Source organism: Lynx canadensis, chromosome A2 (assembly GCF_007474595.2).
Source record: "Lynx canadensis isolate LIC74 chromosome A2, mLynCan4.pri.v2, whole genome shotgun sequence".
NCBI classification, from domain to species: domain Eukaryota; kingdom Metazoa; phylum Chordata; class Mammalia; order Carnivora; family Felidae; genus Lynx; species Lynx canadensis.
In genome coordinates, this window is record NC_044304.2 from 64,376,894 (window position 1) to 64,665,251 (window position 288,358).

General features: G+C 42.3%; 4 protein-coding genes and 1 pseudogene across 5 annotated transcripts in view; 4 read left to right on the plus strand and 1 right to left on the minus strand.

Annotated features, from left to right (window-relative positions):
- VWC2 (von Willebrand factor C domain containing 2) overlaps positions 1–21,792 on the plus strand; it is a 79,461-nt gene extending 57,669 nt beyond the window's left edge. The window contains exons 7-8 of the mRNA XM_030294551.1: positions 5,178–5,198; positions 21,268–21,792. Of these exons, the coding sequence (XP_030150411.1) occupies positions 5,178–5,198; positions 21,268–21,431 (185 nt within the window). The 3' untranslated portion in view covers positions 21,432–21,792. The remainder of the gene's footprint in view (positions 1–5,177; positions 5,199–21,267) is intronic.
- A 29,762-nt stretch (positions 21,793–51,554) lies between these two features.
- LOC115508690 (zona pellucida binding protein) lies at positions 51,555–174,489 on the minus strand. Of its 2 annotated transcripts, XM_030307643.1 has the most exons (9): positions 174,324–174,450; positions 172,516–172,596; positions 163,210–163,335; positions 159,869–159,871; positions 154,145–154,294; positions 135,437–135,655; positions 114,981–115,057; positions 89,336–89,513; positions 51,555–51,649 (listed from the first exon to the last, which is right to left on the minus strand). In XM_030307643.1, exons 1-9 carry the CDS (start codon positions 174,448–174,450, stop codon positions 51,555–51,557), a joined length of 1,056 nt encoding a protein of 351 aa, XP_030163503.1. The 2 variants fall into 2 exon arrangements, with proteins under 2 accessions (XP_030163503.1, XP_030163501.1); XM_030307641.1 differs by lacking the exon at positions 159,869–159,871 and having other exon boundaries at positions 174,324–174,489.
- On the plus strand, positions 111,906–114,160 carry LOC115508689 (60 kDa heat shock protein, mitochondrial-like). Its single transcript, XM_032592368.1, is given in 2 exon segments — positions 111,906–113,349; positions 113,352–114,160. Coding segments are annotated over 2 exon segments (1,764 nt in total). The 5' UTR covers positions 111,906–111,920; the 3' UTR covers positions 113,687–114,160.
- A 3,366-nt stretch (positions 174,490–177,855) lies between the features above and the next one.
- SPATA48 (spermatogenesis associated 48) lies at positions 177,856–226,480 on the plus strand. The gene is made up of 9 exons (XM_030307644.1): positions 177,856–178,408; positions 185,208–185,305; positions 203,850–203,926; positions 209,654–209,792; positions 211,967–212,034; positions 215,677–215,718; positions 216,936–217,043; positions 225,985–226,092; positions 226,330–226,480. Exons 1-9 carry the CDS (start codon positions 177,856–177,858, stop codon positions 226,478–226,480), a joined length of 1,344 nt encoding a protein of 447 aa, XP_030163504.1.
- On the plus strand, positions 200,814–201,758 carry LOC115527273 (annotated as a pseudogene).
- Positions 226,481–288,358: the final 61,878 nt, after the last annotated feature.

Here is a 288,358-nt window from a genome sequence, read left to right on the forward strand (position 1 = left end):
ATTTTTAGTAATTTAGTTTAGCACTATTACAGCCCTATAGTTGAATTTATGGATATATTTATAAGCAATGAACACCCATTAAAATAAAAATGTTTATTATTCACTATAGTCAATCTCTGAGTAAAGTTTTGCTATTCTTTGTTTAAAGTAGTCCTGAGAATAAATTATGTTTTTACATCATTTTATATGCCTAAGAGCAAATGAACACAGCTTCTCGATAAGCATCCAAGCACCACCTGCTTGCTTAACTGTTGCACACAGATTGTTTTTCCCATTTTAAAAATTATTCAAAACAGAAGATGATTGTGCCTAAATATTTAAGAATGGATTTACACATGCCGTAAAACTTAACAAACTGGAGGTATCATTAATATTCATTCCCCTTCCTGACGGGGAATTTGTCGAACGCTTTCAAACGGGAGTAGGATCATCGACTCCTGAATATTTCTCTCTGTTCCGCAAAGCCTGCCCCCTGGCTCCCCACCTCATCTTGTAACATTGCGGCAATAAGGAGCAGATTAGAAAAAGAGAGAGGAAAACATTATTTTTCCATATCAATGAACTGCCACTGTGTTTATCACCCTGTTCTCTTTTATTCTTTAACCGTGTACATCGTGTAGTTCAGATTTCCACTCTAATGGTTGGATACAACTGTGTAAGGTGGGTAGGAAAAGAGGGTGGGGGGGGGGGGGGAGGGAGAGCAACAGACAGACAGACCCAAGCGTTGTGCTGCCACACTGATGTTTGCCTTCCCCACCCCCAGATTTCAGATGGAGAGATTAATGTGGAACGCTTGGAAATGTCACGTTCAGCATGGGAAAAGAACTTATCGTAACGGAATCGGATTCTCTGCTCTAATTCCTAAAAAGGGAATTAAGGCAATTTTTAAGAAGCAATTATGTATTTTTCTTGGCTGAATTCTGTTGCACCTCATCCCTGCTTACTGAAGCAGCAGCCAGCCCAAGGCTCAGTCCGCCCTTCGACAGGACTGGCAGGGATCCACGTGTCCTCTGGCCTGTCCCCCGCTGCTCTGTCGCCCAGGGTTTCTCTGCCCCAGTGCGCCAGGCTGTCCCTCTGAGACAGAGAAACTAAGACAAGATCAGAGATTGGCACTCAGAGGCGTCTGGGTGGCTCAGTCGGTTAAGCTACTGACTTCGGCTCAGGTCATGATCTCGCAGTTTGTGGATTCAGGCCCTACATTGGGCTCTCCAGCTTAGAACCTGGAGCCTGCTTCGGATTCTGTGTCTCTTTCTCTCTCTATCCCTCCGCTGCTTGTACTCTGTCATTCTCTCTTGAAATAAATAAAAACATTGAAAGAAAAAAAAAGAAAGAAATTGATACTTAGAAAACAAACTCTTTGACCAAACCAAAGATAAAGGTCTAACTTCTAACAAGTCAGATAAAAAGAAGAAAAACATTAATTTATAAAATTAGGAGAAAAATACAAGCTATGAGTTGTGGGGCTGAATTTGTATTACTGAGGAATCCATTGTACAATTGTAAGTTTTAATACATAGATGATTATTGAATAAAATATTAAAATCTCAAAGAAGTTAAAAAATAAATAAATAAATATATAAATAAAATCTCAAAGAAGTGGGATACTTCTGGGCTTACTAAAAATGTCCCAAAAGCAGAAGTAGAAAACTAGAATGGTCTTAAAAGCTTGTAAGAAATTGAAGTAATTGTTAATTTAGTTTCAGAAAAGTTCTCATGGTGACTTTTTGCAAGTTTTCAAGAAGCAAATAATAGGTATCTAGTTAAAATTAACACATAAAAGGAGAGAAAGTGTCTCGATAAATTTAATAAAATTAGGATCATTACACCACAGCCAAATTAAAAAGAAAATTGCTCTGACAAACTGCAGAAAAATCCCATGTTTCGATAGAGATATGACAGTGAACTAAATATAAGCAAAATATATTCTGAAATGTAATAGCTCCCGAAATAAATCGGATTTTTTCTAAAAACTTTTTTTTTTAACTACAAGAAATGTCTGTTTCTACTCAGCCTAACGCTAAGAGTGAAACGCCAAGATACGCTTTTTAAGAAAATAATACCTGTTCTCCTTTTATCTGTTACAACACTGGGGGCAAAATGGATGCTTGTAGAGTAACCTAAATTATTCAATTACACAGCCCCCAAAATAATGGGAAGCTAACATAATACATAATAGAATTCGGTTGTTTCTTTGGATCCAAGATACACTATACAAAGTGGAATTTTAGGGAAGGGAAGGAAAGATACGCGTCCAGCAAAGGAAAGAAATGCTGTGCAGCTGCTGTGGGCCAGGCACGCGTCCGGACGGGGGTGCGGCGTGAACGCGGTACACAGGAACTGCCGAGGTGCCTTTCTCCTGGGGACAGATGGGAAGGGGGGGCGGGAGGACCCTCTCCTGGGGACAGATGGGAAGGGGGGCAGGAGGCAGGCAGCACAGAGGAGGGATGGACTGGCTGGCTGCTGGCTGCATCCCTCTGCCCTTCTCACCTGCAAGGACAGGGGCGGGGCCAGCGGGAAGCCCAGGGTGGCCCAGGGGGAGCCCAGAGGCCCTGAGGCTTGGAGTACTGGGACCCCGGGAGGCCTTGGAGGTTGTGGGGAGTCAGTGGTCATCCCACGCTTTGCAGGGTAAAGCAGGTGGGGGTGCTGGTGCTTGGGGGCGGCATCTGAGAAAGAGACAGGAGTCCAAGATGCCTCTGGGTTCAGCTCTGTGCAACCAGAGGCTCCCGCCAAAGGGAGAGCTGCAGAATAAGGAAGTTTGGGGAAGATCAGAGTTAAATTTCTGATGCAAATTCGAAAAGGCCCCAGGGGTGTCCGAGGGGACCATGACAGGTTGGAGCCCAGAGGCTGGGGAGCCGCAGGGGATGGAGGGCGGGGAGCTGGGTGGTGTCTGAAGCTACCAGTCTGGGTGAATGCCAAGTACATCCCGGGCACCACCGTGTGGTGATGGGAGAAGAAACCCCGGCAAACTGGGCTTGAGTCTGCGCGGCTCTGAGTCACTTTTCGTAAAAGCCCTGGAGAATTCAGACATAAAGAATGTTCGTGCTTGAAGGTGTGGGTTCGCCGTTTTAGCCTGACCTCTGCAACAATAATGGCGTTTCCTGTAGCCATAAACCCTTGAGTTAAAATGCCTCGTGTTATAGAGGCAATTTAAACTGATGTGACTGTACTTTCTGATTTGATTTTCCAAATGGGTATTTCTTCAAGTATTTCACGGGCATGCTTTGGTATGCGTAAAGGCTAAAATGTTCTTTCTTCATTCATTTCTATTATAAGATTTCCCTCTTCATTTCTCCGTATAATATGATGAATTGCTTTCTGTAGGAATGAGGTATTGCTTAAAATTAAATCTATTTAGATTTTCTGATGGTCGATTTGTATTTATGTTCCCTGCCGGCCACCCTTTGGTTCTCTTCTTTTGGTTTTTCTTCCTTGCTTTTAACTAAAAAGATTCAGCTTTAGTAGACACAGAGATCTCATCTTAACGACTGTGGGACCCCATGAGACTTTGCTGCTTTATGTTTATGGGTCTTTTTTTAGGTTAGTTTTTGTGGGTTTTGTTCAGTTTTGTTTTACTTTGCTTTCAAACATGTTTTGTTTGCTTTTATCCTTTCAGTGATTTTAAAAAGTCATCTGATTTTGGTTCCCTTTGGAGTTTCACCTCAATTTCAGGACTATTCTGTGTCCATGGCAGAGTCTGTCTGCAGGTGCATTGTTTTAAAAAAAAAATTAATGTTTATTTTTGAGAGAGAGAGAGACACGGAGAGTGAGCAGGGAGAAACAGAGGGAGGGAGACACAGAATCCAAAGCAGGCTCCAGGCTCTGAGCCGTCATCACAGAGCCTGACCCCGGGGCTTGAACTCACGAACTGTGAAGTCAGATGCTCAACTGAGCTACCAGGCACCCCTCCAAAATTGAGATCCTGTTCAGATAACAATTTAGGTGTGGTATCAGGCTATAAAGTTACGGTTCTGGTATGTGCTATTCTGTTAGGACTATAGTGGGTTTTTTTTTTTTTTTTCCTATTTCACAACATTATGATTGATCCCAGGCTTGATGCTCAGATTTGGTGAAGTCCCTCAGCCTTTGTGCGGGCTCGGTGGGGAGCATCCGCAGTGGGGAGGGAGGGATGCACCGCTGGGACTTTGAAGGCCAGGTTGAAGCTGGGAGCCCTGTCTCAGTGCAGCCCCGGTCCCAGGGGGTGGGCAGAATTCTGAACACACAAGGGCATCCCTGCGGACCTGGAACTCCTCCTCGGGGATCCCACACGTGGCTTTTGACGTTGACCACTGAACCTTTACTGGAAGGAAAAGTGCAAATTGGAAAGGAATGACAGACTCAATCAACATGGCTTGTAAATAGCCCACTGAATTCCCGAAGCCTCTGAGGGTCTTCAGCAACAGCCCACCCATGTCCCTGTGTGTCACCATCACTCATTCTTACTTGAGATTTTGAAACAGGGAGGCTATCTGGCACGGTAGGTAGATGGCCTCCAGAAAACTCCAGAGACAAGTATACATTTTGCAAAAGAAAGTCTAATATCTAACCTCAGCTCTACTCTCTTGATATTTCTGGGTTTCCTTTCTCTGGCCTATACGATGGTAACATCTTACCGGCCTCTGCAGGTGAACGTGCCCCCTTCCCGGGCTACCTATGATCTGTTCCTTTCTCCTTTGAGAATGGTGAGTCAGATACACATGGACAACAAAATTCTAAACCCGTGCTCTGTTCTTAGCCATGATGAAACAGGGTGTATGCAGAAAAGTCCCACTGAGGTCAGCTCTAAGGCTGGATTGAGTATACACACATTTAAAACAAAAACAAAACAGGGGTGCCTGGGTAGCTCAGTCGGATAAGCATCCGACTCCAAAGCATTCCCAGACTCCTGAGCCACACATGTGCAAGGCCAGGCCAGCAGAACCCAAGCAGAAAGCAGCGGCGGGTGCCTGGGACTTGGGCAGAGGTCTTTCTGGGGATCGCAGGGCTGAGGACGGGGACGGCATCGAGGGCCCTCCAAGGCAGAGGAGCCCCCACAGACATCAGTGGCTTTCAACTGAGACATCCCCAGGGTAGTGACGGGGAGACCAGCAGACCAGCCCCAACAATGCCGACAGTCTGCTGTCAGCTGGATCAAGGCACCACTCCCGTCCCCTGCCACCCGTGCCAAAGGCATCGCCCACAGCCTTCACAATGTTGCCCTAACATCTAATAAAAAATGGCCAGGCAGGCCAAGAAAAAAGACCAAATGACCCAGATGAAGAACACCACAGAATAGGAAATAAGAAACAGACTCACAGTTTATCAAGAAATATTAAATATCACACGGGGTTTTTGAAGAACTCTGTTAATGCTCAAGGAGACAGAGGAAAAGCTGGAGAATGTCCCTGAGAACCGGATCGCATTGAAAAAGTTGTAAAATTGAAAAATGCAAAAAGAAACTCCGAATTCAGTAGAAGGTTACTAAAAGAGGAGGCAGATGCAGAGAGCAGGTGCTCTAGAACGTGCATCCGTCGGGGCACCTGGGTGGCTCAGCTGGTTAAGTAAGTGTCTTGACTTTGGCTCCAGTCAGGATCTCGTGGTTTGTGAGTTTGAGCCCTGAATCAGGCTGTGTGCAGACAGCACCATGGAACCTGCTTGGGATTTTCTGTCTCTCTCTGACCCCTCTCCCCGTAAAAATAAACATTGAAGAAAAGAAAGAGAGAGAAGAAAGAAAGAAGAAGAAAGAAAGAGAAGAAAATAAATAAAGAAAAAAAAGGAGAGAGAGGAAAGAAAGAAAGAAGAAAAGAAAGAAAGTCCAACCATAGAAATACCCAGATGAGGTAGACAGAGGAAAGAGAGTGGGGACAAAAGTAATGTAAAGGGTTCATAGAAAGACAGAAGGTCTGACGTACTACTGTTTTCATCGCAGAAGGAATAAAGGGACAGAATGGAATGGGGGGGGGGGAAAGCAACCCTGAAAAAAAGCTGGTCAAGGAAGTCCAACAGAAGTCACAAGTCCAGAAACTTTACTCACCTGGAGTAGAATAAACCCAGAGAAATCCAGCAGCAACACAAAGAGTAAAAACCCACCGAAAACCAAAGAGCCCAGAAGTCTTGGGAGCGAACTGAAGGAGGGACATTTTATCTTTGAGGGAACAAAGCCCTATCCAGCACCAATGGCTCAGCGAGGGTTCTAGAGGGCAGGGAAGTGTAGCAGGGGCTTGAAGTACGAAAATAATTTACACCTAGAACTCCACGAGCCACAGAAGTATCCTCCGGAAATGAAGGCTCCACAAAAATACTTCTAGTCCTCCTGAAAACACAACAGAAGAGAAATCGTGGGGTGTGGCCAGCGGGCCCCACACGACAGAGGCTACTCGAAGGAGCATTTCAGGCAGAAAAATATCCAAGCTAAGAGAGGAGATCAAAGGGAAGAGAAGTGTGGGATTAATCCCCAAGAAGACAACAGAGGAAGAAAAAGCAATCAAAACAGATGGGACAAATGAAAGTAAGTCCCAAGGCCATACGTTTCAGCCCAAATGTATTCAGCATTGTGTCAAATAAAAATTCAGTATGATTAAAAGATAAAGATTTTCACAGAGGTGTTTTTTTTTTCTTTTAACTCTATCTTCTGCTTTCAAAAGATGTTTTAACTATAAGACAAAAAAAAAAATGTTGGGGCACCTGAGTAGCTCAGTCAGTTAAGTGTCTAACTCATGATTTTGGCTCAGGTCATGATCTCACAGTTGCGAGTTCAAGCCTTTGGGCTCTTCACTGACAGTGTAGAGCTTGCTTAGGACTCTCTCTCTGTCTACCCCTCTCCTGTCCATGCTGTCTCTCTCTCTCTCTCTCTCTCAAAATAAATAAACTTAAAAATTTTTTGAATGTTGAATGTAGACGGACCCTGTAAGCTAACCAGTGGAAGCAGTTGGTGCTACGTTGATGTCTGATAATGTATCATTTTTTAAAAACTTTATTTATTTTTGAGAAAGGGAGATAGCGTGCATGCATGAGCGAGGGAGGGGCAAAGAGATAGGGAGAGAGAGAGAATCCCAAGCAGGCACCACACTGTCAGCTTGGAGCCCGATGCAGGGCTCAATCCCACGAACTGTGAGATGATGACCGAGCCGAAATCAGGAGTGGGATGCTTAACTGACTGAGCCACGCAGGTGCCCCTGACTTAGATTTTAAGGCAAGATCCGTCACGAGAGACCAGCGCTAAAAGGATCACTATAATAAGAACACGTCACGAATCTAAATGTATATGTACCTAATTGCATACCCTTAAAGTATGTGAAGCAAAATTTGGAAGAGCCAAAAGCAAAGACAGCAATTTCATAATTATAACTGGAAATCTGACTCGCAGTCACATATCAGACAAAGGACCCTCCCGTGGGATGTGAAGATCTCTTACAAATGAAGAAGAAAATCTTGACAACCCAGTGGACACTAATGACAAAAGATTTGGATGGCGCACTTCGAAAGGGAAGATCGAAGTCATCCGTGATCAGGGAAATGCAAATTAAAACCACAATCTAATATTATGACACATCCACCAGACCTGATCAAATAGAATAAAAACTAACAGTAAAAGATGTTGCCAAGAATCCGGATGAACGGGAATTACCACGTGCTGATTCTGGGAGTCTGAATGGCACAGGTGCTTTGGGAAAATGTGTATGTATGCATTTCTGCTACGACTGAAAGGTCACATACCTGACCACCCCACTCCTGAGGTGGGAGCACTACCAACATCATGTCTAAGAATGTTGACAGCAGGGGCGCCTGGGTGGCTCAGTCGGTTAAGTGTCCGACTTCAGCTCAGGTCATGATCACATGGTTTGTGGGGTCAAGCCCCGTGTCAGGCTCTGTGCTGACAGCACGGATCCTGCTTGAGATTCTCTCTCTCTCTCTCTCTCTCTCTCTCTCTCTCTCTCTCTCAAAATAAATAAACTTAAAATAAAGTAAAATAGTTTAAAAAGAAAAAAGAATGTTTACACCAGCTTATAGTCCCATGACAGCTACCACTATGCTACTCTAGCCTCTACTATTGACACAAATTTGGAAGGCAAACACCTATCAATAATAGAAAGGATAAATGAACTATAGAATATTCACAAAATGGAACACGGTACAATGGACGGGGTGGCTCAGACAGTTGAGCCTCCGACCCTTGATTTCTGCTCAGTTCATGATCTCACCATCACCGGATGGAGCCCCGAGTCGGGCCCCATGCTGAGCACAGAGCCTGCTTTAGATTCTCTCTCTCCCCTTCTCTGTCTGCCCCCCTCCCACTCGTGCTCTCTCTCTCAAAAATAAAAAATAAAAAAACCAGAATGAACTAAATACAGCCGCATGCAGCAGCCTGGGTGAATCACGTGAGCATTGCACTGGGGACAGCATGCTCTGGACGGGTGTGCACGCAATGATTCTGAGCCTACCACGTGCAGACACGGACACCCTTACGACTTCTGCTGAGCCTCGAGGCCCCGGGCACCAGGGGCTTCTCAGGTCCCAGCAGTGTCCTGTCCTGATCCTTGGTTGGCGTGGCAGGTTCAGGGTGTGTTGACTTGTGTTCGCTACAACTAAGTGTTTGTGCATTTTTCTGGACAATGAAAAGTATGTAAAAAGGTCAACAAGACAGTACCTTCCGGAGCTTACCAGGTGAGGGTCCAGCAAGCTTCTCACACAACAGTGGGTCTGTATCGATGTTCAACAAGTAATGGTTACCTGCTGTCGTCTGTGTGTGTGTTGGGGACACGTTTTTCTTCACAGGCATGTAGAGTGTTCTTTTCACTGCAATCGGCGTTTTATTAGGGGCACCTGGGTGGCTCAGTCGGTAAAGCGTCAGACTTCAGCTCAGGTCATGATTTCACAGTTTATGGGTTCGAGCCCTGCGTTGGGCTCTGTGCTGACAGCTCAGAGCCTGGAGCCTGCTTTGGAGCCTGGAACCTGCTTTGGGTTCTGTGACTCCCTCTCTCGCTGCCCCTTCCCTGCTCACATTCTGTTTCTCAAAAATGGATAATAAAACATTAAAAAAAAATTAATCAGCGTTTTACTGCTTGCTGGATCGCTGGTGCACGGGCTCTGTCCCTCCCTCTCCTGCTTGTGCACCCGCCGTGTATGATTTCGCTGAGGCCTTTCCTCTGCCGGTCCTCCTCCAGCATGCACCGTAGACTGTCCCCCTCACACGCTCACCAGCGACAGGACATTCCCAATCTCTTGCTTTTTTTAAAAAATATTTTTTAATGTTTATTTATTTTTGACAGAGAGAGAGGTAGAGCATGAGTGGGGGAGGGGCAGAGAGAGAGGGAGTCACAGAATCTGAAGCAGGGTCCAGGCTCCGAGCTGTCAGCACAGAGCCCGACGCGGGGCTCAAACCCACAGACTGCTAGATCATGACCTGAACCAAAGTGGGACGCTTAACCGACTGAGCCACCCAGGCGCCCCCCAATCTCTTGCTTTTAACACAGCCTTAAACACATGTCCAGTACTGAGGTCAACTGTTTTCTTCTCCTGGTTTTAATGGATTCTTACCAGTTGCTAATGCGATTTATAATTCTGTAACTAAGTTCAGTAAAAATGTGTTAGAGACATTTGGGGCGGTGTGGGCTGGGAGATGGGCCTGTGGGGGGCATCCTTATGGGTACATTGTCCTGTGGTGCCCCCCAGTGTCCACCTGGGGGCTCTGCATGCACCATGCGAAGGGATCAGCCATCCTTTCCACACGTATTTTATTGCCTCCTGTTCCAGACACCGATCTGCAGAATAGAAATGGCCATCATGGTATTAATAACTGTGCATAAAGGCCTTCATGGTTAAGTGAGTTTAGAACAGGCACACGCAAGCCCTTCCTCCGAGCTTATCAGCACCTATTAGCAGAGTGAAGCCTCCGGAAAGATCTTCAGGAGAGGAACCCCATCTGAGTTGTTTAATGAAACCTGACCCCACTTTATTTAACAGTGGGGACTTTTTTTAAACAGCAAACCTTTCGCCATTTCTCAGAACTTTGGAAGATACTTCTCTCGTTCCTTCGAGCCTGCCGTATTATTTCCCCCAAAGCGTTTTCTGAGAACTTTTGCTTCACTTAAAAATGAAGGAATGGGGCACCTGGGTGGCTCAGTTGGTTGAGTGTCTGACTCATGATTTCAGCTCAGGTCATGATCCCAGGGTCGTGGGATCGAGCCCCACGTCCAGGTCTGTGCTGAGCGTGGAGACTGCTTGGGATTCTCTCTCTCCCTCTGCCGCTCCCCTGAAGTCCCCTCCCCCGATTGTGTGCTCGCTTGCTCTCTCTCTCAAAAAAAAAAAAAAAAATTGAAGAACTATTTTGTTTCTTGAATTTCAATGCAGAGTGGGTGGTATATGATAAATTGGATCCACTTGGAAGAACAGGAGAAAGATGACCCAGCAGTTATCCCCTAAGGTCCGGGAATCAGAATAAGGGCGGGTTCCCAGGAAGCCGAAAGGAAGCATAAACTGTGTGGAACATTGTGTGTCCTCACAGCATGCGCCCAGAGCCACCCCGAGGGCAGGATATTAATTTTCCAGAACTGTTTCTTTTGAAGAAGAAGGTTTTCTACAGAGACCAAGTCTGTTTAGTTTTCATGCATAATTTAGTGCCATTTAAATTTTTTCCTTGTTTTAATTGCTCTTTTTTTCCCCACTTTCTGGTTAAAAAATGATTTTGTACTAGACCCTTCCCAGAAGAGCATGCATGTGCCCGTGATCATGTATGCACACACAAACACGTGAACATATACTTGGTTATTTCATTTGACTTGGCGGGGAGATGAAAATGCATGTTAGGAAAACGGTATTTCCTGGCTTTTTGAGACCAATGCCCTACGAATCTAACATACACCAGGTATATGAGAGGGAAATTGAAATGCGTTAGATGTTGCTTCCTCTGTGCAAATAACAGCGGGAGATTTCATCTTCAGAAGTCAGATTTGTGGGGTAGGGAACACGATTTACAACAGGGTAGGGAAGACGTAGCTGTTTCAAGATGGGAAACTGATGTGGAGTTCGGTATACTTGGGAATTAATCTTATTTTAATGCATGGCTCCAAAGGAAAGAATGCCAATAGTCTAGTGCCTGAAATAAAATGAGCTGCCTTGAGCCAGTGCTGGCCCCGCTGGGCTCCTACACCGCATGGATTTCTGCTCCGTTGCCCTGTCATTCTTGTGTGCTGGGCTGTTCCTCAATGTTTGGTCTTTGATGGAAGAGAAGGAGATATGCCTCCAGGCACCTGTGGAGACCTTTCTTCATTAATTCCATGTCTAATTGCTGCTTTCCATTGCTTGCTGTCAAAATCTGAAGCATATTGGCAACTTACCCATCCGCAGGGCTGTATTAGTTTTATTTTAGTCATGTCCATTCATTATTGAATTCTAAAACTGTAACCTGATTGTGTATTTCCTGAGCTCCAGCCCTGTGCTGCCTAAAGTCCTTGACCCTGGGATGAAATGGCAGCTTAGTTGTGGCTCCTGTCCCCAGGGGCTCCCAGCCCATCGCTGGGCACTGAGGCTGTCACTGGGGAAGGTGGTTCTGTGGGAGACCCAGGAGTAGCCAGGAGGGATCCTTCATATGACAAATGTCCCAGCAGGTTCAAGCTTGATTTAGAATTTGTGAGCTTCAGCCTAAAGTATCGTGAGTTCGGTACACCCTAAATGAACACCCGTCATGGGCTAATTGTGCTGGTAACCAGGGTAAAACGGGGAACTCAACACAGACTGCACTTGAAGAGATGGAGTGTGGAGGCCCTGAAGGGAATGAGACGCTCCTTCCCATGGACGGCCCTCCATGAGCAGGCACCATGCCCGTTGGCTCTGAGCTATTCTGATTCTGTGCATCAGCCACAGAGAAGGGGGTGCACCTGTTCATGGCGTCCAGATGGTATAAACAACAGCTTTCACAATTGCAAATCCTTTGCCCTGACATCAAATTAACACAGAGAGGTTGAGTTTATCAATGTCTATCTAACAATGTCTGTTAACTTAAATGGCTGTCCCAGATGTAAGAAAAGCATTATGTACTGTGTTCATTATGAAATTAGCCATCTTTAGCCAGCGGCCTCTAATAACAACCAGGCCAGGTGAACATAATGTAATGTATCAGTAATTAACATGAGCCATGTAACTTGACTCATACTTGGTCTAAATCTTGTTTTCCATGTTTGTGAAATTTTTCAGTGTGCTTCATGTTTCTGTTAAAGTAGCATATAAATATGAAAGTTAAATTTATAAATAGATTAATTGATAAAGATTAAAAACTGTTTCTCTCTATCCCCCTAGTTACTAAGGAGGTACACTATATGGAGGTTTATTTGCCCGTGAATGATGATAGTGGCCAGAATCTATTTTTAGTCATCAGGATTCTCTGCAGTAATTTGTATTTTAGTGTACCAACTTATCATGAGCATTTTTCCCCCTCAAGATCCTTAATAGTTCTTGAGTTACAAGTCTGTAAAATTAAATGTCTCATGAAAATAAAAATACAACCCATCCACACCTGCAAGACACCAGCTGAAGCAGTTCTGGAAGGAAAACTTATCAAACTAAATGCTGATTTTAAAAAAGAGGAAAATTCTTGGGGCGCCTGGGTGGCGCAGTTGGTTAAGCGTCCAACTTCAGCCAGGTCACGATCTCGCGGTCCGTGAGTTCGAGCCCCGCATCAGGCTCTGGGCTGATGGCTCAGAGCCTGGAGCCTGTTTCCGATTCTGTGTCTCCCTCTCTCTCTGCCCCTCCCCCGTTCATGCTCTGTCTCTCTCTGTCCCAAAAATACATAAACGTTGAAAAAAAAATTAAAAAAACAAAAAAGAGGAAAATTCTCAAGTCAATTAAGTCACTTCAAGAAGCTAGGAAAAGAAAGGCAAAATAAACCGAAAGTAGTAGAAAGAAAAAATAATGAAGATGAGAACAAAAATCAATAAAATTGAAAACAGAAAATCACTAGAGAAAAATCAGTGAAACAAAAACTGATTCCTTGAAAAGATTCACAAAATTGATAAACGCCTCCAGCAAAACAAAAGATTTTAGGGGTGGAGAAAAGACAAATTACTCATAAAAGAAAGAAAACAAGAGATTCCACTCTACACTCAACAGACATTAAAAGGAATACTGTCAGTAGCTCTACGTACATGAATTTCACAAATTAAAAGGTATGAACCAATTCCTTGAAAAATAAAAACTACCCCAAATCATCTGAATAGGAAATTGATAACTTATATGAAAACTATTCAGGAAATTGAATTCATCATTTTTTTTTCAACGTTTATTTATTTTTGGGACAGAGAGAGACAGACCATGAACGGGCAAGGGGCAGAGAGAGAGGGAGACACAGAATCGGAAACAGGCTCCAGGCTCTGAGCCATCAGCCCAGAGCCCGACGCGGGGCTCAAACTCACGGACCGCGAGATCGTGACCTGGCTGAAGTCGGACGCTTAACCGACTGCGCCACCCAGGCGCCCCTGAATTCATCATTTTTAAAACTCCCCTCAAAACCACTTATGTGGTTTCATTGGAGAATAATACCAAATATTTAAAAAATTGATACCACCTCAACACAATGTCTTCCAACAATAGAGGAGGGAACACTTTCGAACCCATTCAATGAAGTCCGTGTTATATCCCGCATAAATATAAACAAAATTGCTTACTACAATATTAAACAAAATACTCTAATATATATAAAGAAGTTTACACTGTGACCAAGTGAGATTTATTCCAGGTATGTAAAACTGGTTCAGTCTTCAAAAATCAATCATTGCTGTTTCCAGGTGCCTTTCTATCCTAAAAACGTAAAAAGTTCAACAAACTGAAAAGTCAGTAACTCTTCTTAGACCCGCCAGAGATCTGAGGTCACAGCCTGTAACTGACAAATTGCTGGAGGTTCAGTGTGGATGAGTCTGACAGTCAAAAATGCCAGCAGGACCCGGTCCTGGGAGAGGGTTCCCATAATTTTATGCACTCTGATGTCTTATGGAAGGTAGAGGGACCAAGTATCCATTTTGAAATCTTTCAGGTCATTCTATTCTTTTTAACAAGGTCTGCCGTCCAGGGAAAATATTTGACCAGAGCCAGCTTAACCCTCTGGAGTTTTATCAGGACATAACTGACCCAGAGTAAGGGAAATACCCAACTCCTCACTTCAGCCTTCCACATGGGAGAAGGGAAGCACCCAAGTGCAGCCCATTCTAGCCATCCTGGACAACCAAAGTGGGGGTGGGGACTAAGAAGCACTTGTAAAGTTCACAGTTCAGAGGCAAAGGCTCATGGAAAGACCGAGACCTGGTCATAGGATACAGAATGCTTCCCCTCCCTCCACCCCTTACCTTACCATCATCTTACTAAAGTTCTATTTACAGCACTTCCTTTTACCCAATATACTATGTATTTAACTGTCAAAAAAAAAAAAAATTACAAGGCATACTCAAAGGTCAAAAACACAGAGATGAGCAACCCTCAGAATCCAAGTCAGGCATGGCATGTTAGAATTATCAAACCAGGATTTTAAAATAACTGTGATTAGTATGCTAAGGGTTCTAATGGAAATAGCAGACAATGCGCAAGAATGGATGGGTAATGTAAGTTGAGTGATGGAAGCTCTAAAAATCAAAAAGAAATGCCAGGATGCTAGAAGAATGCTAGAGATCAAAAACAGTAACATAAATGAAGAATTCCTTTGATGGGCTCATAAGCAGAATATCCAAGATCCATAGACCATCTACATAAGGTGTAATACATGCATGACGGGGACATCAGAAGGGGAAGATGCCTAAAAAAAAACAGAAGCAAAATTTGAGACAATGACTAAGAATTTCCCCCAAATTAATGTTACACACCAAGCACAGATCCAGGAAGCCTAGAGAATACCATGCAGAATAAATACCAGAAAACCGCCTACACCTAGGCATACCATATTCAAACTTCAGAATATCAAAGATAAGCAAAGAATCTTGAAAGAATTCAGAGGTAAAAGCACCTTTCCTACAGAGGAGCAAATACAGGGACTGCATTCGACTTCTCCTAGGAAACCATCCAAGCAAGTAGAGAAAAATAGTTGGTGTTGAGAGAATTCTGCGCCCTGCAAAATTATCCTTGACAAGTGAAAGAGAAATAAAGACTTCCTCCGGCAAACAAAAATTAAGGGGCCTTTCTGCCAAGGGACCTCCCTGGCAAGAAATGTTAAAAGAAGCTCTTTAGAGAGAAGGGAAATGCAGAAACTTGGATCTACATAAAGGAAGAGCACCAGAGAATGAATAAGTAAAGGCAAAACAAAAACTTCTATTTTTCATATTCTTAAATGATCTACTAGATAATAGTCCATTCCAAATGATTCAGGAGGCAATGTGTTTGGTTATGTATGCTGATGTATGTAGTTGGATAGCTACCTTTATTTATGTTTATGGAGAAGTGAAATGAATAATAGTGATGCAGTGGCTGGGAGCGAGGAATTAGGATTATTTGTTATTATTTGTCATTATTCACACCACTCTGGAGACACAATAGCGTTATTTGAAAGCAGACTTGGATCATTTGTAAATGTATAGTGCAAACTCTAGGATTAACAGTTAAAAAAAAAGTTTAAAAAAATACAAAAGAAGTATAAAATGTGTTTAAAAAAGAGAGAAAATGTAATCATAATAAATGCTCAGTTAAATCCAGAAAAGGCAAGAAGATAAGGAAACAAGAGTAAGAACAAAGAATAAGGGGAACAGAAAACAACAAATCTGGTAGATAGAAATCTAATTATATCAATAAACACTTTAATTTTATTTTTCAGAGAGACAGCATGCACAAGCAGAGGAGAGGAACAGAGAGAGAGAGAGAGAGAGAGAGAGAGAGAATCTCAAGCAGGCTGCACACACAGTACAGAGCCAGATGCAGGCCTCAATCCCATGACTGTGAGATTATGATCTGAACCAAAATCAAGAATAAGATGCTCAACCAACTGAGCCACCCAGGCACCCCTCAGTGACCACTTTAAATATTAATGGCCTAAAAGATAGAAGTAGAGTGAATCAGAACTTTAAGACCCAGCTATCTATTGTTCATGAGAAACCCAATTTAAACATAAAACACATATATATTTAAAGGAAGTGGATGGAGAAAAATATATTATTTTAACACTAATTAAAAGAAAGCAGGAGTAGCTATATTAATTTCAAAGTAGACTTCAGAACAAAGAAAGATATCACAGATAAAGAAGGTCTGGGGTGCCTGGGTGGCTCAGTCGGTTGGTTGTCCAACTTCAGTTCAAGTCATGATCTTGCAGTTCATGGGTTCGAGCCCTGCATCAGGCTCTATGCTGACATCTCAGAACCTGGAGCCTGCTTTGGATTCTGTGTCTCCCTCTCTTTCTGCCCCTCTCCCGCTCATGCTCTGTCTCTCTCTCTCTCAAAAATAAATAACCATGAATTTTTTTCTTAAAAAAAGAAGGTAATTAACATAAAGATAAACAGGTCAGTTCTCCAAGAAGACATAATAATCCTACATGTGATATTCACCAGCAACAGAGTGTCAGAATACACGAGGGAAAATAACCAATAGAAATGCAAGAAGAAACACATGAATTCACTATTACGTTGGAGACTTCAACATCTGCTATTAGAAGTGGACAGATCCAGCAGACAGAAAATCAGTAAGGACATAGTTGAACTCAGTACCTTCAATCAACTGGTTACAACTGACATCTATTGAGTATTTTATCCAACAGTGGCACAATACACATTCTTCTCAAGTTCACATGGATTATTTGCCAAGATAAACCACAGTCTAGTCCACAAAACACACTGTGATACATTTAAAAGAATAGAAATCCTATGGTGTCTGCCCTCAGACCACAGTGGAATTAAAGCAGGAATCAGCAACAGAAAGATGCCTGGAAAATCCAGATACTTGGCAATGGACAACAGACTTCTAAATAACACCTGGATCAAAAAAGAAGTCCCAAGAGAAATTTGAAAACTGAATTTTGAACTTCATTAAAATGAAAACACAACTTAATCAGAATTTGTGGGGTGCAGCAAAAGCAGTGCTTAGAGGAGTACTTATGGCATTGAATGCATATATTAGAAAATAAGAAAGTACTAAAATCAGTCTAAACTTCATCTGAGGAAACTAGAAAGAGACGAGCTAATTAAATCCAAATAAGCAGAAGGAAAAAAATTAATAAAAATTTGAGGAGAAATCAATTAAATTGAAAATGGGAAATTAACAGAGAAAGTCAAAGAAATCAGGATTTGGTTCTTTGAAAAAAGTCAATACAGTTGAGAAGCCTCTAGCCAGGCTAACTAAAGAGAAAAGAGAGAGGACACAAATTAGTAATATTGTGAAATAGGAGACCTCACTCCAGACCCCACAGATATTAAAAAGATAATAAAGGGATACAATGAACAATTCTGTGCCTACAAATTAGACAATCTACATGAACTGACAGTGTGGTATGATGACTAGATCAATAAACAGAATTGGGAACCCAGAAATAAACCTGCACACATATAGTGACCCGATCTTTGACAAAGGAGTCAACACAGGACAATGAAGATTATCTTTTTAATAAATGGCGGTAGAACTATTAGGCATCCATATGCAAAAATATATAACCATACAGTATTTGTCTTTCTCTGAATGACTTATTTCACTTAGAATTAATACTTTTTAGGTCCATCCAGGTGGCTGCGAATAGCAAGATCTCATTCTTTTTGATGGCTGAGTAGTATTCCATTGTGTATATATTCCACATCTTTTTTTATCCATTCACCTATCAATGGACTTTCAGAGAGCTTCCATATCTTGGTGATTAGAAATAATGGTACAACAACATAGGGGTTCACATATCTTTTTTTTAAATGTTCATTTAGTTTTTGAGAGAGAGAGACAGAGACAGAGACAGAGCATGAGTTGGGGAGGGAGAGAGAGAGAGGCAGACACAGAATCTGAACTGGGCTCCAGGCTCTGAGCTGTCAGCACAGAGCCCGATGTGGGGCTCAAAGTCATGGACCACAAGATCATGACCTGAGCCGAAGTTGGATGCTTAACCAACTGAGCCACCCAGGTGCCCCTGCACATATCTTTTCAAATTAGTGTTTTTGTTTTTTTGGGTGAATACCCAGTAGCAGAATACCCAGGACAGTAGTTCTATTTTTAATTTTCTGAGGAATCTCTATACTGTTTTCCACAGTGGTTGCACCAATTTGCATTCCCACCAATAGTGCACAAGGGTCCCATTTCTCTACATCTTTGCCAACATTTGTTATTTCTTGTCTTTTTGATTTTGGCCATTCTGAGAGGTGTGAGGTGATATCTCATTGTGGTTTTGATATGCACTGATGATGGTTGATGTTGAGGATCTTTGTATGTGTCTGTTGTCTTCATTAGAAGTATCTATATAGGTCTTCTGCCCATCTGTAATTCAGGCTATTAAAGCTCAAAACAACTATATTGCTTATTCCAAGATCACATAACTATCAAGCAGTGGTATCAGACTTTGAATCCAGATTTTTCTGGAGTAGAGACCTGTAAATACCTATACCTATGAGTACGGGTTTTCTGGGCAATTATGGTGTGTCTTCTATGTGCAAAGCACACTGACAGAGTTTAGGGCAAATTAGGAGATGGTGTCCTTAAATTAAACTCTGCAAAGGAGACAAATGGAAAGAAAGCATGCCAAAGAGAGTGAGAATATAAGATTCATGGGTGTTTCACTTGCCGAGTAGGGCAGGTATTGACAAAGTGAGTCCTTCCCAGAGCATGGCCATGGCACTAGCCGGCTCTGACCTCACAGAGCTGAGGAAGCCATCCCTTCCTGAGGAGCTTGGAAGGCAGCCCTGAGTGGGTTTAGTGGGAATGTGCAGAGACAAAGGACCTCATGTTGGCCTACTGGGTGGGCAAGGGTATGTATGTGTTTAAAATATTGCAGTTTGGGGCACCTGGGTGGCTCAGTTGGTTAAGCGTCCAACTCTTGATCTCAGCTCAGGTCACGAGCTCACAGTTTGTGAGATCATCATCGGGTTCTGCACTGACAGTGCAGAGCCTGCTTGGGATTCTCTCTCTCCCCCTCTCTCTGCCCTTCCCCACTCATGTTCTATCTCTCTTTCTCTCAAAATAAATAAGTAAACTTTAAAAATAAAGAAACAGAGGGGCACCTGGGTGGCTCAGTCGGTTGGGCGTCTGGCTTCGGCTCAGGTCATGATCTCGCGGTTCATGAGTTCGGGCCCCACATCAAGCTCTCTGCTGACAGCTCAGAGCCTGGAGCCTGCTTCAGATTCTGTGTCTCCCTCTCTCTCTGCCCTTCCCCTGTTCATCCTCTCTCTCTCTCTCAAAAATAAATAAACACTAAAAAAATTTTTAAAAATAAAAATAAAGTAAAATATGGCAGTTCACCATAGCTGACAGAGGGGAGGGACTTGACCACCCCTGGCAAGACTGAAGCACCAGCAGGCTGGAGACACAGGACCAGCGCTCAGCAGAGAGAGGGTTGGAGCTGCAACACGGCTTCCTCCCCAGATGGATTATTGCTAACATTTCAAGGTCTCCAAGGGAGAAAAAATGAAGTCAAGAGATGAATCCTAGGACTGGGTGGGGAGGCTGAGGGCAAGAAGAGAGCAGAGTCCCTGGAGGGAGAAGGGGTTGTGTGCACTGGGACACGGGTTCCAGTGTGTGACAGTTAGGAGCTAGTACACTTTGCAGCTTGGCTAATGTGAAAAACAGTAGCCATAAAAACATGAGTTTTTCTGCCTAGAATTATTCTGTTGTGTGTTTTTTTTACAACTTTCTTTTTCTTTTTTTTAAGTTTATTTATTTTTTTTTTATTTAAAAATTTTTTTTTTCAACGTGTATTTATTTTTGGGACAGAGAGAGACAGAGCATGAACGGGGGAGGGGCAGAGAGAGAGGGAGACACAGTATCAGAAACAGGCTCCAGGCTCTGAGCCATCAGCCCAGAGCCCCACGCGGGGCTCGAACTCACGGACCGCGAGATCGTGACCTGGCTGAAGTCGGACGCTTAACCGACTGCGCCACCCAGGCGCCCCTAAGTTTATTTGTTTTAAGAGAGAGAGAAGGGAGAGAGTCCCAAGCAGGCTCTACACCATCAACAGGGAGCCTGACGTGGGGCTTGAACTCACGAACCATGAAGTCATGACCTGAGCTGAAATCAACAGCCACTTAACTGAGCCACCCAGGAACCCCTAGAATTATTCTGTTTTCATCGTGGAGCTTGTTTGGATTAGTTTATTTTTACAAATGGTGTCGGTGAATGAATGTCTTTCGTCTCTTTTATGACTTCACACATCACAGTTCAGCCTACTTTCGTAGTGGGCATATTATCAAAGACCGTGGAAGCAAAGGAAGGGAGAATGAGAATGTGACTCGCTGCTGAAGTTCAGTGCTGGGAGCCCTTGTTGAGGCCATGGTAACTCCTGACATTTCCACTCTGGTGGGAGGTTTGGAGGCAGCTGTTCAGATCCGGATCAGCTGCGTGAACCATAACATAAAAACAGTTCGTGTCAACTCACGTTGGCAACCATTCCTTCATATCCCTGACCTTCCATAGAGCATGATGCAGGTGGCAGAGAAGCTTACGGCTGACGCTGAGATTTGTAGGGATCTTTGGCCCGCGTGGAAGCCTGGGGAAGACGCACAGGCTGGTAAACGCTAAGACGGTGCTTTTCAAAAGCGTGGGCCCCAGACCACCATTCGTGGCAGCAGCACCTGAGAACTTGTCATCAAAGCAGATCCTCTGGCCCCATCCCACACTTCGTGAGTCAGACACTCTGGGGGTGGGACCAGCAGCCAATGTTTCAGGAGCCCCTCAGGTCATTGATTCGTATGGTGACATCTAGAAACCTGCCGCTTGCTTATTTAAGCTCTCTCTTGTAAAGGTGCCTTGGAGAATCAGACTCAGCCTGGCTCTTTGAAAGTTACATTTCACTAACTTTTTCCTGTGATTACTTAGAATTAAATCAAATGGTGTGATTACATATAATACATATATTACAAAATATTACAAAAATTACATCCATTACAAAATATATGTAAGCCGGTGTGACTTACATATAAGGCCCCAAAATGGAACCTTTCGTGAAAATCACAGTATTGCCACTCGTAAAAACATGTAAATAATGCCAGTTTCATTTCACACACAAAAAAGGTGGGGGTACTTCATATTATTTAAAGCATAGCTTTCCCACTGTCACCCGTGGGACAGTGAACACAACATATCCTGTGAAGCTGACTGCCGAATCAAATACATTATAGATTAACGCTCGCTGCGAGTATAACACGTTTTTCTGCATTCCAGGTCCAAACTGCTTTGCAGAAACTGCTGTCATCCCAGCTGGAAGAGAAGTGAAGACGGACGAGTGTACCATATGTCACTGTACTTACGAGGAAGGGACGTGGAGAATTGAAAGACAGGCCATGTGCACGAGGCACGAATGCCGGCAGGTGTAGACACGGGGCCATAAAAAACAGACGTTTTTCTAGAATATTTTACAGACGTGAACACTCTAGATGACTCTGGGGAATGTCATCCAAAAGGAGAAGACTTTTGATGAGGAGTGTGCAAAGTTGTGCGTACCTTTTGCGCTTCTTGGTAACCGTTTCCTGCAGAAGAAGGAAATGGGTCTATTTCAAAACGTCCACAAGAACTTTGGGCACAAAACCCCCTCTCTAAATAAATGTGCTATTTTCACAGTAAGTACACCGAAGTACACTATTATATATTAAATGTATTTCTATAATCCCTCTATTAGAGAGCTTATATAAATGTTTTCTATAGATACAGATTAAAAATGCTGTGTTGTCAACCGCCTTCACTGCGTACCTGCATATCTGCTTCCTTTCTGATTCCATCACACGAGGTTGTTTGTGGTGGCTGATTCGGCCTCACCTCTCGGAACACTGCACCCGTCGATGGCCCATACGATGATGAAATCCGGAAATCCTGCCCCCATTCTGTTTCATCACAGAGATCGATCTAGTGTCCTTAGGAGATCCAGTCTACTTCACATAAATATATTTCCTTCTTCTGATGACTTAAAGGTTTTACCACCTCCGTTTTCAGTCACTGATGAATCATTATACCAAGACAACAGGCATGCACTTTTCCTATGTTTTCGATGCCTCCGCGTTGGGGACCGTACTTGGACACACACATACGGTTCATCCTCTGTTCATTACTTTCTCTTCTGAGCGTGCCCTTTAGTCATCTCATAACTTAAGCAACAGGGTAGGCTGGACAGTTTGCATTGTTCTGTAAAGCTGAAGCATGCAGGGAGAGAGGGGGATTTCTTGATTGGGGCAGAGTGGAGGAAAACAGACCCCAGACAAGTCTACACCTGGTGCAGGGATCCCAGCTCTCCACTAGATGGACACATGTTTCTCACTGGAATGATCAGCTACCCTCCATACAAGACAGAGTAAAATCAGAAGATAGCCCTGTATTTCGAAAGCAGAGTGAAGGGAGTCCCATCCAGGATGTGAAAACAAACAGTGCTAAAGGCTATGTCCACTCTGTGACTTTTGTGTTGTTAACATGTAATTCAAAACCAATTTGATTTCTCTTCAATTGCCGCCGCAAATCCTGACCCTTGTGCAGGGCCTATTAGAGAATACTTCTGCCATTAGCATTGACACTTGGCACACTAGTGAAAAGGTTGTCAGTCTGAAAAGGTGTAAGGTGAAAAAGGAAAATTATAATCACGATTTGAAATCTGTAAAGTTTTCCCCCCATACTTTTATTTACCCCCAGAGCTTGAATTAAGCACATATTAATAGTATAAATTATTTGATGACAAAAACAGGAAATAAAGCATGGCTTCTCGCCTTCCTGGGCTTTTGGCCCTTGGCATGACATGAGTAAGAAATTATACTGCATTGTGGCAGGAGCCCAGTTAGAGGTCAGCAAAGGGAGGTTGGAAAGCTTTCCCAAAATGAGCAGAGAATACCAAAATATCATCCAGTATCTTAAGAAATCATTCAATCATTAAAGGTTGAATAATCAAGAAAAATTGATATATTTGTCATTAGTGAAAACGTGAGCCACTGTGTACCTTAATAAATGCAAAGCCAGCCCTAAATGAAGCCTCAAGAACTTTCTGTATGCTTACACTTAATTTTAATCTTGTCTATCAAGAACATCGTGGGCCATATGGGCTCCACACACATAGATTTTCAAGAAAATACTCAGGGGAAGTATTAGCTAGTTGCTTTCCAAAACTTAACCTTTGCCACTAAAGCCTACTAGGCATTGGCCATCAGCATTCTATTATCCAAAGGTAGATTTTTTTTTTTTTTTGAGACAGGGTCCTACAAGTGATGGTTTTGCCAACAATGGGCACCAGTCCCCATGAGGAGGTGGGTCATTAGCTATCGCTAACGCTACACAAACAGCCTCTTCTCTCCCCATCAGGCATGCAGCCGTTAGAGACTCAGTGGATGAGGCGCAGAGCCTCCCTGCCTCCTTTGGTGATGCAGCCCCTACCCGGATGGCTGGTGAGCTCTGAAGTGATGGCAAGGGGACCTTGAGTGCTATGAGAATTTCAGGAAACCTGGTACTTTGTTGCAGAGAGAGTGAACGGGAGACCATCTTGGGAAACTGGCTCTCACTTGCTGTAAAGGCATGTGACCCACCCTTGTCCCCGGCACAGTTGGGAGAGCTGGAGGGCAGTGGCTGTTGTTAGAGTAACTCTGTCTCTGGTTTCAACCCCACGGTCCTTTTTCCACGTAAGAACAATATGGAAACCAAACATGGCAGAACCTGGGTTGACGACACTGAATATCCTTAATATGGAATGATATGATTTGCATTTTTGTCTAAGAGAAGCTTATTACGCTTAGGTTATTTCTTGCCATTAGCATAGACTTCCACATCTATAAAGCTATAGCAGGTCAAAATTTTATTTTCCTCTTCTTTTTTCCCATAGAACATTTTACAGAGATTTTAACAATGAAACTATTCAATGAGTTTAATAACCTTAATACGTGCATTATAAAGAGGGAAATACAAGTCCAAGTTATCTGATTGCAAAATATTCTGGTTTGGACATAGTCCTGAACAAGGAGCCTCCAAGCTCAAGTGCAGATGTTTTTGGAGAGCCGTCATTCTTAGTATTCCAATCAGCCTGCCCCACGAGTCCCGTTAATTGTTAGGGGACTTATTCACGTTGAAAGAAGAAACTGTGCTTAAAATGTATTACATGAATTTGTTCCAAATTACCCAACTTGCGTGTCTGCAAAAGGGAAGTGACCTATGTAAACAACGGGACGATTCTGGAAGTGATCTAATCTGACTTTCTGTTGAGATTCATTCTTTCAGTCACAGAATCCCTCCTGTGCCGTTGATGGATGTCAGTATTTCCACATTCCACAGAAGCTTGCGTAATTTTAAAACCTTGCCTTTTATTCTTGCACACAGCACACTTTAGATGCATCTGTACTGGGCCAGAGGCTAGAGCAAATGTGGAGGCGAGAGCATCCTTGACCTCAAGGGGTTGATATGCCTCAAAACTATCTTTTGGTTCAGTATTTTTCTTTCGACTTTTTGAGACTTTCAATTTCTTCATCTCCTTTGTGTGGTCGAACATGTTTAAGAGACGACTTCTTACCCATTTTAAAATTTGTAGCATCATGAACATGTTTAAGAAAATCTCCTTTTGGGGCACCTGGGTGGCTCAGTCGGTTAAGCTCTGACTCTTGACTTCAGCTCAGGTCATGATCTCACGGTTCATGAAATCGAGCCCCTCGTTGGGCTTTGCGCTGACAGTGTGGGCCTGCTTGGGATTCTCTCTCTCCCTCTCTCTCTGCCCCTCCCCTGCTTGCACACTCTCTCTCTCAAAATAAAAATAAACTTAAATGAATGAATGAATAAATAAATACATAAATAAATAAATAGAAACTCTCTAGTCCCCTAATACAAACATTATATGTATATACAATGTTTAAAAAATCCAAAAATTTCAGGGAATTCAGGTGTTTTCATATTTTGGGTTTTGTTTTGATTTTGAGCAGTGAACTGCGTTTAATGTGTCCATTATTTGGAATGTGCACAATGCACACAACAGCCGAGACTTGTTGAAAACTATGCCTGTTAGTTTAAAATATAGTTTAACTATATAGAAAACAGAATTAAAGACACAAGCTATTTTTTAAAAATGTCTTGTCAAGTTAGTAACATACAGTGTAGTCTTGGTGTCAGGAGCAGATTAACGTGACTCATCACTTACATACAACACCCAGTGCTCATCCCCACAAGTGCCCTCCTCAATGCCCATCACCCACCTCCCACCCCTCAAACTCCCACCCCTCATAAACCCTCAGTTTGTTCTCTGTATTCAAGAGTCTTTTATGGTTTGCCTCCCTCTCTGTTTGTAACTTATTTTTCCTTCCCTTCCCCTCTGTTCATCTGTTAAGTTTCTCAAATTCACATAGGAGTGAAATCATATGATATTTGTCTTTCTCTGACTTATTTCACTTAGCATAATACACTCCAGCTCTATCCACATTGTTACAAATGGCAAGATTTCATTCTTTTTCATCGCCGAGTAGTATTCCATTGTATATATAAACCACATCTTCTCTATCCGTTCATCAGTTGATGGCCATTTGGGCTCTTTCCATAATTTGACTATTGTTGATAGCACTGCTGTAAACATTGTGGTACATGTGGCCTTATGAATCAGCATTCCTGTAGCCTTTGGATAATTTCCCAGAAGTGCTAGGCTGGGTTGTAGGGTAGTTCTATTTTTAATTTTTTGAGGAACCTCCACACTGTTTTCCAGAGTGGCTGCACCAGTTTGCATTCCCACCAACAGTGCAAGAGGGTTCCCCTTTCTCCACATCCTTGACAACATCTATTGTTTCCTGAGTTGTTACTTTTAGCCACTCTGACTGGTGTGATGTGGTATCTCAGAGTGGTTTTGATTTATATTTCCCTGATATTGAGCAATGCTGAGCATCTTTTCATGTGTCTCTTAGCCATCTGGATGTCTTCTTTGGAAAAGTGTCTATTCATGTCTTCTGCCCATTTCTTCACTGGATTTTTTGTTTTTGAGTGTTGAGTTTGGTAAGTTCTTTATAGATTTTTTATACTAACCCTTTATCCTCTATGCCATTTGCAAATACCATCTCCCATTCCGTTGGTTGCCTTTTAGTTTTGTTGATTGTTTGGTGTGCAGAAGCTTTTTATCTTGATGAGGTCCCAGTAGTTCATTTTTGCTTTTATTTCCCTTGCCTTCGGGGACATGTCAAGTATGAAGTTGCTGCAGCTGAGGCACATCTGGGTGTCTCAGTCAGTTAAGCATCTGACTTCGGCTCAGGTCATGATCTCGCGGTCCATGAGTTTGAGCCCCACATCGGGGCATGTGCTGACAGCTCAGAGCCTGGAGCCTGCTTCGGATTCTGTGTCTCCCTCTCTCTCTGCCCCTCTCCCACTCATGCTCTGTCTCAAAAATGAATAAATGTTAAAAAAAAAATTTAAAGAAGTTGCTGCATCTAAGGTCAAAGAGTTTACTGCCTGTTTTCTCCTGTAGGATTTTGATGGTTTCCTGTATCACATTTAGGTCTTTCATCTATTTTGAATTTGTTTTTGTGTGTGGTGTAAGAAAACTGTTCTGTTTCATCCTTCTGCATGCTTCTGTCCCATTCTTTCAGCATCATTTTCTAAAGAGGCTGTCTTTTTTTCCATTGGATACTCTTTCCTGCCTTGTCGAAGATTAGTTGGCCATATATTTGTGGGTCTATTTCTCCTTTCTCTATTCTGTTCCATTGGTCTGTGTGTCTGTTTTTGTGCCAATACCATGCTATCTTGATGATGACTGCTTTTTCATACAGGCTAAAAGTCCAGGATTGTGATGCCTCCAGCTTTGGTTTTTCTTTTTCAACATTACTTTGGCTATTCAGGGTCTTTTGTGGTTGCATACAAACTTTAGGATTGTTTGTTCTAGCTCTGTGAAGAATGCTGGTGCTATTTTGATTGGGATTGCATCGAATACGTAGAGTGCTTTGGGTAGTATCGGCATTTTAACAATATTCTTCCAATACATGAGCGTGGAATGGTTTTCCACTTCTTTGGGTATTCTTCAGTTTCTTTCATGAGCTTTCTATAGTTTTCAGCATACAGATCTTTTACTCTTTGGTTAGGTTTATTCCTAGGTATTTTATGGTTCTTGGTACAATTGTAAATGGGATCAATTCCTTAATATCTCTTTCTGTTGCTTCATTACTGGTATATAGAAATGCAACTGATTTCTGTACATTGATTTTATATTAGAGAATACTATGAAAAAATATATGCCAACAAACTGGGCAATCTGGAAGAAATGGACAAATTCCTAGATGCCCACACACTACCGAAACTCAGAAGGGAAGAAATAGAAAATTTGAACAGACCCATAACCAGCAAAGAAATTGAATCTGTTACCAAAAATCTCTCAACAAATAAGAGTCCAGGACCAGAGGGTTTCCCTGGGGAATTCTACCAGACATTTAAAGTAGAGATAATACCTATCATTCTCAAGCTGTTCCAAAAAATAGAAAGGGGAGAAAAACTTCCAGACTCATTCTATGAAGCCAGCATTACACCTTGATTCCCAAACCAGACAGAGACCCCAGGAAAAAAGAGAATTACAGGCCAATGTCCCTGATGAACCTGGATGCAGAAATTCTCAACAAGATACCAGCAAATCGAATTCAACAGTATATTAAAAGAACTATTCACCATGATCAAGTGGGATTCATTCTTGGGCTGCAGGGCTGGTTCAGTATTCTCAAATCAATCAACGTGATACATCACACGAATAGAAGAAAGGATAAGAACCATATGATCCTGTCAATAGATGCAGAAAAAGCATTTGACAAAGCAACCTTTCCTAATAAAAACCCTCAAGAAAGTCAGGATAGAAGGAACATACCTTAACATCATGAAAGCCATATATGAAGGGCCCACAGCTAGTATCATCCACCGTGGGGAAAAACTGAGAACATTCCCCCTGAGATCAGGAACACGACAGGGATGTCCACTCTCACTGCTGTTGTTTAACGTAGTGTAGGAAGTCCAAGCGTCAGCAGACAACAAAATGAAAGAAAAGGCATCCAAATTGGCAAAGAAGTCAAACTTTCACTCTTCACAGATGACATGATGCTCTTCACGGAAAACCCAAGAGTCCACCCAAAAAATGCTAGAACTGATATGTGACACAAGCCAAATTTAACAAATATTAACAATGTACCATATTTGCTTTAATAGGCAAGAGATCAAGTCTACTTCCATTAATTGTTAAAAAATCAGACGGTCTTCTCCAACGCAAGGTAATAAGGAGAGGTGAGGGGGCACCCAGCTGGCTTGGTCAGTAGAGCATGTGACTCTTGATCTCAGGTCGTGAGTTCGAGCCCCACATTGGGGTTATAGTTCACTTAAAAACAATAAGGAAAGGTGACGGAAGCTCCCTGTAATCTGAGTAAGGAGGCCGTTGCAGAGATACCAGTCAGGGGCACCTATGGCACCAGCATATGGGCTTCACTGGCCAGTATAACTTGCAACATAATGTTCTTACTAGGCTTACCCACCCACTCTGTTCCCACTGGTAGCCGCTGTGGGTGGCTGGGTTAGTCACTTCTGAAGACTCATATTCAGAGACAGCAATTCGCTCCTTCCATAATAAATGGGAGTTCACAGCCCATATGTTTTCCATGCCAGGGGCCACTTCTCACTGTCCCACATACAGCTGGTTCATCCTTCCCATTCCAAACCAGACTCCCCAGTCTCCCAGTTGAGTTTCCTAAACACAGATGCCATCTTTGACTGAATTTCGCCACTTGCACCCAGAGTTACAGCCAAACTCAGTGTATGGACTGGAATCTTCACTGTGAGGTCACAGCCCACACCCTGCCCCTGTCTACCACTGGCCGTTAGAGCCTTAGGCTTTGGGTGCCTCCAACCATGCTCGAACATGGCCGCTACATCCCAAGTCCCTGCCTTGTCAGCATTTTGAGGTATTAGCCATTTTCCAATATCCAATTTAAGGGCCGTCACTGCTGAGAAGAATTCTTTGCTCTTAATCGGACTGTCTATGCCCCTGCCATACTGTTCATTTAGCATTTTTACCTTTGCATAATGTAGAGATCATATCACACTTTTGCATCACAATTTATTTTTTTCCGTATGCTCTACTATTTATGCTAAGCTCTCTTTATTTCAGGCTATGGAACATTCGGTCCCCAGAATATCATCTAGTATACCTTTATGTTAAAGGCTTGTTGACTTGTTTTCAATATATTAACTCAAGAGTTTTTTGCTGTCCTTACTTAAGGCCAATGAACATCTTGAAGAGCAACTCAAAGCTCCCATAACTGTTTGCCTGCCCTGTTGTCTCCTGGTTTCTCGGTTGAGTTGCAAACCTGAATGTCCGGGTTGCAGCATCCTGAGACATACGAATGCCCACTGTTGCAGGGTTTATGGTGAACAGCAATTACACGGCCACTGGCCAGTTCTGATGCAGGTCAGGAAACAAATGGTTTCTGGTGTAAAATTTGTCATGTTGAACATCATTTCTTATACCGAGGAGACACTGGTGCTTAGTGACGATAAAACAGGTCAAGTTTAACAGTTTTGTTATTTGCAGCGTTCATTTACTTTGTTCCAACTTTTAGAATATAAGTTTCTTGTCTTAGACTTTCACAGTCCAGTATTTATATGCATATTTGAATCTTCTTACATAACATAATTAAACACCTCGATAGGTATCTAATAAAATCATAAACCAGTGAACTGAGTCATTTCTGCAAAGCACAGATTTCCACAAGCAGTTGGAGACATGTTAGAAAGTGGTGGTTGTCTGAACTCCACCACAGAATTCCCTCTGAGCTTTGCAAAGCACCTGCTGTTTTAACTTTAACACAAAAATGTAGAAATTAAGCCCAAACACCTAATTTTTATTTTATTTTTTTTATGTTTTTAATTCTAATTAGTTACATGCTATATTAGTTTCAGGTATACAATATAATAATTCAACACTTCCATAAATCACCTGGTGTTCATCACAAGTGCCCTCCTTAACCCCATCACCTCCCACCCCCCACCCACCTCTCCTCTGGTAACCATCAATTTGTTCTCTCTAGTTAAGGGTCTGTTTCTTGGATTCCCTATTTTTCCTTTTGATCATTTGTTTTGTTTCTTAAATTCCACATATAAGCAAAATCATATTTTACTGACTTACTTGGCTTAGCATAATACTCTCTAGCTCTATGCAAGTCATTGCAAATGGCAGGGTTTCGTTTTTTATGGCTGAGTATATATACGATGGAATATATATATATGTATATGCTATGTCAATGGAATATATATATGTATATGCTATGTCAAAGATTAATTTTGACCATATAGTTGTGGGTTTATCTCTGGGTTTTCTATTCTGTTCTGTTGATCTATGTGTCTATATTTGTGCCAGTATCATATTGCTTTGATTACTAAACTTTTCAACACTTGGGCTGCTTCCATAACTTACCTATTGTAGATAATACTGCTATAAACATCAAGGCGCATGGATCCCTTGGAATTAGAGTTCTTGTATTCTTTGGGTAAATACTCAGTAGTGCCATTGCTGAATCATAAAGTAGTTCTCTTTTAACTTTTTGAGAAACCTCCACCTGTTTTCCACCCTGGCTATGCCAGTTTGCATTCCCACCAATAGCAAGACAGTTTGCATTCCCACCAATAGCAAGACAGTTCGTCTTTCTCCACATCCTCACCAACCCTTGTTTCTTATGTTTTGTTTTTTGGGTTTTTTTTAGCCATTCAGACAGGAATGAGGTGGTATCTCACTGCAGTTTTGATTTGCATTTCCCTGGTGATGAGTGATGTTGACCATCTTTGCGTGTATTTGTTGGCCATCTGGCTGTCTTCTTAGATAAATGTCTATTCATGTCTTCTGCCCATTTTATATTGGATTATTTGTTGTTTGGGTGTTGAGTTTGATAAGTTCTTTATATATTTTGGATACTAACCCTTTATCAGATATGTCATTTGCAAATATCTTCTCCCATTCCATAGGTTGTCTTTTATTTTGTTGATTGTTTCTTTCATTGTGAAAAAGCTTTTTATTTTATTCTGATTTTGGTGTTGTTTGTTTATTTGTTTGTTTCCCTTGCCTCAGGAGACATATCTAGAGAGAAGTTGCTATGGCCACTGTCAAAGAAGTTACTGTGTGTGTTCTCTTCTGGATTTTTATGGTTTCAGGTCTCTCATTTAGGTCTTTAATCCATTTTAAAATTATATTTGTGTGAAGTGTAAGCAAGCGGTCCAGTTTCATTCTTTTGCGTGTTGCTGTCCAGTTTTCCCAACACCATTTGTTGGTGAGATTGTCTTTTTCCATTGGATATTCTTTCCTGCTATGTCAAAGATTAATTTTGACCATATATCTCTGGGTTTTCTATTCTGTTCTCCTGATCTATGTGTCTATATTTGTGCCAGTATCATACTGCTTTTATCACTAAAGGTTTGCAATATAACTTGAGGTCCAAAATTGTGATGCCTCCAGCTTTGCTTTTCTTTTTCAAGATTGCTTTGGTTATGTGGGGTCTTTTGTGGTTCTGTACAAATTTTAGGATTGTTTGTTCTGTGAAAAACACTGTTGGTGTTTTGATAGGGATTGCATTAAATGTGTAGATTGCTTTGGGTAATATAGACATTTCAACAATACTTGTTCTTCCAATCCATGAGCATGGGATGTCTTACCATTCCTTTGTGTCGTCTTCAGTTTCTTTCATCAGTGTCTTCTAGTTTTCAGAGTACAAGTCTTTCACCCCTTTGGTTGGGTTTATTCCTAGGTATCCTATTATTTTGGGTGCCAAATGCCTCATTTTTAAAGGAATAAATACCGTTGAACATTAAGTGATGTTGACATTCATGCTAGGCGTGTTCACCCAAACGGTCAATCAGATTAGGAAGGTTTAACAGAAAATGCACTCTGCTTGGCACATGGACGTTTGATGGCCCAAGAGATGTGTATTGTTTAACTCCTTCCTGTGAGTTCAGAGAAGCACACAAAGCCTATGACTTACGCATTATACAGGCTCAGAATTCCCAACAGCAATCAAAGGATATAAATGAAGTCACGTTAGGACATCATTGACACAGTCTGATGAGTCAAAGCAATTGTAAGTATTGCCGCCTTAGTTTAAATTCAATTTTCAGGAAATGTAAACATTTCTCAACCTCATTTAAACTTTAGTAATATTTAATGATTATTTTTCTATTTCAAAAATTCCTGCAATTGAAATCTTAGGCAGAACTGTTTTCAAATACACTTTATGGAGCTATTCCTTTTCCCATTTTCCTTTATATATTATATTTATGTTATCAAGTCAATACATTCTATTTTTGATTTCAGGCATTATTCCCTTCCTAAGCATGTATTTCTCGCAAATTAGAGTTTTAAAAGTGAAAACTATCCAGTAAGTAATGCTTTTCTATGAAACTATTAATGTTATATATATGTGTGTGTGTGTGTATATATATATATACACACACACACATATATATATACATATATATATAGCAAAATAGGTTATTAAATCGTTTTTAAAAACCCGCTGTTAGACAATTGATAAACATAAACTCTAAGCCAAGAATTATGCTAGGTGCTTTAATTTATTACCTCACTTAGCCTCACAGGTTAATATTCTCCCCTTTTTTGCAGAGAAGTATATGTGGGCTTGGGGAAGTTGGAAAATAAGTTTACATTTCAGGCTAGTGAATGATGGGGTTAAGAACCAAACTCTGCGTTACACTAGTCCTGGGATTTGAAGTCTTATCATTCACTTTTAGAACATGGGCCTCTATGACCAGATTTTCAAAATGCTCTTGTACAGTACTCCCCACAGATACAAGGAATGGGTGGCCCCCTAACCCCGTCATTCAGCTCTGGTGATCTTGACGCTCAATGAAGTGAAGGGTAGATCCTCACAAAAATATCATGACCTCCCTTGTCTAAACGTTGGTCATATATTTTGATTCCTAACCGAATGATATCTAGATTTCTGGTTAAAATTGTATTCAAGCATCAAAGGTGTTTTATATATCTTTTTTGTAGGTATGGTCCTTCCACTGAGATTTACAAAATATGACCAGATATTATGACCCAGTCTTCCTGAAGCCATGTGAAACAAACTGCCATTTATTGCATGCCAGTTACAGGACAAACACTACAATAGGCCCTTCAAATTCTTTCCTTTGGTTTCCTCCTTTTGTCACCTGAGCTGTGTATTGATGAGTAAATTAACGCGTGGTAGGTAACCTGTTCAGATGTCAGGGAGAGAACTGGGGCCAGCTCCCCCTGGTCCCATTATCCTGCATGGGGCATGGTCAGGGCTGGGGTGGATCGGACTACCTGCATCAAATACTCTTCTGCCACAGTAGCTGTTGACCTCACTTGACCATTTCTATCATTCTACAGATATGTTCTGGGTGTATGCTGTGTGTTAAGGATGGTTTAGGCCTCGCTGACTAGGAAAGATATAGTCCTGAGGTCCATGGAGCTCTTAGTCAAGTACACCAACGGAGGCGCTTAAATCAGTCTACACAGGGGGGCATCTCGGCCATTTTGAACTTTGGTCTTAAATTCATTAACTTGAATCAGTAACACCTTTTATAACTGAAAAAAAAGTTTTGCTACCTCCTGGTGCGTGTTAGCTAGTGACCGAATGATGAGGCTCATGTTGTATGGAACCAATGTCTTTAAAACAATCAAGTGCCTTTTCGGGTTAGTTATGCTCTCTCCACAAGATAGTCTGCACACAGTTTCCATTATAGCCTCGCAAACTCCAGTTTAATAGGAATTAATTATAAAGTAAACTCTGCTCATGTTACATAATGTTAAATCAGTGATTTCAAAGCACATGCTATTTCTGAAAACGATCCTGGAGATGGGGGAAGTGGTTGTTGCAAGAGCAACAGGGCCCTCCGGCCGCCAGCTGCAGACCACTGGCCAGGCTGATCCGTCTGCTCCCCCTGCCCTCCCTTGCATTTTCCTCTAGAAGAAAACATTCCCGCTTAAAAATAGGCATTATTGCAAAAAATAAAATAAAAAAAAACAGGGCACCTGGGTGGCTCAGTTGGTCAAGCGTTCGACTCTTGATATCAGCTCAGGTCCTGATCCCAGGGTCCTGGGATGGAGCCTGCTTGGGATTCTCTCTCTCTCTCTCTCTCTCTCTTTCTCTCTCTTTCTGCCCCCCCTCCCTTGCTCGTACTCTCTTTCTCTAAAAATAAAATAAAATAAAATAATAAAATAAAATAAGGCATCCTTGTAATAAAGGGGCTTGATATAAAAATATTTTCCATCTGTCTTTTTGTATGCTGTAGGTTAATTATGGCATTGATACTATAAAAAATAGAGATCTTATAAACAGCAACACTGAAATGAGAATAAAAATGTGTCCTTTGCAAAAAACAAAATGTCTTTAAAAGAAACACTATGGGCTTTTTTAGTACAATGAATAGATACCTACACTTGAAAGGACAAATAATGTTATATAGTAATTGGGGGAATATAAAGGGAGTGGTTAATTTGGATATGGGACCCAAAATGGAAGACTCAAAATTTAGAGTAATATTAGAGTAATATAAATTTTAAAAGACGTTTTAGAAACCTTTAAAATACTGAGAAGCATTTCCTAAAAACTCAAAAATACATAATGAACCCCTTTCTTAAGGCAACAAAGAAAATAATAAAACAAAAGTGGTCGATGAGCGAGATAATTTTTCCTCAATTTATTCTTCAAAAGTATCTCAATTTTCCAGTTGGAAGCTTTCCTTCTATATATGCATGCATTTATACAAATGGGTAAAATTACCTTCTGAATTCACCATGGTCTAAAATATACATACAAGCAGGGGATGTTTAAAAGGAAACAAACAAAAGACAAAAGAAGCAAGGCATCATTGGCTAGACATTCCTTTTAAGTCAGATATCAAAGAAAGCTGGATATAAGCAGTAACAAGTGCACTGGAGTAGACAGAGAAAGACTCTCTTCAGCCAATTTTGCCATTCAAATTTATCTATGTAAATACAGCTTCATGAAGCCTGTAACTATGTGTACATAGCTATAAATATAAGCACGTGTATACACACATATGTATTTAATAGCATTATTTACTACTTATAGTTTGAATTTATTTTCTTGCAGAATTTTAAATACTTATCCCACGGAACCAGTATTTGAAAGTGAAAAAAAGCAAAGATCTTAAATGGCATCATTTACAAATATATGGGATGCTTTACAAGGACCCAGATATATAGAAGACTGTATCATTGTGTTTTCATTTTTAACAGGCTGTTGTAGGAAAAGATATACTAAAATACTACATTGATGAATTACAGACAGTTTTGTATAGACTTAGAACAATGATATATTTTTATAAGTCCTTTCGTGAAAGTGAGTCTGCCAGTAAGTGATCATGCCCTGGGTCCAACAACATCAGTTTTATCTACCAAGTGTAACAATGAAGGGCCCTTCAGCCACCATTTTTCTTGCTTATCTGACATGTGGAGACTTTATGCTCAGTGTTGAAACTACCAAGAGAAATTCCAGGTGGGGGGAAAGAGAAGGCGTTGATCCAGAGCGCACACCCATGATGCTTTAGGGAACAAGGGCTAGCACATGCTGGTTGGAGGGGATGGCTCTGGCAGCAGCAGACAATGGCGGGAGTTAGAAGGCGTAGGCAAGTGGTTTCCATCCCTGGCATGGGCCTTACTCCACAGGTCTAGGACCACAATGGCTGACGACCAAGGCCAAAACATCCTTTTAACATTCGTGCCGTAAATATCCTCGATAAAAAAATAAATATTTGCAATTTCTTTGCTTTATGTAACTTAGCAGTAAAGACTTTGGCCATTGGACGTCTGGTTCTAAACCCAGTCCTACCAACCTACTGACTGTTGATCAGGTACATGATACCTACCTCTGTACTGCAGATTGCTCTTTGGTGAAGTGGTACCAACCCCTAAGATCATTGAAGGAGTTAATATTTGGAAACCACATGGACTAGAATAGATAACATTGATAAAGCACAAGTTCCATATAAAAGTGTTTATTACTTCACACATTGGAAATGTGAGAATATTGAAGTTAAAACATTTGGAAGATTCTAAATCAGTGCAAGTGAATGTCTCACTTTAGGACTCATTTTTTTCCTTTGTTTAAATTTAAAACATATAACTTATATCATATCGTAGCTTTTATCCCATTTATATATAATACCTGCCAGAAAATGTTTTGTAATAACCTTAATATTTTGTGGAGCTGAATTTAATGATTAGGCCCAATCTGTATATGTTGTCGCATGGGTATGTATGTTGGACTGGTTTATAAAATAAACTATTTATTAAACTGGGTTTTGCACTTGTAGATAGAATCACGTGTAAGAGAATACCTTTGAAGTATTTCGGCCTTTTAAACTAGATTAAACAAGAATAAAATGTGTATCATTAAAACACTCAAAATTTGACAATTATTTTGAGTTATTTAAGTATAATCCTTGAAGGCTATTCAAATATATATTCTGACTTCCACTCCTGTTACTTAAGTGAAGGATTTCACTGCTTTACACTGAAGTAATATCTATCATATAACCGTGCCCACAGCATGGGTGTGATGATGGTACATTTTTATTTTGTCATTTCTAAAAGTAAATGCAATGCTCCTTAAATCAAATACCTGGAAATATAGACTAACCGTAAATAAATATCTTGAATTCAAGTACTTCTTATGGACCCTCACTAGTTTCCTTTGCTTCGTGTGGCCTGAAGGAAAGGCTTCTTTAAAAATAAATTAAAAAAAAAAAAAGTCTTTTTAAAACTAAGAACTTCACTCACATTCCTGAGTTGGCAGATTAGGTAATGTAGAAAAATCTTCCTGCCCAAGTTGATAAAACAAACTGGACAGAATATATAATCCCTTTTGAAGTGATTGGTGACCTAAAGACCTAGGAAAAACTATCAGACTGAGAGCTGGAAAGGCACAAGTGCAGAGTGTAGCCTGGCATTCTGAGCACTTTTGCCGAGTACAACTCCTATTTGGGATAGTATACTGAGACACTGACGAGCAATTTTGATATCTTGTGGGTTGAGTAATCAGGGAAAAATTTGGAGTCTGGGTGCACCAAAGATCGGGGGCCTTGGTCATCTCCCCACACTTCAGTTTGTGACCCCAGTGGGCTGCCTGCAAGGTGCACAGGTGATCTGCGGGTGAACCAGGTGCTATCTTAACCGCAGCCCATCTCTGAATCATTGGATTCCTCCAGAAAATCACAACTGCTGAAACTGGGTTAAAGTGATCCTAGGTGGCTGCTGTCTCTGGTTCCTCTCTGGAAGTATATAACACTTGGGCTCTAAATTATGATTACAAATATTTTAAAAACATGAAGCATATTGCCAAAGCTAGAGAGGCACACAGGGCTGAGACAGCATCAACACAGGGAGCAGAAATTAAGGACAACAGGTGCAGAATCGCAGGTTCTGTCATGACGCAGTAATGAGATCCAGAATATAAAGAGACATGCTGCACTCAAGCAGGTACAGGACAAAATTGAGAACTTCAGCAGAGGATTAAAAACCTAAACTGACTGAGCAAAATTGAAAAAAAAAAAAAAAAAAGAAAAGTAAGAATTTTGGACCTCAAAATGATAAAGATTCAGTTGAATAGGTTTCACAGAATATTAGAATAGTATAAGAATAATGAATTGGAAGACAGAACAAAAGAAAACAAGCACAGATAGGAAATGCATAAGGAAGCATAAGAGAGTGAAGGATGTAGTGAATATTTAAAGCTACAGAAGGAGGAAGACAAAAGGATAGAAACACCTATTGTTATGATTGCTTTAATTTTGCTTATTTTAAATTTACTAAGTCTTTACTAATTTTTCAGTCACCATTCAGCTATATCTCCATATTTGCCATTTCAGTGGCTTTTACTCCTTCCTTCATCTTTCATTGAAAGAAATACTTTTTCTTCTGTCTGAAAAACACTCTTTGGCATTTCTTTTAGTGAATTTCTACTGGTGATACTTTTTTTTTTTCCAGTTTTCGTTTGAGAATATCTTTATAGCAACTGCATTCTTAAAAGATAAGCATATAAAATGGTAAGAGGACCATATAAATATTAGATCTTGATAAGGATACATATAGTATAATCTACAGGGTAATATTGTTATATGTAACTGATGGAATAAACAGGAGACATAAAAGATAACAGAAGGACCTAGACAACAAAATTGATAAAACTGATGTACTGGGCATGCACATGATTCTTCCTAAAAAAATTTGCAGAATACATGTTTTTAAAAGCACACGTGGAAAATTTACACACAATGACTTTAAACTGAGCCATGAAGTCTCGACATATTGTAATCTGACATCATAAAGATTATAAATCTTGACAACAGTTTAAACTGTAAATCAATAAGAAAAATTAAAACAAAAGCTCTCCCTATGTTGTAGATCAAGAAACAGAATTTCAAATATCCCACAGGACAAAGGAGATGTCACAAGAGAAATAATAAATCTGATGTGACTGAGCAAAAAGAAAAAGAAAAAGAAGGCATAAAGAATCAATTTCAGGAACGGAAAAGGCAAAATCGCGACAGATTCTGAAGATACTAAGATCGTGAAATCATATTACAGGGGACTTGTGGTCCTGCCAAAACAAAGCATCCCCATTTCTCCAAGATTCTCCCTCTTCTAAAATCCTTGACACAACAAGCTTAAGAAACCTTGGAAAGTTGGAAAGGAGGAGGGGGGAGGAGGCTGCCTAAGAACTTAAGGAGTTGAAGAAATCCACTGCAGGAGTGCCCCGGTTTCCTTACTGCCTCCCATACATCCCAGGACCACCAACAAACACAGAAAATGCTCCAAGAAAAGCAAGAGGATGGGAAAAAGATGACCTAACATTAGAAGACCTTTCTGGCTGTAAACACACCCTAATCCAGGCAACACAAGGGAAGCCTGTACCTCCACCCTTGGTTTTAGTGGTCCCATTGGGAGCTGTCCTCTCACCCACCTTCCACCCTGCAGAAGAAGATGGCACTCCCATGCCCCTGCTGGGTGGTGTCGGGCCCACTGCTGCCCCTCCTACATCGTGAAGCGGTCCAAACCTTGGCTGGATACTCTTCTGTGCAGAATCCCATGCCTGGGTGTCAGGCCTTTTGTCAGCCTGGGCAGTGGTGCTGTATATATAGTGGGGAGGTACACATCCTTGCAAGCACTGAGCCACTGGAAAGAGCTGGATGTCATCAGTTTGCTACCACATGGATGGCTAGTGTCCTTGAGGAATAGTGCCCTATCAGGGACCCACTAGTGGTCTCTGTTTGGGATAGGTTTGACATTCAGAGTTGACATTAGCTAGAAGAGCTGGGGAAGTGGGAGTCCATGCTATTGGGCCCATATATAGCCCCGCCACCCTATTCTGGCCATTCTATTTATGTGTCCATATGGAGCGCTAGTGCAGCTGATGATTAAATCTGGCAAATATCACCTGGCTGAGACATTTTATCACTGGGCCATTCAGTACCTCTTCTAAGGGTCACATGCCTTTTGATGGATGCTAATGTGTGTTTAAAAGCCTTCGCATTTTGGAGCACCCAGGTGGCTTAGCTGATTAAGTGTCCGACTCGTGATTTCAGCTCAGGTCACGAGCTCACAGTCGGGAGATTGAGCCGTGTTGGGCTCCATACGGAGCATGGAGCCTGCTTAAGATTCTCTCCCTCTCCCTCTGCCCCTTTCCTGCTCTCTCTCAAAAAAAAAAAAAAAAAAAAGTCTTTGTACCTAAGGCTATATGTCCACCCATAGTACTCTGCCCCAGATCTTCTCTCCAGTCTTCAGTCTTTTTCCTTCTAGGACCCTGGTTACAGCCAGGCTATTTCCACTGCCTAGGAACCGTCTATCATTTACCCTCTCCAGTCTTGCAGGGCCACCTCTGAAATGAGATAACCACTCTCAAATTCTGGCTTGCAACCACAGAGAGCCAATCCACTCGCAAGTCAAGCTTGGGATTTCCTCATCCTTGGGATTTTTCCTTATCCTTCAGCTGGTTGAATTGATGTCAGCTTAGAGCAGAGTAATGGTACGCTTGCTGTTGGTGATATGGGGGGTCTGGATTACCAGTTAATATAGCTTCCTTGGCCCACCTGGTCTTACCTGGACTCAGTTCTCAGTGTACCATTTCCATCTAACGATGGATTGCTGCTGGGTCAGTGCAGACACAACATAACCATCATAATGGAAAGTTCTGGGCTCATGGTCACTTGGTGCCCCACAGTTAGGCGTTCCGTAAGACTTTACTTGTATTGCTCTGGCTACCTCTCCTCCCATTACAGGAAACCCACAAATGCTCAGACCAGCACATCCCACATGGCCCCATGAATGGTGTGTCCTTGAAGTCTCTTGTGGAACATAATGCTGTGTTGGTTTCTTCTAGCCTCACATAATTTATCAATCCCAGCATTCCTTCCTCTACCATCTCCTGAGGTAGCTCTGGCATTTCTGCTTTGCTCAGGGTGGCCCACCCCCTTTTCCAGACATCAAAAAACCCTCCTAGCAGTAAGTTTCCCCATAACCTGGAGTACTTTGCCAGAGGGTTAAATAGCACCTCCCTTGAAAAGTGTCCTAGTCGATGAATTCTCTCACAGTTGCACATCCCAGTTCCTTTGATCAAATACCCTCAAACTCCAACCCCCTGGTTCCAGGCAGTATAAGTAACAGGGTCTTTCTGTATGCTACCAAAGAGGGCTTTGGCTTTCACACATGGTCTTATACTGTTTGTTAAAGGCCCTCCACTTCACATAATTTCTTTTCAAAGCATCAATCTGTTAACCTGTTGACATCACCGTCCCCTTATATTTCAAAGACCTAAATCATCAGAACTTGCAAGGATATGCCATTCAGTGGAGCACTCCCTCTGCCCACGGGGTCATCAGAGAACATTTACTGAAGCCCCATCTTCCTGCCTCATATTTTCAGACCAGCTCCTGGCCTAACTGGGGTTAGTCTGTATCTTCTAGGAAACAGTCACAAACGCAGGTTTAGTTATGTAAGAGATTAATTTGGGAAAGTGTCTATGAGAGAAAAAGGAGAGGAAGAGGGGAGAGGCAGAGAGAGCCTTCATGTAATGATGCAGGTTGGACCCCATGAGGAGAGCAGATAGGCAGGGCTTAGGCAGAGTTGTAGACTGCAGTACAGTCTTAAGAAGGAGCTGGCTGGGCTGGTGAGCAGTCCTCTAACCCCAGCTGCCCATCAGGAAGCTCCCACAGACCTAGATAATGGGCCTGCATCACGACCCCATGCTCGGTCACTGGTGGCAGCAGTCTGTGGGAAGCATAGCATCATGCAAGCAGGGGGGACTCAGAAGGCAGCCGTGGGGCCATCAGTTGGTTATTCCTTCCGGTAGAAGGCTGTCATGGCTGTCACACTTGTGCCACCACCAGCCCCACCTAGACTGGGTGCTACGGTCTTCAATTCACTTTTACCACAGGACCAGGGAGTACTCGGACATGTGATGGAGAATCTCTCGCACTCCTTCCTGCTCCTTTGTGTTATGGCAACCCAATTCCCCCTGGATGACCAGGTCGATCCATCCAAACCAGTACAGTCACCAACTTTTTACCAGTTGGTTCAAGAGCACGAGGTGGAAGTTTCAGCTTACAATTTAATAGAAGTATTCTCCCCTTGGCAAATAATCCCTCTAAACTAGCAGAATCCAAAACTGCAGAGACAAGAAGCAAATGTTTTGCTAGTGAATAGACAGGGTGATCATGAGAAGCCATTCCCATCACCTACCCCAACACACACACAATTCTGAGACCCAGGAGTCTTAACTATAGAAGTGACAACATGGTATATTAGTGTCATACGGTAGTGACAGTTCTAGGGCCTCCCACCATGCCCATCTTACAAGAAGTACTGTAATTCCACAGGCACAAAATCAATGAGGGCAATGCAGCTACTTGCTAATAGTTGGTGAGTGGGAGCATAAATCATCACCCCCAGGAAGACAATTACTCTAGCCTCAGTAAGTGATGTCACTCGGCTGACACCGTAAAAGTCTTCAACTTTAGTCCAGATGGCTTCAAGGTGATGGGGCACATGGTAATGCCAGTGAATTACATGAGCATGAGCCCATGGCCACACTTCAGTTCCCACAAAACGAGTTCCCTGATCAGCAGCAATGCTGTGAGGAGTATAATGACAGCAATAAAGGCATTTGGTAAATCCACAGATGGTGGTTTGGGCAGAGATGTGGTATGCAGGGAAGGCAAATCTATACCAGTTCCAGTGCGAACTAAGGGCTGCACCTTTCATAATAACCTTGGTCCAGTGTAACCAACCTACTCTTTGGGTGGCTGGCTGGCCGTCTCTCAGGTAAATATTGCCACACTGGGGGCTCACTGTTGGACTCTGCTGCTGAAGGGACAGGCACTCAGAAGTGGCTGTGGCCAGACTGTGCCTTCGTAGCAAACCCTCCCATCTTTGTCACTATGGCCACTTTGTTCATGAGCCTACTGGCAAGGAAGGGAGAAGCTGACCATTATCCATGGATGCCCGCTGGATTATGAAGGTTCCCCTCTGCTGAGTTTCTCTTTAGTGTTCATTCCTTCAACTCTGTGCTCATTTGGAGAGATCATACACATTTTTTTTTAACACTTTGTCACCAAATTTCCAATCTCATTCCTTCCAAGTCTCTGATCAGTGAGCCAAACTGCTGACTTACTACTGCTTAAAACCCATATAGACCTGTACTTCTAGTCATCTCTCGTTCCTGGCACTATAGAAAATTTGAGCACTGCTCGAAGTTCTACCTGTGGCGAAGATTCCCTTTTGCCACTCCCCTTCAGGACCACCCCGGTGAGTATCACTGGTGCACAACTAATTAGGATCAAACCTTTTCTCCCCCAGTAAGTTTGTCATGGAGAATACCACATTGAGGTCACAGATGGAGGATGAAGTAAGGACGCAGGACTAGGAACCATGAGAGTCTGAGCCAGTCCTTGTGCAACTTACCGTGCTCTTCGGACCCTGCCTGAGCCCAGTTCACACTCATAGTACCACTGGCTGACAGTGCTGCTGTGCACGCCCAATGCCACAGCTCCGTGTGTTAGAGCACAACCATTTTGCTGGCAGCCAACTCTAGAACACAGAGACAATCCAGAAGCCGTTTCTCAAAAGGAGAAGAGTTAATGTGAAGAGGACAGCGTGGCCTTCTCTCACAACCCAAATGTTCGCACTGTGATTCACCTCACCTCTACAAACCTGCCCAAGATTCCACACTATACCTTATCTGCTGCGACATTTCCCGTGTGCTTGGATTGCCGAGGTCACGTTGTCCACCTGGAGTGCAGCTTGTGCAGTGGCTGGGACGGTTGCAGGGACGTCTCCTGCTCTGAGCCTCATTCAAAGCTGGTGGCCTTTCACGTTACTTAGTAAATGCGCAGAAATGACACACTCAGTTGAAATAAATGCGGACGTCAAAACCACAAGAACTCCGCTCTTAGACAATGCACATTTTGATTTGTGGAAGAAGTAAGATAAAGAAAGTTGTCCATGATCATAGAAGGATAACAACATACCCCAGATCACAGGATCCCTAGAATTTTTACCAAGGTGGCAGGCTCCTGAATTTTTGTGGGGCTTATATCCAATGCTCTGACATGAAGGATTTGATAATTCCCCTGTGCCGGAAACAATCATAGTGGTGCCTTTAATGTAGTAGATGAGGGTGGTGTACCACAAAATGGGAAAGTGGCAAAATTGCCTGAAGACAAGATTATGGCAGAGGCTAGAATACAACACAGCCCTGCAGTGGGACAGCCAGCTGAAAACAATCTGCTTCTGGTGGTCTCTACCTAAAAGCATAGAAAAGAAAGTATTCACCAGGTCCTCAGCTGCATTCCATAGACTGGGGACTATTTTAATGTATTCTAGTAAGTAGTATCTGTGCTGGGCCCCACAGAATGCTGGACGGTCATTCTCCGAGATCCATCTATCTGGCACAGGCCAAAGAGACGAGATGTATAATGATGTGGAAGGAATCACTGTCTCTCCATCCTTCTATCCTTTGGAAATGGCATTAATCTCTGCAATGCCTCCAAAAATGGCAGTACTGCTTTGGCTTGTTGTTGTGGTAGGTAGGGACTGTTCTAGGGGCTTCCACCAGGCCTTTTGTATAATTGCCGTTAACTCCATAGTTCATGGAACCAGAAAGAGGAATATGTCCGGCTGCTCTTAGACCAACTATGTATTCTGGAACTTGCAGCAGGCCAGGGGACCACTGGGAGGTAAGCCTGACCCTAAACTCCTTCATTAGTCTGTACCTGAGCATAGAGGTATTTTGGTTCCCAGGAGGAGCATCAGGTAAGAGCCAAAGGCGAGTAATCTCCAAAATATTTGCTGGTTTTCATGACCCTTTTAGGCAGTGCCCCTATCCGGTGGCCATCGGTCTCTTTAGGGAAGGCCAGAAAGCCTTGCAGCATAAATATTTGGCAGAATAGTGGGTCCTTCCTCAAGAGTCGCTGTGAACTGACTCTGCCCTACTCTGTTCAAGGTGTAAACACCTCTCTGGGTCTGTGATTCAGTTCTGACAATTAGCTAAGAAGTCATCGCCCAACTGTTGTGACTTAAGTCAGTCTTCTTTGAAACAGGCCTGGAGCTCTAACAAATAAACCTAGATTCTAATGGTGGACCGAACTGCCATCCATTTCTTTCAGCCCTAGGACACTGTGAACATCAGACCCATGCCAAAGATCCCAGTGGATCACATCTTTCTGATCACTGCTCCAGCCTTGTTGGCCACCTGTCTTTCACCTCCTATTGGCACAACTACTAGAAGCCATCTGTCCATCATCCCCATTTATGGAGCCCCTTTCAGTGACAGCACCCCAGCTCTCATTACTGGAACACAGAGAACTTCCATTACAGAGATTCCAAGAAAGCCACCACTCCATTCACCAACAACTCCTCCAAGCTCTGGTGACAGGAGTGTCTAGACCTATCGGGGGTTGGAAATAGGGGAGTGGGTAGGCAGATGTTATACAGAAAAAATCCACTTCAGCATTCCAGTCTCCCCAGCCTTCAGACACCGTACTCAGCATGCCAAGTAGTTCCAGCCTTGTCAATTCCATTCAGCATCATCCACTGCTGGATTCAGGTTGATTCACTGACTCCCACGTCACTCAGACGAGCAAACTTTTAGTGCTGTTCTCAGCTGCTCAAGCTAATGCATTGAATCCGGAATCTCTGATAATTATATCCATCTCAATAAATTCAGTCCAATCCTACACTCCTTCCATCCTGAGTCTACTTGGGATCTACTCCCGTATGTATCAGTTATAAGTCTTCTATCGCTGCGTAACAAATTACCACAAAATTTGTGACCTGAAACAACACCCATTTATTATCTCAGTTTTCTGTGGAGCGGGGGGTTCTGAGCATGGCTCAGCTGGGTCCTCTGTGCGGGACTCGGCTTTAGCCAAGGTGTTAGCTGGGCTGGGCTCCATTCTGGAGTATGGAGTCCTCATCTTAGCTCACATGGCTGTTGGCAGAGTTCAATTCCTTGCAGTTGTACAATTGTGCTAGCTGATAGCAGAGGCTGCTCTCACTGTCCACGGCCCACAGCAGGTGCTTGCCTGTTGCTTCTCTCACAGGCCATCAGGGCACAGCAGCTCACTTCTCCAGGGCCAGCTGGAGAATCTGTTGCTCCAGTCAGATGGTAGAAAGTCTTACATAAGGTAATCATGCAAGTGACCACCCCACCTTTGACATCTTCTATTGTCTAAATTTGACTCATGGGTACTTCCCACACTCAAGACAGGAATATACAAGATGTAACAACTCATTGGGGGCAGGGCCCCCTAGGGTATGTGTCTGTCACAGCATATGTATATCCCAGATATCTCCTGATATAAACTGGCTAGCTATTGAAATTCTTTTGCTATGAATGGTAGGTAACACTTGGTACCCAAACAAGCCTGGGCATTGTCAGGATTCAAGTTTAGGTATAGGTTCAGAAGCAATGAAAAATGATGATGGTTTTGGGAAGGAGGCAAGACAACTATTTTAGGAGAGACAATAGGTTCTTCAGACAAGAGAAAGACTAACCTTCTCAAGGGCAAAGGGCCCCTTGCATCAACAAAAGCAGCCCAGTACAATGTTGGCTTTGATGTGCCCAGCTTCAGCGGGATCTTCCATAGGACCTCAGCTCCATTTTGAGGATCCTACTCTCCTTCCCAGTCAATGTCTTATCTCTAACCTGAGAAACACTTTTAGGTTGTGAATTCAAGCTCCTTGGTAATCCAGCCCACCATCTGATTAGAACTTGTCAGAAGTCTGTGTACCCGCAGGAAAAAGAGCTGCTTTCATGGCATAGATTTCTGGTTCTCCAAAGCCCTAAACTCATCATTTTTTCACCCAGTCTTTACACTTCATTGTCTTCATTAAAATGCATTATTTCCCCTGCTGCTTGGATGCCAAAGCCCTGTCTTCTACAGGCACTTGACCCTGGGTATAACAGATGTTGATTTAAATGATATTCTGCTACCGAAAACCATGAATTGCCACCAGCAACAGAGTCAATATTATCTCTACATCCGCAAGAAGACAGGTCTGTGGGAAGTGAGATGTCCGGGAAGCCTCCTCCTATGAACACTGAGCACTGGGTGGCATGCCTGAGGTCACCGGTGGCCTGCAGAACAGGCAATGCCAGGGTGAGATGCATGCAGGGCAGAAGAGAGTGGGGACAAGCTGAGCCATGGAGGCCTCTCTGCATTTTTTGTCATCACACTGGACCGTGATGACAGAACCCAACAGAACTCAACACAACGGCCCCGTGGATATCAAAATCTGACCCGTGTCAGCCTGTGTGTTCTGGGCCCCTGACTGCTAGGAGAGAGTGAACTGAAATCAGAAAGCGGAATATAACGGACAAGAAAGATAACCACAGGTTAGAACCAGATTCTAATCAAAGAACTTACACCAGTTTGAAGGTGGGAAGATCTCACTGTATCTTGTCCACTTGAATGGGTGACTAGGATGTGTTTCTCTTTTCTCTCTTTTCTGAATGGATATTTTAAACTAATTACTCACTTCCTTCTCACCCACTTTATATCGGGTAGGTTGGAGGCAAATGAACAGTCTACACCACAGGGGCCCTGGACCGCATGTAACCTTCTGTACATCTCCCCTGAGTCTGAATTTCAACCTGGATACGGTCACTGGCTGAGAGTTGGAGGCTGTACTACTGGAGGAAAGATGAACATTTCATTGGAACCAGTCATGTGAAGGGAGTGTACTGATACAGACTAGTTAAAGAGGTGCTCTGTGCGAGATAAAGACTCTGACTCACTAACACCCATTCCAAGTATATGTCTTATATTCCTTTTCCTCTATTACTGAGAATAAAAGGTGAATGGATCTATTTTCCACTCCTTTATAGTGTCAGGGCCTTGTGACATTACCCCATTCAATATAACATAGAAGTCTTTAGAGGGTTTTCACTTTCCCCTTTCACTTCTGAATTGAAGGTCAATCAATGCCTAGAAGCACAACCCTGAGGGTACTAGGGAAGGTGGGGCAGAGAAAAGACAAGAGGCCTGAGGCCTGAGGGGAGGATGTCACCGTGGGGCCACTGCACCAGCTCTAAACCAACCTTGCCTGATGTGAGAAAGGAAACCTCCAGACCAGGACTCTGTAACTCGCAGCAGAACCAAAACAAAACTGGCACACATCTTCCCACCTACCAGCTGTGTGAACTGGGAGAGTTACGTAACTGCTGTGACTCCTTTTTCTTGTCGATAAAAAGAGAATAATAAACAGTCACAGAGCTGGGCAAAGTAAATGTGAAAATCTATATGAAGGATTTCAGACAACACCTTTTACATAGTAAGTTGCAGATAAATAGCCATCGTCAGCAATGGCAGCGGCACTGATAGATGAGAAAAGTACTCACCAGTACTCAGAATATGGGAAACTATTCCATATATCAAAATAATTTAAAAAGTGATGTCGGGGGGGTGTGGTGAAGTAGGTCCTCAGATAGATTACTGGTGGGACTGTAGATTGGTACATTTCTTTAGGAAATTGGCAAATGGTCCAGAGGATTAGACATCTCCAAACCCAGTATTCTACTTCTGGGTACGCAGCCTACAGAAGACTTCAAAATACCACAGAGCAGTAAGAAAGAAGACGTTAGCTCTAATGCTCTATAGAACAGTGCAACTTTGGAAAGCAATAGAAATGTCCACAAATTAGAAATACTTAACCACAGTAATTTCGCTAAAATGTATCAAATATTAATTAAAATTATGTTAATGAGGTGAATAAAATACTATGCAAAATACACCATAATTGTAAGGGAAATATGAGTATCTACAGCATGAATAAAAAAATCACACAGAAATAAGAGATTTGCCACAACGTTAACAACACTGCTGATATCTGGGTTATGAAACTGTAAGTGGTATTTCCCCCTCCTGTAATGAATACTCTATCAGTTAGGATATTTTCAACTGCGAGGTTACAGAAAATCTAACTTGCTTCGTTCGACACAAGGCGCCTTCTTCTCTCACACAACTGCGCAAGTCTAGGGCAGCCTGGGGTTCAGACACAAGGGCAGTGATTCGACATCATTGTGGGCACCTCCGCCCTATCCTCAGTGTGGGCTTTGTCCTGGAGCATGGGGTTTTCAACACAGCAGTTGCCCTAAAGAAGCCGTGTGCTGACGGGTTCAAAAAAGGCTTGTTCTCTGGGCTAAACAAGCCTGGCGCTCTGTTGGGAAGATGGGCAGAAGTGAGTGGATATCAGAGAGGTGGGCAATAATGCCTTCTTCCAACCGCTACTGTTTTAATTTTTCAAAGTGTGTCTGTTGCTTCCAAGATTTCGAAACTAATTTGTCTCACTGTAGAACATTTGGAAAAGAGGGTACCAAAAAAACCTGCTGACATGATCCTATTACAGAAGACAACTGTTAACATTGGGTTTGTTTGAAAATTTGAAACAACACTACCTGACGTTCTCTCCTATGGAACTAGCATAATTTATTCAACCACTTCTCTTGATGTTAACTTCATCGGTGGTAATTCCATTTTCATTCATATACAGAATGTGGATATTAACACCACTGGGCGTAATATTCCACCTGATTTCTAATTTACTTTCTTAAGATAGTTTCCTTTAAAGGTAAAATTACTGCACCCAACTTGTTATAAGGCTCTTTTTACATGTTGCCAAACGAACACACAATTACACATTTACGGTAAGAAAAAAATCCGACGGATAAACTACAAAACGGGAATCGCATTTTCCCTAACTTCACAGATGGGTGTAAACATCACATTGCATTAATATGAAAAAATGTTTTATTAAAATTAAGGCATTATGTAAGTGGAAGATATTATTCTGATGCCAACAAAAATAAGGAACACTTGAAATTGGCCTCTCTCAGGGATCAGTTCGTCATTTTTACTGTACGCGTTGTCATCGCTGAAAACAACTTCCAACACTGTGTTGTATGTTAATAGATACAATGGTTCTGTTAAGTACGGAAATATTTATTCTCATAGGATGATTCCAGGACTCACACTCACTATTCTCCTATTGTCTACTCTTATCCCAGATCACCTTCTCTTCCTGACTGGATTCTGACCTCCAGTAAGAGCACCACCATTATAATTATGGCTCTGCTCTGCTTCCCCAGGCTGACTAGCTACTGAGCTGGTATCGTTCATCCCTACGAAAATGTGTCAGAAGTTAAATTCCTCAGCAGTTTTCAATCCTAGGGAAAAAAAAATAACCCAAACTTAGGGAGTACAAGAGAAAATGTATTTCAGTTCATCTTACTACACGATTAAGAAATCTGGAAAGCTTTAGGGAGCCGCGCTGCTTTTAGAGATGGTGAGTGAGGAGGTCTTTTACTAGGTACAAAAAACAGGTACTTTAACACGCATAACCTCCTCAACAGTGTAAAGGCAAATATGTGACTTACTATACGAAAGAAGGCTTTAAAAAAAACAAAAACAAAGGGGTGCCTGGGTGGCTCGGTCGGTTGAGCGTCCAACTTCGGCTCAGGTCATGATCTCATGGTCTGTGGGTTCGAGCCCCGCGTCAGGCTCTGTGCCGACAGCTCAGAGCCTGGAGCCTGCTTCTGATCCTGTGTCTCCCTCACTCTCTACCCCTCCCCCACTCTCACTTGTCTCACTCTCTCAAAAATAAATAAACGTAAAAAAATTAAAAAAAAAACTCTAAAAAAAAAAACTCTAAAAACCATATGCAAACAATGATGTCATGACTATCAAAGTTACAAGGAATTAAAAAAAAATCACCAAGGCTAACAAAGAAATGTCATATGAATTCACTTCCCTTTGCACTGATGTGAGAATTCCAGGGTGCTGATTTGTCCAGGGGATGAGCAAACGAGAGACTGTCTAAGTGGTCAATTTTACAGTCAGGTAGAGCCCAGGTGTGAGAGACCTTTTCCCCGTCGATGTGCTGCCCGGCTGTGCCTACATCCAACCTGTGTGTTTGCCATTTACAAATGTTTATGTCTTTAGGAAGGAAGTATGAAGGAAAAGAACGGCATGTCTAAGAGCATAGACAGTGTTACAAATATAAATGGAACAATAATTAAAAAATTGAGAAACTACTAATTTCGTACGTTACTCATGTAACGTACTGGTACTTAAATCTTTAAATTTTGGGTAATATTCCAAATTCAAATACAGCACCCCAGAGTGAGACAGGGTATGATGGTGTGGGGAGAAGTATCTGTGACAAAATAACTGTAATAATAAAGGAAATGAAATAAAAGATGTGATGACTGTTTGATACTTTTGCCTAGAGGTGTCCTCAGGGCAAGAACCTAGAGGTTCTCTTTCCACACTGTGAAAAGTTCAAAGGTTAATGTAGGCACATACGAGATGATTATTCCATTCTAAAATGTCAAAAAGGTAATTTAAAGGCCTTTATACTGAAAAGCTGAAGATCGCCACACTGAACTTTATTAAAAACTCATGGTGTCATTGGGACCTGGCCTTACACTACAGCAGTTAAAGTTTGCAATAATAAGATGCACAGGCCTTTTAAAAAGTGACCCTGAACTATGAAAGTTCAAACTAGAAGAAGGAACAGCTCACGAATTTAAATGTTCAAAGGAACGAAACGAGCTGGAACCAAACGATTATGGAAGAACATGGTGGCCTGAGATTAGTCAACATACAGTAAGTGCAGAATGGGCGATTTTAAAATAATCCTGAAGTGTCTTTTGGGGTAACACCAATATAGCATATTTGGAACTATTTTTAAAAAGCAGCGATCCAAGAAACACTCTGAAGTCGTGTGTGGGATCGGCACCGATGGCTAAGGATCAGTGGGTGCTCCATTCATAGAGCATCTGGACATAGGCTGTTTCAATGACAATGATGACACCAGATTTTGTAAAATTTAATATATTTAATTTTGGCATAATAGTGATTTATTATGTATTAATACTTCAAAAATATACTTTTGTGTTTAATAAACCACCAAAGAACTCAGAACAATGGCCCTATAAGCACGCTTTAGCTCCATACACCAGGCTGCTGTTGCACTGAAGGCAGTGAGTTCCATCACGGGGGTTATAAGATCCAGGACTGCAGATCACTGTGAATAAAGAATAAGTCAATAGGTAACAGTTTCCTCAAATGCCACATAAATTAATTTTACATGGAGGATACATTTTCAAAAAAGATTCTTTATTCCTTTTTATAACTCATGCTGCTTTGTAACTGTGGCAAAATACACATAAGGCAAAATTTACCATTTTAACCGTTCTTAGGTGTCCACTTCGATAGCGTGAAGTATATTCACCTTGTCGTACAACTTATTTCCGGAACTTTTTCATCTGGGAGGAACTGCAACTCTATCTCCATTAAGTATCTCTCCATCCCCCTTCCCACCAATAATCTCTGACAGCAACCATCTACTAGCTGTTTCTATTCAGACCACTCTAAATGCCTTCTACGAAAAGTTGTAACTTTTCACTGTGATCCTGACTTAGACTAAGACTACGAGCTCACACAATCTTACTCCTCACATAATGCTGAGTTCAGAAAGCCGGCGGGGTCATCTTGTGTGTGCTTCACCAGAAGCCAGGGAGGTGAAGACGGTCCATATGCCGACACATAAAGACAGCCCTGAACACGGCAAGGACCTGCAGCTTATTTCTAATAATCTCGTGACCTCAACTCCTATTTGTCACTTGCTAAATGTTTAATCTGGGAAAAGTCACTAGCTTAACGTGGTTCGATCATCCCTGTATATAATGAATATGTTGCCACAGCTGTCTCTGCGCGGCAGGAAGTAAAGAATCTAATGGCAGAAAGAATCTAATGGCAAATACACTCTCTGTTATGGACTCTGGGATTCTGGGTAAGCAGTCGATTCCTAGTTCTCGCTTCTTCATTTGTAAAACAGGCACAGTGACAACCAAGTCTATGCTGTGATGTGAGGACTGAAATCACATGACATAGATGAAAAAGCATCCAGAACACCGCAAGCCTTCAATAAATGCTCTGCCCTCGGTGGGACCGGTGCTTTTCCCTACACTTCCATTTGAGGCAGGGGCATGAAGGTCATGTGATGCCAAGGACTCTCGTTGGGCTGGGGTCTTTGATTATCCTGTTCCTCCTTTTCCTATTGCAAATGTAGTCAGCCAAGGATTCACAAAGATGTTAACTGCACATCTAAAGTGAGGCGCCTGGGGGGCTCAGTCAGCTGAGCGTCCGACCGGCTCAGGTCGTGATCTCGCAGCTCATGGGTTTGAGCCCCACGTCGGGATCTGTGCTGACAGCTCAGAGCCTGGAGCCTGCTTCGGATTCTGTGTCTCCCCCTCTCTCTGTCCCTCTACCCCTCGCGTGCTCTCTCTCCTTCAAAAATAAATAAACGTTAAAAAAAATTTTTTAAAAATTGCATGTCTAAGGCATGGCTGTTATGGGCCATCAAAGAAGATTCTGTTTCTAGCACCATGATTCAGTAATGCAGATCACTGTCTGGATCTGGGTCATATTACATTATTTAACTTTGTATCTTTCTTTCAAATAATATTCTTTCACTGGGAAATATCTTAACTGTTACTCAGATGAAGTATTTTTCATTCTAGGTTCAGCAGATTTCCTCAAGTCTGAATCGATCTTTTATGTAAAAAATACTGGTTAGACCAAGTGAAATCGATTTTTGCTGTGGTCATAACAACAGTGTTTAAAGTGGTGATGTATAGGGTAAAACTGTAATGATGTGATGTTTTCCAAAGATGTGTGATCGCAGTACACTTTCTTCCAAAATGCATATTAATATTTCTTGACGCACAATATGGACATGCTGAGAAAAGGTATCAGTGTTAAGTCATTACACAGGGAGCAGAGAAAAGTGAATCTGCGGGCAGTCTTTACATACACTTTACACACAGGGTCACCAGCAGAGCAGACACTGGCATGAAATTGTCTAAACCCCAGTTTGAATACATATGATCTTCTAATAAATGTTCTCAGAATTAACAGATCTTCATGATGCCGTATGTGCTGTAATACCTCGGAGAACTTGTCTGCAGCCCTCTCTCCTAAGGTCTATCCTAAAATGTCATGTTCCCTTTTATGTGGAATTCAGGAAAAATGCTAAAATGCTAGTTACATTTAAAGGAGAAGATTAGCAAAATTGTCTTCTAGCTTTTAGTCTCACTGAACAGAGTATTTCCTGGCTACAGGCATGAGAGCGACCTGATGAGATCCTGATTGTGTCACGAAGCAGGGTGGAGCATTGGTGACTAATCAGTACCAACGTGCAAAGAGATGAGAGGTGGGGGACAAAACCTTCAGGGAATACTTCCTTAAGAAGGGAAATAACCAACCAGAATACAAAAGTATGCTACACGTGGTATCAAAATTAAGAACTTAATTACAAAAATCATAGAAGTAATGAGCCAAATAACAAAACTGGGGGCACAGTTGTAGATAAATAACCAATAGAATACTATTCAGAATATACAAAGAATTTGTATAAATCAATGAGGAAAGGACAGAAAACCAATTTAAAAATAGGAAAAAAAGAGAAAATATACATGTCAATTTGACTGAGCCACCAAAAAAAAGCTCTCAAAGAAAGTAAGAATTTGGGAAATGTGGGGCGCCTGGCTGGTTCAGTCAGTACAGCATCTGACCCTTGATCTCAGGGTCGTGAGTTCGAGCCCCATGGTTGGGCGTGGAGCCTACTTCATTCAAACAAAAGAAAGAATTTGGGAAATGTGAATAAGCATCAAACTAATATACTGAGAGTGACTTCAGCAAGATGACAGCTCAAGTGACTTCAGCAAGATGACGGCTCCAGGCCCCCAGGCTCCCAAGGAAATGCTAAACAAACAAGAAGAGACTGGCTAAAACAACCTTGTAGCAGCTTTGGAAAGTAGTCAGAGACCAACAGCAACCAGATGAACATCCCATCAAGAAGGCAGGCTCAACACGGTGGAAAATTTGTGGCACTCCTGCTCGCCCTTGCCCCAGAGCTCCTCCCCATGCAGACTCACAGGGGAGGCCAGGCTGCCTCCAGGGGAGCAGCAGCCAGTGCTCCCTTCCAGCCCACAAACCAGAGGGCAGGGCAGACCGGACTGGCCACCTGTCTGACGGCCACCCGAGGGACTGGTCTCAGCGCTGCTTGTTTCAGACGTAGGGCAAATCTCTGGCCGGGAACAGCCCTGGGCACATTCTGAGAACCACAAAGTGATTACAGACCCACAGACACCTGGGACAAGAGACTGGTGACTGAGGACTACACAGAGAACACCCAAGGGCCACAGGAGGAGCGGGGTGCAGACTCTTAGGGAAATGAAGATGTTTAAAAATAGAAAGGTATAATAAGAAAGGGAAGAAAGAAAGAAAGAAAGAAAGAAAGAAAAGTTAAATAAATAAATAAATAAATAAATGCAGCCAAGTATACAGAAGAATCAGAAGAAAGCACATAGGACCAAACATGAAAAAGTGTTCAATCTTTTCAATAACTGTTAGAGAAATGCCAGTCAAAACAAGAATATGGTATCACTTCATTCATACCCATCAGAATGGACACTATCAAAAAAAAAAAAAAAACAAAACAGGGAGGAGGAGGAGGAGAAGAAGAAGAAGAAGAAAAGAACAAGTGGTGGCAAAGGTGGGAAGCCACCGGAGGCCTCGTACCATTGGTGGGAATGTGAGAAGTCACCGCTGCGATGGGAGGGGATGTCCTACGCCTTTGTTCGCTGCAGTATTACCACAGCCAAGAGGTGAACACAATCTACGCGTCCCTCATTGGCTAGATGGAGAAAGAAAATGTGGCATACACACACACTGGAATATTACTCAGCTTAAAAAACATAAATCCTGTGATGTGCTACAATATGGATGAATCCTGAGAATACTATGCTAAGTGAAATGAAGCCAGTTACAAAAAGACAGTGCATAATCCCACATACAAGAAGTATTTTTTTTAAGTTTATTTATTGAGAGAGAGAGAGAGAGAGAGAGCGAGAGCACACAAGCTGGGGAGGGGCACAGAGAGGGAGAGACAGAATCCCAAGCAGTCTCCACGCTGTCAGCACAGAGCCCGATGTGGGGCTTGAACTCACCAACTGTGAGATCGTGACCTGAGCCGAGCTCAAGAGTCAGACGCTTAACCAACTGAGCCGCCCGGGTGCCCCAAGAAGTATTTAAAAATATCAAACTCCAGAAACAAAAAGAGCTGTGGTTTCCAGGAGCTGAGGGGAGGAAGAAACAGAAGTTGTTCAAAAGGTATGCACTTCCAGCTGATGAAAAAGTTCTAGACATCTGTTGCACAACGATGTAAAGTTAAGACCACTGAACGGTATACTTAAAAATGGCTAAAGTAGTTGATTTTATGTTATGTGCTTTTTAACCAGAATTAAAAAATAAAAAAATACAACAAAACATAAGAAAAAAAAATCTCCAAGCAAATTAGAGGCCAAGTCCCCATGCCTTCACAGGTGAATTCTACCAAATTCTAAATAAATAAATAAATAAATAAATAAAACACAACATGAACCCCAATCTTTCTCAAATGCTTCCAGAAAACTGAAGAGGAGGAACAACATCTAAACTCATTCTGTAAGGCCAGAATTGCCATCTCGCTAAAGCCAAAGACGGTACGTGAGAACAAACGAAAGGCCAATATGCCTTATGAATACGGATGGAAGTCCTCAACAAAATAATAAACCAAATTTAACAGCATATTAAAAGGATTATATTATATGTCATGGTCACTTAGGACTTACTCCTAAAATGTAATGACAGTTCAATATGTGAAAACCAATGTAATACATCACATTAACAGACTGATAAGGGGAAAACCCCATACAATCATCTCAACTGATGCACACAAAGCATTTGGCAAAATCCACCATCACGTTATGGTGAAAACTCTAAGCAAATTTCAATTATGTAGTGGAGAGTTATCAGCCATAGTTACTACGTGATATGTTAGATCCTTAGACTTTATCCATCTTCTAGCTGAAGGTTTGATCCTAAGAAAGTAGGACTTAAATGCTCTCCCCAAAACTAAATAAAATAAAATAAAAGATAACTATGTGAGGTGATGGGGGTGCCAGTTAACTAGATGGGGGAAATCCTCTCAAATGCATACCAAACCATCACAGGGTACACCGTGAGCATCTTACAGTTTTGTCCATTCTACCTCAACAGGGAAGACAGATGCCACAGGAACATACGTGAAGGAACAGAAGGCAAAGTTGCCAAATAAAAAGGAGTTCTGCAGTGAGTCAAATTTGGTTTCAAATTCGAATTTTTCACTTAATATCTTTATGAATGCATGCAAGTACCCTAAGATTGCCAGGATTCAAATTCCTTGATTACAAAATTAGGATACTTCCTACATCAAAGGGATGTATGATGCTTAAGAAAACAGTGGCCAGACTCAGCAAAGCTTCAGCTATTATCATGAAGAAATCAATGAAATATGTATTTCTGTGACTGTGCCTGAAACACAGTCAACACTCAGTATCATATGCACAGAACTCAGTCTTGTGTTCTTTTCATTCCTGAGCACTGGGAGCAAATCTGTATCATCCGTCTGGCCCTCACCACGTTCAGTCATTGTTACTTATATTTTCATATGTTCAGATTTATACCCAATTAGAGGATACATTCCTTAAAAGCTAAAATTGTGTTGTGTTCTCGATTAATTCCCTCTCACATCATGAGAGGGTGGTGGTGAATAGGAGAATAGTAGAATAGAATAGTAGAATAGTAGAATAGTTTGGCGGTGGGTAGAATAGATACTTATGTAATGGTTTTTTTTTAAAAAAAAGAGGAATAAAATGGATTTTCCTCAACCCGATAAAGGGCCTTCATGAAAACCCACAGCCAATATCATAATCATAAAAGACTATGAGCTTTTCCCCTAAGATCAGGAAAAAGATAAGAAGGACTACTATCTCTCCTTCTTTTAATACAATATTGGAAGTCTTACCCAGAGCAGGAAAAAAAAAAAAAAAAAAAAAAAAAAAAAGAAAATTCAAATTGGAAAGAGGAAGTAACGTTAGCCTGTCCACAGACAGTATGATCTTATATGCAAAAGAAATCTAAAGAATCCACCAACTCCCCCCCCAATTTACCTGATAAACAAATTCACCCAAGTTATGAGAGACAAAATTGACATGCAAAAATCAGTTGTGTTTCTTTTTTTTTTTTTAATTTTTTTTTTCAACGTTTATTTATTTTGGGGACAGAGAGAGACAGAGCATGAACGGGGGAGGGGCAGAGAGAGAGGGAGACACAGAATCGGAAACAGGCTCCAGGCTCTGAGCCATCAGCCCAGAGCCTGACGCGGGGCTCGAACTCCCAGACCGCGAGATCGTGACCTGGCTGAAGTCGGACGCTTAACCGACTGCGCCACCCAGGCGCCCCTCAGTTGTGTTTCTAACAATGAACAATCCAAAAAGGAAATAAAGAAAACAGTCCTGTTCACAATAAAAATAAAATAAAAATATAATATTTAGGAATAAACTGAACTGACAAAGCATAATGCTTGTATACCAAAAACTACTAAAAGTTACTTAAAGAAATCAAAAAGAGACAAATAAATGACAAGACACCCCCTGTTCATGGGCAGGAACATTTACTATTGTTAAGCTGTCAATACTACTGCAAACCATTCATGGATTCTATGCAAATTCTATTGAACTCCCAGTGACAATGTTTTCAGAAAAAGAAAAATCCATCCTAAAATTCACTGAAACCTCAAGGGAGCAAGAATAGCCAAAAAGATTTTGAAAAAAAGAAGAACAAAGTTGGAAATCTCACACTTGCAGATTTTAATCCTACGATAATAAAAATGGTGTGGTCCTGGCATAAAGACAGAGCGAGAGACAATAAAGTAGAGAGCCAAGAAAAAAACTCTCAAATGATTTGGACAAGGGTACCAAGATCATTCAAATGAGGAAAGAACAGTCATTTCAACCAAGGGTAGCAGGTAAGCCCATATCCATATGCAAATGAAGGAGGCTGGACTCTGACCTTACATAAAAGTTAGCTTAAAAAGATCAAAGATCTAAAAAGAAGAGATGAAACTGTAAACCTCTTGGAAGAACACGCAGGAAAAAAGCTTCATGACATTACGTTTTTCAATGATTTGTTTATATAACACCAAAAGCAAGTATGTACAAAAGAAAAACAGATAAATTATTTGCAAAGTATATATCAGACAAGGAGGCTAATACCCCAATAATAAAAACAAAGAACTCCTATAACTCAACCACAAAAATTAACCCAATTAAAAAATGGGCAAAAGCTTTGAGGAGCCATCTCTCCCAACAAGACACACAAATAACTAACGAATACATGAAAAGATGCTCAACATCACTAACCACCAAGGAAATGCAAATTAACACCACAATGACACACCACTTCACACACATGAGGATGGCGAGTTATTAGACAAAACAAAAAGGTAAAATAACAAATGTTGGCCAAGAGGTAGAGAAACTGTAAGCCTTGCGCTTTGTTGGTGGGAATGTAAAATGGTGTAGTCTCTGTGTAAAACAATATGGCAGTTCCTCCAAAAATTAAAAACCAATGATCCAGTGATTCCACTTCTGGGTATAAGTACGTGGAATGAAGGTGTGTGCCTCTCTTGAAACGTATATGTTGAGACCCAACTCCCAGTGTCGCTCTATTTAGAGATGGGGCCTCTAAAGGAAGTAATTAAGCTTAAATGAGGTCGCAAGAGTGGGACCCTGATCTGACAGTTAGTGTCCTTATAAGAAGAAGACAGCAGAGTGCTTGCTCACTCTTTCTGCACACATGACATAATGAGAAGGTGGCATGTTATGCCATCTGCAAGCCACCAAGAAAGCACTCACCAGAAATGGAATCAGCCAAAAGGTTACATTTGGTCTTCTAGACTCGAAAATTGTGTGTGTGTGTGTGTGTGTGTGTGTGTGTGTGTGTGTGTGAAAAATGTACCGTTTAAGCCATCCAGTCTATGGGATTTCATTACAGAAGCCCAAACTAACATAGAACTAACTAACGTATCCAAAAGAACTCAAAGCAGGATCTCAAAGAGTTATCTGTACATGCATGGTTCACTACAGCATTATTCACAAGAGTCTAGAGGTGGAAACAACCGAAATTTCCATTGACAGATGAGTGGATAAAGAAAATGTGGTTACATACATATGGATACAGAAGATGTGGTGTAAGTCATGGGAACAAAAGGCACAGCACAGGGAATACAGTCAATGATACTGTGATAGCTTTGTGAAGGGACAGACAGTAGCTACACTCGTGGTAAACACAGCATAGTGCATAAACTTGCAGAACCACTATGTTGTACAGCTGAAACTAATGTCACATTGTGTGTCTGCTATGCTGAAATAAAAAAAATTGTAGAATTAAATAAAAAAAAAAAAAGATGTGGTACATAAGTGTTAGGTGAACTAACATGAACCAACGTGGGAACGTGAAACCATGAAAAGTAACGTGGAAGGGGATGGGGTTGTGTCCTGGTCACCTACCACACATTTTAGGGAATGGGAATGTGGTCCATGGTACCATGGAATCCTGTTCAGTCTTAAAGAGAAAGGAAATTCTGACATATGCTTCAACACAGAAGCTAAGTGAAACATGCCAATCACAAAAGGACAAATACTTGTATAATCCCATTTATACGAGGTACCCATTGTAGACAAATTTATAGAGACAGAAAGCAGAATGGTGACTGTCAGGGACTAAAGGAAGAAGGGAATGGGGACTTATCATTTAATAGGTACACAATTTCAGATGAAGAAGATTAAAAAAGTTCTAAAGATGGATGGTGCTGATAGTTATACAACAATGTAAACGTACCTAGTGCCACTAAATTGTACATTTAAATATGCTTAAAAGATTAAATTATTTTATGTATATTCTACCACAATTTAAAAAAATGTGACACAAGACATAAGGGTCATCAGATTGCAAATATTTAAAGTGTGATTATGCCAAGAACTGCACACAGGATTTGTCCCACACTGCTGTTGTAAAAGTGTTAATTAACACACCAAATTTGGAAAAGACACAGATATATTTTAACGAATTGCATATCTATTGATCCAGTATTAGGTAAACACTTTGAAAAATCTTGGATACTAGGCTATATACACAAAGCTATTCATAACCACATTGTTCTTCATGGCAAGAAAACTCAGAAGTATGAACCCATTTTAAACAATAAAACAGATATATACACCTTTTTATATTCACATAATAGAATATTATATGGAAATAAAAAAATTTTAAGTAGTGTTATAACCACAAAAAATATGGATGAATCTCACAAACACAGTCTACAAAATGTGAATCAGTTAAAACAGGTTACCATTAGAGAGATTCCCAGGCTGGATTTTTAAAAATCCTATCTTATGCTACTAAAGCAAAAATATAAATATTAACCAAATTAATTTATATCAGCTGTAACTCAAAACCTCAACCACAATTTTATTTTATTTAACTTGACAATTTAAAACTGGTAGCATTTATAAAGAATAAATCAAGTGGTTTGTCCTCTCTAGACATCAAGACGTTTAATAGGAATTACAGCAGATTGGTACAACACAAGAGAGAACCCTTTAAAAGACATGTATAAGGCATGTACCCTTATTTTTAGATCTGAGGGTAAAGAAAAAACTTTGACATTAATGAAATAAATTATTAGAAAAATAATTTTACCATGACTGTGAAAAAGATATCGAGAAAATAAGCAATGAGACTTAGACTATGTTAGACAAAAAACATGCACCAAAAACAATGTCCACAATGTTAAAAAAAACAGGTGGTTAGAATTCCAAATCTAGACTGTACTAAATTCACACATCTGCAGTAAGAGTTGATAAAGTCTGGAAAAAGCAGCACACTATTGGACAGCCCTGAAGAGGTGGCAAAGGCGGGCAGATACCGAAGGCACGCTAACTCCTGAAAGAAGAGAACTGTACCGCGTAAAGCTGTTCTAGATTTCTGCGGCGGGCAGTTGTCAGTCCATGCGGCCCACGGGTAGATAAAACTGAAGCAGCAGTCCAGTCTTAACTGGTTTCAAAAAGTAAAAGGACAGGCTTTTAGGCCACTAGAAGACATGGAAAGTAATGGGAGAAATTCAGTGAACAGCGTCAGGGGCTCTAAAATCTGCATGTAAACTCCACCCAGATAACTGGCTAATGTATGACCTTCACATGTATCCATGATATTGCACGCTCAGCAAAAGCAAGAGTCGGAAGGCTGAACAAACCACGAAGATGATGCCTACGGTGGGGGAGAGAGTTTAGATTTTGAATCTGGCATATCGCTTAAACACAAATCAACAATCTTCAGAAGAAAAATAAATCAGAAGACTCTATACAGCACTATCCATCAAGTTTAGTGTATCATAAACATTATTAGATTTTCAAAGACCTGGAAAACTGTGACTCATCGTCAAGAGGAAAAAGATCAGTAGAAACAGATCCAAAATAACACAGATGTGGTAATCAGACATGAAGACTTCAAAGCAGCTAGCACAGATGTATTCACGGACATAAAGGAATACACTGTCATAATAAGTGAGCAGACTGGAAAACTGCATCAGAGAAATGGAAGCTCTAAAGCATATAAAAGAAAATTCTAGATCCCCAAACTGAAATACTAACAAAACAAAACAAAACAAACCTGGATATGTTTAACAGCAAAATAACAACAAAAGTAGAATATGTCAGTAAATACGAAGACATACCAACAGGAACTGCCCATTCTATAGAATAAAGAGACACAAAAGTTTCAAAAAATGAATACAGTGACATCAGCAAAAATACAGGTAGCCCCAAAAGGTTGTCCCAACCAAAAAGACCTGAAAAAAAATCAAACAAAAACTCTCAGAGTTAATGTTGAAAGAACTCTGGAAAACAATCAACATACTGGAAACAGTAAGTAATATGGCAGAAATAAATCTTTTCCTGTCAGTAATTACTTTCAATGTAAATGGATTATATTCCACTATCAGAAGACTGAGATTGACAGAATGAATAAATAAAACATGATATACCTTTATGCAATCTGGAGAAGACTCACTTTAGATCAAAAGAAACAAACAGGTTGAAAGTAAAAGGATGGAAAAAGATATTCCATGAAAATAGTAATGAGAAGAGAGCTGCATGGCTATACTAGTATCACACTAAATAGAAGACTCAAAACCTGTTATAAGAGAAAAAGAAGGAAACTATATACTTATAAAAGGGTCAATTCTCCAAGATATAACAATTATAAAAATATATACGACAAACAATAGGCACACAAAATATATAAAGCAAACAAAGAATTAAGGGAGAAGTTGACAGCTCTACGGTTTAATAATTAGAGATTTCATTACCTCACTTCAAATAATGGATAGAGTTTTTAGACAGAAGATCAGCAGAGGGCTTATAGCACAATAAGCCAATTAAACCTAATGGATATACAAAAACACTCCACTCACAGTGATAGAATACCCATTTTTCTCAAGTGCACATGGAATATTTTCTAGCATAGAGAATATTTTAGCCCATAACACAGACCTTAAAAGACTGGCATACAAATCATCTTATTACAATCGCAACAGAATGAGGCCAGAAATCTGTAACATGAAGAAAAGTGGAAAGTTCGCACACACATATGTGGAAATTAACACCCTATTAATAGACCAATGGGATAAAGAATACATCGAAAGGGACACTGGAAATGCAAGGTTGTTTCAACATTAGGAGATCAATCAATGCAAACTGCTATACTCGCGTAAGAAAGGAAAAAAAAAAAACATGATTATTTCAAAGGCTGCAGATAAAATATAGGACAAAATTCACTAACGACTCATGATCAAGACTTCAGCAAACTAAGAATGGTGGGGGACTGCTTCAAACTGACAACAAGCATCCAAGAAAATCCAACTGCTAATATCATACTTAAAAGTAAAAAGTTATTTATCTCTAATATTGGAAAAAACCCGTTTTTATTTCTATTCCACACCGTATTGGAGGATCTAGTCACTGTAATAAAGCTAGCAAGATAAAAGGTATAATCATAAGAAGTAAAACTGATGTTACTTGCAGAGGATAGGTTTACTCATGTAAAACTACACAGAGCATACATAATTACAAGATCCAATCAGTGAATTAAATAGGGTCACATGACCCAGGTAAGAATTTACAAATCCACTGCACCTGTGGGCACCACCGAGTAAGCATCCTCAGAGTCTCCCCTCCGACCGCCATCACGTCTAAGTCAAAGTCTAAGAGATCAAAGGGCCGTGAAGCTCTTCATCAGAGGTTTCATACTTGAACCAGCCGAGGGGAGGCTGAGGGGTCACTGCGAGGCCGGGGCACGTTCATGAACGGAGCAGTAACGAGAGATCCAAACACCAAGTGTTCCACAGCTTTCATCTGTCATGTCGGCCACTGCGGAGGAGGTGGGTGCAGCCATGAAGGCAAGGCCACACAAGGTGGATGGGAGAGGCTGTCTCAAGAGGAGGTTCTCAAAGATCCGGGCCCCACTTCACTGTGAAAAAGAGTTTGTTGGTGCCATTGAAGAAGACACTGAAGAATGTCATCTAAGAGAGTATGTGGAACAGTAAGGGGAAACTGAAGTGACTGAAATCCTGACTGCCTGAGGCAGTGGCAAGAAGAGAGGCTTTGCTTTTGTTAACATTAGATGACTCTGACTTCAGGAACAGCATGCTGTGGAGTGCCTGGGGGGCTTAGTTGGCTCAGGTCGTGATCTCACGGTTCAGGAGACAAGCTTATCATTCGATGTGAATGGCCACAACTGTGAAGTAAAGGAAAGTCCTAAGTAAAAGATGCCAGATGGATGTGGCTCTGGAAACTTTGGTGGTGGTCACAGAGGAAACTGCAGTAAGCGTGGTGGCCGTCCAGGTGGTGGTGGATATGGAAGCAGTGGGGGTGGCGTGAATGGACACGGTGATGATGGAAGCAATTCTGGAGATGAGGGAAACTACAGTGGTGTCAACTACAACAATCAATCTTCTAATTGTGGACCCAAGAAATGAGGGAATTTTGGAGGCAGAGGCCCTGGCCCCTATGGTGGTCGAGGCCGGTATTGTGCCAAACCACGAAGCCAAGGTGGCTGTGGTGGTTCCAGCAGGAACTGTAGCTATGACAGTGGCAGAAGATTTTAATTCATGTCAGAAAATAAAGCTGAGCAGGAGAGGAGAGACAGAAGCGACAGGGAAGTCACAGGTTACATGATATGTGTGAACTCAGTCACGCACAGTGGTGGCGGGGCCCAGCTGCTACAAAGAAGACATGTTTTAGACAATACTCACATGCATGGACAAAAGTCTCGAGGGCTGTATTTGCAACTAATTGTACAACAGGTTATTTTAGTTTCTTAAACCAATTTTTTGTTCATGTTTGTTTATTTTTGAGAGAGAGAGAAAGAGCATGAGAAGGAAGGAGAGACAGAATCCGGAGCAGGCTCCAGGCTCTGAGCTGTCAGCACAGAGCCTGATGTGGGGCTCGAACCTAGGAACCATGAGATCATGACCGGAGCTGAATGAAGTCGGACGCTTAACCAACTGAGGCACCGAGGCACCCCTTTAGTTTCTGTTCTATGGAGGGTGTAAAGCATTCCAACAGAGGGGTTTCAGTGTAGATTTTTTTTTTTGCACCCACGTTGTCGATTGTTAAATGTAATAGTCTGATCATGATGCTGAATGAGTGTGTCTTTTTAAAAATGTGCTGTATAAACTTAGTCTACTCTGAAGCCATTTTGGTAAACTATCCCAACAATGTGAAGTTAGAATTCCTTCAAGGTCATTCTAGGTTCCATTCAAAATTTATTTACCACCTGCTCAGGCACAGAAGCCATGGTCTCCAGAAACTTTGGTACAGGTGAGCTGACATTTACTGTTGTGACCTGCAGTTCACTATTAAAAGAATCATCCAAGCGCAGTCACAGAATTTACTTGGTTGTTTTTGGCATATCCTATCTCATATATCTGAATTGAATGATGGTATCAGATAAAATTATAAATGGGAATGAAGCCTGTGCATCGTATATCATGTGTAATCAGTAAATGCCTTAATATCCTCTTAAAAAAATCAACTGCACTCTTATAAGCTAACTGGAAAATAAGTCATTAAAAAAATTCCATTTACAGTAGAGCAAGAACACCCTTTAACATCCTTAAGAATAAATCTGAGAAAGAACTGAAAACTACAAAACATCCTTGAGACAAATTTAAAATAATTTACATAGATGGAGAATAACTGTGTTCACTGTCAGGAAGACTGAGTATGTTTGAGATGATTAATTATTATCAGTTTTGTCTCCAGAATAAATACAATCTATTCAGACTACAGCAGGCTTGTTTGCAGAAACTGGCATGCTAATTCTAAAATGTACACAGTAATTCACAAAACAGAATAACCAAAGAAATGTTTAAAATGTAATATAATAGTTACTATGAAAGTACAGCCACCGACACTTTGGTATTGGTGAAATAATAGATGTGTGGATGAGCGGAGCAAAACTGAGCCTATACGAGCATCGTCAGTTGAATTTTGATAGAGGCGCCAAGGACATTTTAATGGAGGAAGAAAAGTCTTCAGTAAATGGTGCTGGATCACCAGGATGGGATGAATGATCATCAACCTTTACCTCATACTAAACACAAAAATGAACTCAAAATGGACCATGGACCTAGATGTACAACCCAAAGTACGAAACAAAAAGCCCAGGAGAAAATCTTCGTGGTCTTTGAATATGAAAAGCTTTATTAAGACACATGAGCCATACGATAAAAATGAGTTAGTTGGACTTCAACATTTTTCTTTGAAAACGGAAATGCAGGCCAGTCTGGGACGACACATTCGTGGCACATACAGGTTCCCCTCTATCTGAAAGCAGGGCATTCCTATGAAACATTCTGGAATGCCGTAAATGGTGTCAAGCAAAGAAGCAACTACCACTTCTTAGAAGTGGAAATCCCCTCAAGTTTCTTCAGTTAGTGAAAACGGTTTCTAAGGTAGGTCGTTACTAAAAACCAAGTGGCATAAAGTGAAGTTTCAGATAGCGAAGAAAACCTGTATATTGGAACATGACTTTTGTCTATACTGTATTAAGAACTCTTACAACTCAGTAAGACAGGAACCAGCTTAAAAAATGGGAAAGGTAATATTTGAGCAGACACTGTACAAACAAAATACCAATATCCAATGGGAACTTGAAAGTATCTTTTTAAAAGGAATCTGAAAATTAAAACCACAATGAGATACCACTACACACACATGCACACACACACGCACATGCACATGCACACACCCATACTGGAATTGCTAAAATTAAAAAGAGTAACCATACTCTGCTTTGGAAGGATTTAGAATAACTGGAACTCCCCAACTTTGCTGGTAGAACATGAAATTGTAGAGCCACTTAAGAAAATAATTTGGCTTTTTTTTTTATAAAGTTAAACATACACTTACCATGACCCAGCAATCGCAGTCATATGTATTTTCCCAGGAGAACTGAAAACATATGTCCACACAAAGACTTGTACAGGAATTTTCATAGCAGCTTTATTTGTAATGGCCTAAAACTGGAAACAACCCAAATGTCCATCATCAGGTGAATGGATAAACAAAATGTGGTATATCCATACAAGGGACACTACTCAGCAATAAAGAACAAACCATTAAGACATGCAGTAATACTACTGATGAATCTCAAAATCGTTATGCTGAGTGAAAAGTATTCTGACAAACATTATATACTGCACGATTCCATTTATAGAAAGCTATAAAAATGCATGCTAATTAATACACAGTGACACAAGGCATATCAGTGTTTGTTTCAGAATGAATGTTGAAGCAGTCTCAATTACAAAAAGGCAGAAGCAGAATTCAGGGTTATGGCGAAAACCTTTTTCTGGACTGTAGTGATAGTTTCATGGATGCATGCATGTCCAAGTTATTAAATTGTATGATTTCAAAATGAGAAGTTAATTCTAAGTCAATGTTGAGCTCAAACAAAACAAGTCACAGAGGTTAAGGTAAGACAACGTGTATTTCGTGATTACCATGCAAACCAATAGTATCTATGGTTACTGATTACCTCAATAAATAAAGTGAAAAGTAAAACATCCTGAAGTGGGATAAAAAATACCAGATTCTGAGAACAGATATATCAAGGCAGAAAGGAAAGACGATGGACTATGGAGGCCTCGTTTATAGGAGAATTCAGCTGTTTCATATTTAAATTGCTTCAAATCTTAGAATATGAAATAAGCGACAGTATAAAACCTGTTTTGAGTAGATTTACTTGTTTACTTGTTGCAATGATACATGTGCGTACTTGTTTGCAGTATCATTTTATAGGCTTCTATATGTTTGAAATACACCATTATATCATTATAAGAAAAAGATCTGTTTCCAAACAGCCATAATAATTCTCTGCCCCCCCAAAGCAAAACCAAACAAATAAAAATAAACCTCCGGGTACAGATAGCTTCAATGAAGAATTACACATTTGAAGAGAAAATGACATAAATTTTACAAACTATTTAGACAAAGCAAGAAGAGGAAATGATTGCAACTCATTTTTAAAACCCGCAGTGCCCTACTACTAAACTTTTACGAGTATTTACAAAACTACAGACCAAAGTCCCTCATGAATATAGATACAAATATCCCTAACAGTAAGCATATAAAACCCAGAGATAACCAGAAATGGTAAATGATGATCACATATAGTTTACATTAGGTGAGCTTATGCAAGGTCAGTTCAACATCTATGTATCCATCGTTTCATCATAAAATATGATAACAGATAAAAACCATATGATTATCTCAACAGTGTGTATAAAAATCGTGACAAAATTCAATCTCATTCATAATCAAAATTGAAATAAACAGGGAATGGAAGAGAATTTCCTTCATCCAGCCATGGCACCTCTGAAAAACCTCTAACTAGTATCCCACTGAACTGGGAAAGCCTGTGGACTGTGACAAGGGAAGAGGAAAAAGATGCCAACTCTCACCACTTCTGTTGCGCGCTTTTCCAAACCTGCCAGCCGGACTAACGGGGCAATACAAACAGAGGGGGTGGGAACTGTAAATAAAAAGTGAAAGTGTCTTTATTCCCATGTGACATGATCAGGTATGAAAAAAATCCTCAAAAATAAAAAACAAACTCTTAGCACAGTAGCAGTGTTTGGCAAGGCCACACTATATGAAGTCAATACTCCTACAAGAAAATAGGAAAAACTCTTCATGAAATTGGGGTAAGCAGAAACTTCTTGAACACAATTATCTTTGGGCCATTAAGAAAAATGCTGAGAAACTTAGTTTTGTCAAAATTAAAACTTCTGGTATTTGAAAGACACCGGTAAGAAAGTCCAAAGAGAAAACACATGGACGTATTTCCAGAATATATGAATAAACCTTCATCAGCCAATGTTCACTAGAAAAATAACTTGACAAAAGGGTAGAGGAAAATATTTGAACAACAACTCACAAAAGAATATTCCTGCGTGCTCAAACAGAACACGAGAAGGTACTTGGTATCAGCTGTATGGTAACCGTATATTGTACTACAAATGGCAGAGTACTATACTCTGGTTGAGACGGTTAAAATTTTTAAAATGGACAATATCAAGACAGCAAGAATGTGAAACAAGCAGAAATCTCATACATTGCTGGCGGATGTGAAAATCATCCAACCAATACTCTTTAAACTTTGGGAGTTGCTTAACGGGTTAAACGTACCTTACCATATCCCCCTACACCTTAACTCTTACATGTTCACCCAAGAGAGATGAAAATGTAGCTCCACACAAAAACTCACACAGAGATGTGCTTACAAGTTTTATTCACAATAGCCAAAACTAGAAACAACCCAAATGCCTATGAAAAGTTGAATGGATAAATAGTTATCTTTAACAAGTAGGTGTGAGTGGTTATGAAGTGGCATTAAGGGAACAATTTGGGGCAACAGAACTTTCTGTATCCTCCGAGTGGCACTGGTTAAATGGATGAAAACACTTACCAGAACTCACTGAACTGTATAATTCGTATGTCTGCATTTAAAATTAAAACGTGTGCATTAATGACACTTTCATAAAGTTGATTAAAGAAATATTTTCCCACAAATAAAGCTCCTAGCCCAAATGGTTTCCTTGGTGAATTCAATAAAATACTTAAGGGAAAAAAATACTATTATTACATACATACACATGAACATATGTATCATACACATATACATAATACCCATACATGGATTTTTTTAAATACAGCAGAAGAAAGAACATAGCCAACTTGTTTTTTCATGGCTGGAATATTCATGATCCTAAAACTGAGAAAGAAATTATAATAAAATGCATAATATAAATAACACCATTCCTTAAAATATGAGCATGTTAAATCCGACAATATATAATGATGATGTGGAGTCTGTCCAAAGAACGTAAGGCTCAATAAATATTTTTAAAGATTAAGTATAATTTTGTTTTAGTTTAATAAATGCAGAAAAGCAGTAGACAAAATCCAACTCTCATCCGTAATAAAATATCTCATAAACTAAGAATAAATAGGAATTTCTTGGTCCGATAAAGGATGTATAAAAACAAACACAGCTAGCATTATACTTCAAGGTGAAACATGGCATGTTTTCCCCTTAAGATTAGAAAAAAGATAAGCATATTTTTTCTCATAATTTATATTAAATATTTACTTAAGGCCCCTGCAACAGCAAAGAAGAAATACGGGGCACAAAGATTGAAAGGAATAAGTGATACTTTATTTGCTAAACCATATGATTATTTACATAACAAACCTGAGGGGTCTACAAATATAACTATGTTTCGTAGGTTATGGGAAATAAATCGCACATACAAATTAGTATTTGTATTTTAACAGTCAGCAATTGAAAATTCAATAAAAAACATCCAATTTAAAATAGAGTCAAAAATGTGTAAGACATTCTCACTGAAAATGACAGAATACTCATGAGAGTACTTCCAGAAGCCAAAGAAAGATACCTCCATGCTGTTTTCCATAAGAGCTACAGCAGTTTGCATTCCCACCAACAGTGTACAAGGGTTCTCTTTCCTCCATATGCTCGCCAACACTTGTCACCTAAGGTCTCTTTGTCTTACTGATAATAACATGATGAGATCTCATTGTGGTTTTGATTTTCACTTCCCTGGTGATTAGTGATTTTGAGTACCTTTTCATACACCTGTTGGCCATTTGTATGTCTTCTGAGAAATATCTATTCAGGTCATTTGCCTGTGTTTTAATTGGATTATTTGTTTTTATGCTATTGAGTTGTAGGAGTTCCTTATATATTTTGGAGATTAACCCCTTATCAGACACATGGTTTACAAATAGTCAAAATATGGAAATAACCTAAATGCCCATCGACGAATAAAAGAGTAAAGAACATACGATTTATATATAAAATGGAATATTATTCAGTCTTAAAAAAGAAGGAAATTTTGCCATTTGTGTCAACATGGATGAACCTGGGAGACATTACGCTAAGTGAAATAAACCAAACACAGGAAGACAAATACTGCTTGGTCTCTCTCACATGCAGAATCTAAAACAGTCAAACTCAAAGGAGCAGAGAGTAGGATAGTGGGTTGCCAAGGGCTGGTAGGAAGGAGAAATAAGGAGATATTATAGTTTCAGTTATGCAGGATGAATTAAGTTCTAGAGCTCAAAACATAGCGATGTAACTATAATTAATAATATTGTACAGCATACTTGAAATTCACGAATGGGGTAGATATTAAGTGATCTCACCATGCACACGTACACAAATGGTACCTATATGAGGTATGGGAGGTGATGGATTATGTTAATTAGCTTGATTGTGGTGATTATTTCACAATGTATGCATATATCAAAACGTCAAGTTGTACATCTTATGTAGAATGTTGTCAATTATCCCACAATAATGATGAAAAAAATGAAATAGCTCATGAATACAAAGCCACATTCTGTCTAAATCATAATTCTATCAGGCTTACTGCAAATGGAATAGACCAGCTGACTCTAAAATGTATATGGAAATACAAAGGACTTTTCCAGAGATGACAAACACAATGTATCCCATCCTACACATTCTTCAATTGTGACTTTGTTGAGCAGTAGAGTCTGTGTTACCTCCTTATGAAATTGCATAGACCTTTGTGAGTATGGCAAAAGTGAAGCGAGGTGACTTCTGAGGCTAGTCATAAAACACATAGCTTTCCACTGTTTTCTTAGGAGATGAGCTTTTAGGTTCTATTGCCATACTATAATGTAACAGTACCCAGTGCTCATACAGGGTGGTTTTAGTGCATATTACTATATTTAGTTAGTATGGAAACCCTCAAGAATGATAGGCATATGGCCACAGTCAACAGAAAATTCTCACAATAGTAGGGAGTAATCAGCCTAGACTAAACTCTGGTTCAGCCTAATAAACCTTAAAAGCAAGATCAGAAGTGGTCAAACTGTCTCCCAACAACTTATCAGTGTGTCCCAGAACAAAACTCACTAATATAAAAACACAGAAATACAAAAATAGTCAACAACAAACAACAAAACACGCATAATGTATATAGCATTCAGTAAAAAGTTAACTGGTACCTGAGGCAAAAAAGTATGATTCATAATAAAAAGACAAATAAATGAATTGCAAGCTACTGTGAACAAACATGTAAGAACTAGTAGAAGAGACCATTAAAACAATTAATATAACAATATTCCGTAAGTTCAAAACTTAAGACATGGAAGATATAAAAAGTGTTTAAGTTATCTGGAAGTCAAAACCTAAGAATTTGTGAGATGAAAAACTACACAGGGTACGCTTCATGGTCGATTTGATGTCGCAAAAGAAAAGATTAGTAAAGTGTGAAGATGAAACAATAGAAACTCCAAAATAAACACACAGAAGACTTTTTCTGTGAAGAGATCAACAAAAAGCTGTGAGAAACTGTCAGGCTCCCGTGCTTTTAAGTGGAATCTCTAAAGGAGAAGGGGGTTATAGTTATTTAAATAAATAAAGCTGAACAATTTTCCGAATTCAAAGAGCACAGAGTGTCCACAGATCCAATAAACTCAAAGACAAACTCCAAGGGCAAGAATCACAAAGAAAAAACTACATGGAGGTGACTCCCATGTATGTTCCTCACAAGCAGTGATAAAGAGAGACTCTTAGAAGGATCCTCGGAAAGAAAGACACCTACTGTACCGAGGAACAAAGAGGTGACAGAGGGCTGCACATTGGAAGCAATTCAAGTTAGAAGACAAGGGGCAGGCCACACTGGAAAAATGTATAAAGAACAGAAAAACTATCAACCTAGATTTCTATATCTAGTAAACAAAGTAGCTCAGAAATGAAGAAAAAGAAAGACTCTTCTCAGAAATTAGAAAGATGAAGTATTTTCAATAGCAGAGTCACACCAAAAGAAATAAATAAAATCCTCCAGGCCATTGAAAACAACTGCGGATGGATGTGGGTCTCCATGAGAAATCAACACTGCTGGGTATGGTAATTACATGGGTAAATACATGATATCTGCTTATTATTTATGTCCTGCTAAAAGATATCAGCTAATAAAAATAGTAACAATGTAGTGTGAGAGTTGTGATACATACAAAACTAAAATGGATGTCAAGACTAGCACAAAGGTCAAGGGAGGAGAAATGGAAACATACCACGTAAGATGCTTAGCGCTTACGTGAAAGGGTAGAATATTACTTACAGGCAGATGGCACTAAATTAATGATATACATCGTAAGCCTAAAGCAACCAGGAAAATAAAAGTACACAGACTTGTACTTAATAAACAGCAAGATTAATGGAATCTTAAGTTATATTCAATTGATTTAATCGACTGAAGAAAAAAATAGATAAAAAAGGAACAAAAAATAAGAGGGAAATAGAAAACAGTGAGACGATACTCTTAAACATAACAATATGAATTGTCACATTACAATGGGTTTAAAGATTCCAATTAAAAGGTAGAGATTGTCAGATTAGATTTTTTTAAAAGCAGAATCAAATTATACATTGCTGAAATAAATACATCTTAAATAACAAAAACACATTTAAAGTAAGGAAATAGTAAACGGTACAGCATAGCATGTGTACTGGTCAGTTTTACGTGTCAACCTGGCTATAAGCACTACTGGCTAGTTACTCAGTCAAACGCTAATCTAGGCATTGCTGTGAAGGTACTATGTGGATGTGGCTAACATTTACAGTCAATTGACTCTATTAAAGGAGATAATATTCTGGGGGGGGGGGGGGGGGGGGAGAGGGAACTGATCTACTCCACTAAAAGGCCTAAGAGCAGAACTGAGGCTCCCTTGAGTTGGAAGAAATTCTGCTTGTGAACTTCAGCTGCCGGCTGGGGGCCATGCACATTTTGCATAACTTCCTTGAGGGCCAGCCCTATGGGCTTTAAATTAATTAACTAGCTATCAAAATCACATAAGCCAATTTCTTGCAATAAATCTCTAAATATCCTTGTATCTTATTGATTCTATTTCTCTGGTGGAACCCTGACTGATAAACCCTATTAACATTAATAAAGAGAAATCTCACTTATTTGGCAATATTAACATTAGGCGAAGTACAAGCCAGAGGAAAGACCATTACAAGGAATAAAGGACTCTTCATAATGATAAGGGTGTTATCATAAATAGAAGGATATGATAACGTTAACCATTTATGCTCCAAAGAGCAGAACTTCAAAAGAAATGAAAAAAAAAAAAAACAAAAAACAAAAAACCACTAATGGAACTATAGACAACTCAATCACTTTAGTAAGAAAGGTAAATAAATACCCCTCTCTAAATAATAGAATAAAATAGACAGAAATAAAATAGACAGAAAATCAGGGGCAATATAGGAGATTCAAATAATATCAACAAACTGATCTGATACTTACAGAAGAACATTCTACCGAGTGAGGGAAAAATACACACTCTCTTGAAGTACAAATGGAACATTTACCAAGATATACCATTTGCTGGGTCATAAAACATTTCAATAAAGTGTTCAAGTCATGTAAAGTATGTTCTTTGACAACAACTGAATTAAACTAGGTTTCAATAAAAGAAACACATATGGAAATCCCCTTAACATGTAGAAATTAAATGTCACACTTATAAATAACTGATAGCTTAAAGTAGAATCAAGAGAAATGAGCATTTTGAAGTGAATGAAAATGAAAATGCAACACGTGAAAATCTGTTCAGCGCTACTAAAGCAATACTAGGGTACTGAAGGATACAAATTACCCAAATGTTGCCAAGAAAAAAAAATGACCTGAACAGCCATATGTATTTCAAAAACTGAACTTTTAGCAAAAAACGAAAGACAAAAAAAAAAAAAAAAAAAAAAAAAAAAAAAATCCCAACAAAGAAAAATCAAAGGTGTACTCTGGCTTTGCCTTGCTGTTTATAGTAAAATGCAGGAGGAAGCAGAGAAACTGAGGACTGCACTGTTCGGCAAAAAGAACCAGCATGTGATCATTTGAAAGGCTCTTGGCCTACCCACATTGCAAAAGACGCTGAAATAGGGATATTCGCTAGCAGAAAAGCAAGCTGTGGGGACAATGATGGTATGGCCAGATAAACTTTTGCTACTGAAATTAGGTATGTGACTCATAGATCCACTCAACCACCCCAAAACCTGGAATTGATATTCACAGTTTTCAGAAAAGATCTGTGCCTCCACAAGATTTTTGATTAATGGTGTGAGCGTCCAAGACACAAACAGAACACCCGCAAGGTTTCTGAGAATGTTTTACAGCAGAAACACTGCTCACGTGGACTAAAGGGGACAGACAGGATAAAATTAAAGAGGGCTGTTAGAGTTCCAAAATTTTACAAGCAGGCAATGGGCTGGTATTATTATCTGCAAACATATGTTCCCCTCTGAGGAAAAAGGGAGGAATGACTGGCAGGAGAGCATCCCAGGCCCAGAGGCTGACCAAGTGAGAGCCACGGGCCTGGAACCTGCAGCCATGGACTCCGTGGACCCATTAATCCGTGCCTCTGTGGGTCCCCCGGGAAGAGGCCTGAGATACAAAGGACTATGGTGAAGCCCTGAAATTTAAAGGAATTTTCCCTCCTGAGTTTCAAACTTGTTGACTCCTTTCTTTCTGGCAATTTCTTATGCCTATCCCAGTTTATTTTAGAAGCAGGTAATTTTTTTCCTAAGTTCAAATGTCCACAGACAGAGAGGAATTTTGCCCCAAGATGGATCACCAGTGGAGTCGCAACCACACACAATGTGGAGGACTTAAATAATGGGGATTTGGAATTTCTGAACCGATATTTGAGTGAGATTTTAGACTCAGAGGTGAAGTTATAATGGGATGAAATTTTAGAGGATGCTGGGATGGGGGAATGGATTTTTGAAAGCGGTACAGTCAAGAATATTTGAGGGCTAAGGGCAGACTGCAGTGTGTTGAATTACGTCCCTCAAAAAGACAGATCTAAGTCTTAACTCCTAATACCTTTGCAACTGATCAAAGCACTATACTTAAGTGAATAATATAGCATACTACAGTATACTTAAATCCAAACCATAGATTAAATATAAAAGGATTAAAAATCCAATTAAAAGACATTGTCAAAATGGATGAAAACTTGAAGGTTCATCTATAAGGCTGACACACATTAATTACTTTCAAAAAATGAAAAGGTTAGAAAACATCACACAAAAATCTGGAGTGGTTTTACTAATATCAAAAAATTAATTTTAAAAACAGTCATATTTGAGAATTTTGACCATTTTTTTCCTGGCAAGTGACAAAACTGAATAGAACAAAGAGCCACAGAAGTAGATCAAAAATCCCATTTGAATATAGGTTATGTTAACAAACATGCATTATCAAGTACATGAACAAAACTGAGACTTACAGACCAATACACTCAACAACTACAGGATTCACATTGTTTTCAATAAAATAACTATAAATATATGGATTAAATTAACACAGTATTTTCATTCACCACAGTAGATTAAATCAGAACTCAATATCAAATTACATTTTGAAAATCTCCAAATATTCAAGATGCATATATTTTTTTTGAGGAGGAAAAAAGAAAAAAAACAAAAGGGAAAAGTGTCCTTTGGCAGTTGGGTAGTGACATGGAAAAGGAACAAATGGGTAAAAATTAAGATTTTTAACAAATAAAACAAAGAACTACAGCAACAGCTGTCCCGCCAGGGTGACCCTGTTTTCTGAACGCCTCCCCCTGCCACCCCATGACCCACCTCACTCTGCCTGCCCCTGTGTGGAGAACCCCAGAACCCCTCGCCCACACCCTACCAGGGCACCCCCTGCACAGAATGTCCTAGGACAGCCACTTCAGTTTCAGCTGTCCTCCCAGGGTTCCCTTCGTACAGACAGCCCTAGGACCACTGGCTTCCATACACTTCAGCTGTCTTGACAGGGTAATTACTCTCTGCTTGGTGAGCACTGGGACCACCTGGTCCACACCAACTTCAACTCTGGTCATCCCTCCAGAGCACCCCCAGCCATGCCAGCCACAGCTACAGCCAGCCAACCAAAGTCACCAGGAACACACAGTCTACCGAGAGAAGGACCATATGCAAGACCATTCCTTCAAGTTTACAAGAAGCTGTCCATTCCACCTAACTCCCAGAAACACAAAAAGTCAATCAAAACGAGGAGATGGGAATATACTCAAAAAAGAAAGGAAAATACAAAACCTCAGAAAAAGAACCAAATGAAACAGAGACAAGCAGTATGCCTGATAAAAAATTTAAAATAATGATTGTACAGATGCTCACTAGGTTGGAGAAAAGGGCATAAGAACTCAGTGAAAACTTCAAGAAAGGGAGAGAATGTATAATAAAGAACCTATCAGAATTGCAGAATACAAGAACTGAAATAGAGGACATAGAGAGAGAGAGAAAGAGAGAAAGAAATCTTTTTTTTTTATTTTTAAAAAAATTTTTTTTTCAACGTTTTTAATTTATTTTTGGGACAGAGAGAGACAGAGCATGAACGGGGGAGGGGCAGAGAGAGAGGGAGACACAGAATCGGAAACAGGCTCCAGGCTCTGAGCTATCAGCCTAGAGCCCGACGCGGGGCTCGAACTCACGGACCGCGAGATCGTGACCTGGCTGAAGTCGGACGCTTAACCGACTGCGCCACCCAGGCGCCCCAAGAGAGAAAGAAATCTTAAAAAAAAAACTGAAATGAAAAATAGGAATGAAGCAGTGAATCAGAAGATAGAAAAATTGAAATTATCAAGTCTAAGTTACAGAAAGAAAAATGAAGACTTGTGGGACATCTGCAGGTGGAAATTATGGGAATCCCAGAAGGAGAAGGGAAAGGCAATGAAATAAAGGTCAAAAACTTGAATGCATGAATTTATAAATAGAAGGAGTTAACAAATCCAAGTAGGATAAACTCAGAGATGCACAGCAACACACATTAAAACCAAACTGTTGAAAGGCAAAAGTACAGAAAAATACTGAAAGAAGCAAGACATAAGCAACTCATCACGTACGTGAGATCCTATGCAAGACTATCACCCAATTTCTCAGCAGAAATCTTGTAGGCCATAAAGAAGTAGCACTGTATACCTAAAGTACTGAAAGAAAAAAAGGGTCACCTGAAAATTCTACATCTGGCAATAATGCCTGCCCTTCAAAAACAAGGGGGAAATTAAGCTATTCTCAGATAAAGAAAAGCTGAGGGAGTTCATTACCAAACCACCTGCCCTACAAGAAATGCTAAAGGAAGTCATTCAGGTAGAAATAAAGAATGCTAGACAGTAACTCAAAGCCAGGAGGCAATATAAAGATCTCTGGTAAAAGTAAATACATGAGGAGTATAAATGTGGGTATTATTATTTCAATTTGTAACCACTTTTTTATTTTCAAAATGATTTACAAGACAAATGCAGAAAAATAATTACACATCTCTGTTTTGGGGCACACAATATTAAAGATACAATTTGTGACACAAACAAAGGGGGTGTAGAGCTTTTATATTTGAATGAACTTAAATTGCTAAAATTAAAGTCAGGTTGTTTTATGTCATCCCCATTGTATAGCTCTACTATAGATACAAAGGAAATGAGAAGGGAATCAAAAAAGTGTCACTATTAAAAAAATCAACTCAACAGAAAAGGACATCAATGGAAGAAATTAGGAAAAAGAAAGTTTTAAGAAATACAGAAAACAAATATCAAAAAAACTGACATCCTTCCTTTTAAGCAGTAACTTTAAATGTAAGTGGATTAACTTCTTTAATCAAGAGACAGATACTGGCAGAGCAGATAATAAAAAATGATGCAATTACGTTATCCACAAGAGACCCAATTAGGCCTGAGATGCAAATAGGCTGTAAGTAAAAAAACAGAAAAAAGTTATTACATGCAAACTATAACCAAAGAAAGCTGGAGTGGCTATCCTAATATAGACAAAATAGATTTTCAGAGAAAAACTTAACAACAACAACACAAAAAGATGGGAAGTACATACTGATGAAGGACAATTTAGGTCATCATGAAGATACAACAATTATAAACATACATGTGCCGCACCTAACAACAGAGTCCCAAAACATATAAAGCAAACTGACAGAACTGAAGGGAAAAAGAGTTATACAAAATAGTGACTTGAATACTCCACTTTTAATAATAACAAGCAGACAAAAGATCATTACAGGCCTTGAACAAAACTATAAACCAAAAGGACTTAAGAGACACACACAGAAGCCTCCACCAGAATAACTAAATACATATTTTTATCAAGTGCACATGGGACATTCTCCAGTACAGACCATGTGTTGGATCACAAAAAAAATAAGTCTTAATCAATTTTAAAAGATTAAAATCAATGAAGTATCCTTTCTGATCCCAAAAGAATGAAGCTAGAAATCAGTATATTAAGAATACTGGAAAATTCGCAAATACTTAGAAATCAAACAATATAAACAATCAATGAATCAGTTAATAAACACAAAGGAAATAAATATCATAAGACAAATAAAAACGAGAACACTATATACCAAACCTTAAGGGATGCAGCAAAATAAGTACTAAGAGTGTTATTTATGACTAAATATATACATCAAAAAAGAAGAAAGATCTGAAATTAATAAACTGACTTAATTTAAGGAACTAGGAAAAGTGAAACAAACTGAGCACAAAGCCAGCAGAATGAAGGAAATAATAAAGATTAAAGGTGAGGTTAATATATATATTTTATATATTACATATAATATATATAATAGAAAAAATCGACAAAGCCCAAACAAAAAAAAAATGGACCGCTTCAGCTAGTTTGAGTAAGATTAAATGAGAGAAGATTCAAAATACTAAAATCACAGTATCAGTGAACATAGGAACATTACTGATTTTACACAAACAAAAACGTAGGAATAGTATTACTGATTTTGAGAATATAAAACTATACTATTAATAATCATATACCAACAAACTGAATAACCTAGATGAAATGGAAAAAATTCTAGAAACACATAATCTACTAAAATGACCCATAAAGAAGTAAAAAATCCAAATGGACCTGTAACTGGTAAGATAATGAATCAGTTATCAAAAACCTCCCCAGAAGGAACAGCCCAGGATCACATGGCTTCACCAATGAATTCTACCAAAATTTAAACAATAAGTAACACAAATTCTGTTCTCAAACTCATCCAAAAATTTGCAAATGAGGGAAAACCTCCTAATTCTACAAGGCTAGCACTTCTCCGGTACCAAAGCCAGACGAAGACACTGTAAGAAAAATACAGTCCAATAACCCTTAAAATACTGATGTAAAAATCCTCAACAGAATACAAAGAAACCAAATTCAGCAACCAAGTGGGTTTTTATTCCCAGAATGCAAGGATGGTTCAACATATGAAAACTTGATCAATGTAATATACCACATTAACAGAATAAAAGGAGAAAAATCCAACACGTGCTCATCTCAATGAATGCAAAAAAACCATTTTCCCAATGTCAATACTCATTCAGGATAAAAATAACAAACTATGAGGGGAAGAAAACTTTCTAAACATGGTGAAGGCCAAAAATGAAACACTCATAGCAACATCATATTCAACAATAAAAGACTGAAGCTTTTCCCCCAAGACCAAAATAAACACAGATGTCCACATTTGCCATTTATATTCACCATAGTGCAAGTTCTAGACAGAGTAATTTGGTAAGAAAAAGAAATACAAGGAATCCAACTATAAGTGAAGAAGAAAATTATTTCTGCTCATGATCTTATGACTCAAAAAAAAAAAAAAAACAAAACCCCACCCCTGTGAATCTGATAAACAAATTCAGCAAAGTTGCACCATATAAAATCAATACACTAAAATAGTTGCATTTCTCTAAGTCAGCAATGAACAATTCAAGAGAAAATTCAAAAAACTATTTTACAATAACATCAAAAAGAATAAAATGTTTAGAAATAAATTTAAAAGAGGAGATAGAAGACCTGTACACTGACAACTACAACTTTCAACATTGCTGGAAAAAAAAAAAAGAAGTAACACACAAATAATTGGGAAGACCTCTGTACTTATGGATTGGAAGGCTTAATATTATTAAGATGAAAACACTAATGCCACACAAGGCGATCTACGGATTCAATGCAATCCCTATCAAAATCCCAACTATGTTTTTTTTTTTTTTCAGAAATAAAAAAACTCACCTTAAAATCCGTATGTAAACTCATGCATCTACAAGTAACCAGAAAATATTAAAAAAAGAAAGACAAAATTGGAGGAATCACACTTCCTGATCAAAACAGTGTGGCATGAACACAGACATCCAGACCAATGGGACACGAGAGAATCCCAGAAACAAACCCTCCCCTACATATCAACTGACGTCCAACAAGAAAGCCAAGACCATTCCATGTATAAAGGATAGCCTTTTTAATAAAAGATTTCTGGGAAACTGAATACCCCACATGTAAGTAAATAACACGGGACCCTGACTTTCCACCGTATTCAAAAATCAATTCCCCAAAGGCCCCACCACCAAACACCACCATACTGGGGATTAAAAAAACATACCCACCTCTACCTATACAGACACTTCAATTCAGCTTTTAGGAGAGCATGAGCTTTTCAATAAACGGGCCTGAGAAACTGGGCGTTCAATAGGAGATAAAATCACACTGCAACTTTACATGATACGAAACAATTCAACTGCGATCTCCGTTAAAGCACATACTCATACTTAAAACTTAAGAATTATACCTTATTCCTGCTGTCCTCCTCATGCTTTCACAATCCACGAATAATGTTTCTTGACTGTGCCCCTTAAATATATTAAATCCATCCACTTTCTCTATTGCCATGGGCAGGACTCAGTTATTAATTAGGCCATGCTCAGTCTTGCTTTTGTGTGTGTTTTCTGCCAGGAAAACTCTGTTCACAAATCTTTATGACATTCTTCTCATCACACAGGGCTCGACTCAGGAGTCACTTTTTGAGTCAAGTCTTCCTCAAAATCCAATTGATATGGTCCTCCATCCAAACCCTAGTTACTATCTCTGATGGTCAGTCTCCATTTAAACCCACAGCCTGGTGCACTTCCCACCCTTCTGTGCCCTGTGCTATGCTTCTTGGAGCTAATACTGAGAGACTCCCTATCACCCAGAGTCCCTCCCTTTGTGTCTGATTGGAAGGAGGCTCCCTTAGAGGTCTGCACAACAGGGCATTCGTTCCCCCCTGCCTCGCTGCTGGGTGTCCACAGTGACCACCTTGCCATATGCCCACAGCCTGCCCCAGGCGGCCCGTCTCCCCAGCTCCAGCCCTACAGGCTGCATGGCTCCTTCCTCGTCCTCCTTCAAGCCTGGGGATGGTACGTGATACAAGCTTCAAGGCGTTGTAGTTCTAGATGCTTCAACACACCTTACTGGCCCCCGCATTCCACCCAAACCTCCAACTGCGGCACTTTCATTAAATGCTATTGGATATACTAGTGTTTCCTGTTTGAACCCGACTGATACGCTAGAGCGTATCACATCACCCTGTTTAATGTTTTTATTGTGCCGATCACCACGTGCAATGATTTTATTAACTCTTCTGTTTAAGGGTTGTTTGATCTGATAAACTTAAATATCAGAGAAGCCATTTTTTCAGTTCATTCATCAATGTATCCCTAGGGTCTGACGTTTAGCAATAAGCCACTGTATATATCTCTGAATTCTAACACATGTCTGGATGAATAAAATAGAAAATAATGCCACTACTGTACTGAAGGCATTTATGAGTTGCTGAAAGATAAGGATGAAATGGCTCAGGATGGGAATAGCAAGTTATGCTATGAAGCCAGCATCTTATTATTGAAGGTTTTAAAGTAAAAAATGAGGGGATTACACTAGGAATTTAGGGGTATAACTGAAAGCTATGTGAGATATGGGCTGAAGAGGAGAAGAAGAATTCCCCAGTTAGGAAGGGAATGTAATCATTCCACATGAGTGTGTGCGCGCGTGCACACACACACACACACACACAGAATTCAAATTAGACGACTGTAACAGGAATAGAGACAAGAAGATAAATTTGGGAGAAAGACCTAAAGGAGGATTTAACTGCAGGCGGGCAGAGAGGGAGAAAGAAGGTACAGAACAGTTAAGAGGAGGCCATGGAAGGCTGTCTGGGGAACGGGCCTTGAGTGGCAAGTGTAAAATCCCTGGAGACTAAAGGGAATTAGCCGACGCAGCCTGCGGCGAGGGGAGTGACGCGGCCTAACTCTGTATGGCTGTAAAAGTCTGCTTTTTACTTTTTGAAAAGTGATGCTTGCAGTCCAACAAAAGAAGTTCCAAACTGTCTGTAATCCCATCTCTATTGTGAGAGAGGCTGGAGATGGTGTGAACATTTAAAACTGATAAAATAACCAAAAATATCCAAAGTCAAAATGCTCATTTTTTAAAACTAGTAGTCACATTTCTGTAAATGTATACAAGGAAATAACTCAAAAAATAAAAGCTGAATAACTGTAATGGTAAATCATCTTTAATATCATGGTAACAATAGGAAATAACCTAAAGTCTAACATAAAATGCTTGGCTATCCATTTTAAATAAATAAAACCAGTCTGAAGACAGCAGAATAATACAGAACTATGTTTATAACTTAATGGTTAAAAGAAAGTAAATCATAATGATTTCATTATTCCCACTGAGCCATTACTAATAGCTGTTAGAATTGTAAATTTATGAAGACAAAAATCAAGTGATACCATACAAAAAGAAAAAAAAAACACTTGTAAATTTCTTTTCTTCACAGTGCCTTTAACAGTGGTGTTCGAGCTTTAGGGGACAATTTAGTATCTTTACATCTTATTATGAAATATAACACATGAAGAAAGAAAAAGACATAAATGTACAATATAATGAATATTGCACAGAAACCTATCTGGAAACAGTTTAGGCTGTAACACAAAACTGCCATCACCCCCAAATTCCTCCTGTGCCCCCTCCAATCACAGTCCCTTCCATCCCTCCAGAAGTCAACACTCTTCTGTTTTGTGGTAATACTGTCCCTGGACTGCATTCTAGTTTCAGCATTCATGAATATATCTCTATAAAAGAATTGAACTATGCCTACGCTACATGGATTCTGTGGTGTTTAGCTTCTTTCCTGTAAGTTAATAAAATGCACCCGTATGACTGTAATCCCCATTCATTCACTGTCATTCCTGTAAAGCATTCCATTGTATGAATAGATCACTAGTTATTCACACATCTTACCATTAGTGGACACTTGGGTTGTCTCCAGTTTGGGACTATTAGAAAATACGCCGTGATGAAATTTCCCCGAGTCAAACGCTAGTCACAGAATGCGTGCATGGCACATTTACTACGACATGCAACTGTTTCCCACAGTGGCATGATCTCCACTCACGCAGGCAGAGTGCAGCTGCTCCTGGGCCTCCACCCCTTTTCGGCACCTAGTATTCCCTGACTGTTTACTTCCTGTCAATCTCAGAGCTGTGTAGTCGGATCTCATTCTGTCTTGAATTTACATTTCCGATTACAGAAAGTGTGAACGTATTTTCATGTACCCATTGATGACCTGGAATTACTCTTTTGTTAAGTACATCTGTTCAAATCTTTTCCCATTTTTGAAAATTGTTTTGTCTTTTTTAAAAAGTGTTTTTTTTTAATTTACTTTATTTTTTATTTTTTTTATTTTTAATATATGAAATTTATTGTCAAATTGGTTTCCATACAACACCCAGTGCTCATCCCAAAAGACACCCTCTTCAATACCCATCATCCACCCTCCCCTCCCTTCCCACCCCCCATCAGCCCTCAGTTTGTTCTCAGTTTTTAAGAGTCTCTTATGCTCTAGCTCTCTCCCACTCTAACCTCTTTTTTTTTCCTTCCCCTCCCCCATGGGTTTCTGTCAAGTTTCTCAGGATCCACATAAGAGTAAAAACATATCGTATCTGTCTTAAAAAGTGTTTTGTATTAAAATTTTAAATATGTTCTGGGTAGTGGTCTTTTGTTGGTTATATCCATTACAAATAATTTTCCCATTCTGTAGACTACCTTTTCTCTCTTTGCAGTGTCTTGATAAACAGAAGTACTTAATTTAGTAGAAAAAATTATCAACCATTTAATTAAAGTTAGTGATTTTTGTGTCTCTTTTGGGAAATCACTTTAAAAAAATTTTTTTTTAACATTTATTTTTGAGAGACAGAAAAGACAGAGCACAGTGGGGCAGGGGCAGAGAGAGAAGGAGACACAGAATCCAAAGCAGGCTCCAGGCTCCGAGCTGTCAGCCCAGAGCCCGATGTGGGGCTTGAACTCACAAACCGTGAGATCACGACTCGAGTCAAAGTCGGTTGCCCAACTGACTGAGCCACCCAGGCGCCCTGGAAAATCATTTTCTGATGCTGAAGACATGATGATATTTCTCTACACTGTATTCTAACATATTTACTATTTTTATGTATTTATGTCTATAACACGTCCGGAGGTGATTGTGACTTTTTAAACTGGGTCCAATTTCATTGTTTTTCTTTATGGCTTGGCATTCCAGTATTACCTCTCTGACACTTTTTGTTTTACATATTTAAAACCATGTTATTAAGCACTCATAAATTTAGCAATCTTACATTATTATATCTTCTTGACAGACTTATCCTTTTATCATCATGTAATGCCCCTCTGTGTATCTAGTGAGACTTCTTGCCAATCCTGTTTTGTTAATATCAGCTTTTTTATTATTATTATTTTTCTTGGTTCTTTGATTTAAAATTAAAACAAAGGTTCAGGGTTGCATATCTGAGCAAGATAAATTTTGGAGTCTAAAAGACCTTATTAAAAACAACTGTATCGTTTAATTCACTTTTACTGCATAAAGTACACAGGTATTTTATAAGGTATACTTTATCAATAAAATCATCTCAAGATGTTTAAATACTGTACCTACAACCTAATTATTTCTGACTACTCACAGACACGGTATCACTAACAAAGAGCTCCCTGGGAGCTTTGAATGTACAGCAGCAAATCTTATGTTCAGAGAAAGCAACAGAAATTGACAATATTACATAAACAGTTACTGAGCTATACATTCAATCTGCAACAGTCAGTGAAAAATAGTCTGCTTCCCCAGTAGAAGGAAAGTTATCTTATCTGGGTACTGCTTATCAATGCTACTATTCAAGCATTTAAAAAAGGTATTGGCACACCAATGCTAATACTCAGGAATCTCAGACCTCCATGTGTATCAGAATCCCCTTAAGTGCTTATTCCAGAAAGAGATGTCTGCTTCCCATACCTTGATATATTTTTCAGAAAATCTTTAGGTAATTTTGATACACACCAGAGTTTTAAAAGCACTGCCAAAGTTTAAAGAGGAAGAAAAAGAAGGTGTAGTGGGAAATTATGTCAAAAAACGTTATTTGACATTCAGATGTTTTTCTGAGGCAATTAAATACAAATAAAATGGAGAAAAATAAAAATAAGATAGAGTTTTACAGAAATAATACAAACTACAGAAATCATCCAGGAAATCAAATTTCAGAATCTGTGTTTTAAAAAAAATTATATTAGAAAACAATATAATCTTCTAGCTGGTCTTTGGTTGTATTATCTTTATAATCTATGAAAGTATGAGACATCTAGTATTCACAGACTTAATTAGAATCTTCTTTCTTCAGCATCAAAATGATTGACAAAATCATGACAAAATTAAGCAATGCTAAATATGAAATGAGAGAAGTATTTTACAGTGAAAATTAATTTAAAATGCTAAACGAATTAGAAATGAGAAAGATAACATAGGTAAAAATGTTAAGCCTCCACTAGTTTATAAGCAAGCAATCTTTATCTGTCATCTAGAAGTAAAATCACAGAAGTAAAGTATGACATCCAAAAAAGAAGAAAACACCCGCTATTCACTTAATCTACTGCTGAGAAAGTAAACGCATTTTTCTCACATTCATGTCCCAATCAATCCTCTTTGTTAAACATAAACTTGCTGTCTCTTCATTTTGGAAATAAGTTTTACAAAGTACCTCATGTTTTCATTTGCTTCTCTCTAGCATACAATTAATACAATTAGCATACTAAATGAACTTAAATCTATTTGGTATAAAATGGTTTATACCAAATAGATTTAAGTTCATTTAGTATGCTAATTTTGTCTTGTAACTAATGGCACATTTAATACCGGCTTCCAATGCAAAGGATGAGTTAAGTATCTTTTTGGGTAGCATTTGCTCTCTAAAAATTTTGGAGCGATGGCCTCATGTAATATAGACAAAAGTACTGTATGCGATGGTCACATTATACTTAATGAGTTCTGTTTTAAAAAGGCAGCTCAGTCTTACTTCATTCGTGTAACAGAAATGATGACAGCACAAAGGTAATTCTAAATTAAAACATTTATTTACCATATGATGGCATAAAATGAAATTTAGCAAATCACTAGTTAATAAGTATACTGAGCAATGATAATGATCCCATAAAAATGAAAAAAAAATGTTCTTTCTCTCCTCCACTCAAAGATAGGACTCCTGCTGCCACATTAAATTTGTACCCTTCCACTCTGCCCTCTTTAAGCCCAGCTAAACCCAGGGTTCTTCTGACAGCACCCCTCTAGCCCTGGTTATGCAACCTCCCCCCCCCCCCCCCCCCCCGCAACCTGATGCTCCTTCAGGCCCCTGACTTGGCTAGAACTGCTATCCCTGCATGTTCAAAGTCCTACCTCAAGTCTCACATCAACCCAGAAAGCCATGTCTAATCACATCCTCTGTGACCCAGCCTATCTATAACTCAGTTTCCTTTATATCATTTCCTTTTCATTCTCTTCCCTATGCCTCTTGTTCCCTAACTGTTCTACGAATGCATTTCCTGTGTCTGTAAACTCTGTGGGCACAGACCCCATGTCTGGGAGAACAAAATAGTATAACAGAGGCAGGAAATACTTCTGAAACTTGTAAGTTTCATTACATACTTCCCATGGGGTCTGTTGTCAGGAATAAAACAATTACTTTAATGAACTTGATCAAACAGGATGATGCATAACAGACTGAATGTTATAATTGCATGGCAAAATGAGAGAATGTGACAACTGTATTATCCAAAATTGTATAAAGGCAAAAAATTTTTCAGTAGTAAAATTTTTGTGCTTCTCAGAGATTCAACCCTATTATTTCACTTGAAAAAGCTATGCTTAACTATTTCAAAATTCTTGGAATTAATGACATACAAATATTTAAGCTTTTTAGTTTATCTTAGGTCTTTATAAAGTGAAAATATAAATGCATTTAATAGACAGCTAAACTACCAGGTTCTGGTCTCACTGTTTGGTATTTCCAGGGTTTCTTTACCATTATCTGTGCTCTAAAGTGATATACATAATCACAGATTATCAAAATAGTTACACAGTTGGTATATGTGTTTTATTTGTTAAATCTGTGTCATATTTCCTAAGATAATTTTTCAAGTACATTTTGTCAAATTTCATATCCTTAACCAAAAACTCAATCAGAAAAAAAAAGGAAAAGTATTATCTACCAATTAAGTCAAGCAAAGGAAAAAGAAAATTTAGTGCTCTATTTTACTGAAAGGATTTTGATCTAACTTAAGATAGAGAGTAGAAAAGAACAATCAGAGAAGACTGAATGAAAATGGTACTAATTTACTGATGTTGCTATTAGAAAGCCTTTAAAAACTGAAGATTAATTGCCTCATTCAACTTTTGAAAACAGAAATTCAAAGACTCTGAATCCATGAATTAACTTATTCTAAACAGCCTCTCTTCTTTAATAAGGAAAAGACAGATGAAAGTCAGATAGCACAGATAGCTCCAGATAGCCCTGGAGCTCCGATCAAAAGTCAGAAAAAAACAACTGATAAGAAAACAATTCATATACTTATTGCAAAAAAGAGAAAGTAAAAATATAGCTAGTCTAAACTGTACAAATTTGTAAACTCATCAATAACGGATTCTAAAAAATACATCCTTTGTCTCTTTTTAGGGTAAGTAAATGACTCACACCCATTATCTGTGTGTCCTCCCAGACAACTGCCTAACGCCCCTAACCCTTCTTTGCTAGAATATTAATACAAGGCCCAAGTTAAGCCAGCTTTTTTTTCTTTTGTATCTTCAAGCTCACGTAGTCTTTTCAAACACACTGCTTAAAATCAGCTAAAGATCTAAGTGATAGTAAAAATAAATACTAGGCATTCACTTAGGGTCATGAAAAGAAGGAAGGTTTCATAAATATAAACCATGAAATTATAGTTCATTACATACCACAGCATTCAGGACATTTTGGATGTTTTAGGGTATTCATTCCATACCCTGGAAAGCAGCGATTAATCCATACCATTTGAAGGGTACCTTCAATATAGTATATTTCGGGCAATGGCTCTGCACGTCTGCCTAGAACTTCTACTTGTTGATTAAAAAATCTCTCTATAAGATTTTTAGCCTAAAATTGAAATACAATATGAGAAAATTATTATCAGAAATAAGTTAATTTTAGAACAAATAAGGGTGCTTACATATTTAGAGGCAGTGAAAACAAATTCCTGAGGTCCTTATTTATTCTTGCATTCACAGGATATAAATAACATATAAAAATTTGAAAATGTCACCTATAAACATCAGAGTTCCAAATAGACTTCAAATACAGCTACAAAGAAACCATTTGGATATATAACCAGCATTTTGGCCCCTTTGGATTTTGAATAATATATGGATGGGCATATGAGCAAAATCAAAACAGCTCTTTGTGGAGTTGAATATACTCTAAGAAATGTACTCCAACAATTAACGTGCTTTAAAAATGTACTTTAAGAATCTTTAAAAAGCATTCCTTTAAAAAGGAATACCCTCTACTCTTTCCACAAAGAAAAATCAGGTTTAAAATCAAGAGGAAATACAGCAAATGTTAAAATTTCCACTTCTGTGCTCCCAAAATTAAATTAACAAAATAATTAAAGCATCATTCTGATCTATAATTAATTACCTTTTTGCCTGTAATAATTATTCTGGTGTGAGTCTTAAAATTAACAAGAGGTTTTTATGCTTTTCAGTGTTAAAGCAGGAAGTAGGGGCATGAGTTCAAACCCTCTACAAGCCAGTAAGTTCTCCTCAATTTTACCACTCTAACTGGGAACTTCGAATCAGGTCAGGAGCACAAATGAATGGACTCATGCTGATCTCTAACCACTGAAGGTGTACCCCAACGTACTGACTTCTTCACATTTCTTGCAAATTTTCCTTGCATGAAAATTTATTCTAAATAATTATACCAATGTTTTCAATATACTGCATTTAAGGCAAATATTCTATTCATCAATTACTTACCAGCTTTCTATAGTTTAAATGGTTTGTTTTTGCTTTTGATAAACTTTGGTAAATTTGTTACTGTTTATTTGGTTAAACATAAATTTGGGGTAAGGAAATACTTAAGAATTAATTAGATATAAATCTGGTATCTGATTAGCCATATTTAAATGCCAGACCATAATTAAAAGTTATAGGAGCACAAACATAATCACTCAGCTTCCTAACACCACCTCTAACTAACTAACTAACTAACTAACTAACTAAATCACTGCAACTAAACATGAGAAAACCTGTTAGGGAGAAAAATGATCAGATAAATTAGATTCCTGTTTCCTATTTTCCCTCTAAAAAGAATAAGGATAGATCTCTTATTTGATAAAAAAAAAAGGCAAAAAATTGTTTGAATCATTAATTAAATTTTTTATACTAAGTATGTTGATGGTTGATGTGGGGTTAATTATTTATACCAAAGGGTGAAACTGACAAATTCTCTGAGTGGGTAAGGATTACAAATTTTAACATAAAACTTTTTGGATCAGTGTGGATGATATAAGAAGAAATTGTAATTATAGAAACCCTCCATAAATTAATCATCTGGTCTAAGATATAAAGAATATACCTGACTTAATAAACACCACACTTCCCAGCCCATGCTACTCCTTCCTTCACCACCCTCAAAAAACTTTAAAGAATGATTAAGCATATACAGAAGGACTATGTTCTACAACGACTGGTCATTAATTACAGGGCTGGAATGAGAAGCCATTACTATCTCAACAATGAACAGCCTGTAAAGTGTATGAACTTTTACAGAGAGAAGTTGAACAGCTTATGTTAAATACCACAGTCTGCTCCACTGACCATGCCAACCAAGTTAGGTAGTGAACAAAAGTGACTGGAAAGGCTGTCCTATCTGCTTAATACATTAAGCATTACATTAGCCCAGAAGGCAGTAACTACTTAACATTATGGTAGTTCTGTAATAGATCACACATGCCATACTTTGTATAAGACTAGAGTCCAACTGGAGCTCCAATATCTACTGGGGAGAACTGGTATCTTCCAGGTGTTAGGGTATTACACCTGTAAGTTAGAGTCCTCTAGAAACTCTTGGTTAACGCCTACATTTGGAAATCTCTGTGGAAAAATAACTATGGTCATCAATTGGGGATGGAATTAAGAAACAAAAACGGAGACAGAAGCTTAAAGGTGTCTTGGATGTAATGGACAGAGCTGTGAATTTGCACAAAAAAGATCAGAGATACTAGTGCTCAGGGAGCAAGTGAGAGAAAGGACATCCTATCTCACAAGAGAAGGTCCCAATGGAGAACTATAAAAAATGATTAAACAGAAATACAAAGTCGTCTTCGTGACGGGAACACTATAACATGGGTACTGTGTACACATCAGTGAGTTAGGCACAGAACTAGGGGATAAAGCTCAGTCTCAAAGCAGGACCGAAAGCAGGAGGAGGAAAGTACAAGTTTGTGTGAAATCCATGGAAGTTGGAACCCGTTCCTGAGATGCACACTGAATCCCAGCACTTCAGAACAGAAAAGGTTAAATTTGCAAGGTGGAGATGACTTCAACCCTGCAGCAAAAGACCAAAGAATCTACTCTTCACTTAGCGATGTCACTGAAGTACTGATTGTTCCAGAGGGATTAAAACTTGCACTGGAACACCAGGCTCTTAAGGAAGAAAGATTAAAGGCAAACTAATTCATGTTTTGAAATTACTGAGATTTAAATGGTCATATTAAGAATTTTTAAAGTAGTATATTACTAATTGAAAAAAGCAAGTTGCAGGCAGTGGGAGTATGGAAAGGACATTTAAAAATACAAGAAACTGGGGCACCTGGGTGGTAAGTTGGCTGAGTGTCTAACTTTGGCTCAGGTCATGATCTCATGATTCACTGGCTCACTGCTGTCAGACTCTCAGTCAGCGTAGAGCCCGCTTTGGATCCTCTGTCCCCTTCTCTCTGCCCCTCCCCCACACGCACCCTCCCCTCCCCCGAAAGGTACAAGAAACAACTTCCATTTTCAACTATATGGCGTCCTAGATATCCTGAAAAATCCTCCTGCTAAAAATCACCTAACTGAATATATTTCAACAATGAGAGAAAATAAAAGGAGGAGGATAGGAAGAGACAGAAAGGGAGGCCAAAAATGAGGAAAAAACTACAAATGTAATAGTAGCTAGATTCCTGATTCATTTCATGCCAGTCTGAGTATTCTAGAGTGTTTTAACTTACCAGCCTAAAGACATAGGGGAAAAAGTCTTAAACCTGTTTAAAAAAAAAAAAAGACTCTGTAAAAAACTGAGCCAAGAAAAACATTCAATCACAAAAGGGAATCAACAAGAAAGCTTCTTTATCAAAGCTGAGGGAGGAAGGGTGTTGGAAGGGGACTATGGAGTGGAGGGCTGGGGAAAGCAAAAACTCCTCTGGGAATTCCTACACAATGGTTTGCTTTCAAGTGGTTTTGGGTTTTTATTGCATTTTCTATGTGGTATAAGATCCCCAAACTAGAAGTTAACATAAAATGTGGCTTTTTTTGAGAACAACCCTGGAGAGTTAGGCAGAAGCAAACCCAGAAATCCTGCAGAAGCACACCCACAACTTAGGCAAAGGGACTATCTACCAATAAAGGCTGATAAACATGACTTCAGGGGCGCCTGGGTGGCGCAGTCGGTTAAGCGTCCGACTTCAGCCAGGTCACGATCTCGCAGTCTGTGAGTTCGAGCCCCGCGTCGGGCTCTGGGCTGATGGCTCAGAGCCTGGAGCCTGTTTCTGATTCTGTGTCTCCCTCTCTCTCTGCCCCTCCCCCGTTCATGCTCTGTCTCTCTCTGTCCCAAAAATAAATAAACGTTGAAAAAAAAAAATTTAAAAAAAAACATGACTTCAGCAAACAGAACTATAAGGAAAAGGATGAAATGAGAAGCAAAAGAATAAACAGCAAACCGCCAAATTAGAACATCGAGAAAGTCACACAACAGAATTTCAGTTACCTAAGACACAAAAATGATATACAGTATGCTTAAAATACATAAAGACACAAAAGTGATATGAAAACATGAAAAAGGAAATTTATACCATAAAACAAGGTAAAGTACATTTGTAAAACAACCTCCCTAAACTACAAATGATAAGTGGCTTGCAAACTGGAGTGAAATTAAAAACTCAATGGATAGACTGAACATCAGAATAGGCCCAGTGGGAGGCAAAATAATGTAACACAATAAATATCTGACATTACTCAATACAGAACATAAAAAAGAAAAAAGTAGGACAGTAGCAGAAATATGGAGAAATCAATGAGATCATCTAAAACATATTAAAAATAGAAGTTCTAGAGAAACAAATAGAGCAAAAAGGTAATTTTCAAAGTTATTCCAGCAGAAACATTCCAGAAAGGATGACAGCAATGAATCCTCAGATCTCAATGGAAAAATAAATTCTGGAAGAAAAATATGACATGAGAAGGATGGACTGAGATGCAAGAAGGAAAAGTTAACAAGGAGATGGATAAAACTGTGGATCTATCTACATAGACATTGAAATTTTGAAACAATATTAATAATAATAAAAAAAACTTTTAAAAGAACTAAAATACTGTTGAAAAAAACCCATAAAAATGATCAGGTCATCAGAGTTATAGGTCTTTATGTCCCTTGTACTTTTTTGGAAACTAAAATAAGTAACTTTTGGTTCTGCTATCAAGAATACATCTTAAAATTTGAAGCAAACCCACAAAAAGAGTCAGAAAAGAATGTATAACATCCAAATAACAGAGGAAAGATAAAGTTTAATCAATCCAAAAAATATATATAGGGAAGGAACAAAACCTGAATAGAAAACCAGTGTAACTGGTATGTAGTGGAATGATAGAAACCAATCCACATAAAGCAGTTGTTTTACTTGAAAATAATAAGGCAATGGACAAGGCAGGATATGAAACAGAATTATTTCTTTTTACAAGGCACAAGGCACAATCAACCAAAAGAAAGCAGAATCAAAGGGAAAATGTTATAAAGAATAGACAGAAGCACCCCCCCCCATAGAAGGGTGTTGTATTTAAATCCAAATGTAATTAAATTAAATGTAACTCGTCTAAATATTCCAATTAAAAAGCAGAGATTGTTAATTGGACTTAAAAGATTGTTACCTAGATTGTTAATTTGGACCCCCAAAAGAAAGACATCAATAAGATGGCAGAACAGGAGGTCCCAGTTTTCGCCTTACACAGAAACACTGTTTGGACAGTAATCCGTGGGTGAAAACACTTTGTAAGAACTCTTCAATATATACTAGAAATGTTCCAGCATCCCCATGGACCACAAAACCCAAGATCGGATACACTGAAAATGGTTGGAAGAACAGTTTCACTTTGACTACATCGCTGCTCCCCTGGGCCAGCAAAACTCAAAACCTGGAAAGATCCTCTGGCCCACAACTTATCCCACGGGGGAGAGACAGTGCCATGTGAAGGTCTGGCTTCCCAGCCTTGTGGAGCACTGTCCATGAGGCCTGCTCCTGGAGGTCTACTTCTCTGTCTGCACCCAGAACTCAGAGGAAATCAGCAAGGCTGGATCATCTAGTGAAAGCTAAGAACAAAGAAAAGGGATGGAGTCTCATGGGAATGAGCCAGGACACCATGAACTCCAACAGATGGCATGCAGAGCTAAGCAACCAGAGTGAAATTGAGTAACAAGTTTAACTCTGCAAAATGTGGAGAAGGTATACAAACCTGAAATTCCCTTTCAGGAAAGAGGGAGAGAAATGGCACTCGTACCCATCGGCCAAGAATCTAAGTGGACTGCTTCAGGGAAAAGAGAAAGGTGACACTTTGGGCAGCTGGCATGACTCCACAGGCTACACAGGGGCAAAATAATCAAAACACTTCCTTCAGTAGGGAGGGAGAAAAGTGGCACCGGCACACAAAGCCCTGGCATTTCAGGCCATCGCCAGAGGGAAAAGGACTGAGTTGCCCTAAACACCTGATATGGTTCTCGGTACCCAGCATGGCTCTATCGGATTGAGGAAGGGAAACAATTCTAAAATTTTTTTTTTTTCAACGTTTTTATTTATTTTTTTGGGACAGAGAGAGACAGAGCATGAACGGGGGAGGGGCAGAGAGAGAAGGAGACACAGAATCGGAAACAGGCTCCAGGCTCTGAGCCATCAGCCCAGAGCCCGACGCGGGGCTCGAACCCACGGACCGTGAGATCGTGACCTGGCTGAAGTCGGACGCTTAACCGACTGCGCCACCCAGGCGCCCCGGAAGGGAAACAATTCTAATACATTTCCCCCAAGAGACAGAGCTAGGGGAATTCAGCAGGTGCATCCACTGAAAAGGTTTAAGAGATTCCCCTCCCCACCTCGCCCCACCAAATCTCTAGTCAGGTCATTCTCTCCTAAAGCAAGACCACAAAGATTGGAGAAAGTGGCAATTTCTTTAAATGTTCAGACACCAGCCAAAGCCACCAGGATCACAAATCATCAGGGAAATATGACACCATAAAGGAACAACAACAACAAAAAAGTTCCAATAGTTGACTACAAAGATATGAAGATCCATGAATTGCCTAACCAAGTATTCAAAATAAATTTAAAGAAGCTCAGTAAGCTACAAGAAAACACTGAGAAATAACAAACAAAACAGGAAACAATAAACAAATAAAAGTTCAACAAAGAGACAGAAACCATAAAAAAAGAACCAAACTGAAATTCTGGTATGAAGAATACAATGACTGAATGGAAAAATTCAAGAGAGAGCTTCAAAGGCAGACTTGATGAAGCAGAGAAAAAAAACACCAAAAACCAAAAACCAAAAAAAAAAACCAGCAAACTTCACAGACAGATCATTTGAAATTATCCAGTCTAAGAGAAAAGAAAAACAAAGTGAAAAAACCCACAAGACTCATTTGACATCATCGACTAAATCAATATATGCATTATGGAGGTCCCATAATATAAGAGAAACACAAAGAAATTAGAAAGCTAATTTAAAGAAATAAAACCAAAGAACTTCCTAAATCTGGGGAGAGGAACAGACATCCAGATTCATGAAGCTTAAAGAATCCCAAAAGGGTTGTACTAATCAGTACTACCAAGGACACCAAGAAACATTATAACTAAAATCGTCAAAGTTCACCAAGACTGAATTATGAAACCAGCTGGAGAAAAGCAACCAGTCAAAAAAGGGGTACCCCCCACCACCTTAGGATATCAGTGGATTTCTCAACAGAAACCGTGCAGGCAGAAAAGTGTGTAATGATATATTCAAAGTTCAGGAAGAAAAAGAAACTGCCAACAATACCAAAAATACCATACCCATCAAAACTGCCCTTTAATAATGAAGGAGAGGAGACCTTTCAAACTGAAGGAGTTTGACACCACCAGAAGCCCCAGAACCTCAGGGAGAGCACTGCTTTGCAAGAAGTGTTAGAGGGAGTTCATCAAGACGAAGTAAGACGATGTTAGATTGCAACATAAAGAGAATGAAAAGTGTAAATCTCGCTGGTAAAGGTAAATATATATGCAAATACAGAATAATGGAATACTATAAGGGTGACGCACACATCATACTTAAAGCTAGTAAAAATGTTAAAGACATAAGTATTAACAATAAATGCAACTACAAAAATCTGTTCATGGATGTACAATACAAAAGGTGTAAACTGTGACCCCAATAACAAAGTGTCGGGGGAGGGGACAAAAATATAGAGTTTTCATATGCAATTACGTTATCCACTAAAACAGACTGTTATAAATGTAAGATTTATATACAAGCTTCATGATAACGACAAAGGAAATATCTCAAGCAAAGAATCAAAGCATATCAGTACAAAAAATTCATCAAAAAACAGAGGAAGACAGCAACAGAGGAAGAGAGTAATGAACTACACAGCAGACCAAAAGCAATGAACAAACTGGAAATAGTAAACCCCCACCTAACAATAATTACTTTAAATATAAACAGATTAATCCCCCTCATCAAAAAGCACAGAGTGGCTTCGTGGATAAAACAAGATGCAACTAACTCTACGCTGTGTACAAGAAAGTGACTTTATATTTAAGGGGATTCACACACTGAAAAGTGGAGGATAAAAAGAGATATGCAGATGAAAACCAGACAGCAAGGATGCTGTTTTTACACCTGGGAAAAAAATCCCCTTTGCAGAATAAAAAACTATCATAAAAGACAAAAAGAACGTCATGCATTATGTAATGATTAAAGAGTCAATTCAAAGGGACAATGTAATAATTATAAATATATATGCACCAAACACATACGTTTATATAAACATATAAAGCAAATACTGACAGGACTGAAGAAAAAACATGACATCAACACATAATATTAGAAGACTTCATACTCCAATTTCAGTAACGGGTAGAATATTTAGACACACAATCAATAAGGAACCATCAGACTTGGACAACACTATACACCAAACAGATTTAACAGATATATTAAACATTCCATAAACACTCATGTTTTCAGACACATTATTCATAAGAGCCAAAAAGTGAAAGTAACCTGTATGTCTATCAATGGATGAATGGATAAACAAAATTTGGCATAAATGTACAATGGAATGTTACCCTTTAAAAGGAAGAAAATTCTAAGACATGGTAAAATATGGATGAATCTTGAGAACATTATGCTAAGTGAAATAAGCCAATCACAAAAATTACTATACTACTGAAATTATATGCAATATATAGAAGAGTCAAACTCAAAGGAACAGAAAGTTGAATGGTAGCTGCCAGGACCTGGAGAAGGGGAAATGGGGAGTTAACACGCCTGACCAGCAACTGGTGCTGGAGGAAATACTGCACAGAAAACCTGCAAGACCAGAAAAAGATATAAACAATGCTATCACCCAACATGATATAATCAACTACATACAAAAAAAAACCACCCAACAAGAATACACTTTTTTTTCCAAGTACTCACACAACATTTACCAAGATAGATCATGTTCTGAACCATCTAACAAAGCTCAACAAATTTAAAAGTACTGAAATCAGTGACATCCTTTAGGTAAATAACCAGTAGTGTGACTGCTGGATCACAGGGTAGTTCTTTTTTTGACTTTTTGAGGAACCTCCACGTTGTTTTCCAGAGTGGCTGCACCAGTTTCCATTCCCACCAACAGCACAAGAGGAGTCCCCTTTCTCCACAGACTTGCCAACATTTGTTGTTTCTTGTGTTGTCCATTTTTGCCATTCTGACAGGTATGACGTGGTATCTCACTGTGGTTTTGATTTGCATTTCCCTGATGATGAGTGATATTGAGCATCTTTTCATGTGTCTGTTGGCCATCTCTTCTTTGGAAAAATGTCTTTTCTTGTCTTCTGCCCATTTTCAATTGGATTATTTGTTGTTTGCGTGTTGAGTTTGAGAAGTTCTTTATATATTTTGGATACTAACCTTTTATCAGATATGTCATTTGCAAATATTTTCTCCCATTCTGTAGGTTGCCTTTTAATTTTGTTGCCTGCTTCCTTCACTGTGCAGAAGCTTTTTATTTTGATGTAATCCCAACAGTTTATCTTTGCTTTGTTTCCCTTGCCTCAGGAGACATAGCTAGTAATAAGTTGCTACAGCCTGTGTCAGAGAAACTACTGCTTGTGTAGAATTATTATGGCTTCAGGTCTCACATTTAGGTCTTTCATCCATTTGGATTTTATTTCTGTGTAAGGTGTAAGAAAGTGGTCCAGTTTCAGTCTTTTGCATGATCCTGACCAGTTTTCCCAATGCCACTGGTTGAAGAAACTTGTCTTTTTCCCATTGGGATATTCTTTCCTGCTTTGTCAAAGATTAATTGACCATATAGTTGTGGGTCCACTTCTGGGTTTCTATTCTGTTCCACTGATCTATTTTTGTGACAGTACCATACTGTTCTGATCACTACAGCTTTGTAATGTAACTTGAAGTCTGGAATTGTGATGCCTCCAACTTTGCTTTGCTTTTTCAAGATTGCTTTGGCTATTCAGGGTCTTTGTGGTTCCACACAAATTTCAGGATTATCTGTTCTAGCTCTATGAAAAACGCTTGTGGTATTTTGAAAGGGATTACATTAAATGTGTAGACTGCTTTGGGCAGTATGGACATTTTCACAATGCTTGTTCTTCCAGTCCATGAGCATGGAATGTTTTTCATTTCTTTGTGTCTTCTTCAATGTCTTTCACCAGTGTTTTATAGTTTTCAGAGTACAGATCTTTTACCTCTTTGATTACGTCTATTCCTAGGAACTTTATGGTTTTTGGTGCAATTATAAGTGGAACCGATTCCTTGATTTCTCTTTCTGCTGCTTCATCATTGGTGTATAGAAATGTTAAAATATTTCTGCACGTTGATTTTGTACCTTGCAACTTTACTGAATTCGTGTTATCAATTCTAACATTTTTTTGGAGGAGTCTTTTAGCTTTTCTATATAGAGTATCATGTCATCTGCAAACAGTGAAAGGATAAAAAAAAATACTGATTCGAAGGGGATACACGCACTCCAATGTTTATGGCACCATTATCTACCATAGCCAAATTATAGGAAGAGCCCATATGTTCATGGACTGAAGAATGGATAAAGACATGGTATATTTATAGAATGGAATATTACTCAGACACAAAAAAGAATGAAATCTTGCCATTTACAACAATGTGTATGGAGCTAGAAAGTATTATGCTAAGCAAAATCAGTCAGAAAGACAAATATTCTATGATTTCACTCACTTGAAAGTTTTAAGAAACAAAACAAATGAACACAGGGGGGAAACAGAGAGGGAGGCAAAGTAGGAAACAGACTATTAACTATGAAGAACAAGCTGCTGGTCACCAGAGGGAAGGGAAGTAGGGAAATGGGGGAAACAGGGAATGGGGATTAAGGACAGCACCTGTGATGAGCACTGGGTGATGTAGGAGAGTGATGAACCACTAAATTCTGCACCTGAAACTGATTATCACACTGTGTGTTAACTGGAATTTAAATAAAAACTTGGAGAAATAAAATAAAATCAATGACATGTCAAAATACGTGAGACAGAGCTACAGCCAAGCTGAAATGGAGATCTACAGCATGAACCTTTCTATGAGACAAGACAAAGGAACAGAAGTAACCTGTCTCAAGAAGCTACAAGACAAGTAAGACAAGGAAGGAGGCAAACAGAAGAAAGGAAATAATAAGGTGGAAGCAAAATTTAATGAAATTGAAAATAGGAAAACGATAAAGTCAATATCACAAAAAGCTGATTCTTCATAAAGATCAATAAAATTAATAAAGGTCTAATGTGAGTGACAAAAATAAGAGAAGACCCAATGGAAATGTCCGCAATGAAATGGAGAGTATCACTAAGAGACATTAAAGGTCAATAACAGAAAATTCCACACAACTCTATGCTCAAGCGAAGGACAACTGAGAAATGGATTAATTCTTCACACACCACAAACTATAAAAATTCAACTATAATAAAAACAATGATCTGAACAGTTCTGTAACTAGTAAAGGAACTAAACATGTAAGAAGAAGCTCCCTAAATGTTAATATCCAGGTTTCATAAAATTCCAACAAATATTTCAAAAATTAATGCTGAATTTAAAAAATCTCTTCTAGGGGCGCCTGGATGGCTCAGTGGGTTAAGCATCCAACTTTGGCTCAGGTCATGATCTCACGGTTCGTGGGTTCAAGCTCCACATTGGGCTCTGTGCTGACAGCTCAGAGCCTGGAGCCTGCTTTGGATTCCATGTCTCCCTCTCTCTGCCCCTCCCCCACTTGCAGTCTGCCTCTCTCTTTCTCAAAAATAAATAAACATTAAAAAATAAATTAAAGGAGGGGTACCTGGGTGGCTCAGTCAGTTAAGGATCTGACTTCAGCTCAGGTCATAATATCATGGTTCATGAGTTCGAGTCCCGCATCAGGCTCTGTGCTGACAGTTCAGAGCCTGGAGCCTGCTTAGGATTCTGTGCCTCTGTCTCTCTCTGCCCCCTCCCCCACTCATGCTCTGTATCTCTCTCTGTCTCTTTCTCCCTGAAAAGTAAATAAACACTAAAACAAAATTTAATTAATTAAAGGAAAACTATGGACTAATATCTCTCATGAACTTACATGCAAAAATTCTCAATATTAAACTAAATCCAACATGACCATGTGTGATTTATTTCATATATACAAGGTTGCTTCAATATTCTAAAACCAATCAATGTAATCCACAAGTAAAAGAAGAGAAATCATATGATCATAACAATTAATTAACTCAGAAAAGTCTTGGACAACATCCAATACCTACTGTTAATAAAAATTTTACCAAAGTAAGATTACAGGGGCACGGTCTCAAAATCATTTACAAAAAGCATCTACAAAACACCTATAAGAAACATCGTACTTCATGCTGAAAGAATGGATGCTTTCTCCATAAGCTCAGAAAAAGGAAATCTACTCTCACTACTCATATTCAAACTCATAAAGCACTGGATGCTTTGGCTACTTCAAGAAGTCAAAAAAATCAATATGGAGGCAAATGCACAGACTGGAAAGGAAAAAAATGAAACTGGAGATGACATGATCGTCAGCAAAGGAAATCTCAAGGAATATAAAATACTCCACAATACAAAAGACCTAGAACTAATATGCAAGTTCAGCAAGGACCTCAGAAACAAGATCAACACACACTGATAAAATGCATTACTAGGCATAAACGGTGAACATAAGGAAACTAAAATTAAAACGCAGTATTTCCTTTTTTTTTTTTAAGTTTCTTTGAGAGAGAAAGAGAGAGAGGGAGGGAGAGCAGGCATGTATGTGCTTGTGAGCAGGAGAGGGGCAGAGAGAGAGGGGAGAGAGCCCAATGTGGGGCTCAGTCCCAAGAACTGTGGGATCATGACCTGAGCCAATGTCAAGAACTGGAGACTCAACCAACTGAGCCCCCCAGGCACCCCAAGACACAGTTCATGCTAGCAGGTTATGTATGCTAAAAATTACAGGAAGATGATTTAAAAAATTAAAGAAGACTTAAAAAGATATAGAGACAGCACGTTCATGGATTAGAAGTACGAACATAGTCAAAGTGTTAAGTTATTCCCAAACTTCTACAAAGGTGGGTTTGGCTCCGAGACCACTACAGTAAAGTGAATATCACAATAAAATGAGTCAAATGAAGTTTTTGTTTTCCCTGGGCATACACAGAAAAAACTGTACTTTCACAATACTGTAGTTTATTAAGTGTGCAATAGCTTTCTGTCTAAAACAACAATGTACGTACCTTAATTAAAAATCATTTTTTGGCTAAGAAACACTAGCCTTCATCTGAACTATCAGGAAGTCGTACTTTCTGCTGGTGGAGGGTCCTGCCTCGATGCTGGCGGCTGCTGACTGATCAGGGTGGCGGCTGAAGGATGCGGTGGCCGTGGCAATGTCTTAAAATCAGACAACGATGAACTCTGCTACAGCAACTGACTCTTGCTTTCACAAATGATTTCTCTACAGCATGTGATGCTGTTTGATGGCATTTTACCCACATAATTTCCTTCAAAATTGGAATCAATCCTCTCAAACGCGGCCGCCACTGCTTTACCTGCCAGGTTGATGGAATGTTCTAATTCCTTTATTGTCATTCCCACAATCTTCACAGCATCTTCACCAGCTGTGGCTTCCATCTCAAGAAACCACTTTTTTCCTCCTCCCTGAGAAGCAACTCCTTATCTGTTCAACTTGTATCATAAGACGCAGCAATTTGGTCTTCAGGCTCTACTTATGATTCCAGTTCTCTTGCTGTTTCTGCAGCAGCTTCTTCCCCTAAGTCTGGAAACTTCAATTTGTAAAAAAAAAAAAAAAAACAAAAAAAAAAAAACAAAAAAAACAAAAAACAAAAAAAAAACCCAAAAAAACAACGCAGTATCTGTGAAGGGCAATAAAGCAAAGCCAACACAACAAGGTGCCCCTGGGCAGGACTGATCAGCAGAATTCCTACAAGAATCCCAAAGGTTTTTGCAGACATACACAAACTCATTGTAAAATGTATTTAATGGAGCACGAATATTAAAATAGTGAAAGCAATCCTGAAAAGACAGGAATACAATGCGATGAATAACTGCCTGTCATTAAGGCTGTCTTGGCTGAGACAGTGAGGTATTGAGGGAGGCATAAACACAAAGACAGGAAAATAATAAAGAACCCAGAAAGAGGGCCACACAAATACTCTCAGCTATGGTTTAACAAAGGTACTAAAAATATTCAGTGGATAAAGGACAGCATTTTTAACAAATGAGGAAGAAATGCAATACCCAGGGGCAAAACAGTAACAACAAAAATAGCCTTGCCCTAAATCTCATGTATAAAGCAAAAGCTAACTGAAAATGATCACAGATACCAATGGAAAATGTAAAAAAATTTTAAAAAGGGAGGAAAATCTTCAGAATGTAGGACTATGCAGAGTTCCTATATTTGACCCAAAAAAGCACAACCCATAAAAGGAACAATTGATACACTTGAACTCATAAAAACGATACACTTTTTTCCTTAAAAACCCATGTGAAGAGGAAGAAAGGAGAAGCTAAAATCTAGGAGAAAATATTTACAAACAACCTCTCAGAAAAAGACTACATCTAGAATATACAAAGAGCCCTCCTCACTCAACAGTAGAAAAGCAAACAATTCAGGCAGAAAATGAGCATCAGATACTTCATCAAAAAGGAAGTGCAGGTGGCAAATAAGCATAACAAAACCTGATCAACATCATTAGCAACTAGGGAAATGCAAATGCCAACCATCATGGGATACTGCTAAGTAACTTTCATGGGGACAAACTCAACAACAGTTACACAATACCACATGCAGAGTAGAGCACAGAGAAACTGGACCACGCAGACACTGCTGATGGGAACGGAAAGTTAACTGTAATATCACCCACAATTAGTCTTCCGACACGGTAAATTATTTTCACATGAAAACTTGTACACAAAGTTTACAAAAGCTTTAATTTTAACAGTCAAAACTAGGGATCGGTCCAGATGTCCTAGAACAGATTAAAAGCTAAACAAGCTGTATACGTATATGCCCTGTGGGACACTAACTCAGTAAAGTAAAGGAACAGACTACTGATAGATGTACCACCTCAGATGAATCTGTAGGAAATTATGCTGAGGGGAAAAAAAAGTCAACAGCAAAAGGTTACATTCTCCAAGATTCCTTTGTTGTAATTTTTAAAATGAAACTTTACAAAAGGAGGGCAGAATTAAGAATAAATCAATTAATTAAAATTAACATCACCCATTAAGGAGAGGGGTGGGAGGGGTGAGGAAAGAGGAGGGCGTGGTTATGAAAAAGCAGCACAGGAACCCTTGCAGGACTGAACTATCTGTATCTGGACTATGGTGGTGGATATAGGACTCTGCACAAATGATAAAACATCACAGAACTTAACACACAGAAATGAATACAAGTGAACTGGCCAAAGAAGAAGGACGGCAGTGGATTTTACCAATGTCAATACCCCCTCCTGGGAGACTGTTCTCTGTCGGTATGGTTGCAAGACATCACCATTGGGAGAAACTGGGCAAAGTGTACAAGGGATTTCTCTGGAATATTCTTACAGCTCTATCTTACTTAAAACTCTCCTCAATTTTTTCATGCAAAATAAAAAGCTGAAGGAGTTCCTCACCACCAGACTGGCCTTATGAGAAATGTTCAAGGGAGTGCCTTAAGCTAAAGGGAAAGCATGCTAATTAGTAACCAGGAAAACATGTGAAAGTGCACATTTCAAGGTCAATGTACAGTGGAATTCTGAATAATCTAGTGTTAACTGCTTAATCACTTACAAATACTGTATGAAGAACAAAAGACAAATAGTAAAAAAAATAACTATGATCATAATAAATACAGTAATTAGTTAACGCACACGCAAGGTAAGGAGACTTAAACAGAGGGGCGCCTGGGTGGCTCAGTCACTTGAGCATCTGACTCTTGATTTCACTTCAGGTCATGATCTCTCTCATTTCTCATTGAGAGAACAATAAAGATCAGAGCAAAATAAAGACTCCAAAAAGACAATAAAAAAATATCAACAAAAAGCAGTTAAAAAAAACCAAAAAATACGGACTTTTACCTACACTCACCAAGAAGAGAGCAGATTCCAGCATATAAAATCAGAAATGAAAATGGAGACATTACATACCATACCACAGAAATACAAAACACGAGAAACTATTATGAACAATTATATACCAACAAATTGGACAACCTAAAAGAAATGGATAAATATATAGAAACATACAACCTACCAAGAATGAATCATGAAAAAAGAGAAAATCTGAACATATCAATTATTCGTAAGGGGCCTAAATCAACAATCAAAAACCCTCCCAACAACCAAAGTCCAGGACCAGACAGATGGCTTCACTGGTGAATTTTACCAAAAATTCAAAGAAAAAATTAATACCAATTTTTCTCAAATTAATAGAATTTTTCTCAAATTATTTAAAAATACATACAAAAGGAGGGAACACTTGCAAACTCATTTTATGAGGCCAGCATTACCTGATACAAATACCAGACAAGGACACTACCAGAAATGAAAACTGAGGTCACTATCCTGGATGAACAGACATGCAAAAATCTTCTACAAAACATTAGTAAACCAAATTCAACACTACATTAAGAGGATCATACATCAGGGTGCCTGGTGGCTCACTCAGTTGAGTGTCCGACTTCGGCTCAGGTCATGACCTCAGAGTTTGTGAGTTCGAGCCCCACATCGGGATCTGTGCTGACAGCTCAGAGCCTGGAGCCCGCTTCGGATTCTGTTTCTCCGTCTCTCTATACCCATCCCTCACTAGTACTCTGTCTCTCTCTCAAAAATAAATAAAAACATTAAAAAAATAATTTTTTTTTTTAAAAAACAGCATCGTGATTAGGTGACATTTATCCCAAGGCTACAAGGAAGCCTCAACATAAACAAATGCATCAGTACAATACACCGGATTAAGAAAATGAAGGATAAAAATCATATGACCATCTCAATAGGTGGTTAAAAATCATCACAAAATTCACCATCCATTACGATAAAAATTCTCAATAAAGTGGGTTCAGAGGAAATGAACTTCAACATAACAAAGGCCATATATGACAAACCCCCAGCTGACATAGTCAGCAGTGAAACTTTCAAAGTCTTCCTCTGAGATGGGAAACCCAGGCAGATGCCCACTCTCGCCACCTTGATTCAACACAGTATGGGAAGCACCAGTCAGAGCAAGGAGATACAAAACAGTTCAAGGCATCAAAGAAGGAAAAGGCATTCGACTGGAAAGGAAGAAGGACTCTATTTGCAGATGGGAGGGTGTTATATGTAACAACCCTAATGACTCCACCTACAAAGAAAAAAAACTCTGTAAAACGAATGCAGAAAAGTTGCAGGTTATAAAATCAACATACAAAATTAGCTTCATTTCTGTACTTCAAAAATAAAACATCAGAAAGATAAACTAAGAAAACAATCCCATAAAAAATTATATATCAGAAAGAATAAAATACCTAAAAATAAATGGAACCAAAGAGGTGAAAAAGTTACGTATTGAAAACTACAAGACAGTAATGAAAGAAACTGAAGAAGCCACAATAAATGGGAAAACAGTCCATGCTCATGGGTTGGAAGAATTAATACTGTCAAAATGTCCACACTACCCAAAGCAATCCACTTATTAAATGTAAAACCTGAAGCCATAAAACTCCTGGTACAAAAGATAGGGGGTAAGCGCCTTGAGATCGGTTCTGACAATGACTTTTTTGGATTTGATACCAAACACCAAAATAAACAAGTGAAACTGCAGCAACCCTAAAGGCCTCTGTACAGCAAAGAAAACCAGCAATAAATAGGCAACCTATGGAATGGAAGGAAACAATTTTAAATCAGGTATCTGTTAAGGGGTTAATATCCAAAATATATAACTCCTACAAGTCAATAAAAACAATGACAAAAAACACAATTACAATATGGGCAGAAGTTCTGAACAGATATTTTTCCAAAAAACAAAAAAAGGCTTACAAATGGCGAACCCATACATGGAAAGGTGCTCAATGTCATTGATGATAAGAGAAAGGCACATCAAAACTACCACAAAATATAACCTCACACCTGTTGAAAAAGGCTATTATCAAAAAGACAAGAAATAACAAGCACTGGCAAAGACGATGAGAAAAATGAAAACCTTGTGGGCTATTGGTGGGAATGGAAATAGGTACAGCCACTAAAAACCATAGACAAGTTCCTCAAAAAATTGAAAACAGAACCACCAGATAATTCAACAATTTTACTTCCAGGTATATATCCGGGAAATCACTATCTCAGAAAGATACGTGCACCCCCATGTCCACTGCAGCATTTACTTATATACCCAAGACACGGAAACAACCTAAGTGTCCATCAATGGATAAACAGGTAAAGAAAACACCGTGTGTGTGTGTGTGTGTGTGTGTGTGTGTGTGTGTGTGTATGCATTTACATATATATATGTACATACACACACACGTATATATATATATGTGTGTATGTATATACACATACACAACTGTAAGTAAACACACACATATACACACATGTAAAATAAAAGGAAATCCTGCCATCTGCAACAACATGGATGGATCTTAAGGGCATTATGCTAAGTAAAATTAAGAAAAAGACATACTGTCTGAATTCACTTATATGTGCAATCTTAAAACAATCAAAGTTGGGCAGGGGATGAGATGTGTCAACAGGTGATCAAATGGCACAAAGCTCCAGTTACAGGAGTCCCCTCTTACCATGGAGAATACATTCTAAGATCCCCAATGGATGCCTGAAACTGTGGCTGTTACTCAACCCTACATATGCCATGTTTTGTCCTATACATACATCCCTATGGTAGCGTTGAGTTTATAAATTATATCACAATAAGGGATTAACAACAACAATAAAATAGAACAATTATAATAATGTACTATAACACAAGTTATGTGAAAGTAGTCTCTTTATCTGTCTCTTAAAATATCTTATTGCACTCTACTTGCCCCCTTCTTTCTCCTGTGATGATGTGAGATGATACAAAAGCACATGTGATGAGATGAAGTGAGGTGAATAATGCAGGCATTTTGACACTAATGACCTACTGACAAACATGAGAAAGGAAGATTATCTGCTTTGGGGCCATAGTTGACCACTGGTAACTGAAACCATGGAAAGTGAAACCGTAGATGTGGTAAGACAACTAAATAAGTCTGGGGAGGTCATGTACAGCATGGTTACTCTGGTAACAAAAATGTACTGTATATTTGAAAGTTGCTAAGATAATACATCTTAAAATTCTCATCACACATACACACAAAATCAGCAACTCTGTGTGGTTATACATGTTAATTTATCGTAATAATAGTATTGCAATATATACATACATCAAGTGATTATGTTGTAAACCTAAAACAGCAGTATCACGTTATATGTCAGTTGTATCTCAATATAAATAAACATAGATAGATAAAATGAAACTCTGAAAATACATACAAAGAATGAAAAAGAAAAAGGGTAACAAAATTACAAAAGAAAGGGAAAATAAGGAAACAATAGTAAAATAATAGGCATAAATCCAATTATATCAATAATGACACTAAACTTTACTGGAATAAATACTCCAATTAAAGACGTTTTTATTGAGAATAGAAAGGGGTCAATTATATGTTGTCTATAAGAAACATGCATTTTAGATATAAGGACATAGATAATTGAAACCAAATGGTTAGAAACGTATCTCTGGCAAACCGTAAGCATAGAATCACTGAATTAATAATATTAATTTCAGATAACATTTGAGAGCAAGGGTTAAAGGGGACATTTTATAAGGATAAAAGCACAAACTGTGGTTTTTAGTTTGAAGGTCTTCCATGTTTTCTGCTAAACTTATAATGAAGATATATGGGGTTTTTTCAATAAAGGCAGAATTAGTATTAACACAATTGAACAAATATCCATAACATAATCTCTCAGTAAACTAGAAATAGAAACGAGCTTCCTTGATCTGGTAAATGGCATCTATGAAAATTTGGAGCTAACAATGTATTTAATAGTGAAGGACTAAATGCTTTTCCCCTAAGATCAGGAACAAGAAAAGGATACCTACTCTTATGACTAAATACTGTAAAATCTGGCCATTCAAACAGGATCAGTAAAGAAACAAAAGGTATAAAAATCAGGAAAAAAACAAAAACAAAAACACAGTCTCTATCTGCATATGACACGGTGGTTTATATAGAAAATCCTAAGTAATCTTTAAAACAACTATTATAGCAAATGAATTTAACAAGGTGGCAAATACAATACGAAATATACAACATCCAAACATCTATTGAAAACTGAAACTGACAAATGAATTTTTTAAATATTCCATTTAAGACAGTACCAAAAAAAAAAAAAAAAAAAAGAAACCCTACAAAATACTTAGGAATAAATTTAGCAGAAAACATGCAAGGCATTTAAACTAAAAACTGCCAAGAAAAAAAAAGTGAATTTTTTAAACCTAAATAAACATGGAAAAACTAACATGATCAGGTATAGGAAAACTTCGTATTATTAAAATTTTACTTCTCACCAACTGACTGGGAGATATATGGAAACGCCAATCAGAATCTGGGGCATTTTTCATTGTTTTTGGAAACTTGACATGCTGATTTAAAATTTTTAGAAACAGGGGCACCTGGGTGGCTCAGTTGGTTGAGTGTCCAACTTAGGCTCCAGCCATCATGATCTTGGGGTTCCTGAGTTCCAGCCCCGTGTCAGCTCACCGCTGTCAGCACCTAGCTGCTTCGGATCCTCTGTCCCCCTCTCTCTGCCCTTCCCCCACTGGTGCTCTGTCTCAAAAATAAAAACATTAGGGGGCGCCTGGGTGGCGCAGTCGGTTAAGCGTCCGACTTCAGCCAGGTCACGATCTCGCGGTCCGTGAGTTCGAGCCCCGCGTCGGGCTCTGGGCTGATGGCTCAGAGCCTGGAGCCTCGTTCCGATTCTGTGTCTCCCTCTCTCTCTGCCCCTCCCCCGTTCATGCTCTGTCTCTCTCTGTCCCAAAAATAAATAAACGTTGAAAAAAAAAATTAAAAAAAAAATAAATAAAAAATAAAAACATTAAAAAAATAAAAAATAGACATTTTTGGAAATACAAAGGACCTAGAAAATATAAAACAATGTTGAAAAGGAACCAATATAAAATACTTATACTACCTGACATCAGATTGCTGTAAAGGAACAGTGATGAAGAAAGTATGGCACAGGATTAACAAACAGATCAATGCAAGAGAACAGTGGAAAAACAGTGCATCTAAGAAGAAACAGAACATACTCGGATCAAATCTTCAAAGAGCCAGATAGATCTTCACTGCAGCAAATATGCCAAGATAAGTTTGAATTTACCATAGTTGGGGGAAAATTTCAAGTTACTTAGATCTTTCTAAGTTCAAAGAAGTGTACTTATAGCAATAAATAAGAAGCTAATGCAAAATGAAAAGGCCCTAAAGTTGAAAACCCAATGAAATGAACACTAAAGCAGGTAATATTAAATAATTTTTCAGATCTGCAAATGAAGGCCCCAGAAATGCTTCTTTGAAAATACTTTGGCCTGGAAATTCTGAATTCTTTTTTTTTTTTAAGTTTATTTATTTTTTGAGAGAGAGAAAAGCATTAGCTGGGGAGGGGCAGAGGGAGAGAGGGAGACACAGGGAGCCGGATGCCTGCTTGAATTCACCTACCAGGAGATCATGACCTGAAGTGAAGCTGGATGCTCAAAGGACTGAGCCACCCAGGTGCTACTGAATTCTTTTTATTATTATGCTAACCATTACACTGCTATTACACTACCATCAAGCCAGAAAAGCACCAGTCTTTATTTTGAGATAATAAACAAAAAGAGACCATTTTATGCCCAGAAAAGAAAGAAAAGAAGGACAACAGGAAGGAGGACAGAAGAGAAAAAAGGAAGCAAAGGGACAGATGAATAGCAAAAAAAAAAAAAAAAAAAAAAAAGTATCCAAATGAAAGGAAAAGTCACAGGGCAGAATGTTCCAGGGACAACCTAATATAAGCAAATAACATTCTAAACGAACAAATGGAGTTAATAAAATTGCAGACCTTTCTTATTACAAGCTTCATGGATTGCAGAATTTGATTTTTTGTTTCTATTTAAAAAGTAGAAATAAAATTGACTCTCAATGTTAAATGACGTAAGGAAACTACAAATGGGTAGCACCATGAGATCATCTTGAAGAAAATTAATAAAATGTGTCCATTTCCTTCCCTACTCCTAATTCCCAGGCTTGAACACACATTCCCACTCCATCACCAAAGAAATGAAGGTTTATGACTATGTAAAAGTTTGAAGATTGGTAGAAGTCTAAAAGATGTGTTAATAATAAAGGTTAGCACAGTACCCATGGATTAAGAAATAAGATTAAAAAAATAAGACTTACTGCTCTCTGTTCCTGGTGCCCCATAACATAACTCCTATTTCAAAAGTTAAGGTCCCTCACTCGCCTCCGATGGCCTGCCTCATCGTCCGCACGCCCTGCCGCTGCCCCGCAGAAATGCTTCGATTACCCGCAGTACTTCGCCAAATTAGGCCAGTGTCCAGGGCACTGGCTCCTCATCTTACTCGGGCCTATGCCAAAGATGTAAAATTTGGTGCAGATGCCCGAGCCTTAATGCTTCAAGGTGTAGACCTTTTAGCTGATGCTGTAGCTGTTACTATGGGGCCAAAGGGAAGAACAGTGATTATTGAACAGAGTTGGGGCAGTCCCAAAGTAACAAAAGACGGTGTGACTGTTGCAAAGTCAATTGATTTAAAAGATAAATATAAAAATATTGGCGCTAAACTTGTTCAAGACGTTGCCAATAACACAAATGAAAAGGCTGGAGATGGCACCACTACTGCTACTGTCCTGGCACGCTCTATTGCCAAGGAAGGCTTCGAGAAGATTAGCAAAGGTGCTAATCCAGTGGAAATCAGGAGAGGTGTGATGTTAGCTGTTGATGCTGTAATTGCTGAACTTAAGAAGCAGTCTAAACCTGTGACAACCCCTGAAGAAATTGCTCAGGTTGCTACCATTTCTGCAAATGGAGATAAAGAAATTGGCAACATCATTTCTGATGCAATGAAAAAGGTTGGAAGGAAAGGTGTCATCACAGTAAAGGATGGAAAAACACTAAATGATGAATTAGAAATTATTGAAGGCATGAAATTTGATCGAGGTTATATTTCTCCATACTTTATTAATACATCAAAAGGGCAGAAATGTGAATTCCAAGATGCCTATGTTCTGTTGAGTGAAAAGAAAATTTCTAGTGTCCAGTCCATTGTACCTGCTCTTGAAATTGCCAATGCTCACCGTAAGCCCTTGGTCATAATTGCTGAAGATGTTGATGGAGAAGCTCTGAGTACACTTGTTCCGAATAGGCTGAAAGTTGGTCTTCAGGTTGTAGCTGTCAAAGCTCCAGGTTTTGGTGACAATAGAAAGAACCAGCTTAAAGATATGGCTATTGCTACTGATGGTGCAGTGTTTGGAGAAGAAGGGTTGACTCTAAATCTTGAAGATGTTCAGCCTCATGACTTAGGAAAAGTTGGAGAAGTCATTGTGACCAAAGATGATGCCATGCTCTTAAAAGGAAAAGGTGACAAGGCTCAAATTGAAAAACGTATCCAAGAAATCATTGAACAGTTAGATATCACAACTAGTGAATATGAAAAGGAAAAACTGAATGAACGTCTGGCAAAACTCTCAGATGGAGTAGCTGTGCTGAAGGTTGGTGGCACAAGCGATGTTGAAGTGAATGAAAAAAAAGACAGAGTTACAGATGCCCTCAATCCTACCCGAGCTGCTGTTGAAGAAGGCATTGTTCTGGGAGGGGGTTGTGCCCTGCTTCGGTGCATTCCAGCCTTGGATTCAATAACTCCAGCTAATGAAGATCAAAAATTGGTATAGAAATCATTAAGAGAACACTCAAAATTCCTGCAATGACCATTGCTAAGAATGCAGGTGTTGAAGGATCATTGATAGTTGAGAAAATTATGCAGAGTTCCTCAGAAGTTGGTTATGATGCTATGCTTGGAGATTTTGTGAATATGGTCGAAAAGGGAATCATTGATCCAACTAAGGTTGTAAGAACTGCTTTATTGGATGCTGCTGGAGTGGACTCTCTGTTAACTACAGCAGAAGTTGTACTCACCGAAATTCCTAAGGAAGAGAAGGACCCTGGAATGGGCGGAATGGGAGGAATGGGAGGTGGTATGGGAGGTGGCATGTTCTAATTCCTAGAATAGCGCTTTACCATTGTTAATGAACTGTGAGAGGAAGCTCAAGGCAGTGCCCCTCAAGAATAACTTCAGAGAAGTCAGTTGAAGGAAATGACTGAAGAAAAGGCTGGCTGATGTTTAAGAAAATCACTATAACCATCAGTTACTGGTTTCAGTTGACAACATATAATGGTTTACTGCTGTCATTGTCCATGCCTACAGATAATTTATTTTGTATTTTTGAATAAAAAGACATTTGTACATTCCTGATAACTGAATGCAAGAGCCATGTACCAATGTACTGCTTTCAACTTAAATCACTGAGGCATTTTTACTATTATTCTGTTAAAATCAGGATTTTAGTGCTTGCCATCACCAGATGAAAAGTTAAGAAGCAGCCTTTCTGTGGAGAGTAAGAATAATTGTGTACAAAGTAGAGAAATATCCAATTATGTGACAACCTTTGTGTAATAAAAATTTGTTTAAACTAAAAAAAAAAAACCCAAAAAAACAAAAAAACAAAAAAATTATCCCATAGGTAAAAGATAACCCCTAAGGAAAAATTTTAAATGGAAATACTTGAAAACATACAGATTGATGATGTAGCAATACTATTTCAGGAGGCTTACTAAGCGCAAGTTAAGAAATCATCCCCTTCAATCAATTTCACTGAGCAAAAGTAATGGATATTGACCTGAATATGCAATACCTGTACCTTGAACAGGAAACCCTTACAACTATCATAATGTAAATAATTTTATATTCTAAGTATTCAAAAATATCACCTTTTTACAAAGTGCTTATGATCACTGAAGAGTCATTAGAGACAGGAAAACACTGCTGTATGTTACATACGTGGAGTATGATGTGAGAGAGAAAAGTACATTAAAATACCTGCTGGGAGTTTCAGCATAATTTTTAGCCTAAGCACTGAGAGGACTCTATGTGATTTAATTATAATTACATAGATATACACATACACACTAATATACATATATACATATACATAGTATATATAACATACTAATATATGTACGTATACATATACACTAATTACATGGAACAACAAATAAGGCCAATAAGTGGAAAAATCATCTTTCTTAATATAGTCACAAGATGCTAAATTCTAAAGCTTTTCATAAAAATAATAACTATTAAGTTATTGTCATTTATTATTTGAAGTTTTATTTTTATTGTTGAACTTCCTAAGTGCAGGGCTGGATTTGATGTTTTCTAAAACAGCTGAAGTGCTTACTTACACACTGAGCATGTTCATGGTGTTTTCTTTCTCCAGCCTCACATAACATACCTTAGACAGTCTTTTGGAAGATTCACAATTATGGTCTGCACATGGCTTAGGTCCTTTTTCAGTGTCTAGAGATGAAACTGAGAAAATACATTTTATTTTATCATGGGCCCAAAGTACTGTATCATAATATTAAAACTGGATTTTGAAATATAAAACAGATGATTTATCTAATACTTCTCTTCCACTCGTAATTAAGCAATTTTCCTAATGTTAAACTACTCTTTTTAGCTACAAACCTAAGCCAAAAAGTTTTTTAATATGAATCAGGAAAACCTCACTATTATACTGATCCTAAGAATTAATAATAATGATAGTAACAATAACAATGCCTGATCATAACAATAAAGACTAGAACAGAAATGTATGAAATAAAGAACAGAAAAATCATAGAAAAGCTTCACCAAAGTAAGAGTTAGTTGCTCCTCTGAAAAGGAAACAAAATTGGCAACCTCTTAGGAAAGCTAACCAAGGAAAAAAGAAATGTCCCAAACCAACAAAATTATAAATAAACAAGGAGACACTATAACCGGTAACATGGGAATTCAAAGGATCATTAAGAGACTACCATGAATAACTACACCTTACTTGACTGAGGAACATGGAAGATATAAAAAATTTGCAAAGACATAAAAACCAAAAGGGGAATAAGAAAAAGAGGACTTTAGAGATTTCTATTAATCTTTCTAAATTACCTCATCAACCTAATTATCAGGGTTCTAAAGCCCTCAGTTACTTCACTATGGACCAAAATATACAAAGTCTGATTTCTACCCCTAGGTCTATCATCAAGAAACCCAGGCACATTATTTACTATCTCCTTGAGACTTCTGCTCTCTGCTCTGTAAAACAACAGGCTAAATATTATGATTTTGCCATTCTTTCCAGTTGTAAAAATAAGATTTAAAATATAAATATGTCAGGGGTGCCTGGGTGGCTCAGTCAGTTGAGCGTCTGACTTCAGCTCAAGGTCATGATCTCACAGCTAGTGAGTTCAAACCCCATGTCGGGTTCCGTGCTGACAGCTCAGAGCCTGGAGCCTGCTTTGGATTCTGTGTCTCCCTCTCTCTCTGTCCCTAACACACTCTCATTCTGTCTCTGTCTCTCTCAAAAATAAATAAACATTAAAAAAAATTTAAATATAAATATGTCAGTCTTAACAATCTAAGCTCTTCTCTAACCACAAGCAATCGTGACTATTTTACTTTCTCCAAATTCTCAATCATATCCTACCCATTAGCCATTCTAGAATGTTTCCTAGATATACTCTGTGTTGTCTTTATACATGACTTTAAGTTGCTATTCTGCATGGAATTCTTTTAAAACACCAATAATTTCATGGGTCTCCTTAACTGTTTATCTCCTAATGACATCTCTACTTTCATAGCACCCAAAGAACACCTGGAATTTCCGCCACAGTATTTGCTGTACTACTGTTACATGACATCTTCCTTTAAGTAGAATATGACCTTCTTGAAGAAAGATCCTTGCTCTATATTACTGACTTTGCCTGATATGTTATGTAAAATATGTTGGATGGATAAGTGTTGATACGAAGGTAGTAAAATTGACCACAGAAGTACTAATAAATGCAGAATACACTTGTAGAATATTGGGCAATCTTCATTATTTCAGTATTCTTTTTTATTTTTATTTAAGCTTATTTATTTTGACAATTACAATTGAGAGAGAGCATGCACGCACAGGGGAAAGGAGAATCCCAAGCAGACTCCATGCTGTCAGTGCTGAGCCCAACACAGGGCTTGATCTCACGAACCGCAAGATCATGACCTGAGTGGAAATCAAGAGTTGAACACTTAACCAACTGAGCCACCCAGGCGCCCCTTCAGTATTCTCCCCAAACCAGACACATTATGTAACTTCCCTGCTTTCATCTGAATTAATATCACAAAGAATTATCAAATATCACAAAAAAGACAAACCACATCTGGGTGATTTTATAAAAGCAAACAGAACAAGATGTTTGAGCTGAAGCAGACCTCCAAGTAGGGTTGTAGATTTGGAGGGGGGAAAAAAAAGGAGGTTTTTTTTTTTTTTTTTTTAATGGACTATTTTTACTTTAAATCCTTTTAAAATGAGACCATCCTAAAACCAGACCCAGGGAATGTAAAATTTCTAAATTTATGTATCAAAAATATACAATGGATTTAAAGAAAGCATTTTCAAATTGTAGCCAAATATTTAAAATATTATTCACCCAAGGTAATGCTTGCTTTTGAAGCTACTGCTCATGAAGTAATGCAGAAGATGGTAGACCGGAGTCTACCAATTTAATATAATATGATTATGAGATCAGATCATCATGAAGATACACAATTTTATTTTTTTAACTTTTTAATGTTTATTTTAGAGAGAGACAGAGCGCCAGTGGGGGTAGGGCAGAGAGAGAGGGAGACACAGAAACCGAAGCAGGCTCCAGGCTCTGAGCTGACCTGTCAGCACAGAGCCTGATGCAGGGCTTGAACTCACAAACTGTGAGATCATGACCTGAGCTGAAGTTAGATGCTTAACTGACTAAGCCACCCAGGCGCCCCCACAATTTTATTTTTAATTTAAATCCTTATAAAATTTTAAGGCAAATAAAAAAATTCATTAAAATCTACTATTTATCGGGGCGCCTGGGTGGATCAGTCGGTTAAGCGTCCGACTTCAGCTCAGGTCACGATCTCGCGGTCTGTGAGTTCGAGCCCCGCGTCGGGCTCTGGGCTGATGGCTCAGAGCCTGGAGCCTGCTTCCAATTCTGTGTCTCCCTCTCTCTCTGCCCCTCCCCCGTTCATGCTCTGTCTCTCTCTGTCTCAAAAATAAATAAATGTTTAAAAAAAAAATTTAAAAAAATAAATAAATAAAACCTACTATTTATTACGCTAAATCAAAATTGTTGGAAATAGTAACACAGAATCAACAGAAATTATCCAGTCTTCAGGATCAGTCAGTACGGACAGTGATCAATCAAGTCACCAACATGTAGAATGTTTAAGTTAAAATCCAGTACAAAGCTAGTAAGGGCCAACAGGCAGTATAGTTTCCTCCACCATGTTAGATAAACCACATAACGCTCATACTCCCTAGATCAGTTCACTCGATCAGTTCTCTGGATCTGAGACAGCACAATTTCTTCCTGAACTCCTGCCTATGATATACCTACTTTACTTAGGCTAGATGGCTAACCTCACCCTGTATGAAACTATGCATCCTGTTTTGTTTTTTTAGATTAAACTTTCTACAAAATGAAACAATGAAAAAGAAATGATGTCAGTAATATGGTGATTTTGGATACTTCAAGCCATGTCCTACCACAGAAATGCTGACAAAAATAACCCCAAACAGTCAGAGTCAACTTTGCTGAAACTCTGGAAAATAGCTGAATTTTTACAATTAGAAGAATCAAATGGTTTTTCAATCAATGGTCTCTGAATCATTGATTCAAAAGAACCTGAATCAAGAAAGGTGACTTAAGCACAGCACTTAAGGAATCTCTTATCAGAACACTAACATCAAGCTAAAGGACATGAGACCTGAGAGATCACACACAACAAAGAACAGTCTTTGCAAAGGTAGTTTAGATAAGTCACTAAACCAACAACCACAACACCTATGAACAATAACAACAGACACAAAAGAAGTGGAAGAATCTGGTTTCATGGTAACTACCTACAGTTTTCAAAAAAAAAATTACAAGGAATGAAAGAAGACAGTATGAACCATTCACGAAAACAAACAAACAAACAAACTATCCCTGAGGAAGCACAGAAATTTTAACTATTAGACAAATAAATATTCCATACCAACTGGATTGAATATACTCAAAAAGCTAAAGGAAATAATGAACAGAGAACAACAACAAAAAGGAAAATGATTTCTCAACAAATATATCATATTAATAAAGTAAAAGATTATATAAAAGGAGACCAAACAGAAATTCTGGAACTAACAATTACAACAACTAAAATGAAGAACTCACTACAGGTTTTCAATTGATCTTGTGAAAGAAAGAACCTGTGAATTTGAGGATAGGTAAACTGAAAGTATCCAGTTAAGAGGAGCAGGAAGAAAAAGCAGGAAAAGAACTGAAGGCCTAAGAGACTGTTGGACTTCAGGTGTACTAACATAAGCATAATGGGGGTCCTAGTTGAGAAAAAAAAAAAGAAAAAGAAAGAGAAGAAGAAAAAGAAAAAGAAAAATACTTGAAGAACACTTGAAAAAATAATAGCCAAAAGTGTCCCAATTTGATAAAAGACATGAATCACATATCCAAAAAGATGAATGGAATTGAAGCAAGATATATGCAAGGGATTCAACAGTGAAAGAGATTATAACCAAACTGTCAAAAATCAAAGAGATAATCTGGAAAGCAGAAAGAGAGAGAGAGAAGAAGAAAAAAAAAAAAAAACTTGTCACTTCCTTCAAGTGCATAAAAAGATTAATCGCAGATTTCTTGTAAAAAAAACCATGGAGGTTCAAAGGCAGTGAGATAACATATTTAAAGCATTAAAAGAAAAAACGCTTTCAACCAAGAATCCTGGAAAACTAGCATTCAGAAATGAAGAAGAAAGTAAAATATTCCAAACACAGTGTTTGAGACATTAGATAGTAACAGGACAACAGATAATAATTTGATGCTATACAAAGAAATAAATAACAGTTGTAAAGTTAACTACACAGGTAAAAGGCAATATTGCTGTATTTTTATTTTTTTAACTCCACTTTTTTCATGTATGTGATTAAAATTAAATACATAAGACAAAAGTCATAAATCTATGTTAATGGTAAACAACGTATATAAAAATGCAATCACTGAGCACACCATAGAGAGGAAGGAACAAACTATCCTGGAGCAGAGTTTTGGTACACTGCTCATACTAGGCTAGTGTTAATCCAAACTATATAGTTATACATTCAAGATGTTAATTGTAAAATGCACGGTGGCTGCCAAGAGAATAACTAGATACGTTCAGAAAAGGAAATGAGAATAAAACCAAAATGATATTTTATAGTCAATTAAACACAAAAAAATCAGTAACAGAAGCATTAAGAAAACAAAAAAGATCTGAGAGAACTACTGGTTTACAGTCCACCATGAAAGGAACCTGGATGCCATCACTCCCATCCTCGTAAGAGGTACACACATTGAAACTCACAAACTCTTCTTTGATTCACCAAATAAGTAAGGTCTCCGGGAAAACTGCTGTCCACAGAATTGTAGAGAAAAATGGGTGGATACAGGTTAACTATTGCTCACCAGGAGAAGCCCCAAGAGCCGGCCAGGGGAGCTAGTACCAGTAAGAAAACTGTAATTCAGAATCTGTAACTCAGAATCTGTTGAAGGCTCACAGCGAGCAAACTCAAGTATCAGAAACTCTAGGGGAGTTCTGTCTTACAGGGCCCTCCACAGGTTCGTAAGTTTAGGCCTCCATTCGTCCCAAGAGGTTCTCCCGTATAAAACAACCCTCCTGAAGATGAGGAAAAAAATCAGAGTAGGTGTGGATAAAGTCAAAATTCTGTACAAATGGAAATATTGAAGAGACAGGAAACTAAAAAGCAATCCTGGAGCTGCTAAGTATGAGAACTGAAGTGAATAACTGATCTGAAGGCAGATCTGATCAGGCAGAAGAAACAAATCAGCCAACCTAAAAACAGAACATTAGAAATTATCAAATCTAAAGAAAAGAAAAAAACCGAGGGAAAGTGATCAGAACTTAAGAAAACTTTTGAACATCATCAAATGGACGAAAATCTACACTGTGGGAGTCCCAGAAGGAAAAGAAAGTGACAGAGAAAGTATTTTAATAAACAGTGGCTGAAAACTTCTCAAACTTGATGAAATGATGAATATAAACATCTAGAAGCTCAACAAATACCAAGTAAGGTAAACTCAAAAAGACTCACATGAGGCCACATTATAATGAAGCTTCTGAAAGACAAAGAATCATGACAGCAGGAAGAGAGAAGTAACCTGTCACATACAACGGATCCTCAATAAGGTTCTGAGCAGATTTCACATAAAAGATTTTAGAGGCCAAATGTCCCGGGCTGATATAATAAAAGTGCTAAAAGTTGTTTTTTTTAAATGTCAACCAAGAATCTTACAACATGCAACACTGTCTTTCAAGAGTAAGGGAGGAATTAAGACGTTCCCAGATGAACAAAAGCTGAGGGACTCTGCTACCACTAGATCTGCCCTCCAAGAAATGGTCAAGGGAGTCGTACAGGGTGAAAGGAAGGACACAAGACAGAAATTCAAAGCCATGTGAATAAAGATCTCAATAAAGGTCAATGTGTGAGTGATGCTAAAAGCTGCTATTATTGTAAGACTGGATTATAACAGTAATATTGACATGATTAAAAAACAGCCTAAAGGTAGTATGACTGCAACGTTGTTTTGTAACTTCACATTTTACTTTCTACACAATTTGAGAGACTAAATTCATTTGAAATATTAGTTTATATTTTGGGTCAATATATAAAGTCATAATTTTATGTCATCAACAACTGAAAGGGGTGGGAACAGAACTGTTGAAGGAGAGTTTCCAAACGGTACTAACATTATGCTGGTATAAATTCAAATTAGCGTTATGACATTAGGATGTTAAATGTAACTCCCATTTTGACAACAAAGAAAATACCTATAGAACATACACAAAAGAAAATAAAGCAAGCTTTAAACATTTAAGTACAAAAAGTCAACTACACACAAAAGAAGACTGTAATTGGGGCGCCTGGGTGGCTCAGTTGGTTAAGAGTCTGACTCTTGACTTAGGCTCAGGTCATGACCTCACAGTTCGTGAGATGGAGCCTGGTGTCCAGCTCTGGGCTGACAGCGTGCGATTCTCTCCCTCTCTCTGCCCCTGCCCCACCTGCGCATGTGCTCTCTCTCTCTCTCAAAATAAATAAACTTTAAAAAAAAAAAAAAAAAGAAGAAGGCTATAATGAAGAAAATGAGGAACAAAATAGAAAACAAGAAGCAACATGGCAGAAGTAAAGCCTGTACTATGGGTAATCACTTTAAAAGTAAATGAATTAAACTCTCAACTCAAAAAACAGGGATTGACAGAATGAATAAAACAGCCATAATCCAACAACATGCTGTCTGCAAGAGGCTCACTTTAGATACAAAAACACAAGTACACTGAAAGTGGAAGGATGGAAAATGATACTCCATGAAAACAGTAACAAAAAGAGAGCAGGGGTGACTACACAAATATGAGACAAAATAAGCTTGAAATCAAAAAAGGGTATAAAAGAGAACATTATATATTAATAATAGATTTAATAGAGTGGTAATATGTAAAAATTATAAACATGTATGCACCTAATTCATGTACCTAATACCAGACTATGACAATTTCTAAAGGAAAACAGAACTGAGAAGAGAAACCCAGGATTGGAGGACTTCAGTGGCAAATTCTTACAACAATTTAAAGAAGAATCAATACCAACCCTTCTCAAACTCTTCCAAAAAGCAGAAGAGGAAGGAACACTTCCAAATTCATCCTATGAGGCCAGCATCACCATAACACAAAAAGCAGACAAAGACACTATAAGAAAAGAAAATAATAACAGATCTGTATCACTAATAAACACTGATGCACAATTCCTCAACAAAATACTAGCACACTGAATTCAGGAGCATATTCACAGAGTAATACACCATGATTAAGTGGGATTTACTACCAGAACGCAAGGATGGATCAACATACAAAAAGCAATGTAAGACACCACATTAACAGAATAAAGGGGCTAAAAACACACATGCCCATCTCATTTGATGCAAAAAAGCCATTTTACAAAATTCAACACCCTTTCATGAAAAAAATACTCAACAATATAGAAGCAGGAGGAAAATCCCACCATATAATAAAAGATACACACACACACACACACACACACACACACACACACACACACACCAGCAACAGCCAAAATCATATTCAGTGGTAAAAGACTAAAAGCTTTTCCTTGAAGATGAGGAAAAAAACAAGGATGTGGACTTCTGCCATTTCTGTTCAACAAAGTACTAGAAGTTCTAGCCAGTGCAGTAAGGCAAGAAAAAGAAATAAAAAGTATCAAACTGGAAATGAAGTGAACTTATTTCTATTCACGGATGATATAACATTATATGTAGAAATAAAGATTCCATAAATAAAACTATACAAACAAATAAATTCAACAAACTTGCCAGACACAAAGTCAGGTGCATTTCTAAAACTACACCCAATAGTATGAAGAAGAAATTATGAAAACAATTTCATTTACAATATTATAAAAAAAATACTCAGGAATTAACCAAGAAGGTGAACAACTTACATGATGAAAATTATAAAGCACTGATGTGAGAAAATGAAGAAGACAAAAATAAATGGAAATATGCCCATGTTCACAGATCGGAAGACCTAATAGTGTTAAACTGTCAACACCACACAAAGCAGCCTATAGATTCCGTGCAATCATACCAAAATTCCAATGATGTTTTTGTAAAAATAGAAAAACTCACCCTAAAATTCATATGGAATCACAAGTGACTGGAATAGCCAACACAATCTTGAAAATGAACAAAGCTGAAAGCGTCACAATTCTTGATTTCAAAACTTACTAAAAAAACTATAGCAACCAAAACAGCATGGAACTGGCATAAAGACAGTCATACGGACCAGTGGAAGAGTTAGACACGAAGAAAGCCCTCACATATACAGTCAAATGATTTTTGATAAGGGTGCCAAGATGATTCAATGGGGAAAGGAAAGTCTTTCCAACAAACGGTGCTGGGAAAATGGACATTCACAGGTAAGAGAATGAATTTGAACCTTTACCTAATACCATATACAAAAATTAACTCAAAATAGATCAAAGGCCTAAATGTAAGATCCAAAACGCTGTCAGAAGCAAGTATAGGGCAAAAGCTTCTGGATGTGGCAATGATTTCTCACATATGGCACCAAAGGTAAGGGCAATAAAATAAACTAGACAAACTTCATGAAAAGTTGAAAAATTGTACATCAAAAGACAATATTAATAGAGTTAAGAGCAATGTACAGAATGGGAGAAACTACTTGCAAATTGAGATCTGATAATAGATTAATATACAGAATACACAGAAAAATCATAAAACTAAATAAAAAGATACCAACCTGGTTCAAAAATGGACAATGGAACCGAACAGACATTTCTTTCAAGAAAATGTACAAACAGCCAATAAACTCATGAAAAGGTATTCAAGAATCATTAATTATTAAGTAAATGCAAACCAAAACTATAATGAGATGCTGCCGCGTACCCATTAGAATGGTTACTATGAAAATAAAAAAAAAATGGGGCACCTGGGTGGCTCAGTCAGGTGAGCGTCTGACTTCGACTCAGGTCATGATCTCACAGTTCGTGGGTTAAAGCCCTGTGTCGGGCTCTGGGTTGACAACTCAGAGCCGGGAGCCTGCTTCGGATTCTGTGTCTCCCTCTCTCTGTGCTCTCTCTTTCTCTCTCTCAAACATAAATAAATAAGCATTAAAAAAAAAAAAAAGAACTAGTGCTGGTGAAGACATGGTGAATGAGAACTCCTACGCACTGTTATTGAGAATGGTAAATGTTGTAGCCACTGTGGAAAATTAAAGCAGTTCCTTAAAGAAATCAATACAGAATTACCATATATATTTATAAGTATACACTTACAACAATCCAGCAAATCTACTTATAAGTATTACTCCAAACAACTGAAGGTGGGGTCTCAAAGAGATACGCATACACCCATAAGCAGCATTATTCACAACAGCTAAGCTTGAAAGCAAGCTAAGGGCCTTCAGTGGATGAATGGATAAGCAAAATGTGTGTGTGTGTGTGTGTGTGTGTGTGTGTGTGTACATGAAATATTACTCAGCCTTAAAAAGGAGGGACATTCTGACATATGTAACAACATGAATCAACCGTGGGGACATTACAGTAAGTGAAATAAGCCAGTAACAAAAAGAAAATGACTGTACGATTCCACTTATATGAGATCATTAAAATCACAGCAATAGAAAGTAGAATGATGGATGCCTGGGGCTGCGAAGAGAATAGGGACTTTATTTAATGAGGATAAAGAATCAGTTTTCTACGATGAAAAGGGTTTTGGAGATGGATGATGATGACAATGACACAAAACCATGAATGTATTTAATACCACTTATCTGTGTATTTGAAATAGTGAAGGCAAATTTTATGTTATGTGTATTTGACCACAATAAAAAATAGAAACTATTTTCAAAAAGTATTAAGCCAACCTTCTCTTCAGGAACCATGCAAGCAAGAAGAGAGTAGAGTGAATAAATCTAAGTATTGAAAGAAAAACTGCCACCAAACTAAAAGGCTGAATCCAGTGCAATTATCCTTCAAAACTGAAGAAGAAAAAAAGACTTTCTCAGATAAACAAAACTTGAGAAAATCTGTCACCAGAAATGCTGCCTGGCAAGAAATGTGAAAAGAAGTTCTTCACAGAGAAGGAAAACAACATATGTCCAAAACTTGTATCTAAATAAATATCATTAGAGAAGTAAAAAGCGAAGGTAATATTAACATTAAACGGACAATAAATAGCTTGTTCCAAATAATGTGAATATCGTACAGTGGATTAAAGCTTAGGGACAATTAAGTACACAACAGTGTTGTTGTAAGGGGAAGGGAGAACAAATTTGGGAATTCTGTTATAAAAAAACCGAATCATACGTATGCTCAATTAAAAGCAGAGAACACAGAAAAATAAAGACAAAAAAAGAAACAAAAGACAAGGGGCAGCAAACACAAAACAGTAACAAATGTGGTGGATCTCAATCCAACCCCATCGATACTGATTTTGAGTCAACGGTTTAAATACACCAATTAAAAAGACCGTCAGAATGAATTTTCAAAAAAAACCCACCTAATTATATCTCATCTTCAAGAAACCCACTTTAAACACAAAGACACTGGTAGATGAAGATTAAAGGGGTAGGGGAAGATATACACACAAACTCAAATCAAAAGAAAGCTGGAACAGTAATATTAATTTTCATTGTAGATAAAACATCAGGAAAAGAAAAGTTATCACAATTAAGGTTATTATATATGATAAAGGTGTCATTTTTCCAAGAAGACAGACAATCCTTAACGAGTACAAGCCTAATAACATAGTATGTAGAAATGGGAGGCCAAAACTAATAAAACCACAAGGACAGTGGAGCACTATGCTAATAGAGATGGGCACTTCAACAACTCTGATCAATCTGTGACAAATCCAGAAGGTAAAATATCAGTAACAACACAGTGGACCTGAAGAGCAACATCAGTCAAATGCATCCAACTGACAATTATAGGATGCCTCATCCAGCAGGAGAATACAAATTCTTCTGGAGCACATGCACTTTTCACCACGACAGACAACACTCCGGACCACTGAACACGTTTTGAAAAATGTTTTGAAAGAGGAACGATACAATACATGCTCTCAGGCTGCAACGGAATTAAACGAGAAATACATGATAGAAAGAGAGCTGGAAGATTCTTGCACCTTAAACAACAGACCAATATATACCACATGAATAAAATAAGTCCCGATCAATTTTCAAATATTCTGGACCAAATGAAAGTAAATATACAACTTATCAAAATTTGTAGGATACAGTAAAAGCAGGGCTTAGAGGGAAATTTATAGTACTGAACTCAAATACTAGAAGAGAAGAACAATTTAAATTAAATAAAGTTTTTATCTTAAGGAAACCAAAAAAGGACAAATTCAATCAGAAGAACAGAAATATAAAATTCAGAATGTGTACTTGTGATGAACACCAGGTGTTGCATGGAAGTGCTGAGTCACTATGTTGTACATCTGAAACCAATACTACACATCATATGTTAACTAACTGGAATTTAAATAAAAACTTAAAAAATGCAAATTAGAAAAAAATTTAAAAACACTGAGTAACTGGAATCAATAATAAAAGTTAGGGGAATTAGAAAAGCAAAAACAAAACCAAAAACAAACAAAACAAAACCAAAAACCAGAAATCAAGAAAATTAAAATCAGAAAATCCGTATAGAAAATCTGTAATCAAAAACAGCAGAAAGAAGGAAACAATACAAAATAGAACAGGTATAAACAAAATAGAGAATAGAAAAAAACAATAAAATCAAGGAAAACAAAAAAAGTTGGTTCCTTAAAAAGATCTACAATATTGATCACCACCTAACCAAAGAAAAAAAGAAATTATGGGGCGCCTGGGTGGCTCAGTCGGTTAAGCGTCCGACTCCGGCTCAGGTCATGATCTCGCGGTCCGTGAGTTTGAGCCCCGCGTCGGGCTCTGTGCTGACAGCTCAGAGCCTGGAGCCTGTTTCAGATTCTGTGTCTCCCTCTTTCTCTGACCCTCCCCCGTCCATGCTCTGTCTCTCCCTGTCTCAAAAATAAATAAACGTTAAAAAAAAAATTACAAAAAAAAAAGAAAAAAAGAAATTAAAGAAGGGAATTACTACCTATCTACCCTTCATAAATAAAAAGAATAATAAGAGAATATTATGTATAACTATATGCAAAAATATGATACCCTAGATGAAAGAGATGGAAATATAAACCACCTAAACTGAGTCACAAAGAAACATAAAATATGAATAAGCATATAACAACAACAAGAAAAGATCAAATCAGTAATTAACAACCTCCCAATAAAGAAAAACCCAGGATTCAATGGCTTCAGTGGTATATTCTATCAAGAGTAATTAGAGAAACTCTCAATCTCTTCTGGAAGAATAGAAAAGGGACACTTCCTACCTAATTTCATGAAGCCAACATTACCCTGACACCAAAGCCAGAAAAGGACATCACAAGAAAACTCTGGGCCAACTTATGAATGCAAACATTCTCCATAATATAGTAATGAACAAATTCCAGTAGCATACCAAAGGAATTTAAACACTGACTAAGTGGGATATTTCCCAGGAATGCAAAGACAGTTCACCATATGAAAATCAAAAATTATAACACATGCATTCATAGAAGGGGTAAAAAAAAAAAAAAGGATAATCTCATTTGATAAAGAAGAAACATCTGACAAAATCTGACAGTTTCATGATAAATACACTCAAACTCAGAATTGAAACGAACTGCTTCAACCTGATGAAGAACTTTTATGAAAAGCCCATAGCCTATATTCAATAGTGTGAGATGTCAGCTTTCCCCCTAGGATTACAAGCAATTCAAGGATGTTTACTTGTGCCACTTCTAATAAACAGTATACTGGACAGGCTAGCAAAATCAATTTGGCAAGAAAAAGAGATAAAAATTATACAAGTTGAAAGCCAAGAAGCAAAGCTATTGTTATCCTCAGGTAACATTATCTTCTATATGGAAAAAACTAAAAATTCCAAGCACAGACACAAAAAAACACAGAGCTAACAAATTAATTCAACCAAGATGCAAGAAAACACACAAAAATTAGTGAATTTCTACATACTAGCAATGAACAATGTCAAAATAAATTACAAAATGCACTCACAACAGCATCAAAAAGAATAAATAAGTACATAGTGATAAATCCATCAAGAGGTGCAATACTTAACACACTGGAAAGTACAAAACATTGCTGAGAGAAATTAAAGAAATCTGCTATGGCCTCAATATGTGTATCCACCCCCCAAATTCGTATCTTGAAATCCAAATGCCCAATGTGATGATATTAGGAGGTGGGGGTCTTTGGGAGGTTCTTAGGTCACGAGAGTAGTGCTTTTATGCATGGGGTTACAAGTACTCTTGCAAAAGTCGCTCCAGAGAGATCCCTGGCTTCTCCTGCTATGTGAGAATATAATGAGAAGTCTGCACACCTGAAAAGCATCCTTCCTGAACATGATGCCACCCTGATCTCAGAATTCCAGCTTCCAAAAATGTGAGAAATAAATTTCCACTGTTTTCTTTAAATGTTTATTTATTTTGAGAGAGAGAAAGAGCATGAGCAGGGGAGGGGCAGAGAGAGAGAGAGAGACACAGAATCCAAACCAGGCTCCAGGCTCTGAGCTGTCTGCACAGAGCCCGACACGGGGCTCGAACTCACAGACGACGAGATCATGACCTGAGCCGAAGTCAGACGCTTAACTGACTGAACCACCCAGGCACCCCTCATTTCCATTGTTTATAAGCTACCCAGTCTGTGGTATTTTGTTACAGTAGCTCAATGGTCTAAGACAAAGTCCTAAATAAATGGAAAGATATCCTGTATTCGCAGACTGGAAGACTTAATATTGTTAAGGTGTTAATACTATCTAAAGCTATCAGTGGGTTCAGGGCATTCCCTACCAAAACCCTAATGGCCTTTTCTGGCAAAAATGGAAAGATAGATGCTAAAACCCATGGAACTGCAACCAACTTCAACTAGGCAAACCAACGTTGAAAAGAAGAACAAAACTGGAGGACTCTCATTTCCAAGGTTCAAATCTCACTACAAAGTACTATCAAAAGCTTATGATCAAAACAGTGTAGCGGGGCGCCTGGGTGGCTCAGTCAGTTGAGCTTTGGCTCAGGTCACGATCTCACAGTTTGTGAGTTCAAGCACTGCATCAGGCTCGCTGCTGTCAGTGCACAACCCACTTTGGATCCTCTGTCCCCTTCTCTGCCCCTACCCTGCTCGCACTCTTTCTCTCAAAAATAAACATTAAAAACAAAACACAACAAAAACAGTGTGGTATTGGTCTAAGGACAGGCATACAGAACGATGAAGTAGAAGAGTGTAGAAATAAACCCATATATCGGTGGCTGGCTGACTCTCAACAAAGGTGCCATAACAGTGCAATGGGGAAGACCACAGTCTCTTCAAAGAATGGCGCTGGGACAACTGAACATCCACACTTAAGTGAAGACTGGGTCCATATTTCACAGTATATAAAAAATATTTACTCAAAATGAATCTTCTACATTTAGCAGAAGATAAAATTTCAAATTCTTGAAAGAAAACAAAAGAGTATACATCAACAAAAAAGATCTCCAACAAACAACCTAACATGACACTTCAAGGAACAAGAAAAAATAAAAATAAAAAACTTGTCTTCACATTAGAAGAAAGACAAAAAGAAAAATTAAAGCAGGTATCTTCTTTGGAGAAATGTCTATTCATGCCTTCTGCCCATTTTTTTGATTGAATTATTTGGTTTTGGGCATTGAGTTTTACAAGTTCTCTACAAATTTTGGATACTGACCACTTATCAGATGCATCATTGGCAAATATCATCTCCCATTCTGCAGGTTGCCTTTTAGTTTTTGTTGATTGTTTCCTTCACTGTGCAGAAGCTTTTTATTTTTATGTAGTCCCAATAGTTCATTTTTGCTTTCGTTTCCCTTGCCTCAGGAGACGTATTTTGAAAGAAGTTACTATAGCCAATGTCAATAAAGTTACTGCCTGTGTTCTCTTTTAGGATTTTTATGGTTTAAGGTCTCACTTTTAGGTATTTAATCCATTTTGAATTTATTTTTGTGTACAGAGTAAGAAAGTGGTCCAGTTTCATTCTTTTGCATGTAGCTGTCCAGTTTTCCCAACACCATGTTGAAGAGATGGTCTTTTTCCCACTGGATATTCTTTCCTGTTATGTCAAAGATTGATTGACCATATAGCTGTCAGGCTTATTTCCAGATTTTCTATTCTGTTCTAGTGATCTATGTATCTATTTTTGTGCCAGTACCACACTGTTTTGATCACTACAGCTTTGTAATGTAACTTGAAGTCTGGAATTTCGATGCCTCCAGCTTTGCCTTTCTTTTTCACGATTGCTTTGGCTGTTTAGGGTCTTTTGTGGTCCATACAAATTTAAGGATTGTTTCTTCTAGTTCTACGAAAAATGCTGTTGGTATTTTGATAGGGACTGCATTAAAAGTGTAGACTGCTTTGGGCAGCATAGACATTTTAACAATATTTGCTCTTCCAATCCAGAGGGGAGGTGGATGGGGGGATGGGCTAAATAGGTGATGGGGATTAAAGACTGCACTTGTCATGATGAGTACCAGGTGATACATGGAAGTTGAATTACTAGGTTGTACACCTGAAACTAATATAACACTATGTGTTAACTAACTGGAACTAAATAAAAACTCAAAAGAAATTAAAGCAGAAATAAATGGAATAGGGAACAGGAAAAATAAAACAAATTATCAACAAAAAGAAGAGCTGGTTTTCTGAATTATTTTTTTTATGTTTATTTCCTTTTGAGAGAGAGAGAGAGAGAGAGAGAGAGAGAGAGAGAAAGCATTAGCGGGGGAAGGGCAGAGAGAGAAGGAAGCACAGAATCTGAAGGAGGCTCCAGGCTCCATGCTGAGCTGTCAGCATAGAGTCTAACACAGGGCTCAAACTCACGAATGGTGAGATCATGACCTGGGCTGAAGTCAGATGATGATTAACTGACTGAGCCACCCAGGTGCCCCCGGTTCTTTGAAAAAATAACAAAATGGATAACCTTTAGCTAGACAAGCAAAAAAAAAAAAAAAAAAAAAAGACAGATCCCAAATAAATAAAATTATAAATGAATCTGGAGACATTACAACTGATACCAAAGAAATACAAAGGATCATTAAAGGTGGCTATGAATAACTATATACCAAGAACTGGACAACCTAAAATAAATGGATCCATTCTTTTTTTTTTTTTTTAATTTTTTTTTTCAACGTTTATTTATTTTTGGGACAGAGAGAGACAGAGCACGAACGGGGGAGGGGCAGAGAGAGAGGGAGACACAGAATCGGAAACAGGCTCCAGGCTCTGAGCCATCAGCCCAGAGCCTGACGCGGGGCTCGAACTCACGGACCGCGAGATCGTGACCTGGCTGAAGTCGGACGCTTAACTGACTGCGCCACCCAGGCGCCCCTAAATGGATCCATTCTTAAAAACATATAGCCTAACAAGACTGAATCATGACAAAACAGAAAATCTGAACAGATCAACAACAAGTAGAGAATTGAATCTGTCACCAAGACCTCCCCAAACAGAAAAATACCAGGACCAGATAGCTTCACTGGCAAATTCTGCCCAATATTTTTAAAAACTCAATGTCAATCCTTCTCAAACTCTTTTAAAAAACTGAAGAAAAGGTAACATGCCCAAGCTCATTTTACATGGCCACTGTTATCCCTGATACCAAAGCCAGATACAGACACTACAAGAAAAAAAACTACAGACCAACACCCCTGATGAATACAGAAGGAAAGATTCTCAACAAAACACCAGCAAGCCAACTTCAATAGCACATTAAAAGCTTCGTACCCCATGATCAAGTAGGAGTCATCTCTGGGATGCAAGGATGGTTCAACATATGCAAATCAACAAGTATGATGCATCACATGAATAGAATAAAAAAAATCCTATGAGTATCCCAGTAGATGCAAAAGTGTTTGGCAAAATTCAATAGTCATTCACAATTAAAACTCCCAACAAATCAGGTCAGAAGGAAAGTACTCCAACATATTAAAAGCCTACAGCTAACATCATACTCAATGGTAAAAGGTTGAAAGATTTTTCTCTAAGATCAAGAACAAGACAAGGAGGCCTATTCTCACCATTCCTATAGTAACAGTATTAGAAGTCCTGGCCCGAGCAATCAGGCAAGAGAAAGAAAAGGCAACTGAATGAAAACGGAATGAGTAAAAATGTCTGTGCCTGCAGATGATGCAATCATACGTACAGAAAATGCAAGAGACTCCACCAAAAAAATTGTTAGACCTAATAAATGAATTCAGTAATGCTGCAGAACACAAAATCAACATACAAACATAAATTGCATTTCTATACAGTAACAAGTTACTTTAAAAGAAATAAAACAATGCCACTCATAATAATATCAAAAACAACAATATAATTAGGAATAAACTTAAACAATAAGGTAAAAAGATCTGTACACTGAAGGCAGTAAGATATTGATAAGGAAACTAAAGACTCACAAGTAAGTAGAAAGATATCCCAGGTTCATAAGGTTAAGAATCAATATTGTTAAAATGTCCATACAACCCAAACAATCTATGGATTCAATACAATCTTTATCAAGATTCCACCAGCATCTTTTACAGAAATATAAACACTCAAATTCTTATGGGACCACAAAGAATCCTGAATAACCAATGTACTTCGGGGAAAGAAAAAAACTGGAGGCAATACACTTCTAATTTCAATGTATATTACAAAGGTACGGTAATCAAAAGAGTATGGTACGGACATAAAACACATATCTATGGAACCGAGTTGAGAGCCCAAGAAATAAACTCATGCATATAAGGTCAAAGGAGCCAAGAATACTCAATGGAGAATAGGTAGTCTCTACAATAAATTGTACTGGGAAAACCAAACAGTCACATGCCAGAGAATTAAACTGGACTCTGATCTCACGCCAATCCCAACCATTAATTTGAACTGAAGATTTAAGTGTAAGACCTAAACCATAAAATTCCCAGAAGAAAACATACAAAAAAGCTCCTTAGTGAACATGCCAATGACTTTATGAATATGACAGCCGAAGCACAAGCAACGAAACCAAACCAAAACATGGACCTATATCAAACTAGAAAACTTCTTCACAGTAGAGGAAACGATTGTGTGTAAGGATGTATCCATACAGACACCATGGAACAGCATTTATCTGTGAAGAAAAAGCAAATTCTACCATCTGCAACAAAGTGGATGGACCTTGAGGGCATTGTGCTGAGTGAAATTAAGTCAAACAGAGAATGACAAATACTTTCATCTCATTTACATGTAGAATCTACAAAAACCACTCATAGGAACAGAGAACTGACTGGTGGATGCTGGGTTAGAGGGTAGGGCCTGAGGGAAATGGATGAAGTTAGACCAAGGATACAAACTTCTAGTTAGAAGATGAATAAGCATATGGATATAATATAGAGCATGGTGAATACGGTTAACAATAAGGTATATTTGAAAGTTGCTATAAGAGCAGATTGTAAAAGTTCTCACCATGATAAAATAATAAGATAAAATAAGCTGTAACTATGTGAGATGATATGTTCACTTTACTGTGGTAATCATGTTGTAATATATATGTGTATCAAATCCTTATTCCTTACTTCTTCAACTTACATAATGTTACGTATCAATTTATTTCAGTAAAGCTGGAAAAAGAAATACTGGACGAAGGACTTCAATATACTTTTCTCCAAAAAAGAATACACACAAATGGCTAGTAAGCACATGATAAGGTGCTCGGCATCATTAGTCATTAGAGAAATGCGTCTCAAGCCCACCGTGCCTTGTTTCCATTACCATCATTTTTCTCTTATGGGTTCAACTATACTTCCAAGGTTTTCTAAGGACTATTAAATGCCTAATGACAGCACCTATTAAATACACTGGGTAAAAGACCTCATGACTCATGAATGCTAACAGTGGGTCCTTGAAGAGCTGAAGAACCAGTCTAACTGTGATACTTTGTCTCAGCAGCTGCAGAATAACTTTCACAATTTTTCTGGAGAAGGAGAAAAGCAGTAAGGAAGATAAAAAAAAAGACCGTGAAAATGGGGCTGAACTTCTCTTCTTCTTTTCCTGTAAACTTCACAGCTCTCAGGTGTGTCTAAAAATTTAATCCTAGATGTCCAAAAAAAAAAAAAAGAGAGAGAGAGGAGTGAATACAAACACCAGCAGGAGAGGAATCAAGGACAGAGTAAAGAAGAAAGGAGTACGGCAAGCAAGATCATTTGAGATGGAAAGGGGACGGAGTCAATTGCCATGGGACCCAGTAAAATACAACGACAGTTATTCCAAAGTGCTCATTCATCAACAAGCCCTTTATATAAGTCTAAAATCAATTCCTCAAAATTCCTTGAAATTTCCAGAAAATACTGGGCCTCCACTCTGTGTTATTAGGAAAAGCACTGTAAGCTGTTAGAACGGTCCCTCTGATCTATATTAACTCATCTTATTGCACTTAGATGCTTTTTGCAAATTAAATCCTGTAGTCAAATATCAAGATAGGCATTTCCTTATACTAACCCCATTCTCTAATAAGTTACCATAGCAAGGTTTAGTTATTTGAGAGTGCAAAATTTTCACTGAGCACGTAAATCAGTAGAATTTTATTTTGAGGCTTATCAGAACTAAGCCAGAGTAGAGAACATGAAAAGTATTCAGATCTATAACATTTACATTCTAAAAATGTTGTTGGTAATTCACATGTCTTTAAAATTTGCTATTCGTTTTTTGGGGCGCCTGGGTGGCGCAGTCGGTTGAGCGTCCGACTTCAGCCAGGTCACCATCTCGTGGTCCGTGAGTTCGAGCCCTGCGTCAGGCTCTGGGCTGATGGCTCAGAGCCTGGAGCCTGTTTCCGATTCTGTGTCTCCCTCTCTCTGCCCCTCCCCCGTTCATGCTCTGTCTCTCTCTGTCCCCCAAAAAATAAATAAACGTTGAAAAAAAATTTTTTTTAAAAAATTTGCTATTCGTTTTCTGTAAAGAACTGTGTTTACTTACCTGAAAATGTAAAGAACAATTCATTCTGCAAACCAGCTCTTTGCATTTTAACATGATGGCATTCAGACTTCAGTAAAGAAACCTCACATGAAAGGTCAAGAACCAATTTGCTTAAAATCTGAAGAAGTTTCTTCTCAAAAGAAATATTATAAATACTATTGCAAGGAGCTGCATGATATCTAGCCGTGAACTGGTAATAATAATGAGGCTCACGATAAGCTGTAAAAAATTAAACAGAATAACACAAAAGCGGTTATTTAAGCAATTCAAATGCATTGCAACTACTCAAGAGAAATCATTACTTGGAATAAGTTCATAGTATTTTTATATCCATCCTGAGGAAACTGAGGGATACGGGGGTTATGTCACACTCCCATGCCTATGGTGTCAAAACTAAGATTCTAACCGAGAAACCTGCCCCAGACTCTACGCCCTTAACCAATATATTATTCTTCCTCAAACTTAGGAATGAAAGTTCTCTTAATATTCATCTTAGAATAAACTATAGTCATATAATTACCAGCTATAAGCAACAAATAGTATGTTTCTCATAAATCTACCAGTTTTATCGAGTGCCATTACAATATCTGAAATGGGGAACATTTTTCCTGCCCATTTCAATATATAACTGAAATGACACAAAAAAATAAAGATGATAAGAAATCCATAATAATTACATATATTATGTAACCACATGCTCTGACACAAATCAAAATCCAAATAAACAATTAAAATCCATCAAACACAGCTTGGAGCCTGGAACCTGCTTTTGGATTCTGTGTCTCCCTCTCTCTCTCTCTCCCTCTCTCTGCCCCTCACCTGCTCATGTTCTGTCTCTGTCTCAAAAATAAACATTAAAAAATTTTTTTTAAATAAATAAAATCTGTCAAACATTTGAAAACAAACTACTACTAAATAATAAATGGTACATCTAATAAAGTAATGACTATTAAAAATATTATTAAAACAATTATAGTAGCAGGACATGACAGCTGGAGAAACAGAAGCCCACATCCCAATGAAAAATAACGTAAATTATTTTTAAAAAACAACCATTTATAATCTCTGAAAATGGTCCTAATGCAAGCAGAAAGAGAGAGGGGTTCCCAGAAAAAGAACGACAGTTTCCGAGACGTGTGAAAAGTTATTTTAGGCCCTGCTGGCCTAGGAAAGAGTGTAGGAACTAACAGGCCAGGAGACAGTCTAATGATTGCTGAGGGAGCGTCAGGCGAGCTGACACCCGGCAAACACCCCCCACCCCCAGTAAGGTGGGCTCTGCGCAACATTCCTGGGGCACTCCTGACTGCCCAAGAACAAATGAAAGGGAAAAAACAATTTAACTGATAAGCGATCACAGTCACGCAGGACATGAGTCTCCACCAGTTTACAAATACCTTAGTAAATGACAAGAAAAAGGCAATCCTATCAATAGCCTAATCTCCAGAAACCCATAGACTTAGCTTCCTGGAGCCCCAACATCACCCTCCTCTCCACAGTGATGTGGGAAACAAAGACAAGAAGGAAATGGTAAATAAAATTAAATTTCTTTTTATTTTTTTTTTACGTTTATTCCTTTTTTTGATAAAGACAGAGCGTGAGTGGGGGAAGGGCAGAGAGAGAGCGAGACACGGAATCCGAAGTAGGCTCCAGGCTCCGAACTGACAGGATAGAGTCTGATGCAGGGCTCGAACGCACGGGCCGTGAGATCATGACCTGAGCCGAAGTCGGACGCCCAACCGACTGAGCCACCCAGGTGCCCCCAATTAAATTTCTTTATAACCCATTGACAATATTTAATGTTTCTCAAATGTTACACATATTTGTCAATAGTATAGCCCATTGACAAATATTTGAGACAGGCAGAGTAAAACATTCCTCCAATAAACTCCCAACTGTCTTAATGTTAATGCCTTCCTGGAGGGAAAACAGCCTTAGCCTGACAACAGCAAGGCCTCAGGGACATTATGAGTCCTCTTTAGCACATCGAAGTCCTTCTGGAGGCCTCTATAGAACCAGTCAATCCTCATAAACCCAGTGCAGCTCTTTCTGCCCCCGGGTCCTGTCCCCGTGCTTTAATAAAATCACCTTTTTGCACCAAAGACATCTCCAGAATTCTTCTTGGCCAACAGCTCTGAACCACCATCACTCCAAAACCGCGCCAATATCAGCGACAATAAATCGGTGATAAAACTCCCGGTGCTAGTTAGTTCTGACAAATATCTCAATTAATTATGAGCGGACAGCAGTTCACTGCATTTTTTTCCATCACCAGCTTTTAAAAGAATCGACGTAAAACGTCAAAGCTGAAAAACAGCTAAGACACGGAGTCCAAAGCCACTCATTTTGTGGACTTGCAAACTATTGGCGGGGAATGCCAAGCGATTTAAACACACTTTTGGGTGGCAGTAGGGGAGATGATGCACCACCAAAGAGGTGAAATGCCATTTGCCTGCCAACACAATCCTAGACCAATCCACAGGCTGGTGGCTGAGGCGCCGGTTGGGGAGGAAAAAGTGTGCACAAACTAGGGCAGACTAAACATGTTCTTGTACTAAACAAAGCCAGAAGATATTCATAAACTATTATCTACTATTCTTTTCTGATAACGGAAATACTGTCGGTAGGAAGACAAACAAAAAATCTGTACACAAACAAAAACAAACCCATATTTTAAAACTCCCCGTGCAGACTCAAAAGTGAAGCCTGACCCGCCACACACGCTTCAGGTACCTTTGCGGGATCTAAAGCCCTCCGAGTGCTCAGATTCTGGACCCACCAAAGCCAGAGAACTGAGGAAGCCGCTGGCCCTGGTGACTTACCCCAATTCGAGGAGACTCTGCTTTGGGAAAGATCCCCAATGTTTTCCTTACTTGTTGCTAGTAAAACCCTTCCTTTTCCTATTCTTGGCTCAGTTGTGCCTTTAGGCTCAACACCCACCAAGAGGGGAACTGAGTTTTGGGGGACATTAGGACAAAGAGAAAAGTGAAAAAATATTTATTCAAAAAAATCTCCTAACAGTCAGTAAGAACAGGGAGTCCGGGGTGGTGAACCCAGACCTTCCACCTCCCTCCCTTCTCGGCCCAGCGAGATGGAAAGTACTCCAGACTGGGCAGATGAGAATGTGGGGCGCCCTCTTCCCCAGCCCCCAGACAGCAGCCCCCCAGGAGGGGCAGGGGGGGTCAGCACTTCTCCTGCCAAGCAGAACTACTTGCTCCTGGCGGGAAGGTGCAGGTGAGTATGGCTGAGACAGCTGGGAGGGGACGACTCCCTTCTTCCACTGGCCAGCACTTCATGCCACGGAGGCTTGACACTGGCTGTGGCAATGCTGACAATGCCCCCCGGCGGCCCTCGCTGCCCTTGACTGCCCTGGCCCAGTTCACGGTGAGGGGTCCACAGCTGGAGCGGCAAACCCAGGGGTCCCAGGGATGCTGCTGCTACCCCTCCCTGGCCGCCAAGCTCCTAGAGCAGGGGGGCACTCGTGTCCTCACCCCAGCTCCAGACTGCGGGTCAGGTGGGAGGATGTGCCAGGGGGCAGGAGCAGGCGGGAGAGCAGAGAGCTCAGAATCTCTTCTGGAAGTAACAGGCATCACTGGAGATAAAGTGCCAGGAAGCTGGAACCTCGGGGCAGTCTCAAAAACCCAGGAGGTCTGGGGAAAGACGGTGGGGAGGTGACTCCCTGGGGGGGACAGGTGAACTGCACGCAGGCTGCCTAGTCTGTCAGACAGCAACTCCGGAAGTCTATGCTGCAAGCAGCAATCCTGGGGTCAGAGAGAGTCTCAAACACTGACCAGGGGAATATCCCCTCAAAGGAAGGCATACTTCACTGGATCAGCCTTCAGAGGAATTTATGCCCAGGGCATTGCTAAAAACCAACTGCTGCCATTCCTAAAACAAACTAGGGGCTGGGGGTGGGGGGCTTCACATTATGGTGAGTGAGGAGCAAACTTCATGGAAGTGATCTAGACACCTGCGAACTTCATGGAAATGATCTAGGCACTTGCTGAACAAACATCAAGTAATTACAAGCCTGGGGAGGGCAGCAGATTCCAGGCTATCTAAAAAGTCCAGGTTCTGAAAAAAATTTGAGTCAAGCAAGGAAACAGGAAAGAATGACTCATGTCCTGGAAAAAAGTAGGAAACAGTAACCACTTGCGAGAATGATCAGATGTGGGATTTAAAAGATAAAGATTTCAAAGCATCCGTTATGAATATGTTAAAATAACGAAAGGAAATTATGATTAAAGAAGGAAGGTATAATGAGAATTTCACATAACTAATATTTGTAAAGTTTGAAATTATAAAAAATGAACGAAGTGCACATTCTGCAGATGAAAAATGAAAGCACTGAAAGGAAAAATGGACTCAGGGGCTCAAGAGTAGATTGTGATCTGGCAGAAGAAGGAATCAGCTAAAAGCGGTTCTTCAGATTAGAGTGAAAGAACATGACCGTAGTCAGTAATCGGAATCCACACCAAAAACAAACTGTTCCGGTAAAGGTAATTATGTCATTACAAAGACAGAATAAGTGCATATTTCTTCTACTTTTTTCCTTTTACTGATAGAAAAAGCAACTGTGTAAAGGATTTGTGTATGATGTTCCACTGGTCCCCTACACTGGGCCAAGGAAATGACTACAGGTGGTAACTTGAATACATGGGAACAAATGAAGAGAATAAAAAATGAGCAACAAAAGGCTAGTAAGCTATAAACCTACAAACACACACTGGCTCTCCTTTCTGTTTCTGGCTTTTCAGAAACACATAACACTATGCAAAATAAGAGCTATCTATTGATAGTTGTGTAACATTTACAAATATAACACGCATAATATTTATACCACAAAAAGCAGAGAAAAGGAATATGTATATGTAAGAGTAACTTTTCTACATCTCAGTGGAATTTAGTATAAATGTCAAGCTGACTCTGTAAGGTAGGTTAAGATGTATGTGGTAATCCTCAGAACAATCAGTAAGGAAATAAAACTCAAATACAAAGTGAAAAATCACTACTTAAAATGCTACATTAGGAATTATTCTTTTAATTCCAAAGAATTCATGCGAAATACAGGAACGCACATGAAGCAAAAAATAAAACAGCAGAGTATATCTAATGATATAAAAATGACATTAAATGTAAAGGAAAGACACTATCCAGTCAAAAATGATACTGTCTAGTCTCTTCACAGACTGTGAAACTGGATTGAAAAAGCAGTATCAACTATCTGGTGGCTACATGAGACACACTTTATATTAAAAAAAACACAAACCGATAGAAAGTAGTAACGTGAAAGATGATATACTATGCATACAGCAAACACAAGAAAGCAGAAGTGGCTATACAATTATCAGGTAAGAGAGACTTTAGAAGAAACAAACAAACAAAAAGGAACATTTTATTAGAAGGGACAATCCTTCAGTAAGACAGAACAATTAGAAACATAGACACACCTAAGAACAATGTACCAAAACAAAACAAAAACTGACAAATAAAAAAAGAAACAGACAACAATTATTAGTTGGGGGTTTCAACACCCACTTACAATAATAGATACAACAACTAGGCAGAAGATCAACAAAGAAATAGAAGTCCTGGGTAGTGTCATGAACAAACAGACCTAACAAGTATCTACAGATCTCCACCCAAAACAGCAGAATACACATTCTTCTGGAGTGCTCATGGCACACACTCAAATACTCAAAGATGTTGCAGATACTGCACTACAAATCTCAATAAACTTAAAAGGATTGAAATACAAAGTATTTTCTCTAAAATGGAATAAAATTAGAGTAAGAGAGAAATTTGAGACACTTACAGAGACACAGAAATTAAACAATAGCATCCTAAATAACCAATATGTCAAATAAGGAAATCAAAAGAGCAGTTAGAAAATATCTTCATATAAATTAAAATAAAGACAAAATCTATGGGATGCAATTAAAGCAGTACTTAGCAGTGTGTGTGTGTGTGTGTGTGTGTGCGCATGCGTGCGCGTGTGTATATATAATGTGCTTTTATCACAAAAGAAAGATCTCAAATCAGTAATCTAACCTTTAACCTTATGGCACTGGAAAAAAATGAGAAAACTAAACCTAAAGCAAACAGAAGGAAGAAAATTATCATTATTAAAATAATAAAATTTAGAGCAGAGATAAATGGTATAGTGAAAAGAAAAATAGAAGCAATGAAACAAACCTAGTTTTTTCAAGAAGTGAACAAAATTGATAAACCTTTAGCTAAAGCAATCAAGAAAAATAGAGAAGATTCAAATTCTCAAAACCAGAAATGAAAGAAACAGCATTATTGCAGAATTACTCTGACCTTACAAAATAAAAAAATTACTACAAAGGGACACTATGAACAACTGTATGCCAATAATTAGCTTGGATAAAATAGAAAAATCCTAGAAAGACACAAACTATTAAAACTGACTCAATAAAAACACAGAAGATCTAAACAGAGCTACAATAAACAAAGAGAATTAATAACCAGTATATATACACATACGTACGTACGTACATACATACATACGTATATGTATATAGAGTGAAGAAAAACCAAAGTCCAGATGTCTTCACTCAAGAATTCTAGAAAATATTTTAAGAAATGTCAACAATTTTAAATTAACTCTCCCAAAATCTTGAGGAAGAAAAACTTCCCAACTCATACTATGAGTCTAGTATTACCTTGATAGCAAAACCACACAAAAGAGATACCACAAGAAAACTATGGACCAATGTCTTATGAACACAGATGCCAAAAACTTTTAACAAAACACTAGAAAACTGAATCCTACAGCATAGTGAAAGAATTATACATCGTGACCAAGTGGGATTTATCTATTCCAGAAATGCAAGGTTGGTTTAACATTTGTAAACCAATTAATGTAATATATTATATCAATAACACACAAAACAGAGGATTCTGGGAAGATGGCGGCGTAGGAGGACGCTGGGCTCACCGCGCGTCCTGCTGATCACTTAGATTCCACCTACACCTGCCTAAATAACCCAGAAAACCGCCAGAGGATTAGCAGAACGGAGTCACCGGACCCAAGTGCAGACGAGAGGCCCACGGAAGAGGGTAGGAAGGGCGGCGAGGCGGTGCGCGCTCCACGGACTGGCGGGAGGGAGCCGGGGCGAAAGGGCGGCTCGCCAGCCAAGCAGAACCCCCGAGTCCGGCTTGCAAAAGCGGAGGGGCCTGACGGACTGTGTTCAGACAGCAAGCGCGACTTAGCGTCTGGGAGGTCATAAGTTAACAGCTCTGCTCGGAAAGCGGGAAGGCTGGAGGACAAAGGGAGGGTGAGCTGCGGAGCCCCCGGACGACAGAGCTCAGTTTGGCGGGGAACAAAGGCGCTCGCCAGCGCCATCTCCCCCGCCCATCCCCCAGCCAAAATCCCAAAGGGAACCGGTTCCGGCCAGGGAAATTGCTCGCTCCGCGCAAACACCCAACTCTGTGCTTCTGCGGAGCCAAACCTCCGGCAGCGGATCTGACTCCCTCCGGCTGCCACAGGGCCCCTCCTGAAGTGGATCACCTAAGGAGAAGCGAGCTAAGCCTGCCCCCCCTGCCGCCGTGCACCTTGCCTACCCACCCCAGCTAATACGCCAGATCCCCAGCACCACAAGCCTGGCAGTGTGCAAGTAGCCCAGACGGGCCACACCACCCCACAGTGAATCCCGCCCCTAGGAAAGGGGAAGAGAAGGCACACACCAGTCTGACTGTGGCCCCAGCGGTGGGCTGGGGGCAGACATCAGGACTGACTGCGGCCCCGCCCACCAACTCCAGTTATACACCACAGCACAGGGGAAGTGCCCTGCAGGTCCTCACCACACCAGGGACTATCCAAAATGACCAAGCGGAAGAATTCCCCTCAGAAGAATCTCCAGGAAATAACAACAGCTAATGAGCTGATCAAAAAGGATTTAAATAATATAACAGAAAGTGAATTTAGAATAATAGTCATAAAATTAATCGCTGGGCTGGAAAACAGTATACAGGACAGCAGAGAATCTCTTGCTACAGAGATCAAGGGACTAAGGAACAGTCACGAGGAGCTGAAAAACTCTTTAAAGGAAATGCAAAACAAAATGCAAACCACCACGGCTCGGATGGAAGAGGCAGAGGACAGAATAGGTGAACTAGAAGATAAAGTTATGGAAAAAGAGGAAGCTGAGAAAAAGAGAGATAAAAAAAATCCAGGAGTATGAGGGGAAAATTAGAGAACTAAGTGATACACTAAAAAGAAATAATATACGCATAATTGGTATCCCAGAGGAGGAAGAGAGAGGGAAAGGTGCTGAAGGGGTACTTGAAGAAATCATAGCTGAGAACTTCCCTGAACTGGGGAAGGAAAAAGGCATTGAAATCCAAGAGGCACAGAGAACTCCCTTCAGACGTAACTTGAATCGATCTTCTGCACGACATATCATAGTGAAACTGGCAAAATACAAGGATAAAGAGAAAATTCTGAAAGCAGCAAGGGGTAAACGTGCCCTCACATATAAAGGGAGACCTATAAGACTCGTGACTGATCTCTCTTTTGAAACTTGGCAGGCCAGAAAGAATTGGCACGAGATTTTCAGTGTGCTAGACAGAAAAAATATGCAGCCGAGAATCCTTTATCCAGCAAGTCTGTCATTTAGAATAGAAGGAGAGATAAAGGTCTTCCCAAACAAACAAAAACTGAAGGAATTTGTCACCACTAAACCAGCCCTACAAGAGATCCTAAGGGGGGCCCTGTGAGACAAAGTACCAGAGACATCACTACAAGCATAAAACATACAGACATTACAATGACTCTAAACCCGTATCTTTCTATAATAACACTGAATGTAAATGGATTAAATGCGCCAACCAAAAGACATAGGGTATCAGAATGGATAAAAAAACAAGACCCATCTATTTGCTGTCTACAAGAGACTCATTTTAGACCTGAGGACACCTTTAGATTCAGAGTGAGGGGATGGAGAACTATTTATCATGCTACTGGAAGCCAAAAGAAAGCTGGAGTAGCCATACTTATATCAGACAAACTAGACTTTAAATTAAAGGCTGTAACAAGAGATGAAGAAGGACATTATATAATAGTTACAGGGTCTATCCATCAGGAAGAGCTAACAATTATAAATGTCTATGCGCCGAATACCGGAGCCCCCAAATATATAAAACAATTACTCATAAACAGAAGCAACCTTATTGATAAGAATGTGGTAATTGCAGGGGACTTTAACACCCCACTTACAGAAAAGGATAGATCATCTAGACACATGGTCAGTAAAGAAACAAGGGCCCTGAATGAGACATTGGATCAGATGGACTTGACAGATATATTTAGAACTCTGCATCCCAAAGCAACAGAATATACTTTCTTCTCGAGTGCACATGGAACATTCTCCAAGATAGATCATATACTGGGTCACAAAACAGCCCTTCATAAGTATAAAAGAATTGAAATTATACCATGCATACTTTCAGACCACAATGCTGTGAAGCTTGAAATCAACCACAGGAAAAAGTCTGGAAAGCCTCCAAAAGCGTGGAGGTTAAAGAACACCCTACTAACGAATGAGTGGGTCAACCAGGCAATTAGAGAAGAAATCAAAAAATATATGGAAACAAACGAAAATGAAAATACAACAATCCAAACGCTTTGGGACGCAGCAAAGGCAGTCCTGAGAGGGAAATACATTGCAATCCAGGCCTATCTCAAGAAACAAGAAAAATCCCAAATACAAAATCTAACAGCACACCTAAAGGAAATAGAAGCAGAACAGCAAAGGCAGCCTAAACCCAGCAGAAGAAGAGAAATAATAAAGATCAGAGCAGAAATAAACAATATAGAATCTAAAAAAACTGTAGAGCAGATCAACGAAACCAAGAGTTGGTTTTTTGAAAAAATAAACAAAATTGACAAACCTCTAGCCAGGCTTCTCAAAAAGAAAAGGGAGATGACCCAAATAGATAAAATCATGAATGAAAATGGAATTATTACAACCAATCCCTCAGAGATACAAACAATTATCAGGGAATACTATGAAAAATTATATGCCAACAAATTGGACAACCTGGAAGAAATGGACAAATTCCTGAACACCCACACTCTTCCAAAACTCAATCAGGAGGAAATAGAAAGCTTGAACAGACCCATAACCAGCGAAGAAATTGAATCGGTTATCAAAAATCTCCCAACAAATAAGAGTCCAGGACCAGATGGCTTCCCAGGGGAGTTCTACCAGACGTTTAAAGCAGAGATAATACCTATCCTTCTCAAGCTATTCCAAGAAATAGAAAGGGAAGGAAAACTTCCAGACTCATTCTATGAAGCCAGTATTACTTTGATTCCTAAACCAGACAGAGACCCAGTAAAAAAAGAGAACTACAGGCCAATATCCCTGATGAATATGGATGCAAAAATTCTCAAGAAGATACTAGCAAATCGAATTCAACAGCATATAAAAAGAATTATTCACCATGATCAAGTGGGATTCATTCCTGGGATGCAGGGCTGGTTCAACATTCGCAAATCAATCAACGTGATACATCACATTAACAAAAAAAAAGAGAAGAACCATATGATCCTGTCAATCGATGCAGAAAAGGCCTTTGACAAAATCCAGCACCCTTTCTTAATAAAAACCCTTGAGAAAGTCGGCATAGAAGGAACATACTTAAAGATCATAAAAGCCATATATGAAAAGCCCACAGCTAACATCATCCTCAACGGGGAAAAACTGAGAGCTTTTTCCCTGAGATCAGGAACACGACAGGGATGCCCACTCTCACCGCTGTTGTTTAACATAGTGCTGGAAGTTCTAGCATCAGCAATCAGACAACAAAAGGAAATCAAAGGCATCAAAATTGGCAAAGATGAAGTCAAGCTTTCGCTTTTTGCAGACGACATGATATTATACATGGAAAATCCGATAGACTCCACCAAAAGTCTGCTAGAACTGATACATGAATTCAGCAAAGTTGCAGGATACAAAATCAATGTACAGAAATCAGTTGCATTCTTATACACTAACAACGAAGCAACAGAAAGACAAATAAAGAAAATGATCCCATTCACAATTGCACCAAGAAGCATAAAATACCTAGGAATAAATCTAACCAAAGATGTAAAGGATCTGTATGCTGAAAACTATAGAAAGCTTATGAAGGTAATTGAAGAAGATTTAAAGAAATGGAAAGACATTCCCTGCTCATGGATTGGAAAAATAAATATTGTCAAAATGTCAATACTACCCAAAGCTATCTACACATTCAATGCAATCCCAATCAAAATTGCACCAGCATTCTTCTCGAAATTAGAACAAGAAATCCTAAAATTCATATGGAACCACAAAAGGCCCCGAATAGCCAAAGGAATTTTGAAGAAGAAGACCAAAGCAGGAGGCATCACAATCCCAGACTTTAGCCTCTACTACAAAGCTGTCATCATTAAGACAGCATGGTATTGGCACAAAAACAGACACACAGACCAATGGAATAGAATAGAAACCCCAGAACTAGACCCACAAACATATGGCCAACTCATCTTTGACAAAGCAGGAAAGAACATCCAATGGAAAAAAGACAGTCTCTTTAACAAATGGTGCTGGGAGAACTGGACAGCAACATGCAGAAGGTTGAAACTAGACCACTTTCTCACACCATTTACAAAAATAAACTCAAAATGGATAAAGGACCTAAATGTGAGACAGGAAACCATCAGAACCTTAGAGGAGAAAGCAGGAAAAGACCTCTCTGACCTCAGCCGTAGCAATCTCTTACTCGACACATCCCCAAAGGCAAGGGAATTAAAAGCAAAAGTGAATTACTGGGACCTTATGAAGATAAAAAGCTTCTGCACAGCAAAGGAAACAACCAACAAAACTAAAAGGCAACCAACGGAATGGGAAAAGATATTTGCAAATGACATATCGGACAAAGGGCTAGTATCTAAAATCTATAAAGAGCTCACCAAACTCCACACCCGAAAAACAAATAACCCAGTGAAGAAATGGGCAGAAAACATGAATAGACACTTCTCTAAAGAAGACATCCAGATGGCCAACAGGCACATGAAAAGATGTTCAGCGTCGCTCCTTATCAGGGAAATACAAATCAAAACCACACTCAGGTATCACCTCACGCCAGTCAGAGTGGCCAAAATGAACAAATCAGGAGACTATAGATGCTGGAGAGGATGTGGAGAAACGGGAACCCTCTTGCACTGTTGGTGGGAATGCAAATTGGTGCAGCCGCTCTGGAAAGCAGTGTGGAGGTTCCTCAGAAAATTAAAAATAGACCTACCCTATGACCCAGCAATAGCACTGCTAGGAATTTATCCAAGGGATACAGGAGTACTGATGCATAGGAGCACTTGTACCCCAATGTTCATAGCAGCACTCTCAACAATAGCCAAATTATGGAAAGAGCCTAAATGTCCATCAACTGATGAATGGATAAAGAAATTGTGGTATATATACACAATGGAATACTACGTGGCAATGAGAAAAAATGAAATATGGCCTTTTGTAGCAACGTGGATGGAACTGGAGAGTGTAATGCTAAGTGAAATAAGCCATACAGAGAAAGACAGATACCATATGGTTTCACTCTTATGTGGATCCTGAGAAACTTAACAGGAACCCATGGGGGAGGGGAAGGAAAAAAAAAAAAAAAGAGGTTAGAGTGGGAGAGAGCCAAAGCATAAGAGACTGTTAAAAACTGAGAACAAACTGAGGGTTGATGGGGGGTGGGAGGGAGGGGAGGGTGGGTGATGGGTATTGAGGAGGGCACCTTTTGGGATGAGCACTGGGTGTTGTATGGAAACCAATTTGTCAATAAATTTCATATTAAAAAAAAATAACACACAAAACAAAAACCACATAATTATCAGTTAATGCAGACAAAAAGCACTTGACAAAATCCAACACCCTCTCACACACACACACACACGCACACAATCAACAAACTTGGAATGGAAGGAAACTTCCTCAACCTCCCCTCAAGGGAACCTACATAAGAACTACAGCTAACATCACATTTACAATCAAGGCAAAGACGTCTGCTTTCACCACTCTTATTCAGCAAATTATTAGAAGTCCTAGTCACCACGATAAGAAAAATAAGGCATACAAATTGAAAAATAAATAAATAAAACAAAACTGTCCTTCTGTGCTTATGACATGACTGTCTCACAGAGAATCTACAAAATAAAAAGATTCTAGAACTATTAACTAACCTTATGTTAAAATGGCAGGTTATAAGATTAAGACACAAGTAATAATTCATTTGCTATATATCAACAATAAGCATGTGGAATCCAAAATTTAAAACGTAATACCATTTAAAATTGCTCCAAAGAACAAAATAATATACTTAGGTACATACTGAACACATACATGAAAGAAATAAAAATAGAAAAATAATAGATGTAAGAAATGAAGAACGACTTAAGTAAATGGAGATAAACCATGTTCATGGATTGAAACACTTACTATAGTAGAGGTGGCAATTTCCCCCCAAATTTATCTATAGAGTAATTCCCATAGAAATTCCAGCAGGACACTTTGTAGACACATTCAAGATTATTCTAAAATTTATATGGAAAGGGGCAGGCCCAAAAAACACAAAAACAATCTTCATAAAAATGAATAGTAGGAGAATTAGAATTACTTTATCTTGTATTGAATGTTTCTATACAGTTATAGTAATTAATTAATTAATGTGGTGCTGGCAGAGGGACAGACCTATTAATTAATGGAAGAAATTAGAGAACCCAGAAATACTCTCACAAATATTCTCAACTGGTTTTTGACAAAGGTACAAAAACAATCCATCAAAGGAAGAACAGTCTTTGCAAGAAACGAAGCTGGTGCAAGTGGATATCCACCTATAAACAATTTAAACCTCACGCCTCACACAAAAAACAACTGAAAATGCATTAACATTAAAAGTGACATTGTCAGGCTTTAGGAAAAAATAGGACGATGCTTAATAACCAAGTTTGATAAACCAGACCTCAAGAAACTGAAATACTTTAGCTCTACTCCAAATTATGACATTAAGAAACTGAAGAAGACAAATAAATGAAAATATATTCCACGTACATGGGATTATAATAATCAATACTGCTAAAATGTTCACACTACCCAAATCAATGTGATTCAATAAAACCCCTATCAGAATTACAATGATGCTTCTTACAGAAACAGAACAAACAATCCTAAGACCCCATATAGCCAAAGCAATCTCAAGAAAGAAGAACAAAGCTGGAGGCATCATGCTCCCTGATTTCAAACTCTATTACGAAGCTACAGTAATGTAAAAAGTATGGTATAGAGATACAGACCAACAGAACAGAGAGCCCAGAAATAAATCCACATAGGGAGTCAATTAATTTTACAACAAAAAAGCCAACAACACACAATGACGGAAGGTTGGTCTCTTCAAAAAATGGTGCTGGAAACTGGACATGCACATAGAAAAGAATGAAGCTGGATCACTATCTTATACTACATACAAGAATTAACTTGAAACCAATTAAAGAACTGAAGGTAAAACCTGAAACCATAAAACTCCTAGAAAAGAATATAGGTGATAAGTACCTTCGCAAGTTTTCTAACCTGACACCAAGAGTAAAAGCAACAAAAGCAAAAATAAACAAGTGAAACTATATTATACTAGAGAGCTTCTGCAAAGCAAAGAAAATAATCCACAAAATAAAATGGCATCCTACTGAGTAGAAGAAAACTTCTGTAAATCATGTATCAGATAAGCAGTTACTATCCAAAATCTATAAAGACCTTACACAAACTAACAGCAAAAACACAAACAATCCAATGTAAAATAGGCAAAAGATCTAAATAGACATTTTTCCAAAGAAATACAGATGGCCAGCACGTACATGAAAAAGTGCTCAACATCATTATCAGGGAAATGCACCTGTTAGAATGACTGTTACCAACCAAAAAAAAAAAAAAAAAAAAACCCAAACAAACAAACAAAAACAAAAACAAAAAGTAATGAGTACTGGAAAGGATGTGGGAAAAAGAGAACCCTTGCATACTGTTTGGTGGTAAACTGGTGCAGCCACTACGGAAAACAGTACGGAGGTTCCTCAAAAAACTGAAACTGAACAACCATATGGTCCAGCAATTCTACTTCTGGATATTTATCCCTCCCTCCAAAACCACAAAAAAGCACTAACTCAAAAGGACATATGCACCCCCATATTCACTGCAGCACTATTGACAGTAGCCAACTGTGTCCCCTGCTGATTGAATGGCTAAAGAAATTGTGGGCCGCATGTGTATGCGCATGGCAACACGGATGGACTTTGAGGGCTTTATAAGCTAAATGAAGTAAGTCAGACAGAGAGAGACAAATACTGTATGATTTCTTTTCTATGCGTAACCTAAAAAAGAAGCTCACAGATACAGAAAACAGACTGGTGGTTGCCACAGGCAGGTAGTGAAGGGTCAAGAAATGGGTAAAGTGGGAGGCGCCTGGGTGGCTCACTCGCTTAAGCGTCTGACTTCGCCTCAGGTCATGATCTCTCAGTTCGTGGGTTCGAGCCCCACATCGGGCTCTGTGCCGACAGCTCGGAGCCTGGAGCCTGCTTCTGATTCTGTGTCTCCCTCTCTCTCTGCCACTCCCCCACTCACATTCTGTCTTTCTCTCTCTCTCTCAGAAGTAAATAAACATTAACAAAATTTTTAATAAAAAAATTAAAAAATATATATGTACCAAATGTATATACTAAAGAACTTTACATATAAAAAGATTTTAAAAGGGTTCTGATGGCTTTTGTGCCTGTTTAATATAAATTTATTTTAACATTTGTTAAAATGTGCCAAATGGCCAAACTCTATAGACTTAATAAGAGGGCTCAAATTATGGTTATACCTGGAGAACCAACTAAACTTAAACATGTTACCCTCCATAATATTAGAATAATAAATATAAAATAGAGAAAAATAAGTATGGCTCACTTAAGTTGTAGCCTTGCCTAAATTTGCCATAGTCGTGGTACTCACTGCCTTAAAATATCTCATATTGAGTAGAGATGCTCTAACAGAAGGAAAACTAAGTGAAATTAAATCTTCACCACCTGTAATTGGCTTGATAAAATGGGATCGGATTAACTCTATGGTAATAACTATACGGACCTATAATATATACATACTGGACCACAGTAATATAGTCTAACGTTAAGTTAAAACAAGTCTTCTAGGATTAAAATTTATTCTATCAAAACTAATTAATAAAGAGGTGATTATCCCCATTGTTTCTCCATTGATAGCCTAATTTCGTCTGTTTTTGAATTTGGAAAAAATAAAGTGTGCCTCATGGTAGAATACTACAAATACATATGTACATGCATGCATACATACGTAAAATGTGTGGGTTGTGTGTTTACATAGAAATAGATGAGAGACAGAGACAAAAAGACACACACACACACATACACAGTGGGGGCAGCAGGGAGAGGGATTTATTCAACTGTTCCATACAGTACCCTTTGAAGTAGGGAAATGTGACACAAACTCCACGATCACCAACTGAGGAGTAATCAAATCTGGAATACCATGTGGCCATTAGAAAGATTAAAGTGAATCTTTTTTTCTTTTTTTTAAATATAATTTATTGTCAAGTTGGAGAACATACAGTGTATACAGTATGCTCTTGGCTTGGGGAGTAGATTCCCCTGATTCATCACTTCCATACGACACGCAATGCTCATCCCAACAGGTGCCCTCCTCAATGCCCATCACCCATTTTCCCCTCTCCCTCGCCTCTCCACCCCCATCAACCCTCAGTTCATTCTCTGTATTTAAGAGTGTCTTATGGTTTGCCTCCCTCCCTCTCTGTAACTGTTTTTTCCCCTTCCCCCATGGTCTTCTGTTAAGTTTCTCAAGCTCCACATATGAGTGAAAACATATATTATCTGTCTTTCTCTGACTGACTTATTTCACTTAGCATAATACCTTCCAGTTCCATCCACGTTGCTGCCAATGGCAGGATTTCATTCTTTCTCATTGCCAAGTAGTATTCCATTGTATACATATATCTTCTTTGTCCATTCGTCAGTTGAGGAGACATTTGGATTCTTTCCATAATTGAAATAGAACGAATTACATGATTTGTTTTAAGCACAAGAATAGCAGGTCTCCAAAGTCAGGCTTTATTAAATGAGGCTTCATCCTGCGGTCTCTGTGGAACCAACTCCAGAATCAGAATTCCTAGATTCAAATCTGAATCTCCGCCCCATTCGCACAGTGAGGCCGAGTGAGTCACTTCACCACTCCGTGCCTCAGTGCTTCTGCACAAGACAGGACATGGCAGTATGCACTGCACAGGTCTGTTGCAGGACTGAGTGAGTCGAATACAAATACAGCACTTTAAACAATGCCCTAATCCCACGGAAACACAGTACTGCCTGGCACATAATGAACGCTCAGTAAATATTAGCTACGCCCATCATTACTATAAACCAGCATTCATTTTAGGCATGTGCGAATATACCCTTAGAAGAGATGAAATAACAAGTGAAATAACAAGATGGGGAAAACTACGTAACAAAAAGGAAGTGTGACACATTCAAAAGTTTAAACATTTTTTGCCTAAGAAAGTTAACATAGTTTCTCATAAAAAAATTATGTCTTTCTTTGGATATATGGGACAGTGTTTCATCAGAGCCTGAAAATCATCAGGAAACCACTAATAATTCTGCCGCACGTTCCGCAACCCAGCTGTGACAAGGATGGTACGTTAGTTTCCCGTTGCTACTGTGACAGATCACCGCAGACGCGGTGGCTTCAAATAGCACAAATATTATCATCTTGCAGTTTTGGAGACCAGAAGTCCAAAGTGAATCTTACAAGGTGCACTCCTTCTGGAAGCTCCAGGCCTCTGCCACCTCCACCTCCAGCTCCAGCTTCTAGAGGCCTCCTGCTCTCCCTGGCCGTGGCCCCTCCTCCATCCTCAGAGGAAACCACGGGGGCCTCTCCTTCCGCCATCACGTCTCCTTTATGTGTCCATGGCCCTCGTGCCTCCTCTGCTAAGGACCCTGACGCTGGGCCTGCTCAGCGACTTCAGGACAACCTCCTCTCCTCAAGATGCTTAGCTAATCGATATCTGCGAAGAGCCTTCTGTCCGGAAAGGCAGCACAGGCCCAGGTCCTGGAGATCAGACAGGTGCATCCCGGAGGACCCCAACTCCATCCACCACATGCAGGTTCCCCCGGTGAAAGGGGACATACAAGCAACCTCTGCTCACGCTGCTCTCCCGGCCACTCGAGTAACCCACCCAGCTCTCCCCATCTCATACCTCCACAGACCACACTGCTTTTAGAGAAGGATTTATGGTGGCATTTCATGCTCCCGTCCGGGGGGGATGGCAATGTGCCACCAAGAGTGAAACTCAGAATTTAACAGCAGTATAAACTATAATATTGTAAAAATTTGAAAACATGATTTCCAGCCCCATTTTCACTCAGCAGCTTAAATTTATCTGCGTTCATATCAACACTCCCCCGAAGAAAAGAAGGTCTGCCCTCACCACTAACACTTACGCAGCACTTTGTAAAATAGCGGCAAGTAGTAGTTTTTCTTTAAAAGACAAAAAATAAAAATAACAAAGTCCCTTTAAGACAAACCTAAAGATATTTAAATATTTGAAAACATTAAGAAATGTTAACATACAACTAAATGCACTTCTTACCATATATAACGTATTTTAGTTGAAGATTTTTCACAATTTCCTCCACAGTAGGTTTATACTCCAGGAAACAGGTGTAAACTCCACTCATTCCCTCCTCAAAGTTCTGGAATATAAGGCTTCCTGTGGATGTTACTTGTGTAGTGCTGTTTTCTAATAAAGGAATAACACAGTAATTAAATTACACGACACTGAGATAAAATAACAAAATATTTTCTAAACAGAGCAAAACCATCAAAATTTACCTACAGAATCACTGAAGTTTGTCGGGGGCATAACTAGTGATTGCGTCTGGTGTTTGTTGACAGCAGATGCCAGGATGACCTTCTTAGTGTGTGAACTGGACTAACCAGGGGTCACCAACTGTGCGGCTGCCTAAGTGGCAGAGGAGACTGACAATTCCATGTACTTCATGCACTCCTAATCTCCTTGCATTGAAATGAACTCTATCAGATATTCGCATGTGTATAAAAGCAGCATTTATTTACATATGCTATAAAGTTATTATATATAACATATGTATGTGTACTGATTGATAAGTTCTGCCCTCCGTAAGCTTACAAACTGTATGTGAAAGGGAGGAAACAATGTATCCAGAACAAAGACTAACCCAAGATACTAATAACTAGGTACTTCTAGTCATTACACAGGATACCAGGCAAAGGCTGGGTTACAACCTTAGGGTTGTAGAAGAGAGAAAACAAGAGACTGGATTACCCGGCCTGCCCAAAGTCACACAATCAGAGCTGCAGTGTTGAGAATGAGGACTGGATGTTAAGAGCCCTTGGGACTTCCGTGTGCTTTGTTACTTAAGTACCACACTGCGAGGAAGCTGTGCTGTGTAACAGGAAAGAGGTGTAATTTAGAGGCTTGAGACGTGGGTTTCAGGTCTACCTTTCTTTCTCATAAACTGTGTAACCCGAGGGTAATCACTTAATCTTTCTTAGGTCCAGCTCCATCATTTGTAAAACAAAGAATCATATTATACGACAGCATATCTCACAGAATTGTTTTCGTGTAACAAATACAACTTAAATTACTTGAAAAAGCTATAAATCCTTAAGTAATTCAAGTCATTATTCTGAAAGTGCATAACCAGTTTTGCATTTGAAAATTTTTATATTAAAACTCATTCAATAATTTCATATGCCCTTCATTAGAATGGAAAGTGTTATCCCAGCAAATAATTATCTTTTTCCACTTTAAGTAAATAACATATTGCTTATAAATTTCAGGTTGAAATTTATTTTTGAATAAATGTATTTCCTCAAAATAAGACACAACAGGAATGTTCTTAGTGATGAAATTTTCATTATTAACTTGCTCAATAAAAATCTGTTCGGTTTCAGGGCACCTGGGTGGCTCAGTTGCCTGAGCGTCTGAGTCTTGATTTCAGTTCAGGCCATGATCCCAGGTGGTGGGATCGAGCCCCGCACTGGGCTCCATGCTAGACATGCTTCGGATTCTCTCTTTCCCTCTACCCCTTTACCCTGCTCATGCTTTCTCTTTCTCTCTCTCTCAAAATAAATAAATAAACATTTTTAAAAGATTGCTGGGTTTCTAGTACATGCAAAGTCCTACTTCAGATACCGAAGGAGAAATGAATAGAGATGGATATGCTCTCCCTCAAGGAATTTACACAGAATATTATGCCTTAAGAATTCCCATTTCCAAATCCTTGGATGAAGCTGAAAAAGAGGTTATAAATTGTGACTATGTTCCTATTGTAATGCTCATTTCTTTTTTGATGAAAGATTACATATTTACCATAAAATGTCTGTTTTCTAAAACAGATTAACAACTTTTCAAGTGTTTGCTATAGATTTCAGCAGGGACAAATGCTTTATAGTAAATATGATAAAAGGTGAAGTCAGTCAAAGAAATACCACATGATTTCACTAGTATGTGGAATTTAAGAAACAAATGAGCACAGGGGGAAAAGAGAGGAGGGGGGGCAAACCAAGAAAGAGACTCTTTAACAAGAGAGAACAAACTAATGGTTGCCATGGGGGAGGTGGGTGGTGGGCTGGGTCAAACAGGTGATCAGGGATCAAGGAGCACACTTGTGAGTAGCACCGGGGATTGTACGGAGGGGCTGGATCACTACACTCTACACCTGAAACGAATATTGCACTGTGTGTTAACCGAAATTTAAATAAAAACTTCAAAAAAAATTTTTAAATAAAGAAGAGTTAATACCGATTCTTCTCAAACTATAAAATAAAATGCCCATAGATTTTAAACACCATGAATATCATGCTGTCAATTAGGCTATGCATTCTTGGCTATAATTTTCCCAAACTAGAAGTATAAGTGCACTAATACATATCTGAATCCCTATTACAATTTAAGTATTATGACGGCCAGAAAATCACGTAGGACATGATCCACGATAAAGCACCCTCTCACCTTCTTATTTTTAAAACATTAAAGTGGGAGTGCGCGGGAGGCTCAGTCGGTTAAACGTCCAACTCTTGATTTCAGCTCAGGTCATGATCTCACAGTCCTGAGACTGAACCCCACACTGGGGCCGAGCTGAGCGTGGAGCCTGCTTGAGATGCTTTCCCTCTCCCTCTGCCCTTCCCTCACTCATGCACTCCCTCTCTCTAAATGCATGCATGCATGAATGAATGAATAAAAATTAAAAGCAGCACATTTTTAAAAGATACTCAGAGGATTTCACAGCCAACAGAAAAAGCCATGCTACAACACCACTTAACAAATGACCTTTAAGTAACAGTGTTTAAATGTGAATTTCATGATGCCAAAGGAACATGTAGGCAAAGGAACAACTCAGGCAACAGCATACAGTCCATGAATAACTGAACTAAAGTCAATACTTCTTTCTCCACAACTTAGCTTGATCATCTAAAACTTTAGAGTTGGACTAGACTTCTAGTTCATGACTTACAACTCTAAAATTACATGGCAAAATTTAAGCACAATTTCATTATAACTTATTATTTAACAAAAAAATTAAGTTTGCACTTTTAGTTTCTGCTCAGATATGGAAACTGACCACAAGAACATCGACCCCACTATTACAATAAGGAAAAAGACAAATTGTCAGTTAACAATTTATCTCAAACCTATCAAAAAAACTGAGGTGAGAAGGTAACCAATAAACCTGAAATCTGGGGAGGGACAGTGACCTGTGGATAGAACCAGGACCCAAGCATTTAAGAAGACTCAGCTGAAAGTTCTCAATGATTTACTAAAAGCCAAGTGTCAACCTGTGTGAACATGTGAAACTTCTGAGGACCAGAGATACTGGGGTGGGGGGAGATGAGGTGTTACACCCTCTTATAGGGTGTACCTTCAGGAACACCTCAGACTGATCAAAGAGAAGGTCAGGGGAATCCTAGGCATGACTCCCACCGGACTTGGCCACCCACACCCATTTCCCCTACTTCCTGGTATGCAACAATGATTTAATGTATAGGGAGAGAAGGAACAAAAATAGTCACCTAGGACTCTGTGGAGACTTACTGCCACTGGGGAAGGAAACATAAAGGGAAAAGAGTCTCATCCTTGAGGAACAGTCAGCAAGAAGTACTAGGCCAACACTACAGATGGAGAAGGGGTTAGAGCATTTGTGACGGCTGCCCCTACCCCGGCCACAAGCCCCAGGGACACCATACCTGCCAAAGACCAGGCTTAACCGAACATCAGAGACTGTCCCTCTCTCCCAATGACCCATCAGTAAAAGAGTCTAGTCAAAATGTAGTATAATCAAATTAGAAGAGATGCAAGAGATTCTAGAGATTTTTTTTTTTTTAAAGGAAAAACAAAGCCAAGAAAGGAAATGTTTTCTCCAAAGACACTGGAGAAAAAGAACTTCTCATGAACCAGCCTATACCTAAAACATCTTTAACTTTATCTGACTGAAGCTTTCAATAACCACAGCAACAACCAATATTAAACCAAGATAAATTCTTGACTAGATTAACACAAACTTCTAATACTAAAGACTTAATGCTATTTTTTTTAAAAATTTTTAAATGTTTATTTATTTCTGAGACAGAGAAAGAGCATGAGTGGGGTAGGGGCAAAGAGAGAGACAGACACAGAATCAGAAGCAGGCTCCAGGCTCTGAGCTGTCAGCACAGAGCCCGACACGGGGCTCAAACTCACAAACTGTGAGATCACAACCTGAGCCGAAGTCGGTCGCTCAACCAACTGAACCACCCAGGCGCCCCATTAATGCTATTTTTAAAAAGGTATTTATCTCAAAGCATAAAAATTCTTACTATCTATAGTCTTATTTTATTCAAGATGTCCAACTTTAACAAAAAACAAGGAGACATACAGATAAGTAAGACATATTTCCAAAATACCAGGCGATGTACAGTCAGACTCTTAAGTGACATATATGTCAAAAATATCAGACAGTTAATTTAAAATAACAATGACAAAAGTATTAAAATATTGAATAGAAAACATAGATAATATGCAAGACCAGACAGGAGATTTTAGCAGAGAAACTGAAATTACAAAAAATAATCAAATGAAAATGCCAGAACTAAAAGCAAAACAAAATGGACAAAAACAAGAACAAAAAACACAGTAACACAGACAAAGTATTCCTTCAATGGACTCATAAAAAGATCGATACAGCTTAGGAAAGAATGAGCTTCAATATAGGTCAAAAGAAACAACCCAATCTGAATCTCAAAGAGAAAAAATAAACCACCACCACCACCAGGAAGAAAGATCCAAGAGCTGTGCAACAACATCAAAGAGCGTTACATATAGGTGATAGAAATCTCAGAAGGAGAGGAGGGACAGCATGGGAAAGAATAAATATTTGAAGACATAATGGCAGAGAATTTTCAAAAATTAACGGCAAGCATCAAATTAAAGATCCAAGAAGCTGATCAGGGCGCCTGGGTGGCTCAGTCGGTTAAGCGTCCGACTTCAGCTCAGGTCACGATCTCACGGTCCGTGAGTTCGAGCCCCACGTCGGGCTCTGGGCTGATGGCTCAGAGCCTGGAGCCTGCTTCCCATTCTGTGTCTCCCTCTCTCTCTGCCCCTCCCCCCGTTGATGCTCTGTCTCTCTCTGTCTCAAAAATAAATATACATTAAAAAAAATTTTTTAAATAAAAAATAAAATAAAAATCCAAGAAGCTGAGAGAACACTAAGCAGAATACAAAGAAAAAAAAAAGAGGTACGTAAATTTCAAATCACTGAAAATGAAAGGCAAAGAAAAAAATCTTGAATTCAGTCAGAAATAAAATGGCATGCTGTCTACAGAGGGACAGGGATAAGATAACAGCAGACTTCTCATTAGGAACTATGCATGCAAAAAGAATACAGAGGGCCATCTTTAGAATGCTGAAAGAAATAAACTGTCAATCCAGAATTCTACAAGCAACAAAAGATAAGCAAATTTAACCCAAAGCAAACAGAAGAAAGGAAATAATAAAAATAAAAACAGAAATCAGTGAAAGTAAAAAAAAAACAAAATAAGAGAGAAAAATAAATCAAACCAAAAGTCGGTCCCTTGAAAAAAACTGGTAAGAACATTTTTTGTAAATGTTTATTCATTTTTGAGAAACAGAGACAGAGAGACAGAGAGACAGAGAGTGCGAGCAGGGGAGGGGCAGAGAGAGAGGGAGACACAGGATCTGAAGAAGGCTCCAGGGTCTGAGCCGTCAGCACAGAGACTGGCATGGGGCTTGAACTCAGGAACCTTGAGATCATGAACTGAGCTGAAGTCACTGAACCAACTGAACCACCCAGGCATCCCAAGACTGGTAAAATTTTTAAACCTGTATCCAGAGAGACCAAAATGAAAGAGAAAAGACAGAGTCAATATCAGGCAGAATGGGGCACGTCATACAGATCCTGAATATATTAAAAAGATAATAAGACAGTATCGTAAATACTTTATGCACATAAATTCAACAAGTTGAAAGAAGACTCTAAATTGGGCAAATTCTTTAAAAGATACAAAAAACCAAAAACTCACAAAATGATGAAAAGGGAAAATCAAAATCCCATTCCTCCCTCACTTAGACTGTATCTGTGAACTCTGAAGCTGGACTTCAGAGGCCAAGGACTTCAGTAAGCATCCTACTCTCTCAATGCCTCAGTTTTTTCACACCCAAAATGGACAGAATGACTGTACTTTACTGCAGAGGGCGGTCAGTATGGATAAACGTGTCTGTGGGTATATTTATACACATGACAAACACATAAAGAAAAGCCAGGGAATAATTCTGTAAATGTTCATAGTAGTGTTTACCTGACCAGTGCTTGGGGACAGAAAAATGGGATTTTTAAGCATCTTATTAGGAGTGCAATGGTCTTCGTAACAGTGTATCCTGCAGGTTCTAGGATGTCTGTTTTACCGTATCGTGACTTGCATATATCTTATATACATCTGTACACATGATGTGATTCATTCAATAAAAAATAGTACAGAAGGATAGAATGTCATCTTCAATCTCAAGAAGAATAATAAGAGTGTAGTTACCGGGTAAAACTCGTGTGTGTATGTGCTTAGATATATTTAGAAAAATGGGGAAGTCCACCCACCAAGAAGAGTTAATTCATCAGGTTGGGATCAGGGTTGGGGTAAGACGTACAAGTCTTTTTGCAAAAAATGCATTTTGTTTGTGAATAAAAAATATGGGAAGACAAACAGAGGAGGAGTGGGGGCAAGAAGAGAAAGAGGGAGAGAAGGTAGGGAGACAGGGTGGGGGGGGACCGAACAAATCTAACATAGGTCCCCTATATTTTACAACCCATCTAAACAATCTGAATGTTTCTCTCCAGGGGCATGTGCAAGTAATTACACAATTACATGATTTCTTTTGCTAACTTTTAGGGAAACTATCTTTGGAATATTTATAAGTTTCCAAAAAGATTCTCCATTTTTCAAGCTTTAGGAAAATTAGACATTTCCAGATCTTTCTGAAATGATAATGATAGAACTAATGAGCCTGCAGACTGGTAGACAGTGAATTATGATGTGATCCTGCACTGAAATCTCAAATATGATGATGATGTCAACACCAGAATTTCCTGAGAATAGATTTTATAAAAAAAAAAAACAAAAAAAAAAAACACTGTACTAACATGATTTAATCCTTACTTGGAAATAACTACACATCTGAACGTCTATTTTCCTTTATGAAAGTGAGTAAAATAAAATATTGCTCTTAGTTGCAGGATTCAAAATTCAATCACATACTATACTTTTCAAGATAAACTACAAGACTGGCAACGCATCTTAGAGAAGAAAATGTTTCAGATTTCAATTTCCGAATCAAAGGAGTAACAAATTGTAAAAGAACAATTCAATACTTAAATGCTTCTATTTTTGAACTTATGGAGTTTTAACACCAAATGTAAAATATACTAACCTACATGCTTGTACTACATAATGTGCTACTATCACAGAGCAGTAAAAATAAAATCTGATCACATCATCAGTACTGGATGCTTCTATACCTGGCCCATTTCACTGATTTCTATTAAGTGCCTGATCTCTTGGGATTTTTGTCACTGATCTCTGCTAATCCATTCCTACTATGTTAGTACAATGAGGCAGAGACATTACACAAAGCCTAGCACAGTGCAGCCCCCAGGCAGGCACTCACTAAGAGCTGAGCACTTCTCACTAAGAGCTGAGTACTTCACTCTGAAGAACCATCTCACCTAGAGAGGAGTAACGATTTAAACCTTGAGCTTCTTCAGAATCAGCATAAACAGTTCAGAACTGTACGGCTAAGATTATTCAATTATATAAAAATATGAATTAAAACATATTACGAAACAAGTGTTTCCTATGAATGTTTCCTCAGCCAAGTCTTGGTATGAATATAATGCTTTCCCCCAACCACCATAACAAAATAAACCCCCAGGTTTCCGTCTACAGGCACTCTCTCCAAATACCAGTAGGGAGAGGGAGGGAGGGAGGGAGGGAGAGGGAGGGAGAGAGAGAGAGAGAGAGAAAGAGAGGAAGAAAGGAAGGAAGAAAAAAGAAAATGTAAACAGATGTAAACAGAGCAATAAAGACAACTTCCTGGATGGTATGCAAAAATGATTAAGTGCTTCATTGAACACATAGTTAGGATGAAAATTCATTAAGCTGGTATTTAGCAAGGCTGAACACAAGAACAGCTAAGCTGATTTAAATTTTTTAACCTACACTGCAAAAACAGATCAGCAAATGAAAGATTAGAAAAAAGATAATTCATTTCAAAATAACAAAAGAAGTTGAATGGAGAAAATGTTAATCAGACCAGTCATACCAATAGTAACTGCTATGTGGAACAAAAATACTTTCATGAGATTAAGATCTTGTTTCCTCAAAAATTTATTGAAACCATAAGGCTACCATTCACATGTGTCTCTTGAGTCTGTCTTCTCCTCTGGATGAGTAACTGATTTACTAAGTTTCCTCTTTCGTAAGCACAGCACCAGTCATACATTAATACACAATCACGGTCAAACCATGCAGTATATCTAAATGCATGTTTTTAATACCAAAGTATGAAAAGCTAAATACGGTCTTTTTTTTCTTAATAGATTCTAATATTGAAATTAAATTCAAATATAATCCACATTGGTATGGTTTTTAGTCAGAAAGAAATGTAAGATCAAAAAATGTAAAAACTCTACTAGTAAAGACCTGAGCTGTCCCTACGTGGTGCTGTTTAAGACAAAACCATGTTTATAAATCTGCAGCTCAAAGGGCTCATTTGTATTGTCAATAAAAACCAGAATTATATCTGCTTCTTCGTACACACTTGACTAACAGAAGTCTGAATGAAGAAACCAAAATGGCTCTAAGAACTTTTTAAAAAGTAACATTTTTGTGGAATATAGGTGCTCAGAGAATTCCCCAAACTCTTAAACAGTCATCAAGTGTCTCTATCTCAGATTAAGATGTGTGAAAAATGTCTATACCACCTGCACTGGTAGACTCTAACTCCAAAGGGAAATCACAGGAAAAAACAAGTGAGGAAATATATACATATATATGAGATATGACTATTCTGTGTTCTGAGTATATTTCAGACATATCCATTGAATTATAATAGAAACAAAAGCCTACCTGAAATAATTTTTCCTTTTGGCCCATGCCACTGGAATGATGGATCTATCAGTTCCGAATTTCGCAGTCGTTGGGTTACACATAACACGTGTGGACTCTTTTGATGAAGCATAACATATACTTTCACTGAAAATACAACATCAAAATGTTCCAATAATATCTTGTATCATTTTATGCTCTATAATGCCTCACATTTTTGTAGTTTGCGTTACATGTTTTTATAACTTTTCTTTGGGTAACTGCAATTACTTGATAAGGACTAAATTTCATTGCATTCCATATGATAACTAATACTCAAAAATATACACATGTATTATATTTGGGGGTGTATGCGGTTTTACCAATCTGAAAATAATGCACTGGGCTTTTATGCAGAGTTCATGACACTAACTTATTTTACTCTCAGGATATTATTTTAATTACAAAGTATTAAAACTAGTCTATACTAGACTGTATCTGTTTTGCAAAGACACCAAACCTGAAAGGAACCAATAAATCTGTTTATATTAACAGAATAACTATTCACATTGATGTGATACAAAGTACTGAATTTGAAAGTTATAATGTGATTAAAAAGTCAAAAAATATATGCTTTGATTTTATTAAGCATTTTTCCCACTTTGCTTTAAAATTCAAAGAATCCTGATCATTAAACAAGCCAAAATTATATTCTTTAGCAGATACAAAAGGAACACAGTAAAGATTCAATTATCTTGAATTTACTCATAAGTCAGCTTATGAGTAGAAAAGCTTTTGACATGCCAACATTTCACTGATTCACCAAATTACAAAGCTTTTTGTGATCCAGTAAAGAGTTGTATCTGAGAATCAAAACTCTGCCTAACTTGAGACGGTCTCTCAAGTTTCACCATATAGTGTGATGGTTACTGAATGCAGCTTTCACTCACTCACTCCTTCATTCACTCATTCATTTTTTAAGTAGGCTTCAACAGTTACAACCCTGAGATGAAACCTGAGCTGAAATCAAGAGTCCAACCCTTAACCAACTGAACCAGTCTCCCCTGAATATAGCTATTAGATATAGATATTCTTCCATAGGTTAAGAAAGTTCCCTGTAGGGGCGCCTGGGTGGCAGTGTCGGTTAAGCGTCCGACTTCAGCCAGGTCACGATCTCGCGGTCCGTGAGTTCGAGCCCCGCGTCAGGCTCTGGGCTGATGGCTCAGAGCCTGGAGCCTGTTTCCGATTCTGTGTCTCCCTCTCTCTCTGCCCCTCCCCCGTTCATGCTCTGTCTCTCTCTGTCCCAAAAATAAATAAACGTTGAAAAAAAAAAATTAAAAAAAAAAAAAAGTTCCCTGTATGCTTAAATTATTTGTTTTTTATCATTAATTGCTGTTAAATTTTAAGCAATTTTTTTCTATAGGATGCCTGGGTAGCTTAGTCGGTTAAGTGTCCGACTTTGGCTCAGGTCATGATCTCACAGTTAGTAGGTTCGAGCTCCGCATCAGGCTCTGTGCTCACAGCTCAGAGCCTGGAACTTGCTTCGGATTCTGTGTCTCCCTCTGTCTCTGCCCCTCCCCTGCTCACTTTCTCTCTCTCTCAATCTCTCTCAAAAATAAATAAACGTTAAAATAAAAATGTAGGCACAAGTAGTAAAACATTGTAGAATAATCTATGTGCTGTAAGAAATCCACACTGAACTGAAATGTCCATCTATTAAGAATTTAATCATATCCCATTTAAAAAGCAATAAAAAAGAAATCAGTGATACATGTTTTACAATTTAAGTTTAGAAATTAGAGTTTTAAAACAAAAACTGTGATAAAAAGTTGTGGTATCAGTGAAAATGGCAGAGTAAGGAACTCTAAAAATTATCCCCTTCATAAAGGTAATAAAAAAACTGACAGAAATTGTCTGGATCAACATTTTCAGAGCTCTGGAAATTACTCAAAGACTTGAAGCAACTCATGAAAAGTTTATTCAAGAAAAACAACTAAATCTTTGGCATGACGGGTTGAATTATGCCTCTCCCCAAATTCATATGTTTAGGCCCTAACCACCAGTATCTCAGAATGTGAACTTATTTGGCCATAGTGTCTTTAGAAAAGTAATCAAGTTAGGGGTGCCTGGGTAACTCAGTCGGTTAAACGTCCAACTTCAGCCCATGTCATGATCTCACGGTTTGTGGGTGTGAGTCCTGCATCAGGCTCTGTGCTGACAACTGAGAGCCTGGAGCCTGCTTCGGATTCTGCGTCTCCCTTTCTCTCTGCCCCTCCCCTGCTTGCTGTCTCTCTCTCCCCAAAATAAATAAACATTAAAAAAAAAAAAAGAAAAGTAATAAAGTTAAAATGAAGTCATTACAGCAAGCCTCATCCAATACTACTGGTGTCTTATAAAAGGGGAAAATCTGGACACACGTACAAATTACAGAGGGGATGTGATGTGAAGAGACACAGGCAGAAGAAGATGGCCACCCACAAGCCATGAAAGGAGAACTGGTACAGATCTCGCAGCCCTCAAGCAGAATCAACCCTATCTCTGTGACTGAACTTCTCCCCTCCAGAACTGGGAGACAATAAAATTGTGTTGTTTAATCCAACCACTGTGTGGCGATTTGTGGCAGGATCCAGGTGCGCTGGTAGCACTGTAAATTTCCTTATTCCCATCGCCCCCCTCCCTAGCTCTGCCTTAGCTCTGCCCACCGCTACACCAATCACTGTAAGAACCAGCACCCTGGTAGCCACTAGAAGGGCAAACAGGGTTGGCGAGACTTCTATGCTTCCTTCCCAGAGAACTGTCATTATTGGACTTCTCTGGCAGTTTCCTACAAGGCTGTCTTTGCTGGATCTAACGCAAAGCACAACCACTATAAAAAGCCTTTTCCCAAAAAGTATTTTTCAAAAGCAACTAGAGAGTTTCATTTAACTTTATAAATGCCTGATGCAGTGGGTAACAGTTGGGTTAAACAGCAGGCCAACCAATAAGCTTATGAGGAAAAGCTGGAAATGACATCCACGGGAGCTTGAAAGTTCTAACATATTCCTAGCAAAGCAGAAGACCACATACATGCATGCATGGGGCAGAGGGCGGGGGGTGCATGCCTAAGACTCAGCATGCTCAGTCAAGAACAAGAACTTAAGTTCTTAACGTGTGGCTGAAACTGACGCTCTGGCTAGCTAATATTTAGGGTGTGCCCCAACCAGCACGCAGAGCCTCTGCAAAGACCAGGAGACTGGCTGTGGTGTTCATGAAATCTCCATCCAATGATTGGCCTAAGCTAACTGACCATCGACTTCAGTGGCTACATGACGAACAACACAAAATGTAAAGAATTAGTTCAGAAAAGTCATTAAACATACAAACAACAACAGCAAACACCAACAACATCAATATCTGATTTCCAGAGTTGCCACATTAAATTACTTAAAAAGTCCAGTTTTTAACCAAAAATATGAAACATAAAAAAAAAAAAAAAACACACACACACACAAAAACCAGGGAGATATAGTCATAGGTAGGAAAAAAAGAAAGCAATCAATAGAAATTGTCCCTGAGGAAGCCCAAATTTTGGAATTACTGAACAGTTATTTTAAATATGATCAAAGAACATTATGTCTTAAGTACTAAAAAAAAGATATGAAAATGTCTTCTCTCCCAACAAAGATTATCAATAATGAAACAGAAGTTATCAAAAACAAAAAACAAAACAAAAGAAATTCTGTATTAAAAAGTACAATAACTGAATTGAAAAATTCACTGTAAGAATCAAAAGCAGATGTAGGCAGGCAGAAAAAAGAATCCATAAACCTCAAGACAGATCAATTGGGGATATCCAGTGTAAGAAAGAGGGAAAAAAATGATAAAGATAAATGAACAGTACCCAGAGACCTGTGGGAAATCATCAAACACTCCAGTATATACATAATAAAAGTCCCATGGAAGAGAGGAGAGCAAAAAGGCATAAAGATATTTGAAGAAACAATGGCAAAATCCCCCAAACTGATGAAAAACATGAATCAACACATCTAAAAAGCTCAATGAACTCAAACTAGGACAGATTCAAAGGGATCCACATCCAGACACATCATAATCATCTGCCCAAGTCCCAAAAGACAGACTCTTAAAAGCAGCAAGAGAAGCAACTTGTTACATACATATGGTCCTCAAATGAGCTGATTTCTCACCAGAAACAATGAAAAACAAAGTCTGAATAGACCTAAAGCAAGGAAAGTGACTGAATTAGTAATCAAAACTCTTTCTATAAAGAAAAGCCCAGCACCAGATGAATCCACTGGCGAATTTCACCAAACAAGTAAAGTCGAACTAACAACAATACTTCACAAACTCTTCCAAAAATTAGAAGAGAAGGGAACATGTCCCAACTCATTTTATCAAATCACTATTACCCTAAAGCCAAATTCTGACAAAGACAACACAAGAAAACTATAGAACTGCTTCCCCTAAGAATATAGACATAAAAGGCCTCAGAATAGTAGCAGCCAATCCTGCAGCATGAAAAAGAATTATGCTTCATAATAAACCAGGATTTATCCCAGGAATGCACGGCTAATTCAAAATACAAAAATCAATCACTGTAATACCACATTATGTCAATACGATAAAGGACAAAAAACACACGATCATCTCAACGTATGCAGAAAAAGCATTTAACAAAATGCAACACCCTTTCACAATAAAAGCACTCAACAAACTAGGAACAGAAGGGATTTTCTCAATCTGATAAATAACATCTACAAAAAAGTCACAGCTGGGGCGCTTGGGTGGCTCAGTCGGATGGGCGTCCAACTTCGGCTCAGGTCATGATCTCACAGTCCATGAGTTCGAGCCCTGCGTCGGGCTCTGTACTGACAGCTCAGAGCCTGAAGCCTGCTTCAGAGTCTGTGTCTCCCTCTGTCTCTGCCCTTCCTCCACTCATGCTCTGTCTCTGTCTCTCTCAAAAATAAACATTAACAAAAAAATTTTTTTTAAAAAGTCACAGCTAACACCATACTTAATAGTGAAAGACTAAAACCTTTCCCTCCCCCTAAGATCAGGACTAAGACACGCATATCTATTATCAATATGGAATGGAAGGTTCTGGCTGGAGCAACTGGCAAGAAAATAAAAGGCATCCATATTGGAAAGGAAAAAAATAAAACTATCTCTATTTGAAAATCCTAAGAAATGACCTCCCCGCCAACTAAACAAATTGAGCTAAATAAATGATTCAGTAAGGTGATAGGACACAACATCGATGTGAAAAATTCAATTATATTTTTACATAATAGCAATGAGCAATCCAAAACCTAAATAATGAAAACTGTTCCATTTACAACAGCATCAAAAAGAATAAAATATTTAGAAATAAATTTAACAGAAGCGGCACAAGACTTGTACACTGAACGCTAGAAGACATCACTGAGGGAAACTGAAGAATAAATAAATGGAAAGACACCCTATGTTCACGAATATGGTTAAGTTGGTGGTGCTACAAAAATTGATCTACACTTTCAATGCAATTCCTACTGACATCCCAATGGGCTTTTCTACAGAAATGGACAACCTGATTCTAGCATTAATATGGAACTGCAAGAGACCCAGAATGGCCAAAACAATCTGGAAAAAGACCAAATTTGAAGGACTCACACTTAATGATTTCAAAACAGCAATCAAGACAGCATAGTACCGGCAAAAGGACTGATAGCAATGAAATAGAATTTAGAGTCCAGAAAAAAATTCATACATCTATGGCAAACTTCTACTCAACAAGGCACCAAGAAAATTCAACAGAGAAAGAAAAGTCTCTTGAAGAAATGGTACTGGAACAACTGGATGTCCACATGCAAAAGAATGAACTTTGACCCCTATCTCGTACCATATGCAAATATTAATTCAAAACGGGATCAAAGACCTAAGAGCCAAAACTATGAAATTCTTATAAGAAAATACAGAAATAAAACTTTATGACTGTTGATTAGAGGACTGTTTCCGAGATATAGCACTGAAAACACTGGTACTAAAGAAAAAAATAAAAACCGGACTTTATCAGAGTTTAAGATGTGTGCTTTAAAGCACACTATTAAAAAACTAAAAACACGTTTTTTCGTTTGCTTTATTTCTTTTTTTTTTTTTTTTTTAATTTTTTTTTTTCAACGTTTATTTATTTTTGGGACAGAGAGAGACAGAGCATGAACGGGGGAGGGGCAGAGAGAGAGGGAGACACAGAATCGGAAACAGGCTCCAGGCTCTGAGCCATCAGCCCAGAGCCCGACGCGGGGCTCGAACTCACGGACCGCAAGATCGTGACCTGGCTGAAGTCGGACGCTTAACCGACTGCGCCACCCAGGCGCCCCCCGTTTGCTTTATTTCTTAAATTCCACATACAAGTGAAATCATATGGTATTTGACTCTCCCTCTGACGGACTTATTTCACTTAGTATTATACTCTCTAGCTCCATCCACATCCTTGCAAATGACAAGATTTCATTCTGTTTTAGGGCTCAGTAATATTCCACTGTGTATATGTACCACATCTCCTTTACCTATTCATCTAACAACGGTCATTTGGGTTGCTTACAAATGAACAAAGAAGTCCCTCCCCCCACTCTTCCTTGGCACAGTCATCAAGGCCACCCTCAGACCCCTGGTGCAGCCCAAGATCGTTAAAAAGAGGACCATGAAGTTCATCTAGCACCAGTCAGACTGATATGTCAAAATGAAGTGCAATAGCAGAAACCCAGGGGATCGGGACAGGGTGTGCAGGAGATTCAAGGGCCAGATCCTGATGCCCAACACTGGAGTGGCTTCCAGAAGTTCCTGGTCCACAATGTCAAGGAGCATGAAGAGCTGCTGACGTGCAACTAGTCTTATGTGCAGAAACTGCTCCCAATGTCTCTTCTAAGAATGGCAAAGCCATTGTGGAAAGAGCAGCCCAGCTGGCCATCAAAGTCACAAATCCCAATGCCAGTCTGTGCAGCAAAGAAAATGAATAGACAACTTGTGTGCACGTTGTGTTTGTGTTAATAAAACCATAAAACTACACAAAAGAGGGGGGGGAGAGGGAGAGGGAGAGGGAGAGAGAGAGAGAGAGAGAGAGAAACTAAAAACAGACTCTTAACTATAGAAAACAAACTGATGGTTTCCAGAGGGAGGTGCGTTGGGGGGATGGGTGAAATAGGTGATGGGGATTAAGAGTACACATATCTTGATAGGTTTTGAATAATTTATAGAATTGTTGAATCACTATATTGTACACCTGAAATTAATACAACACTGTATGTTAACTATACTGGAATTAAAAATTAAAATCTTAAAAAAAATTTTTTTAAGTGAAAACACAATCCGCAGTGCAGCCGCTCTAAGAAAACAGTGTGGAGGTTCCTCAAAAAATTAAAACTAGAACTACCCTACGACCCAGCAATAGCACTACTAGGAATTTATCCAAGGGAGTGCTGATTCATAGGGGCACATGTACCCCAACGTTTATAGCAACACTTTCAACAATAGCCAAATTATGTTGGAAAAAAATGGAAAGAGCCTAAATGTCCATCAACTGATGAATGGATAAAGAAGATGTGGTTTATATAGACACGGAATACTACTTAGCAATGAAAAAGAATGAAATCCTGCCATTTGCAGCAACGTGAATAGAAGTGGAGGGTCTTATGCTAAGTAAAGTAAGTCAGTCAGAGAAAGACACATATCATATGTTTTCACTCATGTGGAACTTGAGAAACTTAACAGACGACCATGGAGGAAGGGCAGGGAAAAAAATAGTTACAGAGATGGAGGGAGGCGAATCCATAAGAGACTCTTAAATACAGAGAACAAACTGAGGGTGGACGTGGGGAGTCGGGGAGAGGGAAAAATGGGTGGTGGGCATTGAGGAGGGCACTTGTTGGGATGAGCACTGGGTGTTGTGTGTAACTGATGAATCACGGGAATCTACCCCCAAAACCAAGAGCACGCTGTATACACTGTACGTGAGCCAACTTGACAATAAACTATATTAAAAAATAATAATAAAATAAAGATTCTACTAAGGAAAAAAAGAAAATACAATCTATAGTATTGGAGAAATTATTTGTAAATCAAATATCTAACAAGGGTTTAGCATCCAGAATGTAAGAAAAAAAAAAGAAAAAACCTCTTCCAACTCAATAAAAAAAAAATATATATATATATATTCAACTAAAAAATGGGCAAAGGACTTGGGCATTTATGCAAAGCAGATACCCAAACGTCCATTAAACACATGAAAAGATCTTAAACATCATTAGACATTAGGGAAATGCAACTCAAAACCACATGAAAACCCACTTCACAGACACTAGGTTAGCTATGATTGAAAAAGATGAACAATAACAAATGCTGGGAAGGATGCTGTAAAATTTGAGTCCTCATACTTTGCTGATGTGAAAGTAAAATAATGAAGACTCTCTGAAAAATAGTTCGGCAGTTCCTCAAATAAACATTGAGTTGCCGTATGTTCCAGGTGTATATTGAGAATTTAAAACGTGATCACACAGAAACTTTTCAGGGATGTTTGTAACAGCATTATTCAAAATAGTCAAAAAGTGGAAACCATGGTGCATCCATAGGATAGAATATTATTCAGCCACAAAAACCAATGATGTACGGATACTTTCTATAACATGAATGAGCCTCAAAAACATTATAATAAGTAGAAGAAGCCAGATGCAAAGCAGCACAGAGTGTATGATTCCACTTATATAAAGGTCCAGAATAGGCAAATTAATAGGATATTGGTGGTTTCCAGCAGCTGGAGAGTGACTGCTTAATGGGCACGGCATTTCTTTGTGGAGATACCAAAATGTTGTGAAATTACATACTGCTGATGGTTACACAACCTTGTCAATATACTAAAAGCTACTGGAATGTACACTTACAAGGAGGAATTTTAAGGCATGTGACTTTACCTCAGTTAAAAAAAAAAAAGTTTTAGTTGCTATGCTTCTCATGTGACTATTGCAAAAGCTTATAAATCCAAAACCCTTTTCAACTGAAAAAACTGTAGCATATTTGAACTGCATACATTTAATATCATGGCTAAAATTATACAATAACAAGCAGAAACACTATAGGCAACTTTAATTACATGACTTCTAGAAATAACTATACTTGGCCCACTTAAGCAATTATAGCAAACAGAATCAGACCTGGATGAATAAAACTATATGGAAACAATTCAAATCCATTTCCATAGAAGGAAAAGAGCCTTAGGAGACTAGGGTGTCTAGACAACATTAGCCTTTTGGATGAGATTGATAAAACCTAAACAAATGATAAATACTTTCTTAAAATTACTGAACATCTATTCATTAATACCTGGAAAATTTGACGATCCCACTATTTTCACCGTATCCTGGGTCAAGCGAAAACCTCTTGGTAATCGAATCAAATATCCAACTATCAAGAACAAAAACAAACGATCAGCAATCTGCCTCATTAGAAATTCCAGGGTATTCTTTAGTAGAGTATATTTGATCTCGGTTGAAGAGGTGCCAGTGAAATTACTCTACTCGCTGCTTCCCCCTACTATATCTCATCCCTGTTTTTTTTCTACATCCACTCAGAAAACTCTGTTTTTAAAGTCCCAATGCCCCACACCTCAAGACCCAAATCACAAGTCCCTCTTCCTTGAAACCTGTCTGTCCTGATCACTTACTTTCCCTCGCTTCCATCACCAGCACCTCTTCAATGACATGCACTGTACATCGTATTACAGTTCGTTATGTACACATGTGATTTTTCTTGTTATAGACTCCATCGATGGTAGAACCTATGTTTGTGTCAACCTATGAAGAACCAGTACCAAGCATCTTGCACATGGTACAAACTAAATAATAATAGTTGCATACAATATATTCTGATATTCTTTGGTCGTTGCTGAATGAGCAAATGGGCATAATAGTGTGCACTGACCAAGTCGTAGGAGCACTATAAAAAAAACACAGTAAGGCATATACCCAAAAACATTTAACAGAGAGGGAGGAGAGTGCAAAGAAACAAGTATGGTATTCAAAGTCAGAAAACCACTTACTGGTCTTAGGAAAGTCACCTTAAACTCTAGCATCTTCAGTTTTCTCATCTGCAAAATGGGACTGAACTGCAGATTTACAGTTACTGTAGGGGCTGAACCCAAACTATCAGATGCTATGTAAGTATCAGTCTTTTCTATTCAGAGCTTACATACTAGACACTGCCTGCTTTGTTCTATTTATTCTATCCTCAGGTCTGATCTTGTCATCGGATCAACAGGTAGCTCACACACACCCCATCACATCTAGCATAAGACCAGGGGTCAGGGTCAAGAAGCATTCTTCTCCTACTGGGTAATTAAAGGTTACGGGCTACTCCTTACATATCCTAGAACCTTACGAGCCCTGACGCCTAGACTTTGGAATAGCTCGGAATGTCTATTCACTCCATTTCTTTCCTTTCTCCTCCTTAGCCCATGCCTTCCTCCACAGTCCCTCTACAATTACATTCCTGGAGGACTTCTTTTCTCATTTCTCTTCTTTTGTACAACTTGTAGCATTTTAAGCAACTCCCTTTTGTGCTTTTTATTATTCGATTCTGGGAGAGACTTTATTAAAAAAAAAAAAAAAGAGTCCAACATTTGAAGGCTAAACAACGCAGCCACCACCTTTCCAGTTACAGGACACCGGCTGAAACTCCCGCTTCACTTTTGTGTTGGCCAATAACCGAAATAACATTTTGAAAACAGGATGGAACTTCTTGGGGCACAAAGAGGGCGACAAAGGGCGGCGGGAACACGTCAAACCCTTGAACATCCCAGTCTCTCCCCCGTTTTACGACTAAAACCAGTAGATGGAGCCCCGCGACCACGGATGATCACAAAGCTCCGTGTGCAACCAACCCCCTGTGGGGCCGACAACCGCCCGGGGCCAATCGGGGAGCTGCTTCACAGCCCATCTGACTTCAAACCCGGGAGCCCTGCTGCCTGTACGGAGTCAGCCGCTGCCCCGCGCTAACGCGCGTTCCCCCCGCGGGTTTCCAAGAAAACACACCCCCCACCATGGCCGGTACCGGAGTTTCTTCGGTTCGGCGGGCGCACGTGACCCGAGGGGGGGGCGGGGAGAGAGCCCGCCGCCCGGGCGCCGGCGCCTCACCTGACGAGGACGCCCGCGCCACGAAGGCGGAGAGCAGGAGGACGACCGCGGCCCGGGAGAGCGGGGAGCCCGCGGCCCGGGCCCGCCGCCAGCCCCGCCGCGCCCGGCCGGGGCCCGAGGCCTCCATCCACTCGCCGCCGCCGCCGCCTGCCGACCGTCGGCACATAAGGTCGTTAATCGGCGCGTGCCCACCGGCCCGGACCGGAAGGGAGGCCGGAAGGGCGGGTCGCCGCTTCCGCGGGGCGGGGCTGGGCCGGCCGCGTGGCCAGCGTCCCTCGACGCCAACCTCGGGGGCGCGGTGCCGCCCGCCATGCAGCGCCCCGGCTGCGCCCCGGGGACCTCGGCGCCGCCCAGGGAGCTGTGGGGAGCGGGAGCGCCCTGCTGAAGGTTCTGGAGCGGGAGGAGCACCGCGGGCCGCCCCCCCCATCCCCCTGCCCTCGCCCCTCCCTTTGAGTGCGCGTTGGCGGGCCGAGCGAGGCCGCCTCATGAGGCTCAGCACCCGGGTCAGCCCTGGGCAGCAGGCAGTGGGAACTGAGTGAGTGGGACGCACGACCACCCGCCGAGGACAGCCTGGTGTCGAATGTCAGCTGCCGGTGTTTGATGGACAGATGGCGCTTGATTGGGAGGGAAGTGCACACGCACCAGGTGGGATCGAAAGTAAGACCTCGCAGCCCCGGAGAGAAGCTTCGTGGGAAAAACAGAGGAAACCACCTTAGAGGAGGTCGACTTCTGTGCTGCACTGAGCCTGGAAGATTGTGTTTTATCACCTAAGTTCGGGAGAGTGTGTGACACCACCTATGAGCATTTATGGCCGCAGTGTGTTTAAGAGAATCGCGCCTCAGCTTTTCTGCAGCTGGAAGGAGTCACTTAATGGGAGCAGCGCTACGACAGAAATATATCTTACGTAGTTGATGCAAACACATCAAAGAATGAAGCATAAGCCACTGAAGACAGTGTCTAACAGTGACGTGTAGTGTTCGCTTTAATAGGAAGAAATGAATGCTCCTCAGTGGACTGAAAACAGTCCCTGGATATGCTGGGCTCCAGTGGAGGGATTTAAAATTAACAGCCTAACCACTTAATCTAAACCCCTCACTTGGTTGCTAGTGTTATCGCAAAGATTTAACGCCTTTCCAAGTGTCCTGATCACAGATATCACTGCCCCCTGCTGTCTTAACAGCTGCCCTGATTCACATATTCGTAGTTAGGCTCTTGTCTGTTTTGCCACCATTTTAACCTCACTGCTAGGACAGTTCCTGGCATACAGTAGGCATTCAAATAGGTATAAATTTAAAAAGAGGGGGAGGGGGAGGGGGGTCCAGGGAGAAAGCAGAAAGCAGAACAAAGCAGAAAGGAACAAAGGCTATTTCTGGAAAAGCACCAGGATGTTCCTTGAGTTTTCCGGCTATTTTTATGCATGTGTTAATTGTTTGGTAAACTGTATACAGTACAGTTTATTTCACTGAATGGATTTACATCTTTAGAAACTTTTTGTTTTTAGTTCTTTTTTAAAACACTTTTTTTTTTTACCTTTTTTTAAATGTTTATTTTTGAGAGAGAGAGAGACAGAGACAGTGAGAACTGGGGAGGGGCAGAGACAGAGAGGTACAGAGAATCTGAAGCAGGCTCCAGGCTCTGAGCTGTCGGCACAGAGCCCAACTTGGGGTTTGAACTCATGAACTATGAGATCATGACATGAGCCGAAGTCAGACACTTAACCAACTGAGCCACCCAGCTGCCCCCCAAAAGACTATATACAGGTTTGAATTAAATTTAGTGTGCTCAAGCATTTTTCAGTATGATTTGGATCCAGCCAGCATTTTGGTCATATCTTACTGAATAGTGTCCCCAATCACTATGGCTCGGTATATGCCCTGTTAAAACTCCTCTTAATTTTTATAAACTGGTAAACCTGAAAGATACCATTTTTGCCAACTGGACTTGTGGCTGCTATTGGCATTTGTTTTCTGCCATTGAGAATTTGTTTCAGTTCATCATCCCTCCTACCTTGTTCTACTGGGTAAATACCTAATATTCAACCTGAGAGTAGGATGTAATATTGGAGGTTGTAGTTAATGTGTGGTGTGATTATGAAGATGGAAAGCTGATTGCAAGAAATATGAAAGTAGCTTTCTCACTCATACTTGCATTTTTTTTTTTTTCTCCACTAGGGATGCTGTGAACCCTGTGCCCAAATTCCAATATTTGGAATTCCTGTGGCAGCAGTTTTCATACAAGACCAAATTATCTCATTGAAATGAGCTTTTAAATGACCAATTTGTTAATGGTGTCATTTTTCGTATGTGAGCTAATAACTGGTATCTTACTCTGGTTTTTGGAAATGCTTTGAAAAATTCCATTGTTCCTATTCTGTACATTGGTAGCAAAAACGTAAAATAATTTAGTGTATTTTAATTTTTTTTAACGTTTATTTATTTTTGAGACAGAGAGAGACAGAGCATGAACAGGGGAGGGGCAGAGAGAGAGGGAGACACAGAATCTGAAACAGGCTCCAGGCTCTGAGCTGTCAGCACAGAGCCCGACGCGGGGCTTGAACTCACGGACTGTGAGATCATGACCTGAGCCGAAGTCGGACGCTTAACCGACCAAGCCACCCAGGTGCCCCAATTTAGTGTATTTTAAAGATGAACTTGTGGGGCACCAGGGTGGCTCAAGTCAGTTGAGCATTGGCTCAGGTCATGATCTTATGGTTCGTGAGTTCGAGCCCCACATCGGGCTCACTGCTGTCAGCCTGTCAGCCTGTCAGCACAGAGCCTGCTTCAGATCCTCTGTCCCCCTCTCCCTCCCCTCCCCTGCTGGTGCTCTCCCAAAAAATTAAATAGATATTTTAATGATGAACTTGTGCTTTGACTTTACTTATGTTTCTTAAAAATTATGTGCACTGAGTTACCTATGATATAATACATGTTCATTTTTTGCTTTACATTTACATTTATTCAGGTAGTGAGTTTTATAATTTATTAGGTCTATAAGGTAAAAATTTTAGTTAGATATAGACTTTAAAAATATATTGTCAGTTGATTAGCTGCTTTATACTCTTTATTGAATATCATTTACCCATAAAATGTCAACTTATGGAAAAATTTAGAAATAAGTGACAACTGAGCACCATTTTCCTGAGCAGTGGGGAGGAAACTATCATGAAAACACTACTAACAAGGCCATTTTTGTCTTTCCTAAGAATTAAATTGTGACATATACACTAACTGGTCCAATGTGTTACAGTTCTAGCTGTTGCCAAGCAACAAGGACTCTCTTTTGTTCTATTATTTTCTGTCCTCATCCCTTACTGCCCTATCTACTTCTTTTGGTAGGGAAAAAATATCTACCTTAAAAAAAAAAAAAAGAAGAAGAAAACCTACTCTATCAACATTTAGAAAACCAAATCAACAAATTTAGGTTAGATTAACCAATCCTCAATTATTGGAAATAGTAAGTTTTATAGTAAAAGAGAAAGGCGTCATCAGAAGAGCTTCATTTACAGTCAGCCAAAATTCTAAAGAGCGTGGATATGGATTCACAGTGCACACCCGGAAAGATCAGTATTTCTGAAAGGTGCATCCTTCCAGGAGCAAAGGCTGTTGAGAACGTGGATTACCCGCACTACTGCGATCTCTTAAGAAAAATGAACATGCCTTTTGTGAAAGGCGTCGAGGACAGACATGACCATGGCAGAATTGAAAAGAAATGCAATCCTACTTTTCTTAAGTTTCACCCTTATCCCCCTTCAGTCATTCCAGACTATCATTTACACTATCCTTATCCCCCGCCATATGGGCAAGATTATCCACTATTTCCACTTCGGGATGATGTGCCCTTGGGTGATCCCTGTTCAGGGTTTTTGAGTCCTGGTGGTGATGCTGATTTAAAACCTGGCATTGGCAGAACCATACCAAACCTGGTGGATTTCAGTGACGTGAAACCGCAGCATCGAGTTCCCAGGCCAGACACAGGATTTCAAACAACACTGAAAAGGCAAACAATTTTATTAGAAGAACTAAAACAAGACAGGAGATGGGATTCCAGGGCAACACCGGACATTTCCATCAGAGCAAGACTTGGAGGTAAATAAAGTGGCATGGGCTTTATAATTTTTTTAATGTTTACTTATTTATTTTGAGAGAGACAGCAGGGCAGGGGCAGAGAGAGAGAGAGAGAGAGAGAGAGAGAGAGAGAGAATCTCAAGCAGGCTCTGCACTGTCAGCACAGAGCCCTGACCTGCGGCTCGATCCCACAAACCATGAGATCATGACCTGAGCTGAAATCAAGAGTCTATGCTTAACCGACTGAGCCCCCCAGGTGCCCCTGGGCTTTATAATTTTTAAACATTCAAACGAGAGAGAAGAGCATGGATATAAGATTCAGTATTTTAAACTTAAAATTATACAGAATAAGGAATTCTTATTTTTTAAAATTATAGATGGTAAGGAAAAGGTAGTAAGAATGATGTCTTTTATAAATCTATTTGTAAGAAAATGTATTTTTAAATATATTTTTGACAGAGAGTGCATGTGTGGGAAGTGGAGGGGCAGAGAGAGAGGGAGAGAGAATCCCAAGCAGGCTCCATGCTGTCAGCACAGAGCCTGACACAGGGCTTGATCCCACGAACTGTGAGATCATGACCTGAGCCGAAATCAAGAGTTGGATGCTTAATCGACTGAGTCACCCAGGTGCCCCTAAAAAAATGGCTTTTAAAACGTGCCTTAATTAGGATAAGTGGCCAACACAAAGTGTATATCAGAGAATTTATTCTAGACATGTAGATAACCTAATTTTTCCACAAGGGAATGTACGTTTAGTTTGGATGATTGTATAGCATACCTCCTTATCTGTCTCTCTCCCTTGAAAAACGTCTGCTGATGGTTATGAAAGAGGTCCCGAGAACCAAAATGAAATGGGAAGGTAGTTGGAAGTCGATTTGGGGGTCTGGTAAGAAACAACCCTTCCGTAGCCCTGGATACAGAACTGACCCCTTACTAATAGCTATACACTTTATGGTTTCTCTGTAAGAACTCGCAGACAGTGTCACAGGCTTGGTACAGAAACGGTGAGAAACACTTGCAAAGCAAAGGCACACGGAGTAAGAAAGAGCAGTTCGGAAAGAGAGAAGCAGACGATAAGAGCTAGGCTTTTTCACGTGTGCTTCAGCTGTGGACTCAGCAGGTGGGCTTGGGGGAATTCTCTAGTTTGGCATTTCCACATGAAGAATATGAGTGAAAAAAGTAAAGAATGTGAATGAGGTTCCAGCAATCTATTTTAAGAAGTAAGTGTTTTACAATCCACTTGAAATGCCATCTAGACCGGAAGCTAACGTAATTTGCCCAGAACCGTTGATGAGTTCGGGTCTGTCGTGCAGACAGAGGACATCTCACTGATTCAGAGCTAGTGACTATTTTTCGACTCTGTCAAGAAAAGAGCTTGAGCTCAATCTTTTGCTGATGCTTTCGTGTAAAATAATAGTCATTGTTAAGAATATGTTTAAAGGAATTGAAGTTGTTTATAAGAGTCCTATTTTAGACAAGTATACCACTTTGCTTACAAGCAGTAAACCCCAGCCTAGTGTAAGTTTCAAGAGCCGTATTTTTGGTTTGTTTCGTTAGGTTTTTCTAAGCTTGGACTCTCAGAACATTATTCCAACAAATTACACGTTGAAGAAATAATTCATCGAAGCTAACTTAAAACTAAAATAGGGTTAACGGACTTTGCACCAACAGTTCAGAACCAAGTATAGAACTCACTGCCCGAATCCGTACAACAGAGTTCAATTGTCTGTCTAGGCTTGAATCGTAAGAGAAGGCTTACTTGCCCTATCATCCGGGAATAGTTGCTAATCTCTTTATGCCTGTGGATATACATATAAATTCACATACTAGTATTATTTAATAAGGTAATAATGAGGACTATTTAATATAATTCACATAAAGATATCTGACATGAAGGAATGGACGAATAAATGTTAGCTCTTACAAAGTCCAGAATTTTCAATTCCTTGGCAATAAGAGTACTTCTCTTATAAAATCATTAGGATTAAATGAACTAAGACATGTAGAGCACGAAACAAAATTCCTGGAACCCAGTTCAAGCATTCAGTTGATAGTAGCTGTTAATATTGGCTATTAGAGTTTCAAGGAGTAATACCGGCCAGCTGTGGACTGGGTTCGATATAATTTGTCCAAATTTTCAATGATTTTGTAGATCTTGGAAATAATCATTAATTATCAATAGTAAGCACTTTCAGTTTTTAGCAAACCCAAATACACATAATGTAGAATACATTCTGATAAAGGACATATTTGTAGAATTAATTATATCACACACCAGTACGCTTTTCAGTGGGCGTTCATAAATACCAAGACAATATCGTAAAAGATTATATTGCCAATTTCTTGCCCTATTCCGACTTTGTCTAGACATTTAACTGGGTTCAATACTTTTTTGTTCCTAGCTGGCTTTCTTTATCATATACCAGTCAGGTATTCTAAACTTATCCTAATTATATTCAAACCCTTCATTGGTCTTTTTGCCTCTAATTACAACAGGTGACACATCTTCCTTATCACAGAGAAAATAGAGGTTGCCTGTATCACATCTTTGACTTTCCTACATTCAGCTTCCTAATATCAATACTTCTAACTCCTTGTATATCTTATTACTCTTTTTAGCCACCGGCTTAGCTCAAGCTACTAAAAGAAAATACCATAGGATGTGTGGCTTAAACAAGACATGTTTACTTCTCACAGTTCTGAGGGCTGGGAAGTCCAGGATAGAGTGCCAGCTAATTTGGTTCCTGGTGAGATCCCTTTTTCTGGCTTGCAGAGGACATGCTTCTTCCTGTTTCCTCATTTGGCAGAGAGAGAGAGAGACAGCTCTGGTCTCTCTTCCTCTTTTTTTTTTTATAAGGATAGTAATCCTATTATGGGAACCACACCTTCGAGACCTTATCTAAACCTGATTACCCCCCAAAGGCCCAACCTTCAAATACCATCACACTGGGGGTAAAAGTTTCAACATGTGAATTTGGGGGGCATGCAAACCTTTGCTCTATAACAATCAACCATTTTTAAGTGCATGGTTTATTGGCATTAAGTACATTATTATGAAACCTTCACCACCATTCATCTCCTTAAGTCTTTTCTTCTTAAAAACCTGAAACTCTGGGGGCGCTTGGGTGGCTTAGTCGGTCAAGCATCCAACTTCAGCTCAGGTCATGATTTCACAGTTCTTGGGTTTGAACCCTGCATCGGTCTCTGTGCTGACAGCTCAGAGCCTGGAGCCTGCTTTGGATTCTGATTCTGTGTCACCCTCTCTCTGTCTTTCCCTCCCACCCTCTCTCTCCCTCCCTCTCTTTCTCTCAAAAATAAATAAACATTAAATTTTTTTTTAAAAAACCCTGAAACTCTGTACCCCTTAAATATTAACTTCTTATCTCCTCCTCTCCTCCCAGCCCCTGGCAATCACCATTTTTCTTTCGGTCTCAGAATCTGGCTACTCCAGAAAATATACCTTTGTATGATTTTGGTCTTTTAAAATTTATGAACACTTGTTTGGTGGCCTACAATATAATCCGTTGTGTAGAATATCCATGTGCACTTGAGAAAAATGTGTGTTCTGCTTGGGTATTCTGTTGGCGTGTTCTGTGTATGTCTTTTGGGTCAAATTGTTACTGTTTGAGTGCTCTGTTTCCTTATTGATCATTGTCTAGTTGTTCTCCCCATTATTTAAAGTTGAATGTTGGAGTCCCCAACTATTATTATAGAGTTATTTCTGCCTTCGATTCTGTCAGTATTTGCCCATGTACTTGGAAGGTCTGATGTTGGGTGCATATAAATAAAGTATAAAGTAGAAAACACAAGAACAGGAAAAATCAACTAAACCTTAAATTGGTTCTTTGAGAATGACAAAATTGACCTACCTTTAGCTATGTTGAGAAAGAAAATTCAGAGAAGACCACTACCAAGGATATTTTAGATGTTGAAGAAACACATCTCTAGCCATTAGAGGAGGACAACACATGAATAAGGAAATATACAGGGGTGCCTGGATGGCTCAGTCAGTTGAGTGTCTGACTCTTGGTTTCAGCTCAGATCATTATCTCACGGTCATGAGATAGAGCCCCAAGTTGGGCTCCATCCTAAGCATGGAGCCTGCTTGGGATTCTCTCTCTCTCTTTCTCTCTTTCTCTCTCTCTCTCTCTCTCTCTCTCTCTCACACCACCCCCTCACTCATTTGCACACTCTGTCTCTCAAAATAACTGAATACATATTTCCAAGAAAAAAAAGATAAAAAATATACAGAGAATACTCCTTAAATATTTCTTTTAAGGTTTTGTTTCTTGGGGCGCCTGGTAGGCTCAGTCGGTTAAGTGTCCAACTTCGGCTCAGGTCACGATCTCGCGATGGTGAGTTTGAGCCCCGCATCAGGCTCTGTGTTGACAGCTCAGAGCCTGGAGGCTGCTTCGGATTCTGTGTCTCCCTCTCTCTCTTTCTGCCCCTCCCCTGCTCATGCTTATGCTCTGTCTCTGTCTCTGTCTCTCTCAAAAATAAATAAACATTTAAAAAAATTTAAGGTTTTGTTTCTTTAAAACCATCACATTATAGAAGTATTTTATGATAAAAATGATAGGTCCTATGGAAAAATACCATTTGTGGCAGGCCCCTCCAAACTCATACACTTTCATGTGTTGCACAAAACTCACAATGAACATATCACAGTCGCAGACATGTCCCATCTCTAACAAGGGAAGAACTAATACAACATTTTCCTTGACAAGGGACTTGATACTTGTTTGGTGGCATGAAAGTGGTGAAATGAGACTATGCGTAATGAAGAAAAGGTGTGTGATCGCTGCTCCTGAATGTGGCCATTGGCAGCTCACTGCTTTCAGTGTGTGCCTGCCCTTTCCCGCACCAGGGCATGAGGTCTGTTTCTTGCCCACGTGGTCTCTGGGCTCTAGCCTACAAGACATCATTGGCAACCATGATGTAAGTGGAGCCTGACTTCAGGACTTGCACATTGGGATTAGTCCTCTTGGGATTCTTCCTCTGGATTCTCAGTGACTATTTTGTGACAAATCCAGCATGGGCCCGTAGGAAAAACAAACAAACAAACAAACAAACAAACAAACACAAACAAGGCATTGGTCAGCAGGCCTAGCTGAGCTCCCACTGGCCAGCCATGTGAGGGAGATGATTTGGGACCGCATGAGCTCTCCCAAGCTACGCCACGTGACATACAACGCCCGCCTGGCCTCAGAGTCCCGGGAGATGATGAATGGTTGTTTTAAGACGCTAGGTTTTGGAGTGGTTTCTTCTGCAGCCGCAGAGTGTGAAACAAGGTAACGGCAATGCCATCGTCTTACTTAGATGTGAGCGTAGCGACCCTGACGTGCGCAGCTGAGATTCATTGTCCTGTTTCCTGTCTCCTACTCTGCCTTAAAAATCACATTTTAGGTTTTGTTGTTTTCCTACTTTCCTCTTTGGTCAATGACAGCAAATCGGAAGGACACCACAGAGTGCCATCCTGCTGCAGTGGGCACAACAGTCTTCTGGAGGGTTTCCTTTGGCCAGCTGGGTGTCACCGACAGAATTATCCTTGTTCTCAAAATGGAAATAACCATGGGCTTCAGCACGACCTTTCTCACTTGGCCTTGACCTCCTGCCTCTGCCTCTGCCTCTGCCTCTGTATTTTCTCTTCCTGTAGTGACAAAGTGCTGCAAACTTAGCAGCCTGACATGAAACCCATTTATTAGCACCCAGTTTTGTGAGAAAGTCTAGGCAGGCTCAACTGGGTTTTCTTTCTTTTTAATTTTTCAATTTTTTTAATTATTTTTTTAATGTTTATTTTTGAGAGAGAGAGAGAGCGAGCGAGCAGGGGAGGGGCAAAAAGAGACAGAGACACAGAATCCAAAGCAGGCTCCTGGCTCTGAGCTGTCAGCACAGAGCCTGACATGGGACTCGAACCCATGAACAGTGAGATCATGACCCGAGCCGAAGTTGGATGCGTAACTGACTGAGCCACCCAGGTGCCCCTCAACTGGGTTTTTTATTCAGGATCTAACTGCTGAAGCCTACAGTGTCCGGGGAAAATCGACTTCAGGATCATTCAGTTTGTGCAGATTCCGGTTCCGGGCATCAGGGCTGTCACAGCCAGGGACACTCTGCTCCCTCAGGCTACCTGTGCTCCTCCTCACGAGGCCTCCTCTGTCTTCCAAGTCAGCAGTGGTGTGTCCAGGCCTTCTCAGACTCTAATCTTTCTGACTTCCCCTTTGTCAAGGTTAGATCAAGAGTTGTCTTCGGGGAGATAGTCTCAACTCCCCACAGTCTGGCTGGGCCAGTATCCTTCCTCCACACGCCCACAGAGCTCAGAGCCCAACTATCCTTATGGTTGCTACACAACACTGCAACGACCTACTTACACGACTGTCGTTGCTCTTTGTTCAGGAGCACTTCAAAACCAGGAACCCCCTCTTCCGTCTCTGCGTATCTATTTCCACTTACGGCGCAGTAGATATTTGTTGAAGTCTGTGTGTATTTGCTAGGGTCTTAGAACTTCTATCAGTTAGGTAAGTTATTTACATGGTAACTAGACTCCTTTGTGTGGCCACCGTCCCCAACCGCACACTCATCTGCAGATTCATGGTACCCAACAGGCCTCTTCTAGTAATGAGTGATACATACCAAGTAATTCCACATCGTTATAATTACCCTAAGATGGAAATTCAGCTCTCACTGCTGAGAAAAGTTGTTAGGTATTCCACCGAAACGTCAATTAACGTCATTTCTAATAGGAAATACTTCTGGCGGAAGAAAAGATCTCTAGTACATCTTTAAAAACCCAAAGTACATACATTTATTTTTTTTTCAGGTTGGACAAGCCCACTGAAAGTTACTCCTTTACCACCTCGTCACGAAGCGTGCTCAATAAATCACACATATGTATTTGTTGAAGAACCAACATGCACGGTAAGATTGTCTTATGGGATGGGGTTACACAATATTTGCAATTCATTTCGTTGTCTGTGTATTTGATACTTTATGCCCTGGAAAAAAAAAATAGCTACTGTTTATAAAGTACTTCTTACGTGCCAGGCACCGTGCAGCCCTTCACAATGATTGTGTGTCATGTGTTATCGTTTGTCGTCCTGTAGCAATACTGTGGGGGAGGAGAGAGCAGGAAATGCTGATAGTGCCCAACCCAGATGCCCTTTCCTGGCAAGGGCACCCTCCTCCAGTAGCCATGAGTGGTGGCCACCAAATGCCTGACAGTCACCAGCCTGGAAGACCGCACCCTCCTACACGGTCTTCTCAGACTTTGGCCAATGGCTGACTGACTTCCTAGAGGAAACACACCTGAAACTAAGCAGGGTCCACATTCTCACTAACCTCCTGTCCCCTAGGGTGCTCCGACAGTGTATTACTTGAGTGAAAATCTTGCTTCCATCCCTGCTTCTGGACAAGGCAGTATTGTTATCCCCACCTTACTTGAGAAAGCTAATACCCAGTGATGTTACATAACTGATTTTTTAATTTAATTTCAAGTTCGTTAACATACAGTGTAGTCTTGGCTTTAGGAGTAGAACCCAGGGATTCATCTCTTACCTATGACACCCAGTGTTCACCCTGAAAAGTGCCCTCCTTTTAATGCCTGTCATCCATTTAACCCATCCCCCCACCTGCCTCCCCTCCAGCAACCCTCAGTTTGTTCTCTGTATTAAAGAGTCGCTTACTGGGGTGCCTGGGTGGCTCAGTCAGTTAAGCGGCCGACTTCGACTCAGGTCATGATCTCACGGTCCGTGAGTTCGAGCCCCGCGTCGGGCTCTGTGCTGCCAGCTCAGAGCCTGGAGCCTGTTTCAGATTCTGTGTCTCCCTCTCTCTGACCCTCCCCTGTTCATGCTCTGTCTCTCCCTATCTCAAAAATAAATAAAATGTTAAAAAAATTTTATAAAAAAAAAGAGTCTCTTATTTTAACTGCACACTAAGTATGAAACCAAAGTTTAAACCTGGGTATCTTTCTGAATTTAATTATTATGTTATTAATCATTTTTCTATGTGGATTTTATTGGCTCTAAACTCTTGCTATTTAAATGACTGGAAGACTACCCAAGGGATATACAGACAGCTCAAGGATTTTTCTTTTTTTAAAAAAAATAGCTTGGGGCATCTGGGGGACTTAATTGGTTAAACATCCGACTTCGGCTCAGGTCATGATCTCACAGTTCTTGGGTTTGAGCCCTGCATCGGTCTCTGTGCTGACAGCTCAGAACCTGGAGCCTGCTTTGGATTCTGTGTCTCCCTCTTTCTTGCCCCTCTCCTGCTCATGCTCTGTCTCTGTCTCTCTCAAATATAAATAAACATTAAGAAAAAAATTAAGAAAAAACCCCAGCTCTATTGAGACATATTTCATATACCACAAAAGTCATCCATTTAAAGTGTTCAATGTTTTTTTTTTTTTTACATTTTTAAAAATTAAGTTTAGTTTTGAGAGAGAGAGAGAGAGAGAGAAAGTGTGAGTGGGGGAGGGACAGAGAGAAAGGGAAAGAGAAAGAATCCCAAGCAGGCTCCGCACTGTCAGCACCAGAGCCTGATGTGGGACTTGAACCCACGAACCATGAAATCATGACCTGAGCTGAACTTGGACACTTAACCAACTGAGCCACCCAGGTGCCCTAAAGCGACTGATGTATTTTTAAAGGTGCTCACGAAATGGAGCAACGTCACCACAATCTAATTCTAGAACATTTTCATCTCCTCAGAAAGAAACCCCATAGCCATTAGAAGTAAAGATGTGAATACTTCTAAGGAATCAGTGTCCATTTCCATGACCCCCATATGTATTCCTTTCCACAATTGATCTCTGCTTGTGGATTTATCTGTAACTGTCGTGTTAGATTTAGTTCTACTTTCCCCATGTCTTCCTTCACGATTGCGCAGACTGATTCGACCACAGAGGGGATTGGGGCACACGTCCCACAACTGCCAGTTGTACCACAATGAGTGGCGAAGGAACCAAAAGGGTCCCTCAAAATCCGTATCATCAGTGCTTCCTTTATCTAGATGCCATCCAGCCATGCTGGACTTCCTGCTTTTCCTTGTCTACAGACTTTCTTTATAAGAAAATCTTGCCTTTAGAAATGGGGGTAGGGGCGCCTGGGTGGCTCAGTTGGTTGAGCATCTGACTTCAGCTCAGATCATGATCTCGCAGCTTATGAGTTTGAGCCCTGCAGCGGGCTCTGTGCTGACAGGGCAGAGCCTGGAGCCTGCTTCAGATTCTGTCTCCCTCTCTCTCTGCCCCTCCCCCGCTCATGCTCTGTCTCTCTCTTTTTCTCTCTCTCTCTGTCAAAAATAAATAAACATTTAAAAAAAAAAGAAATGGGGGTAATTTGGCCTGTTTTGAGCCACTCTAAATTCAGATAAAATGCAGAATGTGGTTGAAAGGAGAAAGAAAACTTGTACTTACTAGTTTCACTCATTCCATCTACAGACTTTTCAAAGAATCCATTGCTCCTGTAGGTAAGTCCTTTGGGAGCAAATCAAAGTAAACATTTTAAGAAATGAAAGGCATTGGTGCCTTTTGTTTTTCATTTAAGCTGCAAATTCATGGCAAGTCTCCACGTTTTATCTAGTTATCTATTTTAGAATTAGACTACTGAAGTAAGTGCTTGTCATGTAAAGGCTTATTAGCATCTTTATTTAAATTCAAAATAAGTTTAGACTTCTTCTCGCAGAAAATAAATCTGGATATTTTATTTCCAGTAGTAGAAACTAACCAGGTAACATGGGGCAATACTTCTAATGGGAAACAACTAGATTAATATTTCGCTTTTATTAAAATATCAAAAAGCTAATAAGGTAGAAGTGATTGGGTCAGCGAAAGGATGGAAACTTTAAAATGTAAGCCTATGGGGCGCCTGGGTGGCGCAGTCGGTTGAGCGTCCGACTTCAGCCAGGTCACGATCTCGCGGTCCGTGAGTTTGAGCCCCACGTCAGGCTCTGGGCTGATGGCTCGGAGCCTGGAGCCTGTTTCCGATGCTGTGTCTCCCTTTCTCTCTGCCCCTCCCCGTTCATGCTCTGTCTCTCTCTGTCCCAAAAATAAATAAAAACGTTGAAAAAAAAATTTAAAAAAAATAAATAAATAAAAATAAAATAAAATGTAAGCCTAGCACTCAGGGCCACTTTGGCCATACAGGAATTTGCCATTCTAGAAGGGAAAGCTAAAACTCTGAGCCGGATCTTTGGTGGTCTCAGAAGTATAAAAGATCAAAAGTTGGAACTGATCTCTGAAAACAATCCACTGCTTTGGGAGGAATACCTGGAGGCTGGTTTCTTAGGAAAAGGATACATCAATAGGAAAAAGCCCTTAACCAGACTAAAGCCTGGCTTGGTCCAAGTAAATGAGAAAACTCTAAGTCTTGAACTGGTATCGAGGTGATTTTAGATTCTTATCATTCCCAGGATGCAGGCAGACAGAAACCAAACTTCTCTGGAGAAAGATAATATGTGACTAAGCCTTAAATTATTTCCATCAATAATGTTTTAAAATGTCCAGCATACAATCAATAGTAACCAAACACGTAAAGAGAAAGGGCACCGTGAATTAGAATCAGCAGAATGAAAGAAAACACACATTGATTCTAGACATTGAAAATATGCAAGGAGAGAAAAGGTGAGTCCAGAATTTTTGTAAAGAAATTAAAAATTACGAAATGGGAAATTAGGAAATTGAGGGGAAAGGAGTTCCAGAACTGAAAAATATCATAAACAAAGAACAGGGCAAGTGAGCACAGTAGCTGATCTGACACTGGTGGAGAGAATTGGAGAGCTAATAGGTAAATGAGAAGACACCATTCATGATAAAGCAAAAATGCACAGAAAAATGGAAAATACGAAGTGAGAGTAAGAAACATATAGGAAACAGTGAAAAAGAGGAACGTGTATTTATTTGAAATCCCAAATGTATAGACGAATAGGACAGAAGCAGTATGTGAAGATGTAACTACTGTATCTACCGTGTGCCCAATTCTGGGGGGTTCCTGGAGGGTGCCCTCACGTTCCCTGCTGTACATGGAGAGTTAAGGCCCCGCACAAGCACCAGATCCCACAGCAACAGCTTGTCAGTGTTCCTCCCAGCACCACGGCAAATGGCAGCCCAATTTTCAAGACAGAGAGATCCAAAACATGGAAGACACAAGAATGGAAAGAAATAGGAAATTCCTGAAAATTTTGTTCGCATTGTTTATGGTAATTGCATTGCTCAGAATCTGGACCTCAGCAGTCCTTTTTTGTTAGCTCTTGTGAAATTTGAAGAAATTCTAGGAAGTTGAGGCATTTATGATGTTGACAGTGATGAAGGATCTTAGCGCAGATGAACAATGCTGAAGTATTAGGACATAAAGGAACATCTCCTTCAATGTCTTGTCATAGAACCTAAGAAATATCTAGCATTTGTAGAGAAATTTCCATTGAGTCAGACTTCAAGAACACTGATGAATTCAAATAGGAAATGTAGTCCCTTCCTTATGAAACAGTACACACAAAACATGCAGAGAATAGAAATAGAAGATTCGCCAGCAAGAGAAAAGCTCCTATAAAGATTTGCTTTGACGGGCGCCCGGGTGGCTCAGTCGGTTGAGCATCGGACTTCAGCTCAAGTCATGATCTCATGGTCCATGAGTTCGAGCGCCGCGTCGGGCTCTGTGCTGACAGCTCAGAGCCTGGAGCCTGCTTCGGATTCTGTGTCTCCCTCTCTCTCTGCCCCTCCCCCACTTGTGCTCTGTCTCTCTATCAAAAATAAATAAACATTAAAAAAAGTTAAAAAAAAATTTGAGAAAACCGTGTAAACAATAAACTTCAGGATCTGCAAATGTTTCATAAAGAAATTGAAGATATATAACATATTGAAATGGCAGCTTATAAGACCTATCAGGAACTGGAAGCGATGGGTTTTAGAGAAAAATCCAGATTCCAATGAAAGATGATACCATGGTATCAATGATATACCAAAATGCTGAAGAACTCGAAGAGAGCACAGATTTCAGAATCTTGGCCCCTTCAAGGGGAGGAACAATCTTACCCACACATTACTCACCAACCTTATCAAGACATGACCCACGGGACACAGGTGGTTGTGACAGACCTCGTGAACTCTGCAAAGTTCACGATAAAAGATATTTTAGATGAACCGTGGCCAATTCTAATTTAGTGGACTTTTTAGAAGTAAAAAACTTGATGTGATTTTTGCCTTCCCACATGCCTTCTTTTTGCCAGGAGAGCCATTGTTTTTACGTGCTTGTTTGTTCTGCCTGTAACACAGCTCTTATTCTTATCAAGGTTTACATGTTCGAGAGAGACACAGAAATTACATCAATGATATAGCAACAGTTGATTTGGCAAAGATCCAATACATATTAGCGTACAACATTAACAATGGTAGCTTGACTTGGATGAGCTCTATGTTAAACATAGATTTTTTTTTTTTTAATCTGTAAAGACACTGAATATCTGTTCGTGGCTCTTGCTGATAGGAGTCATTATAAACTGTGTGGCAATTAATAGGACAACAGGATATTGGAGGATTTTGTATAGACAAAACTCATATAGTAGAATAAGGCAGCACAATTGGTTAATAAATAAATATAAATATAAATATAAATATACTGAGGCAACTTATTAGTAATACACATACACATACACACACACACACACACACACACACACAAGTATACCTTCTTGCAAGGACCATTCGTAAAATTACCACGTATCATAAAACAACCTGAAAATTTTCAAATATTTAATTTTTAAATTTTTTGGCTTAGATTTTTTTTTAATTTCAGTATCATTAACACACAGTGTTGTATTAGTTTCAGGTGTACAAGATAGTGATTCAATAACTCCTTACATTACTCAAATAGTTTATTTTATTTTTTAATGTTTATTTCGTTTTGAGAGAAAGAGAGAGAGCATGAGAAAGGCAGAGAGAGAGGGAGACACAGAATCTGAAGCAGGCTCCAGGCTCTGAAATGTTGGCACAGAGCCCGATGTGGGGCTTGAACTCACGAACCGTGAGATCATGACCTGAGCTGATGTTGGACACTTAACCGACTGAGCCACCCAGGTGCCCCTCAAATATTTTAAATCACACAGAGTATGTTCTTTGACCACAAGACCATTATAACAGATCAAAAACCCTAGAAAATCATGCGTTTGGAAATGTAAAAATGTATTTATGGACATGAGTCATGGGCCAAAGGAAAAACATAAAGAAAATGGAAAATGTCTTGAACTGAATGATAACAGCAATATCATAGCAAAATGTGTGGGAATTAACTATAATAATGCCTAGAGGAAAATATATAATCTTTGCTGGTTATGTAACAACAGAAGAAAACCTGAAAATTCAAAAACTGAGCAAACTAGTAAAACATGGCAAAATCCATTTTTTTTTTATAATGTACAAACCCCACACCTTCAACATGTCTAGGACACAGAGAAATACTAAATTTTGAATGACTGCAAGTTAAAAAAAAAAAAAGAAAGAAAACATAAAATCCTAACAAGTCATGCTTCAAGCACTTAACAGAAGCCTTTTTTCGGTAAATGAGGACAGTCTTGGAAAATGTGTGGTAGAGAGAAGCCGGCCTACTCCTGATCTAACAACTACCACTAGAAAGATAGACTCCGTCTGCAGAGAAGGAATTTAAAAGCATACACGACTTGAGGTGGCAGTCTTTGAAAGGCATTAATTGTTTAAAAGAAAAGAGAGTCGCCCTTTGGAGGTTGAGTGATGAAAAGGAAAAATGAGTGATGAAAAGGAAAAAGGGAAAGAGGGAAAGTTAGTATTTTGAAAGGCAAAGAATGAATAGAGTGGAGGTGAGACAACCCCTTAGATAACAATCGCCTGGGACGCTTGGGTGGCTCAGTAGGTTGAGCCACCGACTTCAGCTCAGGTCATGATCTCACAGTTTGTGAGTTCAAGCCCCGCATCAGGCTCTGTGCTGACAGCTCAGAGCCTGGAGCCTGCTTCGGATTCTGTGTCTCCCTCTCTCTCTGCCCCTCCCCCGCTCATGCTCTGTCTCTCTCTGTCTCAGAAATAAATAAACATTTAAACAAAAAACAAAAAACAAATGCCTTCCAGGAGGAATATTAGAGAAAGTGCTGTACTTCGCCACACGGACAGAAGAGGGCAGCATTGAACTAAGAATATCGCAAACCACCCCAACTCCATCAAGTGAATGAAAGAAAATGCGATAAATCTATTCGAAGAAACTATAACAAAAGAAGAATCGAAATAAGAACCAAAATACCTTAGTAAGAATACAACATACCAAATCAACTATAAAACAGAAGAAAACTGTATTGTAATACTCCAAACTGAGTTACGTGTTTCAAACAAGCATCCGAGGATATGAAAAGCTGTCTTGATACAGATATTTGAAACTTAAATACAAATAAAATTGACAGTGAAAAAAAATGAAAGAAATGGAAAATTCATTCAGAAGCTAAGGATCACACTATGCCCAAAGGAAAAGATATTCAAATAAAAATTTAAGAAGGGACACTGAAGAAAGGCAGGGAATCACCCAAGAGAAAACCGGAGATGAAGAATCAGTTAAAAATTGACTGGGGGGGGGCGCCTGGGTGGCGCAGTCGGTTAAGCGTCCTACTTCAGCCAGGTCACGATCTCGCGGTCCGGGAGTTCGAGCGCCGCGTCAGGCTCTGGGCTGATGGCTCAGAGCCTGGAGCCTGTTTCCGATTCTGTGTCTCCCTCTCTCTCTGCTCCTCCCCCGTTCATGCTCTGTCTCTCTCTGTCCCAAAAATAAATAAACGTTGAAAAAAAAAATTAAAAAAAAAAATTGACTGAGGGGCACCTAGGTGGTTCAGTGGTTAAGCACCCAACTCTTGATTTGGGTTAAGCACCCAACTCTTGATTTCAGCTCAGGTCGTGATCTCGCGGTTCGTGAGTTCGAGCCCCAGGTCGGGCTCTGTGCTGATAGCTCGGAGCCTGCTTGGGATTTTCTCTCTCCCTCTCTCTACTCCTCCCCGCTCGTGTGCACTCTCTCTCTCAAAATAAATAAATAAGCATTAAAAAAAAAAGAAAATCCTTTCTCCAAAGTTAGAAAATGAACAGCTACGTAACCCAAAAGAAAGTACAACAAGATATTTTAAAAGATAAGAAAAGAACATGAATGAAGTGTAGATGAAATGGAATAGCAGCTGTTGCCTTTACTTTTCTGCCTTAAACATAGAGAAAATTGGCCACAGTATGAGAAATAATAGTTTGCAAACACTAGAGAAAAGGCAGTGACGGATTGCAATCTCTAAGGAAGGGAAAATATGTGAACCCTCCGATTAGAGGTTACTCCCTGGAGGCAGCTTCTGAGCAACAGTCAAGGGAAGGGAAGTCCATACACACCTTTAGGCTCTTGTTCAGTTGAGGAGACAGAGATTGGGGCTCTGGGGGACCCAGGCATCCAAAGTTTGTGGACCAGGGCACCAGAGAGGAAGGGGGCGCAGAGACAGTGCTCTGGAGAGCTGGGGAGGACAATATGCAGGCCCGTGAGCACCGACCTGTGCACTGACAAGAGGAAAGTACTGGAACTTGAGAAGGACCAGACCTGCTATAGAGAACTGCATGATCATTCTCTGAAACGCCAACAGCGCAGGGGATGGTTCAAGTGCCCGCAAAACTGGAATGAAGATACCTTGGAGGACACAGGACGTCAGGCAGGATCTTCAGAAGGATGTCACTTTTCTAGTCAGGCTTTCTTAGCCCTACTCCAAAGGTTCCCGTGGACCTGCTCTGACAGGTTAAAGACAACCCTCAAAAACATCCATGGACTTCCAGTACTTAACTTTGTGCTGGAACATATTCTAACACTACTTAAGAATAAAAAAGTTAATAGAGAACCCAGAAATGGACCCACAAACGTATGGCCAACTCATCTTTGACAAAGCAGGAAAGAATATCCAATGGAATAAAGACAGTCTCTTCAGCAAGTGGTGCTGGGAAAACTGGACAGCGACACACAGAAGAATGAGCCTGGACCACTTTCTCACACCATACACAAAAATAGTCAAAACGGATGAAAGACCTAAATGTAAGACAGGAAGCATCAAAATCCTTGAGGAGAAAGCAGGCAAAAACCTCTTTGATCTTGGCCACGGCAACTTATACTCAACACGTCTCCAGAGGAAAGGGAAACAAAAGCAAAAATGAACTACTGGGACCTCATCAAGATAAAAAGCTCCTGCACAGCGAAGGGTAGGAAACAATCAGCAAAACTAAAAGGCAACCGACAGAATGGGAGAAGATATTTGCAAATGACATACCAGATAAAGGGTTAGTATCCAAAATCTATAAAGAATTTATCAACCTCAACACCCAAAAATCAAATCATCCAGTGAAGAAATGGGCAAAAGACATGAATAGACATTTCTCCAAAGAAGACATCCAGATGGCCAACCGACACATGAAAAAATGCTCCACATCACTCATCATCAGGGAAATACAAATCAAAACCACAATGAGACACCACCTCACACCTGTCAGAATGGCTCACATTAACAACTCAGGCAACAACAGATGTTGGCGAGGATGCGGAGAAAGAGGATCTCTTTTGCATTGCTGGTGGGAATGCAAACTGGTGTAGCCACTCTGGAAAACAGTATGGAGTTTCCTCAAAAAATTAAAAATAGAACTACCCTATGACTCAGCAATTGCACTACTAGGCATTTATCCAAGGGATACAGGTGTGCTGTTTCAAAGGGACACATGCACCTCCATGTTTATAGCGGCACTATCAACAATAGCCAAAGTATGGAAAGAGCCCAAATGTCCATTGATAGATGAATGGATAAAGAAGATGTGGTATATATATATATATATATATATATATATATATATATATATAATTGAGTATTACTTGGCAATCAAAAAGAATGAAATCTTGCCATTTGCAACTATGTGGATGGAACTGGAGGGTATTATGCTAAGTGAAATTAGTCAGAGAAAGACAAATATCATATGACTTCACGCATGTGAGGACTTTAAGAGACAAAACAGATGAACAGAAGGGAAGGGAAACAAAAATAATATAAAAACAGGGAGAGGGACAAAACATAAGAGACTCTTAAATATGGAGAACAAACAAGAGGTTACTGGAGGGGTTGCGGGAGGGGGGATGGGCTAAATGGGTAAGGGGCATTAAGGAATCTACTCCTGAAATCATTGTTGCACTATATGCTAACTAATTTGGATGTGAATTTAAAAACAATAATATTTAAAAAAAAAAAAAGAATAAAACAAGTTATGGGGCACCTGGGTGGTTCAGTTGGTTAAGCGTCCAACTTCAGCTCAAGTCATGATCTCATAGTTTGTGGGTCCGAGCTCTGCATCAGGCTCTGTGCTGACAGCTCAGAGCCTAGATCCTGCTTCAGATTCTGTGTCTCCTTCTCTCTCTCTCTCTCTCTCTCTCTCTCTCTTTCTCTCTGACCCTCCCCTGCTTGTGCATCCTCTCTCTCCCTCAAAAATTAATACATCAACATTAAAAACAAAGAATAAAACAAGTGTTAGCAACCAACAACCCAACATTTAAAATAGGTACTCAATAGAAATTAATTTTCATGCCAAGAAGTAGGGGACTAGTTCCCATACTCAGGAGGAACAGTCAATCAAGAACACGGGACCTGGAAGTGGTGGACAGGAAGGAGCAAGCAGACAAGGACGTGTGCAAACACAGCTATTACACACACGTTCCATACATTCAGATGGTGAAGGAAACCACAACCACGGAGGTGAGGAAAATGCATGGTGTAAACAGGACTCGAGAGGCCATTTAGACATGAAAAACACGATACAACGAAAGATAAATGCATACACTTTTTCAAAGCAGATCAGACACTGCAGGCTAAAAGATCAGCGAGGTTGAAAATGTAGCAACAGAAACTATCCAAAGTAAAACAGAAAACGTATAAGTAAAACACCAGTTAGCTTGGGGATGATAGCAGGCCGTTTAACACACGTGTAACTGGCATTGCAGAAAAGAATGGAAAATGGGGGAAATAGTTGGGCCAACAGTGGCCAGTGTTGTTCCTCATGATTTAAATCTACAGACCCAAGAAACTGAACAAGCGCCAAGCTGTAGAAAGATAAAGGACACTGTGCACCTAAGTTAAATTGCTGGAAAACGGGGATACAAAGGACATCTTGAAGCAGTTAGAGGAAAAAAGTCCATTATACACAGAGGAGCACAGGGTAAGAATGACAGCAGGCTCTTGTCTGAATCTGTGCTCACTAGAAGAAAATGGACACATGTTTGCAATGTCAAAAGAAGTTCATTAAGAACACATTCATCAGCGGGGCACCTGGGTGGCTCAGTCGGTTGAGCGTCCGACTTCAGCTCAGGTCACGATCTTGCGGTCCGTGAGTTCGAGCCCCGCGTCGGGCTCTGGGCTGATGGCTCAGAGCCTGGAGCCTGCTTCCAATTCTGTGTCTCCCTCTCTCTTTGCCCCTTCCCCGTTCATGCTCTGTCTCTCTCTGTCTCAAAAATAAATAAACGTTAAAAAAAATTAAAAAAAAAGAACACATTCATCAGCAACAACAAATTTCAAAAAGGAAGGCAGACTAGATATTTTCAGAAAAAGAAACCTGAGGCATCTACTGCCAACCGACCTAAGGAGGTTCTTCAGACAAAAGAATATAGTGTAGGTGGAAATTTGAGTTTGTTCAATGGAATGAAATTGAGGTCAAGAGACACGGTAAATGTGTTGTAAATAGAAAATGCTATTCTCCATTTTGAAATACTGCAAAACATCCTTTAATATTTTTTAAGTTTATTTATTTTGAGCGTGCGTGAGAGAGAGAACAAGCAAGGGAGGGACAGAGAGAAGGAGAGAGACAGAATCCCACTAACAGTACAGAGCCTGATGCGGGGCTCGAACTCACGAACTGTGAGATCATGATCTGAGCTGAAGCCAAGAGTCGGACACTTACCGGACTGAGCCACCCAGGTGCCCCAAAAATATCATCAAATGTTTAAAGCAATAACAGTCGCAATGTATTTGGGGCATACAGCACGTGTAGAAGTCCATCATATAACAATAGCACCCGGGAGGTCAGGATGAAAATAGGCGTAAGATATTGTAAGTTTTTACACTATTCATGAAGTGGTGTAATATTATACTTTAAATCCTAGAATTAAAGACGTATAAAGTCTTAGAGTGACAGTAATAACAGAAGCCAATCAATCAATCATAGGCAATAAGCTAATAGGGGAGACAAATGAAATTCTACAAAGAAAAAAAAAACCTCAAATAATACAAAAGAAAGTAACAGAAAAGGAAAAGGAGGAGATGAAACCAACAGTAAACAAAGCTATATTGAAACCAAATTATGTCAAATGTTATATTAGATAAATTTAATGTAAGGAAATAGAAAGTCAGACATTTTTATGTTGGATAAAAAAAATCAATACCCAACTATATGCTGACTACAAGAAAACCATGGTAAATAGAAATAGAAAGTCAGACATGTTTATGTTGGATAAATAATCAATACCCAACTATATGCTGACTACAAGAAAACCACGGTAAATAGAAATAGATAGGAGTGTGGGATGGGAAAATATCTACCATGCGCGTTTTCTTACTAAGTTTTTTTGCGGTCTCAGTGCCATCCAAATCAATATCTTGTCTGTATCCACGTGGAGTTTGAGAAGTGCTTTATAAAAGGATACAGAAAGCAAAGGATCAGAAATGACCAAGACTGTTACTAACAAAAGGGAAAAAAAAATCAATACTCTCTCAGGATCAAAACTCTCAGCAAACTTGGAGACTTGGAGGGGACCTTCCTCAATCTGCGATAAAGCATCTGTGAAAACCCTGAGGCTAAAGCAATGATGATGTAAGACTGAATGCTTTTCCCTTAATATCAGGAATAAGACAAAAGTGTCTGCTCTTACCACTATCATCTTCCATTTAGTGGAGGAGAGAGCTTTTGCAGAAAGCAAAAAAAAAAAAAAAACAAAAAAACAAAAAAAGAAATAGAAATAAATCCATCTCTGGGTAGAGATGACATGATGGTATTTATAAAAAAATATCCTCAGAAATCTTCAAACCAACTACTGGGTGTAATCTTTAATTTCATGGGAGGCATAGGCTTATGGTTAATATGCAAAAGTCAATTGTAATGTTAAGTATCATAAGCAAACAACTGGAAAATGAAAGTTTAGAAGATTCCACTGACAACAGTACCAAAAACCGCATAGGATTTAATAAATAATAAAACACGTGCATTTTTTTCACTGAAAACTATAGTATGTTACTGGGTGAAATAAACTAACGAAGACACAAATAAATGGAAAGTAAGCCAGGTTCATTGGCTGGAAGGCTTGTTAATTTATTAAAACTTCCCCGATTGATCTCTAGATTCAATGCAGACCCTATAAAAATCCTGAGAAGATGTTTTGTGGAAATTGACCAGACGGATTATAAAATTTCTATGACATGAAAAGCCTAAAATAGCTAAAACAATTTTGAATAAAAATAAAGTTGGAGGATTTGTGCTCTCTGATTTTAGGTTTGACTGTGAAGTTGAAATAATCAGCACCAATTGGCAAAGTGATTGGCAAACCCAGCAATGGAAAACAGTGTCCAGAAACGGAGCCATCTACTACATTGTCATTTGATTTTTAAAGAATGTGTCAAGAGGCCTGGGTGTCTCAGTTGGCTAAGCGTCGCACTCCTGATCTCAGCCCAGGTCTTAATGTCAGGACTATGAGTTCAAGCCCTGCGTTGGGCTCCACACTGTGGTGAAGGTTACTTAAAAAAAAAAAAAATGGTGATATACTAAACATTTCAACTGAAAGGCAGAGATGATCAGAATGGATTAAAAAAGCAGGACACAACTATATGCTATTTACAAGAGGTATGCTTTCAGTATGAAGGTACAGATCAGCTGAAAGTAAGTGAATAGAAAGCATATTAGATGCACGTGATATATTCACTGTAATCATATGCTGTAGCATAAAACAAATCTTCATATGTTTAAATGTATTGAAATAATTCTACTTGTGTTCTCAAACCACTAGAGTTAAATTAAAAATAATTCACCATAAGATGTTCGGGAAAGCATCAAATGTTTTAAAATTAAACATCACAATTCTGAACTATCCATGGGCCAAAGAAAAAAATCACAAGAAAAATTAGAAAATGTTTTAAACTGAACAATGATGAAACTATAACCTATTAAATCTTGTATGATGCAGTAAACACTGCTGAAAACAACAATATTAGCCGTTTATCCTTATATTAGAAAACAAGGAGTTTCTGAAAATTAGTAATTAATAATTAAGACAAAAGAATTGTTAAATTAAACAAGAAGAAAGAGGGGAGCCTGGGTGTTTCAGTCAGCTGAACGTCTGACTATGGCTCAGGTCATGATATCGTGGTTTGTGAATTCGAGCCCCCTGTTGGACTCTGTGCTGACAGCTCGGAGCCTGGAGCCTGCTTCGGATTCTGTGTCACCCTCTCTCTCTGCCCCTCCCCACCTTGTGCTCTCTCTCTCTCTCTCAAAAAAAAAAAAAAAATTAAACAATTTTTTTAAAAAAGAAAGAGAATTAAAGAGTAGAGATCAATGGAAAAGAGAAAAGCTACATGAGAGAAAACTTTAAACCAAAAGCTGTTTCTTTAGAAAGATCAAGGAAAGAGATCAATAAAAGACATTTTATTAGTACGATCAAGAAAAAGAGAGAGAGAACACATATTAGCAACATAGGAAATTAAAGAGTTTATTACTACTGATCCTGAAAGCAAAATAAGAAAATATCCTAAACTATATAGTTTGCCAATTTGTTTAGCATCTTAGGTTAAATGAACAAATTTCTTTACAAATACAACTTACCAAAATTGATACTAAATAAAATGGAACACCCCCGATTGATTATGAAATGAATGCCCCTGGTTTATTAAAGGAATTTAATTTTCTGATCAAAAATCTTCCCACACTGAAAACCCTAGGATCAGATGATTTCGTTGCTGAATTTTGTCCAACATCCTAGGAAGAAATGACATCAGTCTAATGTAAGTTATTTCAGAAATAGAAGGCACACTTTCCAACTAGTTTTAGAGGTCTGACTTAACTGATATTCCTGAACCAGACAAAGACATTACAAAATAAAAAAAAAAGAGGAAATTACAGACTAATATTCTTCATGTACAGAGACACAAAAATTATTACCAAGTATTAACATATCAAAACCAGTGATATATAAAAGGTCAGTATATTATGATCAAAGGAGGTTTATGTCAAGAGTGAAAATATTTCCTTAACGTTCAAAACTCAATCAGTAATAATTCATCCTACTGGTAACCATCAGTATGTTCTCTATAGTTAAGAGTCTGTTTCTTGGTTTGCCTCTTTTTCCCCCCCTTTGCTCGTTTGCTTTGCTTCTTAAATTCCACCTGTGAGTAAAATCACATGGTTGATACCTGTACAGAAGAATTGGGGGATAAGGTAAGGCCTGCTGTGACTTTGCTGGGAGTCACCAATGTTCACCAAACAGCTTTTAGAACCATTTGATAGAAACACCAGGGCAGTGTCTTCCAGAGAGCAAGTGGTGGAAAACTCTGGGAGGAAAAAAAAAAAATGAAGAGCAGGGAAGATGCTTCCAAGAAATGTGTTAATGTAGGATGGAAGGAATCTGCCCGTCTTGTCTGGTGGAGGAATGTAGGGGGCCGCCTCCTCCATGCTGGGTATAACCTCCAATGGGCCAAAATAGCACAGGAATTAGTTTCTCTCAGATCCCTGCCTGTGGGTGATTACACAGCCTTCTCCCATGCGCAAGAACAGGTACACAGAGACTGTTTTGTGGTACGTGAAGGAGCAAATATAACGGACACTGGACGCACTGTGCTTCCAAATGCCCTTCCTCGTCACAGGCTTGCTGCTGGCACCTTGGGAACGATGGGAGCCGGTTTGGGATTGGCCATTGCAGCCTCTACGTTGGCCAAGATAGAGCCCAGGGCAGTGGGTCTTCTGCATGGAAGACAGTGTATTGGGGTCTTCTGCACCCAAGTGGAAACCATCTGCAGGCACAACTTGGCATTCGTACCTTTGGTGGTGATTCACAATGGAATTTGTCAAAGTGTCGATGCGGATGCTTGGAACGAAATATTAATATTTGGAGATGCTACTGCAGTGGCCCCTCCAGTCTGTCTTCTGCCAAACTCACATTATAAGCGAGTTATAACTGTGTTTTTTAGAGGCAAAGAGTATCTTGTACAAGTGCCAGAAGAACTCCAAAATTCACTGAGCCAGAGCATGGCAGACACAACTAAACCCTCTTCTATCAATAGCATGACTAAGCCGTGAGCCACATGGAAGGCCCAGGATTTTCACTGGCTGGCCCACTGTAATACATAAATAAAGATGCCAGAGAGTGGTCTTGAGGAGTTTTCTCTTTCTTCTAAGATGGAATTTTATTTTCCACAGCAAAATTACTAAAATATTAAAATTTAAAAAAGTTTCTAAATGAAAAAAAAATATATATATATATATATAATTCAGCCTAGCAACAGAACGATTACATGATTTCACTAGATGTAGCTTTTTTTTTAATTTTTTTTTAACGTTTACTTATTTTTTTTCAATGTTTTTTTTTTATTATTATTTATTTTTGGGACAGAGAGAGACAGAGCATGAACGGGGGAGGGGCAGAGAGAGAGGGAGACACAGAATCGGAAACAGGCTCCAGGCTCTGAGCCATCAGCCCAGAGCCTGACGCGGCGCTCGAACTCACGGACCGCGAGATTGTGACCTGGCTAAAGTCGGACGCTTAACCGACTGCGCCACCCAGGCGCCCCAAACGTTTACTTATTTTTGAGACAGAGAGAGAGAGAGAGCATGAACAGGGGAGGGTCAGAGAAAGAGGAAGACACAGAATCTGAAACAGGCTCCAGGCTCTGAGCTGTCAGCACAGACCCCGACGCGGGGCTTGAACCCACGGACCGCGAGATCATGACCTGAGCGGAAGTCGGATGCTTAACCGACTGAGCCACCCAGGCGCCCATCACTAGATGTAGCTTTAATGAAATTTGAAGAAATACAACAAACAGGTTTAAACAGAGACTAGAAATAGGGGAAGGAGGAAGTGTTGTGAACAGGAAAGTGGACAGTGGTAGCATGGAAGGTAAAGATGGCAGACAGAATGAGAAAGTCTAGTATTTGCCTGATGGGAACTTCATAAGAAGAGAATAAAGAGAATCCATTGGCAATAAAGGGGTAACAATGGAGATTTGTCCAAATTGGGGGAAGTTATGCATTCTGAGATTAAAGAAACATACGAGTCTTTAGCCAGATGAAAAAATATACCTTCTCCTAAAACATTTTCTCGGGGAAAATCAAGACGAATATCCTAAATATTGCCAGAGGTGGGGACGGGGGACGCAGAATACTTGCAATTATACTCCGTGTACTTCCAAAGCAACAATAACCATTCAGAAGCCAATGAGGTGTATGTAGGTTACCAAAGAATCATAGCCATTAAACTAGAATTCTAAATTCACCTGGAACAGTATTAAAAACTGAGGATGAGTTAGTTAAGAAACAAAGCTAGAAGTTTGTATCCTTGAAGGAATTACTGAAAATTGAACTCCAGCCAAAGAGAGTGGAACCAGGAAGAACAAATGGGGTACCAGAAAGCAGAAGTAGACAAAGAACCACTGGTAAAATACTGTGGACAAATTAAATGAAGTAATACTTAAAGATTCTAATGACAATTAGATATAATAATAATATATTATATATTAATTACATATATAATATATTATTAAAATGTAATAATATATTATATAATTAAAAATTAAGTATTAATAATTATAATAATCAACGAATTTCAATGAAATAAGATGAAGGTAGGAAAGGGGAAGTGTATCAGAGCTAATGGCCTATTGTTAAAAGACAAGTCACACAAGACTTAAAAAAGTTTTTTTAAACTTTATTTATTTTGAGAGAGACAGGCATAAGTGGGGGAGGCGCAGGGAGAGGGGAGGAGACATAGAATCCAAAGCAAGCTTTGGCTCTGAGCTGTCAGCACAGAGCCCGACATGGGGCTCAAACTCATGAATTGTGACATCATGACAGAAGCCGAAGTCATATGCTTAACTGAGCCACCCAGGCGCCCCTAGACTTTTTAAGATGTTTTATTTACATGGTGCTAAAAACATCATTTGCCAGCATTTAAAATTCAAGAGCTTTCTCATAAAAATGTGACTTTCCATTAACTTGAATACACATGTTGTAATTTTAACTAATCACTTAGGAGACCATACATAGAAAGTAGGTTTCCAAGACAATTGAAGAAAGTAGGGAAGCATTAAGCCTGGTCTGTGGAAGGGGTGCTATGAAAGGAGAGGAAAAATGGAGAACAAGGAAAAAAGAAAGCATGGTTGTAGAAAACATTAGCAATTCCCATGTGTATCTGATCTCCTTTCACTTATTATTCACACCTTCTAGGAGGATGGAGAATCACTTTTACAGCCAAACAGGAAATATAACGCGAAGGACTCATTTTACAAGTCCTCGACACAAAAGTAAGCATTTTTCCCAGTAGAGTTTTGATTTAAAAATGTATTTCTTCTGGGGCACCTGGGTGGCTCAGTCGGTTGAGTGCCTGACTCTTGATTTTGGCTCAGGTCATGATCCCAGGGTTGTAGGATCGAGCCCCGAGTCAGGCCCCGCGCTCAGCACAGAGCCTGCTTGGGATTCTCTTTCTCTCTCTCTCTCTCTCTCCCTGTGCCCCTCCCCCTACTCGCTCTCTCTAAAATAACAAAATTAAAATTAAAAATAAGGTATTTCTTTCATCTTTTGTGACACATCCCCCTTTGTGTCCACAATGTCCTGGATGCTGTGAGTAATTCAGAAAAAACATCAGACACAGATATTTACTCACACTGAGGGCTAAAATAAAACAGGTCAAGGGAGAGTCTTAAAGAAAATCTACGGGTAATAGAAGCATAAAACCAAAACATAAAAGAAATGGTCAGTGAGAGGAGGAGATAAGAGTACAGCATCATAGAAAACAAGAGCAGAGAAAGCCTGAAGGGGTTCATTTACGCAGTCAGAAACCATATTCAGCTTTTGCGATGTGTCTGTGCCCTAGGCTGTGAGGTTCGTCAGGGAATAAGGCGGACGGAGATCTCTGCTCTCAAAGAGCTCTCATTCTAAAGGCAGACGGACAATAAGGACAGACATAACACATAAATAGCTCATATCCTAGAAGATGATGAGGCTGTGGAAACAGAAGAGGAAAGGTAGAACGGGAAGAAGCATCTGGAGCGTCCTGTGTATGGACGGTAGGCTTCCGTAGTGAATAGGATGTGGGGAGGGGGAGCTCCTTAAGTGATGGGGTTTGAGAGCAGCTCAGAAGACCTAAGGGACTGACTTGCAGATGTCTGGAACGAGCATTTTCCAGGCAGAGGGAATATACAGCCGTTTGGAAAGCCTGTGTCAGATATGTGCATAGGGTCAGGGAAGAGAGGGGGGCTAGGGTACCTGGAACAGAGTAAGGGGGACATTAGGAAGAGAAGATGGCAAAAAGCAGGGAGTGCCCAGAAGCTGATGTCCAGGAGCATTTTTTTTTAATTTTTAATGTTTTTATTTATTTTTGAGACAGAGAGAGACAGAACATGAGCAGGGGAGGGGCAGACACAGAATCCAAAGCAGGTTCCAGGCTCTGAGCTTTCAGCACAGAGCCTGACCCGGGGCTCGAACTCACAGACTGTGAGATCATGACCTGAGCTGAAGTCGGATGCTTAACCGACTGAGCCAGCCAGGCGCCCCAACATTTTAACCAACTGTAAACACCAGGGCTTTATCTGTGAGGGAAGTGAAGGTCTAGCAGAGAAGCTGCAAGATCAGACTTGCATAGGAAAGCAACACGGTGGCCGCTGTGTCCCCAGCCAACTGATTGGGTCAGGGAGAATTGGGAGGCATCTCTAGAGGTCGGGTAAGGGCGGCTCGTTGGAAAGGTGGTAGGAAGGTGTCAGCCGTGCTGGCTCCTGGATGTGTTTTAAAAGTAGAGCCGACACAATGTCCACATTGGAGGTCGTGAGTGTCAGGGAAATAGGAGTCAAGAACAATTCGAAGGCTTCGGGCTAAGCAGCCGGATGGACCTGAGATTGATTGCCGTTCCTTCAACACGGTTGGAAGCAGGGGAGAGGGTTCGGAGGGAAAGGTCAGAAGCGCATTTTAGAAGAGCTGAATATAAAGATGTTCATGAGACATCCAAGTGGCTATGGCAAGTAGGCAGTGGGGTGTGCAGGTCTGGGGTTTGGGAGAAAGGTCCAAGCTAGAGAAATAAGTGTGTGTGTGTGTGTGTGTGTGTGTGTGTGTGTGTGTGTTGGGGGGGGGTCATGGCCTAGAGACAGGTGTGAACTGGCAGGCACGCAAAGGGTGTAGGGAGTGAAACCGCAAATGGCCAAGTACGATGAGCACTGGGAAGGGGTGATTGCAATTGCCCAGTGGGCTTTTTGAAGTCAGCAGGGCCACAGAGAGTGGAGAACCGATAAGGATGTGTGTGCACCCGGCAAAGCACTCCACCCGCCCCCCCAACCCCTCCCTCCCGACACTGTGCTGAACCCCACTGACGTGCTGCAGATTCCAGCTTCGTGGTTTTCTTTCCTACCGATGGCACACCCAGCACCCAACAGGTTCATGAAATATACATATGATTGGATATTTTCCCAGGCGGCTTATAAAAATATAAAGAGTGTATAAGAAACGTGGGATCAAAATCAGAATCATGCTTTCTCTCTCTCTCTCTCTCTTTCTCTGCAACTCTTGTTAGCAGAAGAAAACAGCATTGGGTATTTGTTGACGAACATGATGCCATTTTGTTCATGCAAATGTCACCGAGTAGCCCTTCCTCTTGGTGTTTTGTGCCTAAGAAATGTTCTGGGAGATACCCGTCCGTTGTGCAAGCTTGGGTTTCAGTCATCTTTGCTTAGCTTGCATCGAGTTGAAAATGAAGGCTTTGTAAAGAATGTTACTTCAAGCCCGTTTTGCGGCTGAGCTGGGGGGAGGAGAGGCAAATTCGATTTGAACATACACTTGCAGATTCAAAGGCAAAATCCTACTTTTTTTTTTTTCTGTGAACAGTGCCAGTTTTTAATTAGGGATGATTTTCGTTCTAACCCCTATTTCAGCCTACAACAGATAATGAGTCAGCAAAATCACTACAAGTCTGTATGGCAAGTTTGCAACAAGATAGAGTGCATTGTCTCCCCATTGTAAAAAGGCTTCAAAAAGTACGGGAACCTTCATTTCCACACAGTTCTTTTCATTGGGGTCTCGGCCACAGCTTCTTATTTTCCTTACGAAGAACGTTGTTCGTGTGTGAGCCTTCATTAACACCAAGTGGTAAAAATATTTATCCTGTTAGAATAGGCTGCATCTTGGGGCACCTGGGTGGCTTGGTCGGTCAAGTGTCTGACTTCGGCTCAGGTCATGATCTCACGGTCCGTGTGTTTGAGCCCCGTGTCGGGCTCTGTGCTGACAGCTCAGAGCCCGGAGCTTGCTTCGGATTCTGTGTCTCCTCTCTCTCTGCCCCTCCCCCGTTCATTCTCTCTCTCTCTCTCTCTCTCTCTCTCTCTCTCAGCCTCCCAAAATTAAAATAAACGTTAAAAAAACATAGGCTGCATCTTTTAGCAACTCATGAGAAAACAAATGACTGTACTAATTCGTATGACTGTTCTAATGAAGATGCCCGTACTAATTTATACTGTTTACCAAGCTGCGATGCTTTAAGAGCACTACTCAAAAAGCCAATAAACTTCATTGACATTGAAAAAAAGAAGAAATACATGATATGGAGCTGGATTCCAGAACCATAGAGCAAGTTGAGAAAAGAGCTCTGGAGAAGAGTCGACCAGCCTGGGGGCGGTGGTGAGACCCCCGGTTTCTACTTGCCATCTCTGGGGCTTTGGCAGCCTGCAGTCTTTGGGCCCTCAAGTTTCCCATCTTAAAAATGAAGGATATAACTAAATGGCCTCTGATTTCCTCTCTGGCTTTTGATTTATCCCCATATTGTATTTTTTTGAATGTTTATTTATTTTTGAGGGGGCGGGTAGGGCAGAGAGAGAGGGAGACACAGATCCGAAGCAGGCTCCAGGCTCTGAGCTGTCAGCACAGAGCCCAATGCGGGGCTTGAACTCACAGACCAAGAGATCATGACCTGACCCGAAGTCTGATGCTCACCTGCTCAACCAACTGAGCCACCCAGGCGCCCTTCCCTTACTGTATTCTCATCTGGTTTCTATCAGAAAAGTTCCAGTGGTCATTTGAGAAACAGTTAATGATTTGGCTAAATTTGTGATGCTTTATTCAGAATGTTTTTTTATGTTTGTTCTTTCTTTTGTTTTTAAATCATTCTATTTGATAATCTCTTTTAAAATATATTGGGGGCGCTGGGTGGCTCAGTTGGTTGGGCATCCAACTCTTGATTTCAGCTTAGGTCATAGTCTCACAGTTGATGAGATCGAGCCCTACATCAGGCTCTGCGCTGACAGTCCAGAGCCTGCTTGGGATTCTGCCATCTCTCCTCTCTCTCTCTCTCTCTGCCCCTCCCCCACTCCCTCCCTGCACTCTCTCTCTCAAACATAAATAAACATTTAAAAAATAAAAGGAACAAAATATATCATATAAAAGTTTTCTTAGGGAAAAAAATTTTTGTACCCTGTATGGAAAACTCCATAAAGTATTCATGAAATGTATCAGAGGCTCAAACCGAGATGCATCTTTGAAGACTCAATTCAACTCAGGTTAATTTCTGACTACACTATCCAGATATTGTGTCAGAAAAGTGCACCATTTAAGCTTTTGCTACAATTAAAATATTTCATGAGAGTTAGCTTTCCTTCGGGAATTTCGGACTGAGTGAGTTGAAAACATACACGTCGACAAACACACTGTGGAGCCATCACTGTGCTGTCTGACTTCACAGATATTAATTTATTGAATCCTCACATCATTCCTAGGTGGCAAATATAATTTGTATGTTGTGTATTTTTTAAAAAAATTTTTTAATGTTTATTTTTGAGAGAGAGAGGAGAGACAGAGCATGAGCAGGGGAGGGGCAGAGAGAGAGGGAGACACAGAATCTGAAGTAGGCTCTAGGCTCTGAGATGTCAGCACAGAGCCTGACATGGGCTTGAACCCGTGAACTGTGAGATCATGACCTGAGCCGAAGTCAGATACTTAACCAACTGAGCCACCCAGGCGCCCCTGTATGTTGTTTCTTATCTGCTCCTTTATCCCAAGCACCTAGCACAGTGCTTGAAATATAGTAATTTCCAAATAAATATTTGTTTGGAGTCTATTTCACTGCATCGGTCATGTATATCTGTCAAAAAGAGCAGAACTTTCAAAACTTGAAATACCATCGAAAGATGGTACCTTTAGATCCAAATCCTACGTATACAATCCTCGCACTTACTAAGATGGCTGGACTCCTTGTACCATTGGTGTGGTGGGACAACGGGAACGTGGCTCCCTCTTCAGAGGCAGATAATTTGCATTTGCATCCTGACATCCACCACCAGTAGCTGAGCGACCTTAAGCAAACAATTCCATTCTCTAAGCCATTGTTGTTTATTTGTCAGTTAATGGTCTTTGACCCTGCTGCGAAGGTCAAATGATTTTTCTTTGTGTCAACTATAAGATGTATATAAATAGGTGCATTGGTTTTCCACTGCTGTGTAGCAGATGACCACACATATATCAGCTTTAGACCACAAGACTGTGGTCAGAATGTAAGCGTGCCCCAATGGGGTTCAAGACTTGGGGTTTCTCAGGCTAGAATTGGAGAGTCAGTGGGGGCTGGATCCTTGTCTCCCAGGAGCACTGAGATTGTTGGCAGAATTCCATTCGTTCCAGCTGCTGGGCTCGTGAGATGTGTCTTCAAGGACAGCTGAAGAGTGTCTGGTGTGTTCTTGTCTCTTTTTAGGGGGCACCTGTTTAGGTCAGACCTACTTAGGAAAGCCCACCTTTGGATTCACTCAAAGTCAACCAGTTAGGGGACTTAATCACATGGGCAGAATCCCTTGCCATATAAGTTGCTATACAAAGTATCGCAGGAGTGACCTCTTGTCATACTTACCCGCTCTGCCCACGCCAGACGGGAGGTAGTATATATGACATGTACCCCTGGGGGGCAGGAATCTTGGGGGACACCTTAGAATTACCTGCCTGCATGAGACCACGATGACTCATACCAATTGCAATATGCATTCTTCATAAAATATAATTATTTAATTTCACAGAGCTTATGAAGTTGTTCCTTGGGATAAGATGCTACCACCGAAACTCGATCCAGAAGAAACAACAGTGGAAAAAGCTGCTGACCCGATTTCACAGTGCTTTACATGGAAAAGATATGAAGGGGTACCAGCAATAACCCAGGTCAGTGATCAGGGACCTTAATTGCACAGGCATCATTCCTTTCCTATATATAAAGTGCATTTTTGCAACCATGCATTTATTTCTTTTTTTTTTTTAATTTTTTTTAACGTTTATTTATTTTTGAGACAGAGACAGACAGAGCATGAACGGGGAGGGGCAGAGAGAGAGGGAGACACAGAATCAGAAGCAGCCTCAGGCTCTGAGCCATCAGCCCAGAGCCTGACCTGGGGCTCGAACTCACAGACTGTGAGATCGTGACCTGAGCTGAAGTCAGACACTTAGCCGACTGAGCCATCCAGGCGCCCCACCATGCATTTATTTCTAAGCTGAAGTCCAAAACTTTAATACTCATTGTATTGTAAGAAATATGGAAAGCACGCATAAATATGTACACTTATGGAACTGAGTTCCATGTTTTAATATTTTAACATTGTCTATGTTGGACTTTTTTTCTAAAGTTTGTTTGTTTTGAGAAAGAGAAAGAGCACATGGGCACAAGTGAGGGAGGGGCAGAGAGAGAGAGAGAGAGAGAGAGAGAGAGAATCCCAAGCAGGCTCCATGACAGTGCGGAGCCGGACACAGGGCTCGATCTCACGAACTGTGAGATCATGACCTCAGTCGAGATCAAGGACTTGGATGCTCAACCAACTGAGCCAACGCATCACTTTAATGAAGTGAAAGCCATGCTCCTTGACAGGCCATGTCTCCAGTTCTGTTATTTGCCCCCACTCAGCCTCCCCTCTTCCCCCCCCTGCCCTGCCCCGACATTGTGTTCCTCTTGCTTCTGCAAGCCCCACCCCACACCGCGCTCTACCGCATTGCTTTCTACGTGGAACCTCAGTGGAGTCCTCAACACGCCATGTTGCCCATGTGTCACATGTTGTGCCATGTTGTCACATGTGGCATGTGAGGACACACCAGTGGAGTCCTCAACACGGTCTTCCTCAACATGCCATGTTGTTTTGCAAACAGGGCTCTGTTGCCTTCAGTATTCCATTTTTTCCAGGCTAAATCCCGTGAATCTTTCAGGTGTTATCTTGGACCTCACTTTTACCTTTCCAACCCTGGATTAGATGTCCCTGCTCTGTGCCTGCAAAGCATCTAGCTCTTCCTTCCATTGACCTCTCTTCCTTTGGTTCTGTTCCTCGCCCCGCAGAAGTCTGACAAGCACTGGGGCCACCTCTCATAATGTAGCTCTTTGCGATGTAAAATAACATAGCACTAAAGAGGAAAATTATTCTATTGACATACGGCTCTAACCAGGGGCTCTTAAGAGGTTCATGAACCACAGGGTGAGAAGCCCACATTATTTTGAAAAACTTTTTTGGCTTTTATAGAGAAAAATGGCAGCGAGAGAGGAAAAACATGGCTACAATAATATAAAGTCTCGGCACAGGATTCGCATGTGCCTTGATCTTACGGCTGTTTTTAAGAATCTCTCACCTACTTTAAAATGTTTTTACATCTTTTGAAAATTGGTCACTTTTCAACCTATCTTGGCATTTAATTAATCATACCAGGCTCCAAAGTTCTCCCCGCAAGATGCGGTTCAAAGCTCAGGGTCTGGGCAGGACTGAAAGGGGAGACCAGCCTGGGGCTGCAGGAGAGTGAACCTAGGTGGATCCAAGTGAAACATAATCTCTAGGATGAAACAAAAATGAGACCTTTTCTGGGGCACATGGGTGGCTCGGTTGGTTAATGTCCGACTTCGGCTCAGGTCACGATCTCACAGTTTGGGGGTTCGAGCCCCCCATCGGGCTCTGTGCTGACAGCTTGGAGCCTGGAGCCTGCTTCGGATCTGTGTCTCTCTCTCCTCTCTCTGCCCCCTCCCCACTCATGCTCTATCTCTCTCTCTTTCAAAAATAAATTAAAATGTTAAAAACAAAAAAATGAGACCTTTGTCAGGACTTCAATCCAAAGGAGTTGGATGATGAGGCAGATTCTAGCTGTGGGAAAACAAACTGGGAAACTGTGGGTCTGAGAGCAGAGCAGAGACCAGAGGGGCTCTGGGGCAAACCCCCAAAGTGTTAAGGATGCTTGGGGAGTGCGTTCTGTTGGGAGCCTGGGGCTTACCATTGATGCGCTGGGGACTGTTAAGAGCGCTGGAGATTATATATGAGAATTTACGGTAACTTGTTCATTAACTATGTCCTTCATTTTGATGCCGATTTTAGATGGTTGGTGGACTCTGGGACAGATTTCAAACAAGATCTTTCTTGGCACCCATCAAGCCAGTGACTTTGTAAGTTTTATCTCCTCGTGATCTTGTACTAAATTTTTCACTAAAACATCTTGTCATTAATATGTCTGGTGCTCCATGGGGCGCCTGGGTGGCTCAGTCAGTTGAGCGTCCGACTTCGGCTCAGGTCATGATCTTGTGGTCTGCGAGTTTGAGCCCCACGTCGGGCTCTGTGCTGACAGCTCAGAAGCCTGGAGCCTGCTTCAGATTCTGTGTCTTCCTCTCTCTCTGCCCCTCCTCTGCTCATGCTCTGTCTCTCTCTGTCTCAAAAATAAACAAACATTTAAAAAATTAAAAAAAAATATGTCTGGTGCTCCAGCCCACAGGTGAGAGAGGGGCTGAGGGGCGTATCCTCTGGAGAATATTCCAGAGACCTCAGACTTCCATCCCTGGGACAGGAAAGAGAACCCAAATCTGTCCTCAGTTGCTCAGCGATGCCTGCCTGCCTTTTCTTACACCTCCTTAAAATTTAGACTGTGAAATATACCACAACTATTTAAAAATAAATTGTCCTTAAAAATGAATTTTTATATCAGTAAAAAAAAAAGATGAGGTGAAAATGTGCCAAATTATAATCGAGTTTAACTTCCGCGTTCTACTGTTACAAATAGTGACAATATTGAGAAAATATTGTCTTGTCAGCAAACTTAGATTTTGCCGAGCTGTATTCTAAAATAATGTGTAATTTCTTGATAAGGATCATTTAAATATGTTTTGCCAATGGTGTAAAACATCCCAATATAAAAAATAGATTCCAGCGTATATGTTGAACAGGAATCATTTTTTTAAAAAAGAGTATGACACTCAAAAAATATAAGACTCTTGAAAACAAAGCAAGCTGATGTCGCTGGTGATCATATTCAAATATCTTTTAAAAGAATAAAGATGGAAGGCATTGGTACCCGTTCTTACATTACATGAGCGCTAACAAAAATACCTTATTAGCATCTTATTTACATCAGGTGGTGAAATGGCAGATAACTCCGCAGATGATAGAATTTGTATTCTGGTTTGTACGAATCATTGCATTTTTTAAATAAGAATCAATCCGATGAATGAAAAGCTTTATGTCTTAGTCGGTAGGCCACATCTCCAAACTTTCAAGAATGCTGCTCATCCTGCAACCTTCGTCTATGCAAAGGTTGCACTGAGGATCCCACACTAAAACCTGTATAGGAATGTTTCTGCGGCTGTACTCAGAGTGCCAAAACCTAGAAACAACAAGGTATCTTTCAACAGGCCAGTGGAAAAGTATACAGTGGATAAACATATACATGAGTATACAACCAATGTTTTAATGTTTATTTGTTCTTAATAGAGAGAGAGTTATAAGACAGAGACAGAGCACAAGCAAGGGAGGGCCAGAGAGAGGGAGACACAGAATCTGAACGAGGCTCCAGGCTCCGAGCTGTTGGCACAGAGCCCGACGTCGGGCTTGAACTCACGGACCTCGAGATCATGACCTGAGTCGAACTCAACCGACTGAGCCACCCAGGCGCCCCGGTGTGTGTGAATCTTAAATGCATTTTGCTCAGTGAAATAGCCACACCCAAAGGTCACATATTGTATGACTCCATTATATGACATTTGGAAAAGGCAAAACCACAGGAAGGGGATAGAAAAATGGCGGCCAGGAGTTGGGAAGGGGGAAAGGGATGTGCATGGAGAGCCTATAAGGGGAACATTAAGGTCATGAACTATTCTGTATGGTTCTGTGATGGTGGCCACATGACTCTTAGTGGTTTGTGAAACCCAGAGAACTAACCACCACAAAGAACAAAGTTTACTGAAGGCAACGTGAACTAAGTACGTACATGGAAACACCAATACGTATCTACATACATTCCCTGCCCAGGGTGCTGGGGGAATCCAGGATGGAATGCAGATTGTGACAAATGAATCTGTGCTACAAATAAATGACATGACTACACTTGAGTGGATGGGGGCAAAACCGGGTGGTCTTAAAAAAGGCTGGGCCCTAATAAATTTGGAAATAGTATTTTGACTGAAAATATAAGGCTAAGGACAAAAGGAATGCATGGCATATAAGCGCTATACTTCAGGTGGTATGTGTGTACCCGCAGGGTGTGTTCCCGCAGGGAAGTGGGTTGGTGATTCTAATACTTCTGACATATAGGGTTGAACAAAATGAAACTTTTGGTGGGTAACAGGAGGCAAGTTTCACGCTGTCAGGAGGAAATACGGGTGAGTAGGGGAGAAAGGCTAAGAGATGATCAGGACGTATCCTGTGAACTCACGTTTACTTTAATACAGATAGCAGATACAGAAATAGACATAAATATGCGGGTATACACAGACTCCACCCATCCCTAGCTCTGTCCGTTCAGAGGACCCGGGAGCAGGGACACCCCAGCAGCCACAACCACATCTAGCACCCACATGCTGGCTTTGAATCACCATTCTCCGATCAAAGAAATTGTGAGACCCTTGGAGAAATGGCTGATTCTGGGGTGGGTGTGGGGAAAATACAAAATAGACCTGGAGTTCCTTGTGAGGTTGTAAATAACGGGGATCTTGTGCAAGTCACTGCACTCCGTGCTATGGCCGTTTCATCTCCACCATGGAGGATTAGCCTGGATGGTCAGTAGGATCCACTCAACATGAAGATCTGTGTCTCAGCAAACCAGGGGCTTTGCCAAATATTGCCCCACCAATCACTAAGGAGGTGTGCAGCAAAAGGGAAACCTAGGGGGCGCCTGGGTGGCTCAGTCGGTTAAGCGGTTAAGTGTCTGACTCTTGATCTCAGCTCAGGCATTGATCTCAGGGTCATGAGCTGAAGCCCCATGTTGGGCTCTGTGCTAGGCGTGAAGCCTCCTTAAAAAATAGGGGGTGGGGGTAACCCAAGAGGGGAGGCTCTGAAATAGGGCTAAAGAGAGCAAGCAAAGGGGCGCCTGGGTGGCTCAGTCGGTTGAGTGTCCGACTTTGGCTCAGGTCATGATCTCGCGGTTCGTGAGTTCAAGCCCTGCATCGGGCTCTGTGCTGATGGCTCAGAGCCTGGAGCCTGCTTCGGATTCTGTGTCTCCCTCTCTATCTGCTCCTCCCCTGCTCACATGCTGTCTCTCTCTCTCAAAAATAAAGATTGAAAAAAATAAAAAAAAAAAAAAAAGAGAAAGCAAGCAAAGACATGTGTGTCCATGACACTTGGAGTCAGTTTATCCTGCTTTGGCTTTTCACTTAAAACTACATCTTTAAATCACCTCTGTTTACCATTGCAAACTTTTATGTTTTTATTTTATTTTATTTTATTTTATTTTATTTTAAGTTTATTTATTTACTTTGAAAGAGAGAGAGAGAGAGAGAGAGAGAGAGCGAGCGAGCTAGGGAGGGGCCGAGAGGGAGAGAGAGAATCCCAAGCAGACTCCACACTGCCAACACAGAACCCAACATGGGGTTTGAACTCACAACTGTGGAATCATGACTTGAGCCAAAATCCCGAGTCGGATGCTTACCTGACTGAGCCATCCAGGAGCCCCTACATTACAAACTTTTAGAGGTTAATTCCCAGGAGGCATCTCCAAAGAGATTAAATCCCAGGAGGTATCAATAAGAGAAATACTGTAACCCTTGGATGCTTATTAAGTGAACATCACTAACTCCATTGTGCACATTTTCTCTTTCTCTCAGTGTGAGTCCAAGTTCCAGAAGCAAATACATCCCTCTTTATACGTAAGTGATACCGTTTCTTAATGTTTTAAAAATTACTAGATTTACATCTAAATTGTAATTGCTTTCAGCTCAGTCATGTCTGTAATTTATTGTTTAAGACAATTTATACTTTCGAACAGAGTTCTAACGTTTTGCCAGCCCAGGGCCTGCTTAATGTCAGGACTTTCATCACAGATTTGTTAAAGATTATGATAAAAGAAAGAAAGGGGGAGCGGCATTTTTTCTGTTTCCCCAAATTGGTTATTTTATGAAGTAAAATACCCTGGATGCTCCTAATATTGGGTGTTGTCAACCAGAAAGGCTTTTATACTCGATGCAGAAGATACGGCGTGCTCCCTAACACTAAGTACGGGAAAATGTGTCTCCTTTTTCTTCTGAGTTTAAATGTGGCTCTCCATGGAGAAGTCACAAGACTTCTGTGTCCTCACAGTAGTAGGGCTGTGTGGGCCCCCTATTCCCACTCCCGATGGCTTCGCCCTCGTGACCTGAGCTCCTCACACCTCCTGCTCCCGTCACCTTTGGACATTAGGATTTCAACGCAGGAATACGGGAGGAGCATAAACATTCAGGTCACGGTGCCTTGGAACAGAGTAAATCCAAGAAAATGGAGGCCCTGGGCCTTTAATCTTTGCCCTTGCTGCCGCCATTACTGTGGCCTCTTCTGCCCTACGATGGAGCTGACTACTCTTTCCAACTAGTGGCCCCAGCAATGGGACAAGGACACTACGCCCTCTGGCTGACAGCACCTCCTCCTTGTCTCAGGGCCCTGAAGGCACATGGCTGGGCGCCCCAGATTCCCGGGCACCTGCCCAGGTTCCCATCTCCAACAGGAGCCCGGTTGATTCTGGCGGATGCCAGTCCCTGCCTTGCCCCCCGGGGCCAGCCTCCGGTGAAGGAGCCTCCCTGGGCTGCACAAACAGCTTCTTTCTTTGCACAAAAACACAACCCACCTGTTTCTCTCACGCTGGCCCAAACTTCAGATCACGAGAGCCTGGCAGGTGTTACTCTGTAAAAGAGGAAATCTCTTTTCTTAGTTTTTAAGGCAAATTGTCCTATCATCATGGTTATTATTATTATTGTTGTTGCTGTTGTTGTTGTTTCGGTTTTTCATCGATTTTAGCAAATAAGATTCCCTTTGAATGTTAGGGCACTGTTTACCTCTTCTTCTGTTTTTCTTATGAAGAAACACACGTTTTCTTTTCTTGTCATGCAAACAGGGGTTGTGTGCAGTCTACAAATGCCGATGATGTTGACAACCCCTTTGGAGACATCACATCTCTCACCAAGCCTCGGGGCTCCAGGATTCTTTATACAAACACAAGTCGGTGAGTTCCACTTGTAATTACTCCCCTTATAGTGCCATTTGGGGTGAAACACGGTGATGGGCTTTATCATAAATGAGGGAATACAAGATGGCCTGCCATCGAATGTAGTTTAAGAAGAAAGACGCCTGCTGTCCCAAAAGAAACGTAGCTCCCCACAAACGAGATCATAATTCTGTGCACTGACGGACGGGGGGCCTGAGCACAAGAATGAAGATAGCAGGGCCAGGGGGGGCTGCAGGGAAAAAAGAGAGGCACCAGAAAACGAGAAAGCGGGAAGAGGAGAAAAGGGAGAAGGGGAGAAAGAGAAAGTGAGAGAGGGGAGAGAGGGGAAGAGGGGGGAGAGGGAAAAATTTAGATATTCATAATAATAAATATTATATATGGTATAAGTATATTATATCATTTATATTTTATAATATACAGATAATATATACAATATTTTTCTATATAATATACTTATATAATATATAACTTATAACATGTAATATTATTATATATAAAATATAATTTGATATGATATAATATAATTTAAAAGTGATAATGTATAACTTACAGTTTACGATATACAATATAATACATAAGGATATAATATAACATAAAGTTATAATATATAACTTATAATTTATAATATTATATATGAAATATATAAGATGACATAAACTTTATATATAAAACATATATCATATTATATATTTACATAGTATATATCTTATATAAAATAAATGCAAAATATATTTAATATATAATATATAACTACATTTAATGTGTACTATTTTAAGCTATATATATAATATGTTTATGTATAATCTATATATATATCTATATATCTAGATATAGATATATATAGATATATAAATATATATATAGATATATATAGATATATGTATCTATATCTAGATATATAGATACATATATATTTTGCTTTCACCAATGGGAATATGGGGGCTCAGAGGTCAGTCACTTCCCTAGGACTCACCAGATACAGCTGGAAGTTGAAATCTTGTGCTCTTTTCATGAGCCACTGAGTTGCTGACTGCCATGGATATTATCCCAGCAGTTTCTGCCGGGAGACACAGACAAACTTGCAGATTTCATGCAAAGCCGAAGTGTGAACTACCACAGTATTTTCAATGTTAATTGATTCCTTGTTTGTTTGTTTTTTGAACATCAGTTGCGCCCATGAGACAAGTTGCATTTCGCATCAGCTGTCCTTCGAACTTACTCTGTTGCAGGTTAAATTTAAGCAATGCCGTCTCCCACAATGGTCTTAAATTTCCCTGTTACCTTTTCGGACTATGTAAAGTTTTTGACCACTTGGGCAAACTATGAAGTATGTTTCGAATCTAACTTTGGTGTTAAAATATAGTTGTGTAACTTATCTCACTTAACTCTCTACATAACACACCCAAAGGAAAAGGCAAAGGAGCCTGTAAAATGCTCCAGGCACTGTGTTAAGAACTGTGGTAACATAAAGATACAAAAGACAAAGACTTGGCCCTCACGTAGCTTAAGAATCTGAAGGGCAGATAAACGCTGTACACAAATAATTACGATAAAAAGCAGGATGAAAGAAGTCCCCCCAAAAGTTAGCTTAGCGTTTTCGAAGCTCAGTAGCACAGAGGTCACTTTCACTCGTGAGACACACGGGATGCGTGTGACGTCTGAGCTGAGTCTTGAGGAAGGATCAGTTGGTGTGATTCTTCCATAAATTTTGCAAGGGAGTTACTGCTATTCAACAGAGTAATTCTAAAGATTTTAAAAGGATAGGAGGATGGAACCACCTTAAAAATATCCTACAGGTCTAAGATTATTTTGTTTTTTTTCTTTTGAAATGTGCCTTTAACTTTTGCAACATTTTATGAGACATGCTGGCCAAAGAATCCAAACATATTCTCTTGGGTCATTCCTCCAAGAGAACGAAGAGGGGTTTGGCAAGCATTGTAAGAATTTGATGTAAACATCCTATTTAGCCTGAATAACTTTGGGCCGGTCTACCTCGGCTTGCTGTGGATTTCTGTTTCTGAGGAAGTGAAATTATGCGTGGCTCCCAGAAAAGAAATTGAAGACGTTGGTTGCACTTGTCCAATTTGGCCACTAGAGGGCCACCAGGCTCGCAAAGTTTGTTTCGAATCCGGTTTCCATGTTTAAGGTCCTCTTAACCTTTTAACACAAAGAAATGGTTTTCACTTTTATTATGAAATATTAATAGATACATAAACATGTAGTGTCATAGGTAACATATAAAGTGAAATAACAAAAGTCTGTGTTTTCCTGCCTCGCTAAAGAAATAGTATTTGACTATTTTAGTACCTTACTAATGTCTTCTAAGCCATGCGTGGGTGCCTCCCAGCCTCACCACCCAGATCCCCCTTCCCAACCCAGAAGCCACGGGTCTTTGTGCTTTTCCTTACTTTGTTTTGTAGTTTACTACATACATGTAGATGTCTAAACAAAATATACTTTTTTAAGTTTTATTTATTTATTTTGAGACAGAGAGAGAGAGAGAGACCCCATGCAAGGGAGGGGCAGAAAGAGGGAGATGGAGAATCCCACTGTCAGCACGGATCCTGACACAGGGCTCGAACTCACGAACCCTGAGATCATGACCTAAGCCAAGATCAAGAATCAGATACCTAACCGACTGAGCCACCCAGGTGCCCCATAAAACATTTTATTGATGTTACGATACAGCATTGAGCTGAAAGGCAATTCAATATGATGCCATTTGCATAAAATCCAAAACCCAGAAACACATAAACTTACTAACTTTGTGCTAAGTAGAGGATATGGAAGCGCCGTCCTATTCAAAAGCAAGTATGACTCTTCCTTTACTTTCTCATCATAAACTTTCTTAAAGAAAAATGTCTTCCTGATATTATTTTTAGGATTCTCCCCACAATTCGTGATACTTAGTCATGGTGGAAATATGAAACCACGTTTCAGACAGTCAAGGCCACCGACTCCTAGTTCAGGTGGTTCCATTGCTGGCATCACCAGTCTCCCAGAAAAGAGCAAAGGTTTGTCAAACTTCCCTCATTAATTGATTTTGTTTCCTGGCTACCAAGCCATCTGACATGGCCGGGGTTTTCAAATTGCTGGTGATCGTACTCATCGTTAAAAAAAAAAAAAAAAACAACCCTTAAAGCTATTGTAGAGCCAGATCTGATCATTACAGAAAAAAAAAAAATACAGAAAAATTAGTGATGATAAAAATAGGACCAAACTGTCTTACAAAAGCATACTCGAAGCACATAACTATGGGCATGCTATGGAACAGCCTATCTGTGCGAAGTCAGGATCCAAAATCCAAAATCCTGCCCTTTCCTGAGAAAATGGAGAGAGCGGCTGGAAATGGGTTTGCAGTGGACCAGCTGTTGGAGCTCCTGGGGTACCCTGTCCTGCATCTCACCTGGTCCAGCCCCTTATCTTACCAACAAGGAAACTGAGGCGCAGGGGAGGGGACACGCGTGCCCTGGCGGGAGAGCCCACTGGAGACGAGCTGGCCATGAACCCGTGCCTTCCGCCCCCACGCCTGTTGCTTTCCGGACACCGCGGGCCTGTTTTCCTAAAGCAGCCAGGCACCCCCCACTGCACCCCGACTGGGCTGTCTTCCACTAGGCTGTAATCCTTCATTTCAGAACTTTGCAGGGTTTCACATTTACTGTGCCTTCACCCAATCATCCCTGCGATGAAGCCTTTGCAAATAACGAGCACTTGTCCAAAATGGATCCCCAGGCAGGTGCTGGCCAAGGTCTGACATGGAAGAGGGTGTGTTTGGGGGGGGGGGGGGGGCGGGTGGTGCCTTCCTGCCCGTTGCCGTGGCATGTGGCACCTTTAACAAACAAAAAACCCCCAAAGCCTTACCACAATCCAGGTTAGAGAATGGGGCTATGAATAGTAGTTCCTTACGCTGGCCGGCCGACACTTCTGCCTTTTCGGAGGGCTTTCCCGTCTATGCTCTCATTTGATTTTCAAACTAGTGTGGGGAGGCCAGAGGTGTGCCAACAGGTTCTCTCCCCATTTCACAGATGAGGAGGCCGAGGCCTGAGTGCAGGATGTGACAAAGCCACAGGTCAGTCATTTCCGGAGGGGCCAAGAGCAGATCCTTCTCACCCCCCACCCCCCGGGGCAAGCTGGGGGGGGAGGCCTTCTTCTCACAAGGACACGCCCTCTGCCTCCAGGGAAGTAGCGGTTCCGGGGCTCCAGCCTGCGGACAAACCAAGCCTTCCGGCTGTTTCTGTGTCCGCTTCCATTTGGAGAGATTCGAAGACCAGAGAAAGAACAACTATAGGCACTTGACGGGGATAATGATAAAACTACAGTTGCTGAACAGATCTTGGGGCCATGACGTGTTACGCTCTGAGAAACACGGGACCCGTGACCAAAATGGTCCTGGTCCTGCAGCCGCCTTCTCTCAGCCCTCCCTGAGGGCCCAGCCTTGACCCTGCCCAGCCCCCGCCCCTCCCGCTGCACCGTGCCCCGCCCCCTACAGGGGAGCTACAGTCCCCTGACCACAGCACAGTGTGGCTCAGAGAGCTTCAGTTCAGTGGTCCAAGGTCACATGGCTGGGAGGGGCGGCCCTGAAGTTCACGGCCAGCCTCTCTGACCTCTGACCCTGTGCTGCCTTCTGTCTCCCTCTCACACGCACCCCCACCCCCGCCTTACTTTTCATCGGTGGTCTTTGCCCCACTCGGGTTTTTCCAACCTCTACATGTGCATTAAAAGTGTTCTCATTGATGCGAAAGCCGCCAGGAATGGGCCTGGTTGATTTCTGCCTGGATGTGTGCCTGACACAGAACGGCTCTCAGGGCAAGATTGTCGGATCGATTTGAACTTGAACGTGCACCCACACCCTGAATAAATGCCCAGCATCGGAAGGTAGCTGAGCTCTCCCGCCTGGGCTGGGGCCCTGGGTGGGAGGGCACGGGGACATCGCCCAGCAATCCGTCCGGGGCTCCTGGGTCCAGCCGGTTCTGCCACCTGCTACGACGCGGGACTTAGACTTTCTCTAAAACCTCACTTTCAGCATCCATACGATAGGCATGATCCTTAGGATCCACAACGCAGGGTCTGGCGAGAATTAAGTCCATTTGCACAAGCGTTTAAAACAGTGGCTGGGACACAGCGCGCGCTCACAGGGCTTTGGTCCTGTCTGTGGACGGGGAAGAAGCTGTCTGCGCGCTGAAATCCCAACCCACGTACACCCTGCCTGTGTGCCACATACAACATGCTGTCCCCGCGTTTTCTTTATTTCCTGTTTAACTTTTAATTACACACCATCTGTGCTTCCTTTTCTAAGAGGCTCACTAAATTCCTTACGTTCTAAAATTATTTAATTTGTATTTTATCATGCCAGGTTGAGCCAAAGCAGTTAGTTGCAAACTTAAGCAATAATTTCTTCACATGTGCCCGTTAATGGACAAAATCCAGGCTTATTCCGGGGTACGGAAGAAGGTGTTTAAAGGACCAGAAGTTGTGGAGAAAGACAAAAAAAATGAAGACTTCTCTTATTTTTATTCTTTTTTGATTTTTTTTTAATGTTTATTTAGTTTTAAGAGTGAGAGAGAGAGAGCACAAGGCGGGAGGGGCAGAGAGAGAGAGGGAGACATAGAATCCGAAGCAGGCTCCAGGCTCCGAGCCGTCAGCACAGGGCCCGACGCGGGGCTCGAATTCACGAACTGTGAGATCATGACCTGAGCCCCCCAGGCGCCCCTCTACTTCTCTTATTTTTAAATGAGTTCCTGCTTTTCTCTGCTTTCCCTAAGTGGCAGAAGGGGGTCTTTGAACGTGGAACCAACCCAGAAGTCCATGCGAAAGCCTGCATAGTGTAGCACCTTGAAAAGATGTCTCCTGCCCCTAGAAAATCATGTCACCTGTCAGCAGCAGGGCCGGGTCCCCCGAAGGCGACTCTCTTCTTGCCAGAAGGTCAACATGTGGCACTCAAGGTGGGAAAAAAGTCCCCTTGTGATATCCCTGAAAAGGGGCAATTTGAGCAGATTTAGAAGCGGCGTGGGTAAGGACTTTCGTTTTCAAATATTTGGCAGTGTATTGAGCGGCTGAATTCTTTTCTTAAGCCTAAGCGGCTTCTCTTTAATTTAGCCTCTTGGCTCATGGTTTGTTGTTATTGGATGTGATGTAATGTAACATTATGTCATTATTATAATGTAATGTCTAATACCACTTGGCGTCAATAACCCGTGCGCCACGAGGCACGTATAGCTGTATGATGTTTTCTATCAAGTTCTTCTTTCGATTGACAAAACCGTTCCCTTCCATCTTTGACTTCTTAACTGCTCTAATGGAAGGGCTATGACTTTAGAGGCATTTCAATTCTGCAGGTGTTTTTAGGGGCAGTGGAAAAAAACATCTCACACAGAGGAAGGGGATTTCCTCTGTAACATGCATGGAAGCTTTAAAGAAGGTTTGGGGGAAAGACGTACGCATGAATAATTCTGCCTCGGTTTTTGCTACCTCTCCCTGACACACAGCTACCCTTGAAGAAAATTCCAGCAAATCCTAAAGGGCACTTCCTAGAATTTGGCAACACTGATTTGATCACCCGAGTCCCTCCAACAGACCTGAAAATGCAACTCTGAAATAGGGATTTCCAAACCTCCATGCACAGCTTATCTAGAATTATCTAGACAGATTTTGAAGATCCCGATTCCCAAGTCACCTCCCGCCCTCCCCCTCCACCCTGCACCAGTGAAATCAGAACGTCTGGGGGCTGGGAGTCAGGCATGGGTACCTTTGAAAAATCCCCGTGAGTTTCCAGTATGTGGGGACATTTGGAAACCACTGTCTGAACATCTATATAGCCGGCCTCTGCTGGATAAACCTCATAGGCTCCACCTACCGGGCTCCTATTTTAGAAATTTCTCATTGCTTTTAAATCTTGTATTTCAACTGAAATGAGTTGAGCCCCACCTAAGTGCTGAAGATCCTCTGGTTGCTTTCACATTCATTGAATCCCTTGAATCCCGGAGGAGCCTTAAAGAGGTGAATGGTGTCCTATCCCTGCTGCAGGTGACTGGGCTGAGGCCCAGAGGGCTTCCCTCGCTGGAGGAAAAACTCACAGTTGGTTAAGGGGCACGTCAGGCTTGGAAGGGAGGCCTGGGTCCCGTGCTTTTCCGTCACCTCAGTTACCTGGTCTCTCAGGAACCAGTAACGTGTACATTTTTTTCTGCTATTGCCATTGATGTAAATTCCCTTCACTCTGTTAGAGGGGAGATACCAAGGGGCCACACCACAACCCATGTCCAGGGGTTCGGGGGGGGACACCCAGCATCTGCACTGGGAACTGCTACCTTTTCCCCACCAAACACGTCCATAGCTGGCATCCTCACCCCCTCTCGTGGCAGAGGCAGTAAGGCTCCGAGAGATCACGTCTCCGGTCCAGACCTGCGAGCTGATGGGCCGATTCCCTGGGTTTGAATCTGGGCCCTGACCCTCGGGCACACACCCGCGTCGCCACCCCCTCTCCGCCGTCTGCCCCCTCCCCTGCCACTGTAAGAAACAACGTCCCTGAAGCCCCATGCTTTGAAAATTTCTCCTCAGGCAAATGGTTCCTGGACGTCTCCTTTGGTTGATTGGGTTTGTGGGAAGGCCCCAGATGCAAGCAATGCACCCGGAGGAACCGCTCCCTTGACCGGGACAGAGGCTCGGCATTGCATTGCATCTGTGCATCCATCTAGAATGAGGGACCGCACCAATGTCATGTCACACTCTCAAAGGAGTGGCCCGGAGATGGGAAACGCCACCGCCGAGTGAGCAGAAGGGCAACCTGTTGTCTGGCCCTGTCCCTGCTCCTGGCACATCAGCGGTGGTGATCTTACTCCCTCCCTTTAAGCCCTGAAAGGATGCTCGGAACTTGAGTCCACAAAGATCATGTCCTGTTTGAGTGAGAGCCAAGGTTTTCACACAGTAGGTTCTTGCTACTTGAAATACAGTTTATGTATCTATTTTTCAAATGTTTTATTTATTTTTGAGAGAGACAGAGAACACAAGTGGAGGAGGGGCAGAGAGAGAGGGACAGAGGATCTAAGTACAGACTCAGTACAGACGGAGCCTAAGTACAGACTGACAGCACAGAGCCTGACGTGGGGCTTGAACTCATAAACCGTGAGACCATGACCTGAGCTGAAGTTGGATGCTTAACCAACTGAGCCACCCAGGCGACCCCTTGAAATACAGTTTAAATTCCCTATTGTCCCTCGCTCCTGAGGCCAAGGCCACAGGTCTTAAGCAGCAGGGGGGAACTAAACCCACACAGCCCTGCTCCAGCCTCACCTCTCCCTCAGCAAATAATTTACTTAAAGGCACTTGTGTGCAGGGGCACCTGGGTGGCCCAGCCAGTTAAGTGTCTGACTTCAGCTCAGGTCATGAAGTCAGGGTTCGTGAGTTCAAGCCTCACATCAGGCTCTGCGCTGGCAGCTCAGAGCCTTCTTGGGATTCTCTCTCTCCCTTTCTCTCTGCCCCTCCCCTGCTCACTCACCCTCTCTCTCAAAATTAATTAAAGAAAACGAAATTACATGAAATCAGGAATGCAGTATAATAGCGACAAGAACATATTATTTTCAAATCACAGTCATGTGTCTCCTAGTGCTGGAGTCAGCACGACAGAGTCACGTGTGGGGCACAGGTCGGCTGTCCTGCAAAGAACCAACGTCTGCCTTCAACGGGAGACAGCTCGGCCGCGAATCACGTCTGTAAAATACATGCAAAGTTCAAAGACTAGGAAAACACGGGCTGGAAAGAAGTTTCTGCGGTCCTAGAGTAGGGCCACTATCGGGGCATCTCCAAGTCAGCATTTCCTGTTTCCCGGCCCGATTTCCAGCACCTTCCTTTGCACCTTTCTACGTGGGTGCTGGTGACAAGGACTCGTTCACAAATGCCTGTTTTCATTCCCTCTCTCCCCCTCCCTTTTAACTCTTTCCTTCAGCTCTGCCAATATTCCAGGATACACCGGTAAGGTTCATTTCACAGCCAGCCACCCAGCAAATTCTGATATTCCATCAACGGCCCCATCGCCAGACTCAGAAGTGTACCGGTGAGTATTAAGTCCCATCACTCAGGGCGTTCAGATACGCCAGGCGGGGCGGGGGAGGGTCCTCATTATGGTCGTTCCGCTAAAGAACAATTAACTACAAAGAGCAAATTTACATCAGGGTGTCAAATCCAAAAGACAGAAGAGTTCATTTCCCTGCTGTGATGGCAAAAAGGAGCCCTATAGGAAGACACTCCCGCCGCGTTAGGTAAACAGCAGGCCTGCCTCTTGGACTCACAGCTTTGCACACACACGACCCTCCTGCATCGACACCGGAACACGCCTGGGTGCATGGAACACACCCCATGAGATGCACGTTCGCTTCCCCCGAATCGCCACCTTCTGTTTCAGAAGAGACAACATTCTGTTGAAAGTCGACATACGGTTTTAAACACCGTTTCGCAAATTGAAAGCCGGAGATGTTAGATGGAAGGTTATCGCCGACCCCATCGTTCGGAGCTGCCCGAGAGGAGCTGCGCGCTGCTGCTCGTTATGACTCAAATTTGAAAACATTTGATGGAAGTTCCGGCCTCGCAAACAAGATGACGGTTTTGAAAAATGCAAACTCAGAGGTCTTAACCAGGTCCAGTCGCTGGCTCCCACAAAGAAATAAACTACCCCAGTAGGTCCCTGTGCACCCTAGAGGCGGAGGGAGGCGGTGCTCCCTCACTACCCCCCAGAGGGTGCCTTTTCTCCTTTTGGTCTTAGCAAACATTTATTGGGCATCTGCTCTGGGCCCAGGCGCGGTTCGAGGCGCTGAGCGCATGGGCTGAACAGACACGAGGCTCGCTTTCAGGACCTTATGTGCCGGTGTGACCGACGGAGGGCACAGACGCCCACAAGTCACTGGGGGAATAAGATGATTTCAGCGAGTGCAGTGAAGGAGAAAAGGCGGGGAGATGCCGTAGCCAGTGCCTGGACAGGGTGCTGATTTAGCTCGGCGGTCAGAGAGGGCTTTCTGAGGAGGTGACCCTCAGGTGGGAGTCTTCCCGGGTTTCTTACCTGTTCTGAAAGGCAGCAAGGGTAAAGGGACTCCTGGGCCCAGGTGGGCAGTTGGTATGGCTGTGTGCTAGTCCCCAGGAAGTCACAGGAGTTAGACCCAGTTTGCATGGAGCTCACTGGCTAGTGGTGAGCAAGAAACACACAGCTGGAGTCCGAGGATGACAAGTGTCACCACAATCGTGTCCCTGACGTGGGTGAGCTCTTCCTCTCCACCGGGCTACCCAAGTGCTTTGTGCTTAACTGACCCACCTCCCCAACCGAGAAAGCCTGTGAGGAAGATGCTCTTGTTTTCCCGTTTTACTGGTGAGGAAAGGGAGGCAGACACAAGGTTCTAGGCGAATTCTAGGAAGGCTTCATGGAGGAAGGGTTACTTTGGACGAGGGCCCTTGGTCTCATAGATATTTGAGGGGCCAGGCTGTGTGTGGCAAGGCTGGCTTCCTCCAGGGATCCCACACACGAAGGCCCTCACTACACAACCATGGACCACAGGAGAGCCTCGTGTGGCCCTGTGTCTGAGGCACCCAGATCATTCCACACCCTGTGCACAGGACCCGGTTCCTCAGGCAGGGACCAAGTAGGGGACGTGCCTGCTGACACAGGGCTTCCTCAACTGATCTAAATTCTGGGTTTGCTGATTGCTTAGGCTCTGGGCCATCTGACGAGATGCATTTTGAAGGAGGACATTGGCTTTCTAGGCTAGTGTTTTGCATCCAACCAGTTTTCTCTCAAGACACATTTTCAAAGGTCACAGGTCCAGTCGCAAAGGCAGGACTGACAGAAATTGAGACAATTAGTGTAATTTTATTTCACTGAAGGGCCCAAGGAAGCAATGGCGCAATTAAATGCATCCAAATGTCTGTCGTAAAGACGTAGCTCCCAGAAGGCTGGAAAAACACACCGTGTCTGAGCGGTTAATGACGGAGGAGAGGCCCGATGATGTTTTCCCAGGGCAATGCCAACCTTCCTCATCTCTGGCCTTCTTCCTTCAGGATCCACCTTCTCTCCCCAAACGTCTCGGGCCGCATCCCTGATGCCCTGTTGGTATAGCATGTTTCCACAGCCCCAGGATCTAGCTGTCCAGTGTTCTACTATGTCCCAAAGAAGTCTGTATTTCTTTTTTTATTTTTTTAAATGTTTATTTACCATTGAGAGACAGAGAGACACAGAGCATGAGCAGGGGAGGGGCAGACAGAGACGGAGACACAGAATCGGAAGCAGGCTCCAGGCTCTGAGTTGTCAGCACAGAGCATGACGTGGGGCTCGAACTCGCAAAGTAGGAGATCATGACCCAAGCTGAAGTCGGACGCTTAACCGACTGAGCCACCCAGGTGCCCTGAAGCCTGTATTTCTAAGTGGAAAACCATCCTCCACTATTACTGCTACTGTTATGACTATTTCTAGTGTCACCAGTGCTGCTCCTGCTGTTACTAGTGTCACTACTGCTGTTGCTAATGTTACTACTGATATTCCTACTTGAGAAAAGAACTTGAGTCTTCGGCCAACCCTCCAGCCCAGGTTTAGGCCCCTTGCTGACCCCCCGGGAAGCCCCCACACTCGCCCCTCATATCTTGCACACACACCACTGTCATCTTGCTGTCTCAAAGTAGGGACCGAGGACCCTCCGAGGCAGCTTCTCTGGGGTTCTTATTCTTGGGGTGCACAGAGGCTCTGGAGACACAGTGGCAGCACCCAAGGGTGACAAGGAAGCGACCAACCCCTGTTGGGCCAGGTGCCCAAATCTCCATCCCTGTGCCCACCCCTAATGGCTGCACCTGCAGGCACTGGGGCTTGGCAGTGCGGAAGCACGGTGGGGTGCTCAGATTTTACAAAGCACTCTCTGGGGTGCCGGGTGGCTCAGTGGGTTAAGCATCTGACTCTTGATCTCTGCTCAAGCCCCATGTCGGGCTCTGCACTGACAGTGTAGAGCCTGCTTGGGATTCTCTCACTCTCTGTCTCTCTCTCTCTCTCTACTCCCCATCCCCCCCCCAAAATAAATAAATAAGCATTGAAAAAATAAAAATAAATAAATGAAGATAGAAAGCATTCTGTAACATGAGGAGGCACCCGTGATCAGAGAAAACCGGACTTTGGAGATTCTCCGTCATGAAATATGTCCTCTCAATTTTGTGACACCATATGTCCTGTAACTTTGCTAGAACTTTCTTGTGGAAGTGCGAGTCCGGGTCGGGTCTCTGATGAGTATCTTGAGAACTGAGTGAGCTGACTTCCTCCTGACAGTGTCTGCCTGACCCTCTGCATCTTTTCTGCTGTTTCTGAGAGGCCGCGTGCACACGGGCACGTGCTGGGCACTCCTGGACCCTGGCTCCAGCATGCACCCTCCCTGCCGGCCTGGAGCCCACCTCTGCCGCTGCCCCGTGGGCGCCTGCAGCCCACCCCCAGGCGAGCCGGTCCCCTGGCCTCTCCCCCACTCCCACGTCAGAGCCTTTTCTCCCACCAGGGCCTCCATCTCCTTCCCCCCACCAAGACGAGTTCTTTCTTCCAAAAGCTTCATCTTTCCCTCAGAGTGCTTGGCCCTCTCTAGCCCTGCCCCCCCACTCTTGCTTGGGGAGAAACCCAGCCACCACTCCCCACCCCAGCTCCTCCCACCACCCCCTGACCCCCTCCCCCCACCCCCGCCCCACCCCAGCCACCTCTGTGCTGTAGAAATCAAAGATGTCCTCTCTGAGCAGGCATTTCTCTGCCCTCCTTCCTCTCCCTTCTAAGCTTCTTTCAGAGGGAAACACCCAGTCTCCCTTTCCAGTCTGCCTCCCGCACCCTCCCCACCCACTCTCCCTCACGCTCCTGCAGTCTGCATGCAGACATCACCGGTCAACCAAAATGCACCTGCCCCCAGACGGCAGGCTGGTTAAGACCACCAGGAAAGGAGGGGCCGTGCACCCCTCGTGGTGCAGAGTTCCCGGTGGGAGACCATTGTGCCGGGTTGGGATTAAGTGAGCTAGGCCTTGAATGCCAATGCCAAGGGGCTGACGTCCATGTGGTCCCGGTAACAGGTTTTGAGCCAGGTGTACAGGCCCCCAGCTGCATTTTAGAGTGATATTGAGATGAGACGCAGAACAGCAAGGAGGGAGAGGAGTGGACGAGACTCAAGTGCGGGAGAGCGCAGGGGTGGATGAGACGGGGGTTGTGAATCTCCCATTCGGAGAGCATGAGAACGCACATAGGGGCTTCTCCTGCCTGCCACTTCCATCACAGGGCAGTGTCCCCTGTGTGTTCCCTCATGCCGCAAGGCCACCTTCACAGAAGCTTGAGTCACCCCAGCAGCCATTTTCCACGACACAATAAAAAACCATGACTTCACGATAATCATAGCGTGTTTTAAAAAGCCACTTTGGGTTGAGTTGCTGTGCGCTCCCTAACTTTTGCCACGTATGAACACCGCATTCTGTGTGTGTGTGTGTGTGTGTGTGTGTGTGTGTGTGTGTGATTCAAGCGGCAGCAAAAGTGACCCCGGCTGTATGCAGTCGTCCAAGAGAGTTGGCGTGGCCTGTGTCCACCCTGGGAAGACCACCCCTGGGCATGAACACTGATTGGGAAAGCGTTGTTTGTGTAGCGTTCTACGTATTTAGTTATCTTCTTTCAATTCTTGCAACACAGAGAGCATTTTTCCCCGCTGGGTAAATGAGCCAACGAAGACACATGTGAGGTTGAGCATGTCCTGTGAGAGCAGTCAGCTTAACCCTGCTGGCAGGGGGAAACCGAGTCCCAGCCCTGCATGTGGCTGGTCCCACCCCCGCCTTGAGCCTCTCCCCACGAGCCCTGTGCCCTCCCACGCCGCTCTCCCTGTACCCCTTCTTCATCTACCAGCCTGCTTTCATCACAACCCACTTAACTCCTCCCTGACATCGACTGTGGGAGGGGAAGGTGGGGAGGACTTCCTTCCCCAGCCCAGAGAGGTGACTCTTCCTCTCTGTTCCTGTTGTCCCAGCCTCACCCGCACAGAAGCTTCGTGTTGTAACTTTTGATTACTTCCTTTTGACTACATTTTCTATATTCTTAGCGCCTACTGTAATTCTAGGCACAGAGTAGACTTTCAGTCGATGAAACTGATTGCAATGTTACGCACATAATGCAATAAATGAAACCGAAGGCAAATAAAGGAAATAAACGAAACGATGCACACAAGGATGAATCATTCCCAGTCTCCGTGTGCTCTCCTGACCCTCATTCTCCACCCTGAACATGTGTCTCACTGGAAAATAGATAAGGTTATGTGTTTTTATGTTTATCGTATGGGTCATTTTCTTTCTTTTTTTTTCCCCCTGCCACCCTGTCACAGCATCTTACGGAAAGAAATGGCAGTTGACCTCTTCCGTCACCAGGCACCGCTGTCTCGAATGGTCACAACTGTAAAACCCTACAATCCCTTCAATAAGAAGGACAAGGAAAGTGTAGGCTACTGACAAATGCCTGCCCTCTGAATGGGACATACAATCTTCAGCCTTGGGGAGGCACTGTGCATGGTGCAATGGGGAAATAAAAAACCCAGGCATGTTCTGGGTGTGTCTGTAGAGGTCTGATGAAGTCTGGTGTTCTTTTCTGCCTGAGGCAGAGTGTCCTGGACCCCAACCTCAGTTCCTTGCCTGACCGGGGCTTGGAATGCCACCATTCCATGACGGCAGCCAAGGTTTTTGGGAAGCCATCAGTAGCAATGTTTCTATTTCTAGAAGATTCCTCTTTAGAGTTGGAATGCCAGGCCTACCTAGAGGGTTCATGTCTTGACCAAGTTAATGCAGTGATTGTAACTGTAGAGCATACATCACAAAGTTGGTTACCATAGACTATCCAATCAAAACCCCATATGTTCTGAATGGGAAAACTGAGTGGCTGAGAGAGAAAATGGGGGTGTTCCTTCCATAGAGGGCATCACACGGGGGCAGGATCTAGGATAAAGGACAAAACCATCCCTTGCCTGGCTGTTGTATTTCTCTTTCAGGAAAAAAAAAAGCAGGGGCACCTGGGGGGCTCAGTCGGTTGAGCGTCTGACTTCGGCTCAGGTCATGATCTCATGGTTTGTGAGTTCAAGCCCCACGTCGGGCTCTGTGCTGACAGCTCGGAGCCTGGAGCCTGCTTCCGATTCTGTGTCTCCCTCTCTCTCTGCCCTCCCCAACTTGCGCTCTGTCTCTCTCTGTCTATCAAAAATAAATAAAATGCAAAAAAAAAAAAAAACATTTATAAAGAAAAAGAAAAAGAAAAAAAGCATCCCCGCAGGCTCCATGAGGCCCAAGGGACAGCAGTGACCAGTCCTATCCACTTTAGGGTCAGTATGTGGACCTTGGCCAGACAGAGCACCAGCTCCAGAATCACTCAAGAGTGAATGTGGGCCAAACGGGATCCCTCCAGCCTCCCAAATGTAGTTTTACTGGTATACACGTAAAGTTTATTTATATCTGCCTACCCATATCCATAGGTCCTGTCAAGAGTTTATAACGTGCTGTCTCAAATCTTAGCTCATTTGACCCCGCAACCCCCCGCAGCAGGCATTTTACAAATACCTTGCTACTTGATGAAACAAACAGAAACAGAAAAAAGGCGGGGCGGGGGGGGGGAGTTCACCCTATGTTCCTAGGCTTTTCAGAAGGATTTTTCAGGGTTTCTTCCTGCTTTCTTCTTCCAAGGGCTTCCAAGAGACAGCACGTCAAGCAAACGTGTATAAGCTCTGCTCATTCTTTTGAAAAAGGGCAAAATTGGCTGTTTTTGTTTGGGGACGGGGTATTGCCTCAGTCGACCTCCACAGATCTGGATATTGGCTCCCCAGACCCTCTGCATGAGCTGCCGTTCCTTCCAGAACAGGCAGGAAGGCACGCGTCCATTTGTCCTGGGAAGTTGACTTGCTTTCACAGAAAAGGAATGACTTCACCTGAACCTAATCTCGTGGCCTAATTATTCTCAGAACAAGCAATTCTGTTTGAAAAAAAAAAAATCAGACCAAAACAGAAATCTTCATCTCTGGAAGATTCTCACCCAAACACAAATGGGAAGGATTAGCCCTGTCCAGGAAATAGATTAATGCAGGTACCAGAGATTACGTTTTGTGGTAAACATCCCTGGCAGGCCACTTTGTCAGGAGGTGTTATCGCTCAAAGTCTGAGGCACCTGTTTGTTCTTCTGGGCCTTTCTATGGCAGAGCACCAGTGGCACCTGATCTTGGCATTCTGCAGGCTACGATAACCATTTCCATCCTCTACAGTGCAGGTAACCGGACAGCTATCAGAGCGCTGAGCACCTTCTAAGCTGCTTCTAGAACGATGCTGGCTTTGTCCGCAGCATCTTCAGGCAACAGCCAGCACGAGAGACGAGGAAGCACTTCTGTTTGCACAAAAACTAGCTCAGTCTGCTTTCTCCTGAAGACAATTAAAACCCTGCTCACCACAGATCTAGAATCCCAGGCCGACATAGAAATACCAGCTGCTAGAAACTCCTGGCCTGTGCTTGTGAAGGTAAGTTGTATTATTTGGGTTTCCCTGGTCAACCTGAGTTCAGTGGAAACTCATAAAAATCAAGGGCAATGGCTTCAGGGATAGTCACCTGCTCTTCAAGACCTGAACCCTGGTCTTGGATTATTCTGATGCACTGGGAGCCAACATATCTACACCTGCTTAGATGAGCCATTTCCCTTGGCTCCCTTCCTTACAGCACAGGATGCCCTACATTACTCTCTTGGCTTTTATCTATCCCCAGGGATGGAACAAACACAGAGAACTTTGAAGTTTCCATAAAACTTAGGTGGCAGAGAATGTTCAAAAAATTTTAAATCTTTCACCCATAACAGAAAATGCATGCTAAAATGCCTATTTTAGAAGAAAAGGATATGACAATTATAAAATATTATAAATACATTACTCAAGCTCGATAATATGAAAAGTATGATACCCATGATAGAGGAGAGGAAATCTAGAAACAAATGGATAAAGAAATTATGTTAACCCCCCGAGTACAGGATAGATTTGTTTGGATAGATGATATTGAGACAACTATATAGAATCAAAACAGAAAAATAGATCCATCCAGGTCCCACCCATAAGTCAAAAGTAAGTTGTGCCCATAAATCAAAAATAGAGCTTCAAATGGGTAATTTACAGCCTGGAATTTCAGGAGAATTGGTTTATTAGGTGGAGGAAAATTTTTCCAAAGACCACTGAAGCCAGAAATTATGAAGAAAAAAAATAACTACTTTAACTTAAAAAAACACCACCAAAATCTTTTCAAGAAAAACTTGTTGACAAAATATGTCAGACAAAATTTCATATCCTCACTGTAAAAACAGTCCATGTTTGGGGAACGAGAAAGACTACACCAATAGAAACAAGGCAACCAAGGCAAAAGACATTAACAATTACATTAAAAAAATAAGAACTATAAATGGCGGGGTGCCTGGGTGGCTCAGTCAACCAAGCGTCAGACTCTTGATTTTGGCTCAGGTCATGATCTCACGGTTTGTGGGATTGAGCCCCACGTCAGGCTCTGCACTGACAGAATGGAGCCTGCTTGGGATTCTCTCTCTCCCTCTCTCTCTGCCCCTCTCCTGCTCACACACTCTCTCTCCCTCTCAAAATAAGTAAACACTAAGAAGAAAAGAAACATAAATGGCCAATGGGCAAAGAAATATTGACACTTCAGGAGTATTAGAGTATTGTGGTATTTCATTTTCCACCCACGGATCAGTACTGGTAAGAAAAGACCCATAGCTTTGTTTTCTGTAAGTAGGATTTGACAAAGCTAAGCCCCTCTCCAGAGGGCCCTCGGCAAGATGTTTCCAGAGTTTTCCAAGTGGCCAAGGTTCAAACTCAGCAATTTTCCTTTTAGGATTTTGTCAAGCAAGTAATTACGCCAGTGAGCAAATATGTTTATATAAAGAAATTGAAAGTGTGGCAACTTATGACAGAGAAGAATTAGAAACAACTTCATGCCAATTGAGAGAAAATTTAATAAATTGTGCTACATGAATAAACTAAATATATGTGTTAAAAAGACAGTGGACGTCTATATTATCATGGAAAGATACACATGCAATTATTGGTACCTGTAAAAAGCAGATTTTACAGAAGGGCGCCTGGGTGGCTCAGTCGTTTAAGCGTCCGACACTTGATTTCAGTTCAGGTCATGGTCTTGCGGCCCATGGTCTGAGCCCCACGTTGGGCTTTGTGCTGACAGCTTGGAGCCTGCTTGTATTCTCGCTCTCTATCTCTCTGCCTCTCCCCTGCTCACGCTCTCTCTCTCTCATAAATAAACGGTAATAAATAATTTTAAAAGCATATTTTACAATAGTACATATTTATCTCATTTTCATTTTAAATGGCTATGCGGAATACTGTGGGGAGATGTAAAACACATTAGTAGTAATTCTGTATTTTTATACTGTTGTAGTGACGTGTTTCTTCAAAACTGGAAAATTTGAAAAGTTGTAAGACCCTATCCCTAAAACTCTCCAAAACCCCTTAAAACAGAAACGGTGAGAATTTTTCCTTTATGAATTTAGTACCAGGAAGATATTTGTCCCTCCTACAGAACTGGTGTCCGAGTAGGAGAATTATGTAAGCCACCTACCTCAACCTTTTCTAAAATTTGGTGGTTTGTCATATAGGTAGGTGTGAAATTACATAGTTACCCTAAATGGAAAATGCTAAAATGGAAAGTGCTTCCATTTTCCCATGTCTGCCAGGAAGCCCAAGGCCGAATTCAATCAGTAGATTAACTCAGAGATGCTGACAAACTCAAGTCAGGGTTCCACGTTCAAAACCGAGAGCCGAAGGAGCCTCCTGAGTCATTCTGGGACGTGCTGCCGTCTGAGAACCTGACTCTGTACCTGCTTTTTCCCCTCGCCACAGAGTTTCAGATTTTCCTGTTTCGATTATCAGATCGCCCTGATATTAGGAGATGCCTAACCCTTGGGGGAAATCGATAGGTCACAGATCACATTAGACATGCTTAACGTGTTTCTCGTTAGTGTTTCCCCGCACCAGAGGGAGCACTGACCCATGGAAGGAAAACCCACGCCTGGGCAGTGCAGTGCAAACTACCCCACTGTCTTTGTGGTCCATCACCCTCCCGCCCTGATGCTGCTGGGAGGAGGTTGTCACCAGGAGAGGTGCCGATTACCTGGTGGAGGCCTAAACTGACCACCCAGGATTATGCTGTAATAAATGAAATTTTTCTTTTTAAAAACATTTTTAAGTTTATTTATTTATTTTGAGAGAGACAGAGACAGTGCGAGTGGGGGGGGAGGGGCAGAGAGAGAGAGGGAGAGAGAGAATCCCAGGCAGGCTCCGAGATGTCAGCCCGGAGGAGCCTGATGTGGGGCTGGAAGCCACAAAACCAAGAGATCATGACCTGAGCCGAGACCAAGAGCTGAATGCGTAACCGACTGAGCCACCCAGGCACCCCTAAATGAAAATTTTCTAAATGAGCTAGCTCTACTTGTTCCCTTTAGTCTAGGCCAGACCGAATTATTCTCATCTCTGGGAATCACAGAGTTCTGCATTATAATCAATATACCGCTAAAGCAGAAAACTGCTAAATAGTTACAATTAACTGGGGCGCCTGGGTGGCTCAGTAGGTTAAGCGTCGGTCTTGGGCTCAGGTTATGATCTCTCAGGCCATGGGGTCTGGCCCCGTGTCGGGCTCGGAGATCAGAGCTTGGAGCCTGCTTTGGATTCTGTGTCTCCCTCTCTCTCTGCCCCTCCCCCACTCACACTCTGTCTCTCTCTCAAAATACACATATTAAAAAAGTAAATAAATAAATAGTTACAATTAACTAAGGCACCAGTGTGTTTCTCTGCAAAATGTATTTTCAGGATCAATTTTCAATTTTAATTTTAATTAATTTGTTTTTTAAAGTTAATTTATTTATTTTGAGAAAGTGTGTGGGGAAGGGCAGGGAGAGAGAGAGAGAGAGAGAGAGAGAAAGAGAGAGAATCCCAAGCAGGGTCCTCGCTGCCAGCGCAGAGCTCGACTTGTGGCTTGAACTCACAAATCGTGAGATCATGACCTGAGCTTAACCAACTGAGCCACCCAGGTGCCCCAGCATCAATTTTCTAAACATCTGCTTCGAAGGCGGTGTTTTCTCATTTCCAGTCTCAGCGAAGAGGGGTTTCAGAATCAGCCTGAATGGGCTCCAAGTCTCGGCTCCCACACTCTCCAGGTGACCCCTCCCTGCCCCGAGACACAGCTTCTGAGAAGAAAAGGACAGCAGCCCGACAGACCCATTTTCCTGACTTTGTGTTCACAGCAAATCCTTGTGCTTTCTATCTAGATGGTCTACTGTGGTCTTCTCGAAGCACTTGTATGTTTTCCTTCTGGCTGGTTTTGAACGCGCTCACAAGTGCCCTCTGCAGAGCACCTCCCATCTTTCAAAGCTGGTTCCTCACACTCTAGTGAAAACCACCACTGAAAGGTCGTGCCGCCCTGTTCACGGGACCTGCTGGTCATGATGAACAGGAAGAGGCTGCTTTCCTGTGCCGCCCACCCAGAGTGGGTCTCCGGGGCAAACCCCACGGCTTCTACTTTGTCAACCGTAAATGAAAACAGCTTTACCGCCTCGCTTTCACACTTTGGACATAAAAGCCATAAAGTGTCAGTAGAAATCTATGTTTCCAGTGTTGGCAGACCGTTTTCATGTGTCTTTTGTGGGCAGCGCCACAAGATACAACATAGAGGAGGCTCGTCAATGTGCTGGGGGGTTCAGAGGGGGCCGGTGCGGGGTCCCCGGGGTCGTAAGGTCCTTGGACACTTCCTAGTGTCCAGGGGGTCTGCAGGGAAGATCGATGTTGGGAGGGGGGGTGATCCAGGTCTAGGCAGGCCCCCAGGCAGGGTTGGGAGCTTCCGGGCAGGTCAAAGCAGGGCCAGGGAAAACCCAATCAGACGAACTGGAAAGAGGAGGTCCTGGAACCGTGTGGCATAATTTCTGCAGATCAGAGAGTCCAAACCCAAACTGGCATGTTGGGTAAACACCCCCAGCATTTAATGGTTTAGGGCCACTTGAATATACTCAATTACTTAAATGACAAAGGCAGCAAAAGTCTTCCCTGAGAGGGTTACTAAGTCACTGCGCTTCGAGCCAGGGGTCTTGTGGGTCCTTCCTCAGATGGCTATGAGGCCACTGTGAGCCATGGCAGATGCCGCATTCAGGCATTGGAGCAAGACTAAGAGGGCAAGATCCACAACTGCTTTAGATGCCAGAGGGGGAGGATGCAGACTGGTTTCTAAGGGAACAATGGTCCTTCTGTCCTCTCTGCTCTCCATTATTCTGGGTGGTGTGGCCTCCACTTGGGCTCAGCTCTAGGGGCTTCCATCCACTTTACACTGGAGTCTGCCCACAACATGGACCTTATGGGAGAAAATGCTGGCACTCAATGACTTGGGAGGAGGTTCATGGTTCCAAACGTCGACCAGGTTTCGAGGGCAGATTTGGACCTATGAGGTACTAACCGCCATGACCAACACCAATGCAAATGGAGGGGCATTCAGCCTCAAAGCCAGTGACATGCTCAAGCTAGCATGCCCCGTGGCAATACAGCTGCCCGGCACTCTGACAGATGGCTTTCTACTCTCACCTTTATTGTCATCTAGATACACACTAAATGTATAATCCTTTAAAAACTCAAGTAAATTACCTAAGATAATCTAGAATTTAAAGGTATTTAAAGTGCTACAGCAAATCAGAATCTGAATCCTTGTCTGAAAATATTGGAATCTATCTATCTATCTATCTACCCATGCATCTGTCCGTTTATCCATCCATCCATCCATAAGTGCATCTATCATCTATCTACGTATCTATCTATCTACTAGCTATCTAATCTATCACCTACCCATCCATCCATCCATAAGTGCATCTATTATCTATCTATCTATCTATCTATCTACTAGTTGTCTAATCTATCACCTACCCATCTACCCATCCATCCATCCATCCATAAGTGCATCTATTATCTATCTATCTATCTATCTACTAGTTGTCTAATCTATCACCCATCCATCCACCCATCCATCCATCCCACCCATGTATCTATAATCATTCTACTTAAACTTTACAGGTTCCCTTGACTTTCTCTTTCCTTTAGGAAAAGACTTATCTCTCCTAATTTGCTCATCAAATGAGGGTCAGTAATATGTATTTTAGGTTATTGGTTTTCTGGGTTTTGATATTTAAAAGAGTATGTCTCAACTGCCATCTAGTAAAGGTCACGGAAATATTAATATACTTCTAAGACAAGAGGACCAAAAGGCTCAGCTTTCAACATAAGTTAAAGTGTGGTGTTGCAAATTGCAGAAAACCAGTGGCCTGTATCTCTCCAAGGATTATTTCATAATGAATTTACCAGTTGAGAAATAAAAGGACCTCTCTGGAGTCAGCCTTATACACATAGCAATGAAATACACACAGGGACTGTGGACTTTCAAGGAGGCTGCTGAGAACAAGGGGACAGGTGAGTGATGTCCACACACCCTGGGGGGTAAGTGGTGGCCCCAAATGATCTGGACCTTACTCACAGCCCAGGGACACGGAAAACTCGTTTCCTGAAGGAGCATGTGAGGAAGAAGAGCTTGCAAGGTGCATGGTGGGTTAGCAGGTGTGGGGTGTGCCCTACTCCACGTGTTCTGGAGGGGAAGTCTGGTGGAGACACCCCCCACATGTGATTCCTGTCAGCAGACACAGATGGGGCTCCATGTCACCCAGGGAGGTCTGGCCGCTGCCTGTTTGGGTGGCTCTGATCTTTTGTGCAGTGAAGTCAGCTCATGGCTCTACAGAACAGTGGGGGAGCCCTCCAGCCCCTCCAACCAGAGCCTGGGGTCTATAAAGTCCTGTGTGGGAGGCTTCGCCATGCCCCCAAATGCCAGGATGTCCCTGGAGAAGGAACCAAGAGCTCAGGAGTAGACATCATTGTACCATGGAGGTGAGACCTCCCGGTATTTTTCCAAAGCACAGGGATCTTTGCAAAGACCTACGCCTCTTTTGCTTAAAAGGTGACACTAGCTAAGGTGGGGAGTGATGCTGTTCATGTGGACTGTGGCTTGACCATAGCTCCTTTGATTTCTTTATGGTTTGTCCTTGAGGGTGCCTGGAGTCTTGGGCTCCTGGAAGAAGGTTCTACTCTTCAGAGAAAGCTTTAGCCCCCTTCCTTCCTCCCAGGCCCTCTAGAGATGTGGCCTTTCCATCAGAAGCACCTCTTGGGAGGAAGTTGCTCACTTTAACTTCCTGCCTGAGGAGAAAGCAGTGGGTGCTGAAGCGGAGGGTTACAGGGAGAGGCAGGACAGGGACTTCACAGGGGTAAACAGGGAGAAGCCGTTCGTGTATGGAGGGACCCCAAATTCCCACCACTGCCCTTTCTGGGGTCTGGCCGCTGAATTTGGGACCAGGGTATTTGATTACTCTTAGTCAAAGCTTTCTCCTCATTTGGAATATTTATCTTCCTAATTCTCTAACTTTCTAAAGTCACATGGATGTCCCATGAAGACTGTGACCTCTTCCCTTAGAAAGGGGGGTTGTATGCTTTGGCCCTACTCTTGTAGCCGACTCATGGGCCTATGTTGAAGTCAGTGTCCCCTCAAGTGCAGGTTGGGGAGGTACACAGGCTCCTGCACTTACCTTGACTTATGGCAGGAGATTTATGCCCTTGATGCTCTCCCATTTCATATTAGAAAAATGTTGGGTTGTTGAGGACATTCAAGGAGAGAACATACATAAATACCGGACACATTAGAGACACTCAATACGTAATGACACCATTATTATTAAAAATAGCATTCCTCTGAAACAGATCATGGCTCCCCTTCTTCTGCTCTATGTGCTATCCATGTAATAAGCACCTGTGCCCTATGTCCTATGGCCTCTGACCCTGTTCAACCTCAGTCAGTCTTGATGAGCCAGTGACACCATGACTCACCCATGTGACAAGGCCAGAAGCTGAGAGTCATCCTACATCTACTTTGGATTCTACTTTGTCTCTCTATCAATATAGCTGTCAAATAAGTCCCCTTACTTCTGTGACTCCTGATATTGCCTTAGTTTGTTTTTTAATGTAAAATATTGTAGCAATTATCTTTTTGTGATGAGAAGATACATTTATATAGTTTCTTTCTCATTCCTTGTAGTCTGGAATCATGTTTTATTTATCTTAGTATCAGCCACAGTCCTATACCTAGCTAGGCACCTATTAGGTGCTATTTAAAAATATCTGTATAATGAATGAATGGAAGGATGGATGATGAGTGGATGGATGGATGGATAGATAGATAGACACATGGATGGATGGATGGATGGATGGATGGATGGATGGTTGGATAGACACACAAATGGATGGATGGATGAGTGGATGGGTGGACAAATGGACACATGGATAGCTGGATGGATAATGGTTCACACGCATTTTTCCATGTACACATTCATTCTACTGGGACACAGAACACATCACATTCTTCTACTTTAGTTGAAGAATCTTGGTTGTCAATGAGATGATATCCCACTAAGGGATAAATTGTGTAGTGTAGACTGTACACATTTTAGAGCCTCAGAGAAAATAAAGAAACTTTTAGATCAGGGCAGCTGGGAGAGACTGTGTAAGATGAAGATGTGGAGTTAAAACCTGAATGAAAACAGAAACAGGTTGAGGCGCCTGGGTGGCTCAGTGGGTTAAGCATCCAACTCTTGATTTCAGCTCAGGTCATGATCTCACTATTCATGAGTCTCAGCCCTGCATCCGGCTCTGTGCTGGCAGCACAGAGCCTGCTTGGGTTTCTGTCTCCCTCTCCCTCTCTCTCTCTCTCTGCCCCTTCTCCATTTGCTCTCTTTCTCTCAAAATTAAAAAAAAAAATACAAAAAGTTCTCCAAAGTCAATTTCTAAAGATTTTCTTTTCGTGTCCAGTACAATCTCACTATTTGGGCCCAATTCTCAGGATCCTTGAATCATTTTGTTACACTTCCTCTGAATTTGCCAAGTGAAGATACAAACAACATCACAAGTGCATGCAGAACCCACTAATTAGAGACTTCAATTTCAACGAGGGGCTGGCCAGACAGAAGGGAAGGGAAGCGAGGAAGCCGAAACCTTTTTAACATCCCTGTGCACGAGGTCAAAGTAATATTTCATCTGATCGCTCCAGCTACCCTACAGGGCATGTATTCTTTTGTATGGTTTACAGATGAGGAACTGGAATTCAGACAGGTGCCCAGGGTTGCACACTAACTCATGGAGGATGAAAACTGTAGCCGAGGTGGGACTTCCTCAGAACCGTTGGCCTCTGTGGTTGGCTGCCTCCAACCAGGCTCAGATAATTGAGATTCTGATTGCAAATTACTATGAACTATATTTAATCAAATACCACTCCTTTTAAACACAACTGAAAGAGAATAAACCATTTCTGTGAAGATACCTTACAGTTCAGATTTCTCCTAAGTCAGACGGAACTGTCGAAGTCCTTCCAAACAGCAACCTCTTACTCTGTGTGTTCCATCTCAGGAAAAATGACTGTCCTCAGCCTGCTTTTCTGAGAGTAAGCTCCTCCAGCCTGAATTTATGAACATCCACCATCTTTGTCTTTAATCAAGCTCCAGTGCGTGTCTCAGGGTTTAGCACAGATCTGAGGGCACAGTGCCAACTGGTCCGGTTGGTTACTCAGTTAACACACCTGCGGGGGCTCATTCCAGTGCAGCTGGGTTCCTGCGGGGGGAGGGTGTGATATGTCCCAGTTGTAGAGATAAACAGCATTAGGTGAGACAGGGTTCTAGACGCAACAAGGTGTAACTAAGGAGCTCTAACAGAGGAGAGAGTAGACAGTGCTTCCAGGGATCATGACCTTGAGCTGAGCCCTGAAGAATGCCATGAAATTCACTAAGGGGAGAGAGGGGAGAACCTTCTAGGCAACATGGGAGCCGGAGCAAGGGAGGAACATATGTGGCTGGACTGGAGACCCAAACTGATGACTTCCTCCATTGTGTGGCCTGGCGGTTCTCCAGAATGGTAGTCTCAGGGCTCCTTGATACTCTTGAAAATGATAAAGGTTCTGTATTTATTCACATGGGTTAAGTCATTGATATTTACTGTATTAGAAATTAAAAGTGAGAAATTTAAAAATCTGTATTCATTCATTGTTTTTATTTTTAAGTAAAAAAAAATTTTTTTAAGTGTGCTTTGCACCCAACATGAAGGCCAACACAGGGCTTAAACTCACAACTCTGAGATCAAGACCTGAGCTGAGATCAAGAGTTGGACGCTTAACTGACTGAGCTACCCAGGTGCCCCCTAATACATTTTATTTTATTTTTTTAAAGTTTTTATTTTTATTTATTTTGAGAGAGAGATGAGAGAGGGGCAGAGAGAGAGGGAGACAGAATCCTAAGCAGGCTCCTTGCCATCAGCACCCAGCCCAATGTGGGGTTCAATCCCACGAACCATGAGATCATGACTTGAGCCAAAATCAAGAGTCAGATGCTTAACCGACTGAGCCACCCAGGTGCCCCCAATTCACTTTAAAACCACAGAAATAAAGCCATTAGACGTGAACACAAATAACCCACTTTTTATGAAAAGTAACTATATCTTTCAAAAAACCAAAAAATAATGTGTTTTATTGTTTTAATTTTTGCAAATCATTAGTGTCCAGCTTGCTAAAAGAGAGCTGGATTCTTGCATCTACTTCTGCATTGCAAATCTGTGGGAATAGGTGTCTTTGGTTGAAGTACAGGAAAGTTGTGAAGATAGATATTTGGTAAGGAGACATGTGTTTTAACAGCCTTTTTAGAACATTGTGCTATTTTTCATTGACTCACTAGTAAAAATCCATCAGTGGTAGTTTCTTCGAGATCAGTTGCAGGGTTCTGGCGCCTGGGTGGCTTAGTTGGTTAAGCGTCCGGCTCTTGATTTCAGCTCAGGTCACAGGCTCGCGGTTTATGGGATCGAGCCCTGAGCTGGGCTCTGAGCTGACGGTGCGGAACTTGCTTGTTGGTCCGTCTCCCATTTTGTCAACTCCTCTCCCTGAATGTGTCCTCTTAGGATGGGCTATAAAGGAAATTTTCTCCCCAGAGTTAGAGGCGGAAGGGGGGCAATGGCCATTCTGTAGCGCTGCCTTGTCCTTCCCGAGGGCCCGTAGTGGGCAGGCATAAGTACGTGGGACTTTTCCCTGTATCGCAGAGGCAGTGAAGGTTGTGAACAAATGTGTGTTATAAGATTCCCTTGAATTGGGTACAGGATGCTTTGAATAGACAGCCCGTGAGCCACAAAAACAGGGATCCAATCCACTAGTCGGGGCCCAGGGTCTCTCTCCTGACTTGAGCTGGACGACTCCACTTGGCTGTCACGCACGCCACTCAACTCTGCATATTCTGGTCTGATATCCTCCCAATCCCCGCTCTTCTCAAATCGGCTTCTGTCCCTGACTTCGCAGGTGGAGGGTGCTCATGTCATCCTGCACAGTGTCGCCTAGGCTGGCTACCTGAGCACAGTCCTACATTCCAAACCCCTGCCTCTGCTCCTGGGACACCGACACTCATGCGAGGGCTGCCCCGGCTTCCACTGAGTGCATTTCCTAATGTCTCTCGGTGTCTTTTTTCCGTCCACTCCCACCTCTCATCTGCCTCCAGCCCAGGCCATCAATCACTTCTTGGCGCTTTTATAACAGTCCTCTGATGGTTTCTCTCACCCACTCTCCTGCTCTCCTTCTGCCCGGTGCGAATTCATCTTCCTCAGTGGTGCTAGAAGCTGGCCCTAAAATACACATCTGCCCATGAAACTTTTTTGCTAGAAATCCTTCTACCTTCAGAGAGAGCCCCAGAAGCCCCAGAAGAAGTCCTTCGCCCTCAGCGGAGCTCATGCACGGCATGGCTCCTGTCCTTCTTTCCAGGCTCATCTTCTGCCCGCCCAAGCCATCCCACACTGCTGCCCTGCAGGCTGCCAGCCTTCATTCCACACTTTTTCACAGGCTCTCTTGCCCTTCCTGCCAAAGCCCTCACCATAACCCTAAAGAGCCAATGGTAATATCCCAGGTCTCCCTAACCCCCTGGGGAATTAACTCTTCTGTCCTTGTCATTTTTATTGCACTTGGTACCTATAGCTATCTACCTAATGAATTGTTTCATAATTGTTTATCTGTACACCTGTTTGCCCATAAGTCTGGACACTATGTCCCATAAGGGTAGAAACATTGCCTGACACATATTGGGAACACAACCCATGTTAGAAACAGTCAACTGAAGTTCGTAGGCATGAAAGATAGAAGGAGGGATCCATTTACACCTCCACCATCTTATCTGACGTGATTCCCTAGGACATTGAAGATGAGTGGAAAATGCTACAAATGCATTTCCTTCAATCTGTCACTACTTCAGGAAACACTTATTAAAAACCCACAGTCGCCTGGAAAAATTGCCCCATACTCTGTACCCAGACAGAAATGAGCCCTGAGACATGCCGTGGCTAGAAAGAAGGCTGACCTGGGGCCATATATGCAGGCATGTGAGGATTTTGCGTGGAATGGACAGTTGTGTACTGAATTGTTGACGTTTGCACGTTGAAGGTGCTCAAGAAGGTGTAAACAGGGAAGGGATGGGCTGTCCGTGGGTAGAGGGTCACAGGCAGGGCGGTTGTGAAATCTGTCCGACTGTAACTGCTGTTTTAGCTTATTTTAATTTTGATTTTTTTATTTTTTAAAGTTTATTTTTGGGAGAGAGAGTGCACATGTGAGCGGGGGAGGGGCAGGGAGAGAGAGAGAGAGAGAGAGAGAGAGAGGGAGAGAGAGAATGCCAAGCAGGCTCCATGCTGTCAGTGCAGAGCCACACGTGGGGCTCACACTCACAAACCGTGAGATCGTGACCTGAGCCGAAATCAAGAGTCGGACACTTAACCAACCGAGCCACCCAGACACCCCTGCTTTAGCTTATTTTAGAATAAAATAGAGGAGTTTCCCCTCTGAGTCTGGCAGAGAGAGCTGGTCAGGAGAGGAAGCCAATCAAAATATAATGCATTTGGTTTCAGATGCTGTGCGCTGCTGGGGAAATTGGATTTCGTGACTAGATACCAGCCGTATGCCCCAAGAATTCCTACCGCCACCAAGGGTCACTTTCTCACATACAGCTCACGGGTGGTTCAGGTGGGAGAATTTGGCATATCCATCCATATCCTTCCATATACAGCTGTTTTTCTGCTATTCTAAACTCAAAAGAAGAGTCCCATCTTGCAGTCATTAGCTGGAAACCAGCTCCCTTGATTTCCTGTCATAGGCAAGAGCCCTTCTGAACATTCTAGACCATTCTGGACTTCACTTTGAAGACACTTTGTGCTTCTCTGTTAGTAGCTTGGCTGCAGAACAATGGAGTACTTTGTGTGCCTAGCCATCCCGTTAAAATGTTTTTTTTTCTTCTAATTTTCTAATGTTTGTTTGTTTCTTTATTTATTTTAGTTTTACATATTTTATTTACTGTTCTAGGCACTTGGGCAGTCTTTCACTTTCGAGACACGTATCTTTCAGTTCCATTTTTTTCTTTTTTTATTATATAGGTAGATAATTTATCGTCAAGTTAGCTGTGGAGAAATGTTTGCTTATTTTTGAGAGATAGAGAGAGACAGAGCATGAGCAGGGGAGGGGAAGAGAGAGAGGGAGGCACAGAATCCGAAGCAGGCTCCAGGCTCCGAGCTGTCAGCACATGACAGCTCGAATCCATGAACCGTGAGATCGTGACCTGAGCCGAAGTCGGACGCTTACCTGACTGAGCCACCCAGGCACCCCCCTCCCCCGTTAAAATGCTTTAAAGTCGATTAAATAATTACAACTTAGGTAAATAGCACACAATTATTTAAGCAGAGCATTTGTTATCATAAGCATGCTTTTTTTTTTTTTTTATGGTGGCCTCAGAAATTCTTACATCTTGCCAGTTAGTTGGCTTATAAGGAATCACAGGAGTACAAACGACATAGAAAAGATGGCCTGGGTCAGCAACGTCCGCCATCAGCCAGCTGCATGATCTCAAGCAAGTCGCCGGGCACCTCCGGTCCTCAGTTGCCCTGTGCAGATTGAGGGGGCGATTTCAAGGATTTTCGAAGTTCTTGCCCATCTCTATGTTGAGGATACTGTCAGAATCTATATCCACCCTGACCATAACAGCCACTCTGTAAGGAAGCACCGGTAAGGATTATATGGCCTGCTTCAGGTGCCTGTCGGGCTTATAGATACGTGTGGCCAATGATTACTTTGATGTCTGTCCTGTTTCTGATTACCCATCTACTTCCCGAAGCAGAATCATGCAGGAGGAGTTCACAGGCAGCACGCTGGCTACGAAGCTGGGCCACAGAGTTTCACTGAACTTGGATGTCAGTTTCATACATCCTCAGGGCGTAGGTCACGATCTTAAGGGTGCCCAAGCCCCACCCAATGGGTCACGGAGTGGGGATTTGAGGAGTGGGGGCGGGATGGCCGGGAGAAAAGTGGGGGTATGCAGTCAGCTTCAGCCGTGTTTATATGCCAGCGGTTCTCGAGAACCCGTGCCCAGACCTGGAGCCCAGTTTGGTCAGATCTCTGATCCCTGGAGCTGCCCCTGCCATCTTTCCCAGGATCCAAGGGCTTGGTGCCCATCGCCTTCCTGGAGAGGTGCCCACGAGGGCGCAGCATTAATGGGCTTTCCCGCGGTCAGCATACAACCACTTGGCCTGTTCTGATGGGCTCCTGCTTCTTCACAGCCGTCCACTCTCAGGCCCCCTCCTGTTTCCCGTCTCACTGCTATGCTGTGGACCAGCAACTCACATCAATCCTCTCCAAGTCTCAAGGACCTTGGCTTGGGTTCACTGAGTCTGGTCACCCATTTCAGACCTTCTGGAAAAGGGCACTCCCCCCCTCATGCCCCGGCCCCACGAGGTTGATGGGAGTGTTCACCCGGCAGAAATACCTGCTAAGGAGCAAGTTTCTGGTCCAAATGCAAGGCATTCGAGCAGAGTAGACTATGTTACAAAGACACCACATGCGTTTCTCTTCAGCCCCATATCGATCTGTACTCAACTTCGATCTGTACTCTGTACGAAGGTTTGTTTAGCTGGGTGTTGATGGATACAAATATGGCAGGGTGAGACGGTCTTTGTCCCTCAGGACATTCGTCTCATCTTTAAACTTTCCTTTCCTTGGGGCACCTGGGTGGCGCAGTCGGTTAAGCGTCCGACTTCAGCCAGGTCACGATCTCGCGGTCCGTGAGTTCGAGCCCCGAGTCGGGCTCTGGGCTGATGGCTCAGAGCCTGGAGCCTGTTTCCGATTCTGTGTCTCCCTATCTCTCTGCCCCTCCCCTGTTCACGCTCTGTCTCTCTCTGTCCCAAAAATAAATAAATGTTGAAAAATAAATAAATAAACTTTCCTCTCCTTTAAGCTGTAAATGAAGTCTTGTAAATGAAAACATAAAATAAAATAACGATTACCGCTTGTTAGCACAGAACATCCGCTATGAGAGAAGCTGAACCCTGACTTTGCATCGTATTTAAAAAGTTACCACAGATGCATGAGCCACCTAAATATAAAATCTAAGCTAGAAAACTTTCAGAAGAAAACACCTCACGACATTGGATTTGGCAATGATTCCTTGGACTGAACACTAAAATACAGGCAAAAAAAAAAAAAAAACATTAAAAGTGGATAAGTGGGACCATAGCAACATAAAAAACTTCTGTGCGTCAAAAGACATGATGGACAGAGTGAAAAAGGCAAGCTATAGAATGGGAGATGTTTGCAAATCACATATCTGGTAGGGAGTTAATATCCAGGATTTATAAATAACCCTTAGAGCTCAACAACCACAAAATAAGTAACTCAATTTAAAAATTGGGGCGCCTTGGGGCGCCTGGGTGGCGCAGTCGGTTAAGCGTCCGACTTCAGCCAGGTCACGATCTCGCGGTCCGTGAGTTCGAGCCCCGCGTCAGGCTCTGGGCTGATGGCTCAGAGCCTGGAGCCTGTTTCCGATTCTGTGTCTCCCTCTCTCTCTGCCCCTCCCCCGTTCATGCTCTGTCTCTCTCTGTCCCAAAAATAAATAAAAAACGTTGAAAAAAAAAATTAAAAAAAAAATAAAAATTGGAGCGCCTGGGTGGCTCAGTCGGTTAAGCGTCAAACTTGGGCTCAGGTCATGATCTCGCGGTCCATGAATTCAAGCCCCGCATTGAGCTCTGTGCTGACAGCTCAGAGCCTGGAGCCTGCTTCAGATTCTGCGTCTCCCTCTCTCTCTGCTCGCCCCTCCCCCACCCTCACACTCTCTCTCTCTCTCTCTCTCTCTCTCTCTCTCTCTCTGTCTTTAAAAACTGAATAAATGTAAAAAAAAATTTTTTTTTAATAAATTTAAAAAATGGGCAGGGGCGCCTGCGTGGCTCAGTCAGTTAAGCACCCAACTTTGGCTCAGGTCATGATCTCATGGCTCGTGGGTTGGAGCCCCACGTCGGGCTCTGTGCTGACAGCTCAGAGCCTGGAGCCTGCTTTGGATTCTGCGTCTCCCTCTCTCTCTGCCCCTCCCCCCCCATCTCTCAAAAATAAATAAATGTTAAAAAATAATTTAAAATAAAAAATGGTTAAGATGGCAAATGCTACGTGATGTGTATTTTACCACAATAAAAACAGCTTACGCTATGAGATGTGATCCGTATTGGCAGCAGGAAGACAGAGGGGAGAAGTTCAGAGAGCAGTGGGCAGATGTCCCTGGGGCCAGGGTTCAGAGGGAAGGAGGCTCGCTCGATCAGCAGGTACGCACATATTTTACACCATCCCTTGGATGCCTGGTACATTCGCAGTCACCTGAGAGTACGCTGATTTTTCTCTTGGGTGCTGGTTTATACCAGGACAGGCTTCCCGACCATCTGGTCATAAATGGAGAACAGAAAATCCACCCTGTGCCCTCCCTAGCTAACTGCCTGGGGAGACAGGTGCAGAGCCAATTAGCCGGCACGACAATTTCATCACTGCTCTCCTGGGAACCTAAACGGAGTTCGGTGAAGGCAGTTTATTTTCCCGAGCAGCCCAGGGAGGCCAGCATGGAGACAGCTGCAGAATGAGCAGGAAGCCTGTGGCCTGGGCCTGGCTGCCCGGCCTGATGCGATGCCACCAGGGCTCACCTCGGGAACCGCCGCGTGTGCTCCTGACAAGATTTGGGCTCCCAAATGATCAAGGCTGGCAGCTTTTCTCTGCCCAGGCCAGAGGCCGGGGCGTGTGGGTCACTCACAAACTGTTGGGTGCAGATAGTGCCAGACCCTCAGGAAAGGCATGAACCAGATTTTCCGGGGTGTTCGAAATGCAGGTAAACGGAGGTTTCAGAATGAGAACGTGTTGCCCCTGGGTTTCACTCAAGACGAGAAAAATTCCAATTCTTCACTTTGCCGTTTGACAATCATTTTTTTAATCATTTTTTAAAAAGTTTATTTATTTATTTTGACAGAGAGACAGAGAGAGAGGGTGGGAGAGAGAGAATCCCAAGCAGGCCCCGTGATGTCAGCACAGAGCCCGATGTGGGGCTTCATCCCATGAACCGTGAGATGGTGACCTGAGCCGAATCAAGAGTCGGAGGCTTAACCCACTGAGCCCCCCAGAGGCCCCTCAACAATCATTTTAAAGTACCTCCCACCTGTCAGTGTTTGTATTTGGTGCTGGGAATACAATGAAAAGCAAAGCACATTCTCTGCTCACAGAGCTCGTGGGAGAACGGGCGGGTGACAGGTGCACCTGGCGACGAAGCCAGACGATGCCCCGGTTTGCCAAGAACCGCACCTGGGGTTGGTACGTCCCCCCGCAAGTCAAGCCCGGTCCTCCCTTCATGCCCGAGAGGTTGTGCTTTCATAACACTCCCATTGTACAGATGGGAAAACTGAGGCCCCGGGGAAGATAGGTAACTCGCAGAAAATCGTGCAGAAGACAGACGCGGAGCAGAGCGGGGACTGAACCAGCAGCCCCTGTCCTTGCAAAGGGAGGAGGGTGTCCTTTGAAATGAATGGGCTGAAGGGAAAGCCCAAAGGCGTGACCAGGGCTGGCGGGCAGGGCAGGAGGCGACGTGGACGGTGGCTCCTCCGGGGCCTTGAACGCCAAGATTATGCTTAGAGATGGGGCAGCTTTCCGGGAGATTCCATGGGGATTTTGCCTTTTCCTTAGCCTGAGAGTTAATTAAACTAATGTGCTGGCCATGATAGCCGAGCAATTTTAGCCCCCGGGTGCTTTCACACATGGCTGGCTCTCCCACCGGCGGTGGATTAACGACCCGGCGAAGCCCGTGTGAGTCCCTTCCAGCATCGAGGCTCCCCGCGTCTGAACCGGCTCCTGCGGAATCCTGGCCAGGGAGCCCGGAGCGGGGGTCACCCGGGAGCCAGCATGCCCTGCAGACCCCAGTCACTCCCAGCCTCTGAACCCCGGAACCCCCCCAGGGAGCCCCGAGGGCACCCGCCGACCCCACCGGACCCCACGTGTTGCCACGTGTGTCCAACTTCCCGGGACGGGAATCCTGCCGACTATCCAGCGAGTTTCTCCACTATCCGGGCGCTTCCGTTAGCAGCGCATTTTTGTGTGTAATAAATTGCCTCTCTTTGGCGGAAAATCATTTCTCGTGGTTATCTCTGTGATCGGTTACTTCTGCTGTCCTTTAATGGACTTCCCCCGATTATACGGCTAGTCATTAAAAGCTTAGTCCCCGGCACAATGGTATCTTATGTAGAGTGATCCATGAGAGCTTTATAGAGGCTTACCAGCCGCAGCCTTAATTTTACTCATTCGTCTTAATTTTTTGTAATCATTTTTTGTAAAGAGGGTATAATGTCAGCCTTGCTTCTCTGCCTCTGACAGATCCAATCTAGCAGATAATTACCATAAGGAAATTGATGCTTTAGTGTGCGGGAGAGAATTTAATTTACTCAGACATCCTACAGTACAATGCATTCCAGAAGATATGAGGATTTAAGTTTTTAAGAAATTAAATTTTACTATTTAACATGATTACTTATGTTGAACATCATTAACTAGCTTTTTTAACTGTTCGAAATAATTACAAGCACACTAGCTGTGTCTAAAATCCAGAGTCTGCATTAAATATGGGTTAAGGATCCATGAAATGAAAAGAAAATCCCGTGCTTTTTTTTTTTTTTTCCCCTCTCCTGTCTTCCAAAATCTCCTCTTTAACACCCATGGACGAGGGCTGAGACGATGCCCACTTTGAAAGCTGTGATTATTTTTTTCCCCCGTGTGCTCTTGTAACGCACCCTTTTGATATAAGTATTTTATTAACCAGCCAGGCCTGGTTCTTTTCTTTCAACTGGTGCTGCTCAGAGGAAGTTTTTGGGAGAAAGCACCGGAAAAGGCGGGAAAGCGTTTGGGGACAGAGTGACAGAGGCTACTTGGTGTCCCCTGCAAAATCAAGGGTGTGCACGCAGAGAGAGAGACCAACCACTTCTGGTATTTCCTGCTTTTCTTTTCAAGGCGTGGGTGGTGGTGTGGTTGGGGGGAGGACAGTGCCAGGTGCAAGGTTAGGATCCCCACAAAGCTGAGGCACAGAGACAAGCTGTGAAGCCCGGGACCTTCTGGAAGCCAGGCCCTGTCTCTTCCGCGCTAGCCCACGTGGGGCCGCGCGTCCCCGAGGCCCCCGGACACAGAGACTTGGGGGTAGAATTTCGTTTCACCGCATCTAACCTCGTTAACTAGATTCCCAAGAGTTCCTCAATCCTTTCCTAAACGTGAAGTGAAACACTCAACAGGAAATTTCTGGACAAAGCCAGCCCAGAAGTTCCCTTTATCCAGCATCTCTGCCCTGTCACATTTCCTCCGAGGAGAGGCTTTCAGAGAAGCCCTCGGCGTCCTGTGTCCGCGGCAGGCCCTGTGACTGTTTGGGTAACAGCCGGGGGATTGCCCAAGGGTCCCGACCGAAAATTCCCCCTCTCCCTCAGCTGAGGAAGCTGGGGGCTGGGTGGGCCTCTGCGGTGGTCCTGCCTCAGAGGCTTCTGGAATTCTGCCTTGCAGACGTGGCTTCATCCTTCCCAGCGGTTCAGGGTGGACACTGAGGCTGCGTGTGTGCCGACCTCTGCCAAAATCAGGGTGCTTCGCCACGACTGTGCAGGCCCCTGGGAGGGAGGGCCGCTCTGCACACTGGGAGAATAAATGCCCAAAATGTCCCAAATACTGTGATTATCCGACAGGAGAACCGTGCGTTCGGCCCTTGCTAGACGGCCACCTCTCTCTGGGAGTTGCTCTGTTCTTTGAAATCTTAAATATAATCTTATTCGAGAACACATTTGCACTCGCCTGTGTTTATCTGTAAGCTGCAAGGGACACAAAGGAAGCAAAAACGCAGGCGACACGGGTTGGCAACGAGGCGCTCTCTGCCTGAAACAGTCCAGTGATAAACGTGAAGGGAGGTTTTGTGCCGGGCCCCCGCTGGCCACAGTGTTTCATTTATTTCTTGCAGCCCCGTTGTGAGGCGGATATGAGGATATGACAATACATGTTGAGCAGATGAGAAGTCTGGGGCTTCGGTTACATAAGCGTCCAAATACAGCTACTGTTACAACTCATAACGAAAGCCGATACCTTCAGAGACGTTACGCTAAGCCGACATGGTTCTAAGCTTCTCACATATATTGATTCCTTTCATACACGTGCTCGTGCACATGTGCGCATGCCCACGCGTGCACGCGCACGCACACACACACACACACACACACACACGCAGTACTGTTATTACCCCGTTGGGAAAACCCAAGTACGGAGAATAAAGTAACACGCTCAAGGCCCCACAGTTAGCAAGTGGCAGAACTGGGATTTGAACCCAAGACGGTGGGCACGGGGGTCCGTGTTCTGAGCCGCTAGGCTGTGCCGCAGGGAGGGCTGGGCCATCACCACACCTGGATCCCAACTGCTTTGGCAGTGTCCCAAAGCCAGCTGTGACAGCTGGCATTGATTTGTCTAGATGCTATTATAGTCAGGACTCTATGATTTACTGGATCCTTCCAACCAGCCAGCCAGGTAGTTATTCACAAATGGCTCCCGACACCTGCCAGAGGTCAGACGCTAGGCACCAAGGATGCTAGAACCCTCAGGGACGCCAGACCAAAAAAAAAAAAAAAAAAAAAAAAATCATCCAACGGAACACAGTTCATGCGTTACCTGCAGGGGACACATGGTCGTGTGGACCTGCGTTAAAACGTCTAGTCTCTCCAATCACTTCATTTGTCACTGAAACTATTACTGACTCCTGCAAGTCCTGGCCGAGCTTTCCTGGCTCTCCCTGCCCCGCCCTCCCCCGACCACACAGGCACAAGGCACGGCTTCCTCTTTTCACCGGGGCAGGCTCTTTCCAGAGTGTGGCTCCTGACTTCTGCCCCCCCAGAAATGCATATGGCTCCCGGTTAACCATCTCATCGCTGGATTCATTTGGGAGTCCAGTTTGCCACCATCGGGTTTCCTGATTGTGAGAAGGCTCAGTTCTCTGTTCCAGATGGGCATCACGGTCAGAGCGGGTAGACTGCCGTGTCTCACTAGGGTTTCAAAATTGCGTGCGGAGAAACGGTGAGCTGGAAAGAGAGCCCCAGTTAAGACCCAAGTTTTCCCACCCCCGCTCGTGTCTTCTGAAATGCCCACTAGTGACACGGGAGAGCCAAAGATTGTCGTATCCCTTTGCCACTGAAGTGACCTGGGGTGTCTGTAGCACACCGAAGCCGTTCCTAGGTCCAGAATTGCCAACAAAAAAATGTTTAGGAATTTAGGACTAAGGAGATTCCAAGGAAGCTTGGCGATAGCCAGAAACCACCCTGGACCCATGTGATGGCATTTCCTTCTCTGATGGGGCTCATTTACTGACAGCTGCATCTGAGGCATTAACTTCCACAAAAGAATGGGTCCTGTCTCACCCGTCACTGTGGTCCTAGTGCCCAGAACAGACCCTGGTCCGTAGTGGGTGCTTGGAAAACAGGACTGAATGAATGAGTGAATGAATGAATAAACGAGGTCGCAAGATGATTGCTTTTGGGTTTTCCTGTCCATCAGTTCTCCATCCTTGTTCTCATCCTATGACCCATGCAACTTTTTAGGAACTCGACGTACTGAATCAGAGGCTAAGGAGGTGGGGTCTGGAACAGAAGTATCTGCTGAAATTTCTGAGGACGTTGACACTCAGACTTAAGTAGTTCTATCCAAAAGCACACAGTTAGGAAGTGTCAGGGCTGGTGTAACAGCCCAGGCTCACTAACTCCAGATCTGTCGTATGCATATCCCACTATGCCCGTGCCCCATGCATCGCACACACTGACTGTGGTCAGTCGTGCCCCCCGGTCCTCTGATTCTTGCAGTTACTGGGTATAGGGCACTCCATGGTCACCGTCCAGAGAGCTGATGCCCCCAGTCCCGGAAAGAGCCACAGTACACACTCAACAACACTGAGAACTTCTGCCGTGGATGAACTTCCCTTTAAATTGGGAGTGGGCAGTAATTCTAGAGATTGGTTTGTATTTTGCAGGCAGAGATAATATTCACCTGCTCTAAATCTTAAATCTCTCTTCACTCATTAGAGAGTAGGCTGTTTATCTTGCTTTAAGCCCATCTTGGTCTTTCCTAGGAGGAAGGGCTGGATCCCAATCCTAGGAGACCCTTGGCTGGACGCTGTCAAATCCTCTACCCAGTCTGATTCAACGCTGGTCTCTCCATGCCCTCCTTGCCTCCCGCAGACGTGTTATCTGTCCGTTCTGACCAAGTGAATGGAGCTTCCCACCCAGTCCAGTTGTGAGCAAGCCCAGAAAGTCATCTACCATACTCTCCCCCACGCCCCCAAGGCTTTAGCTGCTCTGGCCATGCCCCCCTTGAGATGGGGATTTCAACTCCTATCTCTGAGCTGTGCACCCAGCCACCTTCAGACACAGACCCTTTTCGGCTTGAGTTAGTTTCTGCTGCTTGTCATTAGAGCGTGACACCTTCAAAACCATCCCCCTCCACACCCGCACATCTACTCGTTCACCAAGGACTCATCATTCTACCCGTGAAATCGGCCTTAAAAGCCGATCTTCTCTCTCGGTGCCCTTCCTAATGTGCACATTTGATCACCCCACTTCCGAGTTCCCACCTTCTTCACGGGCTTCCGTAGTGAGCAGGATCAAACCTCCAGGCTTTGCAGAGCCCACAGGGCCCTCTGTGACCTGACCCCCGTATCAGCTTTGCCACTTCCCCTTCTCTCCCTGTCTTACTGCCCCACCCCTTACCAGGAAGTTCACTTGGGTAACACCACATGAGGTTCCCAAAACATGAGATGACCTTGACCTTCAGGCTTTAGTGCATACTTATTTCTTCAGCTGGGAATTTTCATCTCTGCATATTCACTGCGTTGAGTTCTCACTCACGCTTTCAGCTTCCGATCAAATGCTGCTTCCTCCGTGCAGCCTCCTCTGATTTTTCCCTTTGTACTTGCCCTCTGTCCCCCATCCACCCTGGAGCCATTAAAGGCTCATGCTCTGCGGTCAGACTAAGGAGATACACATCCAGACCCTATCACCTGATGGCCAAATGATACGGAGGAAGTCCGTTCACCTATCTAGACCTCAGTTTCCCCACATGTAAAATGATACAGTAACAGTACCCACTTCGTAGGGTTCACTGTGAGGGCTGATTGAAGCCATGCATTCAATACTTACCACATGGTGTTCAATAAAGACTAAATATTGTTATCACGGCAATTATCTTGTGGCATTGTATTGTTTATACCTGCACTTCTGTTCTCCACTGTAGTCATCTGCTCCATATCAGAGGCTGTATCTTTCCACGAACATGTGTCCAGAGCTGGGAGCCATGCTATGTAACATGTTCTGGAGAAACGTGGGTTCAGTGGTTCGTTGAAGCCAGGCTTGGCCAGCCTACACGAGGGGGCATTGAATGCCACCTCCATCAACAAGCATGAGAAGACGTCAGAGGGTGAGGGTTAGATCCCCATGCGCTGTGGCCCTTGCTGTCCGAAGAGACTTTCAAAAACACTATCTAGAAAGATAAACCCTACCGTTTGAGTCCTCAGGAATGCTTCAGAATTTGGCCCTTGGAACCTTCCAAGACCTTGATGACAGTGAGGAAGCAGTGGGTTGTCAATTCAGGGAAATGGTCACAGTTGGTGGGCTTGGGCCCCTGGGGTGGAGGAGGTCTGAGGCAAAGGGAAGTGAGAAGGCAGTGGTTGTCCCGACAGAGAGCAAGCCCGGGTGAATTCACTCTTCTCTTGTGAAAACCCTGGCGTCTATGTGCTTTGGCCAGAGGCAGAAACTGGTCCACCCACCGTCCCTGGGAATCCTTCCAGGTGCCTGGCAGTGTCATCGTCCAGAGCACGGGCCATGGTGCCAGATGAAATTTCAGCCCCACCACTTAATAGGCACCTCGTGTGAATTTGGGGACTTTTTAACACCTTCAAACCTCAGTGTCAAAGTAAAGCATAGAGAATGTTGTCAGTGATACTGTAATAACTTGGTGCGGTGACAGGTGGTACCTACACTTCACATGATGAGCATTTCGACCTGTGGACAATTGTCGAATCACGATGTTGTGCACCAGAAAATTCAACAGCTTGTGACAATTGTAAGGAATACGTATTCTCAGACGCTCTGTGTAGCTTAATATATATTCTAATATATATTCTAGATCCAGTGGGCATCACCGAGGGTCTCAGGAAAAATAAATAAATATAACTTTTGGAGAAGAGCACTAAAACTTACATGCCACTCAAGAAGCAGAAGCTATTTATTGAATACTTTGTGTGTCCCAGGCGCGATGCTGGGCGCTTCCTGTGTTTTCTTGTTTATTTCTTCAGCGTCCAAGGGTGAGATGCCAAAGTATTTGGATGGCTCCTTCTCCGTCCAGAAGTCCTTGTAATTGGAGGTACCAGGTTGTGCTTCCAATCACACTGGACAAGCAGCCGTGTTTGCACATCTCCGCGCGTTGATCAGCAATAACGAGGTTAACGATGCTCTTATTCCAAGAGTCTCAAATTATGTTTCCGCGTTAACACCCATTAAGGTGAATGACAATGCATGATAAGTAGCGTTTCAATTTGAAATTGAAATTGGATCAATTAGCCTTTAAACTAGCCTAAATAAATTCCGTTCGGTAGCTCCAACATTATTCAAATGCCACGATTTTGAATAAGAGGTTTTTAGAAAGTTTTTCATCCTCCAGATTCATGCTAAGACCGGTCACACCTGCGTCTGTAATCTCTCGTCTTAGGAGGGAAAAAGAACACGGGCCACCAGCTGGCAAAGCCTCATGGCCTGATTTGGAATGTGTAGCATTTATAAGAATGATGATTTCCCTTCCAACGGTTGTGGAGAGAAAGAATTCTTAAAATCTAGGAGGAATGGGGTCTTAATGTGCAATGGGTCTATAATGCCCAAAGACCTTCAAAGGCCCTCTGGCTGAGATCTTCAGGGGGTCGTCCTCTCCCAGCCATCAGCTGGGGCGGCCATGGCTTAGAAGCTAGGAAGGTATATGTCAGTTCCTCCCTGGCCCTGCTGCCCCACGCACCCCCTTGTTGTTTACGCACACACCTACCTCCTATCTGAGAGAAGGCACCAGAGGGAAACTTGCTCATCACTCTAGACCCTCTGTCTCCCACTCTCCAGTAAACTGCTCGTACCCACGATACACGCCTGTTAAAATACTCTGTCCTTTCCGACAACGCGCCAGCTCCCTGACATGTCAGACCCACACGGACACACGCTCAGGTGTCTTCCTCTTAGTGAAACACCAGAGGAGGAAGTTTCGCGGACCAGACCCTCCACCCCTGCACTCAATGCCTGAGGTGGACACTGGCCGAATGCAGCTAACATCCAGGGTTGTTGCAGGGCCGTCATGAGATCAGGCGCAGTGAGGGGTCCGCACGATCTCTCACGTAAGGAGCCGCGGCGAGAAAATGCTCAGGAAACGCTAGTCTCCGCCCCCTAAATGCTAACAAGTGTGTGGTGTTCCTGGGCTCTTCTAGTCAGTGGGAATTCGGCCTCTACTGCCGGCCCTGGTGCAACTGAGAACAAGCACCCACAGCTCAGCGCACCTCCTCCCGACAAACCCAACACCTGCCGACCGATGGAGAGGGACTCATTTGTCCCCGCTCAACCCCGAGACCAGTGATCCTTTGGAACAAAACTTCAATCACATCACCCACTCCTTTTTTTTTTTTTTAAATGTTTATTTTATTTATTTTTGAGAGAGAGGCACGGGGAGGGACAGGGAGTGAGGGAGAAAGAGAGGATCCCAAGCAGGCCCCGTGCTGTCAGCGCAGAGCCCGATGAGGAGCCCGAACCCATGAACCATGAGGTCATGGCCTGAGCCCAAATCAGGAGTTGGACGCTTAACCGACTGAGCCACCCAGGCGCTCCTTGGAAGCCCCTTGGAAGTCTTGGTTTCCTGGTCTGTGAAATGGAAGCAATAGTAACACCCATCTTGGGAGATAAAGAAGACGATCTAGGAAAATGGTATGTGCTCAATAAACATAAGCTAATACTTCGTGGAAATGATGGCCCGTGGCTCCAGCCGGGGACAGCCGAGGTAGAACACGAGGGTAGAGGCAGAGAACCCTGTTCCCAGCACAGAGATACTGGTTATTCCACAGGAGCAAGTAGCTTCCTCCCAAAGAGGGAGGGGTGACTTCTCCCAAAGGTGTTCCACTCCTTCTCTCTCCAAAGGGAAGGTGGAACCATCACTCGCCATAGACCCCCGGCCAGCCGGCTGCTGGCCACACGTGCCTGGGGAACGCTCAGCCCCTCTGCATTCACAAAGCGGGGACGCTGGCCCCACGCTGTAAGGGCTGTCATGGAGCTACAGACATTAGCGGGCACCTGCGTCTGGCATGTACCAGGTGCTCAGGAAAGAGATGCGGTACGTGAGTCAGGATGGTACACAAAATCAGCCGTGAAATCTGCAAACAGACGACTCTGTTTTGCGATGCTGTTAATCGAGCACCGTCTGGTCGGGATGCAAAGTGAGAACAGAGAATGAGGAATGCCTTCCTCTGGGGAAGACCTACGCCATCGCCCTCTCCTCTCCCCAACCCCCCCAGCTGCACATTTCAGGGCACACTGCTTGCTCAGTCGACCCCGTGCAACGGGGATGCGTTGTGTTTGCAAACACACCTCGCTAACGTCTGGAAAAACACTTGCACGGAGGGGCAAACGGTACATGAGCTTAGTAGAGAAGAACGCTGGAATTGTACTCCCTCCCTCAACAGTGGGGTAGCCTTCAGGGAGAGGCAGGGGGCTCAGTTTTCTCCTTGGTGCAACGGGGCTCTCAGCAGCAACTTACAGAGTTCCAGGAGGAGGGACGACATAGTGGGCGTGAAAGCACTTTATAAACTATGAAGCCCTGTGCAGATGTGATCAAGACTTACTGGCCCAACCTGGAAATGACTCGGAGCTTTCGCAGGCAATGCTGACCACTTTCCCCCGATCTTCCTCTAGCTGGGTGGGAGTTACCGTCTTGTGGGAGAGGACTCTCCTGGAGGGTAACGCGTCACTCTGTCTCCTCCTGGACTGGTAACAGGGGTGTCCAACACCCGTTGTGTCCTGGATCCCACCGCCCCATAAGCCACCTGCCTGTTCCTCCGGCCGCTGCCAACAGCCAGCAGCCAGCTTCCCACCGGGGCTGCTGACATCACCTGCTTCTGCCCGCCTCCCTCTGAGTGCTGCTGGAAATCCAGGCTGGTTCCCTGGAACAGCGAGCGGGCTCTCTCCGAAGATTATTTGGCCACCCCTACCTGTGCCACTGCTGGAGTCCCATGAGCTAACAGCCCTGGGGCTCCGTGGTGTTCCCAAATGGCTTGACCCAGGAAGGACCAGCATGTGGCCCACAGCGTGTCCATTCTTGTCCTCCACTTGGGAGGCAGTGGCCCAGTGGAAACAGCAAAGCTTAGGAGCGGAAGCCATAGGCTCGAATACCAGCCCACCAGGGACTTCTGGGTAAATCGGGGCAGATTACTCAAACTCCCCGACCCGACTGTCACCACCCGCGAAACTGGGATGCTAACATGGGCTCCGGTACACGCACAGTGAGCGTCGTGCCAGCTGACTGCCCTCTGTTTAGTTTCTCCACTTACTGACGGAGACACTTTCTCTCTGTGCCTTGCTTCCCCTTGATATTTTAAATTGGTAATAAAAAAATTCTTATTCCTTTTAACATTCTTTCTGATTTTTTTTTTCCTCCTCTCTTCCCTGGAGCCTTAATTGACCCTTTATTATTCTCTTGCTCCCTCGGTTTCCATTTCCAATATAGTTCCAGGCGGGTAACTCTAAAGGCACTGCACGAACCTGTCTAACCATAAATACAATTTGACAAACTATTTCCAAGCAGGCCGTAATGTGAGAAGGGAGGCGATCCCCTCTCCTTGTCTCATTGAGCCTCACGCGTCCCCTCAATGCAGACAGCAGAGCCCAGTGAAAGGATATCATTTCGCGTAGATTTCAGACAATAAACACCGTGACCATCAACCTGGGGACTGATTTTCAGGCTGGCCTCTTTGTTGATAGCGAAGATGTGGCCATTACAAGGAGAATGGTGCAGGCGCAGGACAAAGAGCCGCGGAACCCGTGCCCAATGTATACGATGCACCCCAGAGTGAGGGGGCCCGAAGGTCGGGGCTGGGCTTCAAGCCACCCAGCCAGTGGGGGAGGGGTGTCATCCAGGGAGAGAAAGGCAGCACACAGCCAGCTCGGATTTTAGTCCCTCCTTAGCTTTCTACAGTCAGTACCCACAGATGATTCCCTCGCACAATATACAAAATGTAAGAACGCTGACTTTTTGGGGTGCCTGGGTGGCTCAGTCCGTTAAGTGATCGACTCAGCTTAGAGCATGATCTCAAGGTTTGTGAGATCGAGCCCTGTGTCGGGCTCTGTGCTGTCAGCGTGGAGCCTGTTTGGGAATCTCTCTCTCTCTCTCTCTCTCTCTCTGCCCCTCCCCTGATCGCTCTCTCTCTGTCTCTCTCTTCAAAATAAATAAATAAACTTAAAAAAAAAAAGTAGACTTGGGGCTTCTGGGTGGTTCAGTCGGTTAAGTGTCCAACTTCGGCTCAGATCATGATCTCACGGTTCATGAGTTCGAGCCCCATGTCGGGCTCTGTGATGACAGCTCAGAGCCTGGAGCCCGCTTCTGATTCTGTGTCTCCCTCTCTCTCTGCGCCTCCCCCACTCGTGCTCTGTCTCTCCCTGTCTATCAAAAATAAATAAATATTTAAAAAAAGTAGACTTTCCACTACTTTTTCCACAGATCATGAGTGACCGTGGTCCATTAGCTACATTTTAAGAAGCAAAGCTATTTGTACATATTGGGGTAGAAGAGAGTGTCTTGTGCTTTTTTTTTTTTTTTTTCTTGTTTGCTATCTGGCCTTGCTTTCTCAGCTTGGGGTACAGATTGAGTCACTTCCTTATTGATTGTTTGAGCTCCCCACCTGCTGTTATGAGCAAGAAGGTCCGTGTTTCCCCGCTGAGGCTGATGTGGTCCAAGGGGCCAGTCTCACGTCCACGTTCCAAGCAGAGGGATGGAGAACGGGACATCTGGCCTGTTCACCCCATATCATCACCTCCTGGGCTCTGAACCCACATGGAGGGGACCAGGTTTGAAGTCAAATCAAAAGTCACACCATATCCTCCTGCATTTTAACAGATTTTACTCATATGACTCCTTCTTTCACGCAGATCTTTTCCAAGGTGGATTCCTGCCTCTGCCACAGGAAGTTGTGGAGGAGGCTATCGAATAAATAAGATTTAAAAACCAGCTAGCCACTGTTTTAAACAGTAGTGCCTCCTTACGTGTGACGGAAAAACAAGCGTCGGTGGGTGTCCTCTGGGCTTTCCCAGCCCTCCGCAAGCCCAGCCTGTCCAGAGTCACGTCCTGCCCTCCCCATGAGAGTCCAGTGAACTTCACCTGAGCTGGGACGGCAGCTCCTTACCTGGCCCGCTTGCCCTGATTCTCCGACCATCCTTCTCTGCCGCCAGGTCAGTCTTCTGAAGCATAGCGCCAGCCCACCTCCCCCCAACCCAGAACCTTCTGTGAGGGCAACTTCCCCGTCAGCTTGGCAATCCCTTCAATGCCCTCCTTCAGGCAGGACCTGAAACAATAGCTTTTGGTAGCGGCATTTTGTGGTAGCCAGTGGACGTAATCTGTTTTATGTGGTCTTTGGGGAGAAACCCTAAATATGAGTCTTGCCACTTGTTTGCTGGAGCTCACGCAAGACTTCTGGCTGTGAGGTGGGGGACGGGGCCAGATGAGGATAAGGTGCAGTGTGGAAGTGGGAGTCAGATAACGAGGTGAGATGCAAGACGGGGAAGGCGTTAGGGACAGAACCGCAATGAGCACCAACATGTCCCCACTGTGGAAGCTGTCGGCATGGCCGTCTTGGTGGCAGCACGTCTGGGGAGGCAGCCTCCAAATTCAGGCAGCGGGATGCCACTGGAGGGTCCCACGCTGGACCCAGGCTGTCGGAGCCAAACCCTGCGGAAGGGTGAACGGGTTCTCACCTTCCTCCCTCCTCCGGAAACGCCCTCCCCTCCCATCCTCAGCTACCGAAATGTCCTCCAGCCTCCAACACCTGCTCAGATGCCAAGTCCTGGAAAAATCCTCCACTGGTTCCCTCGACCGGATTTTGTACAATCTGATCCTAACCCCCGTCAGGATGAATGCGTTTAGTGTACAGGACTGGAAGTCACTTCAGAGCGAGGCTGGTGCCTCGGTTGCCTCTTTTCTTCAGAGTACCGACAGAATGACTTACCCAGAGTAGGCGTTCAGGAGAGATCGCTGGTGGGTGACAATTTTCCACGCGTGACCATTTCCCCAACGTGGTTGGCAGGGGTTGGAACATCAAGGCATCGCACGCTGTCTTTGCTCAGTCGAGAGCACGCCATCGACCAGGGGGCTTAAAAAACAGACACGTACTCCTCGAAGTTCGAGAGGCTGGAAGTCCAAGATCAAGGTACCAACTGGCTTGCTGTTCGGCGAGGGTCCGCTTTCTGTTGGTAGACATCTATCTTCTTCCTGTGTGCTCACGTGACAGAGAGAGAGCCGGGACCCTCTCTGGGGGCTCCTTTATAAGAGCACAAATCTCATTCATGACCTCACCTCCTACCACCATCACTTTGGGGGGTTAGGATCTCAACGCATGAATTCGCGGTGGGGGCTGGGCACAAGTGTCCGGTTCATGGCACACACCAAAGCCGTCACACCGAGAGCGCAGCGCAAATCAAAAGACAGACGATAACAAACATTGGCAAGGATGCAGGGGAGTTGGAACCACCAGACACTGCTGGTGCGAGTGCAAAGTGAGGCAAAAGAGTATGGCTGTTTCTCGAATGGTTAAGCACAGAATTGCGACGTGACCCAGCAACACCCCTCCACAAAAGCTTGTAGCACAAACGTTCGTAGCAGCACAATTCACGGCAGCCAAACAGTATTTAAAAAACCCGCATATCCATTAGCTGATGAACGGATAACTGAATGTGTGATGGAATATTATTTGGCAGCAAAAGGAATGAAGTGCCAATATGTTGATGAACCTCAGAGACATGATTGTCCGCGAAGGAAGCCGGGGCAGCCGCACGGCTCCAGTCAGTTGAGCATCCAACTCTCGATTTCGGCTCAGGTCCTGATCTCGAGGTTGTGAGATCAAGCTCCATGTCAGACTCTGTGTTGGGCATGAAGCCTACTTAAGATTCTTTCTCTCTTTCTCTCAAATAAAAATATAAATAAATAGGGGCGCCGACTTCAGCTCAGGTCATGATCTTGTGATTCATGGGTTCGAGCCCTACATCAGGCTCCATGCTGACGGCTCAGAGCCTGGAGCCTGTTTCAGATTCTGTGTCTCCCTCTTTCTCTGCCCTCCTCACACCCCCCACTCACACTCTATATCTCTCTGTCTCAAAAACAAATAAACATTAAATATATACATAAAAATGTGTGTGTGTGTGTGTGTGTGTGTATATACACATACATATATATACATACATATATATATATATACATATATATATATACACACATACACACATATATTAAAAAAACAGACACAAATGCCACATATTATATGATTCCATTTTTATGAAATGTGTGGAACAGGTAAATCTGTAGAAATGTGAAGTGGGTTACAGGTGGCTGGGGGCTAGGGGAGGAGAGCATGAGTGAGTGATCACCAGTAGGTAGGAACTTAATTTGAGGGGTGATGAAAATATTTTAAACTTAGACTGTGTTGATGGTTGCACAGCTGTGACCATACTAAAAAATTATGCACTGAATCGTATCATTTAAATAAGTGAATTTCAGGGTAGGGAGTTATATCTCAATAGAGGTGTTACAAATTCAAGTAGAGAAGGAAAGAAGAAAGAATGATGCTTGTTTATGGCCTGAGCACCTCGGTGGATCTGTTTCTCAAGACAGGAAGGTCCATTCGCTGCAGCTGAGAGCTGAGGGCTCCCCTGGGGCTGTGATACATGGAGAAGCCCAGGAGATGTCCCCACACACATTCCAGGTGTGCAGGGGGAGTGTGAGTTGGGATTTCCAGGAGAGCCCAGATCTGGCCCATCAGAATTGGGGGTATGAGCACCAACATGGTACTTGGATCCATGGAGGTGGGTGAAGTTCAGGTGAGAGAAGGTATGGAAGAGAGACACCCAGATTAGAGATGTTGGGCCCAACGACGTTTCCATGTGGACACAGAGAATGGAAAGGAATCAAGATAGGAGGGAACGCATGAACGTAGGGTCCACAGAGGCCCGCAGATAAAAGCAGCTTCAACGTGGCATGGTGCTGAATACTGTCAACACAATATTGTGTCAAGAGGTTTTATTAGATGAGAGCAGAACGTGCCCTTTGGGTTGTGGCTGGAGCCCCTCACCACCCTGGTGAGACCTCTCCTGGGGAAGGGGGTGGGTCAGGGTCGCCTGGAAGGACTGGAACAGAATCTTCATGGCTTTCTCTGCTCAGGTGCACCCCAAGGCCAAAGTCAAGGTGTCATCTGCGCTGGGCTTTCTGGAGGTTCCTGGGGGAGAATTTGCGTTCAACTCATTCAAGCTGTTGGCAGAGTTCGGTTTCTGTGGTAGTAGGACGGAGGTTCCCAGTTTCTTGCTGGCTGTCAGTGAGGCCAACCTTCGTTCCTAGATGCTGCCGGATTCCTGCTCATGATTTCCAGGTGCCTCCATCCACAAGGGTCAAGGACCCCCCACATACATCTACTCTCTCTCCAGCTTCCTCTTCTGGGCCAAATCCTGCCTCTGCCCAGAAAACGTTCTCTGCTTGTAAGGGTTCACATGATTAAATCTGGGTTATGCTCCCTATTTAAGACCACTGACTAGCAGGGTGCCTGGGTGGCTCAGTCGGGTAGGCGTCCAACCCTTGATTTCGGCTCAAGTCATGATCTCACAGATTGTGAGCTTGAATCCCACGTCAGGTTCTGTGCTGTTAGCACGGAGCCTGCTTGGGATTCTCTCTTCTCTCTCTCTGCCCCTTCCTCACTGAAGCTTGTGCTCTCCCTCTCAAAATAAATAAGTAAACTTCAAAAAAAAAAAAGATCACTGATTAGCAACCATTGTTTTATGTTCTCTAATCTCCTTTGGCCTTGTAGTGAATCATGTTCACAGGTTCCAGGGATTGGTGTCCAGCTGTCTTCAGGGCTATTCTATTATCATGGAGGAGTGTGTGTGTGTGTGTGTGTGTGTGTGTGTGCATGCTATTGCACATACCTCGGGTTTTAAATCACAGCTTTTAAAATATTGCCCCTGACACTTGTTTTTTTTTTTACTTATTTATTTTTATTTTTTTATTATTTTTAAAATTTTTTTATTCTATTTTTTTTTCAATATATGAAGTTTATTGTCAAATTGGTTTCCATACAACACCCAGTGCTCATCCCACAAGTGTTGTTTTTTTTTTAATTTATTTATTTTGAGAGAGAGAGAGAGTGAGAGAGAGGGAGGGAGAGAGACAGCGCAAGCTTGGGTGGGGGAGGGGTAGAGAAAGAGAGAGAATCTCAAGCAGGCTCTGTCTGGTGAGCGTGGAGCCCGGTATGGGACTCGAACCCACCAACCATGAGATCATGACCTGAGCCGAAATCAAGAGTCGGACAGTCAAGTGACAAAGCCACCCAGTCGTCCCTTGCCCCCAACGCTTCTTATTGTCATCAGTTTAAATTCTTATTCATCCAACCCCAAAATTTCAAAATAGCACAAGTTAATGCTATACACGCATGTGTACATCACTGAAAGTTTCATTTTCCTGGAAATTAGTGCATATCGCTGGATCCTCTAATTGTGGGAAATGGCTGTTTCTATTTCTTCAGATTAATGGATCTGATGATTCTACTGTGATGAAACCCTGATTGTTCTCCCTAGAAAAATCTGGAAACAACACAAACTTTCCTACACAAGTTCCGAGATTCGTGAACCCACGTTGACCACCTCTGATTTGGTCCGAGCTTCTCACCTTGTCAATAAAGTGAGTTTTGGAGCATTGGTATGTCCAAGGCCATGTGCTAGTTCATGGCAGACTCAAGCTTGGAGCCCCAATCCCCTGTCATTTGACATGGGCATTGCCTATGCCAGGTGGGTCACACTCCATGAAAGGGCGTCCAACAAGGTGGGTGTATAGGGAAGGGGACAAGGGAGGGTCTTAAGCACAAGTAAAGGAGGACAAGGAGAGATAAAGATCGAGAAAAGTACAGTCAAGGGCACAAGGGACAGACCAGGGAAAGTAACAGATATTGGGTGTATTAGCCAGTGTTCTCTGGAGAAACAGAACCAATTGGATGTGCCTATATATAGGGAGAGATTTATTTTTTACAGAGTTGGCTCATGTGAATTTACAGGCTGGCAAGTTTGAAATCAGGATGGCAGGTAAGTAAGCTTGTGATCCAGAGAGGAGCTGGGGTTGCAGCTCAAGTCCAATTACAGTCTGGAGGCAGAATTCCTTCTTCCCTGAGGGATTTCAGTTTTCTTCCTGAAGACCTTCAACTGATTAGATGAGGCCCACCCACATAGGGAGGGTAATCTTCTTCACTACAAGTCTACTGGTTTAAATGTTAATCTCATCTCAAAACAAAGCAAAGCAAAGCAAAACAAAACACCCTCACAGACGTGTCCAGAGTGGCATTTGACCCAAAACTGGCCACAAGAGCTTAGCAAAGTTGACACATATAATTAACAATTGCATCAAGTGAAGATGTGGACACTCCATTTCTACAGTAGGTCTCGGTGATTAACTTAGGTGGAAAGGTCAGTTTGCTGAGGCCATATAGTAGATATTTAAGTATGGGTTATGGGTTAATTCCAGCCACAGACGATCTGCAGTGTTCTGGTCTGGCCCTTCTCCTTTCCCCAGGGGTCCTTGGCCACACACCCCTGTCCTTCCACTCTCAGGGCTCCCCCCGGGGCCTCCCTCTGGGTGTGTCTGCTCTTCTGGTTGAATTGACGTTCAAGGGATGTGCTCTTAATCCTGCTTCTGTACCAGTGTTATTTATGAATTGACCTTAAGCTCAGGACACCATGACATCTGATCTCTGATGGACTTCCTCTAGAACGGCACCAAGTTGATGAGAATTAGTGTAACCCGACCTCCCCCTAGGAATCCCCACCTTTTCCACCATCCCCTGAGCAAGCACCTGGGCAGCCCCCACCTCCAAACCTTTGCCTTCCTTGGACCCTCCCTGCCACGGGCTGTTAGCCTCTGGAAGTTTCCAGTTCGCTTTCCATGGAAATGCTGTTCAAGTTCACTCTTCTTAGCCTCAAAGTACAGCTAAACTTGAGACTGTCACTTTCTTTCTTCTTTCTTTCTTTCTTTCTTTCTTTCTTTCTTTCTTCTTTCTTTCTTTCTTTCTTTCTTTCTTTCTTTCTTTCTTTCCTCCTTTCTTTTTTGAGAGAAACAGACACAGCTCGAGTGGGGGAAGGAAGGGGCAGAGAGAGGGAGAGAGAGAGAGAATCCCAAGCAGGTTCCTTGCTGTTGGATGCTTAATCGACTGAGCCATCCTGGTGCCCTGAGACTGTCATTTCTAACGCTGCTCCTCAGGTCTGAGGTTAACATAAGAGGACTGCAATGTAGACAGGAGAATTTAAAGCCGGTAGCAGCTGTTCCGGGTCCTGGCATGGCTCAGCCTCACCCCTGCGGCTCACTCTCAGGCCCAGCATGGCTGCCATGTTGCTGGGCCCTCTCCTTATTCCTCAGGACCCTCAAATCCTACCCCATCTTGGCCCCCCCATCCATAGTCACAGAATAGGGGGGAACAGGTGACTTATCATCGTCACCATCACCTGAGCAGAGACGCACTCTGTCTCCAAGAAATTAGATTTCACAGATTTCTCTCACTATTACCGAATAAATGCTGACTGTCTTAGTTGGAAAGCCCATCACACTGTTTTGCCCCCAAGAACAGAGGGAGAGCCGACCCCCAAGACTGATTTGGACTTCCAGCAACTGATCGCCGCTTAAAAATAGCTCGTCTGCCCTGACCCAGGGAGGTGACAAGGCCTGTGGGTTGTGCAGGAGAAGCCCACAGCCTGGCGACCCAGTGACAGGAAGCTCCCGTCCTGTGGAGGAGGGCCCGCAGAGGCTTCCCGGGGCTGGCCCAGGGGTGAGTCACACTGGCAAGCCAGACCCAGGTGGGTGACAGGATCAGAGCTTCTCTGAGTCACCTCCCGCCTTCTGTGGGCACACAGGACCTCATCCCCTGCCAGGTGGGCGTATGAAATTGGGCCATGACTAATGGAGGGGTTCCCACTGGCCTCCATACCTTGTTTTCCAGAGAAAAGTGATGTTTTGATTCTATTTTGTTTTTTTCGCTCAAAATGCTTCTGGATATGTAAATTGAGTCTGAAACCCTTACATACAATTTCCAAATAGCTGAGAACATATATGAATCACAAGATGAGAAAACAAGATGCTGAGTATCTCTTAAGCCTTTTAATAAAGAGGCTCCTGGGAGTAATTAATAGAGTTTTCCTTGTTAATTTTTCAAAGACGTGGAATTGGATTGATCTGTCATGGAACACACGTCTTAGTTTTTACAATAGTTTTTTTTTTTTTTTAAGTTTATTTATTTGGAGAGAGAGAGAGTGCAAGCAGGATAAAGGCAGAGAGAGAAGGAGAGAGAGAGAGAAGCCCAAGCAGGCTTCACGCTGTCAGTGTAGAGCCCGATGCAGGGCTCGAACCGATGAACTGTGACATCATGACCTGAGCCGAAATCAAGGGTCGGCTGCCACCCAAGTGCCCCAATTGTTACAATTGATTTTTAAAGAGGAAAACGGAGCAGGAGTTTTCTCTCTGCCTTGTGCTCTTACTGAGTGCCCATCATCAAATGTGATTACAGTTTTGCCACCAGTAAAACTGAGTCTATGGAACAAGATCGTCCGGATCGAATGATCAATCCATTTGTTCAAGTCCGCTAATTGCTAAGGCACTTTTTTGCAATAGATGTCAAGGGTCGAGGAAAAAGACAGAGGTCTTGACTTTGATCCCTCTCGCTCAACTATCTGTTCTATGAAAGCAGGAATTTGCCTGTTATTCACCAAACGCGGTAAACACTCAGAAAGATTTGTTACATAAACGAATGACAATGGCTGATTCGAAGCTGGTGTGCGGGAGGGCGCATCTTTCTCTTTCGTTCTCTGTTTTATGAAGGAGCATCAGACGACTCCTGAGAGACAGTGAGGATTTGCAGTCTGGTCCACTGGCACGTGTCCAGTCCTGCGGGAGCCCTTGCCTTATCCCAGGGGGCCTCCTTCTCGCTTCCAGACAGCCTATCGCTTCCCGGTGCCCTCATGCCTGCCTCCCCTGTTCCCCCAGCCTCGAATCTCAACCATCTGAATCTTCATTTCTTTTTTTTTTATTTTAATTTTTTAATGTTTATTTTTGAGAGACAGAGAGAGAGAGAGACTGAGCACGAGCAGGGGAGGGGCAGAGAGAGAAGGAGACACAGAATCCAAAACAGGCTCCAGGCTACGAGCTGTCAGCACAGAGCATGATGTGGGGCTCGAACTCATGAACCAGGAGATCGTGACCTGAGCCACAGTCAAACGCTTAACCAACTGAGCCACCCAGGCTCTCCCCACATCTTCATTTCTAAAGTCTACTCATTGCCTGTTTCACGCTTACATTTTCTTTCCCCTCAAATTTGCTTAGATCTTTCCTTTCATCGTTTCACCCATAATTGGAATCCTTTCCTGAATGCCCGGATGTGTCATCCTAGGGCTGGGCATTCTGCATCTGTGCCCTCTCTTAGCACAGATGACACACGGGAGCAGGGAGGGCAGGTGTGGCCCCTGGGCTGTGCACGGTGGCCTGCATTTTTTGGACTTCACGACACATGTGTGTTTTTTGTTGGATGGTGGGGTTTGAACTTTGACCTCTTCTAGTAAGAACTCACATCTCCTCCCAGGAAGGAATGATTTGTGATGCTTCCGAAACAGAGAGGAGTCATGAAGAAAGTGCCGTCATCTTGGAACTTTATGGGTTGACTCTTCCTTAGCAGTGGTGACGTTGGATAAATTAACTCAGCTTCTTGAGTCTCGAGGTCTTTCAGGGTGACGTGGAAACACTAACACTCACCCAACAGGGCGATGTGTGGGTGAGACGGGAGAACATTCGCAGAGCCAGCCGAGTGCCCGGCTCCCTGTCTGCCCTGCCCCTGCAGGGCCCGGGGCCCCACGGCTGTGCCGCCTGACGCCGAACTGCACCGGGAAAGAACACAAGGCTTAGCCCAGATAAGCCAGTAGGGAGGCCAGATGTCATCTCTGAGGTTTTTTAACTGAGTGGAACATTTTATGCAGGAAAACAAGGTAAAAATTTCCCAAGGGGTTTCTAAGAGATTTCCAGCACTTCCTAAATTAGCCCTGACCAGTAAAACCACGAGAGCAGACTTCCTGGCAGGGCCTGGCACTTCCATTTCCAGTCCCAACCGAAAGCAGGAAGCATTGAGACAAGTAATAATTCAACTCTTCGGTTGGCTTCCAAAATTATCCACATTCAGGTCCCTTGGCATTTGCACCAAAGGTCAGGAGTTACGATTTTATCTGTCCCAGGTTATCGACTCGCGTTTGACCGAGCCAGTTGTACACTCACCGTAGCTGATGGAGATACTTCTGTGTGTTCGTCATCACCCCTAGAGATGCCGTGACAGCAGGAGCCCCTGCAAACCTGAGCCTATACACCATCAACCTGGCAAGACAACGGGAGAAAAGCCTGCACTGTGGATTCAGACCGCCTGAATACAGTTCCCGGCTCTGTCGCGGATTAGCTGTGCCACCTGAAGCAAACTGTTTAAATTTTTAAGTCTTGGTTTTCTGTTCCAGAGAGCAAAGAAGCTCCACACTCGTTAGGATGGTCAGAATAACAAATACAAAGTAAAATAAAATAAAATAAAATAAAATAAAATAATAAAATAAAAGACAAGTGTGGTGACGATGTGGAGAAATTAGAATCTTTTCATTGCTAGTGGGTACGTAAAATGCACACCTGCAATGGAAAAGTTTTCCATACAGCAGTTTTTCTAAAAAAGTTAAACATAGGGGCGCCTGGGTGGCTCAGTCAGTTAAGTGTTCGACTTCAGCTCAGGTCATGATCTTATGATTCACGAGTTCGAGCCCCGCATCAGGCTCTGTGCTGGTAGCTCAGAGCCTGGAGCCTGCTTGGGATTCTGGGTCTCCCTCTCTCTCTGCCCCTCCCCTGCTCGAGCTCTGTCTCTCTCCCTTTGTCTCTGTCTCTGTCTCGCTGTCTCTCTCTCAAAAATAAATAAACATTAAAAAAATTCAAAGGCAACATGTTATCATTACAAATATAATAATAATAATAATAATGAAAACCCAGAGGGCTGCCTGGGAATCTCATTTGGTTAAGCATCTGACTCTTGATATCTGTTCCAGCCATGATCTCATGGTTCATGAGCTCGACCCCCGAGTTGGGCTCTGTACTCACAGTGCAGAGCCTGCCTGGGATTCTCTCTCTCCCTCTCTCTCTCTGCCCCTCCTTTACTCTCTCACTCTTGCGCTCTCTCTCTCTCTCTCTCTGTCTGTCTCTCTCTCTCTCGGATGAATGGATAAACAAATGTGGTCTATACACACAATGGAAATATGAACCAGCCTTACAAAGTAGGAAGGAAATTCAGACACCTGCTACAACATGGAGAAAACTTGAGTTACATTAGTGATGTAAGCTAGTCACAGAAAGACAAATACTGTATGATTCCACCATGTGAGCTGCTTAGAGTAGTCACATCCATAGGGACAGAAACGAGCATGGAGGGCACCAGAGACAGGAAGGGGGGGGTGGGGAGGTAGCATTTAATGGGGACAGGGTCTCAGTTTGGGAAAAAAAGTCCTGGGGATGGATGGTGGAGATGGTTGTACAACAATGTGAATGTACTTAATGCCACAGAAATGCACACTTGAAAATGGTTGGAATAGTAATTTCATGTTATGTGTATTTTAGCACATTTTTTTAAAATGGGGAAACTCCCTGTTTTCATAAACAGTGCTTAACCATTACTGTTCTTCTGTACCCAAAATTCTGTTATAATTCCATCTTGGATTCTAGGCAAAGCACATGTGTCCGTACTACGTGGTCGCGGGATGCGTCACCTTGCTGATTTGGCAGATTTCAGCACATAGAAAACTCTGGCTCTGTCGTTAAGGACACGATCCTTCTCTAGCAGGTGCTCAGCGATAGTGACCCAATGCCCGAAGTTCATCCTGGCCTCTGGACACCTGGCTGCTCTGTGAAGCTTCCTCAGACCTGGAGACCCAGACCCTCCTCTGGGAGCTTTGAGCACCCAGCCTTGTCTGGAGCAGGTCAGGACACGCTCAGTAGGTTTGTCTCACCAGATTTCTTCAACTCTTTCCTTTCTCCCTTTTTTTTTTCTGTTCCTCTTGGCTTTATCTGAATAACTCTATGTCCTGCAATGCTTTGATCACAGATCAACAGGTGTTCCCCCTTTATCACACAGGTTTACTTAGGGTGGCCAAAGGTACAGGGCCAGGCTGTGATCGTGATCAGGAGATCCGGGAGGTCGCGGTACCGGTGACGGAATGGGCAGTCCCGACGGATAGGGGGCGGGGGGCAATACCCTTGTGAAGAAAGACTCGTGATTATAGAATTGCCAGGTAGTGGATACTCAATCATGACTTCACTTCCCTTTGGAAAACGTTACAATCCTTTGAGTCTGGCAGACAGTCACAGACATTTGGAAACACGTGGAAATTTCCCATGATGTCATTTGATGAAGCCAAATAACGTCTATATATATTTTTTATTTTTGCCGTGAATTATCAGTTACACCTTCATGTGTGTTCGTTCTTCACGGATGGAGGTGTCCTCCTTGGAAGGCCTGTAAGTCGTCACTGTGCATCAGGCAGGAGTAGTTATGCCATCTGTGTCCTCTGATGGGGGCAGAGACCATCCAATGTCCCAAAAGCGTTTGGAACATCTTCACTGACCTCCTCCTCCCATGAAGGAATGGGCAGGGCACAGCGGTGTGGCTGACGCACAGAGGGATGATAGGACCTGGGGTAGGCGGCCCTTCCAGGAACCCCAGGGCACCCCATCCTGCATTCCCCACATGGCAACAGGCACAAATGATCTGTGATCCACAGCGTAACATGATGGTATGGTGCTTCTCAGATGAAGTTATACAAGATGCTGACTTTCCTTCCTCGTCCTACCTCCCTCCTCCCTCCCGTTCCCCCCCACCCCCAGAAAAGCAAGATTCCGTGTCATGAGCTGCCCCATGATGGACAGAAGCCTCTTGCCATCAGCCACATGTGGGGACAAGGCATGCTCCCACCTCGGCTGACAGCATCACTGCAGATTTCAGCCTCCCTTGGTTGTCTTTAAGCGGCCCAGTTTGGGGGATGGCTGTTACGCAGCAGTGAATAACTAATTCAAATACCACCATTGCTTTTCTTTCTTTCTTTTTTAAGTTCATTTACTTAAAAAAATTTTTTTTAATGTTTATTTATTTTTGACAGAATGAGAGAGAGAGAGAGAAAGAGAGAGAGAGAGAGATGGAGCATGAGCTGGGGAGAGGCAGAGAGAGAGGGAGACACAGAATCAGAAGCAGGCTCCAGGCTCTGAGCTGTCAGCACAGAGCCTGACGCAGGGCTCGAACCCACAATCCGTGAGATCATGACCTGAGCTGAAGTCGGACGCCCAACTGACTGAGCCACCTAGGCGCCCCAAGTCTATTTACTTTTGAGAGAGAGAGAGCAAAAGAGTGCGCGTAGGGAAGTGGCAGACAGAGAGGGAGAGAGAGAGAGAATCCCATGCAGGCTCTGCACTGCCAGTGTGGAGCCCTGACGTGGGAACCCAACTCGCAAACCGTGAGATCATGACCTGAGCCGAATTTGGACGCTTGCCTGACTGAGCCCCCCGGGCACCGCCCCCACCACTGCTTTTGTGAATCACTCTGACGCCCTTGGTTTGTGCTAGCTTTGTAGAAGAGCCAAGGGCATGGGTCTCGGTCACAGTAGCTTTTGAGCATGTGTGCCCGCTCAATAAAGCCAACACAAGTCCAAGCCCATCCTTTTCCTGTAGTGTCCTCAGGGCACCTGTGTCTTTCCCCGACTCCCCAGTTCTGGCCTTTGTTCTGCGACCAGAAGAGGTGAGGGCGTGCCCCGGATCGGGAAGCCTCTGCTTCCAGCACCACGACCTGCATTCCGACCCCGTGTCCGTGGTGTGTGACGAGTGAGTGCAGCAAGGAAAGAAGGGCCTTCAGGGCCACGTGGACACGGGTGCAACCTCTTCCTCTGCTACTTAATGGCTTTGCAGCAACTCTGTGAGGCCCTGTTTCCGCATCTGTAAAATGGAAAAAGAACCCACAGGGTCATTGTGGGGCTTGAATAAGACGGTGCGGCAGTGGAAAAGGGGATGGGGTGTGAAACGGGGGATGTCTAAGTGGCTTACTGATGCATAACAAACCACTCTGAAATTAGTGGCTGCAGACAATGACCGGTTGTCATAGCTCAAGGCCGTGAGGACTGTCTGGAGCACCAGCTGGGCTGTGCTTTCTGGGCTGTTTGACCTCAGCTCATCCGTTTAGCTTCATCCAGCTGCAAGGTCAGCGGCCCTGGGGTCACATGTCCAGCAGTTGGTGTTGGTCTCTGGTTTTTGTTTTTTTTTTTTTTTTTTTTTGCATGTGACCATGCATCCTCCAGAGGATGAGGCAGGCATTCTTACTCGGTGGTCTCAGAGCAGAGTTTCGAGAGGTCAAAGCAAACATCACAAGATCTCCCAAGGCTTAGCTTCTGGGGCTTGCAAAATCCCACTGCCATGCATCTCAGTATCCGTTATTATCATCGTCGTCGCTCACAGGAAGCTCCAGCTTCCAGAGGCAGGGAATAGACCCCACAAAATTACGTTGCAAGGGGACGCACACACACACGCCGCTTTGCACGGAGCCTGTGCCTGTATTTGGCCACCTGCCACGAGCGTGCAATAACCTGTGTCTGTATCATTCTTTCCCCTGGAGGTTACCGGAGTAGCCACTGGAACAAAGCTCTGGAGCCTGTGTGACCTCAGCCTACATCCCCGCCTTGAAGAGCTATCTGTGCGATCTTAAGACGGGTGCTTAGCCCCTTTGAGGCTTACTGGATCTGAAACTTCTCTCACGCCTTCTTTCTTCACGGGTATTTTTCTTCAGCGCAGGGACTCGCCCCTCTGACACCCTCTGTTCTCACATACAGTCTTCAAAAGTGAAAATAGAACAGGTGGAGATTGGTGACGTCCACGAATAACTCCCGAATCCCTGACCCAGGCCCCTGCAAGCTTCCCACAGGAAACGCACCCACAGCCGTGAGCCTCAACGAGGAGCCGTGAACGCCACACTGGCCCTGATGCCATGAGGAATGGTTCCAGGGCACCACACGTCCAAAGGGAGCACGGGGTATAGGTCACTCTCTGAGTTGGGGTTCTCCAGGGTAGACCTAAAACCTCGTTCTTACTTCTCTGACGGGAAGGGGGAGAGTGTTCAGCAAGGAGGGGCAAGAACAGAACACACAACCAGAGTGTAAAAACATGACGAGGGGGGACCAATGTGTATTTACTCTGTATCTTGCCTCCTAATGCTCCCCAGGGGGAAAAAAAAAAAAAATTGCTCGATTGATACCCATGGACTTGAGCAATCCCAAAGCATTCTCAGCCATCCCAGGGACAAACGGAGGTGAAGGGAAAACTCAGAAGGATCTGGGAGCGTCCCCGGACTGGAGGCCGCCTTCCAAGGTTGGGGCAGAGGACCTTCCCGTTCACTCAGTCAACAAATGCCCATTGAGTGCTTACGGCATTCCGGACGCCATTCTAGGTACAGACGTCCCTGTCAAGGAGGGGCCCTCGGCTCTGCTTATCTGATTCCCCTCGAGCACTGGAAGACCTGGCCTGCAGTGAGTGCAGCTGTCTGCTGGGCTCCCCTGGGAAGAAATCAGCCAGGGCCTCTGTGCCACCACCCCCTGCCCCGGGCCCCTGGGGATCAGGTGGGAGACACCCAGCTTAGGGCTGCTGCTCCAGCTTACGCCTTCTTTCAGATCCTCAGAGAGGCCTCTGTCCTTCTGCCTTGGGAACGGAGAGCCTCTGTTCCTTCTATGGGGGCGTTCTCCCCGCTCTCCGCCGAGCTAACTCTCCTCTGTCCCTCCGCTGTGCGAAGGTCCCTTCCTCGGGAGGCCTGGTGGACCCCCCGGTCACATAGAGTCCCTTTGTTTTGTGCTTTTGTGTAAGATGTCATCTTCCTGGGTGGCATTCTCGGTGTGATTACACAATCATTTCTGTGACGTTCTGATCAATCCGCGTCTCCCTCAGGAGGCTCCCCACGCTGTGAGAACAGAAACCCGGAGGTCTCTTATCAACTTCCCATTCCCAGCACCTGGCATTGTCCTCCGCAGTAGATGCTCAGAAATTATCTGATGAATACGTGAATGAATGAATGAATGAATGAATGAATCTCCCCTGGTGGTCTACACAGGGGAGCCTGAGCCTGCTCTGGAGGGGCCAAAGTGGGGTCCCAGGACAAGACTTTGCCTTGGAGTAATGTCCCCTCCTAAGAGGCTCAGGCCCATCCTGGACTCCCTTTTTCCTTCATGGCTTCGACCTGGAGCCCGGTGACTTCACCTCCGTCCCAGGAGTCCCTTGTGCCGTTTCTCCCAGGAGGATCAGGGAACGCTCACATAAACCCTCTGCTGGCTGCCTCGGGTGTCCCCAGATGCCAGAAGCAGTGGCATCCAAGCGTGGCTAACAATTTGGAGACGGGGAAAAAGGACAAGGCTCTGCATTGGGGAAGCAAGTCCACCCTGGGGTCAGTGAGTATTTCCAGAGGCTCTTGGTCACGATGCACGGAGAAGGACGTGAGGGAAAATCGAGCGTGCAGAGCTGTGCCAGAGGCAGGAGAACTTCCTGTTGAAGATGCAGTCCCGTCCGGGAGGCGCGCAGACCCGATATGACCTCCCGGCGGCTCCTGGAGGCTCTTCTAGACGGTCTGACCAGTTCCCCTGGCTTCGATTCCCGCATTTAAGGGCCCAGATCATTGCTGTGAGGGTCAGAGAACAAGGAGGTGGTCATCATTTTCTGGAGTAACGGTCACGATGAGGAGACACGGGCGGAGCTCCCGGAAAGGAGCGATCGTGGCCAGTGCGTGTCGTTTGTAGACGATGACAGGGTCACAGGGAAATTTAAACCAGGCAGCGTGTTGCTGGCGTGGCTTTGACGCATTTGTAAGACATCTTCATTTCGGCCTAAGTGAAACCGAGTGCTGTTGAAGGTTTAGAGTCTCCCCTACCTAACCAACCTTGGCTGCTTCGGACCTCAGAGCCCAGCCTCGACGGCCGGCCGTGGGGCTGCCAATGTGTTCCCCGCTCCTCTGGGGACGTCTAAGTCCAGACAGCAGACCCGTGCTGCCGGCACCCACAAATCCAGGCGCGGCTCTGGCACTGGAGAATGTGAGTGTCTTATTGCCCCAAGGAAAGAACAGGAACAGTGTGCCCGTGAGCCCAGCCTGCCCAAGGGGTAGACGGCCAGCAGGTGGCAGTGGTGCCCGAGGCCTTGCAGAAACCAGTCCCGGCCTGGGGACAAACCGTGCACGCCGGCAGGCCTGCTGGGGAAACTGAGGCCGGACACTGGATGAGCGTCTGTGTCAGCTTCCCCTTCTCTGGGCCGGGGCTGTCCTGGCTGACTTGGCTCCCAGCGGGGAGCAGGTCCCACCCCTGCAGCCGGTGGGGAGACCTCAGGCATGCCTGCTCAGGGCGGGGGCGGGCGGGCCAGGAAGAGGGGGCGCTGTTCAAAGAGGGGTGACATTTGGGGCCGTGTTTGAAGTCGGTGTGACTCACCCCTGCCTGCCGGGGACGGAGGTGAGGTCCCTCCAGGTAGAGAAGTGGTCTGTGGGGGAAGCCTCCGTGGGGCCAGGTGGAGGGTGTGGGGAGGGCGGGCCGCCCCTGCGACCAGGTGGGGGTCGTGCCCGTCTGTGCCCCCAGGGGACGGGGCAGCAGCTCCTGGCCGCCTGTCTACACCCGGGTCGTCAGGGCTGGGCTGCGGGTGGAGGCCAGGGCCCCCTCCTGTGGACGGGGCCTCGGACAGAAGGCAGGGACGGACAGAGGGACCCCCAGGTCTGAGCCATAGCCCCTCCACACCCTCCCCCCACAGCACCCGTGTCCTCTCTCCCCTCATCCCAGTGCCACAGCTAGCTGTCTGTTCCCCGTATCCCACTGGTAATGCTGGGAACTTACTAGAAAGGTGTTTCAGTTTGTGGCTCTGGGCGCAGGACGGCGGCATCCCTGAGGGAACCCGGCATCCAGCCGCACCCAGTGAACAGTGGGGCACCAGTGGACGCGGCGTGGAGTGCCTGGGGTGGCCCGTGGGCAGTGAACGTGCCCGGGTCCGTGAGTGTGAGGAGGAAGGCGGCGGGAGGGGCCGTGAGAGCAACAGCCAGGCCTCGGAGACCTTTTGTGCCCCTGAGGATGTTGTGCCGCCCAGAAGGGGTCAGGAGTGTGGCAGGAGCTCAGGAGGTGCCTGGCCGCAAGCCCTGGGGTCCCAGGGGAAAGCCGAGGTCAGGAGAGGAGGTCTCCCCTGTTCCCACCCCCCAGCAGCCCTTACAGAGCAGCGCCCCGAGGCTGGTGGGGCTGTGAGCGCTGGGGTGCATCTGGGGGCCCCGGACCCCGTCTGCACAGGGGCAGAGTCCACCTCTCAGAACACGTGGACAGGGACAGAAGAGCAGGCCCTGATGACGTGTGTGCAGCCTGGACGGACAGCTGGCTGGGGCCCCTCAGGCCATCGCCTCTTTGAGGGACCGCCCCCAATGAACTGCTGTTTTGGTGGGACCTGAGCCACGGAGCCACCGTTCAGGCCCCGGGAATGGCAGTGAGGAGGCCCGGGTCGAGGGCGGTGGCAAAGGCCAGGATGTGGGAGCCAGCAGGGACCTCAGCCGGGGCTCCTAGGCCGGCTGGGGCGACAGAGGGTGTAGTCTGAGAATGGGGGTGCCCAAGGGTGGTAGGTGGGCCTGCCATGACCAGCAGACATGCGTGGCCATTGCCTTGGGGGGAACCAAATGCAGTGCAAACATTTAAGAGAGGGGACCAGGTGGAAGGGGACCCCGGGGAAGGGACAGGGGTTTCCTGTGGGGACAGGATGCATGGGTGTGGGCAGCTGTGGGAACGCGCTGATGGATTAGATGTGCTGGGGCGGGGGCAGGGGGCCGGTAAAAGGGGAACTGTCCTGAAATGCCAGGGAAAACAAAGATCAATCGCATAAAATCAGGGCTGCGTAGCTGCAGATGACACTGTGACATCACCCAAGACCTTTGGCAGCGCCCGGGCTGAGGTTTCTGGCAAAAGCCACATTTCAGTTCATGGAGGTCGAGTGGGAAGTAAGGACGCACGGTGGGGGCTCGTCTCTCACTGGTACACAGGCCGGTGCACAGGGCCTGGGCGCGGCCCAGCCCCACCCGGTCCCCACCCGGTCCCGGTCCCCACCAGCTCCTCTGATGAGCATAGGAGAAGTCCCTCAGATTCCCGGGTTGTCAGCAGCCCCTCCCCACCTTGGCCTTGGGTTCCTTCATGACATCATTGGCACTGATTAAAACCAGGCCCCACCTCTCTCTACAGCTACCGAAGTGGCCTGGGTCCTTTCTGACATTGGGACATGGGATGAGCCATCAGGGGAAGGATTGCACCGTCTTGTTAGAGCAGAAGCCGTGTCCTTCTGCGTCTTCAGGGAGAGACACGTGGCTGGACGGAGAGCTGCAAAAGGCCGGCTCTGAACATGGTGCGGTAACCAGAGCCCAGGTGTTCCTCATCGATAGGCAACTGTCTGAACTTGACTGTGTGTTTTCAGAAGACACCATCCTCTTAAAGTGCTAGTGTCTGTCTTTCGGGAACTAGACGTGTTTGAATATCTTCACAGAATCTTAGAAAGGACTTGAAACAAATTTAAGGCGGTTTCCTAAGAAGGGGGGAGGGGAAGCAAAGACATAAGAGCGAGGTCTTTGTTTTGGTCACAGTAACATATTGTTTAAAAGACAGAATACCGGGGCACCTGGGTGGCTCGGTCAGTGAAGCGTCCGACTCTGGATTTCGGCTCAGGTCATGATCTCATGGTTCATGAGTTCGAGCCCCACATCGGGCTCTCTGCTGTCAGTGGGGAATCTGCTTCAGATCCTCTGTCCCCCTTTCTCTCTGCCCCTCCCCCATTTGTGCGCTCTCTCTCTCTCTCTCTCTCTCCTCTCAAAAATAAATAAACATCAAGAAAAAGAGACTCGAAGACAAGAAGCCCTCCTCTTGGCCTGTGTGCTCTTCTCCGGGAGAGTTGTCACGTCTGGGTGCATCAGCCTTGTGAATTTGCAGGTGCACCCAGCTCAGTGGGGCCCATCAGGGGACCCTGTTGTGTCTCCTGTCCCTCCCTGGGTGTCACGCTCTCCTCCTACTGCTTACACGTTCTGTGCTTCCTCTGATATCAGCTCAGACATTTCCACACATGCTTCTCACACACTGACTGCAGACAGACCCCACAGCAGCGTCCACCACGGAGGGGACTTTGAACACAGCCGGCCAATGCCCGCCATTTTGTAGAAGGAGACATGAGACCCAGGAGGTGAGGTGAACCACGAGGCCCGCGTGCATTCATGCCATCCTCTTACAAACAAGAGATGTTGCCAAAAATTATTACATCAGTCACGCTTCACACGGAAGAAGAAGCAAGTAAATAAAATAATTCTCCAAGAGAGTGACAGGTTGGTCTCCAGGTCTTGTCTCATGGCGAGGGGCTTCCCAGACACCACCCTGCATTCCAACGGCCCTGGTACGGAGGACCCACGGTCTGTACTTGTTGGCATCTGGCATTCCTCACCTTCTTTCGCTTCCACGGCGCCCTTCGAAATATATCCTTCAGGACGTATTGTCCCTATGTGCACACTGACGCTCAGAGAAGTGAAGTTACCTACACAGAAGATGATGGAGCTGGGGTTGGGGTCTTTGTGCCTCCAGAACTCGGAGTCCTAACCGTTGTCCATTCTGTGGATCAACATGGAATGTTCCCTGACCGTCCCGAGTTGCTGCACCCAGCCACTGAGCTAGCAGCAGGCGGAGGGACCATTGCTTTTCGCCGAATTCTGTGGTCCGCGAGTGATTTCGTGACCTGAGACCTGGGTCGGGTTGGAACGTGTGCAAACTGACCGAGGAACTACGCAAATCCCTCCCTATCTGTGCAGGGTCTGCTGTGCAAGGACGGTGTGCCCAGCGCCAGCCAGCAAAAACGCTCGACGGCTTGACCAAGCGGCAGCTTGTGCAACAGCCCGCCGCGGCCAGAAATCTCTTACCCAAGATTACTTTCGGCCTTGCTGTTCTCGAGCAGTGGAAGGCAGCCAGGCCGGCCAGGGGTGGTGCCTGGGGGGGAGACCCCACCAGCCAGAGGGGTGGGTTCTGATTGGCCTTCTGCCGCTCAGCAGGGGTGGGCGGGACAAGGCGTCGCACCCCTGAGCCTCAGTCTCCCCCTCTTTAGAACGTCATAATAAATACCTTTCCCCCTCTCTCTCTGCCCCACCCTCGCTCACACTCAGTCTCTCTCTCTTTCAAAAACAAACATTAAAAAAGAGTTGTTTAAAAACTTACTTAATTTTAAAATGTTTATTTATTTATTTTGAGAAAGAGAGAAGGACAAAGAGAATCTCAAGCAGTCTCTGCACTGTCAGCACAGAACCCAACGCTGGAGCCCATGAGCTGTGAGATCATGACCTGAGCCAAGATTATGCCCTGAGCCAAAATCAAGAGCCGGGCACTTAAGCAACTGAGGCCCCCAGATGTCCCTAATAGAAATTTTTTAATGCCATTAATAACTTTGGGCACTGAAATAGTTTAGTATTCTTTTTTAAGGCTAAACTCTCTATTTCACAATGTTAAAAAAACAAAACAAAACTTGTATTAACATTTATAAAAGAAGGGCACCTGGGTGGCTCAGTCTGTTGAGCGGCTGACTTCAGCTCAGGTCATGATCTCATGGTTTGTGAGTTCGAGCCCCGCGTCGGGCTCTGTGCTGACAGCTCGGAGCCCGGAGCCTGCTTCAGGTTCTGTGTCTCCCCCTCTCTCTCTGCCCCTCTCCTGCTCGCACTCTGTCTCTGTCTCTCTCAAAAATAAATAAACGTCAAAGAAGAATTAAGAACAAAAAATATTTCTAAAAGAAAATTGCACACCTAAATCGTGGTATCTGATTAAGGACAACTGTGATTAATGAAGTGCATACTTATGATTATGCAGCATCTGTGTGTAGGAGGGAGAAGAAATGAGCAGTGTGCAGTGAAGGACAACATGAGCCTGATCATTGCCACCACACCCCGTGTGTCCCTCATCCTCCAGCTAGCTGTGTGCACTCCTAGCTAAGACAGTCAACCAGAGTATAGCAGTTGGCCGGCCTTGCCTGCCTTCCTTCCTTCCTTCCTTCCTTCCTTCCTTCCTTCCTTTTTTCCTTTCCTTCACGTAATAAACACCATTGTGTCCCCATCATCTGGAAAATAGTCTGCTGGGTAACGACAAGTTTTTAATTTGTTTTATTTTGTTTTGTTTTGAGAGAGAGAGAGAGCTCACATTGGGGAGGAGCAGAGAGAGAGGAGAGAGAGAGAATCCCAAGCAGGCTCTCAGCACAGAGCCCGATGCGGGGCTCGAACTCACAAACCGCGAGATTATGACCTGAGCCGAAGTTGGATGCTTAACCGACTGAGCCCCCCCAGGGGCCCCTCCAGGCTGCATTTCATACTGGTTCCCAAGGGTCCTGGCTCAGAGACATTCGGCATCTGGTAGAAAATGCAGCAACCACCCTGGGGCACAGGCCTCATCTGCCTCCCGTGTCCCAGAGCCCAGTGCGAGGAGAGGCCTGCGCACTGGCCGCTGGCTGTGGTGGCTGAGGTGGGCAAGGAGGGTTCCAGTATTTCTGGTTTGCAGCAAGGGCTCTTGTGGGGGATGCTGGTGATGACAAGGGCAGGGAGAGACGGTGCCACCTTTGAGGTTACCCTGGACGGGGGAGAAACGCTGCCGATCAAACAGGGGAGTGGGAGGATAGAGGGCCCAGAGGGGCGGCCTGGGGCTGGGCCCTCAGAGCCCATGAGCGAGGCCAGAGCAGAGCCCCAGCTCAGAGAGAGGCCAAGGCAGGCTGAGCCCTGCCCCGACCTGCGGCTCAGGAATGACAGGGAAGCTCAGGCAACCGAGGGGGGGCTGACCGATCAGACTCGAGGCAGGTGTGGAAGGAACGAGGCTGGGGAAAGAGGGCACCACGTCCCCGTGCACTGGTGCGCCTCAGGCCCAGTTCCTCCGTTCTGCATCTAGGGACTTTCCCAAAGCACAGACAGCCGGTGCCTTCACGGTGGCAGGGACAGTAAGAGGACTCTGTCTGTGGTCACAGCACAGGCTCGGGCCAGCGAGGCTCAGCTGGGCAGGTGCACCGGGCCAGACGGGAGGGGGAGGGCAGGGAAGGTGTGGGGCACCAGGGAATCTGCCCCTGGCCCCCCTCCCGCCTTCCCTCCGGTTCCAGCCCAGTGCTTATCTCTGAATCAAGCACGCATGAGGCCAGGATACACATCTTCTGGGGCCTCCAGAGAGCTGGAAACCACATCCGCACCTTGGCTGCTACACGAGGGGAACTGCCCAGCCCTGGAGGACTCCTGGTCTCCACCAGCTGCCTCTGTTTCCTCCCAGCAGCCTCTGCTTAACGCGGTGGGATCTGGGTTCTCCTCCCTGGCTCGAGAGCACAGCCTTTCTGCTATTCTTGGCTTTTCCACATGCGCCTGCACCCCCCGCCCCCGCCTCATACCCAGCCAGCCACGTACCAGTCCTGTGGTCTACACACGGTGCAGCGCCCAGCACTGGGCACCTTCTCTGTCCCGGGAGCTGGGGGCCTCTTCCTGTGTCTGGTCTCAACAGGGCTCTCTTTCCTCCTTCTCGCATATTCCCTGTTGGTCCCTCACACAAGCTGTCTTCCTTTGCCAGCGTCAGGCTGAGAAAGGGCTTCAGAGAGTCAGGCGTAGGACGTCAGACCCCAGTGGCTGGGGGAGGGTTCCCGGAGACCACTGTCTAGGATGTAGCCTCGGTTTCCCCGTCTGTAAAACGGGGAGCTGCGCTAGGTCTGGCAGATGAGGTTGTGAGATTCTCGCTTTGCCTAGCTCACAGATGCCACTAAATAGATATTAGCTACTTTTATCGGCTCTGGACACAGCCTCGCTGGGCTGGGCGAGGGGAGGGGGTTGCCCATCTCCTGTTGTCTGCTGGAGGCCAAGGTTGGGCCGAGTCCTCATCCTCAAGTCCCTGGAGAAGGTGATCGGGACCAGCGCGAGTGAGCACGTGCTCAGCTACAGGAATTGGGTTCAAGTGACCGAAGTGCTTGTCTGAGTGTTTCATCAGGGACCTCCAGCCTCAGGCGACGCGTGCCCCGGAGGGAGGCTCTGGTCCATCGGCTGCTCCAGGTTTCTGAACAGCAGCCACCACCACTGCGCCCTCTGGGGCCCCCCAAACTCGTCTTAGCACAAAAGGGAGCTTGGGAGATGGGCCACTGAGAAGTGCCCCGTGGAAGGGCTCTGTTAGGTGGCTCGGAAGTGTCATGATTGCGGCACAGAGAACAGGAGGGGACCTCGCCCATCACGGCCGCTCTGGATGTGCCTCTCCCCCTGTATCTTTTCCCCTTGGCATTGGTCTGTTCCCAGATATTAGGAGTCACAAAATCCCCCTTATCTCTCCCTGTGGTTCCCCAGTTTTCCCCCGGGCCCCTCTGAGGTCATGGCTCACAGACGCAGTACAAAGGCCGCTGGGAGCAGCAAGTGTATCCCCCACCCCCCACCAGCACCTCAGCCCCTCCACGACCTTCTAATGACCTCAAACACTGTTTCCTGCCTTTTCAGACCCTGGCACAGACGTCCAGGGGCCTCAGTGACAGCAGTTGTGATTAAGACACGTGGGTACATGTCATTTAATTGCTAAAACTTCAACCAAATTCTATGTGAGCAAAACCTCCCCAATTCACCCATCTGATGAGGCCCATGGGGCAACGTGGGTCCATCCATGTCCCCTCCCCACCCAGGGTCCCCTCACTCACTGACGGACCCAGTTGCTGGAACAGGCTTGGGAAGTCACGGACGCCGTGTCGGCCGGGGAGGCAGGACATCGGGAGCGAGGGCCTGCCCCATGCACATCAGGGAGCAAGCAGGCTGGGGTGGGCTCACCCCAAGTCAGTCTCCACCCACGGGGAGCCCCGGCGGGGCCCTAACAAAGGAGGACAAAAGAAAGACCGCCGGACCCAAGGGCAGAGCAAGGACTAGGGAAGAGGTTTCTGGAAGGAGCTGGAACCAGGCAGGTCCCCTCCAAGCTTCGCGCGAGGAGGAGGTCCTGTGCACAGTGCAGCTTGCTTTCTGACCACACAGGGGAGGCAGCCTGACTCTTGGGTCCTCAGTTCACACTTTTCCCCTTCCCTCGATGCTTCAGGGACCGTGAACTTCAAAGGCCGTGTTCCAGGTGGAGTTTGAGGTTATTTTGAGATGAAGGCACAAGGCGCGGGAGGGAAGAGGTCCTGTCCCCCGTTGCCGGACATCACACACTCCACACTGGCTCCCGTGCAACAGAGAGGGAGCCCCACACCTATTGCTGCAGGAGCTGCTTTGGGGAGAGCAGGACGGCCCGGAATCTGCTGTCAGGGCCCGGAGCACACAGGGGCAGGGCTGAGCAAGGCTATGGCCTCACCCTTGCTTCCCTCCTCCAGGGCCCGGGGCTCCTGGGGAGCGAGCGGTGAAGACCGAGACATAGAGCCTCTGGCCACATGGGGTTGGTGATGCTGTCTGGGGTGTGGGGGGAAGGACACAGACCCCCAAACCACAGCAACACCTACCGATGCGTCTGTGGGGTTCATTTCTAATTCTCTCTGCTCAGCTTCCAGGATCCCGAGCTACAACATTCCTCGTCCCATTTCCCTCCAGATGTCTCTGCCTGCAGCCACGGGTGCGAATCAGGGACTGACGTGTCTGAACGGGGGGTGGGGGGAGGCTCTGTTTGGAGGCGGCATCGGGAGGGTTTTGGGGGTGGCCGGGCTTAGGAATTGTGCTGCCACGGCAGTGGGGTGCACAGAGCGCTGGTCTACCGAGGACAAAGGGTCAGAGGTCAACAGAAAGGTGCACACGTGCGCGTGTGTGTGGGTGTGTGTGTAAGAGACAGACAAGGAATCGAAATCACTTCCTACAGGTTCAGGGAGACGCCAGCTGCGTGCCCCGTGACAACCGTCCCACTGTGCTCCAGCTTGCCAGAGGCCTTCTCTGCTACTGGCCATAGGTCTCTTCTTCCAGCCGCCCCTGCGCCCGCCTTTCCCCACAGCACTGTTTTCGCTACCATTTAAGGCATCGTGGGGGGAGAGAGCAGGCCCTGCACCTAGAAGCCCTGGGTCCCCACCCTGGTTCGTCCAATGATTTTCTGAGTGACACTGGGGAAACCACTTCCCACTTTGGCCCAAACTTCCCCTTCTCTGACTAGAAGGCTGGGCACAGATCATACCGGGCTCGATTCGGCCCTGAGGCCTCCGTAGCTTTTCCATACCTCTGCTGTAAAAAAAAACCCAGGCCCGAGCTCCGAGCCCGTGGATTTTGTTGCCCAGCAGGGGCTCACCCCACCCATTTGTGTCATGCTTGGGGACCCTGCGGCTATGGTGTGTGTGAGCTGGGCCGGATCACAGGTGTTCCTGTGTCGTACCCGGTCCTGGGGGCTGTGCACCGCGTCATTCCAGAAGTTGCCGGCCCCCAAAATGGCAGCCCCAGAACTGGGTACCTAGGAGACCTCATTCCCATCTCTCCACTGGACACCCCACTTTATATATT

Coding starts and splice junctions, on each gene's coding strand:
- SPATA48 (XM_030307644.1), top strand. CDS start 177,856: ATGGATTCACAGTGCACACCCGGAAAGATCAGTATTTCTGAAAGGTGC. Junction 185,306..203,849: donor TTGAAGAACCAACATGCACG/GTAAGATTGTCT, acceptor CACACCTTCTAG/GAGGATGGAGAATCACTTTT. Junction 212,035..215,676: donor CCCATCAAGCCAGTGACTTT/GTAAGTTTTATC, acceptor TCTTTCTCTCAG/TGTGAGTCCAAGTTCCAGAA.
- LOC115508690 (XM_030307641.1), bottom strand. CDS start 174,489: ATGTGCCGACGGTCGGCAGGCGGCGGCGGCGGCGAGTGGATGGAGGCC. Junction 163,336..172,515: donor GGGATCGTCAAATTTTCCAG/GTATTAATGAAT, acceptor TTGTATTTTCAG/TGAAAGTATATGTTATGCTT. Junction 89,514..114,980: donor CTTCCAAAAGACTGTCTAAG/GTATGTTATGTG, acceptor TTTCAATTTTAG/GCTAAAAATCTTATAGAGAG.